The 254,483-nt window shown below is 40.7% G+C and overlaps 3 protein-coding genes, 1 long non-coding RNA gene, 1 other non-coding gene and 1 pseudogene across 8 annotated transcripts; 4 read left to right on the top strand and 2 right to left on the bottom strand.

Annotated features, from left to right (window-relative positions):
• Positions 1–30,290: 30,290 nt before the first annotated feature.
• On the bottom strand, positions 30,291–42,528 carry LOC110144635 (uncharacterized). Of its 3 annotated transcripts, none has more exons than XR_011487756.1 (4): positions 42,325–42,528; positions 41,244–41,336; positions 30,896–31,352; positions 30,291–30,513 (listed from the first exon to the last, which is right to left on the bottom strand). It is a non-coding gene; the product is annotated as an uncharacterized lncRNA (long non-coding RNA). The 3 variants fall into 3 exon arrangements; XR_002315927.2 differs by having other exon boundaries at positions 31,190–31,352; XR_011487755.1 differs by having other exon boundaries at positions 31,190–31,297.
• On the top strand, positions 42,529–108,654 carry TMCO1 (transmembrane and coiled-coil domains 1). Of its 2 annotated transcripts, XM_020904610.2 has the most exons (7): positions 42,529–42,727; positions 43,143–43,220; positions 54,436–54,495; positions 66,549–66,595; positions 68,170–68,237; positions 90,044–90,188; positions 108,073–108,348. In XM_020904610.2, exons 1-7 carry the CDS (start codon positions 42,658–42,660, stop codon positions 108,169–108,171), a joined length of 567 nt encoding a protein of 188 aa, XP_020760269.1. In that variant the 5' UTR covers positions 42,529–42,657; the 3' UTR covers positions 108,172–108,348. The 2 variants fall into 2 exon arrangements, with proteins under 2 accessions (XP_020760269.1, XP_070323815.1); XM_070467714.1 differs by lacking the exon at positions 90,044–90,188 and having other exon boundaries at positions 42,643–42,727; positions 108,073–108,654.
• Positions 83,106–83,177, top strand: TRNAY-GUA (transfer RNA tyrosine (anticodon GUA)). The gene has a single exon. It is a non-coding gene; the product is annotated as a tRNA-Tyr (tRNA).
• A 17,945-nt stretch (positions 108,655–126,599) lies between the features above and the next one.
• Positions 126,600–128,308, top strand: LOC110144629 (small integral membrane protein 15-like; annotated as a pseudogene).
• Positions 128,309–137,270: 8,962 nt separating this feature from the next.
• ALDH9A1 (aldehyde dehydrogenase 9 family member A1) lies at positions 137,271–167,096 on the top strand. Its single transcript, XM_070467713.1, has 11 exons — positions 137,271–137,486; positions 139,526–139,671; positions 149,029–149,158; positions 149,958–150,092; positions 151,552–151,748; positions 152,395–152,535; positions 155,691–155,879; positions 156,111–156,198; positions 160,868–161,009; positions 164,544–164,656; positions 166,347–167,096. The coding sequence occupies exons 1-11, from the start codon at positions 137,300–137,302 to the stop codon at positions 166,439–166,441; spliced, it is 1,563 nt and encodes a 520-aa protein (XP_070323814.1). The 5' UTR covers positions 137,271–137,299; the 3' UTR covers positions 166,442–167,096.
• A 13,293-nt stretch (positions 167,097–180,389) lies between these two features.
• On the bottom strand, positions 180,390–201,926 carry MGST3 (microsomal glutathione S-transferase 3). The gene is made up of 6 exons (XM_020904602.2): positions 201,595–201,926; positions 186,133–186,255; positions 184,938–185,011; positions 184,069–184,126; positions 181,413–181,485; positions 180,390–180,635 (listed from the first exon to the last, which is right to left on the bottom strand). The coding sequence occupies exons 1-6, from the start codon at positions 201,799–201,801 to the stop codon at positions 180,499–180,501; spliced, it is 672 nt and encodes a 223-aa protein (XP_020760261.2). The 5' UTR covers positions 201,802–201,926; the 3' UTR covers positions 180,390–180,498.
• Positions 201,927–254,483: the final 52,557 nt, after the last annotated feature.

The raw sequence follows: 254,483 nt of genomic DNA, 5'->3' as shown, positions 1-254,483 counted from the left end.
AGATGCTTAAACTGCAGACTCTGTTTCCCTGATGTACAGCCTCCTGTCTCTGCTGTTTTATTTATTTTTAATTAATTAGTTTGTTTTTTTACTTTTGGCCTAACCCCATGGCATGTGAGATCTTAGTTCCCTGACCAGGGATCAAACCCACACTTCATGCATTGGAAGACACAGTCTCAACCACTGCAACAATGGGAAGTCCCTCTGCTGTTTTATTTTTGTCTGTTAGTTTGCTGTGTTTGCTTAGCCTGGCTCCCTAGTGATTTGCTCTGTGACTAATTGCTTAGTGGTCAGTCAATGCTTTGGGCAGAGGTTGTACTCAAGTATCTTGAGCCAGTTAGGCTCTCACCCTCTGCTGATTGATATGTGTGGATTAGGGAATGCATTCAAAGCTTCAGCCTGTGCTCAAGTCTCCCTCATGTTTCAGTTTTTGCTGGATTCTCGAGGTCTGCTGGATCTCCTCTACACATGTGTAGTGTCCCAGTCAGCCAAGGATGTAAGCAGCTTATCTCAGCTCTTCTATGCCTACTTCAATTCCAGGATCGCCCTATTAAATTTCTGGCTGCTTCACCACCTGCTCTGAACCTGAACCTTATCTTCAAGCAGGCAGGGATGCTTGAAGCATTTTCCCTTGTGTCCAACTAAAGTGAAAGCGAAGTTGCTCAGTCGGGTCCCAACTCTTTGCGACCCCATGACCCCCTACCAGGCTCCTCCGTCCATGGGATTTTCCAGGGAAGAGTACCGGAGAGGATTGCCATTTCCTTCTCCAGGGGATCTTCCTGACCCAAGGATCAAAGCCGGGTCTCCCACATTGCAGACAGATGCTTTACCTTCTAAGCCACAAGGGAAGCCCCAACTAAGTTCAGCGAAGTCCACTACTTACTTGTTACTGGTGAGGTTATAGGACTGTGGTCCCTGCACTGAGCAGGGTCGACTCTTCTTGCAGATACGAGATTCTCTTGCAAAACTGAAAACTGTCCAGTGAAATAAAACACAGCAAGATAAAATTCCGGGCTCTGAAACTTTAATCAGGGAATTCTACCAAACATTCAAAGGAGAGTTCATACCAAGATTTCACAAACTACCAGAGAGAAAAAAAAAAGATGGAACATTTAACAACTCATTTTATGAGACCAGCAAGAAATGTAACACCAAAACCTGATAACACAGGACAAGAGTGGAAAATTAAAGGGTTTAAGCACGTAAGCACATAAGCACATAGTCTCTCTTATAAGCATAGTAAGTAAAAATCCTAAATATAAATCACAATTTTAAATATGCATGCTATGCTAAGTTGCTTCAGTTGTGTCTGGCTCTGTGAGACCCCATGGACTGTAGCCTGCCAGGCTCCTCTGTCCATGGGATTCTCCAGGCAAGAATACTGGAGTGGGTCACCATGCCCTCCTCCAGGGGATCTTCCTGACCCAGGGATCGAACCTTGTGTCTCTTAATGTCTCCTGCATTGGAAGGCACTAGCGCCACCTGGGAAGTCCAATTTTAAATATATCAACACATAAAAAGAATAGTCTATCACAAACAAGGTTTATTTTAAAAATGTAAGGTTAGTGTAATATTGGAAATATCTATACCTTCAATGTTCTAGATCTGGCTCAAAAATGATGTAGAGAGAGCAGTGTATATTTAGATATGGATAAATCCTGCAATAAGAAGAGGTGGTGTCCTTCATTACCTATCTCTGTGAAATGAACTCTTTCTTTAATATCCTGCAGCAGTATTTCCCAAAATATGTGCCTTGGAACAGTGGTTTTGGGAGGAAAAGAGGTATTGGAAACAAGTAAGTTTGGAAAAACCTGTGTACTATCCTCTGTTCCCACTTTAACTTCTAGGTGGGAGTGACAGGGCACATTAGCATATTAAACACCCTGAGAAATACTGCAATAAAGACACTCACTTATGTTTGTTGAAACCAATGCTTTACCAAAGTACGGAGTCCTTTTCTTGGTATGCCTGTTACTAAAAGGCAGAGCCAATATTTTGTGGAGCTCAAAGTGCTTATCTATAGTAACCAAGAGTCCATACAGCAAATTATCTCTTACAAAGAACAGTATTTTGCTAGCTTGAAAGAAGCCCTAAAAGACCTATTTACACTGAGAAAGATATTTATTTACTTCAGCTATTAGATATCACATATTTAATGTTGTTATTAATATTTATTATAATTGTTTTCTAGCTTAGGTTATAGATGTTTAGTGTATAAAAATCAAACAATGAAGAAAATTTTTATATAGAATGTTGAAATTCTCTTTAATTCTCTCCCTTAGAGATAACTTATTATCAGTTTAGTGTTATTATTCAGTTTTTAATATTCATATTTTTTGCAAAGTTTTTTAGAATAATTGCTCACTAGCAGAAGAGTTCATCAGTTTCTGCTAATGAAAAACAGACATATCAATACCTCTAAGCTTTCAAATAAATATGAAGATATCAGAGTTTTTAAAATATGTACAAGGGACTCCTCTGGTAGTCCAGTGGTTAAGAACCTGCCTTGAGATGTGGGGAACGCAGGTTCGAGCCCGAGTCTGAGAACTGAAATCCCACACGCTGCAGAGCAACTAAGACTGCATAGCACAGTTGTGGGCGCCCGCGCTCCGCAACCAGAGTCCATGCACCACGACGGAGGCTGCCGCGTGAGGCAGCCAGGACCCCGCAGGCCACAGCTGAGACCGGATGCACCGAGTGTATGTGTGTGCACAAAATATGCACGGAAGAAGAACACTAAAATCACAGGGTCTTCCCTGGTGATCCAGCAGCTAAGAGTCCACACTCCCAACGTACGGGGCCCAGGTTCTATTCCTGGTTGAGGAACTAGATCCCACATGCCAAAATGAAAATATAAGATCCTGCATGCCACAACTAAGACCCATACAGCCAAATAAATAAATAAAAATAAATATTTTAAAATGTTAAATGCAAAAGGGAAGATAAAAGAAGGAAAAAACCCTCAGGAAAGGAGAGCTGAAGACTACGACATCTGATTAACTTTAAGGAAGAAATGGAACACACCAAAGATGGGAAACAAAATGGGATAATTTATTTATTTTTGGATACACAAAACAGTTTTTTTAATGTTCTGACAGTTTCATAATAAACAGTTTTCACTATGGCTATTATAAATCAAGGCATATTTACACAGGAAAGTATTCACAGGCATAAAATTAGTTTATGCAGACAAGAGAAAATGGATAAAAGGCATCAGTAGTTGACAGTTATGACTGAGGGACAGAAGGTGTCTCTCATTCACAATAATTCAGGATTTGGAATGAAATGAAGGTCAGCAGAGGAAGAACTCCAAGTCAGTGTTGGCCTGTTGACAGCTGAAGCACCACTGTCACCAAGGGTAATAACTAGGCATTCACTGTCCCTTCTCCACTGGTGACGTTTCCAGGGAACAAGTGGGAGTTGAAATGACAAGAGAAAGGGTTTTGTAAATAAGGCCATAGGAATTCCCACATTGCTCAGTCTTTTGGATCATCTAACTCATTGCCACATCTGACAATGGCATCCAGGCCTATTCTGTGGAAGGGTCTCATGTTCCTTTGTGTTGCAACTTCAAAAGTTTCAGGTCCAGCCCCCATATTTATTTTCCTTTAACATCTCAGGCTGAAATGTCAGAATGTTTATATCCTATTGTTCCAACCATCAGATTAGTTTCATTTCCTCCTATGGTTTTTCTCTAGCTTTAGTGTATCTTTCCTCCAGTGTGGACAGAGAACTATGTGTAGTATTCTGGATCTGAACTCTTCTAGTTCTTTTACAATGCTCTTCCTAATGACCTCACATTTTTGTTGCTCTCTGTGGCTAAAGAACCAAGCTAGTCTGGACTAGCATGTTCAAAGAACAAAATGATTGTCTCTGACACCCCACTGGCTTTCTTGCCTTGGTTTAGGTGGAAAAGAGATCTAGACCAACAAGTCAGGAGACCTGGCCCATAGTCTGGTATTATCAGTAATGAGCTATGTCACCTTGTAAGTTATTTAAATTGTATTGGCTATCATTTATTCACATATTAAATGAAAGGATTGACTTTTAGATGCTCTTTAGTTCCCTTCCAGCTTTGAATTTATATAATTATGATATGTAGCTTATCTACCATTATTTTCTACATTGTTATACCTCATGAATTTTTAGTATATTTGTATCTTGGCATTTCATTTACTGCAGTTGGTTAGTGTCAACTACAAATGTAAATATCTCACCTTAAAACGTCAAATCTTAATGTACCATATACTTCTGCATCAGTGTGTAAGGAACTATATCCATAGTGCATTTCAAAACCCCAATCTTCTATTTTCTTGTTCTAAATCACAATTCTAATGGCCATCATCAAAAAATCTACAAACAATAAATGCTGGAGAGTGTGTGGAAAGAACTTACACTGTTTGTGGGAATGTAAGTTGCTTCAGCCACTATGGAGAACAGTATGGAGGCTCCTTAAAAAAACAAAAATAAGCTGTCATATGATGCACTCCTGGGCATGTATTTGGAGAAAACCATGATTCAAAAAGATATATGAACCCAATGTTCACTGTAGCACGATTTCCAATAGTGAGGACATGGAAGCAGCCTACATGTCCACCAACAGCAGGATGGATACAAAAGGTGTCATACATATATACAGTGGAATATTACTCAGTCATAAAAAGGGGAAGGAAACCAGGTCATTTGCAGAGGTGGTAGATGGATCTAGAGAGTGTCATACAGAGTGAAGTAAGTCAGATAAAGACAACTATCATCTGATACTGCTTATATGTGGAATCTAAAAAAATTTATGGTTATGGCGGGGAGGAGGGAAGTGGAGAGATAAATTGAGAGATTAGGACTGACATATACACATTCAGTTCAGTGGCTCAGTCGTGTCCAGCTCTTTGCAACCCCATAGACTGCAGCACACCAGGCTTCCCTGTCCATCACAATCTCCTGGAGCTTCCTCAAACTCATGTCCATTGAGTTGGTGATGCCAGTCAACCATCTCATCCTCTCTTATCCCCTTCTCCTCCCACCTTCAATCTTTCCCAGCATCAGTGTCTTTTCCAATGAGTCAGTTCTGTGCATCAGGTGGCTAAAGTATTGGAGCTTCAGCTTCAGTATCAGACCTAAAGAGCCTCTTGATGAAAGTGAAAGAGGAGAGTGAAAAAGTAGGCTTAAAATTCAACATTCAAAAAACTAAGATCATTGCATCCAGTCCCATCACTCCACAGCAAATAGATGGGGGAACAATGGAAACAGTAAGAGACTATTTTGGGGGGCTCCAAAATCACTGCAGATGGTGACTGCAGCCATGAAATTAAGACACTTGCTCCTTGGAAGAAAAGGTATGACCAACCTAGACAGCATATTAAAAAGCAGAGACATTACTTTGCCAACAAAGGTCCATCTAGTCAAAACTATGTTTTTTTTCAGTAGTCATGTATAGATGTGACAGTTGGACTATAAAGAAAGCTGAGCACCAAAGAATTGATGCTTTTGAACTGTGGTGTTGGAGAAGACTCTTGAAAGTCCCTTGGACTACAAGGAGATCAAACCAGTCAGTCCTAAAGGAAATCAGTCCTGAATATTCATTGGAAGGAATGAATGCTGAAGCTGAAGCTGAAGCAGGAATACTTTGGCCACCTGATGTGAAGAACTGACTCATTGGAAAAGACCCTGATGCTGGGAAATACTGAAGGCAGGAGGAGAAGGGGACAACAGAGGATGAGATGGTTGGATGGCATCACCGACTCTATGTACACGAGTTTGAGCAAACTCCAGGAGATCATGATGGATAGGGAAGCCTGGCGTGCTGCAGTCCATGGGGCTGCAAAGAGCTGGACACGACTGAGCGACTGAGCTGAACTGAATGATGATTCAATCCACTGGTGCACCTGCACCTAACCACCCAACACTGTAAATCAACTACACTCGAATAAAACGTTCTTTTAAATCACAACTCCATTCACTCATACATTCTTTTTTTTAATGTTAAGTTCCTATAATTTGCCAGTAAGACAGATATTATTTCTGTTCTTATTGAGCTTACAATCTAAAAACTGGTACAGGTACTTGAACAAGTCATGACAAGAAAATGTGATCCTATAGGAAACACTAGGGAATATTTAGCAAAGACATCTAACCACATCCCAAAGCCACCTCAATTTTTTTAAATAACCTTTGACTTCACTATTTGAAACTTTGAACATTTAAACAAATTACATCTGCCGCTCTCATTTTTTTTTTTTTTTAATTACAGACTTAGTTGCTCTGTGGCACATGGGATCTTCCTGGATCAGGGATCAAACCCATGTCTCCTGCATTGGCGGGCAGGTTTTTAACCACTGAGCTACCAGGGAAGTCCCCAGTTCTCCTTTATTTAAGATAATTTAAGTAATAACCTTAGAAATTATCTTTTCCCCAAAAAAGTAAGTACATTCAGACACCTCCATATCAATAACACCTTACAACCCAGGAGAATATTTTCCAAATGGTTTTAACAGTAGCTTATTTACTAGTTGATAAACAACTCTGCAATTTTTCTAAGTTTCTAAGTACTGTGCAAAAGTGGCCTGCCATAGGTGAAATAAATCCAATATAATTTATCCATTGTTTACAGAAATGTTTCAGCTGTATTCTACATGGGATGCTCCACAAATCAGTGTAATGCATTTGTTACAAAGGAACGTAATTGGCCAACACAGACAATAGGCTTTTGTGTATTAAGACAGTAAAGCTTCACTGTTGTTATTGTTGACTATTTTTAATCTTAAATGTAACAGTTTTGACTTTTATTATTTCTCCATTATAAAAGTAATACAGAATTATTAAAAAAAAGTATTACAGAATTACAGTCAAATTAGAAACTGTTAAGTGAGTATAAAGAAAACAATCACCCTTAAAGTCCCAGTCAGATATAACTCACGTTAACAGTTTAGTGTATAACCTGCTAGCTGGTTTTTCCCCTTTCTTTTCTTTACTTTTTAAAATGGACTTCAACTGTACAAATCTGAAATAATCAGACCCCTTGCTTTGTAACACATTCTCATCATTGACTCTATTATTTATTCAATAAGCTAATAAATATCTGCCACGGTATGCAGGATCTACAGTGCTGTGTGCTGTGCTGAGTCATGTCCGCCTCTTTGCAACACCATGGACTGCAGCCCGCCAGGCTCCTCTGTCCATGGGATTTCCCAAGTAGAATACTAGAATGGGTTGCCACTTCCTTCTCCAGGGGACCTTCCTGACCCAAGGACTGAATCTGTGTCTCTGGTGTCTCCTGCCCTGGCAGGTGGATTCTTTACCATTGCACCACCTGCGAAGCTCAAGATCTAGAATAGAGACAACAAATTACAAGTTGTTGTCAATATTCTAGATGTTTTTCTATGCATTATATATATGTAGAACTTTTTAAAAAATGGTCCTTTCTAGCCAAGATCTCATCAGTCTAGTATCTACAATTAAGAGATTGAAGTGAGAAGCAAAGATTGTCCTAACACTTATTTACCAATGAACTAATAGCATACTAATGAACAAATTATAAACTTTCAATGTAACCAATAAACATTTGTATCATTTGAAGTACTGAACAGTATTCCACTGCACAAATTTGTTATAATTTATTTAACAGTCCTCTTTTTAACATTTAGATACTCTGTTTTTTAAAGTAGGTAAGAATGTGAAAACATCCTTCACATAAAATATGCTTCTTGACCCATCTATCTGATTATTTCCTCTTGTTGGATCAAAGGGTAAGCACATTTTTAGGGCCTTTGATACAACCTGCTAAAGTGCTTTTAAAGTTTAAACTAATTTAGGCTCCAGTGACCTCACTAGGAAAGTAAGGCTCCAGATGCCAGAAGACCTCAGGCAGCTGGAAGCTGGTGGCATAAATACAACAGTCAGACCTGAAGATGGGTAGGGACTGACAAAGTATACTATGCTTTAGGAAGAAATCATATATGCAACATTTAATTTGAATATTTTAGCATATTTTTAGGTTATATATGCAAGAACACTGTAAAATCCACAATGGAAAAAAAGCCACAAAAACAAAACTTGGTGTGGCCAGAGGTCTAACTTTATATCAAAAATTAAATTATATGATGAATATGTGGAAATATTTTTTAAAAATAAAAAGTATAACTATTAAATCCTATCCAACTTTTATATGTCTATAACCCTTAGGACAACTTGAAATGTACAATATGTAAAGCTTCAGGCAGACGAAGACCTAGAAAAAATATTTTTAAACCCTCACATGCTTCTATATATACATGTAACAAACTCATATTAAATATTTTTCTAACATGAATTTAGTAATTTAGTAATAATCCCACATCATTCCAGTCCTCCTGGTTACCATTTATTTTGGTTTTAGAAATGGTAAAAAATTTATCAAGTTATATATATATAAATAAACAACATACACATATGTTTATATATTCACAAAGTAAAAAAATAAGCAATACAAAGTATACAGTATAAAGTAAATCTTATGTGTATTCCTAATGTTACTATCCAAAGGCAGTCACTCTTAATGGTTTCTTACATATTCTTAAGACTGTCTATGCACATAACAAACATACACACACAAAATTTGTGTATGTGTATTCTCTCTCCAATTAAAAAAATGCTACAAACTCTTCTACATTTTGTATTTATCACTGTATCTTAGGGACTATTCCATATTACTACAGAGGTATCTGCCTCATAAAAAAAATTTTTTTTTCATTAAAAGCACAGAACAAAACATTTTCAGGGCTGAAGGGAAATTACTTTTGAGGAAGGCTCAGTACATACTCTGAGATTACTGTAATAAGAAAAAGTTGAAGGAGACATTCATTTATTCATTCCTTGACTTACTCATTCACTGTGATTCTAATATTTACCAGTTATGGGGAACTTACTGGGTTTTAGGAGTATAAAAGTGAATTAGAAGTCATTTCTACCTTCCAGGAGTCATAGGCTATTAGGAAATATACCCATATAAACAATTCAGCAATTGTAATACCATATGATGTGATATTATGCTATACACTGGCAACACAAAGAAGTAATTAATTCTAGTTGTACCAGGAACAAATGTTAAGCATTCATGGGTATTATCTCATATAAAACTTACCACAACCCTATTACATGCCTGCAGGGGGTCTTTATTAGTCAAGGCTTTATTAAAAGTCCCCACAGTTGAGAGATTGAGCAAAAGTTGCCTTGCTGTATATTTACCAATAAATCAATCACTTATAAAATTAGTCATTAGATATCCTTCCTTACATAACATCTTTCTGTTCCTACTAGCCTGTTTGCAAATTCACTCCAAACTGTTTGCAAAATGAAATTGCAAATTTTCTGCAAAAATGTAGGACTTTCATGAAGTCTTGGAAAGTAATAGTGGAGAATTGCTCAGATTGCAAGCAAAACCACAGATGAAGATAAGAATGTTGTGGAAGTATACTAGTTAATAATTGAAGAGAAATTCCAAAGGGATAGCAGCATTTCACAAGAAAATGATTTGAATGGAAAAGAAAAGTAAAATGTCTGTTTTATGTATCATGGTGGTGGTGGTAGTGGTGGTTTAGTCACTAAGTCATGTCCGAATCTTGCGACCCCATGGACCCCACCAGGCTCCTCTGTCCATGGGATTTTCCAAGTAACCTAAGGCAGACCCTATAGCAGATATCCAACGGATAACAGTGGCACCAATAAGCATACGACTACGGAAAGTCATCAAATCAAAAGAGAGAGCAAGAGAAGGAGAAAGGAACAAAGAAATCACAAACAGCCAGAAAACAATTAACAAAATGGCAACAGTAAGTCCATACCTAAGCCAATAAGTACTTTAAATATAAAAGACTAAATTATTTAATGAAAAGACATAGAGTGTCTTGGGACTCCCTGGTAGTCCAGTGGTTAAGACTCCATGCGTCCACTGCAGGGGTCGCATGTTTCATTGCTGGTTGGGGAACTAAGATCCCGCATGCTACAAGATGCAGCCCCCTGCCCCCAAAGACACAGAGTGTCTGAATGGATTAAAAAAACAAGACCCAACTATATGCTGCCTATAAGAGATTCACTGAAGCTCTAAGGAAACAGACTAAAAGTGAAGAGATGGGAAAATGTATTCTTTGTAAATGGAAACCAAAAAAAGCAGGAGGAAGCTATACTTCCCCTGGAGAAGGAAATGGCAACCCATTCGAGTATTCTTGCCTGAAAAATCCTCATGGACAGAGGAGCCCAGCAGGCTACAATCCATGAAGTCACAGAGTCGGACGTGACTGAGCAAAGGGGCACAAGCACAAAGCTCTGTTTAAATCATATAAAACAGACTTTGAGCCAAAGACGTGTAAGAAGAAAAAAGGAAGGTCATTATATAACGATAAAGGGGTCAATCCAAAAACAGGATGTAACATTTGTAAATATTTATGCATCCAAAATAGGGGGAGCACCTAAATATATAAAGCAAATACTTTCAGACCTGAAAGAAATAACAACATAATAATGGTAAAATAATCTTTTTCAACTATGGATAGGTAATCCAGACAGAAAGTCAATAAGGAAACACGGCACTTCCTACATTAGACCAGATGGCTTTACTGATGAATTCTACCAAACATTTAAAGAAGAATTAATACCAATTCTTCTCAAACCTTTCCAAAAAATAGAAAAAGAGGGAACACTTCCAAATTCATTTAATGAGGTTAACATTACCCTGATACCAAAATCAGACGAAGATGCTACAAGAAAATTACAGATCAATATCCCTGATAAACATAGATGCGAAAATCCTCTACAAAATATTGGCAAACCAAATTTAACAATATACTAACAAGACCATATACCATAATGAAATGAGATTTATTCCAGGGATGTAAGGATGACTTATAATCTGCAAGTCAATCAAATTGATATACCTCATTAACAAAATGAAGAATAAACATCATATTATGATCATGTAGAAAAAGCATTTACAAAATTCAACTGTTCATGATAAAAAAACTTCCAACAAAGTTGGTATGGAAGGAATGTACTTCAACAAAATAAAGATCATTAAGATAAACTTCCAGCTAACATCATACTTGATGGCAAAAAGCTGGAAGCTTTTACTTTAAGATCAGAAACAAGCAAAGGATGCCTACTCTTGTTACTTTTACTCAACATAGTACTGGAAGTCCCAGCCAGAGCAATTAGCAAGGAAAAGAAAGAAAAGGCATTCAAATTGGAAAGGAATAAGTAAAATTGTCTTTACTTGCAGATGACATAATATTATATATAGAAACCCCCAAGGACCCTAACAAAAAACTGTTAGAATTAATAAATGAATTCAGCAAAGTTGCAGGATACAAACTCAGTATGTAAGCATTAATTGTATTAAAAACACTGACAATGAGCTATACAAAACAGAAAATAACAAAAAAACACCACTTAGTTTCATCAAAGGAATAAAATATCCAGGAATAAATTTAACCCAGGAAATAAAAGGTCTGTACAATAAAAACTATAAAATATTGATGAAACAAATAAATAATTGGAAAGTTATTCTGTGCTCACAGATTGGGAGAATTAATATTCTTAAAATGTTCTTCATACTACCTAAAGAAATCTCAAATTCAGTGCAATCCCTACAGAATTCCAATGGCATTTTTTGTAGAAACAGAATGAACAATTCTAAAATTCATATGTAATGACAAAAGACCCTAAACAGCCAAAGCAAACTTAAGAACAAAACTGTAAGTATTATATATTCTGATTTTAAACTATATTACAAAAGTATAGTATTAAACAGTATGGTTTTGTTATAAAAACAGACACATAGGTCAAAGGGACAGAATAGAGCCCAGAAATAAAATCATGCATATTTGGTTAATTAATTTATAACAAAGGAGCCAAGAATATACAATGGGGAAAAATAGTCTCTTCAATAAATGGTGTTGCGCTGGAGGTAGAACACTTTACTGCCTAAGCTACCAGAGAAGCCTTTTAAATGTCCCGTTGAGCCCCATGTTTTGGGGGGTGGGCGTGGGCAAGAACGCCCTGGTGTTGGGAAAGCTGGACAGCCACAAGAATGAAATTGGACCCCTATCTAAAATTATGCACAAAAGTCAATCTAAAATGGATTAAAGACTAAAGTGTAAGACCAGAAATCATAAAGTTCCTAGCAAAAAGCATAGCAAGTGAGCGCTTTGACATCAGTCTTGGTGATGATTTTTTGGATTTGTCACCAAAAGCAGAGGTAACAAAAGCAAAAATAAACAAGTGAGGCTACATCTAACCAAAAAACTTCTGTACAGCAAAGGAAACAAGCAGTATGAAGTGCCCACTTGTGAAATGTGAGAAAATATTTGCAAATCATACACTTGATAGGGGATTAATATCCAAAATCTCTAAACAACACACAATTCAACAAAAACTATCAATCCAATTAAAAAGCAGACAGAGGAACTGAATAGATAATCTTCTAAAGACACAAAAAAGGCAAGTATATGAAAAGGTGTTCAGTATCAGTAATCATCAGGGAAATGCAAATCAAAACCACAAAGAAATATCACCTTACACTTGTTAAAATGGTTATCAAGCCAACAAGTGGTGGTGAGGATGTACAGAAATGAGAAAATTTGTGCACTGTGGGTGGGACTGCAAATTTGTGCAGCCAGTATGGAAAATAATATGGAGGTTGCTCAAACAATAAAACTAGAACTACCATATGACCTAGCCATCCTACTTCTGGATATATATCCAAGTGAAATTAAAATAGGATATCAAAGATATACCTGTTGACTTATATGTCATTGCAGCATTATTCACAATAGTCAAAATATGGAAACAGCCTAAGTATCCATAAATAGATGAATGAATAAAGAATGGATAAAGAATATGTAGCATGGACTTTACTGTAGTCCAGTGGTAAGAATCTGCCTGCCAATGCTAGGGGACATGGGTTTGATCTTTGGTATGGGAAGATTCCAGGCACAGCAACTAAGTCTGTGTGCTTATTGAGCCCACACTCTAGAGCCTGCGGACTGTAACTACAGAAGCCCGTGCACCTAAAGCCCATGCTCCACGAGAGCCACTGCAGTGAGAAGCCCATGCACAGCAACTTACAGAGTGGCACCAACTCGCCCCAGCCAGAGCAAGCCCTCAGGCAGCAAGGAAGACCCAGCACAGCCTAAATAAGTTTTTAAAATGATGTGGCAGGAGAAGGAAATGGCAACCTACTCCAGTACTCTTGCCTGGAGAATCCCATGGAGGGAGGAGCCTGGTAGGCTACAGCCCATGGGGTCGCAAAGAATTGGACACGACTGAGCGACTTCACTCTCACTCACTCACTCACTCACTCACATGTATATATACTTAAGTGTGTTGACTATAGACACAAATACTTATCTACTGCCTTGTCAGTTCTATATATTGAACATACTGATAATAAATTTGTGATCTGCATCTCTGCCAGTAATAAATAAAGATAAATTCTTAAAAAATAAAATAAAATAAAATGATGTGGCACATGTATCTACACACACAGTTCAGTCACTCAGTCCTGTCCAACTCTATGCACTGCAGCACATCGAGCTTCCCTGTCCATCACCAACTCCCGGAGCTTGCTCAAACTTACGTACATCAAGTCAGTGATGCCACCCAACCACCTCATCCTCAGTCATCCCCTTCTCCTCCTGCCCTCAATCTTTCCAAGCATCAGGGTCTTTTCCAATGAGTTAGTTCTTCACATCAGGTGGCCAAAATATTGAGGCTTCAGCTTCAGCATCAGTCCTTCCAATGAAGATTCAGGACTGATTTCCTTTAGGATTGACTGGTTTGATCTCCCTGCTGTCCAAGGGACTCTCAAGAGTCTTCTCCAACATCACAGTTCAAAAGCATCAATTCTTTGGTGCTCAGCTTTCTATATGGTCTATCTCTCACATCCATACATGACTACACAGTGAACTATTACTCGGTTGTGAGAAAGAAGGAAATCATTTTATTTGTGACAATATGGGTAGACTGAGGACACTGTGCTAACTGAAATCTATCAGACGGAAAAAGACAAACACTGTATTGTTATCACTTATCTCTGGGTTGGGAAGGTCCTCTGGAGAAGGAAATGGCTACCCACTCCAGTATTCTTGCCTGGGAAATCCCAAGGACAGAGGAGCCTGGCAGGCTACAGTCCATAGGGTCACAAAGAGTTAGATGTGACTGTGTTTTCCAACACCATCTGCTCCCTCTATGTCTCATGTATCACTTATATGTGGAATCTTTAAAAAAGAAAAGAAAAACACAGAGAAGCTGAGTAAAGAAAAGTTGTTGCCAGGGCCCGAGGGTGGGGAAAACAGAGAGAGGTTAGTAAAAGTATACAAACTTTTAGCTATAAGATGAATAAAGTCTGAGGATCAAACGTAAAACATGGTGACCATAGCTGGTAACTGGTTAAAAAAAAAAAAAACTTCAAGTAAATTTTAAAATGTAATTGGTTTTATTTAATAAGGCAATTCATGAATTGGGTAGGATCCCATCTAGCAACTAATGGGCTTCCCAGGTGGTGCAGTGGTAAGGAATCTGCCTGCCAAGCAGGAGTCACGAGAGACGCAGGCTTGATCCCTGGACTGGGAAGGTCCCCTGGAGAAGGAAATGGCAACCCATTCCAGTATTCTCGCCTGGAAAATTCCATGGACAGAGTCTGGCAGGCCACAGTCCACAGGGTCACAAAGAGTCAGACACGACTAAGCACCAGCACCGACCTGGCTCTGGCTGCCTCTTGAACATCCTCTCCCCCCAGTGGGGCGGAGTTACTCCAAAGGATACAGTGCAAGAAAAGAAGGAGAAGAAGAAGCCGTCTAGCAACTATAAGAGTGCCCTGAGGAGGAGTATGAAATGCAGGGTTACAAGGCAGCACGCAGCCTTGGAGGGTTATAGGCAGCAGGAGGGTGGGGCAAGAAGGTATTAGCAAAAGAAGACTGTCTCAGTCCAGGCCACCTTTTTGGGTGGGTGGGGGAGGAAACAGCAGCAGTTTTTATCCTGTAATTCCAGACCAACTGTTTTAAAGGTCACATTTCTGTGGAATGTTGAAACTGCAATTACAGACATACCTCAGAGATACTGTGTGCTCAGTTCCGGACCACCACAATGAAGCAAATATTGCAATAAAGTGAGTCACATGAAACTTTTGCTTATCCAGTGTACATAAAAGTTAGGTTTACACTATACCATAGTCTACTAAGGGCTTCCCTGGTGGCTCAGATGGTAGAGAATCTGTTTGCAATGAGGGAGACCTGGGTTCGATCCCAGAGTCGGGAATATCCCCTGGAGGAGGGCATGGTAACCCACTCCAGTATTCTTACCTGGAAAGTCCCTATGAACAGAGGAGCATGGTGTCTACAGTCTGTGGGGTCACAGAGAGTCAGACACAGCTGAGCAACTAAGCACATAGTCTGTTAAGCGTGAAATAAGCATTATGTCTAAAAAATAATGTATCTGTGTTATTCATTCACTCATGTCCAGCTCTTTTGCAACCCCAGGGACTATAGGCCGCCAGGTTCCTCTGTCCATGGAATTCTTCAGGCAAGAATACTGGAGTGAGTAGCCAGTCCCTTTTCCAGGGAATCTTCCTGACCCAGCACTCAAACCTGAGTCTTCTGTATTGCAGGCAAACGCGTCACCATCTGAGCCACCGGGGACACAAGGTTCCCACAGCCTGTCAGGGGGAGCACACTGACTGAAACCGCCCACCCTGGCCAGGCACCACGGTAACCGTTTGCATGAGTTGTTTTATGACAGGAGAGCCTGATAAGGAATAGGGAACTAACAAGCCACCTCCAGAGGGAAGAGTTCGGGAAAGGTTGAAAGGAGACACCGCATGTCCGTCCATTTCCCAGAATTCCTCTCGCCAGCATCCATCTTGGCTGAGCGATTCGTGGGCCAGCAGGAAAGACTCTTGAATTAGAATGATTGGCCAAAGACCACCCAGAAACTAATCCCATCACCATAAAACCCAAGACTTCGAGCCTCGGGGCAGAGCAGTTCTCCTGGGTTCCCTCACCCTCCTGCTCTCCACCCGGGTGCCCTTTCCCAGTAAAATCTCTTGCTTTGTCAGCACATGTGTCTCAGACAATTCATTTCCGAGTGTTAGACAAGGGCCCAGTTTCGGGCTCTGGAAGGGGACCCCTTCCTGCAACAAATGGCAACTCTGGTGGGACTCTTCTTCGCTGAGACTGACATCCTGACCACTCGGGGTACTCAGGGGCCAGCTTGCCTGCCAATGGCAAGCCCTCTCTCTTTCCTCTCCTTAGCCCTTCCTATCCTTTCCGTTTTTCTAGTCCCCCAGTACTGGACGCAGGAATCTGGTCGAAGGGCCTCAGCTTGAGCTGAGGATTGGAGACTGATCACCTCCTCTTGGCAGAGAACTCGAATTCTGGTTCTGTTCTGGTCTGGTTTCTGGTAGGGCCGAGTTCCAGTCCTCCCTTCTCTGGAGGCCCAGGGTAAAGTCCCGTAATGCCTGGGTATCTGCAGGTGGCAGGAGACGTCTGTAAGGCCACCCCTTTTGCCACCTTTCCCGCCTACTCCTCCTTCTTTCAACCTGGCTTCCTTTCCTCCTTTTGAAATCTTTGAAGACATCTGAAGTTCTGTGTCTCTACAGGTTTTCTGAGAGACTGTATTCTCTTATTTAAGGGAGTGTCTGATGAGGACTGCCAGGTTTATATGTGTGTGTTTTAACTCTGTTCTGTGTTGTGATTTTTGATGGCCATTTTGCTTTGTCTGGCCACCATTTGGTTTAGACCTGCTGCCATTTTGTTAGAACTTGATTTTCTTTCCCTGTGCCTTGAGACCAGGGCTCTCAGGAACACTTATCTAGACCATCTCTAACTCCTGAGACTGAGGGGAAAAGGGAAAAAGCCTTTAAAAATTTTATTTCAACTTTTTTTATAAACTAGTAAATTTTATATTGTAATATCTAACTCATGACCAAACTTAGAAAATGAAGCTAGATCTTGCACTGTGTCTGTCTAAATATGTCTTGGTATCTCTCTGTCTCTGGGTAATATTTTTTAGGTTAATTTGTAAATGAGCTCTATTTAATTGGCTTAAAGAAAGGTAAGTGCTTACAAATCAAATAATTCTAAATTAAACAATAAATTCCAGGTTCATGTGAACTGGGAAATATTCAGTATTAAATACCTGATATTAATGTTTGTTGACCTATCTAATATAGACATGTCTTAGAGTAATTAACATCAAGTAGAATATTTTCAATGTACTTAGGTTTAATATAAGTTAAATATTATATCTGTTACAAGTTTGTCAACAAGGAAATTACCTTGAGTGAAGAAACTTCTAAAAAAATGTAAATGAGATATGAGTTTGTATATAAACTCTATTAAGAATAATTATTCTGTAGGAATATCTGTCTAAAATAGTCTCTCCAGTTTGGCGTAACTTGAATTTCTAACGGTTGTGCTAAGTGTTGGAAGTCTATTGAATAATTAGGTCATTTCCAAATAAAATAAGATTTTGAAACATTTACTACTAAACACTGATTTCCTTTACAGAAAAACTAAAGAGATTTAGGACTATAAATGAATAATGTTTGATGCCATCCTAAAATGTTTTAAGAAAGCAAGGGTTTTAGAAATAAGCACTGGTATTTATGCTCACCAATCTATAAAATGCTAATATAAAGTTAGCTCTTGGTTGCTAAAGGAAAGCAGGAAGTGTGCTTTCAGTTAAAAAAAGGGGGGCAGGGTATGAAAAAATCCTAAAAAGTTATGCATGATCAGGATTTTCTAAAATTGGATTACAATTAGTTAGATAAATGGATTTTGTTAGGAATGACACAGCCACAAGAAAACTGGTTAGAGTCAACTAGGTCCAAGATGGCAGAAGCTGACTTTCACTAGACCTTGAGCCTTGGTATTTATGCCCATTGTGACATATCAACAAGCTAAATGATACACCCATCAACATTGACTAAATCTGACCAAATGTTCTAAATGCTTTTAATTGATCTTTTCGATAAAACTTCCTAAATTGAATTCTTTTGAAATTCCTTTGAACTCTAAGCTAACTTTGGGGTGCTTCAGAGGGCCCCTGAAACATCCCAAAGAGAGATATTAAACTGTTTATTTGGTTGGTTAAATTACATGAAAAAGATTATCAAATGAGTAATAAATCTGCTCATGTTATAATGTATGGTAAAATTACTAATACAGATATTCTAGAAATTATATGGAGTTCTTAACATTTTGATATGTCCTGGTATTCTAATGAAAAACCTGTTATGACTTCACAAAAGTTCAAAAGACTGAATGAACCAGCGAATATGTTTATAACTTTTATGGTTTCTATCTGAAAAATTAAAGGTTTGAATCTTGTGTTTTCCAGGAGTAGGAAAAACCTTCCTCTCAAACTAATTATGAAAATAATTTGGTAAAATTACCTTATAAACAAAACAATTATATTTTCTCTCTATCTGACTCCTCCAGAAATTTGAAACTCTTAGGTTTCCAGTAAGTTTATCAAATGAGCTAGGAAGGTTATCTCACTAACAGGTACAAAAATCTCAAGGAATTTTTGAGACCTTAAAGAGGGAAGAATTCACTTAGATTTGTTAGGCAAAATCTGTGATAAGCCTTTGGTGTGTTTCCCAGTCCTGTTTTATTTTAAAAGTTCAGTCTGAGATTCTATAAATGTTTCAGCAAAATTAAGTCTATAATCAATTATGGTTATATAAATCATCAGACCAAAATTAGTGAGAACAGAGCTATTTTGCAAACAAACTAGCCTTAATTTGGTTATATTTGATAAAAATGAGGGTAACTTTAGGGAGAAAAAGATGTTTCAATAAATGTTAAATTCCAGTTTGTTAATGGAGGTCTGCATGTAGTAAGAATCATTTCTTAGATAGTTCTTTGCTGTTATGTGATATTAATGTAAAATTTAATTGAATTCTTAAAGAACATGCTAAGTTTGTTTCTGAAGCTTATCTCAGTAATCTATCTTTGGATGAAGATCAGATGCCTCATGACCTGCAACCAGGACTGGAAAAAGACATAATTTAAGGGACTGTCTCCAACCTGGATGGAAGGACTTTTTATCAGGTTATCTTAACTAGCTCATGCACAATGAAACTGAAGGGAAATTAACTCTTAGACTAATTCCCACTTCCAAAGGCCCCTACAGTGCATTGGTCTATGAAGAAGACAGCTGACCTGATCTCACCTTAAAATGATGCTCAAACAGGAGAAACTACACTACACCAGGATAAGAAGATGACACCAGAGGTAGACAGCTTGCCCAAGATGCTGGACCTGATTCGTATGATCATTTATAATGTTTTCTTGACTTCTTAGACCTTTACATATAAATCAAATGCTTTTCTATCATAGGCCTAATCCTATGCTAGTTTTAGAAATCAATCCAGTTGTTGGGTTTGTGGCCAGTTACCTGTTTAGTTCTGGGTTACCTTGGTAAATTTCTCTACTACAAGGCTCTAACTGGTTGGCTCTGAGAAAATTTACTTTAAAAAAAATTATAGTCATGTTCAGGTCACTATGATACTACTAGACGGGATCCCCTCACTGGGCCAATTAATAATGCCTACTCTGACTCTGGCCATAAATTTGAGCCTTTTTCTATTACTCAAGCTCAATCAGAGCAACAAGAAAAGTTTCAGCAAAGGAGAAAGAAATCTCCCACAGTTATGAGATGCATTTATATAGATAACACCAGGCTATGGTAATTTAGGTTTAAAGTCTCGTCTGTGTTGGAAACAAATCATACTAAGGACAATCAGTCTAGTAACACTAGAAAACTGGGCTATGTGCCTTACAGATGGTGGTGCCAATATATAATTACCCTGGAAGATAAAGATTTGTACAGAGTAGACTAAGTCAGATATACTTATACTGGGATACTTATACTGAGATACACTGGGCCACATCTAATGGAGGCTCTTAAGTCTTACTTGTGACTACTAATACTCTGGCTATGTTATTTGTATTTCACCTGTTTCACAAAACTGCTGTTTCTTACACTGCCAAATGTGTGTCTGAGGCCTCTAATAGAGATCAATGATGGTAACAGTGTAACTCTAGATATGGGAAGAAGCAACAGAGGGAATATTTTCCTGGACCAAGAGGCTAGTAAGACAGGTGGTCCAGAGAATTTTGGATACTGTTTTATATCCTAGTCCAGTAATAGAACATTGAGTGGCCTGTCAACAAAATCTGTGCCAAACCTGAGAATGGACATTGTCAGCATTATGGGATAAAATGGCCATGAAATGCAGTCATGGCCATTGCAACTGTTGACTTTCAACAGTCCTGAAAGGAGTTCAGGGTGAAAATCAGGAATAAGGCACTCTGTGCTCTGAGAAAAACTGGCAGAACAGGCCTTCAGATAGTTAGATCTTTTCAGGAGAAGATTTTATTTCTTCCAGTTCTTGCACCTTCTCATACCTAGAGAAACATTGACGTCATTAATGGTGACATCTGCTTTGGCTATTAAGGAAAATTTTATAATTAAAAGTCAAAATAGAGTAGCTATGGTTCAGACATCCTGGGAAATAACCAGGTGATATTATGGGTGTAATTTCAGATTAGATGTTATATTGCTAAACACTTGAGTTTTCTGAGTCGTGGCAGGCTTAGATGCCACCATTCTCAAAACAACGTCTGCTGGAAGCTAGTAACTGCAACCTTGCTTTTTATAAACCTAGGCAACTGGCTACCTGGCTGTAAGTCTCCCCGAAGTGCCAGGTCCAGACTGGGTTTCAGGCCTATTCTTCTAAAAAGAAATGAGCTTTCTTTTGTCTACTAAATTCCAGTTATCACTTCTCCAACTACTTCTAATTGGGTCTGTTACACCAAAATGTCAGACCAAGGGATTGAGCTTAATCATACAAGGCTCAGATCTAGAACTTGGAACTCAGGAATACTTCCAATTCAGTGCCTATTCTCCAAGCTGAGGCAGTCCCATGCCCCATTTTGACCGGAAGTTATCAGAGTCACAGTTGCCCTGTTCCCTGAATTAAAACTGAGCAGGACTCTGGGGGCGCTGGAGCACAGATCTGCTGTGTGTGCTCCATTTCTTATCTGTGGGATGTAGGCTTCATTCAGCCTCCTTGACCTTCCCTGAGTCTCCAAAGGGTGGATTCAAACAATTGCTAGTCAGGGAAGGGAGGGGATACAGAGCAGAAACAATCAAATGGTGGTACAGCCCTGAGACAGGGTCCTGGTTCCTACTCAGAGAAATATGCATAACAGTGTCTTTGAGTTCTTCTACACAACTGGAGCCCTCACCCAGGTGGAGGACAGTGACTTCAGACCAAACACAAGGTTCTGGAGCGCAGCTCTGTTGCTTCAGTCAGTTCAGTTCAGTCGCTCAGTCGTGTCCGACTCTTTGCGACCCCATGAATCGCAGCACGCCAGGCCTCCCTGTCCATCACCAACTCCCGGAGTTTACTCAAACTCATGTCCATTGAGTCGGTGATGCCACACAGCCATCTCATCCTCTGTCGTCCCCTTCTCCTCTGCCGCCAATCCCTCCCAGCATCAGGGTCTTTTTCAATGTGTCAACTCTTCGCATGAGGTAGACAAAGTATTGGAGTTTCAGCTTCAGCATCAGTCCTTCCAATGAACACCCAGGACTGATCTCCTTTAGGATGGACTGGTTGGATCTCCTTGCAGTCCAAGGGACTCTCAAGAGTCTTCTCCAACACCACAGTTCAAAAGCATCAATTCTTCGGCGCTCAGCTTTCTTCACAGTCCAACTCTCACATCCATACATGACCACTGGAAAAACCATAGCCTTGACTAGATGGACCTTTGTTGGCAAAGTAATGTCTCTGCTTTTTAATATGCTATCTAGGTTGGTCATAACTTTCCTTCCAAGGAATAAGCATCTTTTAATTTCATGGCTGCAATCACCATCTGCAGTTATTTTGGAGCCCCAAAAATAAAGTCTGACACTGTTTCCACTGTCTCCCCATCTATTTCCCATGAGGTGATGGGACCAGATGTCATGATCTTAGTTTTCTGAATGTTAAGCTTTAAGCCAACTTTTTCACTCTCCTCTTTCACTTTCATCAAGAGGCTTTTCAGTTCCTCTTCACTTTCTGCCATAAGGGTGGTGTCATCTGCATATCTGAGGCTATTGATATTTCTCCAAGCAATCTTGATTCCACCTTGTGCTTCTTCCAGCCCGGCGTTTCTCATGATGTACACTGCATATAAGTTAAATAAGCAGAGTGACAGTATACAGCCTTGACGTACTCCTTTTCCTATTTGGAACCAGTCTGTTGTTCCATGTCTGGTTCTAACTGTTGCTTCCTGACCTGCATACAGGTTTCTCAAGAGGCAGGTCAGGTGGTCTGGTATTCCCATCTCTTTCAGAATTTTCCACAGTTTATTGTGATCCACACAGTCGAAGGCTTTGGCATAGTCAACAAAGCAGAAAGAGATGTTTTTCTGGAACTCTCTTGCTTTTTCGATGATCCAAAGGATATTGGCAATTTGATCTCTGGTTCAATCTCTTGCTTTGTCAGCACATGTGTCTCCTCGGACAATTCATTTCCGAGTGTTAGACAAGAGCCAAGTTTTGGGCCCTGGGAGGGGTCCCCCTTCCTACAACAAACCAACTGTCAAAATCAAAGCACAGTAACACAAACTGCAACAAAATGAGGTATGCCTGTTTCAAATTAAAGAAAAACACTCAACATAAAAGTTGTGAGTTGACTTTTATTCAGAGACTTTACAGAGAACTATTGCCCAGGAGATAGCCTGTCAGTAATTCTGAGGGGACTGCTCCAAAGACATAGGGGAGGAACCATTATATATATGATTTGGGGGGGCTGGGAAATAAATACATGTTGACAAACATATTTCGGGTAAAAGATGACTGCTAATTACAAAGAACAGATATCTCAAGTTAATGGTTTTGATGCTTTTCTGTGTATGGGAAGTTTCAAGAATTGAGGGTCATTCAAATTCTTCCTTAAATATGGATCTTAACTATCTACAGGCCCAAAGCAGAAAATGTTTTATGCTGTTTTCCTCACCCCATTCCGAATCCCCTTCAAACAGTGTACAGATGGTGGGCAACCTCAGTGAGTTGCAACTTAACCCTTTCATAAATGGAGTGATGAGTCACAATCTTTGTTTTCTTTGTTTATACTTACAAGTCTTGGATTGCTGCCTTGGGGGGCAAATTACTCCATTTTGGACCTTTTTAACTTGATGCTATAATGCAGTCAAAATTTGCTTTCAAAGTAGAATTTAAATGTTCTCACCACACACATGCACACAAAAGATATGTGAGGTGATGAGTGTGTTAACTATCTAGATGGAGGGAATCATTCAAAATGTGTATATGTATCAAATCACAACACTGTACACTTTAAATATCTTAATGATTTCATTTGTCAATGATACCTCAATAAAAGTGAAAGTTTTTTGAAAAGTAAAATATCTTTCAAAAATGACCCTCTGGGGACACAGCAGCAAACTTGGGCAGGTATTCCTTTTCCAGCCTAGCTGTAAAAATGCCATAGTAGAAAGAAGGATGTTGATAGGTTCCAGAACCTTACTGTTGGTAAGAAAAGCCTAGGGGAGAAAAAATAGTGTTATCAATTCTTGAATAGGAAGAAATGACAATCTGAATATGTAAGAGGGCCAGTATCATGAAAGTAGATATTCTAGACAAGAATTTAATTGTGATTTTCTTTCCTTCTCACATTGTTTACTCAAAATGGTTCCCTAAACGTTGATTTGAATAATTTTATCACATAATGCCAAATCCCTTTCAATGCTGTTGAACAATTTTGCATTGCCATCAGCAAGAGTATTTGATAATTTACAGCCATGCTAATAGAGTGTGTTGCCAAATTCTTAGATTTCTGATGAATGAGATCTGAGAAATGGTGTTCAATATTGTTTTAAACTCTTATTGTAAGCATGATTATCCTTTCATTTGTTTAAAAGGTACTGTTTTTAATGAACTGTGTATTGTGATTTTTGTCCATTTTCCTGTCAGGGTTTGGCTCTCGTTTTCTCAGTTTTTTATTTAAATCAACCCTTTGTGGTACAGCTGCAATTATTTTCTCTCAGTTTTCATTTGTCTTTTGCTATGTCTGTAGCACTTTTTGCCATGCAAAAAAAAATTTTTTTTAATCCTTAAGTACTTAAATGTATCACTCTTTTAACTATCATTTCTTCTGATTTGGCTTAATAATTAAGAACAGATTTCTCCTCTCTAGTTCAAAAGAAATTCATCTCGGTTTCTTCTGTATGTTTTCATGTTTTTTTATTTTAGATCTCAAACCTATTTTGCTAATAATGCTTTCAAGTCTTTAATAGTCTTGTTGATTTTCTATCTACTTGTATCAAACTATAATTGTAGACTTATCTATTTTTCTTTTCTGGTCCATCAGCTTTTATTTCACGTATTTTGAAGCTCTGACAAGTGCATATACATTGAAGATTGTTATGTCTTTATGTTGAAATGACCTTTTTATTATTATGAAATGTCATCTTTACCCCTGGTAATATACTTGTCCTAAAGTTTGTCTCATATTAATACAGTTCAGCTTTCTTAAGAGAAATGTTAGCATGTTTTTTAACATGAATTTAAGAATATATGATATTCTTCCATATATATATTTGTGTTAATATATTTCATTGGTTCTTTAAGCAAGTATGAAAACCTCTGCCTTTCCATTTTAATGTTTAGACCATTTATTTATATTTAGTGTAATTTTCCATATGGTAAGGTTTAAATCTAACATTTTACTATTTTGTATTTTTCTGACGTGTTCATTATCTCCTTTGTCTTTTCCTTTCTTTAAATCAATTTTTAAATTCTATTTAATTTCCATTCTGGCTTATTAGCTGCATTTTTGTATTAGTTTTTTAGTGGTTGATCTGGAGTTTACAACTGCATCTTTAACTTATACTCTATTTTCAAATACTATTATGGTGGTGGTGGCGGTTTAGAAGCCACGTCGTATCCGACTCTTGCGACCCCATGGACTGTAGCCCACAAGGCTCCTCTGTCCATGGGACTGTCCAGGCAAGAATACTGGAGTGGACTGCCATTTTCTTCTCCAGGGGATCTTCCTGACCCAGGAATCGAGCCTGGGTCTCCAGCCATTGCAGGCAGATTCTGCACCAACTGAGCTATGAGGGAAGCCCCAATACTATATGATAAAATATTAAAATCATACAAGAGTATACTTACATTTCTCCCATACTTCCTTTGTTGCGGTTCTTGTCATACATTTCACTTTTATACAAGTTATTAAGTTCATGTTACTATTGTTGTTCAGTTGCTAAGTCATGTACCACTGTTTGTGACCCCACGGACTGCAGCATACCAGGGCTTCCTGTCCCCCACTATCTCCCAGAATTTGCCCAAATTCATGTCCATTGAGTCAGTGATGTTATCCAACCATCTCATCCTCTGTCATTCTCTTCTTTTGCCTTCAGTCTTTCTCAGCATCAAGGTCTTTTCCAATAGTCGGCTCTTCGTATAATGTGGCCAAAGTATTGGAGCTTCAGCATCAGTCCTTCCAATGAATATTCAGGGTTGATTTTCTTTAGGATTGAATGGTTTGATCTTCTTAACTGCCAAGGGACTCTCAAGAGTCTTCTCCAGCACTACAGTTTGAAGGCATCAATTCTTTGGTGCTCAGCCTTCTTTATGGTCCAACTCTCATATTTATACATTACTACTGGAAAGACCACAGCTTTCACTATGCAGACCTCTGTCAGCAAAGTGATATCTCTGCTTTTTAATATGCTGTCTAGGTGTGTCACAGCTTTCCTTCCAAGAAGCAGTTCAGTTCAGTTGCTCATTTGTGTCCAACTCTTTGTGACCCCATGGACTGCAGCATGCCAGGCATCCCTGTCCATCATCAACGACCAGAGTCTACTCAAACTCATGGCCATTGAGTCAGTGACGCCATCCAACCATCTCATCCTCTGTCGTTGCCTTCTCCTTCCACCTTCAATCTTTCCCAGTATCAGGGTCTTTTCAAATGAGTCAGCTCTTCGCATCAGGTGGCCAAAGTACTGCAGTTTCAGCTTCAGCATCAATCCTTCCAATGAATATTCAGAACTGATTTCCTTCAGGATGGAGGGTTGGATCTCCTTGCACTCCAAGGGACTCTCAAGAGTCTCCTCCAACACCACAGTTCAAAAGCATCAATTCTTCAGCACTCGGCTTTCTTTATAGTCCAACTCTCACATCCATATACTGGAAAAACCATAGCCTTAACTAGACAGACCTTTGTTGGCAAAGTAATGTCTCTGTTTTTTAACATGCCATCTGGGCTTGTCATAACTGTTCTTCCAAGGAGGAAGTGTCTTTTAATTTCATGGCTGCAGTCACCATCTGCAGTGATTTTGCAGCCCAAAAATATGAAGTCTGTCCCTATTTGCACTGTTTCTCCATCTATTTCCCATGAAATGATGGGACCAGATGCCATGATCTTAGTTTTATGAATGTTGAGTTTTAAGCCAACTTTTTCACTCTCCTCTTTCACTTTCATTTTTAGTTCTTCTTCACTTATGATGCCATAAGGGTGGTGTCATCTGCATATCTGAGGTTATTGACATTTCTCCCAGCAGTCTTGATTCCAGCTTGTGCTTCATCCAGCCCAGTGCTTCTCATGATGTACTCTGCATATAAGTTAAATAAGCAGGGTGACAATATACAGCCGTGACATACTCCTTTTCCTATTTGGAACCAGTCTGTTGTTCCATGTCCAGTTCTAACTGCTGCTTCCTGACTTGCATATAGATTTCCTGGGTGGCAGTTCAGGTGGTCTGGTATTACCATCTCTTGTTTGTTGTGACGCATACAGTCAAAGGCTTTGCCATAGTCAATTAAGCAAAAGTAGATGTTTTTCTGGAATATTTTTGTTACAGGAAGAATCAGTTATTTTCAGCATATTAAAAATATTCTATCATCTGACTTGGTTAGGTTCTAATGAGAAAGTTGCTGTCATTTTATTTTTGTTTCTTTGTGTATAACATGTGTATTTTTGTTCCTCTTATTGCTTTTCGATTTTCTCTTTTATCAGTGCTTTTCAGCAATGCAATTGTAATGTGCCTTGATGTGCCTTTTTCTTTAACTTATCCTATTTGGCATTAGTTGAGATTCTTCAATCTAGGGAGGTAGTTAACAACATATAAAACAGTGTTATATCTGAATTGCAAGAAGCTAGGAAAGACTGTATATGCCAAAAAGAGATATGGAAGATAACAGGAAAAAGACCACAAATCAAACTCATAGAAATGAAACACACAGTATAAAAGTGACAGTATATTAGGTATTCTAGAAGACTGATTAGTGAGTTTAAAGCACTAGAAAACATCCCAAATGAAACAAAGAGGAAAGTCTACCACAAACTACCTTAAATTTGTGAGAAGTAAAAGTTGACCTTATCGAATAAAAATGAGATGAGCTACAATGTAATGAAAGATGTGAGAAAGATTCTACAAAGGGAATGGAATAATGGTATATAGCAAATGAGATTAAAAAGATTGCAAAGAGCATACAAGACCAAGCTGAGATTATAAAAGATTTTTATGGATATATTTTCCCATCTGCCACACTAGAAACACCAAAATAATTTTTGCTAATTCTCCTTTCTCTATTCCCTAAGCCATGCCAAGTTAGTCCCATGAATAACCTTCCTGGTTTCTAGTAGTCATCATTCTTTTCACTGACACCCTAGATCTGGCTCTTTTTTGTTTGTCTAGATGTCAGTATGGTCTTCAAATTAATCCGCCTTCCATTCTGAATTATGTTGCCAAATTCTTTCTCCTAAGGCACCAGTTTGATCATATCACTTTTTTTTTTTTTGCTCTAAAATCTTCAAAGCTTCTGCTGTCTTCTGAATAAAAATTTGGACTATGGTTCACCTGCAATTCAAAGTCCTACTTATTTCTCTAGCTTTTTATAAGTCTTATGGTATACCTGTACTAAATTATCTGGAAATAATTCTAACCAACTTTCATTTTATTGCCTCTTACTTTGTCATTAATGGAAACACTTACTGAGAACATTCAATGTTTTATTTTTGAAAAAAATATATTTATTTATTTACTAATGGTTGTCTCAGGTCTCAGTTGCAGCACACTGGATCTTTGATCTTGTTGCAGCACGCACAATCTTTTAGTTGTAGCATTTGAACTCTTAGTTGCAACATGTGGGATATAGTTCCCTGACCAGGGATTGAATCTGGGCCCCCTGTGTTGGGAGCATGGAGTCTTAGCTACTGGACCACCAGGGAAGTCCCTACAATGTGACATTAATCTAAATTCCAGGGATAAAGTCACTTTCTTTCAACCTAGTTTCATAGAAATCTGATCAATTTCATACAAATCCATATAATGAAGTTTCTGAACTTTCAAAGTTGAAGATCAGACCTAGATAAAAGTAAAATCACTATGGTACATTCATTTAGGAAATTTTATGTGAAATAGCCAACTGGCCTCTATGTTGAAAACATATGGAATGAATTATTTGCATGAGATTCAAGAGAGAACCCTGAGACAGAAAAATGTATTTGTCCATACAGAACAATTTCCCTCTGTCTGGGAAAGGATGAATGACCTACACCACAAGAACGAAAAGTTAAAATTTCCCTGCGCTTTGGTGGAATGCTTCTGTGTGTAGAATATGTATTTCACCTCTTTGACAAATATTTTTGTGTATCTACTAATATGCTCTATACTAAATGCATAGGTGAATGAGATCCTAAAAATGGCCTGGAGTCAGAGAAATGAAGCTATGAATATTAATAGCATTGTTTATGGTATATATGTTTCTCTGTGAATAAAACCCAAGACTTTTTGTCAGCAAAGTGAATTACTAAGGTGGGTATGAGTCTAAGTAGTGAGTGCGAGTGAATTATTGGCCAACAGTCTATCATAGGAATACTGAGTAAGCGTGACAATGTGTATTCGTAAAGGGAAAAGTCACCTCATATTTTAGTCTTCTATTAAGATGGCCCAAACTCACACATCAGAAAAGGAATGTGATTAGTCTAGGTATTCAAGCATTTTCAAAGGCCTCTTCTAATTCTTAGGATTATAGAAGTTTATCGTCAAAACTGAATTTTTTGTATTTTCCTCTCTTAAAAGACTACCCAGACACTCTATGTCAAGCTTGTCAAAATAAAGGTTACAATTCTGAGACTGGACTTTCCTTGTGGTTCAGTGGTTAAGAACCCACTTGCCAACGCAGGGGACCCAGGTTTGAGCCATGGTCCGGGAAGACCCCACATCCTGTGGGGCGAGTTAGCCGGTGCACCACAACTGCTGAGGCAGTGTGTCCGGAGCCCGAGCTCTGGATCAGGAGAAGAGACGCTGGGAGAACGGAAAGGCTACCTACTCCAGTATCCTGGCCTGAAGAATTCCATGGACGGTATAATCCATGGGGTCGCAAAGAGTCAGACAGGACTGACTGACTTTCACTTCCCTAGGTCTCAGTATACCTAGAAATGCCTCTGGTACAAACCTCAGAATTCTTAGAGCCTTAGAATTCTTGTTTACCCCATTTTATTTAATTCTAAGAATTAACATTTCATCCTTCAAAACTCTCTTGGATTTTTCTCTTTCTTGTCAGTTTCCGCTGATTACTACTCAATTTAGTCTAGGGCATCCTCACTTGAAAAATTGTATCATAGTAATAACCTGATAGTTGGTTTTACTGACTGCAACTCTCCTCCAAATAAATCTATCCTATGTAAAGTTGGCAGACTAATCTTAAAAAGAAACAGAGATTATTTTGCAAAATTCCCATCCAAACTCAAGATATTTTGGTGTCTTTCCACTATCACGGCTCTTTTACACTTGAGATATCTAAATGCTCAGGCAAAAGTGTGGCAGTCAATTCAAGGGTACTTGAAGCCACATGAGAAATGTGAAATTTTTCTAGAGTATAATTTTTGCTTGATAGCAAGTAATTTAAAAGATTACTCCCCCCTCCTTTTCTTCAACAATATCAAGCAGATATAGAGTTAAATGCAAAAAGAAAAAATACTTTTAAGCTCAGATGCAGAGAATTAGATTTACTATTATTCTTGGCTCCTGACACATTCTCAGCAATCGTTCATTCAAGGCCCTCACATCTTCATTCATTCTGTCAACTACAAATTGGCACTTACCAAGAGCACTGCCACCAACTGAAGAACAAAAGCATTTGCCATCTGCCTCTACCGAGATTGAACCCCACGCTGCTATAGCTGTTGACCTTCAACAATCCCCGAGGGAGTTCAGGGTGAAATGAGGCACTCCAGGGAATCTGGTGGGACAGGTCTTTATTTTTTTTAAAAAAACAGAAAGTTGATTGGTGATGTTTAAGAAAAGGGTTGTGGGAGGGGAGGGCTGGAGGCAGGAGGTTACGTGGGCTGCCCCGCCTGGTCCTCCTGCTGCATCTGGGCGATCAGCTGCTGCCACTCAGCTGCCTGGCGCATGCGCATCATGACGAGGCTCTCGTAGACCCTCTCGGACACCAGGGACAGGTCTTTAGATAGTTGGATGTTTTTAGGAACAGATTTCATGATCTCAATCCTTGCATCTCCTCATATCTAGAAAAGCACTAAATCCCTTCATGGTGACATCAGACCCTCATGACTAACAAAAAACCTCTTGTAAATTGAGTGCTTCATGGTATTGAACTCCCCCTTCACCAAAAATTTATATTGTCTTTCCCCCACTGCTGCATTGGAGCAGTCTCTCAGAGCTATCTGTGATGCTGCCTCCCAGGCAGCAGTCCTCTTTTTGCCCCAAATAAATCTTAACTCATAACTCTCAAGTTGTACATCTTTTTTTTAGTTGACAATTCTTTCATTTAAAATAATACAACAGGACTTTCTTGGTGGTCCAGCGATTAGGAATCCACCTACCAATGCAGGGGCACGGGTTTAATCCCTGGTCCGGGAAATTTCCACTTGCTGAGAGGCAACTAAGCCTCTGTCCCACAATTAGTGAAGTCTGTGTACCACAGAACCTGTGCTCCACAACAAGAGAGGCCACCACACTGAGAAGCCCACTGCAACTAGGGAGCAGCCCTGCTCAATGCAATGAGAATGCCCATGCACAGCAATGAAGACCCAGTGTAGCCAAAAAGTAATTAAAAAAAAAAAATCCATGAAATTACCAACGTGAAAACTAGAACGTGAATTTACATTGACATTCACCTCTTTGACCCTCCATTGCATTATCCAGCCTCTTCCTATTCAAAGTACCACTATCTAAATCATCATTCTCCAAGACGGCAGAGTAGAAGGACATGCACTTATCTCCTCCTGTGAGAACACCAAAATCACAATTAGCTGTTGAACATTCAGCGACAGGACGACTCTGGAACAAACCAAAAAAAGATGTGATGTGAAACTCGCTCAGTCATGTCTGAGTCTGAAACCCCATGGAGTATACAGTCCATGGTATTCTCCACACCAGAATACTGGAGTGGGTAGCCATTCCCTTCTCCAGGGGCTCTTTCCAACCCAGGAATCGAACCAGGGTCTCCTGCATTGCAGGGGATTCTTTACCAACTGAGCTATCAGTGAAGCCACCCACCCCCTCAAAAAAAAAAGGTCCAAAGGCAAAGAAGAAGCCACAGTGAGATGGTAGGAGGGGTACAATCATGATAAAATCAAATCCCATACCTGCCAGGTGGGTGACCCACAAACTGGAGAACAATAATACCAAAGAAGTTCTCCAACTGTTGTGAAGGTTCTGAACCCCACAGCAGGCTTCCCAGCCTGGGGATCCAACAAAGGGACTGCGAATCCCCAGGGAATCTGACATTGAAGGCCAGTGGAATTTGATTACAGGACTTCCACGGGACTGGGAAAAACAGAGACTCCGCTCTTAGAGGGCACAAACAAAATCTTGCACACACCAAGACCCAGGAGAAACAAGCCGCTATCCCCCAGGAGACTGAACTAAGACTCTCAGCTGGTGTTGAGCCGTCTCCTGTGGAGGCATGGATCAGCAGAGGCCCACCACAGGGACACAGGGACGGGGAGCACCTGTCTGGGATGTCTCAGTTGGAAGGTCCTCCTGGAGGTGGCCATTAATCCTACCTTAGACCCGGGGCAAAGCAGGATGTCAAGAAACACTGGAGCAACAGGCAAGTTAGGCCTTGGCGTACGGAAGGAAGCAGAGCAAAGGCTAACAGAGTTCTGCCAAGAGAATGCACTGCTCATAGCAAACACCCGCTTCCAACAACACAAGAGAAGACTCTACACATGGACATCACTAGATGGTCTACACCGAAATCAGATTGATTATATTATTTGCAGCCAAAGATGGAGAAGCTCTATGCAGTCAGCAAAAACAAGACCGGGAGCTGACTGTGGCTCAGATCATGAACTCCTTATTGCCAAATTCAGACTTAAACTAAAGAGAGTAGGGAAAACCACTAGACCATTCAGGTATGACCTAAATCAAATCCCTTATGACTATACAGTGGAAGTGAGAAATAGATTAAAGGACTAGATCTGATGGACAGAGAGCCTGATAAACTATGGACAGAGGTTCGTGACACTGTACAGGAGACAGGGATTAAGACCATCCCCATGGAAAAGAAATGCAAAAAGGCAAAATGGTTGTCTGAGGAGGCCTTACACATAGCTGTGAAAAGAAGAGAAGAGAAAAGGAGAAAAGGAAAGATATTCTCATCTGAATGCAGAGTTCCAAAGAAGAGCCAGGAGAGATAAGAAAGCCTTCCTCAGTGATCAATGCAAAGAAATAGAGGAAAAAAACAGAATGGGAAAGACTAGAGATCTCTTCAAGAAAATTAGAGATACCAAGGGAACATTTCATGCAAAGATGGGTTCGATAAAGGACAAAAATGGTATTGACCTAACAGAAGAAGATATTAAGAAGAGGTGGCAAGAATACACAGAAGAGCTATTAAAAAAAGGATTTTCATGACCCAAATAATCACAATGGTGTGATCACTCACCTAGAGCCAGACATCCTGGAATGTGAAGTCAAGTGGGCCTTAGAAAGCATCACTATGAACAAAGCTAGTGGAGGTGATGGAATTCCAGTTGAGCTATTTCAAATCCTGAAAGATGACGCTGTGAAAGTGCTGCACTCAATATGCCAGCAAATTTGGAAAACTCAGTAGTGACCACAGGACCGGAAAGGGTCAGTTTTCATTCCAATCCCAAAGAAAGGCAATGCCAAAGAATGCTGAAACTACTGCACAATTGCACTCATCTCACACGCTAGTAAAGTAATGCTCAAAATTCTCCAAGTCAGACTTCAGCAATACATGTACTGTGAACTTCCAGATGTTCAAGCTGGTTTTAGGAAAGGCAGAGGAACCAGAGATCAGATCACCAACATCAACTGGATCACTGGAAAAGCAAGAGAGTTCCAGAAAAACATCTATTTCTGCTTTATTGACTATGCCAAAGCCTTTGATTGTGTGTATCACAATAAACTGTGGAAAATTCTGAAAGAGATGGGAATACTAGATCACCTGACCTGCCTCTTGAGAAACCTATATGCAGGTCAGGAAGCAACAGTCAGAACTGGACATGGAACAACAGACTGGCTCCCAATAGGAAAAGGAGTATGCCAAGGCTATATATTGTCACCCTACTTATTTAACTTATATGCAGAGTACATCATGAGAAACTGATGGGCTGGATGAAGCACAAGCTGGAATCAAGATTGCCGGGAGAAATATCAGTAACCTCAGATATACAGACGACACAACCCTTATTGCAGAAAGTAAGAACTAAAGAGCCTCTTGATGAAAGTAAAAGAGGAGAGTGAAAAAGTTGGCTTAAAGCTCAACATTCAGAAAACTAAGATCATGGCATCTGGTCCCATCACTTCATGGGAAACAGTGGAAATAGTGTCAGGCTTTATTTTTGGGGGCTGCAAAATCACTGCAGATGGTGACTGCAGCCATGAAATTGAAAGACGCTTACTCCTTGGAAGGAAAGTTATGACCAACCTAGACAGCAGAGACATTACTTTGCCAACAAAGGTCCGACTGGTCAAGGCTATGGTTTTTCCAGTGTTCATGTATGGATGTGAGAGTTGGACTATAAAGAAAGTTGAGCGCAGAAGAACTGATGCTTTTGAACTGTGGTGTTGGAGAAGACTCTTGAGAGTCCCTTGGACTGCAAGGAGATCCAACCAGTCCATCCTAAAGGAGATAAGTCCTGGGTGTTTATTGGAAGGACTGATGCTGAAGCTGAAACTCCAGTACTTTGGCCACCTCTTGTGAAGAGTTTACTCACTGGAAAAGAAAGACCCTGATGCTGGGAGGGATTGGGGGTAGGAGGAGAAGGGGACAACAGAGGATGAGATGGCTGGATGGCATCACCGACTCAATGGACATGAGCTTGAGTAAACTCCGGGCGTTGGTGATGGACAGGGAGGCCTGGTGTGCTGCGGTTCATGGAATCACAAAGAGTCAGACAGGACTGGGGGACTGAACTGAACTGACTGAGACCCCTGGGCTGGGTTGCCTCAGGCCAAACAAGTACCAGGGAGGGAGTAGACCCCACCCATTAAGCAGATACTTGGATTAAAGCTTAACTGAGCAAAGCCCTACCCACCAGAGCAAGATCTAATTTTTCCCACCACCAGTCCCTCCCATCAGGAAGCTTACACCAGCCTCTTAGCCTTCTCCATCAGAGGGAAGAGAGAAGAAGCAAGAACCACAGTCTCAAAAAAATCACATTACAGGAAGTCAATGAGGATGAAAGAGCAGAAAGTTATGCCCCAGATGACGGGACAAGATAAAACCCCAGGGAAACAATTAAACAACTAAAAAACAACCAAAGTCAGGATCTCAGGAAAATAGAGATGAATAAGAATAATACACTAGATGGAATAAATATAATTACTGAGGCAGAAGGCTGGATAAACGACCTCGAGGACAGAATGGTGGAAATCACTGCTGTAGAACAGAATAGAGAAAAGAATAAGAAATGAAGACACCCTGAGAAAGCTCTGGGACAACTTTAAATGCACCAACATTCACAATATAGCGGTCCCAGAAGATGAAGAGAGAGAGAAAGGACGTGAGAAAATATTTGAAGAGATAATAGATGAAAACTTCCCTAATATGGGAAAGGAAATAGTCAACCAAGTTGAGGAAGCACAAAGAGTCACTGGCAGGAAAAACCCAAAGAGCAACACACCAGGACACATAGTAATCAAACTGACAAAAAGACAAAGATAAAATACTAAAAGCAACAAGGGGAAAGTGAGAAATAACATACCAGGGAACTCCCACCAGGCTATCAGCTGATTTCTCAACAGAAACTCTATAAGCCAGGAGGGAATGGCATGAGACATTTAAACCAATTAAAGGGAAGAATCTACAACTAAGACTACTATATCCAGTAAGACTCTCCTTCAGATTTGATGGAGAAATCAAAAGCTTTTCAGACAAGCAAAAGTTAAGAGAATTTAGCACCACCAAACCAGCTTTACAACAAATGATAAAGGAACTTCTCTAGGCAGGAAACACAAAAGAAAGAAAAGATCTACAGAAAATAAACCCAAAACAATTAAGAAAATGGTAATAGAATTATACATATAGAAAATTACCTTAAGTGTAAATGGATTAAATGCACCAACCAAAAGAGACTGGCTGGGAAGATACAGAATGTACATTAGATATATGTGTGTGCATGCTAAGTCACTTCAGTCCTGTTCAACTCTTTGCAACCCTACAGACTGTAGCCCACCAGGCTCCTCTGTCCATGGGATTTTCCAGGCAAGAAGACTGGAGTGGGTTGCTATGCTCTCCTCAAGGGGATCTTCTTAATTCAGGGATCAAACCCACTTCTCTTATGTCTCTTACACTGGCAGGCAGGTTCTTCACCACAAGCACCACCTAGGAAGCCCCAGTAGTTAAATGTGCCTGTATGCAATTCCACTTCCCACATCACTTGCTTGACCCCCAAATTGTACTACATACATTGTTTTATACTGGTAGGTTAACATGTTCCCATTATGGCTTGCAATGTAATGATCTTTTTTGTCTACTGATTGTGAAAACTGATAAATATTTACTATTGTGATTACAAAACTATTACTCACTTAATACCATTGTAGCATGATTGGTCAATAGAAAAATAATAGAACTCTATATCACCAAAACTACCGTTTAATAGAAAAACCTGTAATCACTTTTTAAAATCCTGATGCATATCCTAGTTATCTTGGAATTTTTTGAAAAATACAAACTCCCAGGTATTGTTTTATTTTTCTCCAGAGCTCCAGATGTTTCTAATGAGCAGTCATGTTTAAAAACAACTGTACTATATGATGATTTTATACTTTATCTAGGTTGTTTCAGTTTTTCTATTTCATATTCAGTACTCCCATTTCAATTAGTTTGTTTTCCAATTTCTCCGTCTCCTTTTTTGTTTTTGTATGTCCTTTCTCAAGGCTTTATCAAGCATAGTAGCTTGATATATACATGTGAAGTTGCTCAGTCATGTCCAACTCTTTGCAACCCCGTGGACTGTAACCCACCAGGCTCCTCAGTCCATGGAATTTTCCAGGCAAGAATACTGGAGTGGGTTGCCATTTCCTTCTCCAGGGGATCTTCCGGACCCAGGGATCGAACCCAGGTCTCCTGCATTGCAGGCAGACACTTTAACCTCTGAGTGATATATAGGTATATGTATTTTGTATATATAAAAAATATTTTTTGTATATATATATTTTTTGTATATATATTTTCAGTTCAGTCACTCAGTCGTGTCTGACTCTTTGTGAACCCATGGACTGTAGCACATACATATAATATGTATAATATATATATTTTAGATAAGTTATGAAATTTTGCCTAATTGAAACATTTATGACATTTTGATTCCACTTATTTGACTTAGTATGAATAGAATGCTAGATTTCTAATTAAAAAAATATGCAATTGTATAGCACAGGGAACTCTAGTAAAGATCTTGTAATAACCTATAATGGAAAATAATCTCACAAATACATGTGTATATGTATAAGCTTGCAACTGAAACACTGTAAGTCAACTATACTTAAAGACATGTATATATTAAAAACAATCATTTTCCTGATTTTCTTTTATTATCACCTATGTATACGTACATATACATATATATTCCTAAATACTGTTGGGGAACTTAGAAGTTATTAACATTATAAAGTCTACATCATGCTGTATGTAATTCTTATATTCTTTTCACTCAATATTGTATTGATAGGATTAATTGAGGCATGCTTGTGTGCATGCTCAATTGCTTCAGTTGTAACCCTGTGGACTGTAGCTTGTCAGGCTCCTCTGTCCGTGGGTTTCTCCAGGCAAGAACATTGGAGTGGGTTGCCACGCCCTCCTCCAGAGGATCTTCCTGACCCAGGGATCACACCTGCGTCTCCTGCACTGCAGACGTTTTACCTACTGAGCCCGCTGGAAAGCCCACTATTAAGGACTATAACTGTAGCACTGTGTGATCTGGAGTATATATCCTAATTTATCTATCTTCTATTTGTACATGGGCATTTGGGTTGTTTTTAGATTTTGATATTAAAGAGAATGCTCATATGAACAATCTCGTATATATCCTGTTCAACTTTCTTTTGGGTATGTACCTAGCAGCAAAATGGTAGGTCATGAGGTACGCAAATGTTTATCTCTACAGGGTAATGACAAACTTTTGAAGGGGGCTGTACCAATTTACACTCCCACAACGATCAAAAGATTCTGCTGATCCATATCCTCTAGATATGGTCCAAGTTAACAAAATCTTTTAAAATTCATGGTACCATATGCACAATATCAAGCCTACCTTTTTAACTGTGTCTCAGAGTACAGTTCCCCTGTCATGGATAACAGCTTTGACATGTTGAAGAGGCTTGCATAAGTCAATGAAGCTATGAGCCATGCCGTGCAGGGAAGAGGAAATGAGGACCATTCCAATGCTCTTGCACTGGACAGTAAGAACCCCACTGACAGTAAGAAAAGGCAAATAGATACGACCCTGGAGCAACTACTAACAGCTCCAGAAAGAATGAAGGGCTGAAAAAACAAAAGCCAAAACCACAAAGCAACTGGGCTAAAGTGCATACAACACTCAGTTGTGGATGTGTCTGGTGGTGATAGTAAATTCCAATGCTATAAAGAACAATACTGCATAGCAACCTGCAATGTTAGGTCCATGAATCAAGGTAAATTAGAATGGTCAAGCAGGAGATGACAAGACTGAACACTGACATCTTAGGAATCAGTAAAGTAAAATGGATGGGAATGGGCAAATTTAATTCAGATGATCATTATGTATATTACTATGGGTAAGAATCCCTTAGAAGGAATGGAGTAACCCTCTTACTCAACAAGAGTCCAATTCATTCATATTGCTGAACAACAATCAGCCACTACATCCATCTTCAGAACTTTTCATCTCCCCAAACTGAAATTCTGTGCCTATTAAACAATAACTCTTCTCTCTCTCCTCTTCCCAGTCCTGATCATCCACCATTCTACTTTCTATGTCTATGATTGACTACTCTAAGTACCTAGTGGTGGAATCACACAGTATTTACCCTTTTGTAACTGGCTTATTTCACTCAGCATAATGTCTTCAAGGCTCATCTATGTTGTAGCATGTATTAGAATGCCCTTTTTAAGACTTAATAATTTTATATATATATATATATAAGGAAAGTGTAAGTATATATGTAAGTATAAGGGAAGAAGAGAAAACTGGAGTTTGGGTGAAAGAACTGCATAGATTCAGTTTGGAATATCCACATGAAAATGCCTAGTTGGCAGTTAGATACTAGGTCTGAAAATCAGAAAAAAAAATTTCAGCTACCAGTGGATAGATGGTAACTGAAGCTATTGAAGAAAGTAAGGTCACCAGGAAAATGAATAGAATGAGAAAAAGCTAGTCCAAGGATTATGTGCCAGGTGTTTTAATAAGAACCAAGAGTAACAGTTAACACTTAGTGTGAACTTTCTATGAGCCAAGTACCATTTTAAATACTTTACTCACATAATTAAAAAAAAAACCCTTTGGACTTAGGTGCTATTATCATTATGTCACTTAAGGAAACCAAGGGACAGTGCAGTGAAAGAATTTGCCTAAAAGTGCACATCTACTTGAGTGGTGAAGCTGAGACTTGAAGACAGGTAGCCTGACTCCAGAATTTTGCCCCTAACGTTATATAAACCTTATAGTATTCTGGAAAGTAGATATTTTTACCTCCATTTCACATATATAAAAAAAAAAATGAGGCTCAGAGAAATTAAATTCCCTTCCAAAATAATACAGGTTGCATGAAGTAGGGTTACAATTTAAACCTAAAGGCCATATTCTTTCATACCTCAGTTGAGAGAAGGGATTTGATTTCTCTCATAATCTTTTACAATGCTAAGTCTGGTAGTAAATATAACTGTTACTACTAGTAATGTGAGAACACTGAAGTTCAGCTCCCACTTACCTTGCACAGAAAGTTACTCGAGGTTGTACCACAACATAAAAAAGAAAGTATAAACTAAGGCAGAAGATGCGGGTCCAGGAAATAATGACTCCTATCCTAGAGAAGAGTGAGATGAAGTCCCAGGACATAAGCCTTGTAATAGTCATAAAAATTAGAGCAGGACAGTGACTTTTGGAATGGTCTTCAGGGACAAAACTTTAAAACTTAAAAATTAGTACAACTGAGTGCTTAAGACATGATAAAGGAATCTGGAAGCATGCAATAAAGACATCATTGAATTGCCTCTAGCACTATTCTTCAGCAAGAGGGTCACAGCATTACCCTAGAGAGGGCTTCTCAGGTGGCACTGGTAGTAAAGAATCCACCCGCCGATGCAGTAGACATAAAAGACAAGAGTTCAATCCCGTGGTCAGGAAGATACCCTGAAGAAGGGAATGGCAACACACTTCAGTATTCTTGCCTGTAAAATTCCATGGACAGAGGAGTCTGTCAGGCTCCTATGCATCCATTGGGTCGCAAAGAGCTGGATATGACTCAGCAACTAACACACACAGAGAAGGAAATGTTATCCTAACAGTAGACAGTTTTGTAGTAAGTATTAACTGAGGAATAATTTAAATGCTTTTTATTACATTTTATCATCTCTGGATGAGATGCATCTTACAATCATGGTTTTATTATTTTCTTTCTTAGCAGTACATAAAATAATAGCATGTTGGATTTGATCAAATGCACGTGCCACAGTTTTATATGTTTTATAATATACTCTAATTTAATCTTCATAATGGTTTCATGTAGTTGATGCTATTACTATTTTACAGGTAAAGAAATTGAGGCTCAAAGATATTAACATGTTCAAGGACTGCTGTCAATTAAGTGGAAAAACAAGTACTACAAACCAGGTATAGAGAATTCCCTGGCGGTTCAGTGATTAGGACTCAGTGCTTTCACTGCCGGGCCCCAGATTTGATCAGCAAGTCTTGTGGCATGATGGCAAAAAAAGAAGAAAAAAAAAAAAGCACAGAAAGGAAACCAAGAGAGAAAACCAAATCTAACTTAAAAGGTCATGCTCTGTTGTACCTCAACAGAGGTACAACATTACCATGGGTGATACAAAGCTGAATAAAAACCATCCAAGTTGAATAGTTCAAATGGGATGAAGCTTTTCCAGCTCCTCCAGAAAGAGCCAACCTTGCCCTCCTCTGTGCTCGTAACATTTTGTGAACATCTCTGTGGATGTAAAACGTCACTTGCCATGTCAGCAAACATCAATGCCCTCAGCCACCATTCAGCCCTGAGGGAGTTCAGGGAAGAGACCAACAGGCCGCCCACCACCTGGCTGTCAGCCACTGCAGTGGTCCCCAGCGGTGCACCCTGAGGGGGTTCAGGAAGGGTACTGGACCCGGAAAGTTAAGGTGCATATCAGAAGAAAAACTTCAATAAGCCCAGACTCTAGCATCTTCCCATATATGGCTAAATTCATTAACTTGAGATGTCTGGTTTTTCTTTAATTAGCAGTGACCGTTTGACTTCCAACCCGGTTTTTGTTGTAAAAACTCCTCCTGGCTCATCCCATACCCCTTCGGAGCAGTCCCTCAGAGCTTCTTGGCTGCCTTCAGGGCTTAAGGCCTCAGAAAGACTTCCGAACAAAAACGTTAACTCCCAACTTTGAGGTTGTAAGGTGGTTTTTGTTTTTTGGTTTTTTTTTTTTTTCAGTCAACACCTCTCTTACATCTTATCATAACATGTAACTTCCAAGGAAGTCAGGAATAGTATCTTAATTACCGTTTCCAATCACTGTAGTGTCTACCAGTGATCCTCACATGCGTAGTAGAAGCTCAGTGTCGTTAAAAGGAAACAGGATGTCTGCCACTAAGTCTAAAGAGGAGACAGGAAACGCATATATAAGAAATAAAGGCCAAATACAGTTGTTACAGGGAAGTTATAAATAAAGTGCATTGGTGTTTAGGAGAAAAGAACACAGAATAAACGTACAAGTTAAGGGGAGGTAGTTCCGCCAGCTACCTGATTTTCATACACACACAGACATACTCAGTCTGGAAAACCTGCAAAGGCTGAAACTAAGTTTCAGCTGAGACAACTTCTTTCTTCAACCATTTTTCCTGTATGGCAGGCGGATTCTTTACTTTCTGAGCCACCAAGGAAGTCCTTTAATAAGTTACCAGCATTTATAGATTAGAACATTTAAAATTTCACATAACTCAGGATTTGGGGATTTTCTTGAAAAATGGGAAGATATTGGAAACTGGGTGCTCACTATCCAAGGTAAATTGGTTACAAGCATCAATAGTTCCTTTCAGATCAAGCTCGTGCTCCCTTACTCACTGTAGTATCTCCCATCATTTTCTTAAGCCCACCCTGTGTAATGGTGGTTATATGACCACCCCCTAAGACATGTCGCTCACTGCTCTATTACACACCACTTATTTTCAAGGACTGCGTTGCCTTTCTCCAATACACTGACTCCTCTAAGCCACTGCTTCAATTCCTTTCATTAACCCCCTCTGACCACCTGCTGAAACAAGTCCCCGCAGCATTCTGATCACACCTCTATAAAAGTTCTAATCACATCGTATGCACATGTTTCTCTCCTTTGCTAGGATGGGAGTGCCTGGAAGCCAGCGGCCCGGGGCTCATTGATGTTCGCGCCTCCAGCCCCAAATTCGTGACCTGGAACCTAAACAGAGTTTAGGTATGTTGTGTTTGGAAGCCAATTTCCCAACTTTAGGCAAACCGAAACTAAACTATCTACTCGGCCTTAAATGTGGGACTGAGACAGAAACACAGACAAGCAGAGGAGTCAAAACACGCACACTCGGGGCGAAAAAAAAGAGTACCCCAGTACCGCAGCTAGCAGACGTTACCAGAGGAAGTCCGACCGCTACAACTAGGTCTCAGGCACTCCAGCTCCAACTCTCGCGAGGTTGGGATTGAAAGCCAGCCCATCTACCCCAGAAACTTGCATCGCGGTTTCCGCAGGATTCTCGCGGCAACAGGGCACGCCAGAATGAGCACTTCCGCCGCTGCGCCCAGGAAGCGGAAGTGAGACTTCCTGTCTGTCAGAGTCGGGGTGTTACTCCGCGGTCCTGAAATCTAGGAAAATCGTTTTCGCTTCACTTTCTCTGGCTGTCAAGGGCTTCCCCCTTGGAGAGTGGGAGTGCAGAGAGTGAAGCGCGAGATGAGCACGATGTTCGCAGACACGCTGCTCATCGTTTTTATCTCCGTGTGCACGGCTCTGCTCGCCGAGGGTGAGAGTAGCTGTTTATTTTTTGGCGTGTGATCAGACCCCGAGGGAAAGGAAGGATCCTAGGCCCGGGGTCCCTCGAGCCTCCAAGGGAGAAGTCACCAGCCTTGCTTCCTCTGGTGGCGGTGGGGATGGGTCTCATGTAGTCTACTTCAGGAATCTTACCTTCAGGACTGGGAGGGAATCCAGTGTGGAATCCATTGCCAGGTTTCTCCGGTCCAGGGTAGATTTCATTTGCGTGTTTGTGGCGACAACTTCGAATCGTGTCATAGGTGTTTTGGTTGAACATCAGTTGTTAAGCACTAGTGAATATAAAGCAAAAAGTCGAAATCCACTCTTACCTAACAGTAGCCAATAATAAGGGTTATTGTGACGATTCCAAACATTTCTCTGTTAGCATGCTGCTTTTAATATTTCAGGTATAACTTGGGTCCTGGTTTACAGGACAGACAAATACAAGAGACTGAAGGCCGAAGTGGAAAAACAGAGTAAAAAATGTAAGTATACCAACATCCTTTAGAAACAAGTCAGGTTTACTGAAGTGCGTGTTCACAGTATCTTAGGAGCACCAACTGTTATAAAATTTTATAAGAATACAAAGGTGAATCCGACTTGAAGTCTGTTTAGAAATATAAGACTTTTATGCAAAATATGTACTGCAAACCTCAGCAGAGCGAGTCACGGGAGCGGTACTTGTTATGTGTTGTGGTAGTTTTAAAGAAGATATCCCGTTCAGTTGTGAGGGGCCACGGAAGCCTTTGTGATGCAGATAGCCTTGGAGTCCTTGGGTAGTTTGAATTTGGACAGAGGATGAGATGGGGAAGGATTCCAGGCAAAGAAGATAGCATATGTGCAAAAAATGTGGAAATTGTAACAAGTAAGATGTGTTTGGAGAACATCAGGTCATTATGATTGGTGTCAAGGTTAAATGGTGTCTTTAGGGATAAGCCCAATTTTCAGTTGGGTCTGATGGTTGAAGGAATATTTGATAAAAGGGTTAAGAGCAAGTCGAATTGTTTTTGAAATAAGACAGGAATTCCACAGGATACAGCTGAGGGAGCTGCTAGAGGTATAATGTGGATGGTTCCGTATAGGCTTGGTCTGATTTTCAGTCTTCTGTCTTATAAAGATTAACTTTCACATCTTTCAGTATTCCATAACTTTTCTGTATGTATTCATAGGAGTTTGAAGTCTTCTTTCTTACAACATGCCATTTCTGATATTCACATAGCAACCATTTGTGTAAATATTGTTGTAGAAATATTTTTCTCCCTTCCTAAAAAAGGAGGTTGAGACTCAGAAAGGTTAAATGACATGTTAATGTATCAGACAAACAAAGAATTAGAAAGCAAACCCAGACCTTTCAAATTACAGTTTACAGTTCCTTCACTTATTCAGTGTTGATAATGTACCTCAACATATTTAAAGCCAAACTCATTGTCTTCACCTTCACACATGTGATCCTTTCTTAGGATTTCTGTATTTGGAGAATGGTACTTCCTTGCTTCCAATGGTACAAGCCAGAAACTTTGCTATACTTTCTTCATTTGGCTTTCAGGACACCACTTTCTTGGTTTTGCTTTTGTTGATTGGTCATTCTTTTGAAGTTTCCTTGTTGGTTCCTCTTCTTGACCTCTTACTGGGAGTGACCCAATTTTTTTTTTCCTCTATACTTTTTTTTTTTTTTTAATTGAAGGATAATTGCTTTACAGAATTTTGTTGCTTTCTGTCAAACATCAACATGAATCAGCCATAAGTATACATATATCCCCTCCTGCCCCATCCCACCCCATCCCACCCCTCTAGGTTGATATGAGCTCCTGTTTGAGTTTCCTGAGCCATACAGCAAATTCCCAGTGGCTATCTATTTTACATATGGTAATGTAAGTTTCCCTGTTATTCTTTCCACATATCTCACCCTCTCCTCTCCTCTCCCCGTGTCCATAAGTCTGTACTCTGTGTCTGTTTCTCCATTAGTGGTCCCTCAAGCGTGTCTGACTCTTTCTGACCCCATGGACTGTAACCCACCATACTCCTCTGTCCATGGGATTTTTCCAGGCAAGAATACTGGAGTGGGTTGCCATTTCCTTCTCAAGAGGATCTTCCTGACCCAGGTATTGAACTCTGGTCTTCCACATTGTGGGCAGATTCTTTACTATCTGAGCCACCAGTTGCTGCCCTGTAAAAAAGTTTTTCAGTACCATTCTCCTAGATTCTATGTATATGTGTTAGAATATGATATTTATCTTTCTCTTTCTGACTCACTTCATTCTGTATACTAGGTTCTAGTTTCATCCACCTCATCAGAACTGACTCAAATGCATTCCTTTTTATGGCTGAGTAATACTCCATTGTGTGTATGTACCACGACTTCTGTACTGATTCTTTTTTTTTTTAATTTATTTATTTTAATGGGAGGCTAATTACAATATTGTAGTGGTTTTTGCCATACATTGACATGAAATCGGCGATGGGTGTACATGTGTCCCCCATCCTGAACCCTCCTCCCACCTCCCTCCCCATCCCATCCCTCAGGGTTGTCCCTGAGCACCCTGAGCACCCCGTCTCATGTTTTGAACCTGGACTGGCGATCTGTTTCACATAAGGTAATATACATGTTTCAGTGCTGTTCTCTCAACTCATCCCACCCTCACCTTCTCCCACAGAGCCCAAAAGTCTGTCTATTTTGCTGTCTTGCATATAGGGTCATTGTTACCATCTTTCTAAATTCCATATATATGTGTTAATATGCTGTATTGGTTTTTTCCTTTCTGACTTCCTTCACTCTATATAATAAGCTCCAGTCTCATCCACCTCATTAAGAACTGATTCAAATGTGTTCTTTTTAATAGCTGAGTAATATTCCATTGTGTATATGTACCACACCTTTCTTATCCATTCATCTGCCAGTGGACATCTAGGTTGCTTCCATGTCCTAGCTGTTGTAAACAGTGCTGTGATAAATGTTGGGGTACGTGTGTCTCATTCAATTCTGGCTTGCTTGGTGTGTATGCCCAGCAGTGGGATTGCTGGGTTGTCTAGTCAAGGCTATGGTTTTTCCAGTGGTCATGTATGGATGTGAGAGTTGGACTATAAAGAAAGCTGAGCGCCGAAGAATTGATGCTTTTGAACTGTGGTGTTGGAGAAGACTCTTGAGAGTCCCTTGGACTGCAAGAAGATCCAACCAGTCCATCCTAAAGGAAATCAGTCCTGAGTGTTCATTGGAAGGACTGATGTTGAAGCTGAAACTCCAATACTTTGGCCACCTTATGCGAAGAGCTGGCTCATTTGAAAAGACCCTGATGTTGGGAAAGATTGAAGGCGGGAGGAGAAGGGGACGACAGAGGATGAGATGGTTGGATGGCATCTCCAACTCAATGGACATGAGTTTGGGTAGATTCCGGGAGTTGGTGGTGGACAGGGAGGCCTGGCGTGCTGCAATTCATGGGGTCACAAAGAGTCGGACACGACTGAGCAACTGAACTGAACTGATGGCAGTTCTCTTTCTAGTTTTTAAGGAATCTCCACACTGTTCTCCATAGTGGCTGTACTAGTTTGCATTCCCACCAACAGTGTTAGGGGGTTCCATTTTCTCTGCACCCTCTCCAGATTTATCGTTTGTAGACTTTTTGATAGCAGCCATTCTGACCAGCATGTGTACTCTTTTAATAAACTCACTTATGTGCTCTATTTGCCATTGACCTCCAGATGTATGTCCTTAGTCTTTTATCCTTAATGCAAGATTCAGATATCCAATCATCAACTTATTAATTCTACTGGAAGGTCTAATAATCATCTCAAACCTAACCTGTCCAAATTGAACTCTTGTTCCTCACTTCTAAGCCTATTATGTATGTAACCTTCACAATCTTGGTCAGTGGTAACACTGTCCCTCCAGGTGTTCAGGACATAATCCTTCTGTTGTTATCTTTAATTTTTCTCTCACAGCCACATCCAGTACTGTTGGCCTGCCTTCAGATATATCCACAGTCTGACCACTTTACATCATCTCCACTGCTGACTACCAGAGTCTAAGCTGCCATCATTCTTTGCAGAATTATTATAATAGCCTCAAACAAATGTTCCTGTTTCCCTGTAGTCTATTCTCAAGAGAGCAACCAGAATAATCCTTTTTTATAGAATATCAGTTCATGTCCCTCCTCTACTCATAACTCTGTGATGGTGTCCGATTTCACTCAGAGGAAAAAACCACCAAGTTTTTAGAGGTCCCAAGTTACAGCTCTGAGCTTCTTTCCCTCTCACTCACTGTGCTCCACCCTCACTGACCAGTTGCTGTTCCTCACTGCACGTCAGCCTCACTGCTATGTCAAGACGTTTCTAATGGCTGTGCCCAGTACCTAGGATGTTCTTCCCTGTCAAATCTGCTTACCTAACCCTCATGCGTGCTTAGTCGCTGAGTCATGTCCAACTCTTAGCAACCCCATGGACTGCAGCCCGCCAGGCTCCTCTGTCCATGGGGTTCTCCAGGCAAGAATACTGGAGTGGGTTGCCATGCCCTCCTCCAGGGGATCTTCCCAACCCAGGGATTGAACCCAGGTCTTCCACATTGCAGGTGGATTCTTTACCAGCTGAGCCACCAGGGAAACCCAAGAATACTGGAGTGGGTAGCCTATCCCCTCTCCAGGGGATCATCCTGACCCAGGAATTGAACTGGAGTCTTCTGCATTGCAGGCAGATTCTTTGCCAGCTGAGGTTCCAGGGAAGCCTATATCTTCATATCTTCTTTAAATCTTTGTAGCTCACCTCAGCGAGTCTTGACTTGGGTGCCCCATTTGAAACCGCTCTACCACTGCTGCTCCTTACCTCCTTTATCCTCCGTTTTGCTTTGAGCCATCTGCTAGAATGACACTTCACTGGAGCAGGATGCTTTTTTGTTTGTTTGTTTTTAATCATTTTTGTGTACTGATTTATCCTATACACTTAGAACAGTGGTTGGCACATGCTCAGTGTCTAATAAATATTTGTTGGTTCAGATACTTTCTTCTGTCACACTGTATGTGCAGTCCATTGTCAAGACCTGATACTTTATTGTCCTCCTGAATTGTTTTCAGTCTTTCCACATCTCTTCATTTCCACCACCATCACCCAGTCTAGATTTCTATCAAGTTTCATTTAGTCTACTGTGACAGCCTCCTCATTACCTGCTGCTGCTCAAATGTCCTCCATACAGAAACACCTGGAGTAATTTTTCAAAACACAAATATGATTATGTTACTTTTCCTTCTTAAAACACTCATTTTTTCCCATTCCTTTGAGGACAAAGGTGTGGCCTGCAAAGTCCAGCGTGGTCATATGCCTCCCTGTCTCCTCTCTGACCACATCTGTGTCATGTTTTCCCTACTCTTCCTCTAGCCATCGTCTGAACTAAGTTTGCTTTTTCCTGCTATGCAGTTGGGCTTTTTTTTTTTTTTTTTTTTTAGTTGGAGGCTATTACTTTACATCATTACAGTAGTTTTTGTTATACATTGAAATGAATTAGCCATGGATTTACATGTATTCCCCATCCCAGTCCCCCCTCCCTGCAGTTGGGCTTTTGTACTACTTTTTCCTTTGGGATAATTTTCCTTTCTCATTTTGTATAATGAACTTCTGCTCATTCTTCAGATCTCAAAGCCTTACTTAGTCTCCCCTATCATGATTCCTAATTTATACAGCTGCTTCTCCTTAGAGAACTTGTCATAATTATAATTTTATCTGTGTATGATTATTATTGTTTGAATAATGTCCTCTCCCCAACTAAACTTATAATTTCTATGAGAGCAAAGGCCATTGTATCTCTAGTACTTACCACAGTGCCTGACATAGATTTGATACTGATAGCTTACGGTGAACAATGTTGGATTTGTGATCTCTGAAGAAGATTTAGCTTCGGGACCAGGGACCAGGCTTGATCACTGAAGAGCTTTTGTGTAGGAGTTTTATTAAAGTATAAAAGGGACAGAGAAAGCTTCTGATACAGACATCAGAAGGGGGTTGGAGAGTGCCCCCACTCACTACTAGCCTTATCAAGGCCTTCTATACTTCTACCAGACCCACTCCTACAACATACATCTTAAATTAACAAGATTAGATCTAACAATAGAAAGGTCTTACAAGACCCACTCCTACAATATACATCTTAAGATAACAAGGTTAGTCAGAAGGTTCTTGTTAAGGAGAAACATGTCCTCATTGTTATATTGACTAAGACAAAGCAGTGTAGAAAAAAATGTTTGCCCTTTTCTCCTCCTTGAGAACCCCGGGCCTCTTCCTCCTTGAGGGCCCCAGACTCCTTATCAACCTACCTCAAGGATTAGCTCTCTCAATGCTTGATAAAAGTGTTGAATATATTAAAGAATAAACTAATTCTGTAACAACACCACATTTCTTTGTGAGAAATTGTTCTGCTCTGATCATAAACTAGTTAGCCAGCATGTAGCAGCATTCGTAGACAAATTTCTTCATATCATATGTATCATGGAGTAGTCTTATGAAATATAAAACACATTTAACTTTGAATTTGTTTAGATCTATATTCTCATACCTTAAATACTTATATGAATATGAATTTACTCTATAGATTTTGGGCTTCCTTAGTGTCCACAATTAATTGCCTTGTTTATAGTAGTTATCTGTAGTATAAACATTGTCTCCTTCACCTGACACCTAAATTCAAAGTAGTATAGTTGCCAGGCAAAGCTTCCATAGTTGTATTTTTTAGTGTAATTGACTGATGTTCTTTCTTTGAAGATAAGTATAAGGTAGATTGACAGTGATTCGAAAGTCTCTTGGTATTTTTTTATGGTCTTGTGTCCTCTACTTTATAAAAACTCAGTGAGCATGCACAGACATAGAAAACAAATATATAAAAAAAAAAAAAGCAAAAATTATAGTTACCAAAGAGGAAGGGTAGGGGAGAAGTAAATGAAGAGACTGGGATTAGAAGTTTACATAAAATAGATAAACAACAAGGTCCTAGTGTTTTGCACAGGAAACTGTTCAATATCTTGTAGTAAACTGTAATGGAAAAGAATCTGAAAAAGAACTGAATCACTTTGCTGTATACCAGAAATTCAGACAGAAATGTAAATCAACTATACTTCAATTTAAAAAAAAAAACACAAAAATTCAGTGAGCATGTATTATTTTCATTCATACGATCAGTTGAAACTTATGATTGCTTGCTCTATATGGTTTACCATGATGAGTGCAGTATACAATGAAGGGGCATAGATACTGTTTTCTAGATATTCATAACAGGAAGAAATAAGATAAATTCCCTCTTAGAGCAAATGTCTTAATTGCAAACATAAGCCCTTCTGACATTCTGTGTTCAAAATTTGGTACGGATCAAGGCAAGAAAAGTTTGTAGAGACCAAATTTAGAGATGGCCCAGGTATAGAACTTGTACATAACTATGATTGGCGTGTTATAGGATCTGATAGAAAAGGTAGACAACATGCATGAACAGATGGAGATATTCAGGAGATGGAAACTCTAAGAAAGAATCACATGGAAATGGCAGAAATAAAAACATATTCCAGTAGTCATGTATGGATGTGAGAGTTGGACCATAAAAAAGCTTTATGATTGACAAAAGAATTGATACTTTTGAAATGTGAATGTTGGAGAAGACTCTTGAGAGTCCCTTGGACTGCAAGCAGATCAAACCAGTCAGTCCTAAAGGAAATCAGTCCTGAATATTCATTGGAAGGACTGATGCTGAAGTTGGCCACCTGATTCAAAGAGCTGACTCACTGGAAAAGACCTTGATGCTAGGAAAGATTGAAGGCAGGAGGAGAAGGGGATGACAGAGGATGAGATAGTAGGATGGCATCACCAACTCGATGGACATGAGTTTGAGTTGATGGACAGGGAGGCCTGGCGTGCTGCAGTCTATGAGGTCACAAAGAGTTGGACACAACTGAGTGATTGGATTGAACTGGACATAAAGGATCCTTTGAGAAAATTATCAGATATGCAAGGTCTTAAAATTTCTTATCTCAGCAACTATTGGAAAATACACCACATCAAAACAAATGAGTAAACCAAAAAAAGAAAATATGAACTCCAGGAAATAGAAGCACCAGCACAGGATTCCGGTAAGGGGGATCCCCTGACAGTGGTGAAGGCAGATTTAGATCTGACATGCCTAAGAATGTCAGCTTTGCACCATGCTGAGCTTGTAAGAAGATGCTAGGAGAAACTTCTTCAGAAAAACTTATACTTCCTGATGATCTGATTTTATATTGGAAAGATGCAGACAGCTAGCCAAGAATTTGGGGCTGAATTAGTGATAAGTATGGAGACAACCCAGAGAAGGCAATGGCACCCCGCTCCAGTACTCTTGCCTGGAAAATCCCATGGACGGAGGAGCCTGGTAGGCTGCAGTCCATGGGGTCACTAAGAGTTGGACTGAGCGACTTCACTTTCACTTTTTACTTTCACGCATTGAAGAAGGAAATGGCAACCCACTCCAATGTTCTTGCCTGGAGAATCCCAGGGACAGGGGAGCCTTGTGGGCTGCGTCTCTGGGGTCGCACAGAGTCGGACACGACTGAAGCGACTTAGCAGCAGCAGGAGCAGCATGGAGACAACCAAACAAATTTTAAAATGACGTAAATCTGGGAAAAACTTGCAGGAAGGAAAGAATCGTCATAGTTTACTGTGTAAATCACCTGTGAACAGTATTTTCACAGTCCTAATTTTGTAAATGTTAAACTCACATTTAACCAAAATTACAACTATGATAATGGGTTTTATGATATTTCAAGACATAGAGGTTAAAGCACACACACACACACACACACACACACACAGACACAACTTTATGGGAGTTCCCCCTGCTGTGGCCCAGGTTCAGCCCCTGGTTGGGGAACCGACCTGCTGCATGGCTCTGCCAAAAAAAAAGGGGGTAAACACCAAAACAGTCAGCTGAAAGAGGTAAAAGTGGTTTTTCTTTTAAATGAAGGAAATGGAGAGGTGCGGGGCAATCGGCAGAACTTTGCTTATCTTAAAAACTGCAGGATGACTGACTCTTTAAATGAGTGTTTTGCTGTGGTATTTTAAAAATGTTTTTCATTGACAACTCTCGTTGGATGATCACCAACTTATGGACTGTTAAAATACTTACTATGTGATATTTCAAACTTAAATAAAAATCTAATCTATTCATAGCTTTGTTGGTGGTGGTGTTGATTTAGTCACTAAGTCATGTCCGACTCTTTGTGATCCCATTGACTGTGGCCTGCCAGTTTCCTCTGTCCATGGGATTTTCCCAGCCAAGAATACTGGTTGGGTTGATGATTTCTTCTCCAGGGGATCTTCCTGACCCAGGGATCTGATTCATGTCTCCTGCATCGGCAGGCCAATTCTTTACAGCTGAGCCACCAGGGAAGCCCATTTAGAACTTTAGCCAAACAAAAATCCTTTACAAGTATATAAGTAGGCAGCCACTGTTGAAAAGTAGAAATTTTCTATCTGTTGAGATAGTTTTGAATCAATTAATCCATTTTGGACTTTGAAAGCTCAAAATGAATTTAAGATGACTAAGTGTATTTTCACACATTTCAAACAAACAAATCAATAGTAATAAACCAAACCGAAGGGAGGGCTTGCTATTTCATTTGCTCTTTTTCTGTAATAAAGTGGTTTTACATTTTGAGCACAGACTCAAAATATAAAAGAATAAAATGATTAAAATATCAAAAAAAAAGTTTGTTGCGCTTTTGAGGAATATGAAGAAATATAAATAGATTTGAATCACAGATTCAGATCTCATCTTGTGCAGATCTGATCTTAGGCATTATTTGGAGAATACTGATGTTATCTAGAAAGCTATGCTACTGTGGTGGACATCTTTGTTGAAAGATGCTTTCTTAAAGGTACCAAGTTGTTTGATGCAGGTGGTCTCTAGATGAGTGTGCTCTAAATGTCAGTCAGTCTTTTCTCATTGTTTTACTTTTATAATATAGACTAATGAAAGAACACTTCAATAAATGAGAAAGATTAAAGTACTATATGTAACTGGATTCTTATAACAAAATTATTTGAGAACATTTATTAAGTACAAATTACTGTAAAGTATTAAGTGTTTCCTTGGTTTACAGTGAAACATGGTGAAAAGCTTTTAGAGTAATGTAAAAACTGTTTGACAACTCTGGAATTTAGAATTCAGAACCAGGTCATAGGCAAAAATATGTTTCATAGTAGACATCTTTTATTTTTGTCATCTCTGATATCACCATTTCTTAGAGTTTCTTTGTGACTTTGTGAAGTTAAAAAAAGCATTGTATTATCCCTGGAAAAGATTTATCTAGTCTTAATCCATTGTGCTAGAAGATCAGGTTAATGTTCATAGTATCATCTTACGTTTCTATTTTCTAGTTTTCTGATTTTTTCCCCCAGTTTTATGCAGCCATGGTTAAATGCCAAGTAGTTGTATTATAGTCCTTCTCGGGTGGGGAGAAATATTTTTTGATTTTGTAAGATCTTGCAGAATTTGACTCTTTCCTTTTATGATCTCACACTAGGAGTTCATTCTCCCCCCCCCCACCCTCCCCGCCGTGTATGTCATCTTTTATCTTTTTATCTACCTGGAACAGTGCCTATCACTTAGACACCCAATGTATATATTTACACACACACTTAGATTTTATTTTAGTCAGAATTTTACCATTTTATTTGTAATTGTGGAGTTAAATTGAATTTTACATCTTTGATAAAGGAATAACAGCAATTTTGCTTTTAAAATTTAAGCAGCATACTTAATATAGTAAGGGTAAGCTTCCTACCTGCAATTCTCTTTAATGCAACTTTTAGAAATAATACATATACTGTACCATGTGCTAATAAAGGAAGTGTACTAAGATAATATAAAAAGCAAAGAATGTAAATAAAGGTAATTTTTCCTGTATATATTGCTAGTCCATTCATAGGTGGTTCTTCTCCAGGGAATCTTCCTGACCCAGGGATGGAACCTGAGTCTCCTGCATTGCAGGCGAATTCATTACCATCTGAGCCTAGGGAAGCTCCGTAGGTGATTAAAGATAGTAAACATGAAATATAAATATGTTACATCGTTCTTCTTCCAAAACTCACTCTTACTCTATTGTCCTCTTAGTTGAAAAGTCTCAGGAAATGTTCATCTTAGCTGTTTTGACTCCTGATCTTCCTACCCTGTGCATTCTATACTGTGATTGTTATTTGATTATGTGCCCTCGCTAGATTGCTCTTTAGATGGCAAGGATCATGTTTATCTTTTTATCTGCCTAGAATGGTGCCTATTACTTTGGCAGACAATAACAGAATGAATGAATGAATGCCCATTTTCTATAGTGAATTTGAGACTGGAACTACAGTTAATCACCTGAGGAAGCAGAATTTTAAATTATGCTTAGATTCTGCGTGAGGCAGTCCCAGCTAATGACCTGAAAATCGTCTCAGTTTTGATTATGACTTTGTCTTTTTGAAGTCTCTTTTGGGTGTTTGATTAATGATGCTTACAATATTGCTGTTTCATTCTCAGAATAGTGTGTCTACCTTTTACTGTCAGTAGGTGTGGGGACACACCAGTTAACTTAATCATGACCACCATCAAAGCCAATGTGTGACTTTCTTGTAAGCTTCTTTCATTGGTTCAGCTGTGATAAAATATAGTCTTTGTTTCTTGAGTGTAATGCATAATTTTTTATTATGTCACTATGTTTACAGTGGAAAAGAAGAAGGAAACAATAACAGAGTCAGCTGGTCGACAACAAAAAAAGAAAATTGGTAAGATGAGTTATTGCTATATACAATATTAAGGTTTTCTTGGAAAAATAAATTCTCAGATAATGAAAATAAAAGACAATTTTTTTGTTTTTTTAACAAAGTGTTTGGCTGTGCTGGTTCTTTGTTGCTGCACAGGCCTTTCTCTAGTTGCAGCAAGCAAGGGCAGGGATTCCTCTCTAGTTGCTGTATGTGGGCCTCTCATTGTGGTGGTTTCTCTTGTTGTGAAGCACGGGCTCTAGGGCATGTGGGCTTTTTTTTTTAAATAAAGTTTTCAATAGTGATAACTCATGTTTATATAGTTCTACAGTCTACAATAGCACTTGGGTACATTATCTTGCATGCATGTGTGCTAAGTCACTTAAGTCATGTCCAACTCTGTGTGACCCTGTGGACTGCAGCCTGCCAACCTCCTCTGTCCAAGGGATTCTCCAAGCAAGAATACTGGAGTGGATTGCTATGCCTTCCTTCGGGGAATCTTGTCTAACCTGCATTGGCAGTCAGGTTCTTTACTGCTAGCGCCACCTGGGAAGCCCTGTACATTATCTTACTTGATTCTTTCTACCATATCGTAGAACAGTTCAAGCACTTGCTTATTTTTGCTTTTAGCTTTGAAATTTCAATTTAGGAAAATAATGTTGACAGTCATGGCTTTTGAACTTGGCTGAAGATTCTTGGCATAGTTTGTAAAAGTGTTTTGTTTTCTTATCTGAGATGATTATTTCCAGTTAAGTCTGAGTTATGTGTGCTTATTGTTGCCATGACTTCCTTACTGAGAATTGACTGGTGATGGAAGCCCACCAACACGTAGGAAGTTTTCTGCTGAATAATTATACCTACTCTGCAAAATAATTGGTTTTAGTTTTTCAGTGTAATTTGACTTTAATTACAGAATGTAATTCTGTTCCAAAAAGACAATTTATAAATGGCTATGTATAATTTGTATTTGTACTTTATATGCTTGCTGATTCTAAGATCAGGAAAAAATTGTTGTGAAATTGTGTATTTGGATCAAAAAGTATGACTTTATACCTGGATCATTGGTGTTAAATCCTGGAAGATTACTCTACCAGGCTTGACTATACCAGTGTCCTTTACTAGTTATTGTTGTTGTTTAATCACTAAGTTGAGTCTGATTCTGCAACTGCACAGACTATAGCCTGCTAGGCTTTTCTGTCCATGGGATTTCCCAGGCAAGAATACTGGAGTGGGTTGCCATTTCCTTCTCTGGGATCTTCCCAACCCAGGGATCGAACTTGCCATCTCCTGCTTTAGAAGACAGATTCTTTACCACTGAGCCACCAGGGAAGCCCAGTTGCCTGTTCTGGTTAAAGCTTCTCAACTTAGTGCAGGGATATTAGATGTGCTCTTAATGCCCTGATCACTCGGCTCCGTGGCAAGGCGCTGCTGCACACCCCTCTGAGTGGGTGTGCCAGTGCTGTTCTGTATGCCAGCCACTCTGGTGGGCCCTGAAGCAGCAAAGTAGGAGAGGAGTTCTGTCTTTTAAGAGATCTAAACAGGGAAACGAATCAGTGCAGTGTAATAGATATTTTTTAGAGATACATTCTAACTGCCATAAAAGTAAAGAGAAAGGATATTCGAACCAATCTAGGGGATCAGGTTTTCTTGGAGATAATGCTTTAAGTTGAATCTCAAAGCTTTAGTGTGTATTAATTAAGTAAAAATATAAATAAATAAAATACTGGTCAGTTGGACCATCGGCAAAACCCTGAAGTAAGCCTTTACATATTTTTTAACTCTTTTGCCAATGGTATGTGGTAGTGAACAGTGTTACTTCATTTTTAGTGATGAGAAAATTGAGGCTTAAGTAACTTGCTCTTGGTCATTCTGTGGTATGGTGCAATTAAGTCAGTGGTAGAGAAGAGATTTAAACCTGTACATTCATAACTTTAGAATCCACATTTTTAAGTCCTGTATATTCTTGGCAGGATAGGCATATGCAAAAGCATAGAGCAGTCAAATAGCAAGGTATATACCTGGAACTATAAATAGTATACTGTAACAAATAAAAAAAGGTATGTGTAACATATAAGCAGACAAGCCTAGAGAAATGAGTAGTGCCTAGTCCATAAAGGTCCTTATAAATTAAACTAAGGTAAGGAGGTTAACATATGTAGAAAGGAATTTAAACAGAGGTTTGAAATCACATTTTAAGGAAGACAAATCTGGCAATATTTGAAGCGTAAACCAGACAGGGGATCATTCTGGAGGTAGGGAAGTTGTGAGATTTATCAAGTATCCTTGGCATATAAATAGCATAGCAAGAACCTGAACTTCGGCAGGGGTACTGGGACTGGAGTAGGTGGTACATATTCAAAGGATTTAAGCAAGGAGATGTAACACAACTTGATGACCTTTTAGATGTAAGGTATGTAGAGAAGAATGAGTCTGGGAAGAAGCCTGGATTTCTGAGTAGAACAAGAAATATTGGAAGAGCAGCGATTGGGATAAGGAAGAAGAGAGGCTGATCTCAGTTTGGATGTGCTGGATTTGTCATGCCTGTGTGACAGTAGGGTGGAAATATTTGGTACACCGTTGGGTGTATGGTTTGGAGCTGACAGAGAGGTAAAGGCTACGAATGGAGTTTCTTTACTATTTTTAAAAGTTGATTCAGTTTTTGTCTGTGCTGGGCCTTCATTGCTATTGAAGGGCTTTCTCTAGTTGCAGCAGACACGGGCTCCTCTTCATTGCGGTGTGCAGGCTTCTCGTGGAGGTGATGCTCTTACCGCAGAGCACAGGCTCTAGGCACACAGACTTCAGTAGTCGCAGTGTGCAGGCTCAGTGCTCGTGGCTCGAGGGGCTCTGGAGTGTAGGCTCAGTCATTGTGCTGTATGCTCTGTGACATATGGGGGCTTCCTGGGCCAGGAATCGAACCCTGAACCCCTGTCCCCCACACTGGCTGGCAGGTTCCTAACCACTAGATCACCGGGCCTGTTATCGTTCAGTCACTAAATCATGTCTCACTCTTTGTGACCCTGTGGACTGCAGCATGCCATGCTTCCCTGTCCTTCAGTATCTCCTGGAGTTTGCTCAAACTCGTGTCCATTCAGTCACTGATACCATCCAACCATCTCATCCTCTGGACCGCCAGGGAAGCACCTACAAGTAGAGTTTAGAATCATGTGATTATAAATTGTAATTGGGTCCACAAACTAAATGAGATCACACAGTGAGGCCATATAAAGTAAGAAAGGCAAAAGGCTGAGGATGGAGAGAGTCCTGAAACATAAACATTCAAGGAGTAAGAAAAGAAGTGGAGCTCAAAAAAGCAATGCCAGAGCTGTTGGAAGAGAGTTGTGTCACAGAGGTTGAGGAGAGAATTTCAGGGGACAGGAAGGGTTAGAGGGCAGGTGTTAAATGTCTAAGAGGCAAAACAAAGGTATTAGTGATTTAGCAAGAATAATTTCAGCGGCATGGGATTTCCCTGCTGGTCCAATGATTAAGAATCTGCTTTCCAGTGTAGGAGGTGCGGGTTGGATCCCTGGTCTGATCAGGGAGCTAGGATCCTATGTGCCTTGGGACAACTAAGTCAACACATCACAACTAAGACCTAACTCAGCCAAATAAATATTTTTAAAAAGAGAATAGTTTCAGTGGCTTTATAGGGGACAGAAGCCATATTGTATAGATTAGGGGAATAATGCATGTCAGAAAGTAAAGACATTGAATATAGGCAGTTTATAGCTTTGTTATAAAGATAAGTAAGATATAAACATGGAAGGCATCCAATACTTTGGCCACCTGATGTGAAGAACCCTCTACTTGGAAAAGACCCTGATGCTGGGAAAGATTGAAGGCGGGAAGAGAAGGGGACAACAGAGGATGAGATGATTGGATGGCATCACCAATGCAATGGACATGAGTTTGAGTAGGCTTTGGGAGTTGGTGATGGACAGGGAAGCCTGGTGTGCTGCAGGTCACAAAGAGTGACTGGGGTCACAAGAGTGACCTGTGCTGGGGTCACAAAGAGTTAGACACGACTGAGTGACTGAACTGGCTGATCAGAAATCTTTAAATCTAAACTTGTATTATTTGGGCCTTTATAAAATTGCTTCAACTGTATTTTGCCTTGACATTGCACTTTAGCTATGTCATGAAAAACTCAGCCAGTTGCATTTATATTTTAGTAGTACTATGGACTGTTTATAGAGAACATTACATCACTTACATTAGATGGTATTCCTTTGACAAGAGATTATGGAAACTTTCTAGTGGTTTAAAACATCAAGACCAACAGTGATTGTCATAAATAATTGATGTACTTTTATCTTATTGACTCTGTGTTTGAACTGATGGTTTTTCCTCCTACTTTAAACCAGCTGCTAATAAGCATAGAGTCAGATTTGCTATCATCTCCAGCAGCTTTATGAGACCATTAAATGCATTTCTGTCGCTGACCCTATCTATCAATGTAGTTTTATTGTGTGACCCTTATCGTTCCTTTTCTCAGATTCCCCACATGGGCCTCTTTAAAAGCTGAATGTGTAGGGACTTGCCTGGTAGCCCAGGGGGCTGAGACTCTGCACCACAGACGCAGGGGCCTGGGGCTCAGCACTGGTCAGGGGCCTGGGTCCCACTCGCCACCTGCTGCAACTGAGAGATCCCCCACACTGCAGCTCAGGCCCAGCACAGCCAGGTAAATAACCGTGTATGTGTACTGGGCTTCCCAGGTGCCAGCTGTGGCAAAGAACCCACCTGCCAACACAGGAGACGCAAGAGACACAAGTTTGATCCCTGGGTCAGGAGATACCCTGGAGGAGGGAATGGCTACCCACTCCAGTATTCTTGTCTGGAGAATCCTGCAGTCAGAGGAGCCTGGTGGGTTACAGTCCATAGGGTCTCAAAGAGTTGGGCATGACTGAAGTGAGTTAGTATGCATCATACTCACACACACATAGTGATGAGGGGACTATAAAGAGTGATATTGCTGCTTTGGAAGAAGGGAGTTTTTAGTAAGAGGGGAAAAGGTCAGCAAATTCAGTGTTTCAGAGAAGCAAAATGTCATTGATATCACTTAGGTGACACTCTTAGATTGTGGTCTTAGAGCCATTAATTTGAAACTGAGCTGTCTGAAGACTGTATTTTTCATTCTTAATTTCAGGAGCAGATATTTTGGTTATTTTATGTTTCCCTCTCATAGAAGATAAACTACTTTTGATGTATTTTATTTAGCTCTTTGGCTATAGTAAGCTATCTAAAGTAATGAGGAATTTAAGGGTATATGTGATCAAGAACTCAGGAAAAGCTGAACTAACTGGTAACAGGAAGGCCGGAACTGTGTTAAAGCAATTCCTGCAGACAGAGCAAGCCCTGGGATAAGCCAGACATTGGGCTCACTATGAATTTATAGTACCTTTCTCTCTTCTGGTATGCAGTGCTTCCTAGCATTTAGTTTTTGCCTGCACCTGACTTTGGTTTGTATCCTACAGTTCTTTCTGTATAGCATTTCTCATACATGGTCTCTAGGCCACCCATAGCAGTTTTGCTTGAGATACTTGTTAAAGTGAAGGGTTCTGAGTCTTTGTTGTTACTCAGTTGTTCAGTTGTGTCCAGCTCTGCGACTCCGTGGACTGCAGCACGCCAGGCTTCCCTGGTGTTCACCATCTCCCAGAGCTTGCTCACACTCATGACTGAGTGTGACCCACTGAATCAGTGGTACCATCCAACCATCTCGTCCTTTGTCGTCCCCTTCTCCTCCTGCCTTCAGTCTTTTCCAGCATCAAGGTCTTTTCCAGTGAGTCGGCTCTTCACATCAGGTGGACAGAGTTTTGAGTCTGAGTCTTACTCCTAGGTTTTACTGAATCAAAAGTTCTAATCCAGTGTCTAAGACTGTATTGTCCAATTCTGCACCCTCTAGCTACTTTTGACTGTTTAGATTTTAAATTAATTGAAATTAAATGAAGTTGAAATTTTAGTTCCTCAATCACACTGGTCATATTTCATTGCTCAGTAGCTATATGTAGCTGTATTGATAGCACAGATATAAGATATTTTTATAATTGTAGAAAGTTCTTTAGAATAGTATTGCTTAAGGGATTGGTTAAAATTTTCCAAAGGAGGTGAATAAGAGCTGAGGCTTAAAAGTTGAGTTATAGGCTAGCCAGGAAAGGATTTGATGGGATAGGATGAAGTAGTCTAGGTATAAGTAAGGTAGCCAGTCATTCCAATTTGTTTAGCCCAAGGAGTTTCTTGGGATGTGAGATTTTCAGAGCTAAAACTGGAACAATCTAGGAAAGCTGGGACAATTGGTCACCCAAGGTAAAAGAAACTTTATGTACAAAGATGCTGAATCAAGAGAAAATCATCATGTGATATAAGAACATAAAACTTTATGGGAGTGGTCAGAACTGTGGCTTCAGAAGTAAATAGGAGCCAGATACAGGCCTTGCAAGTGATACTGAAACATCATCTTGGGACTTCTCTTTTGGCCCAGTTCCACTGGACTCTGCACTTCACTGCAGGAGGTAAGGGTTGATCCCCGGTCAGGAAACTAAGATCTCACACACTGCACGGCACCGCCAAAAAAAAGAGAAGGAAATAAATGTGATCTTACAGGGGTAAAAAGCCATGGAAGGGTTTTAAGGGGGCTAGCGTCATGATCTTGTTCAGGTTGCCTTTTCGGTAGGTCTGATACGCGTTTATATGGAACGTGAATTTGAGGAGACAAGTTTGGAGACAGTGAGGTCTGTTAGGAGGTTTGAAAGTAATATAGCTAAGAGATACTGGAAGCCCTAACTAAGGAAGTGATAGTAAGGGGGAGGGGAGGTGGTAGATTTCATAAGTATTTATGGGGTATAATTAATAGAACTGGGTGTTTGAAAATAGAGTAGGAAGTCAAAGATGTGCAGGTTTCTAACATAGATGCTTTTCTACACCTTTCTTTTCATGTCTCAGTGGCAGTCCTTTTCCACTTCTACTTGCTCTTTGCCTGTTTAACTTCTAGTCATCTCTTACCCCAGTTTTAAAATGTCTTATGTTAGAGAGCTGTTCAGTAGAAAACGAGATCTAGCCCTGGAGACACACCTTAGCTCCACCCCTTTTTGTTCATTTTCTTCCATATATCTTCACCTTCAACTCCTTCCTGCCTGTATCCTTTCCTCCATGGAGAACAAACTGGGTAGGAACTGTTTAAGATGAGGAGTCATGTATTCATCTCACCCATGTGTTGTTTGAAAACTTCAGTCCAGTCTGCAGTTCCTATAGGCCTGTTTTTCTTCCTTCCTTTCTTTTACCTGCCTGAACTTGCCAGCCCTCACACCACGTTAATATATTCCAATTGTATGTTTTTTATTTTATAGAGGTTTGTTTATATTTTTATTTCATAATATTCTTGTGAGGGTATGAATTGGTGTGTCTTTTGATCATTCTTTTTTCCCTAGTACCCAAAAAAGTACTTGGAATGTAGTAAGTAATCAATAAGTATTTCTTTAATCCTGGTGATAAAAGTACATAATGAAAGAAAGCAGTAGCATAGTATATATAGAGATCATTGGATTGGAGGTAGGGAAACTTGGATTCTAATCCTGGCTTTGCCGTAAAATGCCTATGTGAGCCCTGAGAAGTCACTTCTCCTTAGCTGGACCTCAGTTTCTTCATAGGCACAGCAATAAAGTCCATTAGTTTATGGAAAAGTCAGCAGTGGCCACAGGACTAGAAAAATTCAGTTTTTATTCCAGTCCCAAAGAAGGGCATTACTAAAGAATGTTCAAGCTACTGTTCAATTGCTCTCATTTCACATGCTAGCCAGATAATGCTGAAAAATCCTTCAAGGTATGCTTCAGCAGTACATGAACTGAGAACTCCTAGATGTACAAGCTGGATTTAGAAAAGGCAGAGGAACCAGCGATCATGTTGCCAACATCCATTGGATCATAGAAAAAGCAAGAGAATTCCAGCAAAACATCTACTTCTGCTTCATTGACTACATTAAAGACTCTTACTGTGTGGATCACAAAGCACTCTGGAAAATTCTCCAATAGACGGGAATGCCAGACCACCATACCTGTCTGTTGAGAAGCCTATATTCAGGACAAGAAGAAATAGTTAGAACTGAACATGGAACAACAGACTGGTTCAAAATTGGGAAGACCGTATATTGTCACCCTGCTTATTTAACTCATATGCAGAGTACATCCTGTGAAATGCCAGGCTGGATGACTCACAAGCTAGAATCAAGATTGCTGGGAGAAATATCAACGACCTCAGATATGCAGATGATACTACCCAAATGGCAGGAAACAAAGAGGAACTAAAGAGCCTCTTGATGGAGGTGAAAGAGGGGAGTGAAAAAGCAGGATTAAAACTCAACATTCAGAAAATTAAGATCATGGCATCCGGTCCCATCAGTTCAGTTCAGTCTCTCAGTCGTGTCCGACTCTTTGTGACCCCATGAATCGCAGCACACCAGGCCTCCCTGTCCATCACCAACTCCCGGAATTTACTCAAACTCATGCCCATCGAGTCAGTGATGCCATCCAGCCATCTCATCCTCTGTTGTCCCTTTCTCCTCCTGCCCACAAAGTCTCCCAGCATCAGGGTCTTTTCCAGTGAGTCAACTCTTCGCATGAGATGGCCAAAATATTGGAGTTTCAGCTTCAGCATCAGTCCTTCCAAGGAACACCCAGGACTGATCTCCAGGATGGACTGGTTGGATCTCCTTGCAGTCCAAGGGACTCTCAAGAGTTTTCTCCAACACCATAGTTCAAAAGCCTCAGTTCTTCGGTGCTCAGCTTCCTTCACAGTCCAACTCTCACATCCATACATGACCACTGGAAAAACCATAGCCTTGACCAGATGGACCTTTGTTGGCAAAGTGATGTCTCTGCTCTTTAATATGCTATCTAGGTTTGTCATAACTTTTCTTCCAAGGAGTAAGCGTCTTTTAATTTCATGGCTGCAATCACCATCTGCAGTGATTTTGGAGCCCAAAAAATAAAGTATGACACTGTTTCTACTGTGTCCCCATCTATTTTTCATGAAGTGACGGGACCAGATGCCATGATCTTAGTTTTCTGAATGTTGAGCTGTAAGCCAACTTTTTCACTCTTCTCTTTCAATTTCATCAAGAGGCTTTTTAGTTCCTCTTCACTTTCTTCCATAAGGGTGGTGTCATCTGCATATCTGAGGTTATTGATGTTTCTCCCAGCAATCTTGATTCCAGCTTGTGCTTCTTCCAGCCAGCATTTTGCATGATGTACTCTGCATATAAGTTAAATAAGCAGGGTGACAATATACAGCCTTGACATACTCCTTTTCCTATTTAGAACCAGTCTGTTGTTCCATGTCCAGTTCTAACTGTTGCTTCCTGACTTGCATATAGGTTTCTCAAGAGGCAGGTCAGGTGGTCTGGTATTCCCATCTCCTTCAGAATTTTCCACAGTTTATTGTGATCCACACAGTCAAAGGCTTTGGCATAGTCAATAAAGCAGAAATAGATGTTTTTCTGGAACTTTCTTGCTTTTTCAATGATCCAGCGGGTATTGGCAATTTGATCTCTGGTTCCTCTACCTTTTCTAAAACCAGCTTGAACATCTAGACTTTTGCCAAGAGAACGCACTGGTCATAGCAAACACCCTCTTCCAACAACACAAGAGAAGACTCTACACATGGACATCACCTGATGGTCAACACTGAAATCAGATTAATTATATTCTTTGCAGCCAAAGATGGAGAAGCTGTACAGTCAGCAAAAATAAGACCGGGAGCTGACTGTGGCTCAGATCATGAACTCCTTATTGCCAAATTCGGACTTAAACTGAAGAAAGTAGGGATAACCACTAGACCATTCAGGTATGACCTAAATCAAATCCCTTATGACTATACAGTGGAAGTGAGAAATAGATTTAAGGGACTAGATCTGATAGACAAAGTGCCTGATGAACTATGGACAGAGGTTTGTGACGTTGTACAGGAGACAGGGATCAAGACCGTCCCCATGGAAAAGAAATGCAAAAAGGCAAAGTGGTTGTCTGAGGAGGCCTTACAGATAGCTGTGAAATGAAGAGAAGCAAAAAGCAAAGGAAAAAAGGAAAGATATTCACATTTGAATGCAGGGTTCCAAAGAATAGCCAGGAGAGATAAGAAAGCCTTCCTCAGCGATCAATGCAAAGAAATAGAGGAAAACAACAGAATGGGAAAGATCTCTTCAAGAAAATTAGAGATACTAAGGGGACATTTCATGCAAAGATGGGCTCAATAAAGGACAGAAATGGTATAGACCTAACAGAAGCAGAAGATATTAAGAAGAGGTGGCAAGAATACACAGAAGAACTGTACAAAAAAGATCTTCATGACCCAGATAATCACGATAGTGTGATCACTCACCTAGAGCCAGACATCCTGAAATGTTAAGTCAAGTGGGCCTTAGAAAGCATCACTACAAACAAAGCTAGTGGAGGTGATGGAATTCCAGTTGAGCTATATCAAATCCTGAAAGATGATGCTGTGAAAGTGCTGCACTCAATGTGCCAGCAAATTTGGAAAACTCAGCAGTGGCCATAGGACTGGAAAAGTTCAGTTTTCATTCCAATCCCAAAGAAAGGCAATGCCAAAGAATGCTGAAACTACCGCACAATTGCACTCATCTCACACACTAGTAAGGTAATGCTCACAATTCTTCAAGCCAGTCCCATCACTTTATGACAAATTGATGGGGAAACAATGGAAACAGTGGCAGATTTTCTTTTCTTGGACTCCAAAATCACTGTAGATGGTGACTGCAGCCATGAAATTAAAAAATCGCTTCCTTCTTGGAAGAAAAGCTCTGACAAACCTAGGCCGTATATTGAAAAGCAGAGATATCACATTGCCGACAGAGGTCCATATAGTCAAAGCTATGGTTTTTCCAGTGGTCATGCTTGGATATGAGAGTTGGGTCATAAAGAAGGCTGAGTGCCAAAGCATTGATGCTTTCAAATTGTGGTGATTGTCAAGAGAAGACTCTTGAGAGTCCCTTGGACAGAAAGGAATTCAAACCAGTCAATCCTATGGGATATCAGCCCTGAACATTCATTAGAAAGACTGATGCTTAAGCTGAAACTCCAGTAGTTTGACCACCTGATGCAAAGAGCTGACTCATTGGAAAAGACCCTGATTTTGGGAAAGATTGAGGGCAGGAGGAGGAGGGGATGACAGAATGATGTGATGTTGGATGACATCACTAACCCAATGAACATAAATTTGAGCAAAGTCCAGGAGATAGTGGAGGACAGGGAAACCTGATGTGCTGCAGTTCATGGGATCGCAAAGAATGGTACACAATTTAGCAACTGAACAACAACAACAATATTCATGGGATACAGTAAATAAGAGCATTAATGTGTAGCTGAAACTTCTTTAGCAGTTTAGGTTTGGTGTATATAACAATTTTCTTGAAGGGAAAGGGGAAGTCACTCAGTCTTGCCCGACTCTTTGTGACCCCATGGACAGTAGCCTGCTCCAAAGCTCCTCCATCCTTGGGATTTTCTAGGCAAGAATACTGAAGTGGGTTGCCATTTCCTTCTCCAAATTTACTTGAAATATATGTCAAATTTCCTAGCTTTCCAGGTGACTTAAATATGAAAGTATGCTTATTTTTAGCTTCATTTGATTTTAAGGTGAAACAAGCTGAACCTTAACTTTATCTTAATTGGCTTTTATTATTTTGATGCTATGCTCTCTTAAACTGAAAAAGGGGAAAAGAAACTTGAGATGGGTAATTAGTATTTGAAAAAGTATAGTCGTTATGATTATACCTCCCATTGATGTAATAATAAGATTATATCTTAATGTACAGAGTTGAAACACTTAATACCAGAGGTAATTTTTAAAATTAAACTTTAAAATAAAGATTTTTATTTATTTAAAGTGAACTATTTTAGTGCTCTCCTGCATTTGACTTTTCTGTTAGTACAAAGTGTATGGTATTCCAAGTGTTCAGCGTATCTTATTAGGTGATAACTGAGACAGAAATGCTTGTACTCACCAGTCAGTGACGGTTTAACATCTGCTTCTTGCTCAGTGCTGTGTATATTAACCTGTTCATTAATTCCTTGCAGAGCGGCAAGAAGAGAAACTGAAGAATAACAACAGAGATCTGTCAATGGTAAGAGTCCTAAATATAACTTCAGGATAAACCACATGGTTTTCAGCAGAAGACCATGATTTGCATCAAGTACATTGCAGTTACCTTTTCAGAAATTTATAGTTATGCATGCTATAAATAATATAATGGGTGTTCCTAGACCAAATAGAAGTGAAAATGTGCTACAGGGCTGAAGCTTCATGTTGGTAATATGAGTAGCTTTTTTTTTTAAAGGGTGTCTTGAGGTCATAATTTTGTCATTTTCACATTTTTTTTTAGCTTCTCCCTTATGTTTTCGAATGAAGTTACTTATTTTCTTTTTCTTTCTTATGTTATTACTGAGTCTTTGGCTTATGGTGACCTGGTAATCCTATCATAAGAATTGGAACATCGTAGATGGCCTTTATTCTTTAAGAGGCCTTTTATTCTAAAGGTCAGACATATCATAAAGTGTAAGGAAAAGTGATTTTATTAGCCATGTACTCATTATTTATACAGAGTAGAGTTTGTTCAAGCATGTCTTTCTGAGGCATAGGTAGGCGAATGTTATGGCTTGACTAATTTTTCTTCCTAATTTCTGTATGTTCAACACAAGACACCTAAACTGTGCAACAGTTACCTTTACTGAGAGACCTTTGCTATATTATTTTACCTTCTGTTTCTTAAAACTCTTTTTTTTAAAAAAAATTTATTTATTTGTTCACTTATTTGGCTCTCAGGTCTTAGTTGCATCACATAGGATCTTTCACTGCAATTCACGGACTCTAGTTGTTGCATGCAGGCTTAGTTGCTCCATGGCGTGTTGTCTCTTAATTCCCCGCCTGGGGATTGAACTGCGTCCCCAACCTTGCAAGGTGGATTCTTAACTCCTGGGCCACCAGGGAAGCCCCTTGAAATTCTTTTTAAGAAAGATTATAATTTAGAAGTGTATTTTTTTGAAAATAGCTTTTCTGTTGTCACAGTTATTCCACGCTCAAGAGACCAAATTTGAAAACTGCAGAAAGCAGAGATAAAACTTCTGATAAACTGTTAGTCATGTCTTTATGATCTTTTGTTTATTTATACTTTCATGGCACATGTAATTAAGAAAGTAGCTAGCTACAAGAAACAAAATACCTTATATGCTTAAACACGTAATCGCTTTTTCACTTGATCAGAAGGTAGAGGTTGGTAGTCCCAGCCTGGTGTGGCAGCACAGTAGTGTCATTAAAGACTCCAGTTAGCCTTCCTTAGCTTATGTTCGTTTGGTTGTTTGACGTTGCTTTACTGTCAGGAATTACGTTCTTCATTCCAGACAAGGAGTATGGGCAGGAGGCCCGAAGGGATGCTAGCCAGGTTTGCCCCTTTTAAAGTTCTGGTTAGTGCTGTACTTGTCCGTTGTTGGCCAGAATTAGGTCATATGGCCACTCCAGTACGGTTCATCAGAAGGTGACAAGGAGAAGAGGCCTTGGGGGTGGACGTAGGTTAGACAACAGGCAGTTTTTTGCCAAGGAGCACCTTTTAAAAATGAATGATATGAGATCAAAATTTGGGGGGTGTGCTTTAGTAGTGGTTTTCCTTTAGTGTGAAGTGACAATTTGTTCTTCTCCTTACAGGTTCGAATGAAATCCATGTTTGCAATTGGCTTTTGTTTTACTGCCCTAATGGGAATGTTTAATTCCATGTGAGTATCCTTTTATATGGCTTTATCTAACTTGCCCTGTGTGGCAATTAACTTTCTTGTAATATTTTGATATTTCATCTTTACAGAAAAGTTATAGGACTAGTGTATATTTTTCTGAAGCTTTCAGGAGCTTAATGTGGATTTCATGCCCCTTTATTCATAACTACTAAATGTATGTGTTACCTAAGAACATGGACATTCTCTTATCCTCAATCCAGTTGTCAAAATTCAGGGAATTTTAATTTTGTTAGAATACAGTTATATGGTAACTTTTTCACCCTCTTAATTTTGAGGATATCTTATGTATAAAGCAAAGACTAAGCTATTATGAGGCCTCTAAAAAAAGTTTAGTATGTCCCTTGGGTTTTTAAGTTCCTTACTAGCAAACTGCTTCCAAATGAAGGCAGTCAGTCATTCAGAGATATTTTGACTCTTAAAATAATCTTAACAACTACAATCTTGTTTAACGATAAGGTAAGTTACTGTCTTCTAAACTAACGTATAGCAGGCCTGAATAATTATGGGACTGGCTTTGACAGAAGCTGGGAAAATAGCCAAAGATGACAAGCAGTCACTTATTGCCTTTCAGAGCTCTCCTGAGCTGCCCCACACGTGTTAGGATTTTCCTCTTACTCTTTCTTCTCGTTCTCCTTCTCTCCCCGCCCCCCCCACCCCGCTGCTTCATCTCTGTCTCTCCCTTCCCTTGTACTCATTCCCCCGACACAAGTCTGTTCTCTTCACACCTGTCAAGTACCCACTTTGTGCCAGGACTTGTGCTAGGTGTCAGAATGTAACAAATAAGATGTGTTCCCCGCCCTCAATAGGATCAAAATTTTATGGAAAGAAAAGACCAATAAATACATTAATGGATGTTATTAAATGTAGGTGTGTGAGAAGTATGGTAGGGGGGAAAAAGGGACTGGTTAGGTGAGAGACCAAAGGGAATGTCCAAAATTATTTCAATACAAAATTTCCACTTAACTAGTGATTTTGAAAAGGACCTTTGGAGATTAAATAGCTTGCCCAGGTTATATAGAAGTCTCATAATTTGTAACTTATAACTCTAATCTCAGTATTATCTTTTCACTGCTATGCTTTCTCTTATTTCTTGAATTTATTTCACCATGGATTACCAGTCAAACCAAACACTGAAAGATTTTATAGTTAACTAGCAAGCTTAAGGTTATGACCAACCTAGACAGCATATTAAAAAGCAGAGACATAACTTGGCCAACAAAGGTCCATCTGGTCAAGGCTATGGTTTTTCCAGTGGTCATGTATGGATGTGAGAGTTGGACTGTAAAGAAAGCTGAGTGCCGAAGAATTGATGCTTTTGAACTGTGGTGTTGGAGAAGACTCTTGAGAGTCCCTTGGACTGCAAGGAGATCCAACCAGTCCATCCTAAAGGAAATCAGTCCTGGGTGTTCATTGGAAGGACTGATGTTGAAGCTGAAACTCCAATACTTTGGCCACCTCATGCGAAGAGCTGACTCAGTGGGAAAGACCCTGATGCTGGGAAAGATTGAGGGCAGGAGGAGAAAGGGACGACAGAGGATGAGATGGTTGGATGGCATCACTGACTTGATGGACATGGGTTTGGGTGGACTCCGGGAGTTGGTGATGGACAGGGAGGCTTGGTGTGCTGCAGTTCATGGGGTCACAGAGTCAGACACGACTGAGTGACTGAACTGAACTGAACAAGCTTAACTAGTAAGTTAACTAGTAAGCTGTGTGGATCACAACAAACTGGAAAATCCTTAAAGAGATGGAAATATCAGACCATCTTACTTTACTCCTGAGAAACCTGTATGCAGGTCAAGAAGTGACAGTTAGAACCAGACATGGAACAACAGACTGGTTCAAAATTGGGAAAGGAGTATATCAAGGCGGTATATTATCACCCTGCTTATTTAACCTACATGCAGAGTACATCATGCAAAATGCTGGATGATTCACAAGCTAGAATCAAGACTGCCGGGAGAAATATCCATAACTTCAGATATGCAGATGACACCACTCTTATGGCAGAAAGCAAAGAGGAACTAAAGAGCCTCTTGATGAAGTTAAAAGAGGAGCGTGAAAAAGCTGGCTTAGAAGTCAGCATTCAGAAAGCTAATATCATGGCATCTGGTCTCATCACTTCATGGCAAATAGATGGGGAAACAATGTAAACAGTGACCTCTTTTATTTTCTTGGGCTCCAAAATTACTTCAGATAGTGACTATAGACATGAAATTAAAAGATGCTTCCTCTTTGGAAGAAAAGATATGACAAACCTAGACAATATATTAAAAAGCAGAAACATTACTTTGCCAATAAAGGTCTATATAGTCAAAGCTATGGTTTTTCTAGTAGTTATGTATGAATGTGGAAGTTGAACAATAAAGGTGGCTGAGTGCAGGAAGAATTAATACTTTTGAAATGTGGTGTTGGAGAAGACTCTTGAGAGTCCCTTGGACTGCAAGGAGATCCAACCAGTCAATCCTAAAGGAAATCAGTCCTGAATATTCATTGGAAGGACTGATGCTGAAGCTGAAGCTCCAGTAGTTTGGCCACCTGATGTGAGGAGCCAACTGATTGGGAAAGACCCTGATGCTGGGAAAGATAGAAGCTAGGAGGAGACGGGGATGCCAGAGCATGAGATGGTTTGATGGCATTACTGACTCATTGGACATGAATTTGGGCAAGCTCCGGGAGATGGTGAAGGACAGGGAAACCTGGCATGCTGCAGGCATGCTGCAACCATGGGGTTGCAAAAGAGTCACACATGACTGAGCCACTGAACAACAGTAAGCTTCATTATGGGCCTGTGTGCTCAGTCATGTCCGACTCTTTGCAACCCCATGGACTGTGGCCCGCCAGCCTCCGCTGTCCATGGAATTTCCCCAGCAATAATACTGGAGTAGATTGCCATTTCTCCCTCCAGGGGATCTTCCATGACCCAAAAATCAAACCCACATATCCTGCGTCTCCTGCATTACAGGTGAATTCTTTACTGCTGAACCACCGGGGAAGCTTCACTGATACTGATACGACTCAAATACTCAAATATTCTTTAATTTGTCACATTCTGGACTGTATAGAGCTGGCTAAGTTTTCATCTATATTTTTTTAATTTGATGTTTAACCTCTTTATTTTTCTCATACTTCTGATTTTTAAAATAGTATTTTTATAGGTTAGTGGTTGGTGTGTGTGTGTGTGTGTACAGCTATTCTTAACGGGTCTTGGCTTCTCTTGCCGTGCTGTGCTCAGTCGTGTCTGATTCTTTATTGTGTTATAGCTTCAACAGATTTGAATCCCTGCTTTGCTTGGAGTTCACCATTTGATTTTACTCCTTAGTCCATGTACAGGTGGGTTCTAGTGAAACAGATTGAGAAATAACTGTGGGGAATATAACTAATATTTTATAATAACTCTAAATGGAGTATAAACTTTAAAAATTATGAGTCACTATGTTGTACACCTGAAACTTATATAATATTGTAAATCAACCATAACTGAATTTTTTAAAAAAAATAAAATGATGGCCATTTCTATCAGTAGCAATGCTATATTATATTCATGTGATTCCCTTTCTTAGTGTTATTTATGAACATATTGTGGTGTGAAAGGCTGCTCTATGGAAGGGACATGTGCTTCACATATATATACATATTTAATTTTTATTTATTTGGCTGTGTTGGGTCTTAGTTGCAGCACACGGGATCTTCACTGTGTCCTGTGGGATGTTCTGTCACAACACGTGGACTCTAGCTGTGGCACCCATGGGCTCAGCAGTTGGGATGCACAGACTTAGTTGCCCTTTGGAATGTGGGATGTTAGTTCTCCCTGCCAGGGATTGAACCCACGTGCCCTGCTTTTCACAGTGCATTCTTTTTTGTTGTTGTTTTTGAAATTTTTAGAATGTTGTATTGGTTTCTAACATACAGCAATGAGAATCAGCCATAATTATACATATATCGCCTTCCCCTTAAGCCTCCCTCCCCTCCCCCAGTCCCAGCCCTCTCAGTCACCATAGAGCTCCAGCTGGGCTTCCTGTGTTATACAGCAGCTTCTTCCTAGCTACCCACTTTACACGGGATAGTGTATGTATGTTGAGGTTACTTAGCTCCATTCGTCCCACTCTCTCCCTCCTGCACTGTGTCCACAAGTCCACTCTCTACATCTCTGTCTCCATTCCATTCTGGCAAATAAGTTAATCAATACCATTGTTCTAGATTCCATCCATATCTGTTAATGTGTGATATTAGTTTTTCTCTTTCTGACTTCTATCACTCTTGTGTAACAGACTCTAGATTCATCCACCTCACTAGAACTGACTCAAGTCTGTTCCTTTTTATGGCTGAGTAACATTCCATTATATTTATATATGTACCAGATCTTCTTCATACATTCATATATCAATAGACATCTAGGTTGTTTCTATGTCCTGGCAATAGTATTGGAAATAGTGCTGCAGTAAAAGTCAGGGTATGTGTGTCTTTTAGGATTGTGGTTTTCTCAGGGTATATATATATGCCCAGTAGTAGGATTGCAGGGTCGTATGGTAGTTCTGTTTTTAGTTTTTTAAGGAACCTTGTACTGTTCTCCATAATGATTGTATCAGTTTACATTCCCACCAGCAGTGCAGGAGGGTCCCTTTTCTCCATGTCCTGTTCAGCATTTATTGTTTGTCAATTTTTTGATGATGGCCATTCTGACTGGTGTGAGGTGATACCACACTGTAGTTTTGGTTTGTGTTTCTCAAAATAGTTACTGATATTGAGCATCCTTTCATGTATTTATTGCCATGTGTATGTCTTTTTTGGAGAAATGTCTGTTTAGGTCTTCTGCCCACTTTTTGATTGGGCTATTTGTTTTCTTGCTATTGAGCTGTATGAGCTGCTTATATATTCTGGAGATTAATCTTTGTCAGTTGTTTCATTTGCAGTTATTTTTGAGGGTTGTCTTTTAATCTTGTTTATTGTTTCCTTTACTGTGCAGAAGCTTTTAAGTTTCATTAGGTCCCACTTGTTTTTGTTTTTATTTCCATTATGCTAGGAGATGGATCAAAGGGGATCTTCCTTTGATTTATGTCAAAGAGTGTACTGCCTACATTTTCCTCTAAGAGTTTTATAGTTTGGGGACTTACATTTAAGTTTTTAATCCATTGTGACTTTATTTATCTGTATGGTGTTAGGAAGTGTTCTAGTTTCATTCTTTTAGATGTAGCTGTCCATTTTTCCCTTATTGAAGAGGCTGTCTTTTATCCATTATATTTTCTTGCCTCTTTTGTCAAAGATAAGGTACCCAAAGGTGCGTGAGTTTATCTCTGGCTTTCTGTCTTGTTCCTGTCTTGTTTCTGTTTTTGTGCCAGTATCATACTGTCTAGATGACTGTAGCTTTGCAGTAAAGTCTCAAGTCAGGAAGGTTGATTCCTCCAGCTCCATTTTTCATTCTCAAAATTTCTTTGACTATTCAGAATCTTTTGTGTTTCCCTACATCAGCAGTGGCCACAGACTAGAAAAGCTCAGTTTTCATTCCAATCCCAAAGAAGAGCAGTGGCCAAGAATATTCAAACTACCGCACATTTGCACTCATTTCACCTGCTAGCAAGGTAATGCTCAGAATGCTTGAAGGATTTTGAAGGCTTCAACAGTACATAAACTGGGAACTTCCAAATGTACAAGCTGGATTTAGAAAAGCCAGAAGAACCAGAGATCAAATTGCCAACATCCACTGGATCATAGAAAAAGCAAGAGAATTCCAGAAAAACATCTGCTTCATTGACTACGTTAAAGACTTACTTTGTGGATCATGACAAACTGTGGAAAATTCTTAAAGAGATAGGAATACCAGACCACCTTACGTGCTTCTGAAAAACCTATGTGCAGGACAAGAAACAGCAGTTAGAACTGAACATGTAGCAACGGACTAGTTCCAAATTGGGAAAGGAGTATGTCAAGGCTGTATGTTGTCACCCTATTTATTTAACTTATATGCAGAGTACATCATGTGAAATGCCAGCTGGATGACTCACAAGCTGGAATCAGGATTGCTGGGAGAAATATCAACAACCTGAGATATACAGATGATACTACCCAAATGGCAAAAAGTAACTAAAGAGCCCCTTGATGAAGGTGAAAGAAAAGAGTGAAAAAGCAGGGTTAAAACTCAGCATTCATAAAACTAAGATCATGGCATCCAGTCCCATCACTTCATGGCAAATAGATGGGGGAAAATGAAAACAGTGAGAGACTTTATTTTCTTGGGCTCCAAAATTGGTGTGGCTGGTGACTGCAGTCATGAAATTAAAAAATGTTTGCTCCTTGGAAGTAAAGCTATAGTAAACCTAGATAGCGTATTAGAAGGCAGAGACATCACTTTGCCAACAAAGGCCCATATAGTCAAAGCTGTGGTTTTTCCAGTAGTCATGTATGGATGTGAGAGTTGGACTGTACAGAAGGCTGAATGTGGAAGAATTGATGCTTTCGAACTGTTGTGCTGAAGAATACTCTTGAGACTCCCTTGGACATCAAGGAGATCAAACCACTCAGTCCTAAAGTAAATCAACCTCGAACATTCATTAGAAAGACTGATGCTGAAGCTGAAGCTCCAATAGTTTGGCCACCTGATGTGAAGAGCTGACTCGTTGGAAGAAACCCTGATGCTGGGGAAGACTGAAGGCAGGAGGATTAGGGGATGACGGATAAGATGGTTGGACAGCATCACCGACTTAATGGACATGAGTTTGAGCAAGTTCTGGGAGGTGGTGAAGGATAGGGAAGTCTGGTGTGCTGCAGTCCATGTGGTCACAAAGAGTTGAACCTGACTTAGCAACTGAGCAACAACAGCAAATTGTATAATTTTTTATTCGAGTTCTGTGAACTATACCATAGGTAATTTGATAGAGATTGAATTGAATCTGTAGATTGCATCGAATCTGTAGATTGCTTTGGGCAGTATAGTTCATTGTCACAGTACTGATTCTTCCAGTCCCAGAACATGTATCCATCTGTTTGTGTTGTCTTTGATTTCTTTCATCAATGTCTTATAGTTTTCTGCTTGCAGGTATTTTGTCTCTTTAGGTGGATTTATTCCTAGGTATTTTATTCTTTTTATTGCAGCGGTGAATGGAATTGTTTTCTTAATTTCTTTCTGATTTTTTCATTTTTATTGTATAGGAATGCAAGGGATTTGTGTGAATTAATTTTGTATCTTGCAATTTCAATGTATTCATTGATTTGCTCTGGTAATTTTCTGGTGGCATCTTTAGGGTTTTGTATGCTCCAAAGAGTATGAGAGTTTTACTTCTTTTCCTATCTATAGTCCTTTTATTTCTTTTTCTTCTCTGATTGCCTTGGTTAGGACTTCCAAAACTATGTTGAAAAATAGTGATGAGAGAGGGCACCCTTGTCTTGTTCCTGATCTTAGAAGAAATGCTTTCAGATTTTCACCATTGGAAATAATGTTTGCTGTGCGTTTGTCATATATGGCCTTAACATTATTTTTGAGATAGAGTCCTTCTAGGCCTAATCTAAAGAGTTTATTTTTTTTTAATCATAAATGATTGTTGAATTTTGTTGAATGCTTTCTCTGCATTTGTTGAGAGGATTATATGGTTTTTATCTTTCTGTTTGTTAATATGCTATATCACTTTGATTGATTTGCATATTGAAGAATCTTTGCATACATGGGGTAAACCCCACTTGATCCTGGTGTATGGTCCTTTTAATCTGTTGTTGGATTCTGTTTGCTAGAATTTTGTTGAAGATTTTTGCATCTATGTTCATATTGGCCTGTTGTTTTCTTTCTTGATGGTATCTTTGTCTTGTTTTAGTATCAGGGTGATAGTGGCCTCATAGAATGAATTTGGGAGTTTTCCTTCCTCTGCAGTTTTCTGGAAGAGTTTGAGCAAGATAGGTGTTAGCTCTTCTCTTGGAGAAGGCAGTGGCACCCCACTCCAGTACTCTCGCCTGGAAAATCCCATGGACGGAGGAGCCCAGGTAGGCTGCAGTCCATGGGGTCGCTAAGAGTCGGACACGACTGAGCAACTTCACTTTCACTTTTCACTGTCCTGCATTGGAGAAGGCAATGGCAGCCCACTCCAGTGTTCCTGCCTGGAGAATCCCAGGGACGGGGGAGCCTGGTGGGCTGCCGTCTCTGGGGTCGCACAGGGTCAGACATGACTGAAGTGACTCAGCCGCAGCAGCTCTTCTCTAAATGTTTGGTAGAAATCACCTGTGAAGCCATCTGGCTCTGGGCTGTTGTTTGTTGGAAGATTTTTGATCACAGTTTCAATTTGAGTGCTTGTGTTTGGTCTGTTTATGATTCCGATTCTTCTGAGTTCAGTTTGGAAGGCTGTGCTTTCCTAAGAACTTGTCCGTTGCTCCCAGGTTGTCTGTTTTATGGCATATGGCTGCTTGTCGTAGCCTCTTAGGGTCCTTTGCATTCGTCATTGTCTCTTGTAACGTCTCCTTTCCATTTCTAATTTGATTGACTTAAGTCTTTTCCCCTTCTTGATGAGTCTAGCTAGTGGCTTGTCCATTTTATTTATTTTTTCAAAGCTTTTTTAGTTTTATTGATCTTCTCAGATGACCATTATATCTACTACTGTGGGCAGAAATCCCTTAGAAGTAATGGAGTAGCCATCATGGTCAACAGAAGAGTCTGAAATGCAATCCTTGGATGCACTCTCAAAAATGAAAGAATGATCTCTGTTTGTTTCCATGGCAAACCATTCAATATCACGGTAATCCAAGTCTATGCCCCAACTAGTAATGCTGAAGAAGCTGAAGTCGAGCAGTTCTATGAAGACCTACAAGAACTTTTAGAGCTAACACCCAAAAAAGATGTCCTTTTCATTATAGGGGACTGGAATGCAAAAGTAGGAAGTCAAGAAACACCTGGAGTAACAGGCAAATTTGGCCTTGGAGTACAGAATGAAGTAGGGCAAAGGCTAATAGAGTTTTGCCAAGAGAACGCACTGGTCATAGCAAACGCCCGCTTCCAACAACACAAGAGAAGACTCTAGACATGGATGTCACCAGATGGTCAACACCAAAATCAGACTGATTATGTTCTTTGCAGCCAAAGATGGAGAAGTTCTATACAGTCAGTAAAAACAAGACCGGGAGCTGACTGTGGCTCAGATCATGAACTCCTTATTGCCAGATTCAGAGTTAAATTGAAGAAAGTAGGGATAACCACTAGACCATTCAGGCATGACCTAAATCAAATCCCGTATTACTATACAACGGAAGTGAGAAATAGATCTAAGGGTCTAGATCTTATAGACAGAGTGCCTGATGAACTATGGACGGAGGTTCGTGACATTGTACAGGAGACAGGGATCAAGACCATCCCCATGGAAAAGAAATGCAAAAGAGCAAAATGGTTGTCTGAGGAGGCCTTACAAATAGCTGTGAAAAGAAGAGAAGCGAAAAGCAAAGGAGAAAAGGAAAGATATTCCCATCTGAATGCAGAGTTCCAAAGAATAGCCAGGAGAGATAAGAAAGCCTTCCTCAGCAATCAATGCAAAGAAATAGAGGAAAACAACACAATGGGAAAGACTAGAGATCTCTTCAAGAAAATTAGAGATACCAAGGGAACATTTCATGCAAAAATGGGCTTGATAAAGGGCAGAAATGGTATGTATGGACCTAACAGAAGCAGAAGATATTAAGAAGAGGTGGCAAGAATACACAGAAGAACTATACAAAAAGGATCTTTACAACCCAGATAATTACGATGGTGTGATCACTCACCTAGAGCCAGACATCCTGGAATGTAAAGTCAAATGGGCCTTAGAAAGCGTCACTACGAACAAAGCTAGTGGAGGTGATGGAATTCCAGTTGAGCTATTTCAAATCCTAAAAGATGATGCTGTGAAGGTGCTGCGCTCAATATGCCAGCAAATTTGGGAAACTCAGCAGTGGCCACAGGACTGGAAAAGCCAGTTTTCATTCCAATCCCAAAGAAAGGCAGTGCCAAAGAATGCTGAAACTACTGCACAATTGCACTCATCTCACACGCTAGTAAAGTAATGCTCAAAATTCTCCAAGCCAGGCTCCAGCAATACGTGAACGGTGAACTTCCAGATGCTCACGCTGGTTTTAGAAAAGGCAGAGGAACCAGAGATCAAATTGCCAACATCTGCTGGACCGTTGAAAAAGCAAGAGAGTTCCAGAAAAACATCTATTTCTGCTTTTGACTATGCCAGAGCCTCTGACTATGTAGATCACAATAAACTGTGGAAAATTCTGAAGGAGATGGGAATGCCAGACCACCTGACCTGCCTCTTCAGAAACCTGTATGCACGTCAAGAAGCCACAGTTAGAGCTGGACATGAACAACAGACTGGTTCCACATAGGAAAAGGAGTACGTCAAGGCTGTATATTGTCACCCTGCTTATTTAACTTCTATGCACAGTACATTATGAGAAACTGATGGGCTGGATGAAGCACAAGCTGGAATCAAGATTTCCAGGAGAAATATCAATAACCTTAGATATGCAGACGACACAACCCTTATGGCAGAAAGTGAAGAAGAACTAAAGAGCCTCTTGATGAAAGTGAAAGAGGAGAGTGAAAAAGTTGGCTTAAAGCTCAACATTCAGAAAACTAAGATCATGGCATCTGGTCCCATCACTTCATGGGAAATAGATGGGGAGACAGTGGAAGCAGTGTCAGACTTTATTTTTGGGGGCTCCAAAATCACTGCAGATGGTGATTGCAGCCATGAAATTAAAAGACGCTTACTCCTTGGAAGGAAAGTTATGACAAACCTAGATAGCATATTTAAAAGCAGAGACATCTTTGCAAACAAAGGTTCATCTGGTCAAGGCTATGGTTTTTCCAGTAGTCATGTAGGAATGTGAGAGTTGGACTGTGAAGAAAGCTGAGCGCAGAAGAATTGATGCTTTTGAACTGTGGTGTTGGAGAAGACACTTGAGAGTCCCTTGGACTGCAAGGAGATCCAACCAGTCCATCCTAAAGGAGATCAGTCCTGGGTGTTCATTGGAAGGACTGATGTTGAAGCTGAAACTCCAATATTTTGGCCACCTCATGCAAAGAGTTGACTCATTGGAAAAGACCCTAATGCTGGGAAGGATTGGGGGCAGGAGGAGAAGTGGACGACAGAGGATGAGATGGCTGGATGGCATCAACGACTCAATGGACATGGGTTTGGGTAAACTCTGGGAGTTTGTAATGGACAGAGAGGCCTGGCGTGCTGCGATTCATGGGGTCACAAAGAGTTGGACACAACTGAGCAACTGAACTGATCTTTGCTACTGTTTTCTTCATTTTTTTCTATTTATTTCTGCTCTGATATTTATGATTTCTTTCCTTCTACTATCTTTGGGGTTTTTTGTCCTTCTTTTTCTAGTTACTTTAGGTGTAAGATCAGGTTGTTGATTTGATGTTTTTCTCATTTCTTGAGGTAGGTTTGTATTTCTATAAACCTCCCTCTTAGAACTGCTTTTGCTGCATTTGCTTTTGCTGCATTCTCTAGGTTGATAAAGAATCCGCCTGCAATGCAGGAGACCCTGGTTTGATTCCTGCGTCAGGAAGATCCACTGCAGAAGGGACAGGCCACCCACTCCAGTATGGTTGGGCTTCCCTTGTGGCTCAGCTGGTGAAGAATCTGCCTGCAATGTGGGAGACCTGGGTTCAGTCTCTGGGTTGGGGAAATCCCAGGAGAAGAGAAAGGCCACCGATTCCAGTATTCTACCCTGGAGAATTCTGTGGACTGTATTGTCCATGGGGTTGCAAAGAGTCAGACACAATTGAGCAACTTTCACTAGGTTTTGGATTGTCATATTTTCATTGTCATTTGTTTCTAGGTATTTTATAAATTTTCTTTTAGTGTCTTTAGTGACCTCTTGGTTATTGAGAAGTGTGTTGTTTAGCCTCCATGTGTTTTTGGGTTTTTTAGAGGTTTTTTTCCCTGTAATTGATATCTAGTCTCATAGGTTGTGGTCAGAAAAGATGCTTGATAGGATTTCAGTTTTCTTAAATTTACCAAGGCTTGATTTGTGACCCAAGTTGTGATCTGTCCTGGAGAATGTTTTTTGTTCAGTTGAGAAAAAATTGGATTTTGCTGTTTTGGGATGGAATGTCCTAAAGATATCAATTTGGGCCATCTGGTATAATGTGTGCTTTAAGGCTTGTATTATTAATTTTCTGTGTAGATGATCTGTCCTTTGGTGTAAGTGGGGTGTTAAAGTCCCCAACTATTATTGTCTTACTCTCGATTTCCCCTTTTATGGTTCTTAGCATTTGCCTTTTGTATTGAGGTGCTCCTATATTGCATGCATAAATATTTATAGTTGTTGTATTTTCTTGGATTGATCCCTGCAAGGTGGATTCTTAACCAGTGGACCATCAGGGAAGTCCCTCCAGTGTATTTTTCTCCCAGTGTCATATTTTTCCTCTTAAGATGGAATCTCTTAGTGCATTTTTTCTCTAATTATTGAATATGTTCTTACTGGAAAAATTCCAATAGTATATAATTGTATAAAATATAAAGTAAACATCACTCTGCCTTCCTGAAATAGAGTACATGTCCTGTCAAGGCTTGTACTTTTTCTGTATATATGCAAACATTTAGATATTTGTATGTATTAATTTTTATAACCCAAAATGACTGTTTTGTAGTCTGCTATAGTTACCTGTGGTGATTTTTAATTTTTATTTATTTTTTAGCATGTTTATTTTATTTGGCTATGTCAAGTGTCAGCTGTGGTATACTGGATCTTCACTGCATCATGCGGAATCTTTCACTGTGGTGCAAGGACTGTTGTAGTGTGCAGGCTCCAGAGAACGTGTGCTCAGTAGCCGTGGAGCACGGGCTTAGTTGCTCTGTACCATGTGGGATCCTGGCTCTCAACCAGGGATCTGAACACGTGTCCCCTGCCTTGCAACGCAGATTCTTAAACCATTAGACCACCAGGGAAGCCCCCTTATGATAATCTTTAAAGTACAGTACCTGTGAACTTTGCATAATCATTTTTATTGTCTGTAAGTAGTCCATTGAATGGATGTGCCTTTATGTATATAATCTTCTGTAAATCTTCACACAGAATTTTCACAGGTAGTATATAGACCAGTGTACGTATACTTATTTTTTCCCCATGTATATCCTACAAATACTGCTTGTGTAAAGTTTTGATAGAAATTGTTCTGTGGAATGTTGCTTTTTGCTTGGCTGTGCTTTGTGATGTTGGGGAATCTCAGTTTCCCAACCAGAGATTGAACCTGGACCCATGGCAGTGAAAGCATAGAGCCCTAACCACTGGGCCACCAGGAAATTCCCCTAGAAAAGTTTTTATTAATTTTTGTTTTTAGATTACTGTCCTCAGGGCTTGTGGATGGTTCTTTCTGTGTATACTTGTCATCACTAGAAATTATGTGTCTGTTTAATATTTGTAAATCTAATAGTTGAAAAATAATATTTTTTTAAATTTGCATTTTTGGTGTGCTTTAGCATCTTTTCATTTATTTATTATGCTTTTACTATTTCTAAATTTCTAATTTATGTTCTTCCCCTTATTTTGTTTTTACAAGAATTCTTTACATATTAAGACTGTGAAACTCTCCTTTTGGAGATACATGGGCAGTATTAATTTTTATGTCACTTTCCTGTTGTATAATTAGTACCTTTCTTATACCAGATTATATAGTTTTTCTTTTTTATATTTAAATTTTGTTTCATCTGTAATTTCTTTTGGTGTTTAGTTTCCAACTTTACCAAGCTCTTAGCTGTTGTCAGTAGTAGGTAGGGAGTAAATAAATATGTTTTCCCTAATGATTTGAAATTACTAGTTTATGATATATCACCTAGCTTCTGAAGCTTATGCTTCAGATCTATGCACTAGATCTTTTTTTTTTTTATTTATTTTTATTAGTTGGAGGCTAATTACTTTACAATATTGTAGTGGTTTTTGTCATACATTGACATGAATCAGCCTGGAGTTACATGTATTCCCCATCCTGGTCCCCCCTCCCACCTCCCTCTCCACCCGATCCCTCTGGGTCTTCCCAGTGCACCAGGCCCGAGCACTTGTCTCATGCATCCAGCCTGGGCTGGTGATCTGTTTCACCCTAGATAACATACATGTTTCGATGCTGTTCTCTCGAAACATCCCACCCTCGCCTTCTCCCACAGAGTCCAAAAGTCTGTTCTGTACATCTGTATCTCTTTTTCTGTTTTGCATATAGGGTTATCATTAGCATCTTTCTAAATTCCATATATATGCGTTAGTATACTGTATTGGTGTTTATCTTTCTGGCTTACTTCACTCTGTATGATGGGCTCCAGTTTCATCCATCTCATTAAAACTGATTCAAATGAATTCTTTTTAATGGCTGAGTAATATTCCATGGTGTATATGTACCACAGCTTCCTTATCCATTCGTCTGCTGATGGGCATCTAGGTTGCTTCCATGTCCTGGCTATTATAAATAGTGCTTATGCAGTAGATCTTAACCAGGAATGTACATCAGAACCAAAAAATTTTGGTTCCAAAATTCTAAAACAAGAATCTGCTTATGCTAGTGAGACACAAATACTTCTAAAAAATTCACACAATATAAAATAATGTAGAATAAAAAGTGAAAGTGAACCCAAATGAGTTGAAAACTTAGGTCCACCCAGAAACTTCACACAGCTTTATTGATAATTGTCATAACTTGGAAGTAATCAATTGATAAATGGATAAACTGTGGGAATATCCATACAGTGGAATATTATTCATTGCTAAAAAGAAATAGGCTGTTGGCCTTGTGAAGACATGAAGGAACCTTAAATGCATACTATTAAGTGAGAGAAATCAATCTGATAAGGCTACATACTATATGATTGCAACTATATGACATTATGGGCTTCCCTGGTGGCTCAGAGGTTAAAGCGTCTGCCTGTAATGCAGGAGACCCGGGTTCGATCCCTGGGTTGGGAAGATCCGCTGGAGAAGGAAATGGCAACCCACTCCAGTATTCTTGCCTGGAAATCCCATGGATGGAGGAGCCTGGTAGGCTACAGTCCACGGGATCGCAAAGAGTCGGACACGACTGAGCGACTTCACTTTCACTATACGACATTATAGAAAAGATATAACTATGGCTGCTGCTGCTGCTGCTAAGTCGCTTCAGTCGTGTCCGACTCTGTGCGACCCCACAGACGGCAGCCCACCAGGCTCCCCCATCCCTGGGAATTCTCCAGGGAAGAACACTGGTGTGGGTTGCCATTTCCTTCTCCAATGCATGAAAGTGAAAGGTGAAAGTGAAATCACTCAGTCGTGTCCGACTTTTCGCGACCCCATGGACCACAGCCCACCAGGCTCCACCGTCCGTGGGACTCTCCAGGCAAGAGTACTGGAGTGGCCTGCCATTGCCTTCTCCTCAAAACTGTGGAGAAAGTAGTAAAAAGATCAGTGGTTGCCAGGAATCAGGTATGAGGGAGGGATGAATAAGCAGAGCACAGAGGATTTTTTTTTTTAAGTGTGAAACTATTCTGTGTGATACTTAATGGTGATACATTTTGCTGTACATTTATTAAAACCCAAGAATGGTTCTTGCCTGGTCATTCAGTGACTAAGACTCCATGCTCCCAATGCAGGGGGCCCCAGTTCAATCACTGGTCAGGGAACTAGATCCTGCATGCCACAGTGAAGACCCGGAACAGCCAAATAAGTAAATAAGTACTAAAAAAAGAAAGAAAGAAGAGTGAACCCTAATGTAAACTATGGAGTTTGGGTAATAATGAGGTACCATTGTAACTTACCAGTTGGCAGTTATGAATAATGCTTCTAGAAACATCTGTGTGCAGGTTTTTTTTTGTGAACATATTTTCTGCTCCTTTGGATAGATAACAAAGAGCATGATTACTGGAATATATTCATGGTTTTTCTTTCTCCTGATATTTATGTCCTGTACATTAAAAAATATTATATATATATATATATTTCTTGTGTCTAGGATTGTGAGCACCTAGAAGTTAAAGGCTGTAACTGTTTTTATAAGCCCTCATGTGAAATTAAAAGTCTAATGCATATTTTGGGACTTCCCCAGTATAAGACTGTTTTTCAATGCAGGGGATGTGAGTTCGACCCCTGGTTGGGAAGCTGAGAGCCCACCTGCCTTGCAGCCAAAAAAACCCAAAACATAAACAATATTGTAACAAATTCAGTAAAAACTTTAAAAATGATCTGCATCAAAAAAAGGTCTAGTACATATTTTGATTGTACTGAAAAGTCACTGTTCTTTAGCATAATTTCTCTTAGTTTCACCTTGATCATCTGTTTATTGTAGAATGGAATACATTGTCTGTAATACCCATTTTCATCTTAAAATGTGTTGATAAGAAAAAAGCCTCAGCTTAGACTATATGGAAAGGACTTGAGCTCCTAGATTGCCAGAGAAGCAATAGGAGGTATTATATTTAATTATTATCAATTATTTATTTCTCTTTAATTTCTCTTCTGGAGTATTTCCATACAGCCAAACCATTATAATCTTAGAAGCGATCTTTAGTCATTTAACACATTACTTCTGTGTCAGTACAGAAATCCCTCCAATAATACTTCTGGAAGATAATTTTCCATCCTCTTTTTAATTATTTTCAACAGTGAGGAGCTTGATGGTTTCAGACATATAGTTTATTAGTAGTATGTAGGGTTTGAAAGTGGTTCCTTTTATTGGGCCAAAATGCAGCTTGTTCTGTTCATAAGTAGTGGTCCTTCCCTTTGTAATTGCAGAAAGTACACTTGGAGAAATCAACAACCTATTATAAGCCATGTCTCTCTTTGTACTTTTTTCTTTCTCTCCCCAACTCTTTTCATTATTAGGCTAGACACCAATTCACTTAGGTATTCCTGTAGCAAGCTTCCAGTCTCCTGAAAAACTTAATTTGAGGGTTTTTTTAAAATTAATTTTTGTGGCTCGTCTAAAGACTCATTCATACCAAATTTTCAGTTTCACGTAAGTGAATAATTTGCTTATAGAACATAAAATATTTTCTCTTCTTTCTTTAATTTTTTTTTTTTTTTTTACTTTTATTTATTTATTTGGCTGAGCCACTGGACATGTGGGATCTTAGTTCCCCGGCCAGGAACCCATGCCCCCTGCAGTGGAAGTGTGGAATCCTAACCACTGGACTGCCAGGGAAGTCCCTTCTCTCTTTTTTAAAAACCTTTTTCCAGGTTTATTGAGATATATAGTTGACATATAATATAGAATACTGTGTATGTTTAAGATGTATAGAGTGATAGTTTGGTACGTATATTGGTGCATATTTTGCAAAATGATTACCACAGTAAGTTTAGTTAACAAATCCTTCACATAAATATCAGTTTGTTGTTGTGGTGGTAAGACTAATTAAGATTTACTCTTAGCAACTTTCAAGTATATAATACAGTAGTATTAAATATCATTACTGTTCTGTACATTAGATGCCCAGACTTATTCATCTTAAAACTGGAAGTTTGTACCCTTTGACCAACATCTCCCCGTTTCTCTCACCTCCCATCCTCTGACAACCACCAATCTAGTTCTCTAAGAGTTAAGCTTTTTTTAGATTCCACATGTAAGTGATCTCAGACAGTATTTGTCTTTCTCTGTCAGACTTGTATACAGTATACATATACATGTATAGATGTGTGTGTGTGTGTGTGTGTGTGTGTGTGTGTATTATTCACATTTCCTTTATCCATCCATCTGCTGGTGGCACTTAGGTAGTTTGCATATCTTAGTTATGAATACTCCTGCAGTGACATGGGAGTACAGATCTCTCTGAGATAGTAGTTTATTTCAATTCCTTTGGCTAAATAGCTAGAAATGGGATTTCTGAATCATATGGTAGTTCTGTTTTTATTTTTTGAGGAACATTCATGTTGTTTTTCATAGAGGCTGTACCAATTTACATTCCCACAAATAGTGCCCAGCATTTGTTATCTCTTGTCCTTTTGGTAATAGTCATTCTAACAAGTGAGAGATGAAATCACATGGCTTTAATTTGCATTTCCTTGATGGTTAGTAGTATTGACCATCTTTTCATGTACTTCTTAGCCATTTGTATGTCTTTTTCAGAAAAATGCCTATATTCAGATCCTCTGCCCTCTTTTTAATTGGATTATTTGGGAGAGTTTTGCTATTGTACAAATCCTTATATATTTTGAATATTAACTCCTTAACAGATATATGGTTTACAAATATTTTCTCTTATTCCATAGTTTCCATTTTCATTTTGTTGTTTCACTTGCTGAGCAGAAGCTTTTTTGTTTGATGTGGTCATTTCTTGAGTTTTGTTGCTTGTGCTTTTGGTGTCATATCCAAAAAATCTTTGCCAAGAGCTATGTCAAGAAGCTTTTTCCCAATGTTTCTTTCCTTCTAGAAGTTTCATGGTTTCAGATCTCATGTTTAAGTTCTTAATCCATTTTGAGTTAACTTTTGTGGATGGTTTTTGATAGGGGTCTGGTGTCATTCTTTTGTGTGTGAACATCCAGTTTACCCAGCATCATTTACTGAAGAGACTATTCTTCTCCCCTTGAGAATTCTTTGCTCCCTTGTCAAATACTAGTGGACAGGGTTTATTTCTGGGCTCTTCATTCTGTTCCATTGGTCCACATGTCTGTCTTTATGCCAGTATCATATTTGTTTGATGACTGCACATTTGAAATCGGGAAGTTTGATGCCTCCAGCTTTCTCCAAGACTGCTTTGCCTATTCAAGATCTTTTGTGATTCCGTATGAGTTTTAGTATTGATTTTTCTATTTTCTATTTTTGTGAAAAGTAGAATTTTGATAAGAGACTATATTGGATCTAGGGATGACTTTGGATAGTATGAACATGTTTTTTCTTTTTAATATTATTTATTTATTTATTCTGCTGGTTGGATCTTTGTTGGGGTGCTTAGGCTAAATAGTTGTAGCACACAGGCTTAGTTCCCCTGTAACACGTGGGCTCCAAGTTCCCCAGCCAGGGGTCAAACCCACAGCCCTCACATTGCAAGGCAAATTCTGAACCACTGGACTACCAGGGAAGTTCCAGTATGGACATTTTAACAATATTAATTTTTCCAATCTATGAACGTGGATATCTTTCCATATATTTGTGTCATCTTCAGTTTATCAATGTCTTACAGTTTTTAGCATAAATATCTTTCACTTCCTCAATTAACTTTGATTAAATAAATTAATATTAATGATGCTATTGTAGATGGGACTTTTTTTTTTTTAATAGGGCTTCCCTGATAGCTCAGCTGGTAAAGAATCCGCCTGCAATGCAGGAGACCCCAGTTTGATTCCTGGATCGGGAAGATCCTCTGCAGAAGGGATAGACTATCCACTCCAGTATTCCTGGGCTTCTCTTGTGGCTCAGCTGGTGAAGAATCCGCCTGTAATGCGGGAGACCTGGGTTTGACCCCTGGGTTCGGAAGATCCCTTGCAGAAGGGAATGGCTACCCACTCCAGTATTCTGGCATGGAGAATTCCATGGTCTGTATAGTCCATGGGGTCACAAAGAGTTGGATACAACTGAGCAATTTTCACTTAATAGGTCATAGACGTGCAACTGATTTTTGTAGGTTGATTTCTGTCTTGAAACTTTACTGAATTCATTTGTTAGTTGTAAAAGGTTTTCGTTTTGGTTACAATTTCAAATTAAAAATAACAAGGAATAAAATGACTATAGAAGGTGAATTTGGGGGTGCATATGTTAGCAATAAGAAGGATAAACATTTTTGTCTATATTTATTTCAGCCCTGCTTCTCAGTTAACTCTATAGAAAAATAGTAGAGTGTCATATATAGAACCAGCATACTGTAAACAGCATATATATAACCAGGAAATACTGTAACAACTATATATCATACTTCTTATGAGTAAATGGGAATATCTCCTCCTGGAAAAGTTATTTCTTTTGTTTTGCTTTTATGAGGTTAGTAGACAAGAATGATTACTTCTTATGGATCTTTCAATATTTTTTGTCATATCCAAGTAACAGCACTTCATGTTTGCGCCCTTTCCCTCTGTAAATATATACTAGGAAGGCAGTTCAAAGTAGTAAGTGGATAATCATATGTATTTATAGAATATGTCTATTTCATTCTGTTCTATTTTCTTTGGAGTTCAGCTATGTAAGAAGCTCGCAATAGTTTATATGGATGGATAGTTAGGAATTTTTTTTCTCCAAAGGAAAAGATAGTAATGCTACCTCTCTTTTCTGTCTCCCTCTATAGAAACATTCTAAATACCAAGCATTTTTTTTTTAAGGGAATGTTCTTGGACTTCCCTGGTGGTACAGTGTATAAGGATCTGCCTGTCAGTACAGGGGACACAGGTTGGATCCCTGGTCTGGTAAGATTCCACATACCACAGAGCAACTAAACCCATGTACCGCAACTACTGAACCTGCATTCTAGAGCCCATGCTTCACGACTGTTGAGCCTGTGCTTTAGAACCTGGGCACCGCAGCTGCTGAGCCAGGCGCTGCAGTTACTGAAGTCTGCGTCTCGCCCTGTGCTCCGCGGCAAGAGCAGTCCTGCAATGAGAAGCCATATGTCACACCAGAGACTAGCCTCTGCTCACCACGGCTAGAGAAGGTTCACATGCCGCAGTGAGGACCTAGCACAGCCACAGATGGAGAAAATAAATACATGCCTTTTAAAAGCAAATGTTCTCGACGTTTTAACTGGAAGGAAAGACTTTTCGATAATTTAACTGATGTGGTAGTATATTTTTATAATATTGTGAAGTGTCACTATCCTTAATCACATTAATTTTGTAATTCTCATTGTCTGACTATACAACTTATTGAAAAGTATAAAAGAAGCCCATGTCCCCAGCACCTCAAAATAAACACTGATATATACTTCTAGCTTCTTTATAAGCTTTTTCTCTTTTCAAAACATTTTTCTTTTCTGTTTTAGAAAAAATTAAAGGACTTAATTTCAAATATTAGAAGTATTTTAAAAGTTATCTCAAAATATTATGTATACTATTTATCATTCACCACTGTGTATATTCCGTGAATTTCAGTTTAAGGTGTATACTGGGAATCTTTGACTCTTGAAAAGAGGATTCTTAAAATCTTATTGATGTCATGGTTTAGAACAGTGCTTCTCAAAAGTATGGTTTTGGGGAATGCTGGCAGTCTCAGACTTTTAGGAGGTCCTTGAGGTAAAAATTATTGTAATAATTCTAAGATTTTTTTTTTGCCTTCTTCATTTTCATTCTCTCATGAATGTATGGTGGAATTTTCCAAAGCTTCATTATACGTTACCATTATACATTATACATTCATTATACATTATACAAAGGGTGTATAATGTTGTAACAGCCCAAGTAATGAAGCAGCTATGAGACTGAGACGGGGGGGGGGGGGGGGGGGGGGGGGGGGGGGGGAGAAGCCTTTCTTCTCGGTGAACTCTTTCTCTATATGAAAATAATGCTATTTTCCATAAAAATACTTGTGTGAACACATACTGAATATTGCTGTCTTTTAAATGATTTGACAAATATTTAAAATTTTCTCAGTTTTAATTTATTAAATAGTAATATTGATAATAGATGAAACCTTTTTGGAGTCCTCAATACTTTTTCAGCATGTTAAATATCCTGATATCAAAAAAACAAAGAATCTCTAGTTTAGAAAAAGATTAATGGGGAAAAAAATATCCTTATACTACAAGTATATTTTTAGAATATCATTTTTCTTTATTTCTTAGAGATCAAGGGACTTAGAGTTCTGTTCCTGCCCCAGATTCTTCTCTGGAACTAGGTTTGTCAAGTCTTCTGAAAATAGCAGTTCTCTGTTCTTTCCTTTTTAGATTTGATGGTAGAGTGGTGGCAAAGCTCCCTTTCACCCCCCTTTCCTACATCCAAGGACTGTCCCACCGGAATCTGCTTGGGGATGACACCACAGACTGCTCCTTCATCTTCCTGTATATTCTCTGCACCATGTCGATTCGACAGGTGAGTGCCCACATCATCTACTTAATGTGTGCGTCCTTTCTTGCTCTCACACCCTAAATTAACGTCTGTTTCTCCAATACAGGAAGTGTCTACCTGTTGCTACTGAGATCTTTCAGTTGCTTGTTTCAGAATTCCAGAGTATCATCTGAAACTGTTTTAAATGTATATAGGTTTAGATTACTGATCCTAAGGGATGGAAAGTAGTCATAAAGTCACACATGGTTTTCAACTCATTTTGAAGAAAGCTCTCAAGTCTCTTCTTTATTGTGGCTATCTAAAGGTAGAAAAGCAGAGTGGATTTTGCCTTCCCACTATCATTTCTTCTTTATCATTCACCATTGCCTTTTGGCACTTCAGGAACACAAGTTAACGTAATAATTTGGTGACTTTAAGTTAGTCACAATTGAGGTAAAGTCTGAATCATAGAATTTACATTCAGGCAACATGATGGCCAGATATTCATAGTGAAAAAGAGTGAGAACTAAATCAAGTAGGATTATGAGAGCCTGGAAGAGAGACTTAGCGTTCAGTTAGTGGCAGATGATTCAGGCAGCAAGGCTGAAGTAATAAAGTGGCTTTTGAGTGGGACTTTAAAAAATAAGAGAGGTTAAAGTCCCTTGCTCTAGAACTCTTCGTATTTCAGGGCATTATTCAATGTTTGAACACACTGTTATTCAGCAGGCATTATAGTGAGGAAGTTGGCACATGCAATAAATATGAACATGATTATTTCAGTGTTTGTTACATAAATGATTCAGAGTTGTTTTTCTTCTTCCTCTGAATATTGTCTGTGGCAGCATGTTTTTTGATTGGTCTGACATGTCTGAATCAATAGGAAATGGAATTATAATTAGAAATTCACAAAGATCTTCATGATCTTAGCGCTTAATGCTCTCTCTGCCTCATCTCTCACCTCATCCAGCACTGCAGCCATTCTGACTTATCTGGCAGTTTTCATTTTCCACTCACCCAGACTTGCTTTTTGTGAATATTCTTTCTTCTATCTCGATGCTTCCCACCTTCTTCTTTTGCATGTTAAATGCAACCTAGTTTTCAGGCTTCCTGGAATCATTTTCTGATACTTCCTGCTTGTGAAGGATAGATGTGAAGGGGACATGACCACATGCAGAAATAACAGAAAACGATTAGAGTAGTCTAGTAAAAAAATCACTTTGTTCTAAATTATCATAGTGCTGAATGATTGAAGAGGGGACAAAGTTGAGAAATATATAGAGGTAAGCTGGCAGAACTTAATGATTGATTTAATGTGAGAAAGGAGAAACTAAGGTGGCTTCAACATTATGGTGTTGGTGACCAAATGGAGGATGCGAAAAGAGGAAAGAGAAGTAGGTTGGTTGGAAGACATGCTGTTTGAGTTGTCTGTGGGGCAGTTAAGTGGGTGTGTCCAGCAGGAAGTTGCAGTCTTGTGATGTTGTTCAGTCACTCTGTCGTGTCTGACTCTTTTCGACCCCATGGGCTGCAGTGCAGCAGGCTCCTCTGTCCTTCACTGTCTCCCAGAGTTTGCTCAAACTCATGTCCATTGAGTTGGTGATGCCAACCAACCCCCTCATCCTGTGTCGCTCCCTTCTCCTCCTGCCTCCAGTCTTTCCCAGCATCTTGTGTAACTGAGGTGTGTACTGCATCCTTTGAAATCTTTAGCATTTTGGCTTATCCAAGGTAAAACCCAAGACTGTGACAGCATGATTCTCTTTGCTGGTTTAATAGAGGTCATCAATAACTAGAATATTGCTCTTAAATTTAAGAATGAGATATTAAAATTATAACTTGGGACAAAATATTAATGTGAAGTCAAGTGGGCCTTAGGAAACATCACTGCAAACAAAGCTAGTGGAGGTGATGGAATTCCAGTTGAGCTATTTCAAATCCTGAAAGATGATGCTGTGAAAGTGCTGCACTCAATATGTCAGCAAATTTGGAAAACTCAGCAGTGGCCACAGGACTGGAAAAGGTCAGTTTTCATTCCAATCCCAAAGAAAGGCAATGCCAAAGAATGCTCAAACTATCGCACAGTTGCACTCATCTCACACACTAGTAAAGTAATGCTCACAATTCTCCGAGCCAGGTTTCAGCAATACATGAACTGTGAACTTCCAGATGATTTTAGAAAAGGCAGAGGAACCAGAGGTCAAATTGCCAACATCTGCTGGATCATCGAAAAAGCAAGAGAGTTCCAGAAAAACATCTATTTCTGCTTTATTGACTATGCCAAAGCCTTTGACTGTGTGGATCACAATAAACTGTAGAAAATTCTGAAAGAGATGGGAATACCAGACCACCTGACCTGCCTCTTGAGAAACCTGTATGCAGGTCAGGAAGCAACAGTTAGAACTGGACATAGAACAACAGACTGGTTCCAAATAGGAAAAGGAGTACGTCAAGGTTGTATATTGTCACCCTGCTTATTTAACTTATATGCAGAGTATCAATAACCTTAGATATGCAGATGACACCACCCTTTATGGCAGAAAGTGAAGAGGAACTAAAGAGCCTCTTGATGAAAGTGAAAGAGGAGAGTGAAAAAGTTGGCTTAAAGCTCAACATTCAGAAAACTAAGCTCATGGCATCTGGTCCCATCACTTCATGGCAAATAGATAGGGAAACAGTGGAAACATTGACTGACTTTATTTTTCTGGGCTCCAAAATCACTGCAGATGGTGATTGCAGCCATGAAATTAAAAGACGCTTACTCCTTGGAAGGAAAGTTATGACAAACCTAGACAGCATATTAAAAAGCAGAGACATTATTTTGCCAACAAAGGTCCGTCTAGTCAAGGCTATGGTTTTTCCAGTGGTCATGTATGGATGTGAGAGCTGGATGGTGAAGAAAGCTGAGTGCTGAAGAATTGATGCTTTTGAACTGTGGTGTTGGAGAAGACTCTTGAGAGTCCCTTGGACTGCAAGGAGATCCAACCAGTCCATCCTAAAGAAGATCAGTCCTGGGTGTTCATTGGAAGGACTGATGTTGAAGCTGAAACGCCAATACTTTAGCCATCTCATGCGAAGAGCTGACTCATTTGAAAAGACCCTGATGCTGGGAGAGATTGAGGAAAGGAGGAGAAGGGGATGACAGAGCATGAGATGGTTGGAACACATCTCCGACTCAATGGACATGGGTTTGGGTGGACTCTGGGAGTTTGTGATGGACAAGGGTGCCTGGTGTGCTGTGGTTCACGGGGTTGCAAAGAGTCGGACACGACTGAGTGACTGAACTGAACTGAAAATATTAATAAAATACAATGATGTATACATTCTGCTTTAAGCAACAAGAAACAATTCTATTTTAATTACATGCGTCACAATTCTATTTTAATTACAAAGATGTTACTACTATGTTTGTGATTGCTCACAGTACTTTTTTGGTGGCTTTTTGTTGTTGTTTTAAATGATTTTATTTATTTGTTTTTGGCTGTGCTGGGTTTTTGTTGCCGTGCAGGCTTTTCTCTAATTGCAGTGAGCAGGGGCTACTCTTCCTTGCATTGTGAAGGCTTCTTGCTGCAGTGGCCTCTTTTTGCAAGCACAGGCCTGAGGGCACGCAGACTTCAGTAGTTGGGGCATGTGGTTTCAATGGTTGCAGTTCCTGGGCTCTAGAGCACAGGCCCAATAGTTGTGGCACTCGGGCTGAGTTTTGCTCTGCCACCTATGGGATCTTCCCAGACCAGGGATCTAACCTGTGTCTCCTGCATTGGCAGGCGAATTCTTTACCGCTAAGCCTCCAAGGAAGGCCAGATTTTTTTTTTTTTGGCCGTCTCTCGAGGTTTCTGGGATCTCAGTTCCCTGGCCACGGATTAAACTCAGGCCACATCAGTGAAACACAGAATCCTAACCACTAGGCCTCCAGAAAACTCACAGTTGTTGTTGAGTTCGATCCCTGGGCTGGGAAGATCCCTAGGAGAAGGAAACGGCTACCCATCCCAGTATTCTGGCCTGGAGAATCGCATGGACTGTATAGTCTATGGGGTCACTAACAGAGTCAAACAGGACTGAGCGACTTTCAATTCACTTAGGTTTGTCATAGCTTTTCTTCCAAGGAGCAAGTGTCTTTTAATGTCAGGCTGCAGTCATCAGCCACAGTGATTTTGGAGCCCAAGAAAATAAAGTCTGTCACTGTTTCCATTGTTTCCCCATCTATTTTGCCATGAAGTGATGGGACTGGATGCCATGATCTTAGTTTTTTGAATGTTGAGTTTTAAGCCAGCTTTTTCACTCTCCTCTTTCACCCTCATCAACAGGCTCTTTCGTTCCTCTTTGCTTTCTGTTATGAGGGTGGTGTCATCTGCATATCTAAGGGTATTGATATTTCTCCTGGAAGTCTTAATTCCAGTTTGTACTTCATCTAGTCTGGCATTTTGCATGATGTTCTCTGCATGTAAGTTAAACAAACCAGGGTGATAGTATACAACCTTGACATACTCCTTTCCCAATTTTGAACAAGTCTGTTGCTCCATGTCTGGTTATAACTGTTGCTTCTTGACTGCATACAGATTTCTCAGGAGGCAGATAAGGTGGTCTTGTATTCTTATATATTTAAGAATTGTATTGGTATTGTATTGGTATTCCTATGTCTTAAAGAATTTCCCACAGTTTGTTGTGATCCACACAGCCAAAGGTTTATTAGCATAGTCAGTGAAGCAGAAGGAAATGTTTTTCTGGAACTCTCTTGCTTTCTCTGTGATCCAACGGATGTTGGCAACTTGATCTCTGCTTACTCTGCCTTTTCTAAATCTAGCTTGAACATCTGGAAGTTCTCAGTTCACGTACTGTTGAAGCATAGCTTGGAGAATTTTCAGCATTACTTTGCTACCATGTGAAATGAGTGCAGTTGTGCAGTAGTTTGAGCATTCTTTGGCAATGGAATGAAAACTGACCTTTTCCAGTCCTGTGGCTACTGCTGAGTTTACCAAATTTGCTGGCATATTGAGTGCAGCACTTTAACAGCATCATCTTTGAAGTTTTGAAATAGCTCAGCTGGAATTCTATCACCTCCACTAGCTTTGTTCATAGTGATGTTTCCTTCCTAATGACCACTTGACTTTGCACTCCAGGATGTCTGACTCTAGGTGAGTGATCATACCATCGTGGTTATCTGAGTCATTAAAATCTTTTTTGTATAGTTCTGTGTATTCTTCTGCTTCTGTTAGGTCCATACCATTTATTTTCTTTATCTTTGCATGAAATGTTCCCTTGGTATCTCTAATTTTCTTGAAGAGATCTCTAGTTTTTCCCATTCTGATGTTTTTCTATTTCTTCACATTGTTCACTTAGGAAGGCTTTCTTATGTCTCCTTGCTAGTCTTTGGAACTTAGGATTCATATGGATATGTCTTTCCTCTTCTCCTTTGCCTTTCACTGCTCTTCTTTTCCCAGCTGTTTGTAAGGCCTTCTCAGAAAACCATTTTGCCCTTTTGCATTTGTACTGCTACCTGGACGTCATTATCTGGAAATCACCATCTGAAAACTGTAACATTTTTTTAAGTGAAATAAATATTAAGAATGATCATTGAGAAAGTTCAGCTCAAGATAGTCTTTAAACTCCTTTCGGTTATTCCAGAAATTCTGGTAAGGTGTATGTATAGCAGTTAATTTCATGAGGTCATTTACCATGGTAGTCAGCAAACTTTCTATTTACTCACTACTTTGTATGGGTCTATGTGATGAACATTTTTGTGCTTACTTTTCAGACCATACAATTTTTATCACAGCAACTCAACTCTGCCATTATAATATGAATACAGCCCTAGACAAAATGTAAACGAATGAGTGTGGCTATGTTCCAACAAAACTTTATTTACAAAAAACAGGCAACAGGGTTCAGGCAGGAGGATGTATGTTCATACTTTTAATTTCTGCTTGTCCAGTTCTCTGCACTGATATTAATAAGAGAAATGTATATAGAGCTATAGTATAGGTATTCTGAGATATTAAAAATCTTTGAAAAATCCCTAAAATGACCTACCTTTATAATTTTTGTTTTATTAGCTGCCAAAAGTTTCTATTAGCTACAGAAACTTTCCCCACTTCTTAGTATGTATACTAACAGGAGGATTATGAACTTATATCCAGTCTGAAATAGTTCAGCATTTGAAGTTTTTCTGTGGAATATATGCTTCTTCTTTTCCTTAAAATCCTTATTTACTTGTTCTTTCCATATTTTCTTTTGTTGTTTTATTTGCTTTTCAGGATCTTAGGTTACATAAGATTTGACTCTGTAGATGCTTGTGAAACAAGCCATCATAAAATATGAGGCTTTCAGAGTATAGAATATAATTCCCTCAGTGAGACCATTCTTAGGCAAAGAAATAGGCCACTTGATTTCACATATATACTGTAGCGTAAAGTAATTTTGAGAGAACATAATGAATTGTTTTTGTGTTGAGGTCAAATTGATTAAGTGATGAGGAAACTAACATAGAATGATTCAACTTTCTATAGTGATTGGTCATACTCTGCCTTACACTACAGGATTTTTTAATTTGTTTTTGTCTACTTGTAATTTTCATCTGTCTTATCCTTTCTTCCCCAACTCTTTTAAGCTAATGATTTCTTAATTTCCTATATATACCTTAAAGAATCTATATAGAGTACATAGTATGTACCTAAAAGGCATGTATGAAACAGAACAGTATATGCTATACCCAAATATAAACTTATAAACTTGGAAAATTGAGGTTATACCACTTTTTACTCCCTACTGCTACGTAAGAAAATTCATAATTGCCCCCGACCTCTAGTAGAAGTTGTCGAGCTTTGGCATTTTTACTGTGTAATAGGTAAGAATTGCTATCTCATTGTGGTTTTAATTTGCATTTGGATTGAGCATCTCTGTTTGTCCAAGAGCTACTCGTGTATTTTTTCTTTCTTTGGTAGGTGAGCCACTGTGTATGCTTTTTGCCTATTTCACTATTGGGTTGTTGGTCTCTGTCTTAACTTTTAGCTCTTAGGGAGTTGAGCCTTGTGTGCTCTAAATTACGAATAACTTTTGCAACTGTTGTTTGTGTTTCAGTTTTACTTAGTATGGTTTTTGCCATGCAAAATTTTGTTTCCTGGAGTGTTTTTTTTTTCCTTATTAGTCTTTTATTAAAGTTCCGCAGAAATTCATCTTTGCTTTCTTCTGCTATTTGTTAGTCTCTTATATAGTTTCTTATGTAGTCATGGCTCAATCCATTTGGAGTTAATCCTGGCATACCTTATTTATTCTTTCTTTTCTCTCTTGTTTGCCAGCTTTTGTGTGATTTTTATGAGGAAAAACATGAAAACATGGATTCATTTGAGATCAAAGTTTGCCTCCCCATTTTTTTCAAAGACCAAGAAGCTAGAGGGTCATAAGATTGCAGTGAGGTGAATGATAATTCTTGAATTTGATGTGTATTTGAATAGGGTGAATCCCTGTCAAATTATTAATTAATATTTTCTCTTTGAAATTTGAATGTGTTTGACTAGGGACGCTCCTCCTTTCTTCACACCTTGTGTAGATATCAGGTCTTTCGGAATTCGGGTGCCATCGGATGGGTTAAACAGTGTTGTCTGAGATCCTGGAGTAAAAGAATATGAAGGAGTGGGTCAGAACATACACGTCACACTTGGAGAATCTCAAGGTTTGAATTTGTCAGTGTGACTGCCCCTGGTAACAGTTTTCCCAAGGACTCCTCAAGGCAATGCTCTCTTATGCCCAGAAACTGCTTTCTGATATTTCCTAATACCCAGTAATTCCAGTACTTTCAGTCTTTTTCATTTTTTATGGTAAAATAAATATAACATGAAAAACACTGTTTTAACCGTTTTTAATTGTTCATTTCTTTGACATTAAGTACATTGTGTGTTGTTGTACAACCATCATCATTATCCATTTCTAGAATTTTTTCATCTTCCCAAACTGAAAATCTGTGCCCATTAAACACTAAATCTCCATTATCCTCTCCCCTCAGTCCTTGGCAACTACCATTCTAATTTCTGTCTCTGTAATTTTGACTGTTCATGTTTGTGAATTTGCCCTCATAAATGTAGAATCATACTATGTCCTTTTGTAACTGGAATGTTTTCAGGGTTCATCCATGTTGTAGCATATGTGAGAATTTGCTTCCTTCTTAAGAGTGAATAAACTTTCCATTGTATGTATATACCGGTTTTTTTATCTGTTCATCTGCCAAAGGACAGTTGGACTGCTTCTATCTTTTGGCTGTTGTGGGAAATGCTACTGTGAACACAGGTATATAAATGTACAAGTTCTTGTTTTCACTTCTTTTTCATTTATATTCCACAGGTAGAATTGCTGGTCATACTGCAATTCTATGTTTAATTTTTTTGAGGCATCAGCACACTGTTTGCCATAACTAGTCACCATTTTTGCCCAGTACTGTTAATCTTAAGTCTTAGTTTACCACCAGTTTGAGACCATAATCTTATGAAAGATTATAGCATTTACATATGTCAGTTAATAACATCTTTACAGTGTTAACCAGAATCCACTTCCTTTACTGAGAGTGATAGTGTGATTGAATCAACTAGCTCTAGTCCCTTCATGACGATACCCCAGGGTAGGAGTATACTAACTGGTTAAAAAAGAGCATCACCTTAAGAACAACTGCAAAAAAACAAACAAAAGCAACAACTGCTAACTTATGTATCACTGTCATGTGATTATCATAACATCGGGGCTTCCCTTTACAACGTGGCTCAGATGGTAAAGAAGCTGCCTGCAATGTGGAGGACCTGGGTTCAGTCCCTGGGTCAGGAAGGTCCCCTGGAGGACTAAATAGCAACGTACTCCAGAATTCTTGCCTGGAGAATTCCATGGACAGAGGAGCCTGGTGGGTTACAATCCATGGGCTCACAAAGAGTCAGACACGACTGAGCTACTAACACTTACTTATCATACATGCCCCCTTATTATGATAGAGGTATAATATTAAGTTGAATAAGGATATCTATCTGCTTCAGTAATTTTTCCCTCATCTGTGAGATAACTTATCACATTAGTGACAATTCCTTGGTAGATTGGTTTCTCTGTTCATTTATTCATTTACTAAAAATTGAACACATAATGTATATCAGGCTCTGTGCTAGGTGCTTAGTTGTAAAAAAAAAAAAAAGAAAAAACTGATATACAATGATGGTCCTTGCTCTCATGGAATTTATCTTTCTTTTGAAATAAAAAGGTGAATTTTCTCTACCTGCAGTATCACTTCTAAAAAAATCTTTATCAAATATGAGGGTATAGAAGTATATTTAAAGCTACTTCTCTTGAACCAATCATTCAGAGTAGAGGCAGATTTAACAAAGATTAAATTTTAAACCTAAACTAAGGCAATTTTATGACTTATTACTAATTCACATGTAAGTATTTGGGAGTCTGGTTTTATCCATGACATATTTTTTTCATGTTGTAGGATGTTGATTGTATGATTCACCATTGATTTAAGAGTTTTCTAGGAAAAGTGGAAATAACACTGTACTGGTCATATAATAGATTTTAAGACACATTCCTACTTCAAAAACTTTAAAATGGTGGGGGAGAGGGGGAATGTGTTATGAGGTTGAAGAAATGTTAGTCGCTCAGTCAAGTACAGCTCTGGGATCCCATGGGCTGTAACCCACCAGGCTCCTCTGTCCATGGAGTTCTCCAGGCCAGAATACTGGAGTGGGTAGCTGTTCCCTTCTCCAGGGGATCTTCCCAACCCAGGGATCAAACCTGGCTCTCCCGCATTGTAGGCATATTCTTTACCACCTAGGCCGTAAGGGAAGCCCAAGGAAATACAGTATTTGGAGGTAAAACACCAAGGTTTGATTCTTGTTGCCTCTTACTAGCCTAATACCCTTGGGAAAGTCATGTAACCTCTCTGAGTCTCAGTTTTCACAAAGATGAAATCGGGTTTAGCGTTTAGTGTGCAACCGCACCACATTATGATAATCTGATGCCAATGATATAGAAAGTTCGCTGTTATTCTTAAAGTGGTAGTTTTTTTGTTTGTTTGTTTGTTTGTTTGTTTTAAAAACAAGTTAGCGCCTGCCCCTGCCCTTGGGATGTTTTTAAAATTACTGTTTGTTTCCCAGCCCAAGATAGGACTGGTTCTTTTCATAGATTAAAACATGGTGGTGATATGTCATATTAACTGAAAATAAATCTAATTACCTTTCCTTATTTTATCTTTCTTCTTTTGTTTACTTCCTTAATGTGTGGTGATTAGTGATTAGCTGCCTTGACCTTCACATCACTATTTCCTTTGTGTGAATTTGTAGCAGCGGAAATGGTAGGTCTGCCAGCTTTTATCAGAGATGTTAAGTTAGTCCAGTGTAGTGATGGATTTTAATAAAAGGAAATTTTCTTAATTCCTAAAATTAAAATACTTGCCTTTTTTTTCCCTTTTCTTATTATGAGTCAGTAGTGGATTGAGTAAGTTATCTCCTCTATAGAAAGTTTTCTAAATCTTAGTGAAAATCCCAGCAAATCTACCTGGTAAACAACTAAGGGAAAACAGGTCTCTTCTTATAAATGTATATGATAGTTAAAGCCATAACAGAATTCTCTTTACTTTGAAAACAAAAAGAATTAGTGTTTATGAGGAAAAGTACAAGAAAGAGTTTCTTATATTTTTTTTTCTTTGTCACCCACATCTTAATATATAACCATATGGATATATGGCTATGATCTTTAGAAATGTCAGTGAAAATTTGTCATTGTCTCCTTCAACAGGTATATGTGCTTAGGACAGGGATAAAAATAAGTAAGTTTAATTTTTTATCACACTTTTGGCTTCCGTAGGGCAAAGAATTTTGATATGGCTTGTATGTCTGTAAGGACAGGTTCTAACTAAGTCATGTCAGTTTATCTTAAAGTCATCAAAATGATAGAAGGACCAACTAGATGCCTGTTATCTCCTGCATCTCATTAATTTATGTCACTTTATTTAAGGATTAGAACTTAATTCATTAATTCAGTATAGCTCATCTTTAAGCAAAGTATTTTCATTTGTAGTATTTAACTTTAAATCAGTTAAGAGAATGCATTTGGTTTGAAAAGTGATGGGTAAGTACTAAGTGAGAACAGATTATTCAGGCATCATCTCAATCTGATCCCTTTGAATTGTTTCAGTGAGTTTAAGGCTTCATTTAGAATATGCCTGTCCTTGTTGAAGAATGTTTCAAGTCCTTCACTATGCCAGGAATTCTTTGATGCTGAGATGGAAAAGCAAGGAGTGATTATCTCTACCCTTGTGAAACTCACAGTCTATGTGGGAAGACAGATCCGTAAATAATAGCAGAATGTGATTGATAACCTTTGTGTATGTGTACATATATAAAATGGTTTGGGAAGGGGAAAAATGTGCTATGAAGTGAAATGACTATAGGAATTAGTTCTGTGAAGCTAAGATTTTATACGGGAGGGGCATTTAAATTGTGTCTTGAAAGTTGAGTAGGGGTTTTCCAATTTTATCAGATTTTCTTGGCATAGTTTGAGTAAAAACATAAAGCTTGAAAGTATGTAGTGAACATAGAGATCACTGAGTCCAGAATTTTTGGTGAGTGTCAGAGCTTAATGTCTCTACTTCACAGTACAGTATTAAGTGATTTTTCCCTGTGTTTCTTTCCTTCTTTCTATGTGTTTCTTTTTCCTTTGTTTATTTATTGGCCCTGTTATGTGACTTATGGGCTCTAAGTTTCCTGACCAGGGATTGAACCCAGGCCCAAGCAGCAAAAGTGTCAAATCCTAACCACTGGACCATCAGGGAATTCCCTGCGTGTGTTTTTATAGTGTAAGTCTGCTAGTGACAGATTCTCTTACTCTTCCTTTATCCTAAAATATTTGTTTATCTTTACTTTTGAAGGATATTTTCATAGGATATAGAATTTTGGATTGACTGCTTTTGTTTGTTTTAATCCTTTCAGCTTCAGTTTTGTTTTTTTAATAGTGGCAACCCATGTTTATTACAATTATATACAGTCGGATCTTATATTCTGAAACCTATACCTGATCACATGAAAGAACATGTTTGGGGATGGGGCGGGGACAGATGGGAGGGCCCGGTCCTGGCTCCTTGTGGATGGGATGTCTCCCCAGGGTGGCAGCTGTTGGGAGCAGTGCGCTGTCACTTGTGGCAGCGACCAGGCTGGGGCTGCGACCAGCACACACAGTCGGCATCATCTGGACAGGGCCTGGCTGGGGGGCCTGGGGGGCCATGCCCAGAGGGGCGCACAGGGCCGTCTCTTTTGGAATGGGACATTGTGGCCCCCGTGGCCACTGGTGAAACAGCTTCGGTTATTTCTGATGAGAAGACCTTTATGTCTTTGTATCCCTATAGATAATAATAGCTTTTCTCTGGCTGCTTTCAGATATTTTTCTTTAAGCTTGGTTTTCAGCAATTTGACTATTATGTACCTAAGGGGACTGTAATTTAACTGGTTTTTTTTTTTTTTTAGCTATACTAGGCAGCTTAACAGGATCTTAGTTCCCCAACCAGGGACTGAACCTGGGCTTCCATGGTGAAAGCACCAAATCCTAACTACTACACCAGCAGGGAACCCCACCCCCCGCCAAGGGTATTTTTTTTTTTTTTTATTATTATCCCTCTATAGCTTATGGCTTTTTTTTAAATTTGGGAGAATTTCAGCAATTATTTCTTCACATATTTTTTTCTGCCCCATTCTTTCTCTCTTAATTCCATTTACTTATAGTCTGTTTAGTATTGTCCAATAGAAAACTGAGTCTCTGTTCAATTATTTAGTCTTTTTCTCTCTGTTGTTTAGATAGGATAATTTCTTGTAATCTGTTTTCAAGTTCACAGACTCCTCCCTTATATCTGTAATCTTAAAAAAGGAGTTTCAAGACCTCTCTTTTATCTCTAATCTGAGTAAACCCTAAGCTCATCCAATGATTTTAAAATTTTGATATAGTATTTTTTAGCTCCTGAATTTCCATTTGGTTATTTTTTAGCCTTTTTCCTTCCTTGCTGAAGTTTAGTATTTGTTCATTTATTGTGAATGAATATGTTTTCTTTTATGTCCCTTGGCAGGGTTAATTAGCTTCTTTAAAGCATTGCTTACTAAGTCCAGTGTTTGGATCATCTCAGGGTTTAACTCTATCTGTTGCCTGTTTTCTTTTGTCTGGGTCATGTTTTCCTGTTTCTTGGTATGTCTCAATTTTGGATTGCATCTTGTACATTGTAAATGATAAGCTACAGAGAGTCTAGATTCTGTTATTACTAACAGAGAGGGGTGTTTTTGTCTGTCTGTTTGTTTGTTTGTTTAAGTGGAAAGCTAAGTTGGCATTCAAACTCCAAGGTCTGTCTTTGTGGTAGACATCTAGGAAATCTCAGTTATTTTAGTCTTAGCTGGTTGAAGGCAGTCTCTCCCATGAATGGTTTAAGAGTTAACCAGAGAACTGGGCAGAGTTTGCATGCTAAGTTGCTTCAGTCGTGTCTGACTCTTTGCAACCCCATGGACTAGCCCACCAGGCTCCTCTGTCCATGGGATTTTCCAGGCAGGAATACTGGAGTAGGTTGCCGTTTCTTCTCCGGGGGATCTTCCTGACCCAAGGATCAAACCTGCATCTTTTATATCTCCTGCATTGGCAAGCAGGATCTTTACCACTAGCGCCACCTGGGCAGAGTTTAGATGCAGAATTTTACAGTCCCCTGTTAGCTCTGTTTTCCAGGAATTTTTTTCAGTTGCTATGGTTGGAGAAGGAAATGGCAACCCTCTCCAGTATTCTTGCCTGGAGAATTTCGTGGATGGAGGAGCCTGGTGAACTACAGTCTATAGGGTCACAAAGAGTTGGACACAACTGAGTGACTAACACTTTCACGTTCATGGTTGTCCTAAACTCTGTCCTTTGGTACTTCAAACTAGTAAGACTATAATTTCATACTGAGTTTTAATCCCCCACATAGTGCCAGCTGGGTTCTACTATCTGTTATGAGCTTTTAAAAGGATAGAACATCTATCTTCTTACACAAAACTAAAACTCAGAACATTCTTCTTGACTGATTGAAATTGTCACTTGATCCCCTAATCTTCCCAAAAGAGATCCTATTTACAAAAGAGGCCTTTGGACAACCTAAAGACAGAAAAATACTCATTCATTCAATTTTACGAAGGAAATAATGTTATTCTGGTGCAGATTTGATGTGCTTATCCTTTTAGAATTTTGATTTTCACCTTGCAAGATATGTGTTGAAGTCGGCAATATAATTTATTACAACACAGCTGTGTTTAAGAATGTTAAAGTGCCACAGTCACACAGGACTGTGGCTCCTTTCAAGGTGCTTGGTGGGAAAACTCGAAGGGCCCAACAAGGGGCTTCAGATTCCCAACACTATTTTATCAGTTTTCTTTGTTGACTTTTTACATGAGATTTTGTTTAAAGGAAGAGTTCTGTGACTAAAGAGTCAAAAATAATTGATCTAGTGAGCCTCCTTCTTGTAAATGTAATGAAAACTGAGATTTGGTACAATAAAAAGATATTGCATGTTGGGTTTTTTTTTTTTTTGGCATAATTTGCCAGTATTGGAAATCAAGTCTTCTGACTGTTACCCAGTACTATTTCAGCTACATCAGTGTTGAACTGTCATTAAATATTTAATATCTTTGTCATCCTCCTGAACAGCCTATTCTGATACAGTGTGAAAATCCTGGAACTGTTGAATGGGGCCATTCAAGATTTTTGGATTTTACAGGCAGCATTATGCATAAAGATTATGTTATGGGAGCTTGATGAGAAATTGTAATCAATTGGAACGGAAGGTTGGTTGCTGGATGCCAAAGGAACTAACAAAGAGCGAAGTGAGGGCGGCTATGGCTTGAGTTATTTTAGCTAAGTGACTAAGAAATAAAATTTAGCAGAATGTGTTTATTGCCAGTGACCTGGGTCTTCCCAAAATATCCAGTTAGCAACCAACAACTTCCTTTTCTTGATCACCAGTCCTTATCCTTTGCAGAGAGGAAGGAACGCAAATCCTGTAGTGGTATTTTTCTGAGTTTCCTGCCAAAAGAAGGCATGATTACGGGAAAATGTTTTTCCTTTGTTTTTCCCTTCTGACACACACTCTTCAATTGTTACCTGATTACACAGGACTGGACAGAAATTCAAAGTAATTTTTCCAAAAAATAACTTCCAAAGTATTACCACATCTTATATTTTGTATTTCTGTTAAGCATTCTTCTGTTTCATCTTCTTAATATATCAAAACTCTTTATCTTTTAGCATAATGCATATTTCTAAACTGTATCTTGTAAGAAGGCCTGAAAAATTGGAGGAGAATTGAGAGACTATAGGAAAGCAGTCAGCACCTACAAGAGAGGCGTGCATTTCTTTAGAGAGTTGTGGTTTAATAGAGGAAAACTGTGCCTGAGTTATAGCCTCTGTCTGCCCCAGCTTTCTCATCTCAAAAACAAGGATAACTAAGGACTGTGGAGAGAATCATGACCTCTAGTCTTTTACCAAGGTCTTTTGCATCTAAAACCACCAGTTTGTTTCTACATGTGTTTTAGAGGAAAAGACTTCATAGGCAGAGAATCAGGGAAAATTTTATCTAAGAAAAACTATTCCATAAAATAAATAATATATATATTTTTTAAGGTAGGAAGGGGCTTCCCGGGTGTCTCAGTGGTAAAGAATTTGCCTGCTGATGCAGGAGACACGGGTTCCATCTGTGATCCAGGGAAGGTCCCACATGCTGTGGGGCAACTAAGCCCATGCACCCACAACTGCTGAGCCTGTTCTCTAGCGGCCAGGAGCCGCGACTGCTGAAGCCACGTGCCCTGCAGCCTGTGCTCCACGATGGGAGAAGCCACTGCAAGCACAGTGAGAAGCCTGCGCACCACAACTAGAGGGTAGCCCTGAGAGTGAAAGTGTTAATCACTCAGTGGTGTCTGACTCTTTGCGACCTCATGAATTGCAGCCCACCAGGCTCCTCTGTCCATGGAATTCTCCAGGCAAGAATACTGGACTGGGCTGCCATTTCCTTCTCCAGGAGATCTTTCCAACCCAGGGATCAAAACCCAATCTCCTGCATCGTGGGCAGATTCTTTGCCATCTGAGCCACAGGGAAGCCCCAAGAGTTGCCCTAGCTCACTGCAACTAGAGAAAAGTTCATACAGCAACAAAGACCCAGCACAGTCAAAAATAAATAAACATTAAAAATAAAACAGTGTGGATTCAATTGTGAGAGAACAGCAATTCAAACTCATCTTTAGAATTTCACTAAAAGATAAGATTGCATATAGTAAATGCAGAGCATTGGTATTAAAATACAAATACTTGAGTAATGTACCACTGATACACTTCATTTGGTATTTACAAAGGGAGTCTGGGATGAGATCCACAAGGAGAACGAAGCATAAACCTGCCTGGATTTACATGAACTTCAGTCTTGGCTGCTGAAATTTCTTGTTTTAACATTTCTGTTGCCACTGTGGTCGTCGCTGTTGGGGCTGTTTTCCATCCAGAACAGTGGCTTGTGTCCAGTAGTCGTTCATATGTTTTTAATTCATAATGAGATTGTCAACAGTCTACCCTTCCAGTCTGCCATTTGAAATATTTCCTATTTTCCTTTGACTTGTCTTCTTTAAATCACAGTTTACTGTGATTTGAAGGGCACTAGAGGTTTTTACACTGATCTTTATCACTAAAATGATAAGGACTCACTTAATTGACCCTTGTCTCTACAGAATAACTGAGCAAGGATGCTTTGTACATTTTGTCTAGGTTATATTATTGTATTTGTTAGCTAGACAAATGTGTTTATCAGTAGCTAATTCTGTAATGTCTTATTTTAGATTTTATCTTTAAAGTAATTTCCCATCATGCCTTCCTTTGCTGGATACATTGTACGTGGTGAGGGAATACTTACTGATTAAATAGGAGTGGCATTCTGTTATTTGGTCTTCTTATTGCTTTGTGCAATGAATTTTTAAAGAGGGCATGAAGGAGCTACTTTTATTATGAAAGTAATACAAACATTCTCCAGCTTTACTGAGGAAAACTTACCTGAACTACTAATGGTTGTTTTTCTTCTTGTTTTTAGATTTCTTTTTAGTATTTATTTCTCTATGGCCATGCTTTGAGGCTTGTGGGACTTCATCAGTAATTTTGGACAGGCCTTCCTACTCTTCCAGGTTTTCATTGATTTCTCAAATATTAAATGAAAGAATTAGCAAGCATAATTAGATATCTTTAAGGTTTTTCCCTCTTACAAATGCTGTACAAAATCTTAACTGACCTTTATGAACCCCTCCAAATTCATGTAGCTCTTTCCTCCACCTTTAAAGCAAAGCAGTTCCTCCCCACATCACACCGTCCACTCCTGGTTGCTCTTTAGAATGCCTGCACCTCTCGGCTCCCACTGGTTGAGTCCTTGCCCTTCAAGAGCCAATTGTGTTTATTCCCAAACTGTTTGTGTTAGTTTTACTCAGTGTTGTGTTTATGTGATTTAAGTTAATGTTATATTAACTGATGAAATCTGAGTATAAAAATAATTTTTTACGAGTTCTAGTTTGATAAAGTTGAGTTCCTAAAAAAAAAAACAAAACCAAAAAACTACTGAATTAGATTTAAGTGGGACAACTGAAGAAGATGAGGGGCTGTGCTAAAATATATAGGTGGATTCTGGACTCAGATTACTTGGCAAGATTCTTAATTCTTTCACTTGTTTGAAGAAGTTGATACTGACTAGTTTTAGCTTCAGGTGTTGTAATAATGACTGAATTCAGCTGTAAGACTCAGAAAAGGCAGAAAAGTAACACAGTAGTAATCATTCTGCTTTAGGTGATATCAGTGCTTTTTATTTGTAAGGCTTCTCTTTACGAGCTGTGTTTTAAGTACTTTTCTCTGTATCTCATACTAAAACCCAGTTTTTATTCTGTTTCCTTCACAGAACATCCAGAAGATTCTTGGCCTTGCCCCTTCACGAGCCGCCACCAAGCAGGCAGGTGGATTTCTTGGCCCTCCACCTCCTTCTGGGAAGTTCTCTTGAAATCAAGAAGAACCCTATATTTCTGTCATCCTTTTCAGATATCCAAATCAGACCCAGCAACTATTTTACAGCAAGAGCCATAGGCAGCCTTAGCACTTGGGCTAATTTCTACATTTGAGTTATTTTTAGGCTTTTTTGGGGGTGTAATTTGAATAAGAACGGTACCTAACAAACGTGGTAGTGCTTTTGGTCACAGATTAATTTTTTTTAAACAAGGGTGTTGATTAAATAAGCTCAGGTGATGTTTATGTAATGAGAAATTCGTATTTTGCTTACATGAATATTTCTGTGGGGTCAGCTCTCTAGTATGTGGTGTGTGCCACGTATCGTGGAAGTTGGCTGTCCATGAGCATTTTGAGATCTAGAAGAAAAATTTAGTTTATATAATTCTTAATTGAACTATATGTTGTGTGTGTGTTTTTTTTTTAAGCCAAATATATGACCCGAGATCTAATAAAAGAGGCTAGAATTTTACTTATCTCATCTCCAAGGAGACATCTGTTTTGATTTGCCTTATTTGTAGATACATATTTTTAGTAATCTGAACATAAGGGTAAACGTTGGCCAGAAAGGGGCAGTGCAGTTTTTGTTCCTGTTCCTTTCCCCCTTCCCCTCACCATGGGGCAGTGTTTGAGAGGAACGTTTTATCACTCTTGCTTCACACGCTCAAACATAAAGTTGCCCTGTTACAGGAGTCGGAAAGCATGAAAGGAAAGGCAAGTAGTAGCTTAGGGGAGTGTAACAGTGGAGCTCCTCAACAGTTTCCTTCATACCCAGTGCCATCTGTTGGGTTCTTGAGAAGATTCAAGTTGATCCCACTGTTAGTTCTCCCCTTGGAGGCAAGTTTATAGTTGCATGTGGTTAATTTGCAGAGCCTCCTTGTAGTCACAATGGCCTTCAGTTCCTGCCGGGCTTCTTTATAAAGGATGAGAGAATGCTTATACCATGATCTTCCTCCCTGATCTGTGGAATTGGAAATCCTGTGTGGACTGATAGCTCTAGTTACTTAAATATTTACATTTATCAGTGGTGTTCTTAGATGCAGGTTTTCTACCAGTGAGAAAGTCACAGCTGGTAAACCAACAGCAGACTTTTCAGTTGAATAAAATCCAGAAGACTGGGATAATATTTTCAAAGCTGGACAAAATAATTATCAACCTAGAGTTTTATGTACAGCTAAACCATAAGTTTGGGGGCAAAACTGTGGACAGTATTTTGACAGCTATGGTATCCAAGATAGTTGAACTGTTAAAGGATGTATTTTCAGAGACAAAACAGAATACCAGGGAAAAGGTGTGGGATATAAGCAACAATGGTCAACACAGAAATTGATAAAATCTACGGATAAAGTTAAACATTTTATGGATTATCCAGGGATTATCTCAAGACAACACCACCACAAGGTTATACTGTTCTCATACTCAATTAACAGATGAAGAAACTGAGGCAAGAGGGGTTAAATAACTTGATCAGCATCACATAGCTAGTGAGTGGCGGAGTTAGGATTTGAACCCAAGCAGTTAAAAGTCATCTAGCCCAAGCTCTCAGATGCTGTGTTGTATCATAACTTCCCCATATAGTATGTGGTGAGTCTCTTCCCATCACTTTACCTTATCTCCTCAGGAGATAGGAGATCCAAAGTTGGGGCTTTGTCTTTTTTTGTCCTTGTTTCCTCAAAGCCATCACATCTCATGGGTGGGAGAGAGCACTGCAGGAACTCATTAAATGCAGATGAAATGCAGCAGAAATCTCTGTTTCAAGGCTACCATTATCAGAAAAGGGGGCTCCCCTGGTGGCTCAGACAGGTAAAGAATCCGCCTACCAATACAGGAGACACGGGAGATGCAGGTTTGATCCCTGGGTTGGGAAGATCTCCTGGTGAAGGAGATGGCAAGCCCCTCCAGTATTCTTGCCTGGAGAATCCCGTGGACGGAGGAGCCTGGCGGGTTATGGTCCATGAGGTTGCAAAGGAGTTGGACACGACTGAGCGACTAACACTTATCAAGAAAGCTGCCTGATAATGGATGGTGATGACTTCTAATCGTCTTTTCTCCACGTCACTGACTGTTCCAGGCAAAATAAAAATTAAAAGGGTGACAAGGAGATGATGATCATAGCAACAATGATGACAAATGGTGGAATATCTAAAATAAAACATAAAAAGCGAAGAAACCACACTCAAAGTTCTGCCATCACCTGGTAAAATGAAAATACACAGTTCATCTTACCACCCACCCTCTTAGGTTTTGAAACTGATGCTTTCTAGCCAGAGTTCTAATGGATGTTGAGGTTTTTAAAAGTAAATTTCAGTGGAAGAGGATAAGTAAGAGGAAAAAGTAAAAAGAGAGAAAGAAGGAAGAGAGATAACATCTATTCACCCTATTCCCAAAAGGAAGCAAAGCAAGGATGTATACAGAGGAAACAAAGCTGTCACATCACAGGAATGTAAATTCAAGGAGATTTTAAGGGCTACTGGAGCCTTCCCCTTAGTTTGGTTTTTTGTTTTGTTTTTTTTTACTTACTTGCCCCGAAAAATTTTTTAAGACTACTCATTTGGATGACTCTAAATCCAGACTATCACCAAGTTAATGGAGATGACATTCGTGGCCAGTCTTAGGTCTACCCTTGCTTGCTTCTGTTTTTCTTATATTATTCTAAAATCTTAGGCATTGTATTTTTTACTCAGATTTCAAGGTTTTAAAAAATATACATCTACATTTATATCGCTATATCTCAGTACCATTTTCACACTTTAAAAATATAGCAATTCCTTGATAGGCTAAATGTTAAATTTTTTTACATTTTTTTTAAATCTGGACCAAATATTAGCCATATTTCAGTTGGTTGATAAGTGTTGTAAATCTCTTCTATTGTAGTGGTTCTCAAACTAGAATACATTAGAATCACCTGGAAGTCTTGTTAAAGAGCAGTCCCCTGAGCCCCATTGCAGATTTTCTAAATAGAGCTTGAGAATTTGCATTTCTAACAAATTCTAAGGTGATACTGATGTTGGCTGGTTTAAAGTCCACTCACATTTTACTTCCCCACCATCTCTCTTCATTTCCTGCTTTGCAATTTTTAAAGAAATATGCTTAGGGAATTTTAATAGTGTTGAGAAAAACTTATGCAAAAAGTATCATTAAATTTAATAGAGTATATTTTCACTTCAGTTCAGTTCAGTCGCTCAGTCGTGTCTGACTCTTTGTGACCCCATGAACAGCAGCACACCAGGCCTCCCTGTCCATCACCAACTCCTGGAGTCCACCCAAACCCATGTCCATTGAATCAGTGATGCCATCCAACCATCTCATCCTCTGTCATCCCCTTCTCCTCCTGCCTTCAATCTTTCCCAGCATCAGGGTCTTTTCCAATGAGTCAGCTCTTCTCATGAGGTGGCCAAAGTATTGGAATTTCAGCTTCAACATCAGTCCTTCCAATGAACACCCAGGACTGATCTCATTTACGATGGACTGGTTGGATCTCCTTGCTGTCCAAGGGACTCTCAAGAGTCTTCTCCAACACCACAGTTCAAAAGCATCAATTCTTCAGGGCTCAGCTTTCGCTATAGTCCAACTCACATCCGTACATGACCACTGGAAAAACCATAGCTTTGACTAGACCTCTGTTGACAAAGTAATGTCTCTGCTTTTTAATATGCTATCTAAGTTGGTCATAACTTTCCTTCCAAGGAGTAAGCGTCTTTTAATCTCATGGCTGCAATCACCATCTGCAGTGATTTTGGAGCCCAGAAAAATAAATTCAGCCAATGTTTCCACTGTTTCCCCATCTGTTTGCCATGAAGTGATGGGAACGGATGCCATCATCTTAGTTTTATGAATGTTGAGCTTTAAAGCCAACTTTTTCACTCTCCTCTTTCACTTTCATCAAGAGGCTCTTTAGTTCCTCTTCACTTTCTGCCATAAGGGTGGTGTCATCTGCATATCTGAGGTTATTGATATTTCTCTTGGCAATCTTGATTCCAGCTTGTGCTTCTTCCAGCCCAGCGTTTCTCATGGTGTACTCTGCATATAAGTTAAATAAGCAGGGTGACAATATACAGCCTTGATGTACTCCTTTTCCTCTTTGGAGCCTGTCTGTTCCATGTCCAGTTCTAACTGTTGCTTCCTGACCTGCATACAGGTTTCTCAAGAGGCAGGTCAGGTGGTCTGGTATTCCCATCTCTTTCAGAATTTTCCACAGTTTATTGTGATCCACACAGTCTATTTCTGCTTTATTGACTATGCCAAAGCCTTTGACTATGTGGATCACAATATTTTCTCTACATTTAATTAAAATAATAAACAAATTGAAACCCACCTATGTGTCCTTGAATACTTCTCCTAAGAGTTACCTGTAGTATCTCTTAGAAGTTAAGTTAGGGAATATAACCTAACTTTCAGATTCAATCACTTGCTCACTCATTCTTTGCTATTTCCTGGAGCATATCTCAGTCCTGCTTTGCAATTTACTTGTTGAAGAAACTGCATTGTTTCCCCTGTAAACTTTCTCTCAGTTTGAATTTTGTTGCTTGCATGCCTGTTTTATACACTGTTTATAGTCTCTTTTTGTAACATTAACAGCTTTGCTAATCACTAATTACTAATAATTAGGGATTGAAAAATTATAATATTCTAGTATCCCTTCATTTATTAGATAAAATACCTCTATAGATAGAAATGGCCCTTCATCTACTCTTTGTTTGCACGGGGCTAAATTTTTTAGGGAAAGCAGAATAAATGCATGATTATCTAGTTTTCAAAATAATGAGCTATTTACTATGATCTTCCAGGGGTGCACAAGTTGTGTGGGGGTTAAATTTTTTAGGGAAAGCAGAATAAATGTGTGATTATCTAGTTTTCAAAATAATGAGCTGTTTACTACGATATTCCAGGGGTCCACAAGGAGTGTGGGGGTGTGTGTAGTTTATAGGTTTAGACATACTTGCTTCACTTCAATTCACTGAAGTTATTTTTCTTGTAGATGCTCAAATTGTCCTATTTTTGGCTAGTGAGAGGCTTTTTTAAGTTGGCTTCTGGGGCTGTTTGACATGACCCTAGTTTTCATTGGTGGCATCCTTGCTAAGGGATAGGATGTTTCAGTATCACCTCACATTTCCTGCCTGACTGGAAGGCAATGCTTTCTTCAGGGAGGCCTGTTTCTTTTTAATGGAGAACGGGTATTTGGAGAATGCAATCAGAGCATTAAAGATTCTCCTAGAGGCTGGGTTACTAGGCCTTTTTTTTGTAGACTAAGATAAGTAATATGTTTTGTTGTTTTAAGATAAAATACATCATGAGTTTATGCCAATATTCTATGTCCCACTTAAATTCAGGGCCACAGTTTTCCCTTAATCTCTTTGACCTATGTCTTTTAATTCTCGTGCTAAGAATACCAGTTTTCATTGCTGAAAATGATGTAATACCATAAAATTAGTCATTAGTATAATCCCGCAGTATCCACCCAGAAGTCTCAGAGTATCAATACCAGTGTTACTACCAATCAACAGTATAATTACTGAAAAATAATTGAAGTTTTTTTGTGGTAAGGGGATTCTTTAAAATACATCTCACTGCAGGTTCATAGATTAGGAGATTTCAAATTATAGGAATAGTTTCTTTTTTCAGTTTCTCATTCATGTCTTGCCTGGTGGCTCAAACGATAAAGAATCTGCCTGCAACGTGGGAGACCTTGGTTCAGTCCCTGGGTCGGGAAGATCCCCTGGAGAAGGGTGTGGCTACCATCTCCAGGATTCTTGCCTGGAGAATTCCGTGGATAGAGCCTGGTGAGCTGTAGCCTAGGGGGTTGAAGAGAGCTGGATGTGACTGAGTGACTGATGCTTTCACTTTTTCATGCTGTCATCACTGTCTCCTTAATTTCTCTGAAACAGCCTCCCAGGTAGTCTTCATTGTTCAGGTCTCTCCTGGCTCTGCTCCATCATTCACCCTGTAAAGCCAAATAACCTTTCTAAAATATAAACCTAATTATTTTGCTCCTCCAAGGAGAATTGTCCACTGGCTCCCAGTAGCCTGTAAGTAAACTCAAGCTATTTAGCATAGGAAATCATCCTATCCTGGATCTCCAGCCTCTCTCACCCCTAGGATCAACCCCTCTCCTATCCCTTTCTTGCCTATATCCTAGGCTCCAGTCAAGCAGATTTATTTTTTAAATTATGCATTTTTCACATTCTTTTAAAATTTTACTACCTTTGTTTTCTCTGCCTGGAATGTTCTTCCTTTTATTGGCCTGATTTTCTTGTTTTTTCTTCTCAACTCAGCTTAAGCATCTCCTCCTCCTAAAGGTTTTCTCTGGTCTCTGTGTGGTCATATTAGGTTTCTTTTCCCTGTATCTGTTTGAGCATTTCATATACAAGTCACTTATAAAAAATGGGCAAATCTCTTGAAGGCTAATTACTTTACAGAATTCTGTTGTTTTCTGTCAAACATTGACTAGAATCTATCATAGGTACACCCATTAACCTTCAGTTAAATAATAAATTAAAAAAAAATTTTTAAGGAAAAGAAGAAAGGGCAAATCTCTTAACTTTCAATGGCCTAATCTGAAAAATGAGGTGAGTACTCTGACTAAAACTCTCATGTCTACCATCACTTCTCTGAATCTTCAGCTAGATTCTCTTAGTTCCCTCTGAAAAGCCTGCTGCCTGCTGCCCACAGCACATTGGATGCTATCAGCTGCGCTTATGCACTTTAGCTCTTGTCAGGGAATAGTAAAACATTATTCGTTTTACTTGTTAATTTTATTTATGTTGACTGAGTATTATGTAAACTAAAGAAATATGAATGCAAAAAAGAATTGTGTCCGTGAAAACTAATTTGAATGGTTTGAAATGAATCAATAAAAGCAAATTTTAAAAATAAATGCTTTGACTTACATATGGGTAAAATTGCAGGAACAAAAAAAGAAGTAATAAAAGTTTAGAAAGATTCAGTACTCATATTAATTCTTAGTGTTTTATTTAGTCCATACCTCACTTTAAACATAGCAAAACTGGAAATGAGGTGATGCATTTTTTAAAATATTTATTTTATTTATTTGGCTGCACTGGGTCTTAGTTGTGGCATATGTGATCTAGTTCCCTGACCAGAGATGGAATCTGGGCCCCCTGCACCGAGAGCATGGAGTCTTAGCCACTGGGCCACCAGGGAAGTCCCCAGAGGCAATTCATTTTGGTCTTATAAACATTTTAAGAACACATAACCACAAAACATGGAATTTTCATTATCACAAATTCTGTTTAGGGACTTCCCTGGCAGTCCAGTGGTAAGAGTCTGCACTTCAGCTTCATGGGGCTTGGGTTCAATCCCTGGTTGAGGAACTGAGATCCTGCTTACCACATAGCATGGCCAAAAAAAACAAAATAGAAAAATAAATTGATTTTAAAAGCCAAATTTTGTTTCAATTCTTCCAATATTTGAAAGCTTTGAGTTGCATATGTTTGATTTTGTTGTTTATTACTATAAAATATTCATGGAAAACAAAGAAAAGGTTCGTTTGAAATAAATGAGCCAATCATAATGAATCAAACAAGAGGTGATACATTATGGGTTTGTTATATACAAATAATAATAATGAGACTCCAAGCAATAGACTCATATTCAGGGAAAAGGCCTTGGCTCTGCATCAAAAGTAAAGAGGTATATATATGTTATAAGTTAAAATAAAAGTTTCTGAAGTGCGTTAAGAATTTTTTTTTCATGATTCTGTAATTAGCTTTTTAGATTAACCTACAGATTACTGGTTCTAGTCACATCAGGCACTTGGGTTTTTCCCTCACAGTGTTTCTGATGGGTTATATAAAGCAACTGACTTTATGCCTGGCATCTTGAAAATATTTTATCTTCAAACACAGCAATCCTATAGGGTAGACAGGATATCTTTTTATTATTTGGATTTTATATGTGACAAATCAGGTTATGAGATGTTATGGTGTTTCCAAGGTCACAATAAGTGGCAGAACCAGAAAGACCCTTAGGCTTCAGGATCCACACTCTTTCCGAGTGTGGATGGATACTCTTTCGTACTGTCAGTCTACAGGGCACCCAGCAGGCTGACTCCATTGGATCTATGAGACTGCCGAGCTGCGATCCTGCTGGACTTGTGCCCTATATGCAAAATGTCTTCGTGTAAAGCAAGCTGGGCTTTCCAGGGAGGATTATTTAAGTGACTATCACTATCTCTTTTCCCTCTATTTTTAAAAACCTTTCCCATATTCCTGTTTCACCATCTGAATGGTACATATTGATAAGACTTTGTGAATCTTAGAAGAACTTTTTAAATTATTAAATCAATTAGGAAATTGCCCAGCTGTCACAGAGGATAAATGAAGTCTAAGATACAGTTTGTTTTGTTTTTTAATTTCAAAATTGCTTTTACATTTTATTTTTTATACATATTTTGCTGAAGTAGTTGATTTACAAGGTGTTATTTTCTGATGCATAGCAAGGTGATTCAGTTATACAAATATATACATTCCTTTTCATATTCTTTCCCATTATGGCTTATAACAGATGATATTTTGAATGGCTGCTTTCTGCAGATGGGAAGCTAAACACATATTTAAATTCAGAAAATTATATTTGGATCCATGACCCATATGGCTGTTTGTGAATATAATCAAGGGCCTGTTTTATACATGTGATTTTTAGGTTTGCAATTAATGCTGCAACCATTTACTGAACAAAGTCATTGGTCATAAATAGAGATCATATCAAGAAGGTTGAAAAAGCCTGAAACCTGCTTAAGCTGGTGACAGACTGTTCCATTCTAGAGGAAATTTCACGTTTTTAAGCAAACTAAGATGATAAGTTTAGAGCAGTGATTTTGAAGTTTACTTTGACCACAGTCCATGGTAAGGAATGCCACTGTGCAACCCACACACTGAAGTTTCCGAGACAATGTTTCTGACAGTGTTTACCTCCTATATGCTCTTTGATGATTTCATGCTGTTTCATTTTTCAAAAACATTGGTTACATTCTTTAAATGCAGTTCTGCTCTTTTTTGGTAACACTGCTCCAAGAATACTCAGATATAAACAGTAAAGTCAGCTTGGGCAGGAAAATGGAAATTCCACTGGCTTCCCTATTTCCATTTATATCCCTTGACTCAGGGGTGATATTTAAAATATAAAAACGCCATTTAAAAAGTATGCTGAAGAGATCCCTCTAAAATTTTGTTTGTTCTCCATGTCCACATCAGTTTTTCTATTGAATCTATAAAGATGCTGTTTGTACAAAAAATTTGGGTCTCAAGCTATTAATTTCTATGACCTACTAGTAGGTGGTACCAGGAAGTTTGAAGAAGAAGGAAAAAAAAGAAAAAAACAAGAAAGCCCCAAAAAGACAAGACACAGAGAAAGAAAAATCTTTTTAGAACTTGAATTAGGAAATTTGGCTGAAGCCAAATTTGGGGCAATAGAGAAGAACACTGCTCAAATTAGATATTGTTGAGCTCATCTAAGACTTTCTAACTATATTATGTTAATCAGTAATTGGGTCTTTAAAATGAAGAACAATCAAGTTCCTAGAAAGACTTTGGCCAGAGTATGAGTTCTTTCCTCAAATAACGCTGGGATGATGGAATGACACTTTCTGGAAGATGAGAAAACAGAGGAACCTGAAATTAATGTCAAGATATAATTACATACATTCATTCACCCATCCACCAAGCATGCACACAGTACCATCTTTTTGTAAGACTGGGAACATAGTGGCTACAAAGGTGAGGTGAGTAGGATTTTATGTTCAAAGAACGGACAGTTTGTGACTACCGCATCAGCTACCTTATCTAACGAAAGAGGGTGATAATTCCTTCAGTACGCTGCTCCTCACAAAACTTACGGAGATGAAATGAGGAAGAGATATACACTTTGTAAATTATAAGGGAACATTAATAGAGAGCATTAAGTACAATGGTCATTTGTTTTATTTCTGTAGATACTAAGCAATCATTGGACAATTTGTTTTTCTTCCCCTTTAATCATCAACTTGTAATATAACTCTAGATTTCTGAAGTTCATTTGCCTAAAAGCTCTAACTGTATTTAGTGAAATCTTGCTGATAAAAAGCACTAGACTTGTGGATGAACAAATTTCATTTCCTTCTAATCTTGGTTGTACCCCATATCCATAAGATAATTAAAAATCTTATCTTCAATAAAAAATAAACCAATTTCTTGCTTATCTCAGTAGATAGGATTTATTGATACACAATAAAGGTTAAAAAAAAACACCCATCAGTCTTCAAAATAAAATACTATTAGGTCTGCTCTCAAAAAAGTACATGACTACAGACAGAGAGGTCATAATCTGTATGACTCTGGTAATACTCAGTCCTTAAAGGTTCCAACAATGTGAATATCACCTCCACGATGTGCTTCTTGTCAGTCACATCAGAGCAACTCAACAGCACCAGGGAGCTGCAGGGATTAGTAATACATAGTGTCCTCTAGAAGCAAAGGTGAATGACACTAATGACGGTGGTGCATATTGCAATAGAGGTAGCTACATGGGCAGGAGACCATTGATTCTGTTTGAGGGAACAGGTTAGCAAAAAGTAAAAGCGAAAGCCCTGCCTTCAAAGAGCTCAGGGTATTGATGGGGTAGTGTTTGATTGACTCAACCAAGTGTGGCAGACAGAGACAAACATAATGTTTTCTAGGACATAGAGGAGGATATCTAACACAGTCGAAGAAGGGGTTCGGAAAGAGGGGACAAGAACCAAATTCTGAAGTAATTAGTCGAGTTGGCTGGTAAACAATTGGGAGGAAAACCACTGGAGACTGAAAAAATAATGTACAAGGAAGGAAGGAAGCAAGAAAGAGTAGGGAGTTTGGGGTGACTGAAGCCTTGGGGATGCCCAGGGAACTGGCAAGCCATGAAGTGAATTCCTGACCAGTTAATGGTTTAGTTTGGAAACTCTAAGCCACTGAGTGGTAAAAAAAAATCTGCCTGCCAATGCAGGAGACGTGGGTTCAATCCCTGGGTTGGGAAGATCCCGTGGAGTAAGAAATGGCAACCCACTTTGGTATTCTTGCCTGGGAAATCCCATGGATAGAGGAGCCTGGCAGCCTGCGGGCCACGGGGTTGCAGAGAGTCAGGCATGACTGAGCAGCAAGCACAGCTAAACACAAGCCATTGATTACAAGAAGGGAATTTTCATGATCAGATTTCCATTTTAAGCTCACTCTGGTACAGGGTGAACAGAGATTAATAAGGGAAAGCCTATGGACAAGTAAGGAAGACATCCATTCCTCTCGTGTTGTATTAAATACCTTTTGGGGGCCAAGACACTGTGGTTATCAAAAACATACATGGTTATACTTCCACGGAGTTCCATTCTGGTGAGGTCAGTAGGTGTCAAAAGAATACCTATTTACAAAATATGCACGCATTGAAGCATGCTCGGTTGCTTCAGTCATGTCCGACTCTTTTGCGACCCTTTGGACAGTAGTCCACCAGGCTTCTCTGTCCATGAGAATCTTCAGGCAGGAATACTGGAGTGGGCTGCCATTTTCCTCTCCATTACAGAATACAAGTATCCTAAATAATCACTGTGATAAAGTAGGACAATGCGACTGTGGTCCATCTCTGCTGTTGCTCATGCCTAACATTCCTTCTTCCTTCTCACAATTTTCTTTAGGGAACCATACCTTCCCGACTCGATGTGATATGTCAGGCACATTGTTCCTTCTTCCTAAAAGGTGGGTGTGTAGCCAGGATTAGCCAATTAGAATGCTCTACCCTCCTGGCCCCAGGGCATAGGCTCCAGGCTGGGCATATGGACAAACAAAACCAATCTAACTACTCTGGTATGGAATATGTGATGCTAGGAAAGAGACAGCCTCTTATTCTTTCGAATCAATGGCCATCATTCCTCATAAATGTAGAGAACCAAAGAAAGGATCCAATAAACTTATGGAAATAGAGCAGAGAAAGAGAGAGAAAGGAAAAAACAAACAAAAAAAATGGCTTTGGCAATGTTATTTGGGCCACTGTATCTAACCATACCTAAAGCTTGAGCCATATTTGAACTTTCCAACTACAATGAAGGGAATACAGGAGGAAGAGGCACATGTTTTGGAGAAAAAGTGAGTCCAGCTTTAGACAAAAAGAATGGAAGAAGTTTGTGGATAGCTAGGCTAGCTGGAAATGCTTCATAGAGTCTCAATGTGTGTTTCTGGTGCATAGAAGGGAAATCAAAGATGGAGCTATGCATTCAAGTTACCAAAATACAAGTGAAAGGTGAAGTCAAGTTTGGCTGTGAGCTACAAGGAGCATCTGCTGATTGACAAAGAAGAACAAATACAGGGGAACATTATCATTTACAGCAGAGACAGAGACCAAGACGCCCTGTACAGAATAATAGGGAGGAAACCCAGGAGGCTATCTGAGCTGAAGATGCATCAGTTTCTAACAAGAAGACATTCTAGGTTCTCTCCTCACACCCAATCAGCCAGCATATTCTGTTGGCTCTGCTTTTCTCATCCCCTCTGCCTAGATTGTAACAGTTGTCTACCATTGCCTGTTAGCCGGGTTGTTTCATTAGCATCGCAATGGCGCCATTTGATTCCACTCTTCTGGTCTTAACACAGTGACGATGTGTGATTCCTTTATAAAGTCAGCAGATCCTCTGTGTAAAGCCCTCCACTGGCCCCCTGTATTAGTTTTCTAGGGCTGCCATAATGAAGTACCACAACCTTAATGGCTCAACCATGGAAATCTGTCGTGTCCCAGTTCTGGAACCAAGAAGTCCAGGATCAAAGCACGGGCAGGGCCATGTTCCCCCTGAAGACACTAGGGAAGCACATGTTTGAGGACTTTCTCCTAACTTCTGGTAGTTTCTTGGCTTGTGGCAACATAGCTCGTGTTTCACAAGGCCTTCTCTCTATGTGCCTATCTTGTCTTTGTGTCCAAATTTCTCCTTTTTTTTTAAAAAGGATACAGTCATATAGGATTAAAGTGAAAGTGTTCGTCACCCAGTCGTGTCCGACTCTTTTTGACTCCATGGACTATAGTCTGCCAGGCTCCTCTGTCCATGGAATTCTCCTGGCAAGAATACTGGAGTGGGTTGCCATTCCCTTCTCCAGGGGATCTTCCTGACCAGGGCCCACCCTAATGACATCATTTTATTAATAACTGAATATCTCTGTAAAGACCCTATCTTTAAATAAGGTCATATTCTGAAGTAACAGGGTTAGGACCCCAATATATCTCTTTTTCCAGGGGACACAATTCAACCCATAACACTTCCCAACTCAGGGCAAAATCCCAAGTCTTTGCAGAGATCCTACTGGGCTCTACGAATGTGTCCTCCCCTCCTCTCCCCTCTCCTCAGCCCCACCGCCTCTCCTCACTCTCTGACAGCTTCCCTTGTTCTCTCTCTGTTATTCATTCCTATCCTGACAGAGGGCCTTCCAGACTGTTCTCTGTACTCGGGGCACACTCTGCCTCAGCGCCTCTGTACTTGCTTTCCCCTCTGTCTGAAAAGTCTTCCCCCTAGTTTTCTACAGGGACACTTTCTTTTTTTTTTTTTAATTTCTTGACTCAAGGATCATCTCTGTAAGCCCTTCTCTGGCCCCATTATTTAAAACACTCTACATTCAAATCATTCTAGCACTCTATCATATTTTGTGACTCACTTTTCTCCATACACCTTCTGATGCACCAGAGCACTTTCTTTTGACACATTCTGATGTACCATATAACTTTCTTATTGATTTATTTTACTGCCCATCTCTTCCCACTAGAATATATGCTTCATGAACACAGGCATTTAGGACTATTTTATCACTAATGTATCTAATGTATCTTCAGAACCTAGAACAATGACTGCTGTATGGTTGAGTCTTAATGAACACTTACTGAACAAATGAGTAAGTGGTTAATAGAGTCAAATGCCACACACAACAATTGTCACTATGAAAACATCTAAAGAACATCCATTGAATTTGGCAGGATGGAGATTATTAACACCTTGTCCAGAAACCAAATACAACATTGATAAGCAATTGTCCTCCAATTAAAAAAGACACCATTATTCAAAGAGGCTTCAACAGAGTGGCAGGGGGAGGACTGCGGATTAGGGAGTGGATGTGAGGTGAAGGAGGAGAGGCAGCAGATGTGCCATTTTCCCGTCAGCCTGGTTCTGAAGGAAGGAGACACACAGGTCTGCAGTGGACAGACACACGGCTAGCGTGGAAGAGGACTGGTATTGCTAGATGAGAGGAACGTGGATTTGTTTAAAGGCTGAAGGAGTAACTTAAGTACTGGCTGAGCTCATGTGTGGCACCGGGATCCATGGATGCCTGGAGCCTCACGGTGGGACTCTGCATCATGCACCCCAGAAGCAACTAGAATAGGGGAGAGGCAAGAGGGCTGTGCGGGGCCAGCCCCTGCTCGGCTTGTTCTCCACCAGTGCTGAGGCTCCCCACATACCCACATGAGGAGAGCTGGGAAACGGAAGCGGAGGGGATGGGGAGAGGCCACACCCTGGCCCAGGCTCAGCTCTGAAGCAGCACGGGGCCTTCACAGCCACTTACCCGTGTCCGGGAGCATCCCTGTTTTCACTGCTCCCCAGCTCCCACCCCTTAAGAACAAAAGGATCCTCTTTCTCCTCTTTCACTTTCTTCCCCTTCGCCCCTTTCTTTGACTTTCTGATAAACCTCTTCCTTGCTTAGACAAACTTATTTTCCAAACTGTTGGGAAAAAGAATGAAGGCTCTTATTGCATCAGGGCTTTTCTCTCTCTCTCTCTCTTTTTTTTTTTAATTGAAGTGTAGTTGATTTACAATGTTGTGTTAATTTCTGCTGTACAGAGAAGTGACTCAGTTACACACATATATACATCCTTTATATTCTTTTCCGTTCTGGTTTATCCCAGTAGTTTGGATATAGTGTCCTATGCTATACAGTAGGACTTTGTTATTTATCCATTCTAAATATAATGGTCTGCATCTACCAACCCCAGACTCGAGGTTCATCCCTCTTCATCCCCCTGTTCTCCTTGGCAACCACAGGCCTGCTCTCGATGTCGGCGAGTCTGTTTCTGTTTTGGAGATAGGTTCACTTCTGTCATGTTTTAGATCAGGCTTCCTTGGTGCCTCGGGCAACAGCAAAGAATCCATTTGCAATGCAAGAGATTACCTGGGGGTCTGGAAGTTCCCCTGGAGAAGGGAATGGCTACCCACTCCACATCCTTGCCTGGAGAATTCCATAGGCAGAGAAGCCTGGCAGGCTATAGTCCATGGGGTTGCAAAGAGTCAGATGTGACTGAGTAAAAATTTCACTTTCATAAGTGATATCATATGGTGTTTGTCTTTCTCTCTCTGACTTGTTTCACTTGGTATGAGCATCTCTAGTTGCACTCATGTTGCCACAAACGGCATTATTTCATTCTTTTTATGGCTTAGTAATATTCCATTGCATATATGTACCACATCTTATTTATCCATTTATCTGTCAGTGGATATTTACATTGTTCTCATGTCTTGGCTTTTGTGAATAGTGCTTCTATGAACACAAGGGTGCATGTATCTTTTTGAATTATAGCTTCGTCCAGGTATATGCCCAGGAGTGGGATTGCTGGGTCCTATAGTAGTTCTATTTTTAGTTCTCTGATGCACTTCCACACTGGTTTTCATAGTTGCTGCACCAACTTATATTCCTACAAAGAGTGTAGGAGGGTTCTTTTTTTTTCTCCATACCCCTCCTGCATTTGTTATTGGTAGACTTTTTGATGATGGCCATTCGGGTTGCAGTGAGGTGATACCTCTTTGTAGTTTTGATTTGCATTTCTTTAATAATTAGCAACATTGAACATCATTCCATGTGCTTGTTTGGCCATCTGTATGTCTTCTTTTAAGAAATGTCTATTAAGGTCTCCTGCTCATCTTTTGATTGGGTTGTTTTTTTGCTGTTGAGCTGTATGAGCTGTTTATATATTTTGGAGATTAAGCCCTTGTCAGTTGCATCATTGCAAATAGTTTCTCCCATTCTGTGGGTTGTCTTTCCGTTTTTTTGTTTTTTTTTTTAATGGTTTCTTTTGCTGTGAAAAAGCTCATAAGTTTGATTAGGTTCCATTTGTTTATTTTATTTTATTGCTTTTATTTCTGTTGCCTTGGGAGGCTGACTTAAGAAAATATTGGCATAGTTTATGTCAGAGAGTGTTTTGTATATGCTCTCTTCTATGAGTTTTATAGTGGTATGTCTTATGTTTAAGTCTTTAACCCATTCTGAGTACATTTTTGTGCATGGTGTGAGGGTGTGTTCTAACTTTATTGATTTACATTAAGCTGTCCAACTTTCATATTGGGGATTTTTTTAAGAGCTGGGAAATCTTTTCTTATTAGATTCCTGGCTTCTGTAGTGCTCATTGGCTGGATCTGGGTCACATTCTCACCCCCAAGCCCATCAGTGCCAAAGGGAATAAGACAGCCCTGGTTGGCTTAGCCTGCTCATGATTTGCCCTAGTTATGTGGCAAAGGAGTTATACACTGGGACAAAATACGGGATCTTTAAGCCTGGGAAAAGGGAGAAATGGCTTTGTGTGGGATACAAACAGTTAAGAATATGGATAATGATTCAGGAAGGCCATTCAAGGTAGAATTGGGCTGCCGGAGGGGGCAACATGGCCCTAAATGGGTCATCAACTTCCCTTATTCTGTATCTTGCTATTAGCTGCCACCTGATGCAGGGATGGCTTCCCCGGTGGCTCAAGGGTAAAGAATCTGCCTGCAATGCGGGAGACGTGGGTTCGATGCCTGGGTCAGGAAGATCCTCTGGAGAAGGAAATGGCAACCCACGCCAGTACTCTTACCTAATAAATCCCATGGACAGAGGAGCCTGGCCGACTGCAGCCCATAGGGTCACAGAGTCAGACACGACGGAGCAACTGAGCATAAAGACAGGTACAAAGATGTTTCTTCCCATCTTGACCAAGAATCCAGCCTCAAGTCTGGGCACTCCGGAAAACGCCACTTGGTGGTCAAGGTTTGGAAAATGCAATAGATCCTTGAACCTGTGGACCTCACTCCTGGATTCCTTTGCTGTGTCTGCTTTTTCTGGTCTAACTTGATTCTTTCCACAGGCTTATGTGTGTCTGCCACCTGGTGGTAAGAATGGGTTCTGCAGGCTCTGCAGAAGGAGTGGCTGCTGTCCTTGGAGCCTCCGGGCCCCTCTGCAGTAGAAGGGACCCCACACTGAGAAGATTCTAGAATGGGTGCTCAAATAGGGCCAGTGGGAGGCTCCCTGAAGTTGAGCATCAAGGCATAGATCTCATAAACGCGTGGCAAGTATGACCTTTCTCCCCCTCCTAGACTCTCTTTCCACCACTCCTCAAACCTCTCAGTGTGCTTCCAAAAAAAAAAAAAAAAAACCCAATAACAATACCCCCAAAACTTGTTTCTTCCCTGACTTGGTAACCTGACTTGACATGGTAAAATAGGAGAGAAGGACAGCAAGTGGACCCATAAAGTTTCCCCTTACCTACTGGCCGCCCGACCAGTGTTTCTTCTCTTATTGCCCATCTCTTTGCAGCCAAGCCCTTCTTCCTTCTGCTTCCCCTTTCCTGTCCATCAAGACCTCTGACGCCCTGCTCTTTGCTTAGACATTGCTGCAGCCTCAGCTTTATCACAGAATACCCCCGCCATGGTAACTAGAAACCTGACTTTCTCATGAGGGAAACATAAATATGATTACATACATGCATGTGGTAATACATGGTAATTCACAACTCTCTTGACCAGAGGCTATTGGTTTCCCTGACACTCCTATCTGAGAACCAAGGGATGGGATGATACGCTCTTAGCTTCCCATTGCCCTGCCCTCTATTTTTCAAGAAGCCTGACTTCTTTTCAGATTTATCAGTCTATAACGTCTTATGTCGCTTCTTAAAAAATAAATTTTCAAAAAAGAAAGTAATATATTCACATAGTAAAGCATCTAATATTTATAAAGATATAAAAATAGCAAAAGTCTATGTCTCCCTCCCCTATGCTGTCCTTCTGCCTCACCTTCACTGCCTATTCCAAAATAACAACTGTTGATACCTGGATCTGGTCTCATCACTTCATGGCAAATAGATGGGGAAACAGTGGAAACAGTGACTGACTTTATTTTTCGGGGCTCCAAAATCAGTGCAGATGGTGATTGCAGCCATGAAATTAAAAGATGCTTACTCCTTGGAAGGAAAGTTATGACAAACCTAGACAGCATATTAAAAAGCAGAGACACGAGGGGAGGTGGGTGGCCGTCGGTGCTGCGGTTTTGCCCCGGGGCTCAGCGGAGGTGGCCACGCTCCGGCGGCCCAGGGTGTGGCGGGGATGACCTCTGATTCCCGGGGACCGCCGGCTGTTCGAGCCAGCGCTCGCCGAGGCGGAGGGTCGGGGAAGCGTGGCCCCAGCGGCGGGCCACCGGGTAGGGTGAGGAAGGGTGAGCGAGGCGAAAACACAGGAAAGGACAGTGCGGGTGGCTGTGAGGTGCCCTCACCTTCAGGCGCCGTGCGGGTCTGATCCGAAGAGCATGCCTGGTGGATCCTTTTCGGAAGGAAGAAGAATACTATTTATTCCTTAAAGTGTGGAGGGCGCTTGCACCTAGGGTCCGAAATTGAGGTGCACGGGAGTATATAGAATTTAAGCCTTCTCTCAGAAGTGTATTGGTAGAGTTAAAGAAGAAGACAGCTAACCAAAGGTCATCTGAAATTGTGACTGGCTGATAATCCCAGGACAAAATTAGAGATCACTACTCAAGCATAAGGCCTCCAGGAAGATGTTTGACCTAAAGGCCTGGGCTGAGTATGTCGTGGAGTGGGCTGCAAAGGACCCACACGGCTTCCTTACGAGTTCTTCTGGCTCTGACTCCATTGTTCCTAGCAAGCGCTGTGCTGTCTTGGAAACTGGCCAAGATGATTGAGGCCAGGGAAAAGGAGCAAAAGCAGAAACAAAAACGTCAAGAAAATATTGCAAAAGCTAAACGACTAAAAAAGGATTGACGGAATGAACAGGCTGTGTGTCCAGAGGAAAATTGTTCAGGAAAATTATGCATCTTTGAAAGGACCCATTAAGGTTTCCTTTTGGATCTTATGAGGTATTACTAAACGAAGTCTGAGTCTATGGAAGAATCATGTCAGTTCTCACCTGTACTGTAGCAGCTTTTTGGCTTCGGTATAGAAGTCTGTTGACAGTTACTGTAAATGGGCATTTATTATGCTACAGATTCTTTTAACTGACTTTCATTTGCCTTTTTGCAGCTTATGTATGAATACTAAAATGAAAACATCCTGTGAAGAAAAATGACTTTAGATTATGAACTCAATTCAAATAATGGCTTAAGATGTGGTCCTCTTCTGGACAGAGGAGATTAAGAATGTAAAAATCAAGAGTTGTTCTGAGAAGAAAAGTGTGGTTTGGCTTAAAAGATACATGGTGTATTAATTACATATCTTATCGTTATTATTTCTTGGAATAGAATCGTTTCTGGTTTCCTCAAAGCAAAATAATATTATTCAATGAGTACTTCTCTATTTTCTGTATTTTTCTTACTTTAGCTTTTGAGATACTGGTAATTATCAGATACTCTGCATTTTAAAAAATCTAATTTTATAAAGAATTTTCTTGTTATCTTGATTATGTAGAATACCACCTACTGGATATAATCATTTTTCTACTTATGAACACTGCAATTTTCTTAGAGATGACTTGAATAGAGTAACACTATGATTTAAAGCTTAAGAGCAAAAATGCCAAACCTGTAGTACCTTGGAACCAGTTTATTCTCACTTGTGCTAAGTAGAAATGTGAAGTAGTTAACATGTCTTATCAGATAATTTGCTGATTATATAGATACCACTTTTGTTTTTTATTCTATTCTTTGTTTTAATTCATGTGGTGGTGATGTCCTTTACTTTTGATCAGACAGGTTCATGGTGAAAATTAAAATTTCAACTTTCTTTTAAGGAACTTTTAAAGAGTTACAGTTATGTCATGTGTCATAAAGGGTAACAAAAGTCTTAACATTTGGAAAAATTTTGTTTGCATTGTATTGACTGTGTGAAAAAGGTGTAAATTATGTCAAAATGAGAATGTTCAAAATAAAGAGGTAAAGGATATTTCCTTCAGTTAAATAGTATAGTTGGAACTTTTTCCTCTTTAACATGGCTTTTTTAAATGCATGGTTGATAATTTTGTTTTCAATAATTAATAGCTTATTAATGTTTTCCTCACCTCTAATAATGAATTTTAAATTGCAAAAAATTGTCCAATAGCTTTAATTTTAAAATGAAACTATTGAAATAAATTTGATACTTTTTTATTAAAAAAATAAAAAGCAGAGACATTACTTTGCCAACAAAGGTCCGTCTAGTCAAGGCTGTGGTTTTTCCAGTGGTCACGTATGGATGTGAGAGTTGGACTGTGAAGAAAGCTGAGCGCAGAAGAATTGATGCTTTTGAACTGTGGTGTTGGAGAAGACTCTTGAGAGTGCCTTGGGCTGCAAGGAGATCCAACCAGTCCATCCTAAAGGAGATCAGTCCTGGGTGTTCATTGGAAGGACTGATGCTGAAGCCAAAACTCCAATACTTTGGCCACCTGATGAGGAGAGCTGACTCATTGGAAAAGACCCTGATGCTGGGAGGGATTGAGGGCAGGAGGAGAAGGGGACAACAGAGGATGAGATGGTTGGATGGCATCACTGACTCGATGGACATGGGTTTGGGTGGACTCCGGGAGTTGGTGATGGACAGGGAGGCCTGGCGTGCTGCGGTTCATGGGGTCGCAAAGAGTTGGACGTGACTGAGCGACTAACACACAATAGAGAAATCAGTACCTTGAAGTGGAGTGATAAACACCTAGGGATTCCTTGGCAGTCCAGTGGTTAGGACTCCTTGCTTTCACTGCCAAGGGCCAGGGTTTGATCCCTGGTCAGGGACCTAAAAAGCTACAAGCTGCGCTGGTGTGACAAATAAAATAGAAAAATAAAATACAGGCATTGGTTTAGTAGATGCATAGCAGGAAGTTGGAAACTGGTATCACTGGCTGTAAATACGGCAGCTCCTCTTCTGCCATGGCAAAACTTTTGGTAGAACTGATGCTGTGATAACTTGAAAGGCAGACACAATTCCTACTGTGCCAGTAGTGTAAGGGAAGGTGGTTGCAATGATCCAGAATGTATGAGTTGCCCAAAGTTTTTAAATTTTTAAAAAATTGGAGTATAGTTGATTTACAACATTGTGTTAGTTTGAGGTGTACAGCACAGTGATTCGGTTATATATGTGTATATTTCAGATTCTTTTCACTTATTACAAAATACTGACTACAGTTCCTCATGCTATATAGTAGGTCCTTTTGGTTATCTATTTTATATATAGTAGGGTGTTATATGATAATCCAAGCTCCTAATTTATATCCCCCCCCCTTTTCTCTTTGGTAACCATAAGTTTGTTATGTCTGTGGGTCTAATTCTGTTTTGTATATAAGTTCCTTTGTATCTTTTTTTTTTTTTTTACTACAGTGTACAGCTTGTGGGATCTTAGTTCCCCAACTAGGGATTGAATCAGGCCCCCTCTAGTGGAAGCATTGCAGAATCCTAACCACTGGATCACCAGGGATTTCCATCTTTTTTCTTAAGATTCTACACAATATCATAATTCTATGATCATCTCTATATCCATCCATGTTGCTACAAATGACTTTAATTCATTTTTTATGGTTGAATAGTATTCCATCCTATAAATATACTACATCTTCTTTATTCATTCATCTCTGGACTCATATGTTAACATTTAGCTTTCTTCTGTATACTGGCTATTGTGAATAGTGCTGCAATGAACATTGGGGTGCATGTAACTTTGGAAATGATGATTTTCTCCATATATATGTCCAGGAATAGGATTGCTGAATCATGTGGTAGCTCTCTTTTTTCGTTTTAAAGGAAACTCCATGCTGTTCTCCATAGTGCCAGTATTAATTTACATTCCCATCAACAGCGTAGGAAAGTTCCTTTTTCTCAACACCCTCTCCAGCATTTATTATTTGTAATGCTGCTTGCTGTTTTTATCTAGGCATTACAAAGTAGAAATGTGCTCAGACCAGAATCTACTGGTTTGCAAGCAGAATAAGGGAATAAAGAGCCCAGAAATGTTGGACCTTGTAGATTAATAAGCCAACAGCTTCAGTATCATAAATAGCAAGAGACAAGACTTGCTGCTTAGAAGGCTCTCATTAAGACATCTAGTCAGACAAAAAGTTCATTTCAATTTCCAATACTTTCAGATGGTTTCAAGGCAACTACCATTAACTTGAGAAAGAGAAGCTTGGGGGCAAGGAAGCAACATGCTGAAATGGATTAACAACTGTGGACCCTGGCACATGGAACTAAATAAAAGCGCATAGATTAAATGCTTTGTGACAACAACACAAGAGAGGACTCTACACATGGACATCACCAGATGGTCAGTATGAAAATCGGAGTGACTATATTCTTTGCATCTAAAGATGGAGAAGCTCTATATAGTCAGCAAATACAAGACCAGAAGCTGACTGTGACATCATGACTCAGATCGTGAACTCCTTATTGAGAATTTAGACTTACATTGAAGAAAGTAGGGAAAACCAGTAGACCATTCAGGTGTGACCTAAATCAAACCCCTTATGATTATACAGTGGAAGTGACAAATAGACGCAAGGGATTAGATCTGATAGACAGAGTGCCTGAAGAACTATGGACAGAGGTTCATGACATTTTATAGGAGGCTGTGATCAAAACCATCCCCAAGAAAAAGAAATGAAAAAAGACAAAATGGTTATCTGAGGAGGCCTCACAAATAGCTGAGAAAAGAAGAGAGGTGAAAGGCAAAGGAGAAAAGAAAAGATATATGAATGCAGAGTTCCAAAGAATAGCAAGGAGAGCTAGTAAACCTTCCTCAGTGATAAGTGCAAAGAAATACAGGAAAACAAGAGAATGCAAAAGACTAAGAGATCTCTTCAAGAAAATTAGAGTTACCAAGGGAACATTTCATGCAAAGATGGGCACAATAAAGGACAGAAATGGTACAGACCTAACAGAAGCAGAAGATATTAAGAGGTGGCAAGAATACACACAAGAACTCTACAAAAAAGATCTTCATGACCCAGATAACTACAATGGTGTGATCACACTCACCAAGAGCCAGACATCCTGAAGAGTGAAGCCAAGGGGGCCTTAGGAAGCATCACTACAAATAAAGCTAGTGGAGGTGATGGAATTCCAGTTGAGCTATTTCTAATCCTAAAAGATGATGCTAAAAGATGAATATACTCAATATTCTAGCAAATTTGGAAAATTCAGCAGTAGCCACAGGACTGGAAAAGGTCAGTTGTCATTCCAATCCCAAAGAAAGACAGTGCCAAAGAATGTTCAGTTCAGTCGATCAGTCGTGTCTGACGCTTTGAGACTCGTGAATCACAGCACACCAGGCCTCCCTGTCCATCACCAACTGCCGGAGTTTACTCAAACTCATGCCCATCGAGTCGGTGATGCCATCCAGCCATCTCATCCTCTGTCGTCCCCTTCTCCTCCTGCCCCAATCCCTCCCAGCATCAGGGTCTTTTCCAATGAGTCAACTATTCGCATGAGGTGGCCAAAGTATTGGAATTTCAGCTTCAGCATCAGTCCTTCCAAGGAACACCCAGGACTGATCTCCTTTAGGATGGACTGGTTGGATCTTCTTGCAGTCCAAGGGACTCTCAAGAGTCTTCTCCAACACCACAGTTCAAAAGCATCAATTCTTCTGCGCTCAGCTTTCTTCACAGTCCAACTCTCACATCCATACATGACCACTGGAAAAACCATAACCTTGACTAGACGGACCTTTGTTGGCAAAGTAATGTCTCTGCTTTTTAATATGCTATCTAGGTTGGTCATAATTTTCCTTCCAAGGAGTAAGCGTCTTTTAATTTCATGGCTGCAGTCACCATCTGCAGTGATTTTGGAGCCCGAAAATATAAAGTCTGACACTGCTTCCACTGTTTCCCCATCTATTTCCCATGAAGTGTTGGGACCAGATGCCATGAGCTTAGTTTTCTGAATGTTGAACTTTAAGCCAATGTTTTCACTCTCCTCTTTCACTTTCATCAAGAGGCTCTTTAGTTCCTCTTCACTTTCTGCCATAAGGGTTGTGTCGTCTGCATATCTGAGGTTATTGATATTTCTCCCGGCAATCTCGATTCCAGCTTGTGCTTCTTCCAGCCCAGTGTATCTCATGATGTACTCTGCATATAAGTTAAATAAGCAGGGTGACAGTATACAGCCTTGACGTACTCCTTTTCCTATTTGGAACCGGTCTGTTGTTTCATGTCCAGTTCTAACTGTTGCTTCCTGACCTGCATACAGGTTTCTCAAGAGGCAGGTCAGGTGGTCTGGTATTCCCATCTCTTTCAGAATTTTCCACAGTTTATTGTGATCCACACAGTCAAAGGCTTTGGCGTAGTCAATAAAGCAGAAATAGATGTTTTTCTGGAACTCTCTTGCTTTTTCGATGATCCAGCAGATGTTGGCAATTTGATCTCTGGTTCCTCTGCCTTTTCTAAAACCAGCTTGAAAAAAAAAAAAAATTAAAATAAAACCACCTTAAACATCTGGAAGTTCACAGTTCATGTATTGCTGAAGCCTGGCTTGGAGAATTTTGAGCATTACTTTACTAGCATGTGAGATGAGTGCAACTGTGTGGTAGTTTGAGCATTCTTTGGCATTGCCTTTCTTTGGGATTGGAATGAAAACTGCCCTTTTCCAGTCCTGTGGCCACTGCTGAGTTTTCCAAATTTGCTGACATATTGAATGCAGCACTTTCATTGCATCATCTTTCAGGATTTAAAATAGCTCAAGAATGTTCAATGTTCAGACTACCACACAATTGCACTCATCTCACACGCTAGTAAAGTAATGCTGAAAATCCTCCAAGCTAGGCTTCAACAATACATGAACCATGAACTTCCAGATGTTCAAGCTGGATTTAGAAAAGGGAGAGGAACCAGAGATCAAATTGTCAACATCCACTGGATCATAGAAAAAGTAAGATAGTTCCAGAAAAACATCTACTTCTGCTTCATTGACTATGCTAAAGCCTTTGATTGTGTGGATCACAACAAACTGTGGAAAATTCTTCAAAAGATGAGAATACCAGATAACCTTACCTGCCTACTGAGAAATCTGTATACAGGTCAAGAAACAATAGTTAGAACTGGACATGGAACAATGGATTGGTTCCTATTGGGAAAGGAGTATGTCAAGGCTGTATATTGTCACCCTGCTTATTTAACTTATATACAGAGTACATCTTGTGGAATGCTGGGCTGAATAAAGCACAAGCTGGAATCAAGATTGCTGGGAGAAATATCAATAACCTCAGATATGCAGATGATACCACCCTTATGGCAGAAAGTGAAGAGGAACTAAAGAGCTTCTTGATGAAAGTGAAAGAGCTGGCTTAAGACTCAACATTCCAAAAGCTAAGATCATGGCATCCAGTCCCATCACTTCATGGTAAATAGATGGGGCAACAATGGAAACAGTGAGAGACTTTATATTTTTGGGGGTTCCAAAATCACTGCAGATGGTGACTGCAGCCATGAAATTAAAAAATGCTTGCTCCTTGAAAGAAAAGCTGTCACCAACCTAGATAGCATATTAAAAAGCAGAGACATTATTTTGCTGACAAAGATCTGTCTAGTCAAAGCGATGGTTTTTCCAGTAGTCAAGTATGGATGTGAGAGTTGGACTATAAAGAAAGCTGAGCGCCAAAGAATTGACGCTTTTGGACTGTGGTGCTGGAGAAGACTCTTGAGAGTCCCTAGGACTGCAAGGAGATCAAACCAGTCAATCCCAAAGGAAATCAGTCCTGAATATTCTTTGGAAGGACTGATGCTGAAGTGAAGCTCCAATACTTTGTCCACCTGACGCAAAACACTGACTCGTTGGAAAAGACCCTGATGCTGGGCAAGATTGAAGGCAGGAGGAGAAGGGGATGACAGAGGGTGAGATGGTTGGATGGCATCACTGACTTGATACACGTGATTTTGAGCAAGCTCTGGGAATTGGTGATGATGGACAGGGAAGCTTGGCGTGCTATAGTCCATGGGATTGCAAAGTGTCACACATGATTGTGTGACTGAACTGAAAATTGTGAAGTGAGAGAATCCTGAAGAAGCTGTAGAAAGCCTTGCCTAAAAAATTTTGTTAAAACAAACCCTGGGCTCCCTGATTGTGAAATAAGGCTGCAAAAGCTGAATAATCCTCAAAGAAGGACTCCATAACACCTGTTTTAGAACTTGTACTTATCACAGTTTCCTAGAATTTTGGTTAGGACGTGTGTTGATGTACTTTTGTTAGTATTTCTTCTGTTTGAGCTTGATTGGACTTCTTGGATTGGAAAATTTATAATTTTCATGAAATTTAGAAAAATGTGGGGCTTGTCACAAGTAAATAGTCCGCCTACAATGCAGGAGCCACAAGGGACGTGGGTTCGATCCCTGAGTAGGGAAGATCCCCTGCAAGAAGGAATAGCAACCCACTCTAGTATTCTTGCCTGGAGAATAACTAACAGAGGAGCCTGTTGCTCTATAGTCCATGGGATTGCAAAGAATCAGACATACAGAAGCGACTTAGCACACACTGCACTCGAAGACTCCTTACTCGCTAAACTTTAAGTCTCATCTCCCAACTTGACTTCAAAACATTTTCCAAAGTGTTTATCAGTTGTCACTTGAAAAAACAGTGCTACATTCAAATAAGATTGGGAAATCATAGGTTATAACACTGAACAAATTTCTTTCTTCTATTATTTTTTATTGAAGCATAATCAACTTAAAATATTACATTCGCTTCGGGTGTACAACAGAGTGATTCGATATTTCTATATATTATAAAATGATCACCACTGTGAGACTGGTTGCCATATGTTACCATACAAAGTTATTGCAGTATTATTGATTCTATTGCCTATGCTGTACATTATGCTCCTGTGACTCTTTTATTCTGTAACTGGAAGTTTGTACTTCTAATCTCCCTCACTTGTTTTGAACAGATTTCTTTACTGCAGCACTTACTTGAGCTCTAAATGTGCTAATAATTATTGTTAATTTCCAGGAGAAGGATATATTAAGTAGAATCTTTTTTTTTTAATAAGGAACATCTTCCAAAATAAGTGTTCCAAGAGTCATAATTTGGAAACAAAGCTTAGTTGTTTTGAGTGTGGTCCAAGGACTACATGAGTCACCTGCATCAGAATTGTCTGGATGCTTTTTATGACATACAAGATGGTAGCTATGTCTCCATATGTCTGAAGCTGCTCTATGAGAAGATAAAGGAGAGCAGTCTTTGAAAGAACACAGAGAAATTAACCTGTGAGAGTGTCAGAGCAGAAGCACCGGGGGGCCTCTTTCTAACACTATAGGGCCACTGTATTCTTGCTGCACACTTTAGCATGTTCTATGATAGAGAAATCAATGTCTTTCTTACATAAGCATCTGCTAGCTTTGCCTTTGATAATCCAACCAAGCTTGCTGCTGCTGCTGCGTAGTTGCTCAGTCGTGTCTGACTCTGCGACCCCGTGGACTGCAGCCCACCAGGCTCCTCTGTCCATGGGACTCTCCAGGCAAGAACACTGGAATGGCATGGCAATGAATGGCATGCTCCTCCAGGGCATCTTCCTGATCCAGGGAACGAACCCCGGTCTCCTGCACTGCAGGCAAATTCTTTACCAGTACCACCAGGGAAGCCAAACCAAACATAATACCTAATTAATTCAGAGGTGAAGAGAATTAATTCAGAAGTAAAATTAATTTACAAAGTCACTTTGTTACTAATGATGGTGTGATTAATTTAACTCTTCTCTGTTGTTTGTCATATGGAATAGATTTCTCTGTTGTGCTTTCCTGCTAAAGTAAAAAAAAAAAAAAAAAAGAACTCCCTTTTCAAAGTCTGTGTTACCTATTTGAACTTAAAACTCTGTTTTAAACACTGATCTGGAAGAAGAAAGAAGTGTAAACCTCATTATCTGTATGAAGATTGAGGTTTGGAAGATGTGTACCAGATAATCTAAGAGAGTTATAACATGCTCAGCTAGGAGATATTGATAAACAGATAAATAAATATATACTTTCCTGGTTGCTCGACGGCAAAAAATCTGCCTGCAATTTAGGAGAGCTGGGTCCCATGCCTGGGTTGGGAAGGTCCCTTGGAGGAGGGAATGGGTACCCACTCCAGTATTTTTGCCTGGAAAATCCCATGGACAGAGGAGCCTGGCTGACTACAGTCCTTGGGGTCGCAAAGAGCCAGACAGGACTGAACAACTAACACTTTCACTTTCTTTCATTACACACACACACAGACACACACACACACACACACACACACATGCCCTGGCGTGGCAAGTGTGATCTTTTGATCTCAGTTCCTCCATCAGGGGTTCAACGGTGCCTAGTGCAGTGGAAACGGGGAGTCCCAACCCCTGATCTAATCCTCTCCTTTCCTTAGACGGAACGATCAGAAGATCCTAGGCTGATTACATATTGTGATGTACCTGAAAACTCTTGTTTTAAATACTGATCCGGAAGAAGAAAGAGAAAAATGAGACAGTGAGGGGGAGAAAGCGCGTGTGTGTGTGTGCGTGCGTGCGTGCTTGCGTTTGTGTGAAAGACTCTGGTGTGCCACCCAGCCTCTAGACTAAGCGAGGGGCGGACCTGGACCTGGATTAGCCAACTGACCGCCCGGAAAAGTCTCGCTAACTCCGACCCAGGAGGCCGGCCCTCGTCTGGAGGCCCCTCAGCCCGCATCTTGCCCCGCCTCCCGATGCACCGCCCTCCCACTGCCCCGCCTCTTCGCTGCCCCACCTCCAAGCCTCATATTGCCCCGCCTCCCGAAGCCCCTTCCCTCCCGTGACCCCGCCCCTCCCACTGCCCCGCCTCTTCGCTGCCCCACCTCCAGGCCTCATATTGCTCCGCCTCCCACTGCCCCGCCCCTCCTGCGACCTCGCCCCTTCCGTGACCCCGGCCCCTCCCCGCTACCCCACGCCCCAGGCCTCATATTGCCCCGCCCCTCCCTGGCCCCGCCCCTCAGGCTTGGCCCACTCCGCCGCTCCCGCCCCCCATGTTTCTCCGAGCTGGCCTGGCTGCACTGTCTACACTTTCTCCCACCCTCAGGCTTGCTTCTGCTCCGATCGCCGCCATGAGCACTGGCACCTTCGTCGTGTCGCAGCCGCTCAATTACCGCGGCGGGGCCCGCGTGGAGCCTGTGGACGCCTCCGGCACCGAGAAGGCTTTCGAGCCTGCAACCGGTAACGGGTCGGAGACCAGGCGCTAGGGACGGGTCGGAGACCGGGCGCTAGGGACGGGTCGAGGGACGCGGCGGGAGCCAGGGTAGGGGCGACGCTGTGGCGCGAATTGACGCCCCCCCGCCCCAGGGGTGAAACCTGTTCTAACTTCTGAACCTTCGTGTAGTGCATTGAACAGATGCTTATTGAGCACGGGTATTCATGGGGTCGCAAAGAGTCGGACGCGACTAAGCGACTGAACTGAACTGAACTGAAGTGATGGTGTAGAGTATAAAGTTATCTGTGTAGGCAGCTAAGGATGCTGCGCGAACACGGGAGCATCTGGGTCGGGGCAGGAAGGAGTCGTAGAAAAGGAGAGCAGCTCGTGAGTTGCGCGGTGGGGTCAGGGTTAATTTCACAATCGCCTGAACAGAGTCCACAGAGCCCCGCTGGGCAAGGTAGCGTCTTTGTGTTAATTATTAAATTTTAAAGGTAGGACCTCAGTAATGTTTCCAACGGTGCACTTAGAAGAGTTCTAGAAGGACAGGGTGAAAAGAAATACTTGTGCCAAAATGGAGGAGCATGCACAGATGGTTGTAATGAGCGTGCATGATTACTTTGTTGCCGTCCCCTAGTGTTAAAGTATTTCCGGACACGAACCAAAGCTGAGAAAGGGAAATAAAAAATTCTGCTTTTATCCAGTGCTTGATGTGTGCCAAGCACTGTGCCAGGCCCTGGAAACTCCAAAGATCACAAAGCAAATGAGGAAGAGGTTTTTTTGTTTTTGTTTTGCTTGTTTTGGTAGGTTTAATGTTTACGAGGAGAGAAATATAAATGTTTGTGCAAATCAAATAGTATATCCCCAGAGGGATCAAACTGAATTTCAAGAGACTGAAGAATTTAGGTGTGATCAATTACAGTAAACCACAGAGCAGCGACTAGTCAGAGCAGGAAGGGTCCACAGCCACCATCAGGCTCTAATCCTTTAGGCCTCTTGATTTCCCACTCCCATATTGACACAAAAGAAAGAAAAATTACTCTTTATTTTAACTGCCTACAGTATGTGATGTGTGACTCTTAGCCACGGCCTCTATCAATTGGCTACTCAAATTTATAATAAAAATTACAGGTTTGTGAAATCTCTGGAAAAAGCAAGAGTCCCAAATGTTCTTGTAGGAGGGGAAACCTTTAACTGATTTCTTTTTAGTAGTGTCAGTCACAACCCTTAGGATTTGGGTCTAGAAAAACTGATCATTTCATATTTTGCCCAGTGTAGGGAATAGGATTGAAGTAAGAAAATGAAATGGGCTTCTGAGGTGGCTCAGTGGTAAAGAAGGCACCTGCCAGTGTAGGAGATGTGGGTTCGCTCCCTGGTCTGGAAGATCCCCTGGACTTGGAAATGGCAACCCACTCCAGTATTCTTGCCTGGAAAATCCCATGGACAGAGGAGCCTGGCAGGCTACAGTCCATGAGGTCGTAAAGAGTTGGACGTGACTTAGCGACTAAACAACAAAAACAAGAAAATTTGAGATTGGGATTTTTTTCCCTCATATTTGAGAAAAAAATGTTCTTGCTTTTAGGAATATCTTTTCTTGATACTCTATTTATTAACCATGTTCATCAAGTATCAGTAGTATTATATGACTTACATAGAAAACACAGACCAGTGATTTAAAATCAGAGTTCATAACCCAGGAGACTGAATACTTTGATTTTACAAGACCTCTGAGATTATGAAACATTGTTAAGGAGCATTGTGTTATAATTGACAGGAAGTTAACATTAGTAAACCCAAGTGTAAAATCGAGGAGGGCAGGAGTTCTTACCCCAAAGTTCAAGGTATGCTAGGCAAGAGACACAGTCAGTACATTTTTCTGAAGACAAGTCTTCAACTGTTATTAGATTCTTTAAAAGATAAGCTGTTGGTTTAGGGGTAGTCACTAAATCAGACTATACTTAAAAACAAGAAGAGGATCACTAAAAGGAAAATGGATACACAATACTTTATTTAAAATATGTGGCAAACATTTGAAATTTAACACTGTCTTTCCCTGTATTTATAGGTAGAGTGATAGCTACTTTCACATGTTCAGGAGAAAAGGAAGTAAATTTGGCTGTTCAAGATGCAAAGGCTGCCTTTAAAATATGGAGTAAAAAATCTGGCATGGAGCGTTGCCGAATCCTTTTGGAGGCTGCCAGGATAATAAGGGTATGTTTTAATTTAATCTCTTCCAGAAAAGTCCTCTTGCATTGCTCTGTGATTTTTTGTGTGTGTGATGATTTGCAATTAAACTGATGCATTATTAAGTGATACCTTTTAATGATGAGATCCAAAAACATTTCTGTATGCTCACCTTGGTATGTACAACAAGCTTTCCTTCAGTGATTTCTTTCTGGCTCTTGGTTCCTTGTGACACCTCCCTGGGCAGGCTTTCTTTTCCTTCTTTGTTGTAATGATAATGTAGCCTTTGTAGCTTGTCTCCTTTTCTTTTTAACTGTGTGTACTTGTTCCCTTTTTACTGTTTCCTCTGATGACTCTTCAAGTTCACTTTCTTTTTCAGGTTAATTTTCTGCCTTAGTTGCCTGGAATATTTCATAAATTCATTCCTGTTCCCCTCTTATGAAATAAAGTTTAGCTTTTTACAGTCTTAAAAGGCAAAAGTACTAGATTGTCTTTACAGAAAATTAGAAAATTCAGAGGATATACGCCAAAATGTAAATCAGGGATATCTCTCAGCGTAGGACTGTGATGATTTTTTTCCTTATCAGTGTGTTATGTCAGAAACTGGGGGACTGAGAGTTACCCTGTTTGCAAGGTTATATGGGTATTCTGACAAGAAACATAAAGTTTTCTGGATTAGAGAGAGAAAGAGAGTTTATTACTCACAGTAAAATACTTTAGCACTAGTTTTCTGAGCCCCAGTTCTCATGGGGTGATCCAATAAAAGTCAGATGTTATCCTTTTGCATACAGTGGATAGCATTGTAGGAGAGGAACCCTAAAATTATGAGACTCAACTTATAAGGGGCACATCTGACCATTCTCTCCTTTGGAGAAAGGTTACTTATTAAGGTTAATGAGGTGTTGCTCACTGAGCAGATCTCCAAGGTTAAGGGGAAAGGTATCACTAGATCTATTACCCTGGAATGTAAGCAGATGTCTCCAAGAACAGGAAGTAGAGAGCTTTATGTCTCCACATCTTTTCAGAGACCTCCATCTTTAGGGAGATGCTGTCTCTGCCTTCCAAGGCCTTTACTTTTCAGTCAGCTTGCTTGCCAGTGGCCTTTGCAGAAAGCCTGCACCATGCACTAATGTCAAAATGTTCTTGGAGAATTTTCTCCCAACAAGGTATTTTCTTTTATCAAAATTTATTTTTAATTTGGTAGATTAAAAGTAGCAACTCAAAGCTGATAATTTATTATTCTAATTTGCCTCTCACTTTTGCTTGTGCATAAGCATTTGGGTTGTTTTACCTTCTTAAAAACTGGCTCTTATTATAAAATTATTTTTAAAATCCTGAGTAGTACCTATTTTTTTTGCTCTGAAATCGACTATCTAATGTTAATTTTCTTTTCCTTTAAACTCTTCATTCCATTTTCTTTAATATTTTGTATTATATTTTTACAGTCAAAAATATATTACTGTCTTTCTCGAAAGCTCTTGTCTGATGATCATGCCCTGAATCTACCTTTGCTGTTGTTTTTGTTCAGTCACTAAGTCCTGTCTGACTTTTTGCAATCCCATGGACTTTAGCTCTCCAGGCGTCTCTGTCCATGGGATTTCACAGGCAAGAATTCTACAGTGGGTTGCCATTTCCTTCTCAAGGGGATCTTCCTGGACTGATGATCAAACCTGCATCTCCTGCATTGGCAGGCAGATTCTTTAGCCCTGAGCCACCAGGAAAGCCCTGGATCTACCTTTACCTAAGATTATTCTATAACTGAACAGATCCCACCCTCTGACCACAACCTACAATTTAGCCCTTGGTTGTTTTCTTTCAGTGATTTTTCTAGTTAATCGTGATCTATAGTTCCTTGCCTGTTCCATTTTTAAACTATGCACAATTATCTTCTATGAGATAAAAACATTTACATTTACTCACATTTTAGCATATCTCGTGTTCTCCATTCCTTTGGGAAGGCCCAGATGTCTATGTTACCATTATTATTTCTGCTTGGAGAGATTTCTTTAGCATGTTTTATAGTGCAGATTTGCTAGGGATGTTCTTTTAACTTTTGTATGTCTGAAAGTCTTTATTTCACTTTCATTATTCGTGTATTTACATTAGTTTTAAAATTCGTGTGTATTTTTGGCTGTGCTGTGTCTTCCCTGCTGTGTGTGGCTTTCTCTAGTCGCTGTAGGCAGGGGCTGCCCTCTAGCTGGCAGTGTGCAGGCTTCTCACTGCGGTGCTTTCTTGTGTTGCAAATCACGGGCCCTAGGGCTTGCAGGCTTCAGTTGTTGCTGTTGCTAGGGCTCAGTAGGCGAAGCCTGTGGGCTCTGGAGTGGCGCCTGGGCTTAGTTGCCCCGAGGCATGTGAAATCTTCCTGGACCAGGGATCAAAGCCATATCCCCTGAATTGCAGGCGGATTCTTTACCACTGGGATGTCCTTGCTTTCATTCTGAAAAAGAGTTCTAGATAAAATAATTCTAGATTGACAGTTTTTTCTTTCAGTACCTTAAAGATGTTGCATTGCTGTCTTCTGACTTGTTTCAGAAGAGAAGTGTGCTGTGGTTCTTATATTTGTTCCCCTCTATTAAGTATTTTTTACCTCTGGCTGCTTTTAAGATTTTCTTCTTATCACCAGTTTTAAAAAAGTTCATTGTCTTTTGATGCAGTTTTCTTTATATTTCTTTTGTTTGGAGTTTCTCTTGAATTTGTACATATATAGTTAAATTTGGAAAAATTTTGGCTATTATTTCTTTAGATATTTCTTCTGCCCCCACTCTTCTATTTCTTCTTCTTCAGAACCTCCAGTTACATATACCTTGGGCTACTTGAAACTGTTCTACAGCTCACTAATGATCTGTTCATTTCTCCCCGTTTTTCTCTCTGTGTTTCATTTTGGGTAATTTCCATTGTTTTGCATAAAGTTCATCTACCTTTTCTTCCATAGTGTCTAATCTGCTGTTAATCCCATCTGGTGTATTTTTCATCTCTGGAAGTTCAATTTGAGTCTTTTTGTTGTTGTTCCATGTTGCTCCTTAACATGTTCATGTTTTCCTCTACTTTCTAGAAAACATGGCATATAGTAATAATAACTTTTAATATCCCCATCTGCTGATTGTGACATCTGCCAATTCTGAATCTGTTTCTATTGATTGACTTTTTCCTCCTGGTTAGATGTTATATAACTTTGCTGTTTTTCATGACTGGTTTTTTTTCCTCCTGGTTAAATGTTATATAACTTTCCTATCTTTTGCATGTCTAGTAATTCGTTATCACTAGACATTGTGAGTTTTATGTGTTGGATGCTGAATATTCTTATACTTTAAAAGTTATTAATGAGCTTTGCTCTGGGACACAGTGAAGTTAACTTGGAATTAGTTTGATCCTTGCAAGACTTGTTTCTGGGCTTTGTTAGGTGTGATCAGAACAGCTAATTTTCCCCCACTATTGAATACCCTTCTGAATACCTAGCTTGATGCTCTGTGTACTAGTGAGGTTTTTCTTAATGTGGCTGGTGGGCATATGAACTATTCATGCCCCTGTGTGAGTTCTGGGATATTTTTTACACCTTCTTGGTTAGTTTTTTCCTAGCCTTGGGTAGTGTCCTCACACTGACCAGTTCTCGGATGAAGGCTTAAGGGGGATCTCTGGGATTCTTCTGTGCAGCCCTCTTCTCTCCTATACCTAGAGTAAATACTGCAGCCATCACATAGTCCTGAACTCCCAACCTGTTTCCTCAACTCAGAGTATCTGTTAGGCCCCACCTAAGGCCCTCTTACTGGCTCTCTGATAGAGACTCTTTCCAGGCAGCAGGCAAGAACACATGTAGGCTCACCTCATTTGTTTCCTTCTCCCAGGATCACTGTCCTGAGCTGTCCAGTGTTCAGTGTCTGAAAATTGCTGTTTTGTGAAAATTGTTGTTTTGTGTACTTTATCTGGTATTTTTAGTTGCTCAAGGATGGAGCCTATATCTGATCCCTATTACTCTACCTTAGCCGGAAGCCCATTGACTCCTAGTGAAATGAACAGTTTTCTGTATGCGTATTAGTCTTACATTTCCCTTTTCACTTTGAATCTTTTGATGCTTTTTATCAAATTGTAAAGATCTTAATGGTAGGTGCCAATCATTTCTAAGTTGGGCCTCCTTAGGAAAGTAACTATCATGTAGCTTTAAAAGGAGAGAGAAGATGTATTTTAAAACTGTAATGTATTTTAACACTATTTACATATAGAAAAGATTGCGTGTGTAGATTATGCACTTGCCTTCAGGCACTCTTTTGCTCAGCTCTGCCTCTTGAAGCAAGCAGGGGCTCAGGCTTATTAAGGTTTAATGGGCATGTCTTTGCTCATGCGGTTCTTTTATAAAAGCTAGACACTTAAGCTTCCTTGGCAGTTTGAAATGGAGGAGGGGGATGGGGCTTTTCTTCTTCCCTTTCATCCAGTGGACCCGTGGTCAGGTCACATGAGAAGCAGGGTGGCCGAGAAAAGGATGGGGTAGATATGAAGCACATGTTTCCCCAGAGATGCTTGTAGCATTGCATTGTCATGGTGGACAGTTTTGTTTTAAGGTGGCTCTTGAACCTAGAAGGGGCAGGGAACTTGCATTGTTTCCCCTTCCCATCTGCCCTCCTTACCCCATGAGGGTGAAGGACCCCCATCTCCCTGAACGCAGTGTTACATGTTAGAGACTCGCTGCGACTGCTTGGTGGTCTCATCAGGGTCTTTTTTATGGTCCTTGTAAGGTCCGTCAGAAGGCCCCACAGTGGCTTTTTAGAAATAACCTTTTGCATGAGGATAGAGGATGTTGGAATAAGACAGGAAAAATTTCAAAAGACCAGCCAATAGATTGAATTTTCTCTTTGAGTTGAAACCCTGAAACAGTCCTCAAAACTAATTGCCTGTCCATTCTTTACCAAAGGAAAAAAAAAGATCTTAATGAAACTTCCTTTCTTAGTAAATATTCCAAGGCTTTTCAGCAATAGTCACAGATTACTTTCTGTCTGTTCACACTTGTATTAGTGTGAAAGACGACAGCATTTCACTTTTGCCAGTTTAATATTTCTTCATGTGTTTGAGGTGTAACACTGATTTCATCAGTGTGTTTATGCTGGTTAGTGAACTGGTACCTACCTCCTCTTTAGGGGCTAGTTCCCCTCTTGCATTATAGAGATGAAGTTTAAGTCACTTGTGGTTGATCATGCCTTTTGAAAATGTGTTTTACATTGATCATACTCAATACATCCGAGAAATGGGATGATTCACAGCTGGTTAAAGAACTGTTACATCAGAACTGATGGCTTCTTGTCTTCCTAGGTACCCTCTTTCCAGTATCAGTAACTGGGAAACAAATTAATTGTTAAAAAGTTGTTTTGGTGAGTATAGAATCAGGAAAGAGAAGGTAAATTGTTGGTTTGAAAGGCAATTTAATTTAGACTATGTTTGGATGTAAAAAAATCATCCTTTCTGAAGAAACATGTCTACTCAGTAATTGCAGAATTTGTTTAGAACTTACTGACTTCCTTTTTAAGAAGTAAGCTCCTTGAAGGAAGAAACTGGATCTGTCCTTCTTTTCTTAGTAAAAGTGTGAAATGATTGTCCAGCTCCACTTCCCTTCATTGTTGTTCTGGGGTTTTATGCTGTTACTTCATCTGGAACATATTTCTGTGCTGTCTCCCGTGTCTAAGTCTCTCTGTTTGTGGCCTCCATTCTGCAGGCTGCAGGGGAGTTGTTCCTCTTGTTCCTGGCATCTGCGCCTCATGGATGAGGCTGGTTTAGAGGCTTGTGCAGGCTTCCTGCGGGGAGGGACTGGTTCCTGCCTACTGGTGGGTCTTATCCCTCTGGTGGGCAGGGCCGTGTCAGGGAATGTGTCTAGAGGTGGTGTTAGGCTCAGGTAGCCTTCAGGTAGCCTCTCTGCTGATGGATGGGGCTGTGTTTCCGCCCTGTTGGTTGTTTGGCCCAAGGCATCCCAGCACTGGGGCCTATAGGCTGTTGGGGGACCAGGTCTTGGTGCCAAAATATCAGCCTTCAGGAGAGCTCATGCCAGTGAGTATTCTGTGGTCCCTCTGCCGCTGATGTCCTCGTCCCCACTGTAAACTAAAGCCAGCCACCCTCCGCCTTCTCAGGAGACAGTCAGAGACCAGCAGGTAGGTCTGACCCAGGCTCCTGTGGGGTCACTCGCTGCTTTTTCCTTGGGTTCTGGTGTGCATGAGATCTTCTGTGCGTCCTCCAAGAGTGGAGTTTTTTATCTCTTCACTCCTGTGGGGTCCCTGTAGTTAAGACCTGCTGATCTTCAAAGCCAAACACTCTGGGGGCTCCTCCTCCTCATGCCAGCCTTCCAGCCTGGGGTGCCTGACGTGGGGCTCAGAACTCTCACTCCTGTGGGAGAACCTCTGCACTGTAATTATTTTCCAATTTGTGGGTCACCTCCTGGGGAGTATGGGGCTTGACTAGATTACCAGTGTACTGCCCCCATCATCTTGTTGTGACTTTGTCTTTGGATGCAGAATAGCTTTTCAGGTAGGTTCTGATCTTTCTTGCTGATGGCTGTTCAGCAGTTAGTTGGGATTTTGGTGTTTTCCTGGAAGGAGGTGAGTTCAAGTCCTACTCTGTCATCTTTTCTGGAATCCAGCAAATGTGGAATGAATGAATCAAAGCACTTCATACCTCCGGTCTTTGTAGAAATAGACCATGTCTGATTATCATTATCAAAGCGCCCTTTCCTGTATTTCATCTGTCCGTGCTTTCTGAGATCTGCACCTGTTAGACACTTGTGTTAGACACTTGTGCTAATTTCTGTTGCCATTTCATTTTGCTTCTGGCCAGCCATACTGATTGTCACTTTTAGTAAGAGATTCATCTTTTCCTTGTCAGTTGTTCAATTCATGTTTTATGTACAGATTTTGACCACGTTTTTTTAATTAAAATCGGATCTGTAATAACAAATGCCTGTTTCTTACATATTCAGATTTTCTAACTAAGTTCATTTACTCTTGGCTGTGCTCCGTCTTTGTTGCCGTGAGGACTCTTCGCCAGCTGCGCTGATCCGGGGCTGCTTCGCTGCAGCATGCCGTCTTCTCATTTCAGTGGCTTCTCGTTGCAGAGCATGGGCTCCAGAGCGCATGGGTTTCAGCAGTTGTGGCACGTGGACCCAGTAGTTCCCACTCCCCAGCTCTAGACCATAGCTCAGTGGTTGTGGCGCATAGGCCTAGTTGCTTCATGGCATGTGGCATCTTCCCAGATCAGTGATCGAACCTGTGTCTAGGAGACACAGGTTGGTGCAAAAGTAATTGCAGTTTTGCATTGTTGAACTTTGCCATTTGATCCTGGATTACATTCTTAAATGTGATTATGTTATATATCATTTTAATGTGCATTTCTCTCTTTGTGTGTGTGTTTTTTTTTTTTACTAATGACTTATTGCTTGCTGTTTATTTTATATTTATTTTAGACTATAGAAATGATGTTAGGCAGAAAGCAAATTCGAGTGACTTTTTTATTAGAGTTCAAAATGGGTCATAAAGGAGTGGAGACAACTTGCAACAACATGTTTGGCCTAGGAACTGCTAATGAATATACAGTGCAGTGGTGGTTCAAGAGGTTTTGCAGAGGAGATGAGAGTCTTGAGGATGAGGAGCATAGTGGCCGGCCATCGGAAGTTGACAATGACCAATTAAGAGCCATTATCAAAGCTGATCCTCTTAACAGCTACACGAGAAACTGCACAAGAACTCGAAGTTGATCATTCTATGTTCATTTGGCGTTTGAAGCAAATTGGAAAGGTGAAAACACTTGATGAGTGGGGGCCTCATGAGCTGACCAAAAACTTAAAAAATCGTCGTTCTGAAGTGTTGTCCTCCCATATTCTGTGGAACAACAAACCATTTCTTGGTCAGAATGTGATGTGCAATGAAAAGTGGATTTTATATGACAACCAGCAACAACCAGCTCAGTGGCTGGACCAAGAAGAAGCGCCTGAGCGCGTCCCAAAGCCAAATTTGCACCCAAAAAAGGTCATGGTCATTGTTAGGTGGTCTGCAGCCGGTCTGATCCACTATAGCTTTCTAAGTCCTGGCAAAACCACTACATCTGAGAAGTATGCCCAGCAAATTGATGAGATACACTGAAAACTGCAATGCCTGCAGCTGGTATTGGTCAACAGAAAGGGCCCAGTTCTTCTCCATGATAAGGCCCGACTGCATATTGTACTGCTAAAAGTTGTACAAACTTCAAAAGTTGAGAGAATTGGGCTTCATTTGCCATATTCACATGACCTCTTGCCAACTGATGACTATTTCTTCAAGCATCATGACAACTTTTTGCAGGGAAAATGCTTTCACAACCAGCAGGAAGCAGAAAATGCTTTCCAGGAGTTTGTTGAATCCTGAAGCATGGATTTTTATGCTACAAGAATAAAAAAGCTTATTTCTTGTTGGCAAAAATGTGTTGATTGTCATGGTTCCTATTTTGATTAGTAAAGGTGTATTTGAGCCTAGTTATAGTGATTTAAAATGCATGGTCCAAAATTGCAATTACTTTTGTAGCAACCTATATATTGGCTGGTGGATTCTTTACCGCTGAGCCACCAGGGAAACCTCAATATTCAATTTTTTCATCTCCTTTGGGCACATTATTTAATTTTTCAGGTCTAATTTCCAAAATCTTTTTGTTCATTTTTGGGCCATCTGTAGTACCTCTTAAGTTGTGTAATCTACATCTGGAAGCAGAATTTGAAAAGACAATTGATGAGTAATGAGCATTAGAAAATAATTATCTTGTGACTTTGGCATGCTGCATTTCTTTGGGTGAATTAAACCCATTTGTGTCGATGTGTGTTTGGCTGTTTTGTACAGTTTTCCTAAGGACTCTTCATTCTTACTGTATACTTGCAGTGTGTTAGTCACTCAGTCTTGTCCGACTCTTTGCAACCCCATGGACTGCATTCCTCCAGGTTCCTCTGTCCATGGAATTCTCCAGGCAAGAATAGTGGAGTGGGTTTCCATTCCCTTCTCCAGGGGATCTTCCTGACCCAGGGATCAAACTCAGGTGTCCTGCGTGGCAGGCAGATTCTTTACTGTCTGAGCCACCAGGAAAACCTCATGCACAAATATCTGTACATATTTGTGCAGGAGTACATATATAATATTTCTCAAAACAGTCCTTTTCTAATTAATCTTGGAATGAGGTGTTGGTCTTGGTTCTGTGACCCTTACTTGATGGGGAGAACAGGGTACTGTTTAGCAATAACTTTCATCTCTTCCAGATGTCACAGCCATTCCTTTTTGTTGGGAGTTCAAGCTGCTACTGTTTTTAGAAATTAGGCAATGTGTTCTGTTTTGATTGTTGAACATGTTGAGGTGTATGGTAATTTGTCTTCAGTCTGGCCCTCTGTTTTGCCTGAAGGAACGACGGGATGACATCGCCACTGTGGAGACGATCAACAATGGGAAGTCCATCTTTGAGGCCCGCTGGGACATTGACACTTCCTGGCAGTGCTTGGAGTACTATGCAGGCTTGGCGGGGTCCATGGCCGGTAAGCCCAGCTCAGAGGAAGCGGGGAGTGGGGCCTGGAGGAGTAGGGGACAGATTTTGGAATTAAGACAGACCTGAGTTAGAATCTTGGACTTAACACTCTCTACTTGGGTGTCACTGAGAATTACTGTATCTTTATTTAAACGGAAGGTCGTCCCTATCTTCTTGGTTATTAGAAGGACTAGATGAGATGATGTATTGGGTTGTAGTTTTTCCATAGGATTGTATGGAAAAACCTGAACAAACTTTTTGCCCAACCCAATATATAAAGCACCTAACCTTTTAGCTGAGGTGTAGACAAGGTTGTGGAAAAACCAGTTCTTGCAAGACTCAGTGAGTACATCATATTTATTAGTTTTACTTACTCAGCAAAAAATTTTCTTTTACTGTCTAGGAAGTGTCCATCAGTTCACATGTTGGCTGGGTTAGCCAGGCCCAGGAGGTCAGTGGGGAGTGAGAAGGCTGAGGTTCAGGGTCCTTTGACTGTTTAGCTGCCAAGTCTTTCCCCATTTCTGTTCCATTTCACCTGAGTTACGTAGTGGATGCTTGGTAAGTTTTTAGAGGATTATATTGAGTGGAAAGAACGTTAGCTTGAAGGATAATAAGGATTTGTTATGTGGAGAGAACATGCAGAAGCAGTGTAAGAATAGCTATAGTGAACAAAAGACCAGAGGCACGGTGAGCCCAGGGGCTGGGGGATGGAGGTGGTGGTCTGACTGGAGGCCAGAGTGAGTCCGGGTGCTGGGGAGCTCTTGGGACAGGCGGCCCTGCACTGCTCTCTGTCCTCTTTGTCCCCTCAGGCGAGCACATCCAGCTCCCCGGTGGGTCCTTTGGCTACACCAGAAGGGAACCACTAGGGGTGTGTGTTGGAATAGGAGCGTGGAACTACCCCTTTCAGATCGCCTGCTGGAAGTCGGCTCCGGCTCTGGCTTGTGGTAAGAATGGATTACTCTTCCGCCTGTGAGCTACCCTTTCTCCCTGGCATGATTTCACCCCTGCCCTGCCCCCTGGGGAGCTTTGAGGTTATACATTATTCCCATTTTTATTGATTTTTGTTTATGGGAAGGAAGAAAGTTAATTTTGGTCTTGGAGATTTTATTATTATTATTTTTTTAACTGTCCAATGAATTAGATTTGTGCTACTTGTAAGTTCTCTTCCTTTATGGACTAGAATTCTGAGCATCAATTTCTGTATAGCAGGTAGCACTTGGGAGTTGACTTCATTTAGGAAGCAGAAGGTCAGCTTCTTCATTTGTGCCTTAAGACAGAAAGACGAGGTTTCCATTAGAGAAGCTTTGGTTGATTAACAAAAAGGTTTCTTACACTATTTAAAGAGAAGAATCTGTGGGAAAAGAAGACATTATGTCTTAGAAAAAGCTCTCAGGTTAAAAGAGCTCTAGTATTAAGACACTGTATTGAAATGCAGCTTTTTTCTTGATGTTGCTTTATGTTCACTTTGCACATTTCTCTGTGATAGAGGAGAAATAGGATTAAGTTACTAGCCTTGCAGACTCTCATCAAATTACTTAACCTTTCTATCTTCAGTTTCAGCTTTTATAAAATGGGGTCTAATCATGCCTACTTCATACCGCCGTTGCAAATGTTAAATGAGGTTAATATATGCGAAAAGCTGTAGGTATATAAGGTATTAGTAGTTGAGACACTGCAAGTGTGTGGCTTGGTCTGTTTCATGAGAGAAACTAAGGAGGGAAGAACAAGATAGGTTTACTTATTAATAGAAGAAGGAAATGGCAACCTACTCCAATATTCTTGCCTAGAAAATCCCATGGACAGAGGAGCCTGATAGGTAATGGTCCATGGGGTCGCAAAGAGTCAGACACGACTGAATGATTTCACTTTCACTTATTAATAATATTTTTTGGCCTAGCATTTGATGGGAAACAAGAAACAATTCGGGCTGTTTTTTTTAATTTTTAATTTTATATTGCATGTAGCTGATTAACAATGTTGTGATAGTTTGAGGTGAACAGTGAAGGGACTCAGCCAATCACATGTATCCATTCCACCCCAAACTCCCCTCCCACCCAGGCTGCCATATAATAGTGAGTAGAGTTCCGTGTGCTCTGCGGTAGGTCCTTGCTGGTTATCAGTTTGAAATATAGCAGTGTGTACATGTTGATCCCAAACTTCCTAACTATCCCTTCCCTCCATCCTTCCCCACTGGCAGCCATAAGTTAGCTTTCCAAGTCTGTGAGTCTGTTTCTGTTATTTTATAAATAAGTTCATTTGTCCCATTTCTTTTTAGATTCCCCATATAAGGGTTATCACACAATATTTCTCAGTTGGAGCTGTTCTTGATGTGTCCTCCTTGTCCTGTCTTCAGAGGATCTCCAGTCTTAAAAATCTTTCTGTGCTTTTGTCTCGGCGATGCAGGTAACGCCATGGTCTTTAAACCTTCTCCCTTCACGCCCGTGTCGGTGTTGCTGCTGGCTGAAATCTATACTGAGGCTGGAGTCCCTCCGGGGCTCTTCAACGTGGTGCAAGGAGGGGCTGCTACAGGCCAGCTTCTGTGTCAGCATCGTGATGTGGCCAAGGTCTCCTTCACTGGAAGTGTGCCCACCGGCTCAAAGGTGAAGGCGAAACCAGTAGGGGTGTCTGGCTGTGGCATCTAGATGTGGCCGTGTCAGGCCTCCCCAGAGTGTGTGTTGGAGGCTCGTCCTCTGATTTTGCCTGGCTTGCATTGGCAGGGAGGCTGTACATGTTATTGGGCCAGGGTCTGAGGTGGACTTGAGAAGTGGGAAGGAGCAGTTAGTGCAGCCCAGCTGGGGATGGGAGTCGTCCTCTGCCTGTGTCTGAGAGGTCGGACCGCGGGCTGCCACTTGTATTCTTTGGTCACTTAACCTCATCTGTAGCTGCTGCCTCTGAATAAAGGGTGTTTTCCCAGTGTGTTCAGATTCATCGTTTTGACCTTAATTTGTGCTCTGAGTTCTGTCAGCCTGGAACACAGTTACAGCAATACAAAAGCATTTCTGCCCATGACAGATGAGTTGACAGGTTGTCTTAAATGAACTCCCTCTGAAGAATATGCAATTCTGTAGATTCTCTTCAGTGTTCTGGAAAAGAACACTTCAAGTAGACTAAGGACAGAGTGTACTGGGAACAAGACTGCAGGTCACAGGTAGTTCAACACGACTTTTCAGGGTCACGGTCTGCTTAACCTAGCATGTAATCTCATGGGTGTTAAACTTCTCGCTGCTTTTGTTCTTGTCCTGTAAGATCATGGAGATGTCTGCTAAAGGAATCAAACCGGTTACCCTGGAGCTTGGAGGCAAGTCTCCGCTCATCATCTTCTCGGACTGTGACCTGAAGAACGCTGCAAAGGGGGCGCTGATGGCCAACTTCCTCACTCAAGGCGAGGTGTGTGCCCGGCCCTGAAGGAGATGTGAGGGTGTCTGCGCCTTTCATGTCGCAGCATGTGTTTTGGTTTTTGTTAATGTATTTATTTTTTACTTTGAAGGATAATTAATTGCTTTACAGAATTTTGCTGTTTTCTGTCAAACCTCAACATGAATCAGCCTTAGGTATACATATATCCCCTCCCTTTTGAACCTCCCACAGCATGTTTTAAAGCTTCTTATTTTGAAATAATTTCAGGCTTACAGAAAAGTTGCACAGATCATACAAAGAATTCTCATATACCTTTGAACCAGGTTCTTCAGTGTTCACTTTTTATCACATTTACCATTCTGTCTGTCTTTGCATGGGTTTCCTTGATGGCTCAGACAGTAAAGAATCTGCCTGCAATACAGGAGACCTGGGTTCAGTCAACTCAGGAGATCTGAGTTGGACACGACGGAGCAGCCAACACTTTCACTTTTCACTTACTATCTGTGCATGCATATGCATGTTACTATATTTTTCTGAACTGTTTGAAAGTTGCAAACGGAAGATCCCTAACCTCTCCATTCATATGTGTATTTCTCAAAAAAAAGTGAAAGTGGAGTCCGACTCTTTGCAACCCCATGGACTGTAGCTTACCAGGCTCGTCCGTCCATGGGATTTTCCAGGCAAGAGTACTGGAGTAGGGTGAAAGTGCCTTCTCCAGGGGATCTTCCCAACCCAGGGATTGAACCAAGGTCCCCTGCATTGCAAACGATGCTTTACCATCTGAGCCACCAGGGAAGCCTATTGCCTTCTCTTAAATAAGCACAATACAGTTAGTAGACTCTGTAACTTGGTGTTAATGTAGTACTGTTATTCAGTCATAACCCTTATTTCAGATTTCTGCATTTGTTTGACTAATGTCCTTTTAGAAACAGCTGCTTTTTTGCTGGTTCAAGATCTAATCCAGGAAGATGTGTTGCATTTACTTGTGGTGTCTCTTTAATTTTATTTAATCTGGAATAGTTCTAAAGTCATTCTGATCTTTCAATACCTTGACATTTTAGAAGAATCAACCCATTTATTTTGTAAAATGTTCCTCATTTTGGGTCTGTTTAGTTTAGTCTTTTTTTTTTTAATTGGATTTAGTTTATGGATTTTTGTCAAAACGCCACAAAAAATGGTATTTTACAGTGGTGTTGTTGACTTTGATCACCCACTTAAGGTGGGTCTTTACAGTGAAGTTGCTGTTTTTTCCTTTGAGGTTAATAAGTGTCTTGTAGTAGATCAAGTGAGACTACCTTGTTCCTTATCAAACTAGTTTTAGCACCCTTTGATGTTCCCTAGAACCTTTTTTTCTGGTGGTCACCAAGTGGTGATTTTCCAATTCTGTTATTCCTTCGACATTTATTTAGTTTACTGCCTATTGCAAGAAAGAACTTTTTCCTCCATCTCCCTAGTTTGTTTTTTTCATTCATTTACTTTTATCAACATGAACCTATGGATTCTTACCTCAGTCTGTGAGTTACTATTATTAATTTTGATGCTCAAATAATTGAAGATTCTGCTGGCGGGAGCCTCTTTCTGTGACTTTTTGATATGTCCCCATTATTCTTTGAGCACTGTTTTACTTCCTGGCATAGCAAGGTGTTCTAACTGTGGTGGAACTCTGGAATAAGCTATTTCTGTAAGAAGACTTGGTTCCATTTAATGGTAAATGGTTTTTAGAAATGAAGATCTGGGTGCCAGATATACTTGTTTCTGCTAGAGTATTATTGCTTCTGGGTCTTGTCAGAGTCCAGAGCCAGGAAATACATATTGATATTTGGCATATGTGTATGTATGTACACACATATCTATTTATATCTGTCTGATTAATAGCTATATGTTTATACAGATATTTCCAATCATTCCAATGTTGCAAGGTTTATTTTAGCCTCCTCCCTTCCATGTTCATAATTTCCTTCTCTGATAGTGAAACATTTAGCATCCATTACTGACAATACATGTAATTGCTCAGTCCTAGAATATGTTTATAATAGTTTCAGATTTGTACTTGCATTACTGTGAAAAATAAACCTTCCTAACTAGCTTGCAACCTTCTTTCTATAGTTCTTTTTGGTTTTAGCCTAAGGGTATATAGTTAAAATCTGTGTTCAGGAATTAATGAGTCAGTTCTTCTTTCACCACCCCCTTCAATATGGTTATGATATTCACTTTATTTTAAATTGAGATCTTATTTTTTGATTTATTATTTTATTGTTTTGGCTGCACCGCATAGGATGTAGGATCTTAGTTCCCTGACCAAAGATTGAACCCGGAACCCAGCAGTGAAAGCATGGGGTCCTAACCACTGGACCACCAGGGAATTCCTCATTATTTGTGATTTTAGAGACAAACATTGACTATGAAATGCTCTAGATTTTTATTAGACTCTAAATAGTAGAGATATGGGATCTCAGTTCTTAGTTCCCTCTACTCTTAACCTCCTGTTCTCAAAATATACAACCAAATTGAGCACCTGAGATGAGAAAATAGGAGAAGTCTTATGAATCATGTAGATCTCTTAATTGTCTTAAGGAAATTTAAACAGAAACAAAGGCTTAACTTTTATTTCAATGGGCAGAGAGTTTGTGTGTAGGGTGGTCTCCCTTCAATTACATGTGTGATCCTGTTCAGTATGGTGATAATTTTTTAGAAATGGAACTAACTTTTAAAGACAGTATACTGTTTCTTTTATTTTAATTTCTTTTTTTTTTTTTTTTTGGCTGCACAGGATCTTAGCTGCAGCATGTGGGATCTAGTTCCCCGACCAGGGATTGAACCTATGCCCCCTGAATTGGGATCACAGAGTCTTAACCACTGGACCACCAGGAAGTCCCCTGTTTCTTTTAAATTTAAAGCTGCTGGATTTTTTTCCCTTTTCCTTTTTTCCCCCTTTGTGCTGCGCTCAATCATGTCTGACTCTTTGTGACCCCGTGGACTGTAGCCTTCCAGTCTCCTTTGCCCATGGGACTTCCCAGGCAAGAATCCTGGAGTGAGTTGCCATTTCCTCCTCCAGGAGATCTTCCCGGCCCAGGGACTGAACCCATGTCTCCTGTGTCTCCTGCACTGCATCCAGACTCTTTACTGCTGAGCCACTGGGGAAGTTCTTTACCCCTCACTCACATGTAATTGGTGTCTGTTTTTAGGTTTGTTGTAATGGCACAAGGGTGTTTGTGCAAAAGGACATTCTTGACCAATTTACAGAGGAAGTGGTGAAACAGACCCAAAGGATAAAAATTGGAGACCCACTTCTGGAAGATACAAGGATGGGTCCCCTCATCAACCGGCCACACCTGGAGCGAGTCCTTGGGTTTGTGAAGGTGGCGAAGGAGCAGGTAAGAAACAAGTAGAGACGTGATGAGATGAGGGGAAGGGCAGTTACTCCTGGGTTACTTGCTCTGTGCCCTCTCCTGTGGTCATGTCCCTTTGGGAGCCGTATCCTGCACTGTACTTGCCGTAGAGTGACTAAGTGTGCATTTGTTCAGGACACAGGTAGCATTTCCAGAATGCCTATTGAGGCTGTATGTTTACCATAAAGTATGCATTCTTCTTTTCTTTTTTGGCAGGGTGCTAAAGTGTTATGTGGTGGAGACATCTTTGTACCTGAAGATCCCAAATTAAAGGATGGATATTACATGACACCTTGTGTGTTAAGTATGTCCTTTTCTTGTTTGCTTTTAAACAGTTTGACTTAAATGTTAGATAGAAAAAAAAATATTTATAAACTGTATATATGGTGTAAGGCAAGGGTTGGGAAACTGTGTGTCCCCACTACTCAGATGTAAGAAGTAAAAGTTCTCTGTTACCTTGGAAGCCTCCTGTTTGCCCCTCCTCTTCTTGGATGATGTTATCAGTTACCAAGGACTTAACTAGATACACACCTTTTGTTCTAGAATCAAGGCGCTGCAAAAGATGAAAATTCACGTTTGATTAAAACTTAAGTAATGAATTTCTTTTCTCAAGAAACTTGGTAAAGAGTGTGCTTACTTTGAACTTTTAGATCATCAATATAATAAAGAGTGTGCTTACTTTTAGATCATCAATATAATAAAACCAATTTGTTAGACAGTATACTAATATTAAAACTTAAATGGTATAATAATTTTTAGCATTTCCTTGTAGTCTGAACAATCTCTGGTTTGGACAATCAAGTGTATGGTCATCCTTATCCATCCTTATCCATCTCCTTCCCTCCTGCCTACGGGTGACACTGTTTTAGACATTGCTGTTGTTAGTATCTACTATAAAAATATTGCCAGTCTTCTTGGCTTTAAAAAAACTATATACAGATGGAATAATGCTATATAATTCCTTACACCTTATCTTGAAGATAGATTCAGCTGATTTTTGTCCTTGAGGCTGATAGTGGTGCCACTTTTCAACTTTTAGCCCTTGCTAGAAAAACAACTTCTGAGGTTTAAAGGCTGTGAATTTAGCATCCATACCATGAATTAGCTTGTAGCTGTTAAAGAAGAGGGAAAACTTACAATATGCTTTTAAATAGAAAATATAGGTTAAACAATAGTGTATATGGTATTATCCCAAATCTGAAAAACCAAATATGTGCATGGGACAGAGAAGGAATAGAAAATATGCATCATAATATTGATAATGGATTTATTTCTCTAGATGCTTGGAGTAAAGGTGATTTTTGTTAAACTTTATGCATTGCTGAATATTACAGATTTTCTATAGATTATGTTTATTTATTTATTTTTAGTTGGAGGATAATTGCTTTACAACGTTGTGTTGATTTCTGCTACACAGTGTGAATCAGCTATAAGTAGAGATATATCCGCTCCCTCTTGAGCCTCCTCCCCACATGCCCCCCTCCCACCCGTCTTGGTCATCACGGAGCACCGAGCTCCCCTCCCTGGGTTATATAGCAGCTTCCCTCTCACTGTCTGTTTTACACGTGGCGTATCAACACTAGTCTCTCAATTCGTCTCACCCTCTCCTTCCTCCCGACCCTCGCACTGTGTCCGCAAGTCTGTATTTTGAAGATGACTGCCTCTGTTCCTGCCCTGCAGATAGGTTCCTCAGTACCTTTTCTAGATTCCAGAAATATGCATTAATACATGATATTTGTTTTTCTCTTTCTGACTTCACTCTGTGTAACAAGTTCGAGGTTGATCCATCTCACTACAACAGACTCAAATTGAGAATGTGTATTTTGCAATTAGGAAAACAATTTTTTTTTTTAAAGCTGGGAACCTATGCAAAGAACAGGGAGCAAACTACCTTCACTTCATCCTAGTGATTTTGAAAGCCTGATTTGTGGTCCACAGTATCAGTGTCGCTTGGAAAACTGGTAAAGAGGCAGATTTCTGGTCTCTGCCCTAGGCCCCCAGATGTGACTCTGAGGGGCTGGAACCCCAAGACCTGCGTCTTGGGAGAATGGATACATGTACATGTATGGCTGAGTCCTTTGACTCTCCACCTGGAACTGCACTGCATTGTTAATTGGCTATTCTCCAGTACAAAATAAAAAGTCAGTTTGTTTTTATGCACATTAAAGTTTGAGACTGACTGCAGAGGCTCGATCTTTATTTATTTATTTATTTTTCTTTTTTTTTAATTAGTTGGAGGCTAATTACTTTACAATATTGTAGTGGTTTTTGTCATACATTGACATGAATCAGCCATGGATTTACATGTGTTCCCCATCCCGATCCCCGCTCCCACCTCCCTCTCCACCCGATCCCTCTGGGTCTTCCCAGTGCACCAGGCCCGAGCACTTGTCTCATGCATCCAACCTGGGCTGGTGATCTGTTTCACCCTAGATAATATACATGTTTCAATGCTGTTCTCTTGAAACATCCCACCCTCACCTTCTCCCACAGAGTCCAAAAGTCTGTTCTGTACATCTGTGTCTCTTTTTCTGTTTTGAATATAGGGTTATCGTTACCATCTTTCTAAATTCCATATATATGTGTTAGTATACTATAATGGTCTTTATCTTTCTGGCTTACTTCACTCTGTATAATGGGCTCCAGTTTCATCCATCTCATTAGAACTGATTCAAATGAATTCTTTTTAATGGCTGAGTAATATTCCATGGTGTATATGTACCACAGCTTCCTCATCCATTCGTCTGCTGATGGGCATCTAGGTTGCTTCCATGTCCTGGCTATTATAAACAGTGCTGCAATGAACATTGGGGTGCACGTGTCTCTTTCAGATCTGGTATCCTTGGTGTGTATGCCCAGAAGTGGGATTGCTGGGTCATATGGCAGTTCTGTTTCCAGTTTTTAAAGAAATCTCCACACTGTTTTCCATAGCGGCCGAACTAGTTTGCATTCCCACCGACAGTGTAAGAGGGTTCCCTTTTCTCCACACCCTCTCCAGCATTTATTGCTTGTAGACTTTTGGATAGCAGCCATCCTGACTGGCGTGTAGTGGTACCTCATTGAGGTTTTGATTTGCATTTCTCTGATAATGAGTGATGTTGAGCATCTTTTCATATGTTTGTTAGCCATCTGTATGTCTTCTTTGGAGAAATGTCTGTTTAGTTCTTTGGCCCATTTTTTGATTGGGTCATTTATTTTTCTGGAATTGAGCTGGAGGAGTTGCTTGTATATTTTTGAGATTAATCCTTTGTCTGTTTCTTCCTTTGCTATTATTTTCTCCCAATCTGAGGGCTGTCTTTTCACCTTGCTTATAGTTTCCTTTGTTGTGCAAAAGCTTTTAAATTTCTTTAGGGAGGCTCGATCTTTAGCTTCGTTTACCAGATTTGGGGCTGAAGTGTGGTGCACGAACCGCTCCTTTTCTCATATTTGAGCTGCGGCTTTACCCCGCATTCCTGACTCTAGTGCAGGACATCCTGCCCACAGCACCGTGCTCCGTTATCAGCCTGCGTACGGCAACCTGTGTTCTGGGACAGTTGGGTGATGAACTGTCTTGAATCATTTAATATTCTGACAGTTTCCCTAAAAATGATACATGGATTAGCAGTTTTCAGAGATTTAGATCATAATAAACTATCCTTAATCACCACCTAAAATTATTTAATATACCTTTCTAGGTAGTTTAGGTGTCCCCAGAGTACACTGTAACATACAGAGGGACAAAGAGCTGTTTTTACTTTGTGTATACAAGCTCTGATCTATCTCTTAGGAGATTTTAGAGTCCTCATCTTTGTAGATACGTGAATAGTTGGTTTTTAGCTTTGGCTGGTGTGAAGCTGGTATTTATAGTAGGGCTCTAAGGCTGTTTTTCTGCCTCAGCATTTACATATATCACACAGCCTTACGGACGCATGTCTCACTCCTTGCAGTGGTCACCAGCACTGAGATGAGCTGTCTTTCAGCCACAGTGAGATAAAAAGACCATTTTCTTGAAGTTCACTGGGGTTCAATACTGCACATCTAAATAAATGAGCTTCTTCAGGTATACATGTATATTTTAGAAAGTCAAGTGTGAATTTAATCATTTTAGGGAATTAATCACCTAAGTACATTTTCATATTAACACCCATTCAGTTATTTCTGTTTATGTTTTTACATTGTATTTTCTTTTTAAAAATACTGTTTCTCCTTCTACTATCACAGTTATTAAGAAAATGTGAAAAAGTGTAAAAAATATTAATCTTGCATGACATTTTAACAGAAATTGGGATGATGTGTACAGTTTGTATTTTTTTCAGTGACTATTCATCATAAGCATTTGCTTATTAAATTTTCTTCAAAAACATTACTTTTCGAGGCTTCACAGAAGTTCATCATTGGGGTGTGTTTTGTTCACATGACCATCCCATCTATTTTGGATACCTTGTTTGTTGCTTCTAGTTTTCATTGTCACAGGAGTGTTGTGATGGAAGTCCTTGTACAGATATCCTTGTCCACCTCATTATCTATGTCCTTGAAAACTGAAAGTGTTAGTTGCTCAGCTGTGTGTGACCCTGAGACACCGTGAACTATAGCCCGCCAGGCTCCTCTGTCCGTGGAATTTTCCAGGCAACGATACTGGAGTGGGGAGCCATTCCCTTCTCCAGGGGACCATCCCGACCCAGGGATTTAACTCAGCTCTCCTGTGTTGCAGGCAGATTCTTTACCATCTGAGCCACCAGGGAAGCCCTAACTATGTCCTTATGATGAATGTTTAAAAAAAGTAGATTTAGAATGAGCACAAAGGCCATGACTCCTTAGTATGTAGTGTTCTTCATCATGCAGGAAGGATGCTCTGATTTATAATTACACTGGAAATGTTGCATTGAAATTTCTCTAAAGCTGTGTATTTCACTGTTTACTATGAACAAGGAATTTTAACATGCCAGAATGATAATTCCTTCACTGATGTTTGGTTTTTAAAATAATGTTTGCAGCTAATTGCCGAGATGACATGACCTGTGTGAAGGAAGAAATCTTTGGACCAGTTATGTCCATTTTATCATTTGACACTGAAGCTGAGGTTCTGGAAAGAGCCAATGACACCACTTTTGGACTCGCTGCTGGTGTCTTCACCAGGTAGGTGGGAAGGACACTCCAAGTAGCTTTGAGGAAATGGGGCTGCTGTATCTTCTTAGATATTTAATTTATCTTATTCCTTCACTGGAGTTTGCCCTCATTGCATTCTCATCAGCGTTTTCTGTTTGCTTCAGGTGAAGTCAGAAAATGCCAAAGTTGCATCATAGCCAGAACCCTACTGTTGAGTTTAAATTAAGCTATTAGCTTTATTGATAAAAATCCTGTTCTTTTTTTCATTCACTCATTGAATAAATATTTTAAGTTTCTGATCTATGTAAAGCATCATGTTAGGTCCCTATTAAAAAATACATGTTAAGGAATTTAGAAACCTGTAAGCATATAAATACTGGCACTAGTTTTCAAAGACATGATTTTTAATAGCTTTATAGTAGTCCCTAAATCGGGATGCATTATAACACATGTGGGCCTTCTATTGTGTATTTAGGGTGCTGTTTCCAATTTTAGCTATTTTAAGTAATGTGATTACTATCTTAGTACATAAACTTAAACCGCTGAAAAGCAAAAAGCGATTTGGGACTAAAATTTCTTTGAAAATGATTGCAGGTTGTTTGATTATATACAAACTCTGATTTGTCTTTGGCAATAGTAGGCAGTTTTCTATGATTGCTCTACAATTGGGAATATGCTGTTTCTTTAGTGATATACAAGTTTGGTTTTTTGGGTTTTTTTTATAGTTTTGTGGTGAGGAACTTGGGGAAGACGACCCAAGTCTCCCTTGAGGACCTGACGTAATAGCTTCTATTTGAGTTGTGAAGGAAGGAAAGGGGAGCTCCTTTTTTGTTGTTTCTGATAGACTTAATTTTTTTAGAGCAGATTTAGAGTCAGTGCAAAATTGAGTGGAAAGTGCAGAGATTTCCCAGTCTCTCCACCCCAACATGTGCATAGCCTCCCCGTGATCAACATCGCCCACCAGATGGCACAGTTGTTAGAACTGGTGAGCCTCCATGAACGCGTCATTATCGCCCAAAGGCCAGGGTTCACGTGAGGGCTCATTCCTGGTGTGCGGTCTGTGCATTTGGACACACGAGTGACACGGGCCCAGTGCTGTCGTGTCAGAAAAAGTAGTCTCACTGTCCTAAAAGCCCTCTCTGAGGAGCGGCTTTTGTTGATGTGAGGAGACGGTGGATTGTGTTTCTCCTGCTACTTTGCTTCACCACCAAAATACAAAGGCCAGTTACAGAGGACGGTAACTCCTTTTTAAAAAAAAAAACAAAAAAAAACACCTTTCTTAGGATAATTCACCTACCAAATAATTCACTCATCTAAAGTGTACAACTCAGTAGTTTTTAGTGTATTTATAGATTGTAGAACTGTCGTTATAATCTAATTTTAGAACTTTTTTGTCATCCCAAGAACATTAACAGCTACTCTGCATTCTCCCTTCCCCCCACCCCTGGCAACCGCTTATCTACTTTCTGTCTTTATAGATTTGCATATTTTGAAAATTCTACATAAATGAAATCATACAGTATGTGACCTTTCATAACTAGCTTCTTTCACTTAGTCCATTTACTAGCCTCTTTTCAAAGTTCATTTATGTTGTAGTCTGTATCACTACTTGATTCCTTTCTGCTACTGTGTGTGTGTGTGTGAAAGTCAGTCAGTTATGTGACTCTTTGCAACCCGAAGGACTGTAGCCCACCAGGCTTCTCTCTCCATGTGATTCTCCAGGCAAAAATACTGGCGTGGGTTGCCATGCCCTTCTCCAAGGGATCTTCCCAACCCAGGGGTCAAACCCAGGTCTCCCACATTGCAGGAGGATTCTTTACCATCTGAGCCACTAGGGAAGCCCTTTTCTATACTGAGTAATATTCTGTTGTAATATATCACATTTTGTTTATTCATTTACATTTTGATAGACATTGGGCTATTTCTACTTTTCGGCTATTATGAATAATGCTCCAATGAGCATTTATATATGAGTCTTTGTGTGAAAATTTCTTTGTGTGTATGTTTCATTTCTGCTTGGTATAAACCCAGGAGCAGAACTGCTGGATCATATGGAAAAGTGAAGAGGAACTAAAAAGCCTCTTGATGAAAGTGAAAGAGGAGAGTGAAAAAGTTGGCTTAAAGCTCAACATTCAGAAAACTAAGATCATGGCATCTGGTCCCATCACTTCATGGGAAATAGATGGGGAAACAGTGGAAACAGTGACTGACTTTATTTTTTTGGGCTCCAAAATCACTGCAGATAGTGATTGCAGCCATGAAATTAAAAGACGCTTACTCCCTGGAAGGAAAGTTATTACGAACCTAGATAGTATATTAAAAAGCAGAGACATTACTTTGCCAACAAAGGTCCGTCTAGTCAAGGCTATGGTTTTTCCAGTGGTCATGTACGGATGTGAGAGTTGGATGGTAAAGAAAGCTGAGCATGAAGAATTGATTCTTTTGAACTGTGGTGTTGGAGAAGACTCTTGAGAGACCCTTGGACTGCAAGGAGATCCAACCAGTCTATCCTGAAGGAGATCAGTCCTGGGTGTTCATTGGAAGGACTGATGCTGAAGCTGAAACTCCAATACTTTGGCCACCTAATGCGAAGAGTTAACTCATTGGAAAAGACCCTGATGGTGGGAGGGATTGGGGGCAGGAGGAGAAGGGGACGACAGAGGATGAGATGGCTGGATGGCATCACTGACTCGGTGGACATGGGTTTGGGTGGACTCCGGGAGCTGGTGATGGACAGGGAGGGCTGGCATGCTGTGATTCATGGGGTCACAAAGAGTCGGACATGACTGAGACGGAACTGAACTGATGGAAACTCTCTGTTTAACTTTTTGAGGAAATGCCAAACTGTTTTCCAAAGTGGCAGCAGTACTTTACATTCCCATCAGCAATGTTTAAGGATTCTAGTTTCTCCACATCCTCACTAGCAACTGTTATTATCGGTTCTTTTGATTTTAGCCATCCTAGTGGGTATGTAGCAGTGTCTTTGTGGTTTTGATTTGCATTTCTGTGAGTTGTCTTTTTCCTTTTCTGATAATCTCACTTGCAGCACAAAATTTAAAAATTTTTATAGATAAAAATTATTCTATTTTTTTTTAATGTTACTTTTGGTGTCATGTCTAAGAAGGTTGTGTCTAACAGAAGGTCATGGAGATTTATTCCTGTTTTCTTTGAAGAGTTTTATGGTTTTCAGTCTGATATTTTAGTCAAGTGATCCATTTGAGTTAATTTTTGTGCATTGTGTGAGAAAAGGGCTGGCTCTTCCTTCATTCCTTTGCCTGTGGACATCGGGTTGTTCCAGCAGTGTTTGCTGAAAAGACCATTTTCCCGCCTTGAATTGTTTTAGCACCCTTGTTGCTGCTGCATATTTTATAGATGCTTCTGGATGAGACTACAAAATTCAAATTCTTACCTATTTTGCCTGGATGGTATGAGATTTTAAAACACATTGTGAAGAAACAAGAATTTGGCAATGTTTTCAAACTCTTAGGAGTGACCGTCTCACTTTCCTGTTAAAGTCGTAGCAAAAGAGACCATGATTCACCAGCGCCATTTCTTTCTCCCCAGGGACATCCAGCGCGCCCACAGGGTGGTGGCTGAGCTGCAGGCTGGAATGTGCTTCATTAACAACTATAACGTCAGTCCAGTGGAGTTGCCCTTTGGTGGATATAAGAAGTCAGGTGAGGAGCTGGGGATTGTGAGAAATTCATGTCTCTGGAGATACTGGTCATAATAGATCAGGTTCCTAAACTTGTATCTGTGTCAGCATTACCAGAATGTATATGAATTCCTCGTCCTCCCCAGGCCCACTGTATCCGTGAGAGTGGGAGCCGAGCATCTGTATGTTTTCCAGAAGTCCTCCAGAAGGTTCTGAGGTATAGGTTGGCTTGTGAACAGTGGGATTACTTTTTCCTCACAGTCTATAATTGCTGTGAGCATAAAACCACCCCATGATGTCCTAACCATAGCAAGTTTATAATGGTCTGTTAGGAGATTTGAGGCATCAGGAACACAGCCATTACTTTGAGGTTCTTTCTTTGGCATTTATTGCTAATTTCACCAGTTTTGTGAATTGGGCTTCCCTGGTGGCTCAAATGGTAAAGAATCTGCCTGCAGTGCAGGAGACCCGGGTTTAATCGCTAGGTCAGCAGGATCCCCTGGAGAAGGGAATGGCTACCACTCCAGAATTCTTGCCTGGAGAATTCCATGGACAGAGGAGCTTGGTGGGCTACAGTCCATGGGAAGCTAAGAGTTGGACGTGACTGAGCGACTAACACTGACTATGAAAATCGCTTTAGACTTTGTAGACGTACCTTCCTAAGAGTCTGACCCCTAGTCTCGTGGCAGGAACTTATAGCCGTCCCAGTGTTGGCAAACACATAAATACCAACGAATAATGGTGAGATGGTGGGTGTTAGTTTGACGGTTTTATTTGGTATTGTGTTTGGTATCATCCTGGCATTCTCTAGTCATACATCTCTAGATTCTTGTCCCTGTGGGGTTACCGAGAGAAGCTGTCACACAGACTCAAATGCAGGATAGAAATCAGGACTCTGTTCTGTTCATTCTTAACCCCCACTGTGTTTGGAATCTGCAGCTTTGGCCTCAGTGCCCATGGATAGTCCTACATGAGGTGAGAGAACAGAAAGCTGGCCTGATGCGCCCAGTGACCTCCATGCTGAGAGGAGTTGAAAAGGAACAAAAGCCAGAGAAGGCCCTAGCAGGCTTTTGAGTCTGTCACCTTTGGAATGGTGCCCTGGAGATATGCAGTTTTGGAGACTGGGCCTAGGCCTTAGGATGCAGAGCCTGCCTCAGCCTGCGGCAGGAGCACAAGGAAGGCTGTCCTTTTAGCACGTAACCTCATCCACTAGTGATTGGGTGATGTCTTGGCTTTGAGTAACCTGAGGGCCTACAGGGTCCACTCCCCACGTGAGTGGGCAAGTGTAAACAGTTGTTGCTCCTAAAGATTCAATGTAAGAGGAGGTTACTAAGCGTATCATGCAGAGTTAGGTTTTAAGTTAGCACTGACTTTTAAAGGCCTCAGGTTGATAATTGTAGAGAATGCTCTAATGTTTGAGGAGGAAGCCTGAACATTTTAGACCTTAGCCCAGAAGAGTAAATACTGGAAGTTAAGGTTCACACTGGTAAGAAATGAAACCTGAGTATTTCCCCATCCCTGTCCTTGAAGGCCAGGGGGTCACTTGCCCCACATCTGGCTCCACAGTCACAGCATGCAGGGGATGCCTGGATCCCAGGACTTGTTGACGCTGTGCTCTTCCCCAGCCCTGGGAGCAGACCCTACCTGTCTCTGCAGGCCACTGTGGCTGGATCCCAGCAATGGTGCACCCTCACCCTGTCTCTTTCTTTCAGGATTTGGCAGAGAGAATGGCCGGGTGACAATTGAATACTATTCACAGCTGAAGACTGTGTGTGTGGAGATGGGTGACGTGGAGTCTGCTTTTTGAACACATGCAGTGACACCAGTGAATAAAGAGAGCCAGCTGTCATGACTCGGGCGGTGCAGCTGCCTGCTGGTTCAGATCCAGAATATTGGTCATTCAGGATAAGAAAATGGTTCAGTGATGCTCTTCATGGCTCAGTCAGTTTCCTAAGTGAAAATGTACTTAAAGTGTCTTTTATATACTAATTAAGAAAGCTTGATTTTCCTCAAAGCAAATTTCTCTAAATAATCTTTGACACTCACTGACAACTTTCCCTAGAACAGGGGGAGGACCAGGATTGTTCATCTTCCATGGCGCCCACCCACTCATGGGTTCATTTTAGCATGCTTTAAAGAATACTTGCCTTTAGAGGCTCCTGGGCATATCAGAAGAGATTCCTGCTCCTTTGCATTTTTAAGTCCATGGTCCTGTGTCATTCCGCTGAGAAGGCCGATAATTGGGGGAGCGGGCTTGGCTAACAGGCGGGTCAGTTGGGCGTGGACGCTGATTGGCCAGAGCCAGCACTGTGGTGGGGGTGGGGGTGGTGGGTGTGGGGGAATCAGCTCCAATCCTTGACTTACAGGCTGCTCTCTTATGATGGAAGGGTTTCCTTTTAAATGTACAGATCCTTTGCATGCCACTGCAGTATACTGAAACTAAATAAATCACACCGACGGTCCTTTCAGTGTCACGTTTTGAAGCCAAACACATCTTAGAGTTATAGGGGGACACAGGATAGGCTCCAGTTCAATGTCTAAGACAGAGGACGTGGCATTCTTTGCAGTGAGCACACACAGGCAGGCTTCTGTTGCTGTAATGAGCTGTCAGTGACCCACGCAGACTTCTGGGCTCCGTGTTCTTCCCAGCCCCGAAGAACAGGGCCTGTCCTTGAAGGGCTGTCAGTCCAGTGACTTCTCAGACTGTTGCAGCAATCCTTATCTGGCTGCCTTACTGTCCTTCCAGGGGAGTAATTTAGGCCTAATAGTATTAGGGTTCTCCAGAGAAACACAACCAGTAGAGTAGAACAGGTAAGTGTAAGCAAAGATTTCTTACAGGAATTGGCTCATGTGATTATTATGGCAGCTGAGAGAGAGAAGGCCCATAGTCTTCTGGCTGCAAGCTGGAACCCAGGAAAGATAGTGGTGTAATTCAATCCATGTCCTGAGGCCTGAGAACCAGGAGTGCCGCTGTGTTTTAAGGGCAGAAGATGGATAGTCAGCTCAAGCAGAGAGTGAATTTGCCACTCTTCTGCCTTTTTGTTCTGGTTGGGGGTTTTGAATGGTTTGGATGAGGCCCACCCACAGTGGGGAAGGCCACCTGCTTTGCTTATTAGTTCACCAGTTCAAACACTGATCTTTTCTGGAAACACACTCATAGACACACTGGGGCATCATATAGCCCAGTCTGATCGACACATAAAATTAATCATCACAGTAGCTAAGAGGTAAGGGATGATTCTTGTTACTGGGCCTGCATCTGTTTATTTACTGTGATGGGCAAATACTGTAATTAGAGGATGAGAACAGTTGAATCAGCCTCTCTTGATGGATACTTGCGCAGAGGGGCCTCTGTCGGCGGACAGTTGTGCACAGGGGCCTCTCTCGGCGGACACTTGCGCACAGCGTCCTCTCTCGGCGGACACTTGCGCACAGCGTCCTCTCTCGGCGGACACTTGCGCACAGCGTCCTCTCTCGGCGGACGACTTGCGCACTGGGGCCTCTGTCCCCTGTCGGCGGACACTTGCGCACAGGAGCCGCTCTCGGCGGATACTTGCGCACAGCGTCCTCTGTCGGCGGACACTTGCGCACAGGGCCTCTGTCGGCGGACACTTGCGCACAGGGCCTCTCTCGGCGGACACTTGCGCACAGGGCCTCTCTCGGCGGACACTTGCGCACAGGGGCCTCTCTCGGCGGACACTTGCGCACAGGGCCTCTCTCCGGCGGACACTTGCGCACAGGGCCTCTCTCGGCGGACACTTGCGCACAGGGGCCTCTCTCGGCGGACACTTGCGCACAGGGGCCTCTCTCGGCGGACACTTGCGCACAGGGTCCTCTCTCGGCGGACACTTGCGCACAGGGGCCTCTCTCGGCGGACACTTGCGCACAGGGGCCTCTCTCGGCGGACACTTGCGCACAGGGGCCTCTCTCGGCGGACACTTGCGCACAGGGGCCTCTCTCGGTGGATACTTGCATAGAGGGTAATGGATACTGAGCAAGGCCAACAGGGATCTCACTCCATGTCTCAGGGGATCCGGGTGTGACTTCAGCGGTAGAAGCCGTCTGGATAAGACAAGTTTCTAGCAATCCCTCTGAAGAGAAAGCAGCTAGGGTGTTCTGTCTGCTACTTCCCTTCTCATCGAATACTCACGCTAAACATGAGGACGTTCTTAGCCCTAATTTTTAGATGAAGAAACTCAGAATTGGAAAAGTCTTGACCATAGGCGAGTCAGTAGGTTGAGCAGCGGGGTTCCAACCCAGGAATGTGGGGTTGTCATTCTTGTGCTTTCTGCTTCTTCCACGAATCCTAGTCCTTAGTTCTGTGTATTCATTTCCTATGACGGTTTACTGCAAACGTGGGACTTTAAAACAACACCTTTATTATTTCGTGTTTCTGGAAGTCACTGGGCAGATCAGGGTGTTGGCAGGGCCGAGCTCCCTCTGTAGGCTCTTGGAGAGAACCCTCCTGCCTTCTCCAGTCTCTAGAGCTGTGTTCTGTGGCTCATGGCCCCTCCTCTGTCTTTAGCACCAAGAGCTTAGCATCTTCAAGCCCCTCCCTGCTTCCCTTGCCCTCTTCTCTGTGTAGTCAGATCTCCCTCTGTTTCTGGACAATTGTGACAGTATTGGGGACCAACCAGATGATCCATAATTATCTCTCATCTCAAGATCCTTAACTTAGTCATACCTGTAAAGACTCCTTTTGCCATATAAAGTAATATTCAAAGGTCCCAAAAAAAGGACGTGGGCATACCTGATGGGGAGCACTATTCCAGCTGCCACACCCAGCCTTGTCCAGTGTGTTCCAGACATTAACAGCTATTGTATTTCACAAATTGACCTGAATAAAGATTCTTAGCTGTTAATGAAGCATTTTAGGACAGTTTTATATATATATATATATATATATATATAAAAAATGCATTTAAGGAAACATGATTTAACCTTCCTTTGGTTTAGAAGAAGTTGTGTCATCTAGTTAAATTCTCCTGGAATCTTTTTTTCTTTTTTTCTCCACTAGTATTTTGATTCACTTTTGAAAAGTAAGCAGAATGTGCCCTTCTTTCTCCCTCCTCCCATCTAATCTGATCTTCCAGAGGTAACTACTGTTAATATTTGGGTGCATATCTTTCCCAAGATTTTCTTAGAAGTAATAACTATTAACTAACCCTGTATCTGGATGAAGCCACATGTAAATGTATTCAGCTCATGTTCCTTCATATGCTTTTTAGGATTTCTCTGGTTGACAAATTCCTATGGGAAAGCATCATTTAACTGCTATTGATAGAAACTGTCCTGGAGTTGTATTAATGAGAAAGAGGAAAACCAAGACTCATGTTGGTCACTCCTTTGCAATAGCTCAGAGTGCGGATCTCTGGTCTGGCTTTTCAGTGATTCCATATAGAGGCAGTCTCTCACTTGGGCAGGTCTTTTTCAGATAAAAGGTAGCCATTGGGCCCCTTCTTTCCACCTGCTTCTCTATTTCTTACCTTAGAGCCTCTTGCTGCCTAAGGCAAGAATCTTGCAGAATGAAAGTTGGTTACAGTTTACTGACACCAGCGTGGAAGCCATCCTACCAGGAGCTTCCAGAGATGGGGGTTTGGACAGCCTCGAGCCCTTGCCTGCTTACAGTGGCGATTTCCGCCCTGGCTCCTCTAAACTGCCTGGTTCTGAGTTTGGCTTTCATTTGAAGGAAAAATAATTCCTTGGTTTTTTAATACCTAAAGACCTATGTTTTTCTTTCTGGGGTAAACTGAGGGGGAAAATCAGCAAAGGGGAAAAGGAGACAATGTTAAGAGATGCTGTGAGAACTATCAAGTCAGATCAGCAGTGAGCAGTCTCTTCACTGTCAACTAGAATTCCTCATGCTTTGCTTAAGACCCGACTGTGGCTTTTAATTCAGTTAGAGCACAATCCAAATTCCTTACCATGACCACCCGTGTCCTGCGATTTCACTCCTATCACTTTCTCTGTTCACCTGTGCGTTACTCTGCCAGACTTGTTCTTGCCTCAGGAACCTCACATTCACTGTCCCTCTTGCCCAGAGAGCATGTTTTCCCAGATTCCCCGTGGTTTCCCTGTAAGCTCCTGAAAGCCAAAAATGAAACGTTAACCTTCTTAAATCTACAGCAGCTGCACACACCCTCACCCCTCTGTGCTATTTTATTACTTCAAAGCAGTTATCACTATTTGAGATTACACGCTTGTTACATCTTCTCTGGCTAGAATGGAAACGCTAAAAGCCAGAACTGCCGTCCACTGGGCTCACAGGAAGTACTGTGTTTGTGTAGGTGAATGGATTAGAAGGGCTGGGGTAGAGCCCAGGGACACAGTATGGTCCCAGGGCAGCAGGCCTATGAATCAGTCGCTGTTTTCACAAGATCCCCAGGAGATTCTTACGCACGATAGTTTGCCAAACACTGCCTTTAGAACAACGGTTCTGAACTTTGGCCACATGTCTGAAAAACCCAGAGAAAGCTTTGAAAATAGATTCTAATTTAACTGATTTGGGATATGGCCTGTATTCTTAAAAGGTTCCTGCCAGGGTAAATTTAGGGGACAGTCAAGGTTGAGAGCCACTGCTCTATTGCTGCGCTATCACTAGGCACATGCAGCTATTTAAACACAAAACTAAATGCAAACTCAGGCTTTTAGTTGCTCTCACCACATTTCAAGTATTCCATGGCACACGGTCGTGGTTCGTGTAGTGGACAGTGGAGATGAAGGATATTTCCGTCATATCAGAAAGTTCTATTGGACAGCGCGGCTTAAGACAGGGAGCTGAGAGAGCTGTTTTCGATTGAGTTAGGAGAGCATCTTTGGAAGCAAATGCTATAGGGGAGAAAGGGAAACAGGGCCAGCTCTGGGTGGGTGGGGTCCTTGGAATAGGAGCAGAGGCTGGTTGCTGACGCTTGATGGTGTTTCACCAGCAGGTGGCTCTCATGCCTCTCCCGCACCTGTCCTGGAGCCTGAGCTGGCCCTTAGCCGTGGAGGGCAGAGCCAGGCACTGGGCGAGCACCGTCGTCTGATTCTTCAGAACCTCTTACAGTAAGGGTGGGCAGAGGTCCAGACGTGGCATAGAAGGACGTGGCAGTCACCTCCTCCCACAGGTACATCTGAGACACATCAGCATGTGGAACAGTTCTCACAGAACACCTGCTGAACGCTGGCAGATCCCATCCAACCAGAGCTGCAGGAAAGATCGCTGTGTAGGACGAAAGGAAAACGTGATTGGGACGGGACATGTGGCCCTGTGGGGGAGCTGTGAGAGAGGAAGCGTTCCCTCATTCTGGGAAGCCTCTTCAGTGGCCGGGGGATCCGCCGGGACACACGGGGAGCTTCAGAGGATTGGAGGAGAGTATGGCGGATGCACTGCAGCAGGCAGAACATAGCCCTGCACAGACAGGCCTGGCCACGGGCAAACAGTGATGCAGAAGGACGAATAAGTGATCTGGAAGATAAAACAATGGGACTTGCCCTATCAGAACATCGGACAAATTAAAAGAATGAAACCAGTATTTGAGACCTATGGGAGAACATAAAGTGAGCCAATCTGCACATAATAGGGATCCCAGGAGGAGAAGAGAAAAGGGATCAAACATGTATTTGAAAGAAATTAGGCTGAAAACTTCCCAAACCTAAAGAAGGAAACAGATATCCAAGTATAGGAAGCTGAGAGAGTTTTAAACAAGATGAACCCAAACAGACCTCCCCCAAGATATAACTGAAATGACAAAAGTTAAAGTGAGGATCCTAGAGGCAGCAAGAGAAAAGCAGTTACAAGGGAACCTCCATAAGACTATCAGCCAGAAGGGAGTGGGTCCTGAAAGAGAAAAATCTACAACCTAGGATACTCTACCCAGTTAGAGTATCATTTAGAAGTGTTGGGCTGCACCCCACGGGCCCACAAGCCCTGTGCTTGCCCATCCCTGAGACCAAATATGAGCCTGGAGTCAGTGACGGACACCAGTGGTTTAATGGATGGGGGCACTCAACGTGTCTAAAGCAAGCTCCTGCAGCAACACCCCGCTGTGTGCAGCGGGGAGGGGGCAGGACCTGGTGGCAGGCTTTGCTCCTGAGGGGAGGTTACCAGTTACGGGGGGATTGAGGTGAGGTTAGGTTGTCTTATCTGTTTCCAGGGAGACTGGCAGAGGGTCGTGCTCCTCACCGCTGCTTTGATAAGTGATCACAGAGGAGATACTCTGATCTAAAGGGTAGAACCGTCACTAGCCGTTGTGGGGGCACGCGTACACGGCGGTCAGGCATGTGAGTAGGATGCAGGCCCTTGTCGAGCAGGGGATGTACTTGAAGCAGAACAGCCATCCTGGGGACCTGATCATACACTCCACCCCTACATCCCCCGCGTGACCCTCACAGTCCTTGTCCACCTCTCCCGTGATCCTGGGGACAGGTATGTCGGGGGCACTGCAACCGAATTCCACAAATACAGTGGCAGCAGCCAGAGTACCAGCAGTGAGCTACCTGGTGTGCCGAGACAATCATTTGGAGAATGGGGACAGATTTTGGAGCCCAGCACTCACTGGGTTAGTAGAGAGGAAGCCAATAGGAGCAGCAGGGCCCTGTCTGCTTACAAGGAAGGTGAGGCCACCCCTGGTTTTCACAAACCCAGAGCCACCTGCATGGGGCAGGGAAGACCCTAACTCTGAAGGAGACATCCTAGTGCTCTAGCCAGAAGTGTTTTGTTAGCAGTGCACACATTAGGTCTTCACAAATGAAAAACAGTTAATTCTCCTAGTTGGACTTGTGTGTCCAGCCCTATTCCAGTCCACACAGCGTAGCCTGGGATAAGGGGCTCGTGGGCAGTCACCCTGGCAAAGTGTGAGCGGTACTGTGTGGTAACGTTTGCTGACAGGTCGTTCTGGCATCCTGGCGTGTGGAGCAGAAGCTGGTAAGAGTATTACCCTTCACTCCATGGTCAGCCCTCTCCCATGTGGTCTCAGGAGCCAGGTCAAGTTTTCACAGAAGTCCTGAGGAAGACAACAGTGGCCTCTTGCAATACCCCTAGCAATCTGATTCATTTCTCAGTGAGGGCATTTTTGCCGCTCAGTCCTCAGATGGATTTCCTCTGCGCAGGCTAGGGATGAAATATAAGGCATCTGACAGGCGCAGCACGGGGAAGATAGGACTGTAAGCAAAACACAAGCAGTGTCCACATTCTGAGATGATGCCACAGCTGTCCTGGTCTGTAGTGCCATTCAGAAAACTCGGGGTTTCAGTCGTATGCAGGAACATGTCCAAAATCACATCTCCAGTGGCCACCTAGCTTTACCTTGGGTGTCTGAACCACAGCTACTCCATCCCGACTTTCAAAGGTATTCCCCTCCACAATGGCCAAAGCAGCTGTGCAATGCAGGCTCCTCCAGTCAGTGAAGTTTAAGTTAAGCCATATGTAAGTCAGAATGACTTCTCCGTATATCTGTATGTGAAGATTTTCCCATCATTTCCGTTTCTGATTGCAGTTTTTTTGATAGATCAAAGTATATGTCCTTCAAAGCAAGGGCAAATGCTGCCTGCACTGTGTCCAGACCATGTTCCTCCATGCTAGGCCTCCTTTATATTTGCCTAGTTTGCTACATTGTAGGAAAACTGATCAGATACTGTTGATAAGCTCTGAGGTATGTTAATGGGGAAACATTTTAGAGGCTACATATTTTGTCAATTATACCAAATTGTTACACAAACATGGTACATGTGCTTTTAGCAATAGACATAAAGCAAGTAGTGTTAGATATCATGAGTAGTTATACTCTGTGACAGCTTCACTAGAGAATTTTCTTTTCCTCCTGAACATCAGGGCAAAGGTGTGGCTAACAGAATAAGTTTCATAAATCTAGACTTCAGTTAACAGTACTAGAATTTAATATCCACTGAAACATAGTATTTTTCTCTCCAAAATTACCCTCATTTCTACTAAACACAGCCAAATCAAGACTGATTTATTTGCAGAATGAGTCTGGTCAATTGACTGCATAGGCTCCTTGAAACTTGCTGTGCTGGAACTCCTCAGGCGTCTCAGACTGAATTCTCAAAAGGCCTTTCGAGGCCAGGAAAGTCAAGCCAGGGTCTGCCATCAGCCTCTGCCTTGGTGGAATCCCCTCTTACAAAGGGCCCGCAAATACTAAGATTCCTGAACATGCCAAGAGAGAGTCTTTCCCATCTACCTGATAGGGTTGCTTGGAACCCAAGAATCTCCCCAATTTCTAAAGGGACCAGGCAGAAGAGAAGAATGTTTCAGTTCTACCCACAGGTATAGTTTACCAAATTGCTGTAAGTCATAATTAACTTCAAGTAAGGGCTTCTCTATATCTGGAAAACACAGATCATACTCCAGACCAAAAAACAAACAAACAAAACCGCACAAAAATTATAACCATATTCACCAGTTAACTCAGCTACCAATCCTTTCAACTTTTTATGAAGTCATCAAGTTTTCCCCTAGGATTCTCTGGTTACTTAGCCAGTTCAGCAATATGATCTGAGATTTAACAGAGACCTGTACTTGTCAAAAAGTCTTTCCTCTGAATCTTCTTGAAGTACTCTTTGTAAAAGCATCAGAGTACAACAATAACTGCCTGTAAATGACAGAAGACTTTAAAAGACCCAGTTAAACTTGATTACAATGTTATCAATACAGAAACTCGGTTACAATAACTAGAATTATGACTGACGATAATCTTGTGCCTTAAAAACCTTAGTCTCTGGCAAAAACCAAGGAGCAAGTAATTGTGAACTGTTTTTCATTCCAGCATTTCCTGATTGGAAAACTTAAGCTTTAGTCTTCCTCTCCTAAGAAGGCAAAGGTAGGTAAACTTAGACCCAGCTAGCAATTAATGTTGCAATATTTTATCCTGTTTGAAATGACCCAAATACTCAGTGAATTCTCTTCATTTAACTTAGTTTAAATTGTCAAAACCTGGAGAGACTGTTTTAGATATGCATTCACAAAATATAATCATTCCTAAGGAGTTTACCCAAAAGCTCTTATCTCATGTACATTTCCTTAAAATTTCATCATATTAAGTTGTTTTCCTTACAGACAGATTTGCAACAGACATAAGGTCTTATTTGATCTCTAGTAAATCTAAGTATACAACAGAAGTAGAAGTATCACACTTATCATTGATGACTCTAAAGACATATCTGTACTAATCAAACCAACAAGCTTAAATAGCTTCAATACCTGATATCAATTTAGTACTGAACATTTCCTAGGTCATGTGAACCTGAAATTGAAATTCATTCTAGCCAGATTCTTTTATACTTCTGAAAATTTATTTAAGTGCTTTAATTTCTTTTAAGCCATTTAAACAGAGCTCATCCAGAAACCAATCTTGGCCATGCCATTTGGAGACACAGACATGCCAAGACCAGTTTTAGAATGTCAAGAGTCCCATCTTGGGCATCTTCAGGGTTTTTTTTTTTTTTCCCCCAGTTTCTAAACAGCCAATTCAGTTAAAACAAATAACAGTAATAGTAATACATATCACTCACATTCATATGCATCGGTTTCAGAGGAACATGAATCATTATTCAAGTTACTAGGACCTCTAACAAGGGTCAAAACCAGGGAGAGACAAGAGGACTTAGACTCGGGTACTGGGGACTCAGTACCTTGGGGACACCCAAGGTAAAAGCCAAACCAATTACAAAGGTTCAGTTTGATACAATGGCTGAGCCATTACTCTCCATACTTTCTTGGTGGTTCTCATTCATCAAAGACAGGCACTCCCAGGATTGCCCCACAACTTTCAGGACTGCCCCCTGCAACTTTTGGGCCCCACACGCTAGTGGACAGTCCCCCCGACTTTCCATTGCCCATCCTCATTTCCCAGTGTCTGTGCTCATGGGAGTTTCCTTCATCTCCTTGCTGGCTCTGACAATTGTTGGGCTGTATGTTGCAGGCCTGCAAGCCCTATACCTATCCATCCTTGAGACTGAAGAAAGAGCCGAGAGTCAGCAACAGAGACCTCAGTGTCTTAATGGGTTCGGGGATCTTACATGTTTGAAGCAAGGTCCTGGAGTGATACCCCACTGTGTGTGGCAGATGGCGGGCAGGACATGATGGCATGGGAAATTCTACCAGGCAAAAAAGAACTTATACCAATCCTTCTTCAACTCTTCCAAAAGACTTGAAAACTCCCATAGTCATTCTATGAAGCCATCATCACCCTAATACCAAAACCAGACAAAGACACTACCAAAAAAGAAAATTAGAGGCCAATATCTTTGATGAATATAGATGCACAAAGTTCTCAACAAAGCATTAGCAAACCATGTCTAATAGTACATAAAAAGGACCACACACTGTGATCTAGCTGTATTAGTCCCAGGGTCCCAAGGATGGCTCAACATGTGCAAGTCAGTCCATGTTTGATACACTGCACCAACAAAAGACAAAAACTACATACCATTTCAATAGATGCAAAAAAAGCATTTGATAAAATTCAGCATACATTTATGATAAAAACTCTTATCAAAGTGGGTATAGAGGGAATATATCTCAACATAATAAAAGCCATTTATGACAAACAGCTAACACGATACTCTGATGAAAAGCTGGAATCCTTCCTGCGAAAATGTGGAACAAGGGAAGGATGCCTATTCTCACCACTCTTATTCACAACACTACTGGAAATCCTAGCCACAGCCATCAGAAAACAAAAGGTATCCAAATTGGAAGGGAAGACGTAAATTTGTCATTATTTGCAAATGGTACGATAATATATGTAGAAAATCCTAAAGACTCCACATGAAAAGTACTAGAACTGATAGATGAATTCAGCTATGTAGCAGGACAGAAGATTAACATACAGAAATGAGTTGCATTTCTTTACACCAAGAGTGAAATAACAGAAAGTTTTTTTTTTTTTTTTAAACATCCCTCTTAAAATCACATTAAAAAAATAGTTGGAAATACACCTGACCAAGGAGGTGAAAGATTTATATTCTAAGAACATTGATAAACTGAAAGATGATAAAACTGAAGATGATTAAAAGAAATAGATACCCCATGCTCTTGGATTGGAAGAATTAATATCGTTAAAACACTAGCCCATTGTACCCAAAGCAATCTACAGATTTAATGTGATCCCTATCAAATTACCCATGATATTTTTCACAGAAATAGAACAAATAATCCTAAAATTTATATGAAACCACAAAAGACCCTGAATTGCTAAAGCAATCCTGAGGAAAAAGAATAAAGCTGTAGGCATAACACTTTCAGCCTTCAGACAATACTATAAAGCTACAATAATCAAGACAGCCAGACATCCTGGAGTGCGAAGTCTAGTGGGCCTTAAGAAGCCCACTTGTGGCCACTGCTGAGTTTTCCAAATTTGCTGGCATATTGAGCGCAGCACTTTCACAGCATCATCTCTCAGGATTTGAAATAGCTCAGCTGGAATTCCATCACCTCCACTAGCTTTGTTTGTAGTGATGCTTTCTAAGGCCCACTTGACTTCACATTCCAGGATATCTGGCTCTAGGTGAGTGTGAGTGATCACACCATCATGATTATCTGGGTCGTGAAAATCTTTTTTGTACATTCTTCTGTGTATTCTTGCCACGTCTTAATATCTTCTGCTTCTGTTAGGTCCATACCACTTCTGTCCTTTATTGAGCCCATCTTTGCATGAAATGTTCCCTTTGTATCTCAAATTTTCTTGAAGAGATCTCTAGTCTTTCCCAATCTATTGTTTTCCTCTATTTCTTTGCATTGATTGCTGAGGAAGGCTTTCTTATCTCTCCTTGCTATTCTTTGGAACTCTGCATTCAAATGGGTATATCTTTCCTTTTCTCCTTTGCTTTTTGCTTCTCTTCTTTTCACAGCTATTTGTAAGGCCTCCTCAAACAGTCATTTTGCTTTTTTTACATTTCTTTTTCTTGGGGATGGTTTTGATCCCTGTTCAATGTCATGAACCTCCATCCATAGTTCATCAAGCACTTGGTCTATAAGATCTAGACCCTTAAATCTATTTCTCACTTCTACTGTATAATCATAAGAGATTTGATTTAGGCCATACCTGAATGATCTAGTGGTTTTCCCTACTTTTTTGTTTAAGTCTGAATTTGGCAATAAGGAATTTATGATCTGAGCCACAGTCAGCTCCCAGTCTTGTTTTTGCTGACTGTATAGAGCTTCTCCAACTTTGACTGCAAAGAATATAAACAATCTGATTTCAGTGTTGGCCATCAGGTGATGTCCATGTGTAGAGTCTTCTCTTGTGCTGTTGGAAGAGGGTGTTTGCTATGACCAGTGTGTTCTCTTGGCAAAACTCTATTAGCCTTTGCCCTGCTTCATTCTGTACTCCAAGGCCAAATTTGCCTGTTACTCCAGGTGTTTCTTGACTTCCTACTTTTGCATTCCAGTCCCCTATAATGAAATGGACATCTTTTGGGGGTGTTAGTTCTAAAAGGTCTTGTAGGTCTTCACAGAACCATTCAACTTCAGCTTCTTCAGCGTTACTGCTCAGGGCATAGGCTTGGATTACTCTGATACTGAATGGTTTGCCTTGGAAACTAACAGGGATCATTCTGTCTTTTTTGAGATTGCATCCAAGTACTGCATTTCGGAGTCTTTTGTTGACTATGATGGCTACTCCATTTCTTCTAAGGGATTCCTGCCCACAGTAGTAGATATAATGGTCATTTGAGTTAAATTCACCCATTCCAGTTCATGTTAGTTCGCTGATTCTTAGAATGTTGACATTCACTCTTGCCATCTCCTGTCTGACTGCTTCCAATTTGCCTTGATTCATGGACCTAACATTCCAGGTTCCTATGCAATATTGCTCTTTATAGCATCGGACCTTGCTTCTATCACCAGTCCCATCCACAACTGGGTGTTGTCTTTGCTTTGGTTCCATCCCTTCATTCTTTTTGGAGCTATTTCTCCACTGATCTCCAGTTGCATATTGGGCATGTCCAAGGTCAGAGGCAGCGGCTGAGAGGAGCTACCCCACATCCAACGTAAGGAGCAGCAGCTGTGCTTTGCTGGAGCAGCCGTGAAGAGATACCCCGTGTCCAAGGTAAGCGAAACCCAAGCCAGCTAAAACTGCTTAAGTCTCCTGTGTTTTGGTGCTAAGGGTGTCCTCTGTCTGTACCTATGCAATCAGATCTTAGCATGCAAATGCAGAAAATTAGATTCATCTTTATTGACTTTCATAATCTTAGTCTGTCTCTTAGTGGTTCCGACTGTAAAGTGTCTGCCTACAACGTGGGAGACCTGGGTTCAATCCCCGGGTCAGGAAGATCTCCTGGAAAAGAAACAGCAACCCACTCCAGTATTCTTGCCTGAAAAATCTCATGGACAGAAGAACCTGGTAGGCTACAGTCCATGGGATTGCAAAGAGTAAGACATGACTGAGCAACTTCGCTTTCAGTTTTTAACTATTAGAAGCAATCTTCAGTAGAGATTTTTTAAAATCCTATTGTCATTCTATATATTAGCAAGTGATAAGAGAATCTTATATCCCAACTAGCACAAAAAGACTTTCCTTCAAGCCTCAGGTTTTCACTGCCATGGCATGACTGTGGGGGGCCTTCTCAGGTGGCTCAGTGGGCATGATCACGAATATTTTCACAATTAGACGTTTTCTCAGCTCACACCTTAAGTAAAGATCCTCTGGCAGGGTAGAAGGGGTGCTTAATACCTGTGGCCCCTCACTCATTAGGTAGGAACAGGATACTTATATTTTAGATAAAGACTCTAAAAGAATTCAGTGATAGAGTCAGGGTTAGGTACGAGGCTCACGCCAGCTAAGATTTTATTTAAGAAAAAAAAAATGTAACTGAAAATAAAAGTCACTCAGAATGAATGAGAGTTTCAAAAAACCCTATAATTCTTCAGTGGCAGCTCTTGCACCCGCCGCTCAAGCCGGTTCTAACCCAACCAAGATGCTGGAAGGCCGAGCACACAGTGGTGCCCATCAGGCCAATGAGGGCGACGAAGCTCAGGGCTCCCCGCTGCCGCTTTCTGGGTTCTAAAAAGAGGAAAGAACAGCAGTTACTGGGGACGCACCACAATCACAATGCTGTCCGCATCCATGAGCCATTCCATCAAGGCACTTGGGGCGGCACATTAGACCATCTGGTCTCCAGAGGTCAGCCAGCTCTTTAGCCTAAGCTGTCCCTTGTCAGATACTGCATGTAAAGTGGTGTGTCCCAAGAGTATTGGACTTTAAATCAAATTATAGGGTAATAAGTAGAGCACCTTTGCTTCAGGATCTTTGGGAACTTTCTTCCTCTTCCAGAAGGTAAGCACAGCAAGAAGAGTCTCTTTCCCACTTTTCTCTCAGAAACACCATTTATAGTCCTGATGAGGAGCAAGAGATCTGGAGTCTGACTGCCTGGGTTTGGACCCTGACTTTCTAGTGTACACTTAATAGCTCTGTGACCTGGAGTCTTAATCTTTCTAAGCCTCAGTTTCCTCATCCATATATTAATACTATCTATGTCATGGAATTGTTATAGGGCTAAATGACATATGCTGAGGTCTTAGCAATAGACACATTGAAAATGTTCAATAAAAATGAGCTTTGTTATTAAATACTATTCAAAGATTAACAAAAGGAAAGAAGATCACCAGTCTTTCACCTTGGTTATCAAGTTACTTTGATAGTTACAACTTACTTATCAAGTTACAGAAGAGACAGAGAAAATGAAGTTACTTTGCTTTCTGAAAAGCCTGGCTAAACAGGAAAGTACAGTAGCATAAGATTTTAAATGTGTTTCCTTGGCAGACAGCAGTGTGTCCTTACCTCCTGTATAATAGCCGTAAGCATAGAGCACTCGTCCAACGATCCAGGCCAAGCCCAAGCCAGAAACTACACGCTAAAATAAAAGGGCTCTGTTAGTATTTGCGTTAAAGAAACAGGCAGATTTTTATTAACATCTAGGATTGATTACACACTTCAATAAAAAGCCAACAATTTCACAGATACGGTAAAATACTCCCTACCAAAGTTAGGGTAGAATGAAATTCAAAGGGCAGGAACATCAAAGCACTGTGACCCTTCTGTGAGCTGCCCACAGACCTGAGGGGTGACTGCTGGCCTTCTCCCAGGCAGGTGGGATGCAGGAGCCGCCTGGCTTGCCTCGGAGGAGTCAGTGTGCGGTAGCAGAGTCACTGGGCTCCGGGAGAGGCAGGCCTCGGGGATGCAGGGTAACCCGGAGAGGAAGCCAGCAGAGAGGCAGGACCAGGGGAGGAGCGCCGTGAGCAGTGGCCTGGGCATTCCGCTGCTGTGCGCGGCTTCATCTCAGCAAGGGCCCCCAGAGGGCTCGGAGGGGCTATGCTGCGACCTATGCATAAGTGGGGGGCTCTACCAGAAAAGGCCAGAGAGGGTGCTATGTTGTGAACCCCAGAATATGCAGTCTTGGGAGAGGACAGTCTCCCCATCTCCAACACCCTTCAGAAGACAGAGGAAAAACTCATGTGAGATGGAAAATCCTTCCATTTGGCTATCCTCCAGGGGGGACAACCCATCTAGTCCAAAGGAGTCCAGGGAGGAGGAGACAGGAGAGGTGTGAGGACGTGAGTCACCATATGCCACTGTCCTCAAGCATCTTTCCATTCGGCACTGCCATCAGTGGGGTGAGGTGCCTACTTTAGGGTTTGTATTTGCTTGTTTCCATGATTTTAGGGAATGTTAAATATCGGTGGGAGTATGAAACAACTATAAACAAACGCCCAGGCACACACGTCACTATCTAGCAGGCCTGTGTTCTCTGCCAGGTTACTCTGTAAACCCAGGAACTGCATTAGGTGCTTGTCCTCAGAGTGGTCTTAGAGTGTTTTTAGAGAACGAAGCACAAGGAACGGGATCCCGGGGTGGGAGACCAGAGTAGGATTGGGGTGGACATCAGGTAACGCCCCATCTATACAACCCAGCGAATCTGTTGAGACCAGCGAGTCCAGTCACTTGCTAGGATTGGGGCTCTTCAGAGGCACAAGAAAGAAATATCTTCTCTAAGAGAGCAGTAGATGTTTCTTCGAAAAAAATATAAGACCTCGAGGTTATAAACCATAGATGTGCCATTCCAGCAACTGACAAGAAAAATGCAAGGCCATTCGGGTGCAGAGCAGAGGCTTGTGGAAGGTCTCAGAGCCCGGAATGTGAGGTACCAGTCCTCTGGTCACAGCCCAATGGAGGGGAAATCTGGCCCCTCAAAAGGAAAGTTTCTGTCCAAAGCAAGACCCAAACGGCAACCAGAGAACCTTGCTTTGTTTAGATAAGTGCAGTGCAGACCAAATCTAGGGCCCACAGGGCCACAGCAGCCTACAAGGTCCTAAGATCCACCCTCACCCCAGCCCTCACCCCTGCTCACCACCGAAGCCGGCTGCTCACTGTGCCCCAAATGGACCAGACAGGCTCCTGCTCCAGGGCCTCCCCTGCTCATCTCCTGCCTGGGGGTGTCTGGAGACATGGAGGCATGTGCTCCCTACCAACTGCCCAAGCATCACCTTTGCAGCAAGGGACCCCTCCAGGCTGCCCCCTCAGCACTGGTCCCCAAGCATTCCCTTCCCACCACGCCCGCTTGTGTTTCCTCTGTGGGGTGCACCACTTTCTAACAACTACACATTGCATGAAGCTGAAACTCCAATACTTTGGCCACCTGATGTGAAGAGCTGACTCATTGGAAAAGACCCTGATGCTGGGAGGGATTGGGGGCAGGAGGAGAAGGGGACGACAGAGGATGAGATGGTTGGATGGCATCACCGACTCAATAGACATGAGTTTGAGTAAACTCCGGGAGTTGGTGATGGACAGGGAGGCCTAGCGTGCTGCAGTCCATGGAGTCACAAAGAGCTGGACATGACTGAGCGACTGAACTGAACTGAAGTGACATATTGGGTTGGCCAAAAAGTCTGTTTGGGATTTTCTATAAGACGTGGAAAAACACAAATGAACTCTTTGGCCAACCCAATACTTGCATTACTTTTTCGTCTGTAACCCCAACTAAGAGTCAGGGCATGAGACCGGGAGTCTGCCTGTTTAGGTCACTGCAGTAACCTCAGGTGTCCAGGAAATTTCTGTTGTTTGAATAAATACAGCAAAGGAAAACTCGATAAACATGAACCTCCTAGGAGCAGGCAGTCCTGGGTTCAAATTGACTTTTTTACTCTAGTTATTTGATCTTGAGGAAGTTATACAGTATTCAAGAGGTTTCTCATTTGTTAAAAAAAAAAAAAAATGGGAAAAATTCTACCTGCCTTAAGAAACTTGGTAAGAAGTAACAGAATTTAATTCTTTAAAATATATGGTGCCAAGACATCAAAGATGTTCATTAAATGTTCATTTCCTCTCCCCTCCCCAAAGACTCAGTGAATTAAATCTATTAAATCTAATTAGACGCCTCCCTCCTCCACCGCACCCCCCAACAAAAAAACCTGTGCTGTGCATGCTCAGTACTTACTGGGTGGTAAACACCTCCGACAGCTAGGAAAAACAAGAAGGGAGGGTACACTTCCAACCTGAAATAGATAGAAAAAAACTTTTTTTTTAAGAAAAGCACCCTACTTAAGTATGTCCATGTAAAACTAAGAACTTTTTACATTCTTACTTGCCAAGTTAGAAATTTGAGAGTAAAAATAATCATTGACTAGAGGTGGAAGGCCGGACCACTAAGATCATCCACCTTCTTTTGCTTTGCTTGGGATTAGAGGTAACTCAGAAGACAGTGAGCCCAAGACCTCAAAGCTAACAAAGTGATGAGGTGAATTAGAGTCAGTGCTTACAGAGCTCAAAGCCTTTCAGCCCCTACGCTGGGACATTCGGCATCAGTTTAGAGTGGACTTGTTGCAGATACTGCGGAAGAGTATCGTAGCATTAAAGACATGTTGGGGGAGGGATGGAGTAGGAGGTTAGGGTTAGCAGATGTCAGCTATTATATGCAGAGTGGATAAACAACAAGGCCCTATTGTATAGCACAGGGAACTGTATTCAATAGCCTGTAGAAAACCACCATGGAAAAGAAAGTAAAAAAAGAATGTAGGTATAACTGAATCACTTTGCTGACAGTAACACAGCGGAAATTAACACAGCAAGGTAAATCAACTTCAATTTAAAAAAAGAAATGGAAAGGAAAGGTTATCCAGTCTCTCACCATCCTGACAACTCTTAATTTTGCTTAATATTTAATCTGTTCATAAACACATTTTATGATACTTTTAATGAGTATCCATGATCATCATCCCAATTGCTCAGCAAACCAAGGGTTGAGGTGTAGGACAGAAAGCTCCCACTCTGAAGACGTCTCAGGGGCCCAGCAGGGCCAGCACTCACGTGTTCTGGTGAGCTCGCTGAATGCAGTTGAAGATGTGCCCGTTTTCAGGGTCGGTGCTGTACATGGTAGGATACTGTTAAAACAAAGTGTGTGTGATCATATGGCCAAGTGTAGCACTCAGTGTCGAGAGTTAAAATCAGCCTTAAAGGTAATGTGTCCCAAAGCATCTTCTGTCATAACTTTGGTAGATGATCATTCATTTTCTGCTTAAACACATGCAGTGAGAGAGATCTCATTCTCAGAGGCAGAGTCAATCTGGGTCTCTTAATATCCAGAACAAGGATGCAGCTCTGTGCCATTCAAGGGATGGAGACAGCCCGTGCCAAAGTCAGTGCTCTTGTTGACATTATGCCGTCACTAGTGGCTTTGAGATGCACTGCGAGCAGCAACTGGGAAACAACTCCCTCCCAAGAGTCAATCAGATACCACATCCTTTAAGGTTCCCTTAGTAGGGGAACAGAAACAGAGTGTGTGAGAATGTTAATGGATGTGCGTGTTAAAAAAAGAAACTAGACGAGAACTTTAAAAGGACTTCAGCTGAGGGAGTCTAATTATAATTATTCAGCAGAGTAGACATTTGAAACTGCTCGCCAGGGACGGCTTCAGTAATTATCCCTTCTAGATTAGCTGGAACTAAAGGAAGCATTCAGCAGACCTTCCCCCTACATCTGATGGCCAAGCACGGGATAACCGCAGCGCCACATGCTTCTTTTCTACTTGGGAGACAGAAAAATCACCAGAAGACATCATTTTAAACTGGCACACCAGAAAACAACTGCAATTTAACCCCTTTCTAAATTTTATTTATCTTTGGCCACACCTCAGAGGCTGTGGGATCTTAGCTACCTAACCAGGGATTGAACCCAGGCCCTCAGCAGTGAAAGCACAGAGTCCTAACCACTATACCACCAGGGAGTTCCCCGTCTAACCTCCTTTAGAAAATAACTCTCTTCCCAGCAAAGAGCTCCAGACAAAAGCACAGCTGGTTCTTCTACAGAAGAGACAAAAGTGAAACAAGGTCGAAGTGACTCTCTAGCAGGGGCCTGTATTTTTTTCTTTGCTCCTGCAAGCCAGGGGCAGAATTTCTAATAAGAACAGCACTAGCGCTACTAGCCCCTGACCTCTTCCTCCGTGGCTGAAAACGGGTTCTTGCCCCCGACAAGCCTGTAAGGCCCCCACTGTGTTCCCACTCACCTCCACTTTGTACTTCTTGCGGGCCTTGGAAACATTGATGGCTAGATGAGTAACCATCAAGAAGCTGGCAGCACCAGTTAGAATCACGAAACCATATTCCTTAGAGAGGACGGCCATCCTGACCTGTGGGAGAAAGAACACATTAGGCGGCTGCCTGGCACCGTGGGCCCTGCGCCGCAGGTCTCAGGCGTGCGACGCTCTGTTACCAGCAAGAGTATCCCTACAGATCGAAAAGAGGTGTGAGTGATCTGAGGGCTCCAAGAGGTAGTCAGAGATATTAACTACCTAACAGAATCTTTAAAAAAAGGATGAAGTCTGCAGTATGTGCACAGAAATGCTCACGATCACACTCTCTTCTGTGCTGGAGTTCCTTCGATCAACACTGCATTTATGAGATTTATCTAAACTACTGCAGCAGTCATCACCACAGGGTGGTCGGACTACTAAAAACCCCAATTAAAAAAATATTTCATAAGCAAAATGCTCAAAGATTACCAGAAGGAGACGGACAGACAAACAGGGATAAACAGAAAGAGAGAGACAGGGTAGAAACCAGTAAGGACAGAATGACTCCAGGCTTTTGTCTGTCTGCTGGCATGGGAGACACTCTGAGGGCAGGAACCTCTAGGCCTCCCTTGGATGCTGAGGCACGTGCTAGTACAAAACAGGAACATCACACTGGAAGGGAAGGGATTATTTTTAGTGCTTCAAAAGCAGAACGGGGCTCTGAGCAGCTCTGGGAGAACTCAAGGTGTTCATCAAAACAATACTTCAAAACTAACCCCATGACGTGTCCTGGTGCCTGCAATGCCACTTACTTTGAAATGCATCAAAAATGATGATATAAGCTAATATAGCAAAATATTAACTCTACAACCTGTGTTAGATATATGTATGATAAATGTACAATCCTTTCAACTTTTCTGCATGTTTGAAAAATTTCTTAATGAAATGTTTGGAGGAAAAAAAGCTCATCTCAGCATTTTTCAGTGTTCGGCAATTTCAGCTCTTTGAGTTCCTGTCCTGCCCCAGTAGGAAAGAAGGAACGCCAAGGAGAAGAAAACTTGGTGGTTGGGAAGAAGCCCTAATAATTTCAAAGTAGTTAGTGCTACCTCCAACCTCTCTGAGCTTTTATCTCCAGATGTCCAAAGAGCACGGCAGCACGCAGAGAAAGAGCTTCAGCGCTTCCCAAGATCTCAGCGGCTGGCCCGCCACGTGCATGGGTGCCACAGGCCGACGGCTCCTGTGTGTGTTCTGCCTTCAGTTTAGAGCGTCCATCCCTGCTAACTGTCTGGCTACCATCTCTCCCGTAAGCCTGGGAGGGTTACACTGCTCCAAAATGTTTCTAGTCATCCTCACTAACAACCCTACAAGATAGTATTCTCCCTATCTTCCAAAGAATGCCCAGAGGTTAAGTAATGTTCCAAAGGTCTAAAAGAGAAAGTAGCAGAGTTGGGAGTCAAATTTAGATTCAGATTAGGTTCCAGTGTCCCCTTTCAATTCCACTTGGTGACTCAGAGTTGAGTGGACACTGGAGTCACAGCATCTTTCTCAGTGTGGAATCTGAGGCCTGGAAACAGCTCAGCTCTTTAAAAGTTTAAGTTTCCCTTACATCTGCAAAATAACATTTGAAACCAAAATCCTAAAATCTGCACACCCCTCACCATGTTCCACAGTAATTCCCATCAGTTTCCCTTGCTATACTCTTTCTTCACCTGGAGCTGCTCGCTGAGGGGTACCCACCACCCTCTTCTTCGGGCCCGGGGACACATTCTGGAAAGGGCCATTCCCATGACTCAGCACCGAAGTCACCACCAGGTCAGCCTCTCCTGGGCTATCACGTGTGCCTGCAGAGAGCAAGGAGTCTCTGGCTGCCCTCCAAGCTCCCCCGCCCTCATTCTCTTCTAGAGTTAGTCATTTTCAGAGTTGAGAAAATCAGCTTGGGGAGAAAGCTTTAGTAGTAGATAGTAAAACAAAAATATGGAGTGAATACCAAACACCTCTTTGAAAATTAAAATAAACACAACTATCTGATTGCCCTGGAGTTCAACACATCTAGGCCAAACAGGCTATTGAAAATGAAGCTGTCTTTGACTTTGCCAAAAGCTGGCTATTTAGGAATTACACGGTCAGGCTCAGCTGGTAAAGAATCTGCCTGCAATGAGGGAGACCTGGGTTGGGAAGATACCCTGGAGAAGGGAAAGGCTACCCACTCCAGTATTCTGGTCTAGAGAATTGCATGGACTGTATAGTCCATGGGGTCGCAAAGAGCGACTCAACGACTTTTACTCCACTATCTGGTTTAGATCAAAGTTTCCAAGCTGAAAGTCCATTCAGACCTCAGCTTTGGATGGTGGGTTGGGCTCCCTCACAGCCTGGGGTCACCTGGCGACTGTTCAGCTTCCCCCAAATCCCGAAAGTTCCATTTTACAGAAAAGGAAATAGAGGCACAGGTAGCGAGGTGAAGGCAGAGCTAAGACCAGAACAGGCTGTAGAATTTCCCCCCAAATACTCCAGCTAGCCTTGGCAAAACATTAGAACTCATGGCCAAGTCACTGGCCTGTTTTTCTGGCCTGTAAGGGTTTGGGTAGAAGAAGGTAGATGGCAGGACAGAGAAGTGCCTTTTGAGCAGATGTTTCTACTGTAGGCAATGAACTTGGAAAGGCAACTGCTCAAAAATCTGCAATTTGGGGCTTCCCTGGTGGTCCACTGGCTAAGACTCCATGCTCCTAGTGCAAGGGACCTGGGTTCAATCCCTGGTCAGGGAACTAGATCTCACATACTGCAACTAAGAGTTCTAATGCTGCAACTAAAGATCCTATATGTTGCAACTAAGACTCAGTGCAGTCAAATAAATAGCTAATACATAAATATTTAAGAGAATCTGCAATTAGAAATTAATGTCTACTAGCGTGCTCCTCTTCCAAAATATAAATGCAGTTTCGGAGGACAGGTTCAGGCAGTCACACCCTAATGAATATGCATCTCCTCACATGCTGCTGTGGTGATAGGTACTGGGGAAAAGGAATCTGGGTGGGGGCAAGCAGAAGCAGGAGCAAGACCTTTGAAGGACAGAGAATTTACATTAAGGGGGACCTAGAGTCTGATGCTAAAGTAGGTGGTTTGCAAAAGATGGTGCAATGGGTCAGGAAACTAAATGTGCCAGGGGCAGGAAGAGAGGGGGGGAGGCCCTCCCCAAGGCGCTCCCTGCAGGGCCCATGGACACGCCTGCGCAAGTGCAGGAGCCAAGCCTGCTCAGCCCGCCCAGACACCGCCAGGCACTTTCACCCAGTGAGGAGCCCTGCTTCACAGGCGCCGCAGCCAGCTGGTGTGATCAGGGCTAGGACAGAGAGAGCAGCCAACTGTACCAGCTACTTAGCTCCCACGAGGGAGGGACCGTGTGTGTCTGGCATCCTCCGTGCCAAGCTCAGAGTGTGTGCTCACAGAAAGCTGTAGAATAAATGAAGCAAGCTCCAGGTGGCTTTCAAAATGATCTCTCCACTCTGCACAGTGCCTGGCATAAAGTATGTGCCTAACCCAGGTCAGTTTCCTTTTTATCCCCCTTAATGTATCTACTGAAACAATGGAAGCAGTTGGATGTATGAATTCCTGGAGAAAGAGATCAGAGCACAGAGAAAAGCTCTGTCAGTGTAACTGATGAAGACACAAATCCCATGGGGATTGAAAGTGCTTGTCCTTTAAGAAAAGAATCTGTTTAATTCACTTAGGGGTCAAAAAAAAAAATCTTCATTTGCCGAATCCCTATTTTCTGAGAAATCCAGGGCAGAGAGCTGGACACTCCCAGCCTGTGGTGGGTTCGGGTGTGTACACTGGGAAAGGCGAGGCACTCCAGCTCACAGTAGCTGTGTCCCAGGCAGCCCCAGCCACACCCAAGGCTGGGCCGCCCGCAGCTAGTAGATAGCTCCCAGGGCACGGGCTTGAGAAGCTGATATGTGGAACATAAACCTCTCTTCGACATAAGCACTCATTCGGACTGCACACCACAGTTTGTTGATTACATACCTGCTCTGTGTCACCAGCAACCCATATATCCACTCAGCAAGATAAGGTTCTTGGGGTGGGAACTCTGCCCTAGACTTTGCCTTCTACATGGTGACAGACACACATTGGTCCTTTTGGAACTGAACTTTCATGACCAGTATAGATTACTCTGTAATTGTCTTGGTTGTATAATAGCACTTGTTAATTTTCATGCAGTTTTCAAGGTTAGTCACACACCAGCTGTAAAGATTAAAATTTATGATCCGTACAAATAAAAATTTATTTCGTTACTTTGCAGTATTACATGCTTCTGGGGGTCATGTAAAACAGAACCATCTGGAGAACAGCCTGAAAGCAGGTAGTATGCTTTATACTGTTCATATTTTTAAAATGCTCAATAATTCTACTGGTAATCTATCCCAGGGTGGTAATCAGGAAGGCAAGCAGATACGGTTCAAACACATTCACTTCAGCACTGTTTATAACAGCAAAAACAGAAATGGTACAGATGTCCAAACAAAGAGGACTAACTAAATAAATAACATAGCCATACGATAGAACAGAATATAATCATCAAAAATAGTGAAATATTTCAGATGGTGAAATAGATTTAAATAGATTTAAAATACAGAGTGTTAGGTCAAAAAAAGACAACAAAGTGTATATCTTAGTTTTCTCAATAATAGAAAAAATTAAAGAAGAAAATATCAAAATCATAAGCATAGTTATTTTTAGATGGCTGAATTAGATTTTCCTTTGTACCTTTCTAGAATGTCTAAAATGAGCAAATATATGCCAAAAAGTTATATAAAGAATGGCCTAACAGAAGACCTAAACAGACATTTCTCCAAAGAAGACATACAGATGGCTAAGAAACACATGGAAAAATGCTCAACATCACTTATTAGAGAAATGCAAATCAAAACTACAATGAGGTTTCACCTCATACCAATCAGAATGGCCATGATCAAAAAATCTATAAACAATAAATGTGAGACAGGACGATGATAAACAAGGGAACCCCCCTGTACTATTCATGGTAATGTAAATTGATCAAGTCACTCACTTTGGAGAACAGTATGGAGATTTCTTTAAAAAACTAGGAATAAAACTACCATATGACCCAGCAATCCCATTATTGGGCACATACCCTGAGAAACCACAATCCTAAAAGACACAAGCGCCCCAGTGCTCACTGCAGCATGATTTACAACAGCTAGGACGTGGAGGCAACCTAGACGTCCATCAGCAGATGAATGGATAAAGAAGTTGTGGTATACAGACACAATGGAATATTACTCAGCCATAAGAATGAACGAATCTGAGTCAGTTCTAGTGAGGCTGATGAACCTAGAGCCTGTTATACAGAGTGAAGTAAGTCAGAAGGAGAAAAATATCATATATTAATGAATATACATGGAATCTAGAAAAATGGTACTGATGAATCTATATGTAGGGCAGCAACAGGGATGCAGATATAGACTGTGGGCTCAGTGGAGGAAGGAGAGGCTGGGATGAATTGAGAATGCAGCACTAAAACTGATACATTACCATATGTAAAAGGGATAGCCAGTGGGACTGCTGGATGATGCAGGGAGCTCAACCTGGTGATCTGTCACAACCTAGAGGGGTGGGGTGGGGAGGTGGGGAGGTTCAAGATGGAGGGGACATATGTATACCTACAGCTGATTCAGGCTGGTGTAGAGCAGGAACCAACACGTTGTAAAGCAATTATCTTCCAATTAAAAGTAAGTAAATTAAAAAAAAACAAGCAAAAAAAATGGCCTGACAATGATTAGTAATTGAGGAGACAGAGGAACAGGCAGTATGTTTAATGGAGCCAAAGAATCAGACCTGATTTTTAGCTTGAACTTAGCCACTAAGTGCAGTACACAGCCTTGCAGGTAAGGGTGCAGTTCTGAAATCAAATTGGCTGGGTTTAGAACCTGGATCTCATACTCCGAGCTGTGTGTCCTCAAGAAAATTACTCAGTGTCTTTCAGCAGACGCGACTTCCTCGCCTCTTAACTGGAGATGATCGTGGTACCCACCCCACATCATGGAGTAGCGGTTAAAGCTAAATAGGGACACTGTCTCTAAACATCCATCAAGCTACTTGCCATATATTAAATACTCAATAAATGTTACATATCAGGTTACACTGTGTGCTAACGTTCCGTTAACTGTCTTTGCTCTGATTCAGTGATAAAAGGCAGTTTGAATATATGATGATATGTATGATATAAATTTAAGAATTTATAATTTTGAATTACCATTTTAAGATAGCAAACATAGCTTATAACTACACACATTCCCCTCTTTTTCCAAATCTTAACAGTGAGCCATGTTTCAACAGATTATCTGACAAGCAGGCGTATTCAGAAGGAAGCAGGCTTCTAGTACAGACCATGGAGATCAGCAAACCCTAGTCATGCAAGCCCTCCCTGTAGTCAGACACGCTCACACTGCATGGGGCTGAGTGCATGTTCATTTACTTGTGAGGCTTATTGAGTGCCTACTACGGCTGCTCCGTGGGCCAGTGTAAGAGAGAAGATGACAAGCTGGATTTGGCGCCTGCTCTCAGGAAGCTCATGTTCTGTTGGAGGAAGTAGGCAAATAAGAAAACAAATACTCAATTTCAGATTCTTCCTTCATAGCAATGATCAGAAACCAAGGACAAACACTCCCCACCAGGGACTCCCCTGGCGGTCCATTGGTTAAGAATCCACCTGCCAATCAATGCGATGTGGGCTTGATCCCTGGCTGCGGAGCTAAGATCCCACATGCCGAGGGGCAACTAAGCCCGAACTGCAACAAAAGATGCTACAACTAGGACCTGATGCAGCCGAAACAAATATTTTTAAAAACTCCTCTCAAAAATGAAACTAAATGGGTTGGGGAAAGGCAGAAATAGGACAGAAGTGTTTCTATTCCCTCCTCACTTAGTAATTATAGAGGTATTTGCTTCCAGTTAACTACTTTCTGGCACATTTAAGTCAAAACAGTTGAGAGAACATTAACCTGAAGGTTTAAAAAGAATTAGTTTTTCTTTTTATTTAGAAAATTCTTGTCTCTTATTTAATAGCAGAAATCCTTTTGGGAATGTTTTTATTCCTAGCAGACTTGAATACTGTTTATGATTTGTCTTCTGCCATGGGAAAATCTAAGGAAGCACAGACAATGAGAATTCTGGAGTAAGACTCATGTTCAGACCCCACCTCTGGGAGCTTGTAAATGTTATTTCATTTCTCTGCCAAATTGGAGAATACTATTTACTTCACAGGATGGTTTGAGGAGTTAAATGAGATAAGCTAGACTAAGCATCTCATATGAACACTTATTAAATGCTGATCCAAACACAAAGACATATTATACATCCTGGCAAGTATACTATCTGTCCATCTATGTGAATACCTCCTAAATAAGGAGGATATTGACTTTTCTACAAATCAGTAATGTGCTCTGACTTAGGAATTAATTCTGATAGTTTGGAATAGATTCAAATTAGGCAAAAGGCTGGTCTATTAGATTCCTGACGTGGACAGCATAATGACAGAAGAAGTTAATCTCCTAGTATGGACAGCATGAGTCCAAGAAACATTTAATTCATTTATTCAACTACAATATACAAAGTGTCTGTTCTATGCCAGGCACTGTTTAGGTGTGGGAATATACCAGTGGACAAGATGCAGCCCCTGATCTCAAGGCACTGACATTCTAATGACAGAAGACTGACAAGAAATACACAAAGTCATTCTGAGAGAGCAATGACTTTGTGTGTGTGTGTGTGTGTGTGTGGCTGCATCGGGTCTTAGTTGCATCATGCAGGATCCTTCACTGCGGTGCACAGATTCTCTAGTTATGGCATGCAGGCTTAGTTGCTCCATAGCATGGGGGATCTTAGTTCCCCAACCAGGAATTGAACCCGCATCGCCTGCATTGCAAAGCAGAATCTTAACCACTGGACCGCCAGGGAAGTCCCCAGCAATGACTATTATGGAGGACATACAAGGCAGTGGTGCAAAGGGGATGGGTGGGGGAGGGGGTACGACAGCAGGATCGTCTGGGAAACATCGCCTTTCTGCAGCCAACATCTGCCGTGACCCATGAATGCAGAGGAAACAGCCACGCCACACCGAGGCAAAGAACCTTCCAATCAGAGGGAAGAGCAGGCGCAGAGGAAGGCTCTGGGCGAGAGAACGCCTGGACCCCAGTGACTGGTGAGAACAGCTGGGGATAAGGTTAGGGAGTCAGGGCCAGACTATGAGAGGGTCTTTACATGTCATGTAACAGTTAATACTTCCTGCTTCTCCCTCAAGGGACTAAGATGACATGAGTAGAAGAAGAAAGGGTATGCAATTGTTAAGTGTTAGCAGAGGAAGCATCACCTTCCAAAGGGAAAGCTGTTTGATTAAGCAAACATGACCTTCATTATGGTGAGCCTTGGGGTGGATTCAACTCCAACACATGGAAAGAGCTTTCCAGGTATGAAAACGGACCAGGAGTAAGTAGTACAAACCCTAAATGTAAGGAAGAAAGAATTCTGAAAAGAAGTGGACACCTCTGTGAAGAATCAGGAACAGAATATGCTCTTGGCTTGGGTGAGGGGGACCCTGTGATGGCCAGGTTTTAGGCGAATAGTAGAAAGTGGAGCCCATGTGTCGAAGGTCAAGAGTGGGCTGTAAGGGAATACACTCGGACAGCCCTCCTTCCTAAATCGCTCCTGCTGTCCAATCCCACCAACATGGCCTGTGCAAGTCCTACCCCTTCCCGGGCTTCTTCCCGACAGACCCCCACCAGCCTCAGGTTCTACCTTGGGATGCTTGCATATCCTGAGAATACCTTAGAAACCAAATTACTCCTATAATATATATATTTAAACAGCAGCATTTCTGTTTGCAACTTTTTTATTTATCAAAACGTTTATTACTGGCCAAATGTAACTTTCTGAGCACGTATCAGGTTGGAGGAAAAAAAACTAGGGAGAGTGGTTAAGCAGGTGGGGCATGGGACCAGACCACAGTGGGCTTCCAGGGGGAGATCAGAAAACGCTGGTGCCCTGGTGACTGGTGGGGCCTTGAAGTCTGTGGTGGAAGGAGCAGGACTTGGAGCAATAAGTCTTTGGTATAGCCAGTGAGCAGACAGTGGATTTTTAAAAAGCCACAAGGCACCACTGTAAAGTCTCACTTTAGGAGTGAGCAAGCTCGGACTTAAAATGAGGCTGTGTTGTCTCAGCCCTAGAAGCTACACTCTTCTCCAGTGCCTGAGTTCATGGGGTTCACTCTGCTCTCTGGCTAAGGTCTCCTCCAGGAACGACTGATTCTCCTAGAAACAGCAGCACTTCAGGGCTATCCTTCATGTGCTGTTTCCTCCGCGTCCCGCTTCTGCCACCACTCCGCTTATCTCACTGGGGCAGGGGTTCCTTCAGTTACAAAAGGATTAATCAGAGAACTTCCTGAACTACACGCAGCAGAATACTCCTGGGGAAAAGCTCTCCTTCACTATTTACTGCGCTCCCTCTGAGCTGCCCACAGAAATTCCCCAGGCACGGCCAGCACTGCACAAAGGCGGCGAAAGGCCAGCTGGAGCGCTGGGCAACGGCCTCACGTAATTTATGACTTCTGAGCCATGCAGTTAAAACAACTTACCTTTTACTGAATGAAAATCAATAAAATATTTCAAGGGAGAGAGGATTTCAACTTTCAACTCTCTCTCTGCCCTCAAACAAACGAGTGGACAACGGTAACCCCTACTTCCATTTGTAAAATTACTGTTCTTCATTGGTACAGCCATTTCTCAACAGTTTTTATTATTATTATTATTGTTAATGCATCAGGAGTGGGACAATGCTAGAGCACTGACAGACTGACTTGGTGCCCTTCCCCAGTATTTCATTAAAATCCTTATTTGGCTGCCTGTGCTATTAATCCAATCTTCCTTATACACAGTCCTTTATTATTATTATTGTTAATGCATCAGGAGTGGGACAATGCTAGAGCACTGACAGACTGACTTGGTGCCCTTCCCCAGTATTTCATTAAAATCCTTATTTGGCTGCCTGTGCTATTAATCCAATCTTCCTTATATACGGTCCTTTATTTTACATGGTATTTTTTCATGTGAATAATACAAGGATGGTAACTTAAAGGGCTTCATCTGACCATATCAAATGGAGAAAGTTAAGAGCCTGGAGAGAAATAGCACAAAAGTAATTCCCTATTTCCATGATGGGAGAGGAAAAAATGAGAGTTTCTTTGGGCTCATCCTACATTTTCAAAATGCCAGTCTGGTAACTTCTATGCTAAACAGATGGTAAAACCTGTTTGAGAGTCAAAGTTTCAAATGGCAGCTAAAGGAAGACATGGACAGTTAAGAGAAGGAAAGAAAAACTATTCTCCACAATTGCTTTGCATATTCAGTAGACATTTCTCCAAGGGCTAAAAATGAAAAGTCAGTTAAATAGGCAGGCCAACACTTCTCCAGCCTCAATTATTAAGCCAAGTGAGGCAAACAGCAGAGGCAGATCATAAAATGGGTCTCTCCCAGCCCCTCACATTCTTCAATTCCTCATCAACACTGCTAGCAGAACACTCGGAAGGTGGAGGTCAGCTATAAGTTAGGGGAATGGAAGAGCTTGTCTTTTTGAGAGATAAATGTCCCACAATCCAAACCTATTCAATTGAAGATTAAGTAGCCACAGCTTGGAATATAAAATATTCAATTTCCACATGTCATTTAAAAAACACTAGCTGTGCTGGGTCTCTGTTGCTGGGCAGGCTTTCTCTAGTTGTGGCAAGCAGGGGGCCACGCTACAGTCGCGGTGGCGCCTGTTGGGGGGCATCGATAGTGACAACACGTGGGCTCAGTAGCTGCAGCTCCTGGCTCTAGAGCTCAGGCTCCGTACTTGCGGGGCAGTGGATTTAGCTGCTCTGCAGTTATGTGGGATTCTCCTGGATCAGGGATTCAACCCATGTCTTCTGCGTTGGCAAGCGGATTCTTTACCACTGGGCCATCAAGGAAGCCTTACATATGTCATTTTAATTCCAATGTTTTGGTGAACTGTCAGTGCCGAGGACAAACGGTTCTATCACTATCTTTGCTGGGAGCAGGGGAGGGGCTGGTGAAGGAGCAGCTTGATGCTCAAGTCTGAGTGAATGCTTCCTGGTTATGTTGGATGAGCCTGCACTGACAGTTACACTCTGTTAAGGTCAAAGCAAATTACTCACTCTCTTCTTCTCCGGAGTCTTGACTGCAGCGTGAAAAACAGTAAACACACATGCCTGATGGAATCCCCCTTGGGAAGAACTGGTAAGTCAGCCTTTCAGGAATCGAAGAATACTAGACTATAAGACTGAACAAACCCTGGGTTCCCGTGTTTGTGCAAAGATGAATTCTCCCCAACAGATTCTTGACCCAAGAATTCTTGACCCTATGGGCGAGAGTTCCTTGATGCGCTGACCTAGAAGCCTTGAGCCACCGTGGACCATCTGGAGCCCAGCCTCCAGGGAGGCGTGATCCCAGGGACAGGCTGCAGAACATGTCCCATGGTCTAAGGGCACCAATCTCAGAGGACAGGGGGGAGAACAGGGAGAAGTCATGGGACACGGAACATGTCCCATGGTCTAAGGGCACCAATCTCAGAGGACAGGGGAGAGAACAGGGAGAAGTCAGGGGACGCAGAAGAAAATAAAACTCCTGTAACAATGCATTCCCCTGATGCTGGGAAAGGCAAAGAGAGAAGAGGGCGGCAGAGGGTGGGATGGTTAGACGGGATCACTGACTCGATGGGCATGAGCTTGAGAAAACTTCAGGAGACAGCGGAGGACAGGGAAACCTGGTGTGCTGCAGTCCTATGGCGTTACAGAGTGGAACGCGACTTAGTGACTGAACAACAATTCATTCAAGGGAGCTGATGTGATACAATCAATTCAGAACAAACCATTTCATCTAACGGAATGCTCACTTTAACTAAGCCCACACCTACCACCTTCCTCAGTATTGCCTCAAGATGACTCCTCCCCCGTGTTATCCCCTACTGAATGCTGGGTACCACGCGCAGTGCAGGATTACACTGGTCATCAAGACAGAGAAAGGAGGTCCTGGCATTCCAGAAAATGGAGTCAAAAGCAGGAAGACAACTTGGGAGGATCATGAAACAGGAGGGGAAGAGACTGAACTAAGGTCTCTGACGGATGTCATGTGAGATGTGAGAACATAGTAGAGAAAACAGCAAGGACACAGGCACAGAGAAAGGGGGAGGGGTTTACTTGTATAAGGAAGAAAAAGGAGACCAGTGCTGGCTGGAGGGTAGTGATAGAGGTTAGACAAAGAGTGGCAGGGAAAATCAACGATTATTAATAACATTATTATTAGTACATATATTATTTACTATGTGTCGAACACGGTTCTAAGTAGTTATCAATATTAACTCATTTAAACCCCCACAGCATGCCTATGATATATTATTACTCCATTTTGCAGATGAGGAAACTGAATATGAGAAGGTTAAGTCACTTGCCCAGGACACGCAGCTATCATGGAGAAAGCCTGGATTCACACATAGCCAGGCAGTCTGGCTTAAGAGTCATGCTCTAACCTCTTGGCTATATATCCTCTCTCAACAAGGTTGAAGAGCAAGTTCGACCACACCTAACCCCTTCAGAGACTTTTCTGCTTCCCCAGACCCTCTCCTGATGATAAGATATATTAACGAGAATAGAAAGCTAATAATTAACTCCAAGTCTATGACTGATTAAAGCCCGAGAGCTTTCTAATTGGAAGAAGAAAAAAACTTGGAAAAGGTCCAAGTTTTTTTTTTTTTTTCCCCTTTCTTTTTAATGAGTGTCAGCAATGCAGTATGAAAAGAGGAGAGATATTAGAAAATAAAAATAAAAAAACCAACCTCTAATCTTTCAGGTGAACAGGTCTGTAAGAAGCAAAGCAGCGCAGAAATGGGCACTTCTTTTTTATATCATGATTCCCATGCAACCTGTCCCTTAATTAGCATTATATAGGAACGGAGGGGCAGAATGAAACTAAGCTCTGACTTCCTGGAGAAGAACAAAAAAACCTCTAATGAGTCACACTGACACCGCTTGGATTTTCCATCACAAGAAATGTGGGTGGACTGTAGTTAATTCTTAGCAGCTGCTGAGTTCCCATGAGTTTCCATTCAGAGTCCCTCTGAATGAAGGAATTACACAGGCGGCAGGTCTCGTCTGAAACAAGTCTAACTCTTCAGGCCTGTCTGTACTTAGAATGAAGTTGTGTCATAATCATTCACATTTCTTAGGCTGGAGAAATTTTAAAAAAGCATATAGATAAAAATAAATTTCTTAGGCTCTTAAATAAAAAAGTGAATTAAGACACCAAAATATTAGAATATAAGTTCCAGTTAATGAGCAGGTGGACTCAAGAAAGAACTCAGAGGGTAACAGAGGATTGATGATTCTAAATGCTGAAATCCTTAAAGGTGTTTGCAAATGTATTTGGAAGGTAGTATAACTGCCCCATAGGAAAATACGTAGACAACGTAAGAGACGGTGCAATACAAAAATTCTATTTTACATAGCAGTAACCTACCTGGTAACTTCTGAATTCTTCTTTTTCAAAAGGATGGTATACTCATAAGTAGTATATAAGTATGCTCATAAGTAGTATTAATGAAACCAGTTGCAAAAAACCATAGCAATATATTCTTTTAAACAAATATTGCTTTAAAAAAAGGTAAATGGTTCATGATCAATTGTGGTTGGCAAAGCTGTTCTGAATACAGATTCAGAATATTTAAATAAAAATATAGGGAATATATTTGGATATTGCTATCTGTGCAGCTGGCACTAAATTACTTTTTGACAGATTGATTTGTCATTCACTTCATTCCAGATTTCTCCACGTAGGTTCAGCTCCTTTACTATCCTCCAGCTTAAGAGGTTCCCCTTCACGGACTGCATTTCTGCAGAACCCTGAACTGGCAGGATTAAGTCTAAATAAGGGGTAAGACTGCCCTTCTCCAGTTTTGTTCCTTATGTATGGAATAAGCCCTGGAAGTGTGCTTTCTATGATTGGACACAGTACCTCTACCAGTATCTCTGTTTTATATATAGCAACATCATTTGGGAGTGCGGTGGGGAACGGCTTGACAAAGTTTTCTATTTCTGTAACACTGTGTCAGGAGGGAAGCTTAACAGAATGTCTTCCCCTGCAGAAAGTTATTTGTTTGGATTTTAGATATAAACGTATTAAACTCAGTTAAATTTAACTCCTGTGAGAATAAACAATTCCCTGACGCACGGACTATATGCTCATTACGAATTGGTTGGCCTAAATTAAGCACAGACTGTAATTTTTGCCCAGTAACCTTGAATGCTTCCCAGAAACTGCAGGCTCCCGATGATCTACAGATTTCCCAAGGGGTGCCCTAGCTTCAGCTCCCACGGACAGAGAAATCTAACAGCTGCGGCAATTCCACACGACCACGCCCAGGTCTACAGCACCGGCAGTCACACATCTGCAGAGCAGCTGGGAGTCCTTCCCTCCAGAGCCCCCTTTCTCTGTTAGGGGATTAAAGCCACAAGTCCAAAGCTCTTTTCCTACCCACCCTCTTTTGTCTCTGCTTTTCTTTTACCTCCTTTCCCATACTCTGGTCCCCGAAGCTACAATATAGCGGTAAGCTTCGTGACACTCAAGGAAAGTGTTAGCAGAAGCCAGAACATCGGGGAATAAGCTACCAATCAGCCCCCAGCCCCTTCCACCGCCCTGCAGCTGCCCCACCGCTGGGGCCCAAGGGCTCCCTGCAGCCACATTAGATGAAGGACTCCTCCGAAATCCAAGACAGAATCTAAACGAAGGTTTCGCCTCCTCTCTTGCTTTAAGGCGGCGGTAGGAAATGACCCACTCGTAGGTTCCAATACAAACATAGGAAAAACGTTTCTACGAGGCCGGAGGAAAATAAACACAATTCCCTGGGAGGCCCTCCCAGAAACTTCCTAGCAACACATGCACATCCGCAGCTGGCGCGGCGCTCGCAGGCCACTTTAAAAACCTGTGTCACCCATCAGACCTGCACTGCCAGCTGCCCCTGCAGCGCCCTGCGCGCCCATCCTGTGCACCAGAGATGCAGTTGGCAAGGTCGGGTGGGGTCCGGGAGGCAGAAAGAAAGAGCCTGGGGTCCACACAGCTCAGGGAACGGGGGAGAGGAAAGGACTTAACTGAGGGAGCGTTGACCTTGAGAATCTCCCTGAGTTTTAGATAGCGAGGCTAGCCTGACTTAGACGCTCAAATTCACCACATCATGGGGAGGATGAGCAAAGGGGATGGGAAGGTAGAAACTACAATCAAGAAGCGAGCGAGCGAGCCCCTATTCAGCTAGGGATGGCAGAGATATGGGCAGTGCCCAGCGCAGAAGCTGAAGTGCCCCAGAGGCCCACCCTCTTCGCTGCCCACAGGTGCCGGGACTCACCTGGATCACCTTCGATCGCCTGGTGCGGAGCGCAGTGCGCAGCGGAAGTGTAGGTGCGGCGTCCTTGGCCTCTATCAGAGTGGGGCGTGGCCCGGAGCAGTCCCCGCCCCAACCCCGGGCAGCACGAGGCCACGCCCTCAAGGCAGGGCTCCGGGTGCCCGAGAGGGACTTCAGAGTACCACCCCCGGGGCCCTGGTTTTGAGGCATAGTCTAAATTTTCTTCCTCCTTATGGTTGTCCTCCTCTGTCCATGGAATTTTCCAGGCAAGAATACGGGAATGGATTGCCATTTCATTCTCCAGGGAGATTTAACCCTCCCACCCCCAAATACATTTATCTGTTCCTTTCTGCAAATGCCATCGTAGCCGGCTTCCTAAACTCTCCCGGCCAGCTCATATTTCTCGGGTTGCATTTGCTGCATGGTAGGACCTTAATAAGTTATCCCTAGCAGAGCCACCGTAGTTCGCTTCTAGGCGCTCTGCGGTGAGGGCGGAAGCACAGGTTTGCACGGCGCGTGCGCGAAGTGGGAGGGCGCCCAAGTCGAGGGATGGGTATGTTCTGGCTGAGTTTAGTTTGGGGTAGGCGCTCACGGCCCCAGATTGTTGCATTCACCAGATGAAAGGGTTTAGGGATGTTAGAGCCTGTGTGTTTCCCTAATATTGTTAGTTTTTCCAAAATCCGGCACCTAGCACTTCTAGCGTGATGGCCGCACCCATTCGCCCCCATCGTCATACACGCTGCCCGCTCGCCCGCTCCAGCTCTCCGGAAACGAGACCGCACTGCCTCAGGGACCCATAGATCCTTGATCGCGAATTTCTGCCCCAGTTAAGCCCTCTAGTCTGGGCGTGGTGCGGTGAGCTTTTAAGTGAGGTCTGCAAGCCGGGTCAAGCTGGAAAGACTGGAGCTTACTTACAAAGTGCTGTAAGCTCAGTCCCGGAACAGGCGACTGCAAAAAGCTCCAAAGTTTCCAGTTTTCAAGTGTCTTAAGTGGGCCCGTCACCCCTTTACTCTGGACACTCCACATCCACATCCATACGCCGCATGTGGGCCAACCCTAGTGTGTCTTACATAGGGGTACTTCCTCTCTCTATGAGAGCCTGTGCTTCCAGGTCGAGGTGTAGAAAGGTTGGCATCTTGATCTTGGAAAGGCTCTAGGGTGGGTGTCTTTTTCCTTTTTAGTGATTTGTCATATTCATATACCCGGAAGTATTTTGAGGGCTATTGTTTCAACAACTTCCAACCATTCTCAAGCTTTCAACTTCTTCAGTAAAGTGAAAGTGAAGGTGTTATTCGCTCAGTCCTGCCCAGAGTGTCTGTGACCCCATGGACTGTAGCCTGCCAGGCTTCTGTGTTCATGGAATTACCCAGGCAAGAATATTGGAGTGGGTAGCCATTCCGTTATCCAGGGGATGTTTCCAACCTAGGGAACAGGTCTCCTGCAGTGCAGGCAGATTCTTTATGTTTGAACCACCAGGGAAGCCCTTGCATTTTAGGGTTTCTGGCAAAGAACGGTTTTCACTGAACACTGCAAGTAAAAAGGTAGAAAGCATTTGTACGTTATTGAGGGGCGTTTTCCCACTCCTTTGCTTCCAGAGATTGAGGGTGTTTTTTGTTGTAGTCTTCTTGTCTACCTCCTGCCACACCGCCCCCCCTTCCCTACTCCAACCTCATTTCATATGTTGAAACCTAATCCCCCCTCTGAGGGTACTCATGGGTTGGGCCTTTGGGAGCTATTAGTTCATGAGGGTTCAGTTCAGTTCAGTCGCTCAGTCTTGTTGGGACTCCTTGTGACCCCATGAACCGCAGCTTGCCAGGCCTCCCTGTCCATCACCAACTCACGGAGTTTACCCAAACTCATGTCCATTGAGTCGGTGATGCCATCCAGCCATTCATGAGGGTGGGGCCCTCACAGATGGGATAAGTGTCCTTATAAAAGAGACCCCAGAGTGTTCCCTTGGCCCTTCTATTGTGTGAGGACACAGCCAAGACAGCTGTCTATGAACCAGGAAGTAGGTTCTCATCAGACACTAAATCTTCTGGCACCTTGATCTTCACCTTCCCAGGCTCCAGAATTTAGAGAAATAAATGCTCACTGTGTAAGTCACCCATACTGTGGTATTTTTGTTATAGCAGCAGGCCAGCAGTAAGACACTCAGTGACTGTTCTATATAAGAAAAGGCAGCCTGAGGTGGTAGAAGGAATGACTGAAGAGTCAAGAGTAATTCTGGCCAGTCCTTTCCCGGTTATCTCTGTTTGACACAAATAAGTACGTAATCACACAGATTGTTGTTCACCTGCTAAGTTGTGTCTGACTCTCAGAGACCCCATGGACTGTAGGACTCCCAGGATCCTTTGTCCTCCAGTATCTCCCAGAGTTTGCTCAAGTTTATGTCCATTGAATCAGTGATGGTATCTATCTAACTATCTCATCCTCTGTTGCCCTCTTCTCCTTTTGCCTTCAATCGTTCCCATCATTGGGGTCTTTTTTCCAATGAATTGCTCGTTGTGTCAGGTAGCCAAAGTGTTGGAAGTTTAGCAGCAGTCCTTCCAATGAATATTCAGAGTTGATTTCCTTTAGGATTAACTGGTTTGATCTCCTTGCACTCCAAGGGACTCTCAGTAATCTCTCCAGCACTACAGTTCAAAGGCATCAATTCTTCCATCCTCAACTTTCTTTATGGTCCAAATCTCACATTCATACATGACTACTGGAAAAACCATAGCTTTGACTAGATAGACGCTTGTCAGCAAAATTATGTCTCTGCTTTTTAATACACTGTCTAGGTTTGTCATAGCTTTCCTTCCAAGGAGCAAGCATCTTTTAATTTCATGACTACAGTCACCATCTGCAGTGATTTTGCAGCCCAAGAAAATAAAGTCTGTCACTGCTTCCACTTTTCCCCTTCTATTTGTCATGAAGTGATGTGACCAGACGCCCTGATCTTAGTTTTTTGAATGTTGAGTTATATTGAGTTATAAGCCAACTTTTTCACTCTCCCCTTTCACCCTTATCAAGAGACTCTTTAGTACTTCACTTTCTGCCATTAGAGTGATATCACTGGCATATCTAAGGTTGTTGATATTTCTCCCAGCAGTCTTGGTTCCAGCTTGTGATTCTTCCAGCCTGGCATTTTGCATGGGTAAAATGGTGGTACTCTGCATAATAGTTAAATAAACAGGGTGACAATATACAGTATTATAGTACTCCTTTCCCCATTTTGAACCAGTCAGTTATTCCAAGTATGGTTCTAACTGTTGCTTCTTGACCTGCATACAGGTTTCTCAGGAGACAGGTAAAGTGATCTGGTATTCCCATCTCTTTAAGAATTTTCCACAGTTTGTTGTGATCCACACAGTCAAAAGTTTCAATGTAGTCAATGATGCAGAAGTAGATGTTTTTCTGGAATTCTCTTACTTTTTCTGTGATCCAGCAGATATTGGATATTTGATCTCTGGTTCCTCTGCCCCTTCAAAACCAAGCTTGTACATCTGAAAGTTCTTCATTCAAGTACTGCTGAAGCCTAGCTTGAAGGATTTTGAGCATAACCTTGCTAGCATGTGACATGAGTGCAGTTGTATGGTAATTCAAACATTCTTTGACATTGCCTTTCTTTGAGATTGGCATGAAAACTGACCTTTTGTACACAGGACCTTAACCACACAGGATTTTACTTTAAAAAATATCATTATAAAAGTCAATTTAGTTCAGTTCAGTAGCTCAGTTGCGTCCAACCCTTTGTGACCCATGGACTGCGGCACGCCAGCCTTCCTTGTCCAACACCAACTCCCAAAGCTTGCTCAAATTCATCTCCATTGAATCGGTGATGCCATCCAACTATCTCATCCTCTGTTGTCCCCTTCTCCTCCTGCCCTCAATCTTTCCCAGCATCAGGGTCTTTTCCAGTGAGTTGGCTCTTCATGTCAGGTCACCAAAGTATTGGAGCTTCAGTTCAGCATCAGTCCTTCCAACGAATATTCAGGACTGATTTCCTTTAGGATGGACTGGTTTGATCTCCTTGGACTCTCAAGAGTCTTCTCCAACATCACAATTCAAAAGCATCAATTCTTCTGTGCTCAGCTTTCTTTATAGTCCAACACTCACATCCATACATGACTACTGGAAAAACCATAGCTTTGACTAGATGGACATTTGTTGGCAAAGTAATGTCTCTGCATTTTAATATGCTGTCTTGGTTTGTCATAGCTTTTTTGCCCCCAAGGAGCAAGTATGTTTTAATTTCATGGCTGCAGTCACCATCTGCAGTGATTTTGGAGCCCCCTCAAAATAAAGTCTGTCACTGTTTCCATTGTTTCTCCATCTATTTGCCATGAAGTGATGGGACTGGATGCCATGATTTTGGTTTCTTTGAATGTTGGGTTTTAAGCCAGCTTTTTCACTCTCCTCTTTCACTTTCAACAAGAGGCTCTTTAGTTCCTCTTTGCTTTCTGTCATAAGGGTGGTGTCATCTGCATATCTGAGGTTATTGATATTTCTCCTTGCAATCTTGATTCCAGCTTGTGCTTCATCCAGTCTGGCATTTTGCATGATGTATTCTGCACATAAGTTAAATAAGCAAGTTGACAATATACAGCCTTGAAATACTCCTTTCCCAATTTGGAACCAGTCCATTGTTTCATGTCCAGTTGAAAATGACTGAAAACAGTTCTAACTGTTGCTTCTTGACCTACATACAGATTTCTCAGGAGGCAGGTAAAGTGATCTGCTATTCCTATAGCTTTAAGAATTTCCCACAATTTGTTGTGATTCACACAAAGGCTTTAGCATAGTCAGTGAAGCAGAAGTAGATATTTTTCTGGAACTCTTTTGATTTTTTTATGATCCAGCAGATGTTGGCAATTGATCTCTGGTTCCTTTGCGTCTTCTAAATCCAGCTTGAACATCTGGAAGTTCTCAGTTCATGTACTGTTGAAGCCTGGCTTGGAGAATTTTGAGCATTACTTTGCTAGTACTGAGATGAGTGTGAGATGAGTGCAATCATGTGGTAGTTTGAGCATTCTTTGGCATTGCCTTTCTTTGGGATTGGAATGAAAATTGACCTTTTCCAGTCCTGTGGCCACTGCTGAGTTTTCCCAATTGGCTGGCATATTGAGTGCAGCACTTTAATAGGATCATCTTTGAGGATTTGAAATAGCTCAGCTGGAACTGCATCACCTCCACTAGCTTTGTTCATAGTGATGCCTCCTAAGGCCCACTTGACTTCGCATTCCAGGCTGTCTGGCTCTAGGTGAGTGATCACACCATCATGGTTATCTGGGTCATTAAGATCTTTATTGTGTAGTTCTTCTGTGTATTCTTGCCACTGCTTCTTAATATCTCCTGCTTCTGTTAGGTTCATAGTGTTTCTGTCCTTTATTTTGCCCATTTTTGCATGAAATATTCCCTTGGAATCTCTAATTTTCTTGGAGAGATCTGTAGTCTTATATAAGTAGTATTTGTTTATTGCAGACATTTTGGAAAATGCAGCAGGAAACCATAAGAAGCAAAAATGGAATCATATTGTATATACTTTTTGTTGTCTCTGCTGTTTATACTTCATAAATTATAAACCATTTCCTTTTTTTTTCTTGAATAGTTCATTCTTCAACATTTGTTTGGTACTGATTGCACATCATTTCACAGCATGGACATACCACTCCCCTCTTGTTGGAACTAGCTTGTTTTCAATTCTTTACAATTACAGCCAGTGTACAACCTTGTCGATAAATCTGTGTGCATGCTCTTGATTATTCTTTTTGGCTAAATTCCTTTAAATAGGAAGGGTCAGAGAATACATACATTTAAGGTCTTTTGCTATCTATTGACAAGATGTACTCCAGGAAAAGGTTTATAATCTCCAGCACTGGGTAATAGCTATCATTTTCCTCCATCTCCAAGTGAGGATAAACTCTTTCTCACAAAGTTATTGTGAAGTTCAGTGAAGTGAGGGCAGAAGTCCTACACTCCTTTTGACACAGGATAATGTAATTTTCAAGTTCCTTTACAGTAGCATGAATTATGGAACACTTTGGTTCAGAGGTTACTTTATCCCTATTGCATTCACTATTGGTTCTTTTCTCCATTTACAGTGTCTTCTTCCAAGCTTCTCCATAAGGTTGCCTTTGACCTCTTAAGCTCTCTATCCTTGGATTCTCAAACACTGCTCTCTCCAGATGCTTTTCTTTCTGCTTTCCTTTACTGGTTCCTCTTCATCAACTGCTATCTTAAACCTTGTTCAAGATTCTCTAAAGCACTGTCCTTTATGTTTCTCATTCTTCTCTTTGATGAGTCTTGTCTTTGACTCTGCCTTACTGATTACATCCACTCCTGTGGTAATTTGGGTTGTCTAGAGTCCCCTCTTCTCTTTGGGGACAATCTCTCATTTTCTGTATGTTCTTTGGAGGTAGTGCTTATCAAAATGTCAGAGTTGGAGGGCACTTCTTCCTCTGCCTCATTTCAGAGGAGCTAAGGGTTTGGGCACATGTCTTCATCTCTGCCAGTCGGATATTACTTCTAAGACTCCAGCACTCAAGAGAATGAGCAGCAACAAGGGGACACTTGGAATTCTCATTCATTCATGTGTCTGCAGCAGTGGATGGACCAGAACTCTTGGAGGGGTTTTTCTGACCACTCCATTGAAAACAGCAACTTCTCTCTCCTCAGGGAACTCTTTATCCCCCCTTCCTTGTTTTATTTTCTACTGTCTGACATATTTTTGGATTTAATCAATTGATTTATTTATGGCCCAAGTCCCTCATTTGAGATTCCCTGGTGGCTCAGATGGTGAAGTGTTGGCCCGCAATGCGGGAGACCCGGGTTTGATCCCCAGGTTGGGAAGATCCCCTGGAGAAGGAAATGGCAACCCACTCCAGTACTCTTGCCGAAAAAACTTCCATGGATGGAGGAGCCTGGTGGGCTACAGTCCATGGGGTCGCAAAGAGTCGGACACGACTGAGCGACTTTTCACTCACTCACTCCCTCCCTCATTTGAATGAAAATTGCATGAAGGTGAGGATGCTTCTGGAATTTTCACAGCTGTGTCCCCAGGGCTCTGAGGTGCCTGATATGAGGTACGCACTCAATAACCATCAGTTTCATGAATACATAGATGGCTAGTTCTTGTTGACTCATTGTCTGGAACTCCCTGGGTTTGTGACCTTTTCATGAAGCCTGTCCCTCCAGCCTACCACTGATTCTGTGAGTCCCCATAGCCTTTCAGGAAATATCCTGTTCAGTGAGTTAACAAGAGGCAGTTTCTGTTTCAGGCAGAACAGTTTACCGTATCACAGGCTTCTTAACCTACAGGGTAACCAAAACCACACTCATTACCTTCCCAGCGAACTTGAATGTATACTAGCAAAGGACATCATCTAAACAATTATCTTGGCTGGATAGTTGTCTTCCACTACTTGTCCTTGGAAATCAGAAACTCCTGCAATGGAATTCCAGAATAGTGTCTTATTTAGCAGTGTGATTCTGGGTGGGGTGCGGAGGGAATTGTGTAAGTTCTCTGAAGCTTTTTTTTTTTTTAATGTAAAGTTAGTATACTAATACCTATTTTGCTTGGCTCCTGTGAAGACAGCATGAAGCCTGAGCCTACTAAGGGCACTTAATTAATGCTGTTACTAACTGATTTTGTTGATGACTCCTCAAAGCAGTCACCTTTCTAGTCCCTCTGCCCCAGTTTAGGCTTAAGTCTCCTCTAACCTGGACAATGACTGTAACCTTTTAACTGGCTTCTCTTTAAACATTCATCACCTAGAAACCATCATAGTTACCTTTTCAAAGCAGACCTCTCCTTTGGTGACTGATGTATAGCTTTAGAATGAAGTCCAGACTCTCCTACACAATATTCCAAGATTCTTTAACAGTCTAGCCTTAAACTGCTTTTCCAGAATCTTATTTAACATTAGTTTCGTAAGCATTTGTTGAGTGTCTACTAGATGCCAGGAAGTAATAGAACTCTAGTTTAATAGACAGTAAAAACAAGGTAAGTCACAGATTGTGACTGAGACTTTAACCTGAAGCTTTAGGAGGCAGGAATGACTCCTGTTGTCCCTCTCATGCTTCTGTCATCCACCATGAAAAGAACATTTTTCAGGAAGCCATTGCTTCTTCACTCAGAGTCCCAGAATGGGATACATGGCTTGCAGACCCAAACCTGATTTGCAATATGGAACCAAACTTGGCTGAAAACAAACAAGGTCAGCCAGGCCTAGCACAAGCAAAAGCAGCTTGCCAACTTCTGCAGGAGACATAAATATTCACTGCAAGTCTGAGTTTGTAAGTTACTTTAGCAAAACTGGAATAATACAGAGACAGAACCAAGAGAGCTTGCTTGTAGGCTGGATGTGTGGATAAGGAAAAGGAAGAAATCAAGGCTTCTGTCTTGCAGCAGAATGGAGAAAGAAATCAATTACCGAGGAATTATCAAGTTGGTGGGGGAAAGAATTTGAGTAAGGGAGTCAAGCTCAGGTTTTGACATTTATGATAGTCTGAGTAAGCTAATTGCTGTTGAACAAGTAACCTCAAAATAGCAATGGCAGAACACAATAGATTTTTCTTTTCTTGTTGATAAAACAGTTCAATGTGGGTATTCAGTGGGTGATGTTTTGTGTACTGACTCATGAATCCATGCTCTATCTTGTGACTCTGTCCCGCTCTAGAGCTACATCTGGCTGCGTGGGAAGCTAGGAGATGCTTGGCTGGGAGCTCAAGGGAACTTCCCTGGTGGTCCAGTGGCTAAGATGCCATGCTCCCAATGCAGGAGGCCCAGCTTTGTGTCCTCATCAGGGAAGTAGGTCCACATGCCACAGCTAAAAATCCCGTGTGCCACAATGAAGATGGAAGGTCCTACATGCTGCAACTAAGACCTGGTGCAGCCAAATAAATAAATACATATTAAGAAAGGATTTGGTGAGCAGCTAGCTAATATCTTCCACTGCATCTTATTTTGAGATACCTCTTGGATACCCAGGCGAAAATAGTTACCATAAGAGTCTGGCTCCCAGTCTGAGCTTGAGGCACACTTTTAGAAAGGAAAGACATGTGGATGGTATTTAAAATCACACATAGATGTGACAGAATGGGGTCAGGATAGAGATCCCTACTGTTGGGCTCCCCAACATTTGGAGGTTGGTCAAGGAGGAAGAACTGGCATAGGAAAACAAGGTAGGAATGCATTACTAATGAGGCGGGAGGGAGACCAGGAGAGAGTGGTGGTACCCAGACGAGAGAGGAGGAGGGGGTGGTCAGCTGGCACATATTGCTGAGAGGTCAGATAAGGTTTGGAAAGAGAAGTGACATGAATAAGAACTCCTTCAGAGGAGAGATGGGGAAGGAAGGAAGTTCGATTGAAGGTAGATTGAAGAAAGAATTGCAGATGAGGAAATAGTGATGATAGTGTATAGACAACTCTTTGATAATGTTTGGCTGTGAGGGGAAGTAGAAAAATAAAGGGTCAACAGGCTCTTTGTTATAAAAATAAGATATATGTAAATGTATATAATTTATTATAAAAATGAGAAAACCTGATGCTGTAAGAAATGGTATGACTAAAGAAGGTGATCTTTGGCCAGCCAGGAGTAGATGGAAGAAGTGGAGAGACTGTTTAATATACATATATATAAACAGGAAGGGAGATAAAAAATAAAAATGATACCTTTTACTGCTTTTAGGGAAGCAGTACTAGGAAAGCACACTTACCTGCATGCTCCTTTCCTTCCAGGCCGGGAGAGCACAGCTGCGGTGGCCCACGGTTCCCCTCTGCCCCTGCCCGCGCTGTCCCCCGGGGAGGGAGGATGACTGAACCTGATTGGCGACTCTGCGAAGAATAAACTGAACACAGTTGGCTCAACTTCTCTCTTCTTTCTCTTGGGAAAAAGGAAAAATACACATTTATCAGTCAGGCAAATAAACGTGAGTGACCTCCCGTATTTTTATGTGTTTATATATACACACATATATTTATATGATCTGTTTGGACTGCTGCAACAAAATACCGCAGACTGGTGCCTTACCTAAACAACAGAAATTCAGTTCTCACAGTTCTGGAGGCCGGGTGTCCAAGATCAGGGTTCCAGCATGGTCGGGGAGGGCCCTCTTCTGGGTCTCAGATTTCTCTCTCTATTCTTTCTGCCCTCATGACCTAATCACTTCCCAAAGGCCCATCACCTAATACCATCAACCTGGAGTTAGAATTTCAACCTGTGACTTGGAGGAGGGGACCCAAATATTCAGATCATAGTAATGTGTGTATGTATATATATATATACATATATATGTGTGTGTATATATATATATACACAAATATTTATAACTTTGTCTACTGAAAGGGTAATGACATCCAAGTAGCAAGGAACACACCTAGGACCCAGATTTTGATTATTTTGATTTCTAAATACCATTCCTGGGCTTTTCTGGTGGTACAGTGGGTAAGAATCCACTTGTTAATGCAGGGGACACGGGTTCGATCCCTGATACAGGAAGATTCTGTGTGCCGTGGAGCAGCTAAGCCCATGCGCCACAGCTGCTGGGTCCCTGCTCTAGAGCTGGAGAGCCAGACCTTCTGAGCCCGCTCGCGGCGTTTCACGAGGCCCCCGAGCCCCAGAGCCTGCGTCCCACAGATGCTGAGCCCTGCGCCTAGAGTCTGTGCTCTGCAACAAGAGAAGCCCCTGCACCACAATAAAGAGTTGCCTTGACCCGCTGCAGCGAGAGAAAGGCTCTGCACAGCAACCGAGACCTAGTGCAGCCAGAAAGAAATGAAGTACGTAAATGCCAGGATTCTTGGGGAAATGGCTGAAAACCAGGGCAGCCTAGGAAATTTTTGTTGTGCTAAAAAGTAAAGATGTGGTAAGAAATTTTGATGTTTAACATAAATAAGGACAGTAATAAGTTACAGTTCATTAAATAAGACTGTGAGCCATACTGATAATATATAGATAATATGTAATATATACTTACATATGCACATAGGAGGCATATGGAAGTTCTCTGTAATATTCTTAAAACTTTTCTATAAGTTTGGAATTGTTATAAAGTTGAAAAAATACAACTACCATTATCCTTATCCCATTAAAAATATTTTTTAAATATAAAATTTATATATGTACATTTAAATAAGTATAACTCCCATCTTATCCCCTCTAACACTTTTCAATATCTATCATACTCTATAATTTACATGTTCATTATATCATTTATTATTGTTTGTCTCCCCTCCCCTACTGTTTCTTTAAAGCGTGCAGGCTCCACTGTTCACTGACATACGCTGGAGGGCCTGGAACTTGTCTGGCATGGAGCAGGTGCTCAATGCATATTTGCTGAGTGAATGAACGGCTGAGAACCTTCTGGGTCTGCTAGGTCATCATGGCTAATGCTCTGCGGGCCTTTCTCCTGGCTTCTTCCGCAGCATCTCTGCTGGCTCTTCTCATGATGCAGGTTACGTGCATCATTCTCTCAGCCTCTGGTTTTCCTGTGGTGTCTTGGTCAGACTTTCAGTAGGCTTCCCATCATCCTTCAAGGAAACCCTGTTGGTCAGAATTTAGATGGGCTCCAGCCCGCTCCCTCTCCCTGTGGTGGCCTGCGTGTGGTCCTGGCAGCACTCTTCACCATTTACCCTCATTAGGGAGGCAAGCTGGCTGCCAGTATAGTCTGCTCTTTCACCTGTTCAACTTATCGTTCTCCACCCCAATAAACACATAGCCCTCCCTCCAGGGACATCTAATAAGCTCTTAAAGCAGTGTCCTTAAAGGTGCTCCCACCATGCTGGAGGAACACGGGAAGCACCACTCGCTTATACTTACCCCTTGGGGTAGGCTGCAACTTCAATACAGAAGGCTTTTCCTAAGTCATTTCTGATTTCAACCCTTCAAACCCTTTTGTACCTTTGAGAAGCGTTACTCATTTAATTGGGTTTTGGAAGCCTGCTCACACCTTTCTGCATGATATTCTGTCTCTCCTTTTACTTTGGTATCTCATACATGGTGTCTCAATCAAAATTTCCAGTTTAGCATCTTATTGCACATGTAAATCTATGACCCATCGTGGCTTAAAGTCGTGTTGCTACCAAATAAATAACTCATTAGTCAAAAAGCAATTTCAAAATTATTTAGGTTCTTTTTTGCATTTTTCCTGAATACCACAAAGTGGACTTAAGTTTACAGTGTTACTCTGAAAAGCTTCATTTCCGACTTGTGTTTATATTCCTCATATATCACAGATGTTCCCGTTCATTCTTCTTTTCCAGATTTCCGCCAAATTCTTCCCCTGGCCTTAACTGGGATCACTAGCCCCTCATTTTCCATTTCTGCCATATTTTGTATCCCTAAAAATCCCAAAGAATAATCTAGCTGCGCTCATCCTTGGCTAGAACAGGTGTGATCAGGAATGTTTGGTTGTACATAAATGGTAGCTGGCAAAGATTGTCCAGCTCCATCTCATTTATTCCTATTTATTTTTTGGCCATGCCGTGCGTTCTGTGGGATCTTAGTTCCCTGACTGTGAATTAAACTCATGCCCTTGACAGTGAAAGTACGGAGCCCTGACTACCGGGCCACCAGGCAGTTCCCTATACTTCATTTCTTTTTTTATTTTATTTATTTATTTATTTTTATTTTTTTCATTTATTTTTATTAGTTGGAGGCTAATTGCTTCACAACATTGCAGTGGGTTTTGTCATACATTGACATGAATCAGCCATGGATTTACATGTATTCCCCATCCCGGTCCCCCTCCCACCTCCCTCTCCACCGATTCCTCTGGGTCTTCCCTGTGCACCAGGCCCTAGCACTTGTCTCATGCATCCCACCTGGGCTGGTGATCTGTTTCACTATAGATAATATACATGCTGTTCTTTCAAAACTATTTCATTTCTTAATCTCTCTTGTAGTCAGGCGTGGCTGTGTGAGTGATGCAGTGTAAACAAAAGCTGAGGTGTGCTGTTTCCAGACCTGACCCATAAGACTACCTGCACTTCCCTTTCTCGCTTCTCCTGAGCTAGAATGGTAATGACCAGAGTGGCCTTGGATGGTAGAGCTGCTATCAGCCTCAGGTCCTGCATGATTCTATGAAGAGAGCTGCTTGCCAACCTGGAATAGCTTTCCCGGGATGTTACATGAATGAGAAATAACAGTTTACTTTGATTAAGCCATTTCACTTTGGTATTCTATTTTATTGCAGCAGTTCAGACTACTCTAAAAATATAGAAATTAGAATGAGGAGGAGATGCTGCTGTAATAACAGTCAAAAATATGTAGCACTGACTTAGCAGTTTGGCAGCATGCAGTCAGGGAGTGGAGAGCTTTAGATCCTTGTTATCTGAGGGAAATGCGGTTGGTACAACACTTTCTGATATAACCAGGAAGGCGGTTACAAGTTTCTCCTGAGCCTGTAGTTATAGAAGGAGCAGTTGGAAAGAGCCAGAATTTTCGGGTGAGTTGGCTGCTGCTTGCTCTTTTTTTTTTTTTTTTTTTCGCAAGTCTGCAATTATGCTTGCTCTTTTTAGCAAGGTGTAGATCTAAAAACTTTGGAGCCAGATGTGTTTGCGAATTCAGAAATTTTTGAAGTTTGGAAAGTTAGTAGTACATATATTGTGTAGTATAAAACACCCTAGCAGAGTTGGGGGCAGCACCCCATAATCAAATACATTTCTATTTCTGCAGTTAGATGTATGATCATTCACGTTAAGCAGGATAAATAAAAACTGTATATAATCTACATCAATTTAGGTCAAGTTCCACCATTATAAAGTTATAGAAATGAGCCATAGAAAAACTTGGTTTTCAGAGTTTTTTGGGTTTCAGAATTGTTTATGAGGCATTGTGGACTAAATGACAAAAAAGATGGGACTTTGGGATAAGATGGCAGAGCAGGACTTGAGCTCGCCTCTGCTCATAAGCTCGTCAAAATTACAATTAACTGCTGAATAACCATCAATGAAAAGACTGGAACTTACCAAAAAAGGTATTTTACATCCAAAGACATATAATAGAAACCATACGAGATGGTAAATAGGGGTGCGCTTGTGACAAACTGGAGAATAGTTAAATTACAGAAGTTCTCCATGGGGATGAGAGTTCTAAGGACCATGTCAGGCTCTGCGGCCTGCAGACCCAGCATCAGAAGGAGCCACCAGAACATTTGGTTTTGAAGGTCGTGGGGCTTGAACACAGGAGCTCCATGGGACTGGGGCAATAGAGATTCCACTCTTGGAGGGTGGTCTTGTGTGCATCAGGACCTAAGGCAAAAGCAGTGACTTCATAGGAACCTGGGTCAGACCTCCTGGTCTTGGAGGGTCTCCTGAGGAGGCAGAGGGTGGCTGTCATGTACCCTTGGGACATGGGCACTGATGGTGGAGATGTTAGGAAGTGTTCATCTGCCTACACTCTCATGGAAGCAGACATCTTGCTTGGGACATTAGCACCAAGACCTGGCCCCAGCCATCAGCAGACAGGCTACCTAAAGAATTCCAGAGCCCACAGCCACCTATAGACTTGCTCCTTGACACAGCCCTGCCCGCCAGAGGCCAAGATTCAGCTTCACCCATCAGTGGGCAGGCACCGACCTATCACACCAGAAAGCCTGCACAAGCCTCTGGACCAGGGACAGACACCAGAAGCAAGAGAACTAGGATCTTACAGCCTGAGGAATGAGCCCACAAACACAGGTCAGAACCTACCCTTGCATCAGCTGGTCCTTGGCCCTTGGTGATGAGAGGGGAGTGTATTGCTGAGATAGATAGAACATCCCCATACAGAGGGCCACTTCTTCAAGGTTGGGTAATGTAACTAACCTACCACATACATGAAAATATAACAAGAAATTTAAAGAAAATGAGATGGCAAAAGAATATGTTCCAAATGAAGGAATAAGATAAAACCCGAGAGCAACAAGAAATCTACCTAAGAAAAATGTTCAGAGTAATGATCATAAAGACAAGCCAAAACTTTAGAAGAACAGATGCACAGAGCAAAAAGTTACAAGAAGTTTTTAGCAAAGAATTAGAAAATGTAAAGAACAACCAAATAGTGTTGAACAATATAACTGAAATGAAAAACACACTCGAAGGACGCAATAGCAGAATAAATGAGGCAGCAGAATGGATCAGTGAGCTGGAAGAGTGGTGGAAATCATCGCCATGGAATAGAATAAAGAAAAAAAGAAAAAATGGATATAAAGGCAGTTTAAGAGACCTCTGGAACACCATCAAATTCCCCCAAATTCACACTATACACATCTCAGAAGGAGAAGAGAGAAGGGGCCTGGGAAAGTATTTGATGAGATAATAGCTGAAAATTTCCCCAACATGGGAAAGGAAATAGTTACCCAAGACTCATACAGAATTAACACAGTGTCCCATACAGAATTAACCCAAAGAGAAACATGTCAAGACACATAGTAATCAAGTTTATAAAAATTAAAGAAAACATTAAACATTAGAGAAAACACTAAAAATAACAAGAGAAATGCAACAAATAATATACAAGAAAATTCCTATAAAGCTATCAGCTGAGTGTTTCAGTAGAAATTCTGCAGATCAGAAGGCACTGGCATGATATATTTAAAGTGATTAAAGGGAAAAACCTACAATGAAGAAAACTCTAAGAGTAAGGCTCTTTCAGATTTGATGGGGAAATAGAAGGCTTTACAGACAAGCAAAAGCAAAAGAATTCAGCATCATCAAATTAACTTTATGACAAATGTTAATGGAAATTTCTAAGCAGAAAAAAAGGCCACAGCTGGAAACAGGAAAATTACAAAATGGAAAAGCTCACCAGTAAAGGCAAACCTACAGTAAATGTAGGAAATAACACTCACAATCTAGTAGCAAGGTTCAACAGCAAAAGTGCTAAAAACCACCTGTGTCCACAATAAGCCGTAAAGGGACACACAAGACAATTAGATGTGAAATGTGATATCAGAACCAGTAATCGTGTGGGGCTGTTGTTTAGTCACTGAGTCATATCTGAGTCTGTGAACCCATGGACTGCAGCACACCAGGCTTTCCTGTCCTTCACTGTCTCCCAGAGTTTGTGCAAACTCAAGTCGACTGAGTTGGTGATGCCATCCAAACAACTCATCCTTTGTGGCCCCCTTCTCCTCCTGCCCTCAATCTTTCCCAGCATCAGGGTCTTTTCCAATGAATTGGTTCATTGCATCAGGTAGGAGAGTACAAATGCAGGATATTTAAAATGCATTTGAAATTTGAAGATCAGCAACTTAAAACAATCATGCATGTGTGTGTGTACATATAGATTGCTATAACCAAACTTCATGGTCTTGCAAACCAAAAATGTAAGTAGATACACATATACTCTCTCTTGAGAGTCTCTTGGACAGTAAAAAGATCAAGTCAGTCAATCCTAAAGGAAATCAGCCCTGAATATTCGTTGGAAGGACTGATACTGAAGGTGAAGCTCCAGTACATTGCCCACCCGATGTGAACAACTAACTCACTGGAAAAGATCCTGATGCTGGGAAACATCGAAGGTGGGAGAAGATGATGACAGAGGATGAGATGGTTGGATGACATCACTGACTCAATGGACATGAATTTGAGCACACTCTGGGAGACAGATAAGGACAGGGAAGCCTGGCATGCTGCAGCCCATGGGTTCGCAAAGAGTTGGACATGACTGAGTGACTAAACAGCAACAATAACAACAACACACACAAAAGGATTTCAAACACAACACTAAAAACTATCGTCAAATCAGAAGAGAAAAGAGCAAAAGAGGAAAGGGGGGAGCAGACCTAAAAAATCCTAAGCAATTAACAAAATGATAATAGAAACATACATATCGGTAATTACCTCAAATGTAAATGGATTCAATGCTCCAGTGAAAATACACAGACAGGATGAATGAATACAAAAGCAAGACCTGTATATTTGCTGTCTACGAGACCTGTTTAGATCTAGGGACACCCACACAGACGGAAAGTAAGGGGATAGAAAAGGTACTCCATGTAAATGGAAAGCAAAAGAAAGCAGGAGTAGCAATGCTTAAACCAGAAAAAACAGACCTTAGGACAAAGACCGCTAAAAGAGATGAGAAAGACATTGCGTAATGATCAAGAGATTAATCCAAGAAGATGCAACATTGTAACACTGTAACTCATTCACTGAGGCCACCATCACTCTGATACCAAACCAGCCAGGGATATCACAAAAAAGAAAATTACAGGCCAATGTCATCGATGAACATAGATACAAAAATCCTCAACAAAATACTAAGAAACTGAATCCAAAATACATTAAAAGAATCATATACCATGATCAAGGGCAATGTATCCCAGGGATCCAAGGATTTTTCAATATCCACAATCAATCAATGTGATACACTACATTAACAAAGTAAAGAATAAAAACCATATGATCATCTCAATTGATGCAAAAAAAGCTTTAGATAAAATTTCACATCCATTTATGATAAAAACTCTACAGAAAGTAGGCACAGAGGGAACATACCTCAACATAATAAAGGCCATATAAACCAAACCCAAAGCTAATATCATACTCAACAATGAAAAGGTTGAAGCATTTTCTCTGAGATCAGGAACAAGACAAGGGTACTCACTCTCACCACTGTTATTCAACATAGTTTTGGAAGTCTTAGCCACAGCAATCAGAGAAGAAAAAGAGATAAGAGGAATTCAAATTGGAAAAGAATAAGTAGACCTCTCGCCATTTGCAGACATTATACTATACCTATAAAATCCTAAAGATGCTATGAGATAACTGCTAGAGCTCACCAATAAAATCGGCAAAGTTTCAGGATACAAAATTAGTGCACAGAAATTAGCTACATTTCTATACACTAACAATGAAAGATGAGAAAGAGAAATTAAAGAAACAATCCCATTCACCACCACATCAGAAAGAATAAAATACCTAGGAACAAAACTACCTAAGGAGGCAAGAGATCTGCCTTTACTCTGAAAACTGAACCGAGAACCTCCCAATGTTCAAGCTGATTTTAGAAAAGGCAGAGGAACCAGAGATCAAATTGCCAATATCTGCTGGATCATCAAAAAAGCAAGAGAGTTCCATAAAAACATCTATTTCTGCTTTATTGACTATGCCAAAGCCTTTAATTGTGTAGATCACAATAAACTGTGGAAAATACTGAAATAGATGGGAATACCAGACCACCTGACCTGCCTCTTGAGAAACCTGTATGCAGGTCAGGAAGCAACAGTTAGAACTGGACATGGAACCACAGACTAGTTACAAATAGGAAAAGGAGTACATCAAGGCTGTATATTGTCACCCTGCTTATTTAACTTATATGCAGAGTACATCATGAGAAACGCTAGGCTGGAAGAAGCACAAGCTGGAATCAAGATTGCCGGGAGAAATATCAATAACCTCAGATATGCAGATGATACCACCCTCATGGCAGAAAGTGAAGAGGAACTGAAAAGCCTCTTGATGAAAGTGAAAGAGGAGAGTGAAAAAGTTGACTTAAAGCTTAACATTCAGAAAACTAAGCTCATGGCATCTGGTCCCATCACTTCATGGGAAATAGATGGGGAAACAGTGGAAACAGTGTCAGACTTTATTATTATTTTTTTTGGCTCCAAAATCACTGCAGATGGTGATTGCAGCCATGAAATTAAAAGACACTTACTCCTTGGAAGGAAAGTTATGACCAACCTAGATAGCATATTAAAAAGCAGAGACATTACTTTGCCAACAAGGTCCATCTGGTCAAGGCCATGGTTTTTCCAGTGGTCATGTATGGATGTGAGAGTTGGACTGTGAAGAAAGCTGAGTGCTGAAAAATTGATGCTTTTGAACTATGGTGTTGGAGAAGACTCTTGAGAGTCCCTTGGACTGCAAGGAGATCCAACCAGTCCATCCTGAAGGAGATAAGTCCTGGGTGTTCATTGGAAGGACTGATGCTGAAGTTGAAACTCAAATACTTTGGCCACCTCATGCGAAGTGTTGATTCATTGGAAAAGACCCTGATGCTGGGAGGGATTGGGGGCAGGAGGAGAAGGGGACGACAGAGGATGAGATGGCTGGATGGCATCACCGACTCGATGGGCATGAGTTTGAGTAATCTCCGGGAGTTGGTGATGGACAGGGAGGCTTGGCTTGCTGCGATTCATGGGGTCACAAAGAGTCGGACATGACTGAGCAACTGAACTGAACTGAGCTGATGGGACCAGATGCCATGATCTTTGTTTTTTGGTTGCTGAATTTTAAGCCAGCTTTTTCACTCTCCTCTTTCACCTTCATCAAGAGGTTCTTTAGTACCTCTTCACTTTCTGCCATTAGAGTGATATCATCTGCATATCTGAAGTTATGGTTATTTTTCCCAGCAATCATGATTCAAATTTGTGATTCATCCAACCTAGCATTTTGCACATGTACTCTGCATATAAGTTAAATAAGCAAGGTGACAATATACAGCCTTGTACTTCTTTCCTTATTTTGAACCAGTCTGTTGTTCCATATCCTTGGTTATATATGGATTCAATATAATTCCTATCAAATTACCAATGGCATTTTTCATATAAAGGGAACAAAACATTTTTGCTGAAATGTGTGAAAACACAAAAGGCCTTGATTAGCCAAAGTCATCTTGAAAAGGAACAGAGAACAGAGCTGGAAGAATCAGGCTCCCTGGCTTGAGACTATACTACAAAGCTACAGTCATCAAAACAGTATGATACATCAAAACAGTTATATAGATCAATGGAACAGGATAGGAAGCCCAGCAATAAACCCATGCATTGTGGTCAATTAATCTATCACAAAGGAGGCAAAAATATAAATGGAGCAAAGAAAATCTCTTCAGTAACTGCTGGGAAAACTGAACAGCTACATATAAAAGAATAAAATTAGAACATTCTCTTACACCATATACAAAAGTGAACACAAAATGAATTAAAGACCTAAATGTAAGACTGGATACTATAAAACTTTTAGAAGAAAATATAGGCAGAATGCTCTGACATAAATTGCATTAATACATTTTTGAACTTATGTGCTGGAGTAATGAGAATAAAAGCAAAAATAAACAAATGAAATATAAACAAAATCTATTGCATAGCAAAGGGGACTATAAATAAAATGAAAAGGCAACCTACAGAATGAAAGGAAATATTTTCAAATGATGTGACTGATAAGGAATTGGTTTCCAAAATATATAAACAACTCTACAGCTCAATATCAGAGCAATAAACAATTCAAGAAATTGTTGAAGATCTCAAGGAATGGGCAGAAGATCTAAATAGACATTTCTCTGAAGAAGATATGTAGATGGCCAAGAGATACATGAAAAAAATGCTCACTATGACTAATTATTAGAGAAATGCAAATCAGTACCACAATTAATTATCAATTTACACCAGTCATAATGGCCATTATCAAAAAGTCTACAAATAATAGATGCTGGAGAGGGTACAGAGAAAAGAGAACCTCCCATGCTGTTGATAGGAATGTGAACTGGTGCAGCCACTAGAGAGAACAGTTTCTTAAAAGACTAAAAATATTAGCAAACAATCTAACAACATCACTTTTTGGCATACCTCCAGAGAAAAATCTATTTAGAAAAGATTGTGCACCCTAGTGTTCATAGCAGCACTATTTACAATAGCCAAGACATGGAAGCAACCTGAAAGTCCATCAGTAGATGAATGGGTAAAGCAGATATGGTACACACACACACACACACACACATATATATACATACATGTGTGTACATATGTATAACAGGTTATTGCTCAGTCATCAAAAAGAATGAAATAATGGCATTTGTAGCAATATGGATGGACCTAGAGATTATCATTTTAAGTGATGTAAGTCATACAAAGGCAAATATATGATATTGCTTATTGGTGGAATCTAAAAAAAGACACAAATGAACTTATTTACAATACATAAATAGATCCATAGATACAGAAAACAAACTTATGGTTACAGAAAGTAGGGCAGGGAGAAATTAGGAGTTTGGGGTTAACAGATGTATACTACTGCATATAGATAACCAACAAAGACCTACTATACAGCACAGGAAATTATACTTGATATTTTGTAATAGCTGATAAGGGAAAAGAATCTGAAAATAAAATACATGTCTATCTGAATCACTGTACCGCACACCTGAAAGTAACATGATCTTGCAAATCAAGTATACTCAAAGCAAAAAATAAAACTGTTTGTTTATATATATATACACACACACACACACACACACACACACATATGTATATATATATATGTTTTGTTTTGTTTTGTTTTGTTTTTTACTGCACTACGTGGCATGCAGAATCTTAGTTCCCTGACAAGGGATTGAACTTGCACCTCCTGCAGTGGAAGCGCAGAGTCTTAATCACTGGATCACCAGGGAAGTCCCTATATTTTTTAAACTGAAATTATAAGAGAGAGATGAGTCCAAGCAAGAACTGACCTGTTTTCAAGTAGAAAATGACTAGATAGAGTAAATAGAGTCCAGAATTGGGGGCATTTCTTAAATGTATCTCAGACTGCAAGAGATCAAACTGTCCTTGCTCAGAGACTCCTTGCTGGGCCTTCTCTGTCAAAAAGAAGCTAGCTCTAAGGTCGTTATCCGAATAAGGCTATTGCTTTCCTGCTATGCCTTTGTTTCAGAGGGTCTTGAAAAAAATCTTTTCATAGCTGCATGTCTATATTCATCTCTTTATGTAAAGTTTTTTGTTTGTACAAGAAGTTTTCTACTAAATTTATGTTATTTGTTTTGCTTTTTTTTAACATAATACAAAAATGTCAGAAATCTTTTCATATCAGCACTTAGAACATATTTTCTTTAAATTGTGGCATTTTTAATGAAGCAGTTGAATGCACCTATACTTTGTTTAATCAGCCCGTTATGGTAGGCAATTTAGTTGGTTCCAATTTTTTCCTCTATTTTGTGAAAAAGACTATAGTGAATATCCTTGAAAAGTTGAAAAGATACTCTGGCATATTTTGCCAGTATATCCTTAGGGTAAATACCTAGCAGTGGGATTGTAGGGTTAATGAGTCTGTACATTTTAAATATTGAAATCACCTGTCAAAAGTTTTCTTCAGGAGGAGTTGATAAATTTACCTTCAACAGCATTTCAGGACAATGTATGAGAATGACTGTATTTCATGGTCAACAGCTCCAGGGGGAGTTATGAGTGTTCACAGCCTCTGTGGATCCATGAAGCCACCCTGCCTTCCTGCCAGTCTCATGGGAGAAATGCTGTATTCCATCATCTCGGTTCTCATTTCTTTACCTTTGTGTAAGGTGGAAGATCCCTGGCCATCTATACTTTTATTTATTTTTTAACTGCTTGTATAATCCGTTGTTTATTTATCTCTTTAGCTTTTGTTATTTGAATTTATTTTCTCTACTTGTATAACTTTTTACACAAATTAAGATATCTGTTGTTTATTTTCCTGTACTTCAAATATCTTTCCCCAGTTTGTTAATGAGTTTTAGGATTTATTTATTAATGTATTATTTATTTATTTATCAAGGAGAAATTTATAAATTTGGTGTGGTTAAATTTATCAAACTTTTGCCTTATGTCTCCATGCCTTGATATCTTTCCTGGAAAGGTCTTTTTCCACTCCAGAACCTATTGTAAATTCATTCATGCTTTATGTAGGAATTGTACAGATTTATTTTATGTAAATCTTTGATGCATCTGTAATCAATTATGTTATAAACAGTGACATAGGAATCTGCCTTATTTTTCCAAATATTCTTCAATTCCCCCAATACTATTTTATTTACCCCACTGACTAGATTGCATATAAATTCACTGATCAGAAATGACATCTTTATTATGAACAAAAACATATGCATATTTAGGTCTCTTTCTGGATTCTCTCTTCTGTTCCACTGATATCTTTTAAACAATTTTAAGCATGGGATCACTACTTAGACTTTAAAAAAAATTATCTTTTTGATTGGTGCAATTAATATGATTAGTAGAGTTGGGGATGAAGAATTGGCTGCTGATTGGCTGTGGCAATACTAAAGAACTCACCAGAGTGGCCAGGATGGCTAGGACTGAGGATTTTACCTTCGTGGTTGCTGAGTTTGGAGGGACTGGAGCCAAAGGCTCAGCCAGAGTGGTTGGGGCTGCCAAGGCCAGGGCCAAGAAGACAGCCTGAATGGTTAGAAGATTGCTTACATACTTGGGAGCTGACTGAAGTGCAAATGTGTTGGAAATAATGGAATCCAAGTTTCTCATAATCTGAGAAAGACATTACAATTATGGAAAAGCAGAGGTTGGAAAAACTCTGTGGTGTTAGTTTGGAATTGGAAATATTGGTGAGAACTCATTGTTTTGAATGATATAAAGTAGAATGATATAAAAATAGATTTATGTGTTATATATGTGTATTCATATACGTCTGGCTCTATTTCCCGCAAGGAACTAAAAGCAATAATATTCCAGTAACAATGACTATAACAGTGCCCAGATCTTGGTTTCTAAACACTTTTTTTCCACTAAAAGCAATGATCCTTGGATAAATGGTTGATTCTGGATGTAGGGGGAAAAGTACAAGATGAACCTTGAAGATCCTTTTTGTGCAAGACAGTTAAAGTTGCTCAAAGAATAATAAGTGAAATGCAGTAGAGACACAAAAATCAGCTTAAAACAGGTTCCTCTGGTTAAATCTGGGACATATCAAGCATCAAAACATAATAATAGTAACAAATGCGGTCCTCCCAATAAAATAGAAATCCATGAGTCCTTACTGTTATAAATAAATGCATAAATAAAGAAAAATAATTGGGGGAGAAAGGAAAACTCTGCTTTAGAGTAAGATGCCAATTAATAAATGTAGAGGGAATGATGAATTATTAGTAGAAGCATTTTGCAATCATTGTAGTAATATTTAACTCCTGCTTATTTAACTTCTATGCAGAGTATATTATGTGAAAGGCTGAATGCTAGAGAATTGATGCTTTTGAATTATGGTGCTGGAGAAAACTCTTGAGAGTCCCTTGGACAGCAAGGAGATCAAACCAATCAGTTGTAAAGGAAATCTACCCTGATATTCATTGAAAGGACTGTTGCTAAAGCTGAAGCTCCAATACTATGGTCACCTGATGTGAAGAGTCAACTCACTGGAAAAGACCCATATGCTGGGAAAGATTGGAGGCAAAAGAAGGAGAGTGTGGTAGAGGATAAGATGGTTAGATTCACAATTTTGAGTGAACTCTGGGAGATAGTGAAGGATAGGGAAGCCTGGTGTGCTGTAGTTCGTGGGATCTCAAAGAGCAGATAGGACTTAGCCACTGAACAATAACAACAAGGAAGTAACTGGCTTGCTCTCTTTAAAAATGTTAAGGTCATGAAAGTTGGGAAAGTTTGAAGAAGTTGAGATCAAAGAGACATGACAATTAAATATTATATATGGTCTTGGATGAGATCCTGAACCTATAATAGGTATTATTGGGATAATTGACAAAAGCTGAATGTGATCTGTGGATTAGATTAGAATGAGCCCTTTAAAAGGTGAAACACCATAGAGACATTTTCCTATTAGCCTGGAAGAAGATAAACAGCCATGTGGTGAACTGTTGATGGAGGGGCCACATGGCTAAAACCCAAGGAAGTCTTGGAGTTGAGGGTGACCCCCAGCTGACAGTCAACAGCAACCTCAGTCTTATGAAAGAAAGGAACTGAATTCTGCCAAAACCGAGATAAACTTGGAAGAATATCCAAAGCTCCAGATGGAACCATAGCTGATGGACACCTTGGTCAGCCTCATGAGACCCAGAGCAGAGAACCAAGCTACGTTGTGCCAGACTTCTAACCTACAGGAACTATGAGACTGTAAATGCAAGTTGTTTTAAGCTGCTAAGTTTGCAGTCATTTGTTATACAGCAGTGGAAAACAAATACAGACACTCAGGATGCAGTTGAACTGCTGGGAAAGTATCTTGATAAATGGGAAAACTGTCAACCCTCTGAAACATGGTAAAAATGCTACTAGATTACGTGTGTGTTTTGAAGTTTCTGCTGCAGCCAAATTGGAAAGGAACGCTTTGCCTACAGATAATGTACAACATAGAAAGTTAGCAACTAGTATGTTAGAGCTGTTATCCTGGGGAGGAGGTTTCATTTTTATTAAAAAAATAGTAGTTGCCATATAAAACGCCTAGAAGAGAATATAGGCAAAACATTCTCGACATAAATTGTACCAATGGTTCAGGTCAATCTCTGAAGGCAACTGAAACAAAAGCAAATAATTTAAATGGGATATAATCAAACTTACAAGCTTTTGTACAACAAGGGAAACCATAAACAAAATGAAAACACAACCTACAGATTGGGAGAAAATATTTGCAAATGATGTGACTGACAAGTGCTTACTTTCCAAAATATGGTAACAGCTCATAGAACTGAAAAATGACAACAACAAAAAAACACCCAGTTGAAAAACTCAGCAGACCTAAATCGATATTTCTCCAAAGAAAACATACAGTTGACCAACAGGCACATGAAAAGATGCTCAGCATTGCTAATTATGAGAGAAAAAGAAATCAAACTGCAGTGAGGTACCAGCTCACACCGGTCAGAATGGCCATCATAAAAAAGTCTACAAATAAAAATGGCCCGTATTATGAGTTGAACTGTGTGCCCACCCCACGCCACCCTCATCTCTATGCTGAAGTTCTAATCTGTGATGTGACCATATTTGGAGATAAGGTATTAAGAGCAATAACCAAGGTTCAAGGAAGTGCTGAGGGTGGAGGTGCGATCCTTAGAAAAAGAGGGAGAGACACCAAAGGTCTCCCTTTCCCCATCACCTGTGGCGAAGAGGCCGTGTGGAAGCCTGGTGAGAAGGTGACCATCTGCAGAACCAGGAAGAGAACCCCCACCAGAAACTAACCCTGACAGCACCTTGGCCTCAGACTTCTCGCCTCCAGTATGGTGAGAAGATAGATTGCTGTTCTTGAAGTCACACAGTCTGTGATGTTTTCTTAAAAGCAGCCCTCACAACTAATACAGTAGTTGGCTCATTAGTCAGTCTTATCTAAATAAAGTGGAATCAAGGTATGAGAATCCATTTTCAGCAGCTATATTGATAGTGGCCCAGGTTCTGAAGGAACTGGTTTGGTTTTATTACTCACTCAAAAATGAGTCACCACCAATAGTTCAGTTTTCTGAAAAGCTGAACGCCTTTAAGTGCTGAAATTTTAATCATTTCTCTTTTTTCCTGTGATGGTGATTGCCACATTTCTCAACAATAACCATATACCATTTAAAAAACTGATCGTCTTTACACCTTGCCATTCTATGATGAGCAAAGATTTATTTCACCTCCATTAATTACAATTTCTCCATCCTTTGAAAGGGTCCTACCACTAGTCTCAGTTGCTCAATCCATATATTTAAACCTCTGCTTCATTTTCCATAAACAAGAGATAGTATTTAGTTTCACATTTTGGATCTTGATAATTCCACTGCCTTTTGCCTCTCTTTACCTCATTTTCACTCCCTTTCTTTTGATAGCTATAGATCTACTTTGACAATATTCAGATTAATAGCATTTATATTTTGTTCTGAAACTATGGTTAATTTCCCCATAATTTGTCTATTCTATAATTTGAAAGCCAATAGCCAGTGTTAATGTTATTATGATGGTATGAATATCATCATAGAATAATAGAATGATATGTTTATGATAGAGTCAAATATTGTGTTGGGCTTCTCTCTTTATTTCATGTCATGTTCCCTGTCCCTCTCAAAGGATAATAATGCTAAACAGAAATATGATAAATATAAGTTAATGTTCTTTTATAACTCTGGATCATAATTGTGAACTTCAAAAAATGTGCTTACCATACACTAGTGGTATTCTTAGGGTTTACTGAGGTATACAAGATGGTGTTCTCCTAATATTAATTATCATTTATTGAATAACCACTAAATGTCATGCATTCTGATGTACAATATTTTTGTTTTATCTTATAACAACCCTGTATTACTTATAGTTTTGCAGGTGAGAAAGAACAAGATATTATCTGGAAAGACTGGATTTGAATAAAAGACTGATACCACACTGGGTTAATTTCCCACATTGAGCATGAATTCTACATCTTGGGATTTGCCTCCATTTCAGGGAAACTGGGGTTGTTGGCCACCCTATAAGTCTAGACTATTTCCTAGAAATTTAAAAAATTATTAAAAACAACACAATAAGAATAATTATCATTTTCATGGCTTGGAATTCATTGCTGTTCTGCTAGCCAGTTATTTCACTTGCTAGTATGTCATCTGAATTGGGAGCTCTTATCAAAGCCTGGACTGATGTGAAAACCGTGTACATCTGCAGTGCTGAATGCCGCTTATACTTCAATATATTAAAGGATATTTTTCTCAGTTGGTTTTTATTGGATGGTAATATTTCTGTATGTGGCATACATCAGGAGCCTTCCTTTGCTGCTTCCCCCTCATATTCTATCTCTACCATAGAGCACCCTCAGAACTCAGACCTTGAACTCTTTTCTCTGTACACTTGCATGGTGATTCGTTTACTCCCATGACATTAAATGTTATTCATTTGAGCCCATTATTCCTAAATACATATTATCAATGCAGATTTTCCCTGGAACTCTCAATGCAGATACTCAATTACCTATTGGATATCTCCTTTTAGGGGTGAAATAGCTCAAATTTAAAATGTCTAAAGTGAATTCCTCCAGTTTCCTCGAAAACTTACTTCTCCCACAACCTTCTGTATTTATTCCCAAAATGACAACTCCATCCTTCTAGTTGCTCAGGCCAACTTGAACGCCACCCTTGACTCTTATTTCCATCTCTGACACGATATGAAATCAGGCGAATCCTCCAAAACACATCCAGAATCTCACCACCTCTCAGTACCTTCACTCTAACAACATGTCCAAGCCACGTCTTAGTTGGATTACTGCTGTAGTCTCTGAATGGTATCCTCAGTTCTGTTCTTGTCCATCTATAATCTATGCTCAGTGGCAATCCAGAGCTATTCTTTTACAATATATGTTTGACTAGATGGACCTTTGTTGGCAAAGTCACATCTCTGCTTTTTAATATGCTGTCTCAGTTTATCACAACTTTTCTTCCAAGGAGTAAGCGTCTTCTAAATTCATGGCTGCAGTCACCATCTGCAGTGATTTTGGAGCCCAAGAAAATTAAGTCTGTCTCTGTTTCCATTGTTTCCCCATCTATTTGCCATGAAGTGATGGGACCAGATGCCACGATCTTAGTGTTTTGAATGTTGAGTTTTAAGCAGCGCTTTCACTTTCTTTTTTATTAAGGGTTTCAAAACCCTTAATAGGTGAGGTAGTGTATCAAAACAAATATGGGCCCTTCTGAGCTTGTGGCCCTGTGTGAAAGTCTGAAGATCTGCCCAATCCCACAGTCATCTTCTCATTGAATTCTTCTTCCCTGACCACTGTATTTAAAACTTCAGCACATGACCCCCACCTGAACTCCTTATTTGTCCTACAATTTCCTTTTTCTCTTCAGCACTTCTCACTCTTTGATACTGTATAATTTGCTTACTTTTATTTTGCATTTTCTGACATCTCCTTGCATTAGAATATATGAGAGTGGGGGTTTTGTTTTGGTCAGTCCTGTATACTTAGCACTCAGAACAGTGCCTGGCACATAACAGGAACTCAAATATTTGTTGAAAGAAAGGATGAATAAAGACATTGATTTTGTAGCCTCCTGGTGGAAATAGTTAAGCTTTTAAATCCATCCTTTAGAGGGAAAATTCTGTGAACTTGCAATATTTGTAGAAAAATTGCACAAGTTGCTTTCATTGACTTCATTTTAACCCCAGAGCATGCTTGGGCTGAAAACAGAACGCACAGAACAATTTGGCCATCTTGCATTCCCAGAATTTAGCCTCTCCACATGTGCTTTTCCTCATGCAATCCTGCCTCCCCTTAAAAGGTTCTAAAATTAAAAAAAAAAAAATTCTTTGCTCTTTTCCTTTTTAAAAGAAACTTTATAGATAATACTATGGTTTAGAACTCAAGACACAGAAAAATGAAGTTTTGTCTTTTCTTGGCCCATCACCTAGTTCCTTTCCTCAGAAAAAGCAGACACTATCTTTCAATTCTTTGTGAACTTTCCCAGAGATATTCTGTGCAGAGAATGTACTATTAACAGTAAATAAGTGTGATGTACACATATGCTCCTTTTTTTCCCTTCAAAAATAACTTGATAATAGCTTATGAGAATGGGGCTATGCTATCTCAGTTTTGACTGAGGTTCTAGGGCTCTGGGTTTCAAATACGCCCATGTTTCTCAAGGAGAGGCCAGGGGACCTTTGTAGTACTTGGAGAAATAGTGAAAACTGGTGTTGCAAGCCCTGAACCTTCACCACTTAGGGTGTGACTCTTTCCTATCAAAGGCCGAGGTGGAGTCTGAAGTTGATTCAGAGAGCTGTTGCCTCAAGTTTTGCAAGAGCCACACTCTACTCCCAGAGGAAAGCATGCTTCCCCCTCACCTGCAGCCTAGGACTAAAATTGGTTCTCAGCTGGGGGGACTTTTCTCCACAGGGAATATTGGCAGTGTCTGGAGACATTTTGGATGGTCTTGACAGGAGGGATGCTACTGGTATTTGGAGGCCAGAAATTCTGTTGAACATGCTGCAATGCAGAGGATAGTCCCCCACGACACGCAAAAACCATGTAGCCTCAAATGTCAGTAGTGTCGAGGTTGAGGAACACCAGCCTAGGGATAGGGTCTTCTTTAGGACCACTCAAGAACTAGTTAAACGTCTCTTACAATTATGGACACAGGGAACTGATATCTGGCCCACGTTAAGAGGCCAAGACTGGCTGGCTATGTTAATGGTGGAGAGGTGAGCTTGCTGAATGGGGGGCAGCCTGCACTCCCAGAGGATTTGATAAGAGGACGCTTGAGTGATTCTTGTCAACCAGAATCATAACTACGAGAGTGAGAGCAGGGAGCGCTCCAAGGAGAGAAGAGGTGAGCTCACAGAAGGAAGCTGGAGGGATACTGCCAGAAGCTCTGGAGGGAAGAAGCACTCATAAGCAATAACCTCTGCCAGGGAGCTGCAGCGTAGATACCTCCAGTCAGCGGAAGGTATGGTGAGTGAGTTGTCTCTGAAAAACTCCCCAGAATGCTTCAGAGAATGCATTTGTGTCAGACAGCTGGAAAACCCAGCGAGCTTATTACAGCGGCAACGGTATTAGTTAAGATCTTGGCTGACACTCCAATGGCACAGAAAATAATATCCAGAGCTCACAAGACCCTTCTTGATTTGGCCTCTTCTGACCTCTCTAACTTCGTCTTTTCTTATTTCGCTCAAGCCACAGTGGACATCAGACCATTTCTCAAACACACAGTATTGCTCTGACCTCAGGGCCTTTGCTTTCCTCACCACGTGGCATGCACTTTCCCAATATCCTTGCCTCACTGTTTTCTTTCTTCATTTGAGTCTCTGCCCAGATTTTACCATCTCAGAGAGGTCTTTCCTGACCAACCCATCTAAAATAGGCAAGTTGCTTGCTATATATCTCTTCAGTGAACTTAATACCTATAACTTTTTATTATAACTTGCTATGTTTCTCTTCAGTGAACTTAATACCTATAATTTTTTTATTAGTAATCACATATTGATTGTTTCTCTCCTCCATTATAATACAATATTCTTGCAGGGAAACACTTCATATTTATGTTCCCAGGCTCTGGGGTCATTTCAGCATTTGGTAGATGTCCAATAAACATTTGTGTAAGTGAATAAATGTTTGTAAGTAAGTGAATGAATGAATGAGCAATGTGGTTGTGATTTGCTGGGCTGTTAGATTTGGCTTCAGGTTTGTGAGTGAGTGAAGTCTTAGCTCTGCCTGAAAGCAGAGTGCCTTCCCTAACTCTGAGCCTGCCATATTCTCTGACACATTCTCACCTATCAAATGGACCCCGAAGCAAAAGACACCCATGCAGATGGTAGTAGGACCGGCTGACCCCCCTCACACAGCCTTTCAGATAAAAAGCTCACTAGAACGTCTGCTGAAGTCACCTCTCTCCGTAAATGAAGTGAGTAATGACTCCAGTGTGCTTTAATTTTTAAAGTCAAGTATGTCTGTGCTTCTTTATATTGTCATTTAAGAAGGAGATATATACATATATAGAAATTAAAAATAGGAATTTATGGTTGAAATGTTGAGAAATTGAAATAAGTGGCAAAATGGAATAAGATCATCCTTAATTCTATTACTAGGCATTATTAACATTTTGTGTGCATTCTTACCGTCTTTTGCCTACATATATAAAATACTTTAATATGTGTGCCTTTCCCTGCCGAGTTGTGTCTGACTCTTTGTGACACCATAGACTGTAGGCCGCCAGTTTCCACTGTCTGTGGGATTTTCCAAGCAAGAATACAGGAGTGGGTTGCTATTTCCTACTCCAGGTCCAGGGTCAAACCTGCATCTCCTGCATCTCCTTATTGGCAGCTGTATTCTTTCCCACTGAGCCACTTGGGAAGCCCATTCCAATATGGCCCAATTCAATAAATCAAAATGTCATATACTAAAAAATAATTCTACGCATTTTATGGCTATTTCCATATAAAGTTTCTTATAATTCCCTCCCAAATTCCCCAATTTGGGGAGTATATATACACACATTTTATATATCACTTATATATCTATCCAATCATCTATTTCTGCATCTATGAAACTATGAGTTAGGTTATCTATTAGTATATATCTCTATATCATATTTCTGTGTGCCTCTCTTCCTGTCTATATGTAATTCCTGTATGTAATCTAGGTGTCTATGTATCCATTCACCTAGCAATCTATTGTCTATGATCTGTCTGTGTACAGCTCTCTCTCTCTCCCTGTGCAATCATCTATCTAGGCATCTATTTAGGTATCTTGGAATCAATGTATCTATCTTTCTTCCTATTTATGCATCTATCATTGTCTATGTTGTATTTATCTACCAATTATCTATTTATTTCTCAATCTACCATCTTTGTTTTAATCTATATATCTACCTACATATCTATTCATCTATTTATATATGAGTGTATACACTATGCATGCATGTATCCATGTATCTATCATTTATGTATCTTTAATTTTAATTTACACAAAATACTTCCCGCTTTGAAAAATTTGGCACTTTGTTTCTTTCACGTAATACCTTGGAGACCTTCAGTTCAGTTCAGTTCAGTTCAGTTGCTCAGTCATGTCTGACTCTTTGAGACCCTATGGACTGCAGCACACCAGGCCTCCCTGTCCATCACCAACTCCCGGAGTTTACTCAAACTCATGTCCATTGAGTTGGTGATGCCGTCCAACCATCTCATCCTCTGTCGTCCCCTTCTCCTCCTGCCTTCAATCTTTCCCAGCCTCAGGTCTTTTCAAGTGAGTCAGTTCTTCGCATCAGGTGGCCAAAGTATTGGAGTGTCAGCTTCAGCGTCAGTCCTTCCAATGAATATTCAGGACTGATTTCCTTTAGGATGGACTGGTTGGATCTCCTCGCAGTCCAAGGGACTCTCAAGAGTCTTCTCCAACACCACAGTTCAAAAGCATCAGTTCTTCGGCACTCAGCTTTCTTTATAGTTCAACTCTCACATCCATACATGACTACTGGAAAAACCATAGCTTTGACTAGATGGACCTTTGTTGGTAAAGATGTCTATGCTTTTTAACATGATGTCTAGGTTGGTCATAACTTTTCTTTCAAGAAACACGCATCTTTTAATTTCATGGGTACAGTCACCGTCTGCAGTGATTTTGGAGCGCCCCCAAACAAAGTCTCACCGTTTCCATTGTTTTCCCATCTATTTGCCATGAAGTGATGGGACCAGATGCCATGATCTTAGTTTTCTGAATGTTGAGCTTTAAGTCAACGTTTTCACTCTCCCCTTTCACTTTCATCAAGAGGCTCTTTAGTTCTTCTTTGCTTTCTGCCATAAGGGTGGTGTCATCTGCGTATCTGAGGTTTTTTATATTTCTCCCGGTAATCTTGATTCCAGCATGTGCTTGATCCAGCCTGGCATTTCTCATGATGCATTCTGCATATAAGTTAAATAAGCAGGGTGACAATATACAGCCTTGACATACTCCTTTCCTATTTGAAACCAGTCTGTGGTTCCATGTCCTGTTCTAACTGTTGATTCTTGACCTGCATACAGATTTCTCAAGAGACAGGTCAGGTGGTCTGGTATTCCCATCTCCTTCATAATTTTCCACAGTTTGTTGTGATCCATACAGTCAAAGGCTTTGGCATAGTCAATAAAGCAGAAATAGATGTTTTTCTGGAACTCTCTTGCTTTTTAAATGATCCAACAGATGTTGACAATTTGATCTCTGGTTCCTCTGCCTTTTCTAAATCCAGATAGAACATCTGGAAGTTCACAGTTCACGTATTGCTGAAGCCTGGCTTGGAGAATTTTGAGCATTACTTTACTAGTGTGTGAGATGAGTGCAATTGTGTGGTAGTTTGAGCATTCTTTGGCATTGCCTTTCTTTGGGATTGTAATGAAAACTGGCCTTTTCCAGTCCTGTGGCCACTGCTGAGTTTTCCCAATTTGCTGGCATATTGAGTGCAGCACTTTCACAGCATCATCTTTTAAGGTTTGGAATAGCTCAACTGTAATTCCATCACTTCCACTAGCTTTGTTTGTAGTGATGCTTCCTAAGGCCCACTTGACTTCACATTCCAGGATGTCTGGCTCTAGGTGAATGATCGCACCATCGTGATTATCTGGGTCCTGAAGATTTTTTTGTATAGTTCTTCTGTTTATTCTTGTCACCTCTTCTTAATATCTTCTGCTTCTGAATAGCATTAACAAAATGGCAATAAGAACACGGAGCTGTTATACAGGAATATTTCAAGATCTATCTCATGCTGCTAAACCAAAAAACAAACAAACAAACAAACAAAAAAACCCAAAAACAAAAAGAAAGGAGGATAGGTTAAGAGACTTCTGGGACAACAACAAGCACACCAATATTCACATTACAGGGGTCCCAGAAAGAGAAGAGAGATAAAGACCTGAGAAAATATTTGAAGAGAAAAATAGCTGAAAACCTCCCTAACTTGGTAAATTAAATAGTAACAGAAGCCCAGGTAGTTCAGAGTTCCATACAGGATTAACCCAAAGAGAAATACACCAAAATAATTGTAATCAATATGACAAAAATTAAAGAGAGAATAGTAAAATCAGCAAGGGAAAAGCAACAAATAACATACAATGGAATTCCTGTAAGGCTATCAGCTGATTTTTCAGCAGAAACTCTGCAAGCCATAAGGGAGTAGCATGATATGTATAAAATGATGAAAAAGGAAAAATTTACAACCAAGAGTATTTTACCTAGTAAGACTCTTACACAGTTTTGATGAAAAAATTAAAAGCTTTATGGACAAGCAAAATCTAAAAGAATTCAGCACTACCAAGCCCGCTTTATAAGAAATACTAAAAGGAACTTCTTTAGGCTGAAAATAAAAGGCCACTACTAGAAAAAAAATTAAGAAATGGAAAAGCTCACCAGTAAAGATAAACATAGTAAATGTAGGAAAACACACGGAGGTCCAAATAAAAAAGTAGCAAAATCATCTGTATACAAAATAAGCAGTTAAGGGGTGCAAAAACAGTTATACGTGAAATATAGCAAAGCCAGTAACTATGAGGAGAGGAGAGTACAAATGCAGGGTATTTAACATGCACTTGAAATTCAGAGACCAGCAATTTAAAATAATCTTGTATATACAGGGTTGGCCATAAAGTTCATTCAGGTTTTGCATAAACTGTTAAGGAAAAACCCAAATGAACTTTTTGGCTAACCCAGTATATTGACTGCTATACTAAAACTTCAAAGTAACTGCAAACCAAAAATCTACACTAGATATACACAAAAAAGAAAGAAAGGAATCCAAACATAACACTAAAGATCATCATCACATCAGAAGAGAACAAAAGAAGGGGGGAAAAGGTCTACAAAAACAAATCCAAAAATAATTAAAATGGCAATAAGAACATAGAAGTTGATAGTTACCTTACATGTATACAAACAAATACTCCAACCAAAAGACAGACTAACTGAATGGATTAAGAAAAGAGACCTATATATTTGCTGCCTATAAAAGACTGATTTCAGATCTATAGACACACACAGACTGAAACTGAGGGGACAGAAAAAGCTATTCCATGCACATGGGGAAAAAAAGCTGAAGTAGCAATACTTCTATCAGACAAAATGTGCTTTAACAACTTACTGACTAGAGATGTATTAGTACGTCTTTTGTTACCCAAATGCTATCAACTGGAGACGTTTAAATATTTGCTTACATAACAAATCATTGGCCAGAGACATTAGTTTCTGCAAAAATCCACTGCTCAATAACATGTTAAAATAAAGACTGTTACAAGAGACAAAAAAGATACTACCTTTTTAATCAAGGGACCAATCCAAGATGATATAACAATTGTACATATAAATGCACCTAACATAAGAGCAGCTGAATATATAAGGCAAATATTAATAGACATAAAAGGAGAAATTGACAGTAACACCACAATAGTGGGGGACTTTAAGACCCCACTTAGACCAATGGATAGATCATTCAGACAGAAAATCAATAAGGAAACACAGACCTTAAATGATACATCAGACCAGATAGACTTAATTGATATTTATAGAGCATTCCAGCTGAAAGTAGCAGAATACACATTCTTTTCAAGAGCACATAAAACATTTTGTAGGATAGGTCACATGCTAGGCCACAAATCAAGCTTTGGTAAGTTTAAGAAAATTGAAATCACAGCAAACATCTTTTGTGATCACAATGCCATGAGATTGGAAATAAACTATAATAAAAAGCTGCAAAAAACACAAACATGTGGAGCCTGGACAATAAGCTATTAAATAACCAATAGATCACTGAAGAAATCAAAGAGTAAATATATGGTAGTACAATGAACAATCTAGAAGAAATGGACCAATTCCCAGAAAGGTAAAATCTCCTGAGACTGAACTAGGAATACATAGAAAGCATAAAGAGACTGATCATAAGTACTTAAATTGAATCCATAATTTGAAAACTCCCAACAGACAAGAGTCCAGGACCAGATGACTTCACAGGCAAATTCCACCAAACATTTAAAGAAGAGTTAATACCTCTCCTTCTGAAACTATTCCAAAAATTGCAGAGGAAGGGACACTTCTAAGCTCATTCTATGAAGCTACAATCACTGTGATACCAAAACCAGACTAAAGATACCAAAATACAGGTCAATATCACTAACAAAATTACAGGTCAACATTACTAATAAATGTAGATGCAAAGATCCTAAAAGTAATACTAGTGAACCAAATCCAACAATACATTAAAAAGATTATACATTGTGATCAAATGGGACTTAATCCCATGGATCCAAGGATTTTTCAGTATATGCAAACTGATCAATGTGATACACCACATTAACCATCTGAAGAATAAAAGAATGCAGAAAAAGCTTTTGATAAAATCCAATATCCATTTATGATAAAAATTCTCCAGAAAGTGGGCATAGAGGAATACACCTCAACATAATAAAGGCCATATATGACAAACCCACAACTAACATCATACTCAATGGTGAAAAGCTGAAAGCATTTCCTCTAAGATTAGCAACAAGACAAGGATGCCCATTCTCACCACTTTTCTGCAACAGTTTTAGGAGTCCTAGCTATAGAAATTAGAGAAAAAGGAAAAATAAAAGGAATCCAAATTGGAAAGTGACAGTAAAACTCTCACTATTTGCAGATGACATGACGCTATACATAAAACATCTTATAAGTGCTACCAGAAAACTACTAGATCTTATTTATGAATTCAGTAAAGTTGCAGAACACAAAATTAATAACAGAAATATGCTGCATTTGCACACACTGAGAGATCAGAGAGAGAAATTAAAGAAACAATTCCCTTTATTATCAAAACACTTAAGAATAAACCACCCTAATGAGACAAAAGACATACTGCAAAAGCTACAAGGTGCTGATGAATGAAGTTGAAGCTCACAAAGATGGAAAAATACACCATGTTCCTGGATTGGAAGAATCAATATTGTGAAAATGACCATACTACACAAAGCAATCTACAGATTCAATGCAATCTCTATCAAAGGATCAATGGCATTTTTGGCAGAACTGGAACAAATAATTAAAAAACCTGTATGAAAACACAATGTGATGTGATGACCCTAAATAGCCAAACTGATCTTGAGAAAGAGGAACAGAGCCAAAGGAATCAGGTCCCCTGACTTCAGACTATACTATAAATCTACAGTCATCAAAACTGCATGGTACTTGAACAAAAACAAAGACATAGATCAATGGAACTGGATAGAAAGCCAAGAAATAAACCCATGTACTTATGGGTAATTAATCTATAACAAGGGAAGCAAGACTATACAGTGGAGAAAAGAGTCTCTTCAATAGGTGGTGCTGGGAAAGTTAGACAATTACATAGAAAATAATAAAATTAGAACATTCTATAATACCATATACAACAAACTCCAAATGAATTACAGATCAAAATGTAAGACTCTTCAACTCCTAGAGAAAATCATAGCCAGAACGCCTTTTGACATAAATCATTGCAATATTTTTTGGAACCATTTCCTAGAGTAATATGAATAAAAGCAAAAATAAACAAATGGCGTCTAATTAAGCTTAAAAGCCTTTGCATAGCAAAGGAAACTGCAAGCAAAATGAAAAGACAACCTGTGTAATGGGAGAAAATATTTGCAGAAGATGTGACCAAAAAGGGATTAATTTCCAAAATATATAAACAGCTCCACATCAAAAAACAAAAAACAAACAACCCAATGAAAAAAATAGGCAGAAGATCTAAATGGACATTTCCCTAAAGAAGACGTCTGTTTGGCCAACAATAACATGAAAAGATGCTCAACATTGCTAATGATTAGAAAAATTCAAATCAAAACTACAGTGAGGTATTACTTCACACTGGTTAGAATAGCCATTATCAAGAAGCTTACAAATCATAAATGCTGGAGAAGGTATGGAGAAATGGGAACCCTCCTATCCTGTTGGTGGAAATGTAAATTTGTGCAACCACTATGGAGAACAGTATGGAGGTTCCTTCGCAAACTGAAAACAGAGTTACCGTATAATCAAGCAATCCCACTCTTAGGCGTATATCTGGAGAAAAGTATAATTCAATGAGATACATGCACCTCAATGTTCGTTGCAGCACTATTTACAATAGACAAGACATGGAAGTAATCTAAATGTCAATTGAGAGGTGGATAATGAAGATGTGACCATATACATATATATGTATATATACATATACATATATATAGTAACTCTATGCTGGGAAAGATTGGAAGCAGGTGGAGAAGAGGACAACAGGGGATGAGATGGTTGGATGTCATCACCGATCGAGGTACTTGAGTTTGGGTAAGTTCTGGAGTTGGTGATGGACAGGGAAGCCTGGGGTGCTGCAGTCCATGGGGTCACAAAGAGTCGGACACGACTGAGTGACTGAACTGAACTGAACTGATGACTATATATAGATGTGACATATATATGTACAGATGTGACATATATACATATATACATATATATAATGAAATACTACTCAGTCATTAAAAAAAAGAATGGAATAATGTCATTTGCAGCAACATGGATGGACCTAGAGATTATTATTCTAAGTGAAGTAACTCAGGTAGAAAGACAAATACCATATGATATTACTTATATGTGGAATCTAAAATATGTTACAAACAAGTTTATGTGAAAAATAGAAATAGACTCACAGACATAGGAAACAGACTAATGGTTACCATGGGGGAAAAGGGGTTGAGGAAGGATAAAGAGGGAGTTTGTGATTAGCAGATACAAAGTTCTATGGAAAAACAAGATTCTACTATGTAATACAAGGAACTATATTCAATACTTTACATAAAACCATCATGGAAAAGAAAGTGTGTATGTATATGTGTGTGTGTGTATCTGAAATACATATATCTGAATCACTTTTCTGTATACTTGAAACACATTTTTAAAAGAATTTAGAAGAATTTTATGTATTTGTGTCTGCGCTGGGTCTCCTGCTGCACGGGCTTTTCTCTAGCGGTGGTGAGCAGGGTCCCCTCTCCGGTTGCAGTGTGTGGGCTTCTCACTGTGGTGGTTTCTCTTGTCTCAGAGCACAGGCTCTAGGGCATCCCGGCTTTGGAAGCTGCAGCTCTCGGGCTCCAGAGTGCAGCTGTGGCTCATGAGCTCCGTTTCTCCGTGGCATGTGGGGGTCTTCCTGGATCAGGGATCAAACCTGTGTCTCTTGCATTGGCAGGCAGATTCTTTATCACTGAGCCACCAGGAAAGCCCAATATTGTATTTTATATCAATTATACTTCAAAAAAATCTAAAGGAAGCTAGAGTTATCTCATTCTTTTCTTTGATGAGGGTATTGTAATCATCTAAGGATATCCCAATAGTAGATTTAGAATTTCCTTTGCTCTTATTTTACTGTTGCATATAAAATATATAATGTGTACACATGCACATACACACAAACACTCATACACAAGCACACATACACTATTTAGATATGACTCAGGTCAAGAAAAGAGCACTGCTACCACCTAAAGATCCCCAGCGGACTCCTACTCAATTATAGCATTATTTCTATCTACTAGAACTAGAACTCAAACTATCTTGACTTTTGTGAAAATTTGTTTGCATTTAAAAAATTTTTACCTTCAGGGATGCATTTCTTAATAGTAGAGTTTATTTTTCTGTTTAGAAACTGTATTTAGATGGAACCACATTTTATGAATTTTGCTTCTTGCTTCTTTTTTTCTGCATTATATTTATGAGAGTCATCCTTGTCGTGGCATGTGCATGCATGTGTTGTAAGTCATTCAATCATGTTCAACTCTTTGCAACTCCACGGACTGCGTCCTGCCAGGCTCCTCTGTCCATGAATTCTCCAGGAAAGAATACTGGAGTGGGTTGCCATGATCTCATCCAGGCGATCTTCCTAACCCAGGGATGAACCCAAATCTCCTGCACTGGCAGGCAGGTTCTTTACCACTAGCGCCACTTAGGAAGCCCTGGTGGCCTGTAGCTGAGTTGATTTATTTTATTACTGTATGATAGTTGTTGTTGTTCAGTTGCTAAGTCATGTCTGACTCTTTGCGACTCCATGAACTGCAGCATGCCAGGCTTCCCTGGCCTTCACTGTCTCCCTGAGTTTGCTCAAACTCATGTCCATTGAGTCAGTGATGCCATCGAACCATCTCAACCTTTGTCGTCCTCTTCTCCTCTTGCCCTCAATCTTTCCTAGCTAGTATCAGGGTCTTTTCCAGAGTTGGTTTTTTGTATCAGGGAGCCAAATTATTGGAGCTTCAGCATTAGTCCTTCCAATGAATATTCAGGGTTGATTTCCTTTAGGATTGACTGGTTTGATCTCCGTGCTATCCAAGGGACTCTCAAGAGTCTTCTTCAGCACCACACTTTGGACAGATCAGTTCTTCAACACTCAGCCTTCCTTATGTTTCGACTCTCACATGACTATTAGAAAAACCATAGCTTTGACTATATGGACCTTCGTTGGCAAAGTGATGTCTCTGCTTTTCAATACGCTGTCTAGGTCTGTCATAGTTTTTCTTCCAAGGAGCAAGCATCTTTTAATTTCATGGCTGCAGTCACTGTCTGCAGTTATCTTGGAGTCCAAGAAAATAAAATCTGTCACTGTTTCCACTTTTCCCCCATCTATTTGCCATGATGTGATAAGGTCAGGTTCCGTGATCTTCCTTTTTTGAATGTTGAGTTATTCCATTGTATAACTAAATCTCACTAAAAAAATCAATTCTAACATTTATGGACATAAGGATTGTTTCCAGTTTTTGCTTAATGTAGAAAATGTTTTTATGAACATGTATTTTGATTCTCATATGCATCAGTTTTTAATAATTATATTTCTAGGACTGGAATTTCTAGGTCACAGTATCTCAATTTCACCAGGAAATGCCAAACTGTCTTTATGTAACACCCATCCCTCCCCACATCCCTGAACAGAAAAAACCATTTCTCAGAAAACTTGCTAACACCTAGTGCTGCCAGACTATTAAATCATATTTTTTTTAATGAATTTCCTGCTGATAATTTATTTGTAGCCCTTTCTCTTTCTCTCTCTCCTTTAAATTTTTTTTTGCTATTACAAATATTCTAAGGAATCTAATCTCATAGACTATCTTCATAAGATGCTGTAACTATATCTGTAGTATATTTCCTCATTAGTGGAAATGCTAAGTTAAAGTATTATGAATACTGATCGTTACAGCCAAATTTTCCTCCCTGAGTCCATCAGTTTATAGTCCCACTGCAGTAATCTGAGCCTATATATCTACATTTCAACAACAGTGGCTAGCATTGAACTTTAAATGTTTGTCAACCCCAATGGTATTTCATTTTTACTTGTATTTATTTAATAATTAGTAAGTTTTATTATTTATTCATTTGTATTTAATGGATGAAGCTGTTTTATTTGAAAATTGCCAGTTTTCATCTTTTGCCTATTGTCATATTAAATTTGTCAATTTTTTCTTATTAACTGTTACACAATTTTTATAAATCAGGGAAATTAGACCTTTTTTCTGCCATATATGTTGCTGTAATTGGGCTTCCCAGGTGGCGCTTATGGTAAAGAACCCACCTTCCAATGCAGGAGAATTAATAGATGCGGGTTTGATGCCTGGGTTGGGAAGATCCCCTGGAGGAGGGCATGGCAACCAACTCCAGTATTCTTTCCTGGAGAATCCAAAGGACAGAGGAGCTTGAGTGGCAGGGTTCCCCTGGGGGGCAAAGAGTCGGACGTGACTGAAGCAACTTGGCATGTATGCATGTTGTAAATTTATTATTTTATATTGAAATAAAATATATTATTTTAATTTGACACTGATCTTTGGACTTTGTTTACACTAGTTTAATTCCATACAGAAAAATTTATTGGCATTGAAATATACCAATTACAAAATTTTATGAACTCTAGGTTTTAATTTCTTTTCAGAAAGGCCTTTCCCATGGTCACTCATGCTTTCTCTTTGAAATTTTATTGCTTACTTTATGTTCAACTCCTGATGCATGCTAAACTGTTGATAATTTAGTTTGAAACCTTTGAGGCACCAAAATATAGGGACGTGGCTTCCCCCTGCTAATGATTTTTTTGTGGGTCTATGATTTTGTGACTTGTTTGAAATGCCAGTGTTACCAAAAAATAAAGTGCCATATGTATTTGGGTCTGTTTTTGGATTCTCCATTTTGTTTCACTGATACCAGTTTTTTCTTCAATATAAAAAACATTTTAAAATTTTGGTCCATGCCTAGGTTTCGGTAAGCATAACATTTTTAGAAAGCAAAACATTTTTTTCCTTAACCAAAAAATCAAAGCCATACATAGATACACAAGCACAAAGAATATGAACACTTCAAGCACACCTGAGCAGGGTTCTGTGGGTGAAGGAAGAAGGATTAATATGCAGCTATCTCGCACAGAGGTTAATGGGCTTAGGTGCCAAGAGTACAAAGGTTTAATGCGTGTGTGGATTTTTGATTGGGGAGAAACGCTCTGTACACACATAAAATTGCAAGCTAGGCAAACAATATATATTAGGGCCAATATCTTGGGGCAAAGTCTGATTTCATACCAAATCATAAGGTACCTAGGGACTTGTTGAGTGGTTATTCTTTTTCTTTTAATTGAAGTATAGTTGACTTACAATATTGTGTTAATTTCAAGTACACAGCATAGTGATTTGGTACCTTTACTGATTATATTATAGGTTAGTAAAAGATAAGGTGTATGATTTCCTGCGCTACCTAGGGTATCTTTGTTGCTCGTCTGTTTTCACATATAGCAGTTTGTACTGTTAACCCCAAGCCCCCAATCCCTGCCCCTACTTTGCTGACCACAGGGTTTTTTTCTGTATCGGTGGGGTCTGTTTCTGTTTTGTATATGCACTGAACTGTGTCATTTTTTTGATCCCACATATAAATGATATCTAGCTATCCTTTATTTAAGTACAGTGCAACCAGGTTGCAGGCATTTAGTTTGCAGTGGTTGTAGGGAGGAGGTAGACATGGCCTCCTTCAGATAGAAATGGGGACTGGTATAGTAAAACTGGCTATCCTACACCCTCAAGAAATGGCTCCGTTTTCTGGAAATACAAAGGCCCCTAAATAACACAATATATTTCATTTTACTATTTTGAAATGGATAACTCTCTCAAATGCATAACAGCTTGCCTCTCTTATTTTTAAAAATTTCATTAATACAAGTTATGCACAGTTGCTAAATAAATCAGGTATCACAAAAAAGTAACATTTTCTGGCCCACCCAATCTTGCTATCCTGGAATAACTACTTTTGAAATCTTTTTACATTTGAATTTTTTCTGGGAGTTGCCTCCTTACCCCTATATGCTATATAGAGGTAATATATATATATATATATATATATATATATATATATGTTCATATATCCATTGTAAACATTGCCTCTTGACTGTCTGCTGTTGGATTGACTTTCATCGCCTGTCCTCACTCTGCACAGTTGTATAACCTTCCTCTCTGCTTCCACAGTCACTTTGCATACTGTCAAATGACCTACTCAGGTCTATTTCTAGATGTAGTATCTTGTGACCTCTCCCACCTCTGACCTTTGCATTTTCACTTTGCCCTCCCCACGGCTTCCATCTTCTACTTCTCTACATCTTTCAGCTATGCTTTTACTTTTACCTAATCAAGATGGATAGGGCTTCCCAGGTGGTGCTAGTGGTAGAGAACCCATCTGCTAATGCAGGAGACATAAAAGATGCAGGTTCAATCCCTAGGTCAGGAAGATCCCCTGGAGGAGGGCATGGCAGCCCACTCCAGTATTCTTTCCTGGAGAATCCCATGGACAGAGGAGCCTGGCGGGCTACAGTCCATAGTGTGGCAAAGAGTTGGAAATGACTGAGTGACTTAGCATGCATACCATCAGGATGGATGACATTCACCTACTGTTCTATGGTTAACTCTCCAATCACTTGTTAATTGTTTCAGACAGCAATATGTGAACTGAGAACTTGCAGATGTTCAAGCTGGGTTTAGAAAAGGCAGAGGAACCAGAGATCAAATTGCCAATATCTGCTGGATCATCAAAAAAGCATGAGAGTTCCAGAAAAACATCTATTTCTGCTTTATTGACTATGCCAAAGCCTTCGACTGTGTGGATCACAATAAACTGTGGAAAATTCTGAAGGAGATGGGAATACCAACCCCCAGACCTGCCTCTTCAGAAACCTGTATGCAGGTCAGGAAGCAACAGTTAGAACTGGACATGGAACCACAGACTGGTTCCAAATAGGAAAAGGAGTACATCAAGGCTGTATATTGTCACTCGGCTTATTTAACTCATGCAGAGTACATCATGAGAAACGCTGGGCTGGAAGAAGCACAAGCTGGAATCAAGATTGCCGGGAGAAATATCAATAACCTCAGATATGCAGATGACACCACCCTCATGGCAGAAAGTGAAGAGGAAATAAAAAGCCTCTTGATGAAAGTGAAAGAGGAGAGTGAAAAAGTTGGCTTAAAGCTTAACATTCAGAAAACTAAGATCATGGCATCTGGTCCCATCACTTCATGGGAAATAGATGGGGAGACAGTGGAAACAGTGTCAGACTTTATTTATTTATTTTTTTCCATTTATTTTTATTAGTTGGAGGCTAATTACTTTACAATATTGTAGTGGGTTTTGTCATACATTGACATGAATCAGCCATGGATTTACATGTATTCCCCTTCCCAATCCCCCTTCCCACCTCCCTCTCCACCCGATCCCTCTGGGTCTTCCCAGTGCACCAGGCCCGAGCACTTGTCTCATGCATCCAACCTGGGCTGGTGATCTGTTTCACCCTAGATAATATACATGTTTCGATGCTGTTCTCTTGAAACATCTCACCCTCGCCTTCTCCCACAGAGTCCAAAAGTCTGTTCTGTACATCTGTGTCTCTTTTTTTGTTTTGCATATAGGGTTATCATTACCATCTTTCTAAATTCCATATATATGTGTTAGTATACTGTAATGGTCTTTATCTTTCTGGCTTACTTCACTCTGTATAATGGGCTCCAGTTTCATCATCTCATTAGAACTGATTCAAATGAATTCTTTTTAATGGCTGAGTAATATTCTATGGTGTATATGTACCACAGCTTCCTTATCCATTCGTCTGCTGATGGGCATCTAGGTTGCTTCCATGTCCTGTCCTGGCTATTATAGTACAGCTGCTATGGAGAACAGTGTGGAGATTTCTTAAAAAACTGGAAATAGAACTGCCATATGACCCAGCAATCCCACTTCTGGGCATATACACTGAGGAAACCAGATCTGAGAGACACATGCACCCCAATGTTCATCGCAGCACTGTTTATAATAGCCAGACTTTACTTTTTTGGGCTCCAAAATCACTGTAGATGGTGACTGCAGCCATGAAATTAAAAGATGCTTACTCCTCAGAAGGAAAGTTATGACCAACCTAGATAGCATATTAAAAAGCAGAGACATCACTTTGCCAACAAAGGTCCGTCTGGTCAAGGCTATGGTTTTCCCAGTAGTCATGTATGGATGTGAGAGTTGGACTGTGAAGAAAGCTGAGCGCCGAAAAATTGATGCTTTTGAACTGTGGTGTTGGAGAAGACTCTTGAGAGTCCCTTGGACTACAAGGAGATCCAACCAGTCCATCCTGAAGGAGATAAGTCCTGGGTGTTCATTGGAAGGACTGATGCTGAAGCTGAAACTCCAATACTTTGGCCACCTCATGCGAAGAGTTAACTCATTGGAAAAGACCCTGATGCTGGGAGGGATTGGGGGCAGGAGGAGAAGGGGATGACAGAGGACGAGATGGCTGGATGGCAGCACCAACTCGATAGGCGTGAGTTTGAGTAAACTCCGGGAGTTTGTGATGGACAGGGAGGCCTGGTGTGCTGCGATTCATGGGTCGCAAAGAGTCGGATATGACTGAGCAACTGAACTGAACTGAACTGAAAGGTTGAAAACCAAATTATCAGTGTTAGCATTTGGATGGCTCTGTAGATGTTGCTCATCACATGACAAAGTATTCATGTTGTTTCTCCTTTCCTTTGTGTCTAATGGTATGACCTCCATGTCACTAAATGGCGAACACTGCTGATGGTCAAGTACAATGGAATTGACCCTTTCTTAAACACAGTATAATGAACATGATATAACTTTCCTTAGTCTGAAAGAGACTGTAAGCTATATATATACCAAAACTCATTCTTTACTTCTTCTGTTACCCCACGTCTTAGTTCAGGCTGCTAAAGCAAAATACCATAGATTGGATGGAGTAAACAGCAGACATTTATTTCTCACAGTTCTGGAGGCTAGAAGTCAGAGGTCAAGGTGTCAGCAGATGTAGTTTTTGGTGAGGGTTCTTTTGTTGGCTGTCTTCTCGTTGTCTTCTCAAGGCAGAGGGATGGCGGGAGCTGGGAGGGAGAGGGAGGGAAGAGAGAGCACACACTCTGGTCTCTTTCTCTTCATGTGAAAACCTTTAAAGTCCCTACAGGTCCTAATCCCCATCATGGGTGCTCTCCCCTTATGAGCTGAACTACACCTAATTCCAATAGCTCTTCTTCTAAATCCAGTTGCATCGGGGATACACAAACATTCAGTCTGTAACTCTCCATTAGCCTACCTCTCCCATCTTCCTCGTAGGTGGTGTGTCTCTGTGACTGGGTTAATCTTTCCTGAAAGAGTCCATGCAGGCTTCCCTGCATGTCTTTGGTGAGTGTGCTGGACTGGTCCATATTGTAGGTCAAGGTGACCAGCTCTTTTCATCCCCATTACTGTGATGATCCCTCACACAGGCTCCGAGAACTCTTCCACCCACTCCCTTGTGTTAGGATGATATTAGGGCTGAACACACTTACCCAGATACTCCATTGTCTCATACTCCAAATCTACTGGGATAACATGTGGGAATTCTAGGATATTATGGATGCTTGACAAGCCCTCTGCCAGCCTGAGCGCCATGGGCACCAACACTGAAGCTTCAGGATATACCAGGTAATAATTCTCCCCCAGGTGCAGGAAGTCCCCCCACCCCCAGCTCCACACTGAACATGCAGTTCTCAGCAAGTAGCTCTGGGTCTGCCTCCCAGAGTCCCAGCCAAGGGACTTCATGGACCCTTTGCTGTCATGCCGTTTCACGAATCCTAGCTTTGCATGACATTCCTCCCAGGGCTGAGCAGTGCTGGTCCTAGAGCATTCCTGGAAATTCAGCTATGGTCAGCTTGCAGGCCCTCCTGCAATGCTCCTCCTGGATGCTCTGTTGGGCGCTCCACAGCTCTGGGGCCTCCTCTGGCTCCTGCTTCTCTCTTCTGACCTTGCTCCATCAGTGAGCCTCCTTCCACAGCAGCCACTTGCTCAGGCTTTGGACTACAGCTAGTCTGCTAACCTCTGTCCCCAAGGCTCTGCACTCGGCCTGAAGATCCATTTTGGACATGTGCAGTTCCTGGTGGGGCTCAGAGCATGGGTAGTGATCACATCATGCCCATGAGTGTCAGGTGTGGCAGGGAGCAGAACCCCAGGTGATCCTGGTGATACTGCACTGGCCATCAGTCTTGAGGAAACACCTGTGGAAAGGAGGGAGGTGGATTGTGAGAAAACAGCCTAATGGGCAGATAACTGATTGAACCTATGAAGCTGCTGCTCCTCAGAGGAGTGAATGTGGCATGAGATACTAAGTTGAAAGAAGGCGGGCACAGGGGAGCTCCCAGGGAACACCTCCTTTCTAGGGGCCAGCTGGTCCATGATAAGGCATGGTGATTCATTCCCAGGGGCACAGAAGGATCAGAAGAAGGTGGTGCTGTCATAGGGCCAGAGGTGGGCCAACATCACCTCCAAGGGGCTTGCAGGTGTGAGATGCTAGCAGCTCTTTCCTAATCTGTGGCTCTGCAACTCTCTCTCCAAACTCTTTCATGCCTCAGGTGGTGGGAGCCCAGGGTTGCAAAACCGGTTTCCAGGAACCTCCTTCCCAGCCCAGCTTCAAAATGTGGGAGTGGTTGCTACTCAGAGGGGTGGGGAGAGGGGGGAACCTAGTAACATTTACTGCCTCATTTACTGTTCACAGATTTTTTGATGCTGGCCATTCTAACTGCTGTGAGGTGATACCTCATTTCTCTAACGAGTGATGTTGAGCAACTTTTCAGGTATTTATCTCATGTATTCATTTCTTTGGAGAAATGTCTGTTTAGATCTTCTGCCCATTTTTGGAATAGGTTGTTTATTTTTCAGATATTGAGGTGTATGAACTGCTTGTATATTTTGGAGATTAACCCTTTGTCAGTTGCCTCATTTGCAATTATTTTCTCCCATTCTGAGAGTTGTCTTTTCATCTTGTTTATAGTTTCCTTTGCTGTGCAAAAGCTTTTAAGTTTTATTAGGTCCCCTTTTATTTTTTATTTCCATTAATCTAGGAGATAGGTCAAAGAGGATCTTGCTGTGATTTATACCAAAGACTTTTATTGCCTATGTTTTTCTCTAAGAGTTGTATAGTTTCTGGCCTTACATTTAAGTCTTTAATCCATTTTGAGTTTATTTTTGTGTATGGTGTTAGGAAGTGTTCTAATTTCATTCTTTTACATGTAGCTGTTCAGTTTTCCTAGCACCATTTATTGAAGAGGCTGTCTTTTTTCCATTGTATATTCTTGCCTCCTCTGTCAAAGATAAGGTGCCTATAAGTGCAGGGCATGGAGAAAAGGCAACACTCCTGCACTGTTGGTGGGAATGCAGACTGATATAGCCTAGGGACAATGGTATGGAGAGTCCTTAAAGCTGGGAATAAATTTACCATATGACCCAGCAATCCCACTACTGGGCACACACCCTGATAAAACCACAATTCTAAAAGACACGTGTACCCGACTGTTTATTGCAATGGGGTATTTACTATTTACAATAATTTACTATTTGCATTATTTATGATATATTACACTATTTACAATACATTCACTATTTACAATAGCCAGGACATGGAGGCAACTTAGATGTCCATCAACAGATGAATGGATAAGGAATTTGTGGTACATTTATACAATGGAATATTGCTCAGTCATAAAAAGGAATGAATATGAGTCAGTTGTAGTGAGGTGGATGAATCTAGAGCCTCTTATACAGAGTGAAGTAAATCAGAAAGAGAAAGACAAATATCATATGTTAATGAATATATATGGAATCTAGAAAAATGTTATTGATGAACTTAGTAGGGAATGGACTTGTGGACACAGCAGGGGAAAGTGAGGGTGGGGCAAATTGAGTCAGTAGCATTGACATATAAACACTTCATGTGTAAAAAAAGTTAGTGGGAAGTTGCTAAACAACACAGGGAGCCCAGCATAGTGCTTTGTGATGACCTAGAGGCGTGGGATGGGGGAGGTGAAGGAGGGAGGGGACATATATATATATTATATATATATAATTATAACTGATTCATGTCGTTTTGTGGCAGAAACCAACACAACATTGTAAACCAATTTTCCACCAATTAAAAAAAAAAACACATTTTCTGGGGAGGAAAATGGTTGGCTGGAGGACAGGAAAAGGAGAGGCTTTACACTTGTGAACTTGAGTTCTACACTTCTATTACTTACCCATAAACAGAAATTTACTTAAAAATATAGCAACGAATTACCAAAAGTATTTTTTAAAATGTCAGTTGGATGACCTCAAAAGGAGAGGTGGTATTGCATAAGGGAAGAGAGAAAATGAAAGACACGGAGTCAGAATTGGGTACTCCGAACGAATATCTGGGGAAACCAGTTTCTGCAGGCACACACGTGTCCTGGGGGTGAGCACCGGCCTGATGAGGAGGAAGCTCACGCGATTTTCACATGGAAGCTGCGGGTCCACGGGACTCCTCTGAGAGCAGACGTTCAGACTAGAAACCCTTCTTACCCAGCGGCCGTTCCTATAGGAGGCTTCATCACTGAAAACTTTCACACCAGTGTAGATGATTATTGGCTATTTTTTAAGGTAATTAGGCTGCCGCCATGCAGGTCCACAGTGCTCTAAAGGCAATCTGGGGGCTCCCCTAATCGTCCAGTGGTTAAGAATCTGCCTGCCAATGCAGGGGACATGGGTTTGATCCCCGGTCGGGGACGGTTTCGCGTGCCATGGGGTAACCGAGTCCCTGCCACACAACCGCTGAGCCTACGCGCCGCAGCTACCGAGGCCCATTGGTCCTAGAGCCATACCCGGACAAGAGAAGCCGCTGCGAGGAGCCCGCGCACCACAGTATAGAGCAGCCCTGCTCCCTGCAACTGGAGGAGATCTGTGTGGAGCAGCGAAGACCCAGCACCGTCTAAAATAAATGAACAAACAAGTGTATCTTAAAAAATATAGGCAACAACTCAGGCTCTCTGCTCTGCTCTTCTGGTCCTGATCTCAATTTAGGAATCACATGAGTAATCAAGACTACTGAAGGCCAAACCATTGAAAACAACAGGGGTTGTCTTTTCCAGTTTTTTTTGACCATTTTTTCCCAGTAGGAAACAGATTTTTACATTGCAGCCTAGTACAGTGTTCATGCAAATTCACACACACACACACACGAAACAAATCTTTGTAAAAAATACTTCAATTACATAGGATGGATTCAATTTTCTATTTTATTCTTTCCTGTTTGGTATTTTTTTTTAATTAAGCAGTAATAAATCACCCAGTTTTACTTTTAGATACAAATTAGTAAATTCAGTTCTTTCAGGTGAAACTAGCACATGGGGACATACCACTCAAAGCATGAAAAATTCCTGAGTTTCAATGATTTTGTGAATACCCTCCATGGTGAATATTATTACAGCTGTATTTTAACTATATGCAATTTCTTCAGAGTATGTCATCCAGTTAAATCAGTCCTTAAAAAGTCAGATAAAAAAAAAGTCAGATAAAAGTGCATCCCTTTGGAAATTACAAAGTACTAATAAGTGGACTGATTTGGGGATTTGGCCATGGAAATATGATAGTACTTTGTTTTTTATATTATAAACTACATTTTTAAACTAGTAGTGGAAACAATGAGTGGTGTGAAAATGAATATGCTTTAGAAATACATAAAGTAACTTCACAAAATAAATGTTAATAATTAATCAGAATTTTTATAGCACCCATTACTGGATAATGATGTAAAGAGGATTGTGATAAAAATAAGTCATTGGTTCACTTTATAAAAATGCAATAGCACAAATATTGCAGGATACACTTCAGCTATTATTTTGGAAATTGAAAATGATTTAATCTTTAGTTGATCACATTTTTTTTTTCTGGTATACACCTTTATGATCCAAACCATGTCTATTTATCTTTGCATCCTCACCTTGGAGTGCACCTTGATTGCTAAACAAAAAAAGCAATAAATTAATATCCATTATATCAAGGTGAAGTGTCTCAGATATTCAAAATATTTTCTAAGATTTAGCTTTAAGCCATTCAATTCCTTTTTCTTTTCCCAACATTTTTATTTTAGGATTAGTCCAACCCTTATGTCCCTCTACATTAGTACTTAAAAATTTGGTACCCAGTATCTATTATAATGCTTCTTAATCCTATAATTTTGTAGGATAGGTGCTACTTTTAGTTGAAATAACTGAAAGGAAATGAGCAATTATGGATGAAGTCATTTAAACAGATACAGTACAAATAAAAAAATAATAGATTAGTCAATCAATCAATAATCCATCTCGTGTATTTATTCGGGTGTCTTTCATACATCTACTCTAACTTAGTACAGTGATTCTTTCATCCAACATATAACTGAATGCCTATGCTCTAGCATATATTTTGTCATACAAATTTAGGAGTGTGGAGTGGAGTGAGTTTATATGTCTTTGTGGTCTGTCCCCATCCACACAGATGTGGGGAAGGCCGCCAAGGTAGATCCTGTGGGACGCGGTGTTGGGACAAAGGGAAGACTGTCCAGGTTCCTCCTCTCAGAGGGCATTGGTACTGAAGGCCTTGGTGAGAAGGCCACACCCAGTAGGTCAGATTAATAGCATGCACTCCCCATGGTTGACTGATTACTACCCCTCTTCTAAAATAATCAACTTTACTGATATATGACTTACATACATTAAAATGCCCCCTCAAAGCATGCATCTCCATGAGCTTTGACAAATTCATACTCTTGTGTAACTATCACCCAGTGATGGTATAGAATTTTCTATCATTTAAAAAATTTCCTTGTCCTCCTTTGCAGAGATGGGTCCACTCACCCACTCCTACCTGCTGGCCCTGGGCAACCAGTGATCTGCTTTTGCTTTCCTTTTGTTATCTCTGTGAAATGTGAGAATTAATCCCCAACAAATTGAGAGAACGGTTGGGGCAGGATGGAAAAGCAGAGCTGTGTGCTGATGCGGCTGGTTGTGCGTGGCAGTACTGACTTGTGAGAGATGACCAGGAACAGTGAATCCTGAGGGGCTGGAGTGGATGGGCCTAGCTGGGCCTTCCTAGGTGGAGACATGCCTTCCTCTGGAAGCTTTGGAGAATTGGCTCTAATTGCTGAAATCTTTGGTCTTTTCAGGTTATGGACATTTGGGTGAAGGTAGGAGGACTGACTAGAGAAGGAAATGGCAACCCACTCCAGTATTCTTGCCTGGAGAATCCCAGGGATGGGGGTGCTTTGTGGGCTGCCATCTATGGGGTTGCACAGAGTCGGACACGACCGAAGTGACTTAGCAGCAGCAGCAGGAGGACTGACCCTGATGGAGTGGATAGATATTTTGGAGGTACTCCTTTGGGAAAGCCTAGTTTGGAATAGGTAAAGGATTAGTGTTAGAATTTAGAAATTTAGAAATTCTGAATCCTG

Source organism: Odocoileus virginianus, chromosome 5 (assembly GCF_023699985.2).
Source record: "Odocoileus virginianus isolate 20LAN1187 ecotype Illinois chromosome 5, Ovbor_1.2, whole genome shotgun sequence".
NCBI classification, from domain to species: domain Eukaryota; kingdom Metazoa; phylum Chordata; class Mammalia; order Artiodactyla; family Cervidae; genus Odocoileus; species Odocoileus virginianus.
This window is presented reverse-complemented; position numbering and strand designations above follow the sequence as displayed.

What these genes read in the sequence shown, in the direction of transcription:
- TMCO1 (XM_020904610.2), top strand. Translation starts at nt 42,658, where the DNA reads ATGAGCACGATGTTCGCAGACACGCTGCTCATCGTTTTTATCTCCGTG. An exon ending in CACGGCTCTGCTCGCCGAGG is followed by an intron (nt 42,728 to 43,142) that starts GTGAGAGTAGCT and finishes TTAATATTTCAG; the next exon opens with GTATAACTTGGGTCCTGGTT. An exon ending in ATGGGAATGTTTAATTCCAT is followed by an intron (nt 68,238 to 90,043) that starts GTGAGTATCCTT and finishes TTTCCTTTTTAG; the next exon opens with ATTTGATGGTAGAGTGGTGG.
- ALDH9A1 (XM_070467713.1), top strand. Translation starts at nt 137,300, where the DNA reads ATGTTTCTCCGAGCTGGCCTGGCTGCACTGTCTACACTTTCTCCCACC. An exon ending in GGCTCCGGCTCTGGCTTGTG is followed by an intron (nt 150,093 to 151,551) that starts GTAAGAATGGAT and finishes TCGGCGATGCAG; the next exon opens with GTAACGCCATGGTCTTTAAA. An exon ending in GTGTGCCCACCGGCTCAAAG is followed by an intron (nt 151,749 to 152,394) that starts GTGAAGGCGAAA and finishes TTGTCCTGTAAG; the next exon opens with ATCATGGAGATGTCTGCTAA.
- MGST3 (XM_020904602.2), bottom strand. Translation starts at nt 201,801, where the DNA reads ATGCCTCAAAACCAGGGCCCCGGGGGTGGTACTCTGAAGTCCCTCTCG. An exon ending in GCAAGAAGTACAAAGTGGAG is followed by an intron (nt 185,012 to 186,132) that starts GTGAGTGGGAAC and finishes TTGTTTTAACAG; the next exon opens with TATCCTACCATGTACAGCAC. An exon ending in CAGCGAGCTCACCAGAACAC is followed by an intron (nt 184,127 to 184,937) that starts GTGAGTGCTGGC and finishes TATCTATTTCAG; the next exon opens with GTTGGAAGTGTACCCTCCCT.